The sequence below is a fragment of the Neofelis nebulosa genome, chromosome 7 (genome assembly GCF_028018385.1).
Source record: "Neofelis nebulosa isolate mNeoNeb1 chromosome 7, mNeoNeb1.pri, whole genome shotgun sequence".
Taxonomy (NCBI): Eukaryota; Metazoa; Chordata; class Mammalia; order Carnivora; family Felidae; genus Neofelis; species Neofelis nebulosa.
The window spans coordinates 113,106,750-113,395,107 of NC_080788.1; the positions used below are offsets into that span (position 1 = coordinate 113,106,750).

General features: G+C 41.4%; 4 long non-coding RNA genes across 8 annotated transcripts; 2 read left to right on the forward strand and 2 right to left on the reverse strand.

Annotated features, from left to right (window-relative positions):
- Positions 1 to 4,944: 4,944 nt before the first annotated feature.
- Positions 4,945 to 23,000, reverse strand: LOC131517364 (uncharacterized). 2 transcript variants are annotated; one of them, XR_009264552.1, is made up of 4 exons: positions 21,698 to 23,000; positions 13,040 to 13,155; positions 11,809 to 11,917; positions 4,945 to 9,156 (listed from the first exon to the last, which is right to left on the reverse strand). It is a non-coding gene; the product is annotated as an uncharacterized LOC131517364 (long non-coding RNA). The 2 variants fall into 2 exon arrangements; XR_009264553.1 differs by lacking the exon at positions 21,698 to 23,000 and adding an exon at positions 20,593 to 20,788.
- Positions 23,001 to 33,098: 10,098 nt separating this feature from the next.
- On the reverse strand, positions 33,099 to 125,244 carry LOC131517366 (uncharacterized). Of its 2 annotated transcripts, none has more exons than XR_009264557.1 (7): positions 125,206 to 125,244; positions 85,590 to 86,228; positions 85,194 to 85,345; positions 58,780 to 58,908; positions 41,752 to 41,960; positions 33,445 to 33,638; positions 33,099 to 33,185 (listed from the first exon to the last, which is right to left on the reverse strand). It is a non-coding gene; the product is annotated as an uncharacterized LOC131517366 (long non-coding RNA). The 2 variants fall into 2 exon arrangements; XR_009264556.1 differs by lacking the exon at positions 125,206 to 125,244 and adding an exon at positions 104,625 to 104,756.
- Positions 39,774 to 42,262, forward strand: LOC131517365 (uncharacterized). Of its 2 annotated transcripts, none has more exons than XR_009264554.1 (3): positions 39,774 to 40,039; positions 40,506 to 40,609; positions 42,057 to 42,262. It is a non-coding gene; the product is annotated as an uncharacterized LOC131517365 (long non-coding RNA). The 2 variants fall into 2 exon arrangements; XR_009264555.1 differs by having other exon boundaries at positions 39,774 to 39,990.
- On the forward strand, positions 60,646 to 68,202 carry LOC131517367 (uncharacterized). 2 transcript variants are annotated; one of them, XR_009264558.1, is made up of 2 exons: positions 60,646 to 60,758; positions 67,898 to 68,202. It is a non-coding gene; the product is annotated as an uncharacterized LOC131517367 (long non-coding RNA). The 2 variants fall into 2 exon arrangements; XR_009264559.1 differs by lacking the exon at positions 67,898 to 68,202 and adding an exon at positions 64,670 to 64,869.
- Positions 125,245 to 288,358: the final 163,114 nt, after the last annotated feature.

The window sequence follows — 288,358 nt, forward strand, 5'->3', positions numbered from 1 at the left end:
GACATAAGCTCTTAAGGGCATGGACTATACTCAGTACAGAGCGGGTATTTGATTAAGTTTGAATGATTGGTTGAACCTATATCACAACCCAAGTTCCAAAGACACAAGGATTTTTTTTCCCTTTTTTTTGTGTTGTTTTGTTTTGTTTTGAGATCTACAGTTTGTGCTTAGCCAGTTCCTAATGCTTCACTTTCTACTTTCCCTTTTCATATCTCCCTACCCTTTCCTTTTAGCTACTAATCACTTCTCTCACCTTTCACCATGCTTCTCTTGCTTCCTGGCCGCCAGACAACACTTCCTTCCCTAGAATGTCAGTAAGAGAAAGAAGGACCCACCCCCTGGGAGAGAGGTGGTTCTGCATCATCCGTCTGCTCATTTGCAGCCAAACCTAAATATAAACCATGCAATCGAAGAGGAGACTGGAAACCACTCAGGTGGAATCAGATCCAGAGACAACACTCTAGAGAGAGGAGAAAGAGGCATGGGGGTCAAACCCAGAGGCCCCAAGACCTGGCCTGAACATGAAGGTTGCTTCTGACACTGTGAATATAGGAGGAGAAGAGAAGGCTGCCATGAGGTCAATAAAGGACACAGCTGGAAAAGGGTGGGGGAGATGGTTGAGGCAGAGGGAACACATAGTGAAACTGTTCCAGCCCAAGTACACAATTGGTAGTCCAAGGACAAGAAGGAGGTATTTCTGGGTTGGGTTGTGGCTGGGGGGTGGCTGTAACTATTAACGGTGTCAGGACTTGGCTTTTAGCAGATGTGACTCCTGGGTTGCTTAAGACAAATTAAAACAAGATGTAAATCCCATAATCTTGTGGAATCTTAGGAGGGATGTGAAGGGAATGGTTCCTGCCATACCAAGGAAACTAGGATATGGGAGTTTCACATCTAGCTTCAGAAAGGACATTCCATGAACAAGGCTCACAGAAGAGTAAATTTCCCTGCAGTTCAGCTGCCTCCAGATACATCCTCCATGTTGCGTGACAGGGAATGGGGAATCTTATCAGGAAAGATGGGTATGTGTCAGCCTGCTGCTGAGACCCTCCTTCTGTTCTCAGAGATGTTTGCTAGGAAGGTCCCCCGGTGAGCTCATTGACATCTTCAAAGGAGCATAGAAGAATCTGGGCTTTACATGCATCTCGGCTAGTGGGTTCTTCTTAAACATCCAGTGTTGCTGGGTTGCTCATTAGTACCTAGAATTCCATAGACTTGGAATATCAACTAGGGAAAAGAATATTCTACCACAAGCGGTATGCAGCTTGTAACTATAATTAAGAGATAAGGGGATTCAAGGTGTCAAAGGGCAATGAACTTGCTTAATTCCCATACCCCAAACGTAAGTGAGGAGTCCAGAATCCTCCCCTCTCCACTCAGTTCTGAATGAGGCTACCTTAAGTATAACTTATATACATTTTACAAGTGGATGGATCTAAAACTCCACTCCATTCTGGACCCTGAATCCCAACTCAACATCGTCCCCAAAGCCTCCAGGGAACAGTCAGGGTTCGGTCCAATTCAGCACCGTGGGCAGAATTAGCTCACAAAACAGCCAGACAGAGACCTTCACGGGCTTTTCCCAAGTCCATTTCTCTTGTTGGAAGTTGTTCTTACCGATACCTGGCTCTGTTCAGGAGTATGGTGCTGCTGTATTTCCATGGCTGCCCTAGGCTTCCTTACAGAATTTTCTCCAGAGCTTCTGTTTCAGTTATGGTAGAGCAAATCATCCCAGAACATAGTGGCTTAAAACAACTATTAATTATTTGTCATAGTTCTGTGGATCAGTAACGTAGGTTGGGCTCAGTAACATAGGTTGGGGGCAGTTTTATTGTGGGAATTGTCTGGACTCACACATGTGGCTGTAGTCATTTGGCAACTATATGAGGACTTGTGAGGGTAAATTCCCCTTATTCACACATCTGGGACTTTGGTGCTGGTTATTGGCCAGGCCTTGTTCTCTACAAGGTCCCTTCCTGTCTAGTAGCCCAGCCAGCGATATCTTATGTGGTGGCAGAAGCATTCCAACAAGGTGAAGGTGGAAGCTCCAAGACCTCTTGAGGCTGAGCCTTTGAAATTAACACATCATTTCTGCCACATTCTTAGGTCGAAGCAAGTTACAAAGCCAGCCCGGATTTCCGAGATGGGAAAATACACTCTAACTCTTGCAGAGAAGAGCTGCAAAATATTGTGCCTCCCTTTTTCAATTTCCCACCTCTTCCTATTGCACTTAGCACGAGGTTCAAATTTCCTGCTGTTTATGGCCCTGCCCCCTCTCTCTAACCTACTACCGCTCTCTCCTTGGCTCATTACAAACAGTTGTTCTCTTTTTAGGGCCTTTGTATTTGCTGTTTCCTCTGCCTAGAATGCTTCTCTCTCAGAGCTTTGGGAGGCTGAGTTCTATTTTGTCTCTAAGTCTAAATGTCAGCTTCTCAAGGAAGCCTTCCCCAAGTAATTCTCCCAGTTACTTCCCACCTGTCTTATCCTCATGTGGACCTTAGTAATATAAGGAATCATCCATTCATTCATTACCTGTTTTCTCACCAGAATTTAAACACCATGAAAGCATAGCTATTAATTCTCCAATTCACCCCTGTATCCCCAGTACCTGGAATAGTACCTGGTGCCATGTAGGTGCTCAATAATGATTTGTTGAAACAAATAGCTGTGCAGTGTTTACCTTTATAGCTTTGAAAATCCATATCACCTTAGAAGACAGGACCAAAAAGAAGAAAAAATCAATCTCCATTCTCAAAGTTGAGATAAAAAACAAAACAAAACAAAACACAGTGGGTTCTTTTCCTGCAATTAGTACACATTGCCACCAAGTGGCAGTGTCTTAATCATTTTGGGCAAACTATTGGGCAATGTTTTTCTTTAGATTCAAATGATGTTGTTTGCCCAAGTCCAAACATAGTAACTTATTTTCTACTTTTTAGTTATTAACTATTTAGTATACTTTTTTCTTGGGGGGGAAGGGGTGGTGCATGAGTGGGGGAGGGGCAGAGAGAGAAGGAAACACAGAACCCAAAGCAGGCTCCAGACTCTGAGCTGTCAACACAGATGTGGGGCTTGAACTCAAGAACTGTGAGATCATGACCTGAGCCAAAGTCAGACACTTAACCAACTGAGCCACCCAGGAGCCCTTAGTATACTTCTTAAAATTGCTGACTTGAAACAATAGACAATAAAGCTGTTTATTCTCAGAGAATAAACATTTTTCTTAGGGGCACCTGGGTGGCTCAGTCGGTTGAGTGTCTGACTTTGGCTCAGGTCATGATCTCATGGTTCGTGAGTTTCAGCCCCGCGTTGAGCTCTGTGCTGACAGCTCGGAGCCTGGAGCCTGCTTCAGATTCTGTGTCTCCTTCTCTCTCTGCTCCTTCCCCGCTCATGTTCTATCTCTCTCTGTCTCTCAGAAATGAATAAACGTAAAACAATTTTTTTTAATAAAAAAACAAAAAGAGCCATTTTTCTTAGAGAAACATTATTTTTTTCTGTGTATACATTAGTTATCAGTTACCATTAAATATAACTCTTCTCCCATAGCCATGCTCTGAATAGTGTGTTCTTTTTACTTTATTGTAATTTCCATCTTCTAGCCAGTATGCCTCAAGGCTGACATGTGGAGCTGGACCTTCAGGCTAGATTTATACTGCAAAGCTTTGTGGCTTCTCTCAGATGCTAGCTCCATCCTCATTTAAAGCCTGCTGATGACTTAGTTCCCCTTGTGTTTCAACTCCTTTTTTTTCTCAACCCTAACTCTTTTATTTCTCTTCCCTGTAACAAAATTAGGAAGAGAGAGAAAAGCACCTATTCCTTTATCCTGAACACATGATTCTGCCTCAGGTTCTTCCTAATACAAAGAAAGTAATTTCTACTTGTCCTTAAATAAGAGTCAAATATCTCCCTTTATGTTGTTTTCCCACTGGGAGTTCTTTAAACTAGTGATCATGTACAACAGGACTTAGCGAAGCCATAGCAATGGTTCCACAAGAGGCAGTTTATACAAAGCATTTTTTTTTGATAAGAGTTCCCCAGAAACTCTTTTTCTAACAAAAGAGATAGCGCTCTTAAAGGGAAAAATGAAGCAACATTTAGACAAAGCTCCTGATTGGGCATCTAAGCTCCTCTGAAGAGTGCTGGTCCCAATCGGTGGCTAACCTCATGAGTCAGCAGCAGAGATCCACCGTAAGTCACTTTAATATCTCTGGGACCACGTTCCTTCACCAGGCATGCTGGAGTTCAATAAATGCTCACTGAGTGCTCAACAGGAGTGATCCAGACCCAGGGCATTCCACAGCACAGCTGCCCAATCCAATCTAAAGGGTGATTTTTTTCTTCTTTCTATGGTGATGGCCTACTCACCATGAGTGGGTGATGGCCCACTCAGTTTTTGGATATTGCTAACAAAATCTGATCACCCTGAGTTTCAATGTCTTTTAGAATATGTATATGCAATCACCACTCATTAGGACAATATTGGTGTGTGGCGAATGTTGATTGAATGAATGAAAGAAAATGACCAGAGTTCATAGTGTTAATTTATATCAGCGTCCTCTGATATTTTTGTATTGCACACCCCATTAGTTAAAAAGTAAACAATTCCCTTTGGGTGCCTGGATGGCTCAGTTGGTTAAGTGTCCAACTATTGATTTCGGCTCAGGTCATGATCTCGTGGTTTGTGAGTTTGAGCCCCGTGTCGGGCTCCACACTGACACTGGGGTGCCTGCTTGGGATTCTTTCTCTCTCCTTCTCTCTGCCCCTCCCTTGCTCACACTCTCTCTCAAAATAAATGAATAAACATTAAAAAAGTAAACAACCTCAAAATGTATATTATTTATTTAAAGGTTATTCAGATATACTACAGTAGTAATGTTTTCTGTACATGAAAATATACACAAAAATATAAATTTTAAAAAGGATAAGATAAAGAAACAAGTAATGCTCTTAAGTAATTATTTTATTATTGGCAATATTTACTCTCACTAAAATCTTTTACATATTATTAACATTCTTTGTGGGAACAATGCAGTTCAGTATGCTGCTTTCTGTTTTAAAATCTTGGTTTAGGACTTTGTGATACAATCATTCAATGGTTTCATCCTAAGTTTGGTTTGTTTTCTTACTTGGTTTTAATTGCTGTCTGAGGTAAAAAACACACTTGATAGATCCAAATGGAAGGCTTGCACCATCAGCCCCTCTTACTAAATCATGGTATTCTTTGCTCAGTCATGTTCACCAATTATGCAAATGTTTTGTGGAAATTCAGCTAATACCTTTCTGTGTTTTCTGAGCTCAACCTAATTTTCTTATGAATGAATCAGAAGGGACACTGATGGAATATAGCTATGTTTTTATATTTTTGTAAAATGTGTTCAAGATTGTGTGATTGATTTTTAAATGCTAGAAAATCCAGTGTCTTAGTGTGAAGACATGAAAGATGTCATAGGTGGTGCCTGTGTCGTGTTCAACAATGTCACATAATGATGAAAACAATGGTTTCTCTATAGCACCAGCTTCTTCTGAAGGTCGGTTACTTTCTCACTCATTATTAAATTGCCACTTTTACATTGAGGAACAGATTAGGGGTGTGTGTGTGTGTGTGTGTGTGTGTGTGTATTACGTATGTGTGTATTCTACTTGTTAGGTAGAAATCTAATCGTTATTTGACATTATTTAAAAGATCAGAAATTTGACAAAATTGAATTTTTGCAAAAACACCACCAGCAGCAAAACACAAAATTGCATTTTTGCAAAAACACAACCTCCTGTATGACCACTCTTAAGGACTTTGCCACAAGATAACCGGCAAACCTCTCCGCAGTACAAATGATTTGCATGATCACTCCACATGTCAGTACAAAAGAAATATTTTACTACATTGCAGATGATCTCATTTTTGTAAAATTAATACCAACCCTTACATTCTCTGTTTCTGTATGGTCTCGCTACTCAAAGTGTGGTACATTGACCAGCAGCAGCAGCAGCATCACCTGAAGCTGGTTAGAAATGCAGAATCTAGGACAGGTTAGGACTTGTAAAATCTACATTTTACAAGACCTCAGGTGGCTCACACACACGTTCAGGTTTGAGAGTATTGCCCTATGAAATTCTGACTTCTACTTCTTTGTAAGTTTGTGTTTTTGTTTGTTTGTTTGTTTATTTATCATCCAAGTTAGCACATGGTGCAACAATGATTTCTGGAGTAGGTTCCTTAAGCCCCTTACCCATTTAGCCCATTCCCTCCTCCCTCAACCCCTCCAGCAACCCTCTGCTTGTTCTCTATATTTAAGAGTCTCTTATGTTTTGTCTTCCTCCTTTTTGTATATTATTTTTGCTTCTCTTCCCTTGTGTTCATCTGTTTTGTATTTTAAATCCCTGATGAGTGAAGTCATATGATATTTGTCTTTCTCTAATTTTGCTCTGCACAATACCCTCTAGTTCCATCCACATAGTTGCAGATGGCAAGATTTCATTCTTTTTGATTGCTGAGTAATTCTCCATTGCATATATATACCACATCTTTATCCACTCATCCATCAATGGACATGTGGGATCTTTCTGTACTTTGGGTATTGTCAATATTGTTATAAACATTGGGGTGCATGTGTCCCTTCGAAACAGCACACCTGTATCCCTTGGATAAATACCTAGTAGTGCACTTGCTGGGTTGTAGGGTAGTTCTATGTTTAATTTTTTGAGGAATCTCCATACTGTTTTCCAGAGTGGCTGCACCAGTTTGCATTCCCACCAGCAGTGCAAAAGAGATCCTCTTTCTCCACATCCTCACCAACATCTGTTGTTGCCTGAGTTGTTGATGTTAGCCATTGTGACAGGTGTGAGGTAGTATCTCATTGTGGTTTTGATTTGTATTTCCCTGATGACGAGTGATATTGAGCATTTTTTCATGTGTCGGTTGGCCATCTGGATGTCTTTGGAGGAGTATATATATTCATGTCTTTTGCCCATTTCTTCACTGGATTATTTGTTTTTTGGGTGTTGAGTTTGTCAGTTCTTTATAGATTTTGGATACTAGTCCTTTATTCCTTTATCTGATATGTTGTTTTCAAGTATCCTCTCCCATTCCACTGGTTGCCTTTTTGTTTTGCCAATTGTTTCCTTCACTGTGCAGAAGATTTTTCTTTTGATAAGGTCCCAGTAGATCATTTTTGCTTTTGTGCCCCTTGCCTCCGGAGACGTGTTGAGTAAGAAGTTTCTGTGGCCGAGGTCAAAGAGGTTTTTGCTTGCTTTCTCCTCGAGGATTTTGATGGCTTTCTGTCTTATGTTTACTTTCATCCATTTTGAGTTTATTTTTGTGTATAGTGTAATAAAGTGTTCCAGGTTCATTTTTCTGCATGTCGCTGTCCTGTTTTCCCAGCACCACTTTCTGAAAAGACTGTCTTTATTCCATTAGATATTTCTTCCTGTTTTGTCAAAGATTAGTTGGCCATACATTTGTGGGCCCATTTCTGGGTTCTCTATTCTGTTTCATAGATCTGAGCGTCTGTTTCTGTGTCAGTACCATACTGTCTTGATGATTACAGCTTTGTAGTATAGCTTGAAGTCCGGGATTGTGATGCCTCCGGCTTTGGTTTTCTTTTTCAAGATTGCTTTGGCTATTTGGGATCTTTTCTGATTCCATACAAATTTTAGGGTTGTTTTTTCTAGCTCTGTGAAAAATCCGGGTGTTATTTTGATAGCGATTGCTGTTTGTTTGTTTGTTTGTTTATTTATTTATTTATTTATTTATTTTGAGAGAGAGTGTGAGCAAGCATGAGCAGTGGAGGGGCAAAGACAGAGGAAGAGAGAGAATCCCAAGCAGGCCCCTCAGCATGTGGCCCAACTCGGGGCTGGAGTCCACCGCAGTGAGATCATGACTTGATTCGAAATCAAGAGTCTGTCTACTAACTGACTGAGCCACACAGGCACTCATTTGGCTTTCATTTCTTTGCTGCAATATCTTGCTTAGGACAAATGAATTAAAGAATTTCACACATGGGGCAAATCTGTAGCCTGACTTGCAAATCCTTTTTTCCTCCAATCAAACCACTTGTTCCTTTGGTGCTAACATTCACTAAGTTTTCTAGAAGCCATTTTCTATGGAGAATACATCTTCTTAGTGCCTCATTCCATTAGTGACTCTCTCTCTCTCTCTCTGTCTCTCTCTCTCTCTCTCTCTCTCACACACACACACACACACACACACACTTTGTTCTTACAAAGTTCATTATTGAAAAATAACCTAGTAATACCATTAACTCAGACATCTGTGCTTTCACCCCAAAGCATAACAAACCTCCCACTCAGTATAATTCGTCTGTACACATTTCTTCTAACCTTCAACCATGTTTTCTGTGCATTTTTAAATACTATTTGCTGATCAAGGAATCCATTCTAGTTTGTGACCGTATTCTTTTCCACATCTGTTTCAGCCATTTTTACCATAGAAGGAAGAATACAGAAAAAATATGCATGATCTTTTGCTTCTTCTAAGAAACCCTTAAAGATGCTTCTTAATTGTTGTACACTGACATTTAAAAAAAATAGTGGATTGGGCGTCACCCAACCTAAAATAATGCCAACGCTATTTTAGAAGTTTGTGTCTTCATTCTGAATGCTTACTTTTTGGACATTCTGCTACTCATGGTGACTTCCTACTCACATGCAGCCTAACATTTGAGGCAGATTAATGACAGTGGATGTAAACATGTATTTCAAAGAATCATCGTTTCCATGTTTTTCATTTGGCTGACGTCTCGTCAGAAGTGATCAGATCACCACTGCTGCACCTCGCAGCGTGGCTGACCCAGAGCCATTTACGTGCTGGGCTCATGGTCAGCTGGGCCATTTCCACATTGTCTGTCTGCATAAACCTTCCAACTGCTATTTCTTGGCAGGAAACTTTTAAAGCCAAGTGTTCATTTTCTGAGAGTTAGTTTAGTTAAAATCGGGTACTATATTCCATCAGTGTCCCAACAGGGCATATTTCACACTACACTGAAGTGAAAGATGCCACGTGTAGAGCCCCAATTTATGTCAGCACAAGGTCCATAGGTGACACCCGTGTACACCTTGGTGAATTGTTTATAAAATTCACAGCAGCATGCTTCAGTTCTGCTTCCAAAGCAGAGGTGGGTATATGTAGAATGGATCTGCCTGGAAATAGGAGGAGAAGGGCAAGTGATGGTCACTTGGGATGGTTGAAGCCGATGGGGAAAACATCCTCATCACAGACTCGCCTTCCTGACCCCCGGTATAACCCTTCAGTTTGGCCCTGGGAGATCTGGCTTTGTAGATAGGAGCTCATTTCTTGCCTGTCCAGGTATAATATGGATGTAACCCACATCTGTCTTGTCCTCTCTTTGGCAAACACTCCTATCTCCCCACACACGCTCTTAAACTCTTCCACAGTTCAATACTCTTTTCTTGTAAACAAGACTTGGAGAGAATATTTTTTTTCTCTTGCCCAAAAGCAGATTCAACCTACTCCATCGAGGTGGTAGAGGGCTTTCCCCCTCTCTACAAAAGCAATAAAGCTGACTTTGCTGTCGTTAAGTTTTATAAGGTAGTGCTGACCCTATCACGGACTGTTCTCCTCCAGACTGCTTTACTCATTAACCACAGCTGAGTGTTAACCTTTCCAGACATAAATAATACAGCAGCACCTTGGCCTGAATGGAAGAGGGAATGGCTAAGCCTTTAATTTGTCTTTTTCCCTTGGATACTTGCAAACTTCTTTTTCTTCTTGTGTTTGACAAAATGTCAAAACCGTATTTCTCTTTGTGTTAGGAGATTCTTCATCCAGCCCTGAACCTGTGCTCTCTGCCATTTAACTTTGCAACATGTGTGGTGGGTGACTCAGCCTTGTGACGTGCTTTCGCCAGAGAGATATTAGCAGACACGACCAACAGGCTGCAAATGGGTGTGGGCACTGGAGCTTGCTCCCCTGTGCCTCCACAATCACCAGGAGAATGACAAGCTGTGCTAGCCCACAGGTCCCAGGATGAGGCTGAGGTTCATATGGAACAGAGTACTTCAGTCACTCCAGTTACCATAAACTCATCCAGATTAGCTGACAACTGCTGAGTCTCAGACAGGGAAGTCCAGCCAAGATCAGTGAGTGAAGCCACCTCGCTGACCCCAAGTTGATTCCAGAAGTGAGAGCATAAACACTGGTGAATGCGCCTGGGATTCTGTGGTTCTTGGGTCTGCCCTTCTGTCTAAAGCCTGCCCCACCCCTGCACTCTGGACCCAGGCAAGCCCTCTTGTCAGGGACCCCTCTCTAATCATCACCCTGACTCCTACTTCCTGAGCCCCTTCTTCCTTATTGGCTTTTTTCTCATCAGCACTGGAATCATCTCATCTCTCCTATCATTTGCTCCTTGTGTCTTATCACCCTCCTCCACTTACCACCTCATCTGCCCTTCCCTTTACAGGTAGAATATTGAAGGAGAAAGTTAGCCCTGCCCCCAGGTTCCACTTCCCACCATCCATTCACTCTGCAATTGCTCTCCTGTCACATTACCAAAACTGCTCCCGTCCAGGCCACTGGAGATCTGCTAGTTACGGAACCATGGACACTTGCCCTCCTTCACCCTTTTTCTCCCTTCTCTCTCCCCCTTCTCCTCTTACCCCTTCACATATTCACTCTGGCATCATATTTTCCTGGTCTCCTACTTCTCTGCTGATCCTCCGGTTGCCTCATTATCCTTAGGCTGGTTCCCTCAGGGTCTGTCCTCAGATCCTCCTCTTTACTCTCTACCTGGGATAATCTCATCCCATTCCCATTGTCTCTGTTACCAACCATAGGCTGGGGGCTCCCACATTTCTAAGTCCTGCCAGTTCCCTGTACCATGCTTGAGAAATGTATGTGTAAGAGTCTGTTGGAGAGCCCAGAGACAAATGTGAGATCTCTACAATTTAACGCAGTGGTGTCCCCTTTAGACCCCCTCTTTCCCCAGTGTCTGCCATGTAAGTGAACACTACATCTCTCCCAGCCAGTAACACAAGCTTTATTTAGGCTTAGCTTCTCTCCTGCTTCCTTTTCCCACATTCAACTCATTCTCAAGTCCTGCTAATTCTACCCTCCTAACACATCATCAGTCATTCACTGCTCTCTATCTCAACGTCAGCTACCTTAGCTCAAGCCACTTTTATCCTTTGACCTGATTGCCTTTCCAGGCTCCTAACTGGCCTCCCATCCTCACCTTTCCCGGCTCTAAGCCATTTCCCATACTGCTACTAACACCATCCTCCTAAAATGAAAATTTGATCACCTCATTCCTCTGCTTAGAAGCTTTCAATGATTTTCCACTGCTGGGAATCACCAAAGTCTCTTTGTGGTCTGGATCCTTGCTTACCTCTCCAGTGTAACCTCTTGACATTCCCTTCCTAAAACTAGTGGAAGCCATAAAGAGCTACTTGCAGGGGCACCTGGGTAAACTCAGTTGGTTAAGTGTCCAACTCTTGATTTTGACTCAGGTCATGATCTCACGTTCATGGGATTGAGCCCCACATCAGGCTCTGCACTGACAGCACAGAACCTGCTTGGGATTCTCTCTCTCCTCTCTCTGCCCCTCTCTTGCTTGAGCTCTCTCTCAAAATAAATAAAGAAACATTAAAAAAAAAAAGAACTATTTGAAGTTGCTCAAGGGCACCGTGTTTTCTCTCTCTTGCAGCTTTTGTACCTCCAGCTCTGCCTGCTTGGAATAACCCACAGCACAGACTTGCACTGGCAGGTCAGGTATGAAGCATCCCTGTATCCCCCACATGTATTGGCACATCACCCCCACCCAGTCTACTACTTACAGTCTCCCCTCTCACTCAGTGGCCTCCTTCCTTGTCCATCAACCGTGTGCAAGTCCTGGAAGCAGGGATTGTGTCTTGTTCATCCCTGCATCCTCAGAATCCACCACATCTGGGAACATAGTAGGTGGTCAATCGACATCGGTTGACTGATTTGACTGAGAAAATAAATTACTTAATTAATATGCACATGAACCACAGACCTCTCAACTGAACGCTTTTCTACCTTGTATACTGTAGAGGGAAGACCTTTCGATTCCTCAAAGATTTCCTCTTCTCACCTATCATCTACAAATGGGTTCTGTCCTTATTCTATTGGTGGTATCTTTAGGTCCTATAAAAATGTTTACAATTCTTTTATGAGCTGTCTCAGAGCAATACACTTCTTAAGCTTCCCTTGTCTCTAATGGTTGCCATATGGGGACGTGATACACTAATGTTTGCTTCAATAAGCTGAAGTTATTGTTAAAACAAACTGAACCGCCTTCAGCTCACCTCCCATTCTAAAGGGCCCACTAAAATTGATTCTGTGAAATAGGCTTTTAAAAAATATCCTCCTTAAGGACAAAATATAAACAGGGGAGGGCTGTTAGCTCAGAAAACACAAGCCTATTTGGAGACCACGTTTGTTTCACTTGACCATACAGGAGGTGATAACATCACTGTCATAAAGTGGTCTAAACCTGTTTTCATCCACACTAATGGACCCAGAGTTCTCAAAGATTCTGAGAACAAAATGATGCCAGATTCAGCTTTGAATGACTTGGGGAGTGACCCAGCTATGACATGCCCACAATTCATGTGTCTGTGTGATGATGGGGACAGTGCACATAAGGACTATAGCACAAAATTTCTTGTTCATTTGTACCATAAGTTCTCCATACTGATAAACCAGAGTACCACAATTCTGTATCTAAAAGCTTTTCTTAGGATGGCATGAAACCTATGGATTATGCCAATTTATACACAAACACACACATATATTTTATAATATTTGTCATGTAAGCCTTCTGTTTACTATCTTCTAAGACTAAGAACAGTAAATAGCTCCAGACTGACTATTTTCTTGCAATATGACCCATTTGGAGTCATATTGTGAATTGAGGGTTCTAGAATCACTATCAGGAAAGCACTTCAAGACTGGAACTCAGCTTCAATACGGAGAAGAGAGTTTTGACTCTCTAGCTCCTGTTGGTAGAAAGCCTTGGCAGTGGTCATTTGGCTGCATAGTTACCTTGAACTCTGATTGCTTGTGTCCACTTCCAGGGTGAAATGTATCCTCAGAGGCCTGAAAACATACCCCAGACAGGGAACACAGATGGACGGGCCAAGGAAATGCATCAAATAGACCTGGAAAGGCAGTGGAGGTTCAGAGCGAACACAGCCCCAGGCAAGGTACGGGGAGAACCCAGTATATTATAAACATATAATATAATGTTATCATGATCTATGCCAGACCTTTTGTTTTTGGACTGAGGAAGTAGAGTTCAGTGTCTGCAAAGTTCTGAATGAATGTTTTCTCTCCAGCCATAAAAGTCGTAGGAATGGAGAGAATGACCTCCAACGACTTCAGAAGCTAGTGGAGTGTCCAAACTCTCATGACTATATACTCCTATCAGTTAAAAAAATGTATATTTATTTATTAATAGATTGCAAGCATGTACTACCATACTAACATAATGTGCACGTGATAAAGCATATACAAAAAAAAAAAAAAAGGAAACTAAGTAATGTCTGAGATAAATGTACAGGGCTTCTAACAATTTCTTCCCACGTGATACGAGATTGCCGTTCATGCCTCCTGTTGTGATGAGGGCTGTCTCTGCTAATGGTGAAGAGCTTTAGCTACTCACATGCCAGCCCACAGAGAACAAAAGGAAGATCAAGTGAGTGAGAAGTTGGAGAATTCTTCAGAGAGGGGATTATACGTGGAGATGTGGACTTCCATTTCTGGAGATGCACTGGACCAGAAATTCTGATAACCTTTTCACTCCAAACTAAACAAGCAAACAACAATTTTTTAAATTGAATAATTTAAATAATTATTTATGAATAATATGTTTTAAAAATTCAGAACCCTTGGGGCAGTGGAGAAAGACTCAGGATATAAAAATAAAGTGGCCATGGAAGACAGCAACTGTCCTTAAGGGTTTCTCGGACCCCTTCATCTATTTCAGTGCCTTGGGTTTCGTGGCCATGCTGTGGGAGACGGGCAGTTGGAATGGCAGGGGTTCCCCACACACTACTCCCTCAGTGGAAGGAAAGAAAATTCTGCTTCACAAGGACACAAACGAGGAAACTTGTCTGAGCCTGCCTTGGCCCTTGGAAAAAGAAAAATCTCTCCCAAATAAGTATCCCAACCACAGAACTGTTTCCAGGCAGGTCTGGGGCTTGAATTTGCACTATCTCTGTATACGAAAAAGCATGGAGATTAATTACCAGGAAATTAGTTCAGCCCAATGTTGAAAGCACCCTGGCAGATGGCAGCAGCACAAATGCAAATTCTTTCTGGAAGAACAGAACTTTGTCAGCCCCAGTCTCCTGGGGTTCCCATTGATACAGGCCTGAGAAACGGGCATGCAGAGGAGAGAGAAGGTCAACCAGAGAGTCAAGCAGAGTTTCCCAAAAGAGATGGTATAGAAAATAGGAAGAAGCAGTATTAGAAGAGTAGAGGCTGAGGACTTTCCAGGTTGGAATCACAATAAATCCCAAGCAGGATAACAAAGAAAAAAAATCCACACTTTGACACACTTTTGTAAAATTGCCTTCACCCCGAAGGCAAAGAACAGATCTTAAAAACAGACAGAGAGGGAACTTGGATCATAGGAACGGCAACTGACAGCCACAAGCCTCTCCAACAGCAACACAGAAGCCAAAAGTAGAGGAAACCCAGTTCCAAAAGGCTGAGAATCAAAAATGGTATACCCTGTGAACATGTCTTTCACGACAATACAGAGAAAGAAAAAACATTTTTCAGACACATGTCAAGAGAATTCGCCACCATGAGAACCTTCCTTCAATAACCTCTAACCTTTGAGCGATCCCTCTCATTCTGAGAACAGTTCTCACAGTGCTGATCCAGACTGGCAGGAGTCGTTTCTACAGGAGAAGATGGTCGCCTCCCTTCTGTCCCTCTCGCACTTCCTGTCTCGGTCCCCTGTGCCCAGAGCTACCTGAAAGGGCTGGGTGTATTTCTTCTCTCCCTTCTCTTACCACATTGTTGACATGACATTAAGGAGCCTCCTGAAGGATTGTTCTTTTCCTTTCCTGAATGGGCTGTCTGCACCAGATGTTAGAAATCACATTCCATCCAGAAATCTCCGAAAAGAGGCCCTTTCTGGGCTCCCCACAAGGCAAGGTCAGAAAGGCCTACGGGGTTCACACAAGAAAGAGAAGGCTAACAAGCTTTGTTTTCCAGTCGGCCTGATATTCATCCCCATCAGCAGTGGTTCAGTGTGCTCATCACCAACCTGTCTGGGTGACGCTAACAGCACCGTCAGGTGAAGTGAGAGGGGCACAGTGAAGAAAACACCAGGAGGCATAATTAGAACGAAGCGCTAATAACTCTGCCCATCAAAAAGCCCCTTTCCTTGTGACTCTGGGCGCAGTTCATTAAGCAGCGCTGCCAGCTGGAAAGGAGCAGGCAAACATGGGCCAGGGTGAGCCTGTCCTTGTCCTCGAGGCTGAGAGCACCTCCTTGCAGCCCAGCTGCCTAGAGAGCTCGTGGACACAACGTGCAGCTCAAAGCGACTCATGATGTCGGAGCTTGGGACCAGTCCTTAGCACCCCACCATGGGGTGACTCTTCTGAAGTGAATTCGCTCCAGGATGGAGCCCTGCAGGGCAGCAGTAGCCTGCAGAGGTAAGATCGGCTTTTCTCAGGGAGGCTGAGCATCCAGTACGGCAACACGCATCACAGGACAGAGGTTCATGCATAAAAGGTTCAGGCAAACTACAAGTGTCTGACTAATTTTATGATTTCCAAATAACACAGCCATTCTGCCGTCCTTCACAGGGAAGAAAAACTCGGGCATGATTCCTGCCTCATTTGCTTCTTGGAACAAACTTGCTAAAACGGAGATTATTGGCATTCTTACTTTACAGATGGAAGGTGCTGAAGGGGACAGTGAAGGGGTCAATGCCCTGTGGCTGGTAAGCTCAGAGCCCTAGTCCTTTCTATGCAAAGACAGAGCTTAGTCCCACAAAGATGGTAGCTCCTAGCCTGAGAGGTTATGCAAGTACATAAAAAAAATCCTATTAGTATTTATGGAGCTCTTCCTTTGTGCCAGGAACACACACAGGGTTTTACATGTGTTAATTCTTTTAATCCTCACAGCCTCCTAGGAAGTAAGCACTATTTTTATTCCTATTTTACAAAATCGGAAAACTAAGGCCCTGAGATGTTAAGTTTCTTGCCCAAGGTCATAGAGCTAGTTACCCCTCCAGAGCCTTTGTTCTTAATCCCTCTTGTGAGTATCACATTCTTTCATCCCTCCTTCCTCTTTCCTCCAGCTCTCTTCTTCCTCTTCTGTCCCTAAATAAGGTGCTGGTAGGTACTGAAATGATAAACCAATATAAAGAAAATTTTCAGGGAGCCCGGGTGGCTCAGTAGGTTAAGCGTCCAACTCTTGATTTCAGCTCAGTCATGATCACATGGTTCATGAGATTGAGCCCTGTATCGAGTCTGCTTGGGATTCTCTCTCTCTCTTTCTCTCTTTGCCCCTCTCCTGCTTGTGCGCACATGCTCTGTTTCTCTTTCTCTCTCAAAAAAGGAAAGGTTTGTTCATTGTTTTTTCTTTCATCACCAGTGCTGTCACCTACTAAGTTCTCAACCTGGATGGCATCTTTGGCCATTTTTTTCTGAGGAGGGAAGGATCAGCATTAAGTGACTTAAACTCAGTCACTCTTGAAGGCACCACGAGCATGAGACCTAACAGGTACTTTGTGACTGTGAATGAAAAGAAGCCTGACTGGCCAGGACTTAACCCATGTCTTGGCAGTGTTAGCCGGGGCTGGAACTAATGATCCACAACTCCATCTCTGTGACCTAACCCGGGGCTGGCATCCACAATACACCCAGGTGCAGAGCCCCCGCTGGCTGCCCGCAGCCTGGACCAGGTTCTGTCCTGGCAAGGCTAGCAGAGCAAGCCTGCTTGTGCTCTCCTCACCGCACCTCCCCAAAAAGCAGGTGTACAAGTTGGCTGGCCATCAGAGGAGATGACTGCCCCCCTGGTGTCACATGTAAGGTTTATTAAACTGCAGAGCATCAGAACTTCATTTGTGACTGGCCAATCCTCAGCAGCCTACCTTTGTCATCCGTTGTCACTGACTATGTTTCACTGTCACAGCTTTATTAGGATGCGGCGACACCTTGCCATTGCTCCTTTGTTTGGGCCCATTGACTGGACCATATGTCTGAGGAGTCTCTGCCAATAGATCTATCCTATATTAATTGGCTCTGCTTTGGATTCTGCAAACGTTGCCAGGCTAGTCATGGGTAGAAAAGGTGTCTTCAGGGGCAAAGATATAGAGGAATGGATAGGCCCAAGTTTTTTGGCCCTGAAGTTTATATAATTGTGAGGACCCTCTTTAAGAAAAAGAACACATTATGAATATGAAATTTTGGGGCCCTTGCAAGGCCCTTGGAGGGACCTATGTGAGTGGGATGGGTGTGCTGATAATTAAACTTCATTAGCTTCACGGTAAGAGTATCTCTTGTGTCAGGTGATCCACAGATGGATGGAAGCAAGCCTGCCACATCTGTGATTGCCATTGGGGTAGACCTCTGCCGTGGCTTGCTTGAGGGTCTGTCTATGGAAATCAGTCTTCCTGTTTAGCACTTAGCAAAGGAGAACGCAGGAGAAAGAAAAAGATTCAGTTCCCAACACAACTTCACGAAAGAAGAAAGTCAATTGCTCCACCTAACAGAGCACAAGCCACAGAAAGAGTAGAGAAAACAGAAGTGTCCAGAGAGTGAAACAATCTCTCACTGGGCCCCTAAAACTCATCAAGAAATGAATCAACACTATTTTGGAAGGAGGAAGAGGGGCTGAAGTAAAGAACTAAAATATTGTTCACTCATCCCACTAACGAGTCTTACTGTTGTCAGTAGGTAGAGTCATCTCTATGTTGGCTATTTGCTATTTGTTCCCCATCTGCTGCCCCCTTATATTGCTTTCATTCACTGTCTGCTCATCTCTACTTTGCTGTTAGCCCAAAAAGCTACCAGTATGGGTTGCATCGCCCAGGCTCCCTGGCCCTCTGGCCTACAGTTGGTCTTGGCCATTGGGAAGCACCAGCAGGAGACCAGAGGTGAGAGGACAGAGAGACTGGGGTATTTCTTTCCTGTTTCTCCCTGCTTCAGTGTCATAGTTCTGGCAGGGGCTGAGCCATTATGCCTCCATGATTACAGTTCTCATGGGCTCTGGTCACAGGCCTAGAGGCAACAACGACTTCCCACTGTTAGTGTCTAGGTGCCTCAACATACAAAGGACTGTCAGCTTGTCCAACTGAGGCCTCTTATGACTTTCTTTCATAGAATGAGAAGGAGGAGGAAAGAAAGAGGGATGCACAGAAACAGGGTAACAGGCAGAGAGTAAGATAAATAAAGAGAGAAACATACCTGAAATGATTAAATGAGAACTCTTTTTATTTGCTAAAGTCAGCTTGGCCATTCCCAGCCAGCATTTCTGAAGGATCTTTGAAATAGAACCTAATGTAAAATGTTGATGATTTGTAAAAGCTGCGGGGATTCTTATGTGGAAATAAAGGGGAAGAAGATCACACTTGGTCTTGAAAGGAGATCTGTTGTTTTGAAGTTGGAAGTTGCACTAAGGGTGGCCTTTTGGCAGAAACATTTCTCTCAAGTCTTTAGAAAGTGATGAAGGGTAAATAATAAAGATTCCATCTTCCTTTGGCTGCTGGTGGGTCAGAACCGTTTGGGCTAGAAGAGCCTGCTGGAGAGCTGAGATCTTAGCCACTGTAACCTCAATTAGTCATGGAGCTTGAACAAATTCCTAAACTCCAGTGACTCCATTTCCTTTCCTGTGAGATGGGATTGATGATGCCTATTACTTCCCCAGTGATGCTTCATGAATGGAAGCTCGCATAAATATCACACTGTACAAGTGCAAAGAGGACTAGTTCTTTTAGCAAACTGATGATACTTGGTCCAAAAACAGAGATTATTTTAAGTGTTACAATCATACAGGTTTTCCATGTTGGAGATTATAGCAATGAGAGTCCTAGCAAGAAACAAAATACAATGAGGACACTCATTGAACAAAAAGCCTTCTTACAAAGGTGTGGTCAGGGAAACAGCAAGGCATGTTGAAACACCCAGAGACTACAAAGAGTGGGAAGCCATTACTACCTCTAGGCTTCTGACCAGAACCCAGTGAGAGCTAAAGCCATGGAGGTAGGGTCACTCAGGGTCACTTTCAATAAGAAACTCAGCCCTACTTCAAAAAAAGAGGGTAAGAGGTGAAAAATGCCACCACAAATCTCTTGGTTGTTTTCTCTTAAGTCTATTTTGGAAGTAAGTGAACGTATCTATTATAAGTCAACTAACTTAACAGGTAAACATTGTTACTGACATCACAGAGTTTGTTAACTTTTATTCCAGAATAAATTGTCAAGGCTTCCTTAAATAACAAACATTTGGCTTATTGAAGAATATATACTCATTTAAAGGGGTTTCTGACTTGCCTTTTTTTTTTTTTTGAAACTTAAACATGTCGATGGCTAGATAAACATACCTGAAAAGTAGCCTTGGCCCACAGCTTCCTTACTGACCAGTAGTTCTTCTCTTTGGTGGTGGGTTCATCTGCCCCCTGACCACTAACCCGATATCTATTCTCCACTTTATCTCTTAAGAAGGGAGGCCCAGTGACCCAACTGGAGTTCCAGGGTTGTTGATTCAGCTCAGAGGTTGGATAGAAGCTTGTGGTTCTTCTATATAGAAACTTTCTCTTGTCTGCTTCATAATCCCTCTCTCACTATACATGCCCATAGAGAAAGGCTCAATAACTTTGTCCAGGAACTTTCATGGAGGACAAAGCCCTTCACATTGGCCATAGGGTCCCTGAGGCCTGTCTGTGCACTGAGCTTTTTCCACAATGAGAAATAGATTCTCAAAAACTGCATCTAAAAATATAACTTGCTATTGATTATCTTCCTGCATCAGGGAAGGCCAAAAGACATCAAAATCTTATGACCAAGAGAAATCCAATGAGCAGATGCCCTTTGCTCTGGGCCATTAGTTTCTTTGACCCTGCTTAGGGATTCTGTAAATCACCAAAAACAAGGAGAGTAAACACAAGGCGAGGGTGAGGCTAACCATAGAAGGGCCACTCAACCCACCATATTCCTGATCTGTCAGTATCTTTACAACTCCATGCCTTGTGCAGGATGCCTGAGTGAAAATCTTTCCCCAGGCTAAAATTCTATACCTGCTAGGAAGTCAGATGATGAAAACAAATGGGAAAATAATTGAACTCGGGCTGTATTTGAGCTGCAAAATTTCAGAGATGAGTTCCCTCAGCCTAACTTGATATGAAGAATACAACTTTATTACACAGCATCTATGACTCTGTATCTAAAAATTCTTTCAGAGCAAATTTATTTGTGGTTTGGACAATTTGAGAGTTTCAGACCAAGGAGACACTAATGTCTTTAGCTGAGATTTGGAATGAACTGGAAGTCCAATGAAACACAGATACAGTCTTCATGAAGGGGTCTACATGAATCCTGCTGTCTCAGCTTCAGGACCTCCTACACTGGAACCTACCTTGACTATCCTTTTGGTTTCCCATTCTCTGCTATGGTTTGGCTTGTCTTCCCTCTGGCTCAGGCTACACTTGTCTGAACTTCCCTCTGGCCTTCCCAGTTCAGGTCATTCAGACTCCATGAAACTTGGAGATAGTTTAGGAACTGCCTTACTGCTGTCCTTCTCAGGGAACATAAAGCCAAGCCATCTGCTGCAAATGAGGGAATGGAAACTACAAACAGGGACAGGGTAGAGAAACTGAGGCAACTGATAAAGGATTAAATTAGTCATAAGAAAGTTTCAGGTGCTAAGGGGTTGGCATTGCTCATGCATAAGGATGGCCCTACAATGGGCGTTCATAGGCACCACTAAACAGCAGACCTTGAGGAAGGGGTAGTTGGACTGGATTTTTTAAGTTGGGATTGTCAAGGTGCTGATTATCAGTGGAAAGATGATGCTCACTGGGCAGAGGAGAGGATTGGGAAGAGTGTTTGTGAAGTAACTACCAATGAAAAACATAATGGTCCAAAAGGAGGGATTGTCAGAAAGCACCAATGGACTAGAAGGCCCAGCAGAGTCAGAGAACTAGAAGTCTTGAGGGATGGAAAAATGTGTCTTGTGAGACTGGTAACACGTGAGAGAAATAGGAAGACAGCCAGGAGTGAAAATTCCAAATTTCAGGCAGCACGAAGGGAGAGGGAGGAGGTGGCTTGGTTTAGGGTGTGGCCATGGCAATTGGTGGACGAGGGGAGGGAGGGGTCTGGACTGGGGTGATCGGTGGCCAGTCCTTGTGGACCTTGAGGTCAATTAGCCTAATGGCAGGGACAGATCTTTCCAGAGAACATGGAGCTGGTAAATAGCAGTGACTAGAGCCCAGGCCTCTGGGCTCCCTTCTTTTGTGTGCCCTGCATTAATAAGCACTGCCCACCCTTCCTGCTAACATTGGCACCAGCTCACAGTGGAGAAAGCTGTAGGAAGCCCCACTTAGGTCTCAAATTCCAGGTGTCAGGATGGCAGCCCCCTCCCTGTTCAGGAAGACCCTGGGGTGCATCTCTCTCCATGAGGTTGAGAATCCTGACTCCTGATCCACCTTCTCATTCCAGATTAAGTCTTTAAAAGTACCTACCTAGAGGTGAGCCTGGAAAAAATGATGAAATGGACATTTTCTTTTTTTTTTTTTTTTAGATGAGGTTCTTTGTTCTTTTCTCCTGGTTAGATCTTGTCTCCTCCATGACCCTGTGTCTGAGCTAGAGATGTCACAAGTGCCAGTCCTCAAGCAACACGGAATCAGAATCTCAGCATTCTGCTTAGTTCCAAGTTAACATTCCTGGCATCCAATCAAAGTGCTCATTTTCTGGGGCATGTTCAAAAGTCAATACCACCATCAAAAACAGAATTTAAAAAATTGGGACAATGTTTTGTTTTGTTTTAACGGAATTCTCCTCTTCAAAATGAAAATCTAGCTACCAAGAAATGGCTACCAGCCAGGAGAAAGGGACACTGTGATCCTCTGTAAGTCACACTACCTCCCTGGGCTTTCTCATCTTGAAATATCTGAGGTCTCTTCCAGCTTTAAACATATGAATAGAGTTAAATTATTAAATAGCTTTCATGGACCCCAAAAGAAAAAGAAAAAGTCTGGTTTAGTTGTCGTTGTCATTTTTTTTTTAAGAGACGCTGAGAGAAATCCTGCACCAGTGTTGTTCCTATTCACCTCATCATTTCCTTTTTTTTCATTGCATCTCACATCTCGGCAGAGAGTTTATCTTTACTCTATTTCCAAAATCTCCCATATTATTCTCATGGTGTCTGTTTGACTCTATTCACTGTATTGAAGTTTGGAATACTGTTTTCTTGAAAGATAACACCCAAAGCCAAATTCTTATAAAAGACTGTCGCTTCGGTTTGAAGAACAGAAATGAGTTAGCAGTAAAGATAAGACCCTCCCTTCATGTTAAGACCAAAGAATTCTGAAATCTTTAAGAAGCCCAATTATTAACTGCATACTTCACTGACGATGCCAAAATAGATACATTATACTTTACAGTAAAGAAATATCACCTTTAGCAAAAGGCAGGGACAAAAAGTCCATTTAATCATCACTTATACAAGAACTTGGAGTCCCAGCATGACTTATCCCTTATCGCTTCAAACATTACGTCATTTATTCCCAGCTCTGTTTAACTCCCTTGTGTTGGATGTCTTCCTTTACTGAAATTGATCTTTGTTAATACCAGGCATAATGTGTTCTTCATTTCTTAAAGGAAACCGATGGACTCTTGCCATGACAGGGGATAACTGGAAATCTATATACTCCGGACACCGATTCCCCATCAATACACTGAAATGTCTTTTCTTTAAAAATAACAGCCCTGCATGAATGTGATCACTTTCCCAAATTAGTGTAATTGATGCACCCTGAGACCTTAATGATTCAGAAAGTGCATACTCGAGGGATATTTAAATAGCTATTTTGTAGGGAGATAAAATATGGGCCAATTCACTGAACACGCATTCCTTCAGTTTAGGAAACACTCAGAGCTCGGCTGAGGGCTGGCCAATGTGTCAGGAGGGCTGCTGTTAAATGACAAAGAGGGCAAATGATTTTGTACTTGCATTATCTCATCCTTTTCTAGGCCTTCAGTGAAGGATGTGCAAGACTGTGCATTTGAGGACGTGACAATTATTACAGCAGGGATTATTAAAGCAAGTATTACCAAAATGGAGATAAGACTCAGTTTTCTAGTCTGCAAATTTGGGATGATAATAATTTTTACTTCCTGGGGGTTGTTTGCTGATTTGAATCTAAATGAAGTGCCAAAGCATTATTGGGTCTGTAAAATAGCTCTGAGATTCCTTGGAACTTTTTCCTATGGCACCCTTTCTCTCTCCAGTGCAGTAGTGCTGTCTCCATGGAGGCTGTTCTGGAAATGCTGAATACATGAATACATGAATGAGTAAGCTCCTCCACCAACATCTTACAGGCATGCTCCCGCTGTAAGCCAGGAGGAATTGGCTGTGCTACTTCCGGCTAAAAGGTAGCAAGTATACCTCACTCATCATTTCTAAGCCCTTGGCAGACATAAATAATCAATCACAGCATTCTTCCCAAATGTGGCCTTCAAGCCATTTCTCAAGACAGCGTTCCAGGCAGCCATTACTGATTGTTCAGAGCTGACATCAGAGAGAAAAATCCATCTGAAATCTCTGAGGCTATCCAGATCATTGTCAGGGCGGAAAAGCTCACCCTGAACTGATGTTTGGGCCACTGATTGATCACAGCTTCCGTCCTAGATTGTCAGGACTGCTCTCAATACTACCTCATTGCCCTGTGGGTGGGGAAGGTAGGAAACTTAAGTCTGTCCAAGGGAAGAGGAGCTTGCTTTCAGCTGAAGGGCCCTGCAGAAGGACTTATCTGATTTGCCTTCACCTGGTGGTCCTGGACCCCACCTAGCTCACTTTCCTTCTCAAGTAAAGCAGCCCACTGTCAACTACCTACAGTCTCTGGGCTTTATGCTCTTGGTCCAGAAATCCCCCAGAAGTTAACCAGTTTAATAACAAGCCCCACTCTTGCACTTCACTTGTGTGTCCATCACCCTTCTTGGTATGTGTTGCTTCTGACCTTATTTGGCCGTGACCCTTGCCCAAGACATCGCTCCTCGCTGCTCAGATTCTCACCTGAATCCCTAACCTCCTGATGCCTTCTTGTCTACTCCCAGTCATCTGGATACTTGTCTGCAGTTCTGGTGACTCCTGGCAAACATCAGGCACATTATGCTGGATGGTTTTCAAGGATGTCAGCCTCTACTAAAGAAAGATCCAACACTTTCTCCCTGCTTTTCTTGGTGCCAGCTTCCTTAAATCCATTACCTAATTTAATTTTCAAAACACAGGCAGGAGGTTAATATAGCATCATTATAACCTATTTGGGACTAGAAATTTAGAGACAGTAAATAATGTGCCTGAGGTCACAGAGCTGGGATTCAAGATCTGACCCCAGAATCTGGACACTGCCTCCTGAATTAATGCATGCATGGTGGCCTTTTGGAGGGGTTCACAGTACAGGAATGTTATCTCTTTCCTCTCTTCTCTTCCCACCATCTCTAACCTCAGCTCTTCTCATCAGCACAACTTAGGCTCATGTGACTCATGTGAGGAGAGGGAGAAATAACAGCCTTCCCTGGTACAAGAAGCCCAATACAGTGATTTATGGCATGGGGCCTGATAATTAACTAAATAGGATCCTTTACAATGAAACAATCTCACTAGTTTTTATTGCCACATTAAAATGTGAATCTTAAGCAAAACAAGAATGTAAATCTTATTGGAGGATGCTGAAGTTTAAAACAATATATACTCAACTCAGTTCTCAATAGAGAGCAGTCTTTATTGAAGGCCATAAACATTTCTGCATGCCAGAGGGGAAATATGACCATAAAACTGGCTTCTATTTAGTGATTTGGTAAATGAAATCAATGGTTGTCTGAGTCCCAGCAGGATTCTTGAGGGCAGTCATTAAGGCCCCCACATACAAGAGCAACATTCTGTAGATCAATGTCACCCAAGGGCAATGTTACTCCCTGGGGGTGATTGTGGTATTTGGGATAGGATATATTCCTTTTGGGGGACTATTTTGGGCACTGTAGGACATTTATATCTCTGGAAATAGACCCCTTTCCATTCCCAGAACTACTTCAATGCATTTCCTAAAGAACCCATAGGGGTTCTCCTCTCCCTCCTATGTGAGCAAACCAGGACAGAAGTGAGCAAACCAAGGGTAAGTCTTCACTGTGTTCTCTCTGCACAGAGGAGGGTGCCATTTGCTTCTGACTTACTCCAAGACATACGATTTGTTCAGAACAAGAGAATAAGAGAAAGCCATCAGGGAAGGAAGACAAGAAAGGAGGTTAAGGTTTCCAAGAGATACTTACTTATAAAAGGTGAAATCTTGACTCTTACACAAATATAAAATGAACATGTCACTATAATGAGGGAACTAATAAGATATTATGACTAGTTCAGAGGAGGATTCAAAAAAACACACATACATAGACCACCAAGAATGCTGAAAATAAATATAGTTGCCAAACTGGTCAATATCTACAGGGGAACAATCACCTGCCTCCCTCCTGGACACAGTTTCCTTTTCTACAGGCAGGAATCACTTGCACTGTTATCGGTATTCCACATCCTGACAGCATTGCCAAGTAGTTTATAGACAATGAAAGATGAACCAGAGGGATGCCAAAGAGCTAGGACACCCAAGCAATCATTTTTGCCTGTTTCCAAAGTTTTTCATAGCTGATGTCACTATGGCCACCTCTCTCTTGCAATTCTCTCCAATCTCTCTTCCTTCTCTACAATCCAGCTATACTATCCTTTTTCACTCCATCAAAAAGGCCAAATCATCTCTATTTTGGAGACTTTGTGCTTCTGTTTCTTCCCCCTGAAAATTCCTCCAGATTTTTGTGTGGTTGCTTCCCTCGCATCATTCTGTTTCAAGTCAAATATCATGTCTCTGGCAGACCTTTCCCACCTGTGGCTCCCTTTACAGTATCCCACATCACCCCTTATTTATTTTGTTCTTGTGCCTATGAGCTGGGTCCTCCCTATAGACTATAATCTTGGAGGGCAGAAATGCTCAGACCTGTGCACTGCCCTCCCCAGTACCTGGGTTGAGGGTGCTTCAGAAATATTTGCAGATCACCTGGTTGCTTGGGCAGCCAAACTGAGGCAAGCTGCTGTTCTCTCCTGTGGCTGAGAGTGGCACAGGTGTGATTCTTGGATCTGGCCTCTTAACTGGGACAGGAAGATGCCCTTGATGGAGCTACTATGAATTGTAATTGCTGAGGCCCAAAAAAGGATGGGCATTTCAGGAAATGACAGCTTGTGCAGGTACCTCCGTGGCCAACTCCTGATGCCTCAAAACTCTACTAGTCCCCTAGGCATAGAGGCCATGCCAGGGAAAGTGGGTTAAGGAAGTAACCCTGAAGTGACCGAGTTTATCCTGAGTTGGTGAGATTGTGTTTTCTGCTACTAGGTGGAATGGGACTCAAGACAGAAATTTAAAACTTATGTTTTGGACACCTGAGATTTGGGGCCTGAAATTATTTTCCCTGCTCCAGAGACAAGTCTCTAGGCTAACCATCAAAAATATATTAGGTCACGAGTGTTGCATATCGATGTGTATAAAAGCCCCCCCCACTCCTCCCCCCCACCCCCCGGATCAGAGGTTGAGAAGGTTGAACCTTTTGCCTTCATTAACCTACCGAGCTGTTCTCTACCATCTTGAACTGACTATTCTGTGTCTTTCCGTGTTAACTGGCTCTGCCAGTATAGTGAGGGCCAAGACGGGAAGGAGGTGGAAGAAGGGGAGAAAAGAGGGCATCTCTAATATTACTGTCACAGGAACTCTGAGGACATCTATTCACGCTTTCCACACATGTTAATTGGATGCCTGCATGTGTCGGGACCTATTCTAGGAGCTTGGGACACAGTGGAGAATAAAATAGGTAATCAGTTCTGCCCTTGAGAATCTTGTATTCTAATAGGGGACAAGAATAATAAGGGATAAATAAATAATAAAAAAGTAAATTCCATGGCAGGTTCAAAGGAGATGAGCACTTAGAAAAAGAAAAAAAAAGATTAGGACGAAGAGGATCAGGAGTGGGTGGTGAAGGGCAGTGTGGTATTAAACAGCGTGGTCTAGAGAGACCTCACCTGAGCAAATTTGAAGGATGTGAGGAAGGTCCCAGAGCATCAGCTTGAGGGAGCCACTAGAGAAAAGACCTTGGGGAGATGGGTCATGGTCTGTTTAAGGACAAGGACAGGTGTGCCTGGAGCTGGGGAGGCTAGGAAGAGATGTAGGAGGGCACTCAGGGAGTTGACAGGGGCTAGATTCCATAGAATTTTACAGGCTTATTTTTTTTTTTAATTTTTAAAAACACTTTACTTATTTTTGAGAGAGAGAAAGAGAAACAGTGCAAGTGAGGGTGGGGCAAAGAGAGAGCGAGACATAGAATCCCAAGCAGGCTCCAGGCTCCGAGCTGTCAGCACAGAGCCCAGCTCGAGGCTTGAACTCACCAACTGCAAGATCATGACCTGAACTGAAGTTGGAGGCTTAACCAACTGAACCACCTGGGGACCCTGAATTTTACAGGCCTTTACTCTGAAAAATGGAGGATGTATTCATTTCCTGTGGCCACTATAACAAATTACCACAAATTTGGTGGGTTAAAACAATAGAAAAACATTTTCTCACAGTTCCAGGAGTCAGAAGTCCAAAATCAGTGTCCCTGGGTTGAAGTCAGAATATCAGCATGGCTGTGCGCCACAACGGCTTTAGGGAAGAATCTGTTTTTGCCTCTTCCAGCTTCGGTGCCTCCATGATCACATTGAATCCTCCTGTTTATTGGTCAAGTATCCCTCTGCCTCCCTTTTATAAGCATACATGTGGGCTGCTCCAGTCTCAGAAGTTCTGGGGGGAGGGGAGAGTGGCAGTAAAGGAGCAAGCCTAAGAAGACATGACAGCATATGCTAGGGCCTTTGGGGGCCAGAGACAGGGATGGCTGCTCAGCCCCAGATGTCCTCTGACCCAGCACTGGGGGCTTCCTTCTAAAATATCTGAAAAAGAAAATTACCTGACAGAAAGGACCATAAACTGAAAGGGCTAAGCAAACATCCGAAAGTTCAAAAAGGCTGTGACCATTTAGGGGCCAGGACAAATATTCAGAGTCATAGTCTCCCTGGTGGAGGGTGGAGGGCAGCCAGAACAGAGACATAGAACAGAGATCATGGCAGTGAGTTATGTGACTCACCTGGGGTGAGGCTGTCCCCAGCTGTTGTCACTAGCCTTCTGACCAGGAGGGAATGAGCCCAGCCCCAGATTCCATCTTGCAACTTGTTCTTCAGAAAATGTATATTCTGCCAAGTAGCCTAGGCTTATGCAATTTGGCCAGACCTATTTTGGAGGTTGTCTGACCCTTCCCAGCACTGAGAGGAAATGGGAGAGACTAAAGAATGTGCGTTAAGCGCCTCCAGCTGCTGACGTGCTGCTGACAGTGGCAGATAAGAGGAGTTGAGTGGCATATGTGAATGCAAGCTCCAATAGTCCTTGACTTGACTGCATTCAGATGGCTGGTGTGCAGTGTACTTGAAATTATTTATGCAGACCCATCAGCTCTGTTTGGGAAGGCTGATTAATGTTTGCAGGAGTTAGGGAAGAGGCAAATCAAATATTATCATGGCTCACACTGGCCCAGCCCACACACTGTCACCCCTGACCCCAGACACATGGTCCTTGAATGGACTTCCTCTTCCTTTTTGTCATTGTGAAAGAGACTTGTGTCTTAGGGATCCAGGCAACTCTCTGACTATCCAAAGGGCAGGTTTGTATGCTATTAACTCCTGTACTTCCCAAGCAAGAAGAATATGTCATTTTTATAAGCACCCAAAATGGAGGTTAGAGCAAAGAACTGTAGCACATTGATATATTAGGCCCTACGGAGTAGGGAAAGCACTCTATTCATGAGATGGGGAGTTGGGTCACTATTCATATTATATTGGGTGGGACATATCATGTCTCTGAGCTTCCATGTTCTCATTAGTAAACAGAGAGAATCAGATTAGAATAGAAACAATTCTTTCTTTTTTCTTCTTTTGCCTTGCTTCCTTCCTGTCTTCTCTCTCTCTCTCTCTCTCTCTCTCTCTCTCTCTCTCTCTCATTTTCTTTTAAAGTATGGAACAATTTTCTCAATGATGAAAATAATTGCACTGGCATTACTTCTGTTTGGTTCTTGTTCCTAGCTTTTTAGGGTTAAATCATCATTCACAGAATAATTTATGGACAATCTGGTGTATCTAAGGGTCAGTAAACTTCTCCTTTAAAGAGCCAGATAGTAAATATTTTAGGCTTTGTGGGCCATTCAGTCAAGTGAAAAAGCAGCAACTGACAAAGGTAAACCAATGAGAGTGACTGTCTTCCAATAAAACTTTATTTCAAAAAATAGGTGACAGGCTGGATTTGGCTTATGGGCTATCTTTTGCCCACCCCTGGGATAGTTATCCCAGCAATCTCCTTCACTCTTGAACCCTATCAAAGAACTCCAGAGTTAACCTCAGTGAGAGAGGAGTGGAGACAAAAGAACCAGATAACCTCATTTTCCTGACCCTAAACCAATAGCATTTCTCTTACACCCCAGCCTAGTAATAGAATATATATAGGCTCTATAAGGAATATTTTGTATTTAGAAGTAAATTGCTCTGTATTCATAAAGGGAAAAGAGGTGAGAGACAAAAACCTAAACTGTTGTTGACTTACCTGATGAGCAAATTGACAATCATTCCCCTCTGCCCCACAGGGCCAATGTCAAGTCCAGACTAGATACTGGAATTTATGGGGTCCTGCCATCTTCTTCTACCACAGCCCATAGAATGTCCCACTCTGTTTTCATAGTACTGGTTCTATCAATAGCTTCCCAAAAAACCCAGTGTCAGGTTGTTAATTATATAATTAATCTGCCCATGTGAGGATGGAGATTCTAATAAGACTCTCAGGTCTCCACTGTTTTATAGTAATAGGGAACACCTCCTAGGTTAATGGTCCATCCATTTTTTCTGAGTACCATTTCTCCCCACCTCCAGGGATCACATCCTACAGGATATGTGCCTAAAGAAGGCCCAAAGCCCCAATTTCCTGCCTCAGGACCTTTGTACATGCTGTACCTGGGCCTAGATGTCTCTTCCCCCAGTTCTTACTCTGATTAATTCCTATTTAAGTTTCAGGCCTCAATTTACATATCATTTCTAAGAGTTACCTTCCCTGGCCCTCCAATGTAAACCATTCCCCTTTATTATTCTCTCTTAGTATCCTAATCTCCTCCCACATTTATCATAGGTGTTATTACATATTTAATTTTTGTCTTTTGGTTTAAGTCTGTCTTCTCCAAAAGAACTTAGGGGGAGAATATGAGGACCATATCTCTTTTGTACAACACTGCATCCCCAACGTCTCACACCATGCAGTGAGTTGGCACTTACTTAACACTTGCTGAATGAATGACCCATCATTTTCCATTTTTGCAAAAGAAAAGAGAGACATCGTTCCAGTGGGCTGGAGTCTAAGCACTCTCTCCACTCTGCAATTTGGATTGAGGTTCTGTTATGGACTGCATGTTTATGTTCTTATAAAATTCTTATGTCAAAATCCTAACCACCAATGTGATGGTATTAGTAGGTGGGCCTTTGGGAGGTGATTAGGTCATGAGGGTGGAGCCTCATGTATGGGACTAGTGCCCTTATACAGGAGGCCCTCCACTCTAGGAGGACACAGTCAGCAGTCTGAACAAGGAAGAGGGTCCTCACCATAACCTAACTGAGCTGGTGCTCTGACCTTGGACCTCCAGCCTCTGTAACTGTAGGAAATAAATTTCTGTGGTTTATAATCCAGATAGTTTATGGTGTTTTGTTATAGCAGTTGACTAAGACAGGTTCTTACTCATCACATGCAGGACTGCTCATGGGAAGATGTAAGTGATGCACTCTGGAAACTTGCACTGGCATTAACAGGGGAAAAGAGTAGGAGGAACAGTCAGCAGAGTACAATGTCCTTGTTTCCAGAGTGCTAAAGGAAACTTTGGAACTCTAAACCAGATGGGCACGTGTTGTGTCTTCTTCCTCTTGTGGGTTTTCTTCTCCCTTGAGGAGAACTACCTACTCCTTGACATTTCCCAAACATATGGTAACCCTACTACTGTCCCCACTCCCATACTCCATCCCCAACACACCCAGTTATTTGGTCCACACTTAACCATGATCATGTAAAGTCCCTTTCTTGAGAATCCCAGCGGAAACTGAGAGGGAGAGATTCAGTCTCTCCCACATGTCAGTTGGGTGACCATGATTTATGTAGATCAGGAAAGCAGAAGGGATTTGTCTGCAGGTAAAAAAAGAATCAAGCAGATGTGAAGGGAGGAGGAGAGAGAGCACTGTTGGATTCTAGTCCCCGATTCCATTCCTTCCCTGAAGCCCTGCCAATCTGCCCTCAGGTGATTTGAGAAACTCACCTTTTTGATTAGACAGATTACCTGCTGAAAAATGAATTTTAGGTAAATAGAATGATTTCACACAGTGCATCCTCTTTAATCCTCATAGCAGTGCAGCAGGGGAAGAAATTTACATTTTACAGATGCTTTTTGGTTACACAAAAATTAGTCCTGGGCTTGAGTTTTAGTCTAATTTCTATCATAACCATATCATCTGAAGCAAATTAACTTCAGGCTGAGCAGCCTCAGTCTTCCTCAAGAAACAATTTGAGGCTTGTGGGAAGGGTCTAGCAAGCGGTTAAGCATGAATCTTGTGTGTAATTTATGAAATCAATGACCCTAACCTAGAAGATTTTGAACAGGTGGGAGCTATCAATAAGCTTGGCCTCAGTCTGTCTTCTCGTTCCTAAATGTGTGAATTGGATTATACAGTATCTAAGATACTTCCAGCTCTAACAGCCAACAGATTATTTTCCAGCTTCAATCACCAAAAGGTTTACTCTCCATCACGAAAGAGCTGAAAATGGCCAATAAATTTGGTGGGACATTTGGACAACACAATTATAGACCCACTTGTATCTGCAATAATTCTTTCTGGCTCTGAAGACCTTTGAAAATTTTCCCTTTTATTATGACTACATGGATCATCACTTGGCAAAGAAATTTCCCCCTAATATTGATCTATGAACATCAAGAATTACGTGCCAGGATAAAAGGATATAAAACTAAAATCTATTAACTTATTGAGAATAAAAGTCAAGGCTGAATTTTCATGAAAATTAACCAACAAATGTGACTAGCAAAACTGGATGAGCTAAGAAAATACTAGCTTAATTGACTTACCCTGCATCAGTGATTTTCAAGTAAATGTTTTCCAGTTGTGGGCCTCCAAGTTTTTCTTGATTGTTCAATGGGGAAAATTGATCCCCCAACTCTTAGTTTGTTGTTGGCTCACTGAGAGTTGCAGCGTTGGTTGACGTCTTCACTGTTCTAGCCAGGCACCTCCTAGGCACACTTGCCATAGCATTCCTTGAATGAACGAAATACCAGAAAACCAAGAATCTGTAATCTCACTACATTAGTGGGGAAACACAAAAACAAACTGCTAGCTTTGGATCTGAGTTCCTAATCTGAAAACTCATTAAAATAGATTCTGAGTATGATGGTCTACCAGTTGGATTGAAAGCACTTTCCCAAATTGTCACCAAACTTAGAAGTGATATTCAGAAACTACCTATGATTTTTAAACATGCGATATTGAGAAAATCCAAAGGCATTCAATACATGATTTTTGAATGAATAAAATAGCTTTACATATTTATGTGACTATCAACGTTTTTAAGTGTGTATACATAAGGTGTTTATGTTTCCTTACACATAAAAGAACAAAATGGTTTGGTTTGTTGTTTGTTTTGTTTTTGTTTTTTTGTTTTGTTTTCTTTTGCATTTTCTGTCTGTTTAAATTCTTTACCTTAGTTTCAATGTCATTTTGCTCAGCCATTCCAAAGTATATTCTTCTGTATTTCCTTTGGAGGCTCATCTTCTGACCTTTGGTGACCTCATCATCTGAAACTTGAATAAAAACGGGGAAAATGAGATTAACTGGGCCACATAAGAAGAGTCCTTTGCCTATCCAAAACATATTATTTTCTTCCTCTTGTCACACACACACACACACACACACACACACACACACGGATATAGATAGATGATATATAGATGAACATAGATACATATTTATGCAAATAGAGATAAGTAAGACATAAATGGAAATAGAGGTATATTTCAATTTTACCTGCCTTGTAGAGCACAATAAAAATCCTGAATTTACCTCTTTTCCTGCTCCAAGCGGCATGTGATATGGTGGCGTACTCTCCCTGTAACAGAGCTGTTCATCTTCATTAGATCCCCGGGTCACTGGCCTTCATTAGCTTGCCCGTGGCCTCTCATTTGATTTGCATTGCAGGCTCCCCATATAGGTAATGATTCTAATTTAGAAAATCTCCAGAGGTCACAGCAAAGAAGCTGGGCCAGAAAAAAAGATGGACAGAAATGACAGGAAGGTGCTGACTCCCCTCACCTCTGCTTCACTCTGCACCCTCCAGAGAGAGGAGACAGCTGCAGACTGCTTGGGACTGTGGAGCTTCAGAGCTATCCTGGTTTTTCTTCAGTAAGTGGGTACTCTTAGTTAATGCCACAGGGAGATTGACAAAGGGAACACAGAACCTTAGCCTGAAACCACCAAAGGCTTTAAAAAGGCACCAGCTCCTCTTGTGCCCTTTTCTCCTTTCTATACCATACACCTGCTGCAGCAACTCCTCCCTTCCTTCTTGTCTCAGGGCCTTTGCACATGATATTCCTTGAGCCTAGATCTCTCTTCCTTCAGCTTGTCCCTGATAAATTCCTACTCCTCTTTCAGGTCTCAGTTCACATATGATTTCCTATAAAAATACCTCCCTTGGTCCTCTAGTCTAAATTTAGTTCCCCCTTTTATTCTTTTCTAGTATCCTAGTCTCCTCCCTCATCACATTTATCGTTAAGTGTTTTAGATTTATTCATTGTCTCTTGCTTTGAAATCTCTCTTCCCCAGAGGAAAGTAGAAGCATGCTGTGGACTGAATGTTTGTATCTCCCTACCCCAAATTCTTATGTTAAAGCCCTAATCCCCAATATGATGGCATTTGGAAGTGGAATTTGAGGGGGGCAGTTAGTTTTGGAGGAGGTCTTGGGGATGGAGCCTCCATGATGAAATTGGTATCTGTATAAAGAGATTAAGAGAGCAGTGCTCTCTCTCTGCCATGTGAGGACACAGGAAAAAAGTAGCTGTCTACAAGTCAAGAAGTCCCCCACCATAACCTGACCATACTGGCACCCTATCTTGGACTTGTAGCCTCCAAAATGGTGAGAAGTAAATATTTATTGTTTAAGCCATCCAGCCTATGGTATTTTTGTTAAAGCAGCCTAAGCCTGGGGTACCTGGGTGGCTCAGTCGGTTAAGCATCTATTGATTTTGGCTCAGGTCATGACCTCACGGTTCATGAGTTTGAGTCCCATGTCAGATTCCATGCTGACAGTGCAGTCTGCTTGGAATTCTCTGTCTCCCTCTCTCTCTGCCCTTCCCTGGCTCATTCTCTCATTCTCTCTCTCTCTCTCTCTCTCTCTCTCTCCAAAATAAATAAATAAGCATTTAAAAGAATTTTTTAAAGTAGCCCAAGCCTACTAAGACGGGGGAGAATATGGAGAACATATCTGTTTTATACAACAACACTGTATCCCTAGCATCTCATACTGTGCAGTGAATTGGCACTTAACTCATATTTATTGAGTGAATGACCACTAATTGTTGCTGTCGATAAGAGAAAAGGCCAGCATCCTTCCAGTGGATCAGAGTCTGAGCATACTCTCCACCTTATTACTTTGGCAGAGGGTCTTACTGACTGCTTAGTAGACCCTTATGTCCTATGAGGACTGCTCATTGGACGTAAGTGATGCACTTTGGGCACTCACCCAAGGTCCTTGTCTCCAAAGTATTAAAGGACACTTTAGAACTCCAAGGCTATGTGGGCCTGTTCATCTTTCATCGCATGGAGGGGGGGTCTTTTCCCTTGAGAACTATCAACTCTTTGATACTTCCCAAACTACATCAACTCCACAACTGAGCCCAGCCACCCTCCGGCTTGGGCTTAAGTTTATGTTTTACCATTTTCTCCCTCAGTCAGGCAGCACCCAGCCACTTGCATGAGGCAGAGGTGTTCAGTTTTGCAGTCAATAAAGCCAATTATTTGTATCAGTTTCCTGTGGCTACTATAACAAATTACCACAAATTAAACACATATTTATTACCTTACAGTTCTGCAGGTAGACACCTGAAGCAAGTCTCACTGGGCTGAAATTACTGTGTTGGGAGAACTGTGTTCTCTTCTGGAAGCTATAGGGTGAGAATCCCATTCCTTGCCTCTTGCCCATTCTACAGGCTGCCCACATTCCCGGGCTTTCACCCCTTTCCTTCATCTTCAAAACCAACAGGTTACATCTCTCTGCTCATTCTTCCATAGTCACATATTCCTTTCCTGCTCTTCCTGAATTTCCCCCTTCCACATTTAAGGATTCTTGTGACTATATGGAGGTCCACTCAGATGATCCAGGATAATCTGCTCATCTCAGGACCTTACCTTAATCACATCTGTAAAGTCACTTTTGCCTTGTAAAGGTTCCAAGGATTAGAACACACGGACTAGTTTGTGGGGACTAGGGTGGGGGCATTATTCTCTCTACTGCACTGGTAAATTATTCCCAGGACAAGTCTCAAAAAACAGGTGAAGAGGTTGTAGCTCCACAACTGACAGTTCCTCTGAGGATTCAAGGAATACAATAAGAAAGAGGTGAGGATTGGAACACTGATTAATAAACAAAAGGAGTGGTAGAATCCTCATGCCAGTGAGACCCATTCTCTAGCACATCATACACTGCAATCAATAAAAGCCAGCTGTGAAAACATTTTAAGCCTGAAGAAAACGATGTTAAATAATAGACTCAAGAAATGGGAAGTCTCTGATATTTGCTAATAACAAATTTGGGGTATTCTGGGGTAAATCTTAAAGCTATTTGTGCCAGGAATTATTTCAGCTGCAAATAACAGAATAACCACATGGAAATGGCTTAAGCAATAAAGACATTTTATTATTTCATGTAACAGAAAACTCAGAGGTAGTTAGTTCCAACATGCGGGCAGCAGCTGAGCATCAGCCAAGACCCAGAGTCTCTCACCTTTCTGCTCTTTCTCAGGTCAGTTATGTCTCCCCTTGGGGTAGTAAGATGGCTGCCACAGTTCCAAGAATCATGTCCTTACAGAACATCATCCCAAGCACAAGGGGTGAGCATGGGGAAGAGGACCCTTTCTTCTCCTCCTGCTATCTTTCATAAGACATGAAAACTTTCCCACAAGTAGCCAGTAGACTTCACCTCAGATCTCACTCTCAGTGGGCCAGTTAGGTCACTCCTACTCATTGGCTATTTCTTGGCAAAGAGGAATGGCATTCCATAATTGGCCTAGACTAACCAGAGTTGTCCCTCTGGGGGTGAGCACATTGCCACTCCAAGTAGAACTGGGGGTCTCCTAAAGCAGAAGAAGGAGAATAGCTATTGGGTTGACAACCAATGGTGTGTGTCTCAAAAACATTAGCTGCTATTTATTTTTCAGCGTGCTAACACATAAGTAGGTGGCTCTCCATTCAGAACAAAACAAGTTTTTTGTTTAGATCTGAGATACATATCAAGCTAATCTTCTCATCAATTTGGACCAGAATGATTATGGTAATATATACAGTTAGTCTAACTTTACCTAATTTTGTGTCAAAAATAAGCAAAGACATTAAAATTTGTGTCCAGGGACAGATTCCTATGTGGTAATCATCCATTGTAAGCTATTTATTAAATACCTGTAATATCCCTGGCACAGGAGCTAAGCACTAGGTTTAAGATATAGTTCCTCTCCTTGAATAATTACAATAGAGATGGTTAAGTATTATTACAGGTGCAAGTACATGGAACAAGGAGAGCCCTATGTTGGGGTTATGGAGAATGTTTGGAGGATGTGACACTTTAGAGATAACTGAAGGACAAATGGGGTTAGCCAAATGAGGCATGAGATGGGGACTAAGTTATGGGGTGAGGAGAGGATGAGGAAGTATTCCAGATGAAGGAACTAGCTGTGAAAAGACCTAGAGGTAAGACTTCTTTTTTGAAAGACTTTATTTTTGAAAATAAATATAATTCAATATGGCAGGACCAGAGTGATTGGTGGTGTGAGGAGATAGACTGGAGTCACATCATGAATTCAGACTCTCTCTCAAGGACAGTGGTGAGTTACATAATCAGATTTGCATGTTAGAAATCTAGCTGTTGGTGGGGCACCTGGATGGCTCACTCGGTTAGGTATCCAACCTTGGCTCAGGTCATGGTCTCACAGTCCGTGAGTTTGAGCCCCATGTTGGGCTCTATGCTGACAGCTCAAAGCCTGCTTTGGATTCTGTCTCCCTCTCTCTCTGTCCACTGCCCCCTCCCTCCCACTCTCACTCTGTCTCTCTCTCAAAAAAAAAAAAAAAACACATAAAAATTAAATCTAGCTGTTGGTGGAAAATGGATTAGAGAGGTCCAGTGGTAGACTGTATTATTGGCCCTATTGCTTACTGCTCCCTGCATCCACACTGTTGCCATGGCCTCATAGCGAGCCAAATATATTTCTCCACCTTTTGACTTTAGGCCAGGACATGTGACTTGTTTTGGCCAATGGCATGAGGGTAGAAGCAATCATGTGCCATTTCTAAGCTGAGTCCTTAAGAAACCTTGGGTATTTCCTCTTGCCCTTTTGTACCTCTGTCTTTGCCATGAGGAGAACGTGCTGTGGCTGGTTCACTGGGTCCAGGAGGAAGAGAGGAGACAAGTGGAGCAGAACCACTCCAGCTGCTACAGTCTAAAGCATAGCCGACTCAGTTGCCCCACAAACTCATAAATGTTTTTGTCTTTATGGGATGTTGAGATTCTTCACTATGCAGCATCATTGTGACAACTACTAACTAAGAGAAGGCCACACAAAAAACATAGTGGTGTATTAGGAGACTATTGTAGCTGAAGGAGAAAGCTTATAGTCACCTGAACCAAGATAATGAGGATGGGGATGGACAAAAACAGACAGATTCAAAAGATATGAGAAAACAGAATTGCTATGACATAGTAGGTATAGAAAGGAGTTGCTTATGAAAGTCCCCTGAGGTTGTTTCTTGGATAATTATCCACTAAGATGGGGAGCACAAAGGGAGGATGATGTGTTTTGTTATGTTGAATTTGAGGCATCTGTGAGATATTCAAGAGGAGAGGTCCAGTAGACATGGATCTAGAGCTTGGGAAAGGTCTAAGCTGAGCCATAAATGAACATGCAGGTGTTCATCACAGCCATGGGCCTAGATAAAGACCCTTGAGAAAAAGTACAGAGCAAAAATGTGGAGGATAGAATTCTAAGGAAGCTGCACTCAAGGACAAAACTACAAGAGTCTTCAAAGAAGACCAAGGAAAAGTAGCCAAAAAAGAAAAAAGAAATACCCAGGGAGTGTAGTGTCTGGGAGCAAAGAATAAGAGGACTCTAAGAAAAAGGAGGGTGTGGTCAATTGTGCAGAAAACTGGTGAGGAAAGAGGTAAAGAATTTATGAGGAACCACAAAGAATCTATTTAATTTACAAAGAAAGGAAAGATATTTTTGCCCCAGAAAGTCAACATAGTCCTCACCCCAAGGTCAGACGCTGAGACTCGTTGAGATGTTCAGAAAGTGAGCAAAAGCGAGATTCAGGGCATTTTGAGACATTATCCTCTCCTGGTCCCTCTGGATGAGCGGTGCATTGGAGAAGAACTTTGCTTTCCCTGCAGCAGGTTACCATGTCATCCATGCTACTCTACCAAGAGGTCTTCGCAAGCCTGACAAGTCCAGTAGAAGCAGTGTCTGATAGGTGCCAGGGCTGTCCACAGTCCCTCTGACTCATTTCCCATTGATTCGGGTGAATTTTCTGAATGCCTTGGAAGCCTCTAATCGATCCAGCCTGGCTTCTGCTGTCAGGACCCATGGTAACGCCTGCTTTCAACGGCATAGTTGGCTCTTTCCCCTTGTGTTCTGGAGTCCGAGTTCTATAGACCAGCTGGGGGCTAAAATATCAATACCCCTCTGAGGGAGGACAGGAGGACACACTGGAGAGGAGGTGAGAACGTGAGCATGTTGAGGAGTGAAAGCCTTGCATGGCTCACATGCAAACACACATGGCCACAGTGCCCAACACAGGATCTGCTGGGGCTCTCAAACAATTACCACATTTATGACCTCAGTGATTGCTCAGGTTGGGGAACACCAGAAGTTTGTTTTCTTTTTCAATTGGAACTGACATTTCCCCACGATTGGATTCCTTTGAAATCAAGGAATTGCAGCCCAGATAGTTCATAAATTTATTCTGTTCCACCTTGTAGCATTTATTACAAAGACCGACCAGCCAAAGAATATGGCCTTTCTGCTTTTTATTTCCTGCTTTACTGCAGTCACTTTTAAGATACGGTGGTGTGGTTGGCAGGATGGGGGTGACTCACAGGCAGTGGTAAGGGTGTGACTGAGTAGAGAGAGGCATCCTGTTGCTCTCTGGGACTCCATCTGTTGCCTACTCCAGCCAGTCTCCTGGAGGACGGGTCTGGAAAAAGATATCAAGCGTCCTGGGGGAAGCAGGTGCAGAGGGGAAACTGCACACCACGGTGGAGGCCACCCCAGAAGAATTAGAGTAGAGCAGCCATTCTCTCCCACCTCCACCCCCTTCAGCCATCTTTGAGTCTAAAGGAAAGAATCATTGGTTAGAGTGTTCTGGAGAGGAATTCTGGGACTTTGGGCAGCTGAAGTTTGTGAGTCCTCATGTGCATATGTTGGGGGGGATGGTGTGAGACAGAAAGACTTATTTGTTATACAAACATTTACCTACTAGTGGCAGACTTTGGGTGAGAGCATGAGGACTCAACATTGAATTGTCTCTGTCCTCCAGATGCTCCCAGTCACACGGGGTCACTGAGCTGAGAGTCAGGACAGGGTGGGCCCAGGGTGCCACAAGAGCACTAGGAAGATCTTCCCGGAGGAAGTAGAGGCTGCTGCTCGGAAAGCCCCTTTGATGTGCGATAAGTGCCCTCTAAGTTGTTAGGCCCCAGGTGCTGAATAGGAAAGAAGGTAGAGGGGCAGGACCAAAGCCCATTCCAAGAACGACAGTTGTGTATTTGGTAGGCTAGCAGGGTGGAGAAGAATTCTCCTATGTTGATATCGTGGCTCTCTCATTTGCTGGCTCTGTGGCCATAACATTTTGTATCTCTATTTCTTTAGTGTATAAAGTGTGCGAAGATAACTTGCCTCATTGGGTTGCTGAGGGGACTGAGTGAGAAAATCCACCTAAAGTCCGAGGAGTGCTTTCCCACCAGGTGCTCTCAGTAAGTACCAGCTCTTACCAGGGCAGGACCCGACGCTGTATGAGTTTCAGAAAGGACAGGGAGAACAAGGAACACCAGGGTCTGCACCTTTGTTCCTTGGGCCCTATTCACACAGAATGGGTGGCCGACCCCGTCAGAATCGGCCCGAGAGTTAATGTACAATTACTTTAAATGGAAAAAGGAGAGCAAAGTTTTTCTTCATCTCTTGTATGCCTTATTTGGGGTTTAAATACCAGTCGTAATTCTCATTCATTTCCTTGTGAAATAAATGGCAAGGAGCATGGTCTACTTCTCCTAATGGGGAGAATGAAACCTCCCATTGGTTAACTAACTCATCCCCAATCCCACACTGAGATTATTGAAGAGTGGGGACCTGAACTCTGATCCTCTAAACCACAGGCTCAGGCCTCCTAATAAATCACCAGGCTTCCTGTCTGTCATTTACTACCCAGCTAGACCTGCCCTCCACCGTTGCTGAACTGCTCACACAAGGTAGAATGATTTCATCCCGCAAGTCACGGCTCAGAAACAGAAAATGTTGCCTCAGGCATTTTCTTGGATGTTTGATTTTAATATCAAAGCTGGTTCTGACCATAAGGAGCAAATACCAAGTGACTGACTCTCTTAGATTTCTCAGACAGCTGAGAATGGAGGCTAGAAGCAAACTAGCCTTAAAGGGTCAGCAGAAGGGGACAGGGGCACCAGGTGACTTTTATTGGTGTGAGTGGGAACTTGACTCTGCCGTCTGACTCTGCTCTGCTGTTCACCCAAAGGGAGACTGTGGCTTTTAATTACAGAAAATCAGTAGCTAGAATTATTAATAATAACAAAAGAAGCTGTTTGCACAGCAAGTAATTTGTGGTAATGTTTTGCAATTGATAGTCATTTCTATTATTTAAACACTAATTAATTCATGGACTCAGGAATGTATTGACTTTACTTACAGTGTTATGGCAGCCCTCCTAGCTTAAAACCATTCCTTACTGGTTCCTTTAGATAATTAAAATGCACTGTTTATTTGTTCTAGTTGTGGGTGTTTATAGGGCTCGCACCTTCTGAGAGAGCCTTATGGGCAGTTTACATAAAAATGACCACTCATAAGCTCTGGTCCTTCTAAAGAGTTAGTCTGATGCTTTTCTTACCAGTAGAATTCCCAGAACATCCCTCGGTTATTTGTTGAAAAGTCTCCTGTTGTTGTTGGTTTTCTATGGCCCATCTGCAAACTGAGAAGAGTGGATTCTGTGAATGCAGCTGTCATTTTGCAGCAATGTCCTGGCAGGTCTGGCTTTTCTGCAGACAAGTTTCACAGAAATCCTTCCACCTCCCCAGGCCCACAGGTCTGCTCTCTGGGCTGCAAAATGAGGGAGATGAAGTGGTCAGCCTTGCAAGTTTTCGAAGCTATAAATTTGAATAAGTTAAGAGAATAAGTGAATATGCTTTCTTGCAGGTACATTGAAGGTTCTCACTGATGGCAAGGGAAAAAACAGAGGAAGATTCATGGGCCAGTGTCACTAGAGGATTCACTGCCGACAGACATGAGCTGCCTGTTCCAGTTTAGTATCTCTGCATCTTCCTGAAGGCTGAGTTTTACTATTTGACTCCTATCCCTTTAAACAACAGGCTGCGCATAAAATAAAATCTACTGAATCTCAACTGAGGCTCTAGGCTGCTATTTTATAGAAGATATTCCAGAATATTTTTCCAAGTTTATTTACACGATGGGAGTCTTTACATTCCATTTATTGGACATATTAATTTTGTTTTTGTTTTTGTCTCAGGAAGACAAAGGAAGGCATTTATAAACTGTCAGGCTTCACCTCACAAGGTCAGAGCTGAAATCCCCATTTAGAAAAAGTCAACTCTAGAATGCAAATATGTTGTACTGTTACTGCTGGCTTGTGGCTGTGAAAATCAGGTGGTTTCAGTCACCTTGAGAGATCACAATCATGGATTAATGTTCTTATAATTCCATTAGCTTTGTTTTGTTTTATGGTTTCATACTATAGTCCTAACTTCACTCAGCTCTTACAAATGTGTGTTACTGGTTGTAAGAAACATTTATTCTAAACTGAAGTTTGGTACTGTGTTCTTGTTACCTGTGGATGGAATTTCTTCTCATCTTGGACCTACCAACGTTGAGCACTGAATCACAACTGGAAAGGTCAAGTCTCTTGGTATAGGAAGGCTTGTCTGCCTGGTTGAATCCTGACTTTCATATGGCATCCCCCAGCTCAATGGCTCTCCTATCATTTTCCTAAGCAAGTCTAATGTCAGGTCTAAACCTTACCCCACACTTCTCTGCCGAGCCTTGAGTAAGCTGTTGTGAGCCTTGCCAACCCATCATGAGATGCAGCCAGGGACAGAACCTCTTAGGATATTGTACAACATTTGGAAGAGATCAAACAAGCAGACATGGTCACATTTTAAATAAGGAAATTGTCAGAGAACCAAAGGGCTACCCAAAAAATTGACTTTGGACTTTCCTTTTGCTGGAATTCATCAAGAAATAATGTGGATGAAAGCAACTAAGCTTTGGGGCTGCTGGGTGGCTCAGTTGGTTGAGCGTCTGACTTTGACTTAGGTTATGATCTCGCTGTTTGTGGGTTTGAGCGCTGCATCGGGCTCTGTGCTGACAGCTCAGAGCCTGGAGCCTGCTTCAGATTCTGTGTCTCCATCTCTCTCTGCTCCTCCCCCACCTGCACTCTCTCTCTCAAGAATAAATAAATATTAAAAAAAATCTTTAAAAAAAAGGAAAGCAACTAAGCTTTTCTTTTTTAATAAAATAAAAATAATGAGGAGGGACATGCCCTAGACTTCAAAATATACTATTAAGCTGAAAAATAAAATAAATAAACATTTTGGTATAACTAGAAAAATACACATATTAAGAAGACATAACCTAGATATAGACCTTGAGATTTATAATTGATCTATAATAAAGGAAGAATTACAAATTCAACAAATGGATTTGGGGTAATTAGATGTTTCAGGAGGAAAAGAATTAACTTAAATATTACTCCCACAGCATTTTATAAAATAATTTCAAATGAGTGAGATATATGAGAGAAGTGTATACACACACACACACACACACACATATGTACACACACACATACACACACACACACACAATGAAACTTAAAATATCATAAGAAATTGTAAAAAAGATTTTTATGTGGCATCTATATGGCAAAGGATTTTTTAAACATAAAAATAATAGAAGTTCAAATAGATTTGACTAAATAAAAATTTAAAACACTGTATATATTTTAAAAAATCATTGTCAATATTCAAAGACAAACTATGAAAAAATTCTTATCAAACGAGGAAAGCAAATGACAGTGGATCCGTTTTTAAGTCTCCCAGAATTCCCACACAAAGATGAAGCGGCTAGAGAGCAAAAAATTAAAAAGCCATGGACAACGCTTCCAACAAGTCCAAGCGACAAGGTATCCCCAGAAACCCCAAAACACAAGTAGGCAGGGCACGTCACCAGTAGCTTCAAGATTTGCAAGGTACTAGCAGGTGTATCAGAGGAAGCTGAAGGAGGGAGGGGAAGCTGACAGAAGTACAGACAATTTGAGAACAGCAGCTGAATCTAGAAAGGAGTTTGCCCAATCCAATAGCGGTGAGTGAAAGGGGGTCTGGGATGAGGCCTTGAGGGGCCCCGGAGCAGTCTTTACACTGCCTACTCTCAAGAGTGACCACTCGGAGCTCTCCCCTGGGAGAATTGTCAATAATTATATATGTTGTGGCAATTTTTGTATTGTTATTCTGATAATGTTGTGTGTGTGAGATGGGCTAAAGCTAATGAGTACTTATGGAATGTTCTACCATTTCCTACATCCTTGAGAACCAGGATTTTGGCATGGAGGAAAGGAGATACACATGTACTACAGAGGAGGTTAAGTAAGTGAAAATCTTACAGCCCTGAAATTGAATTGGAAGGATGAATACGAACTCATGAGGTGTGTGCATGCAGAATATGATATACGTGGTCCTAAGAATGATCGCCGTGTGCAAAACCATTCCATAAAAGCCACAAGGCTTATGGCAGAAATGAGAATAAAGGCACAACACTCAAACACTTCATCGGTGACATTTTTTTAAGGGTAGACATTTAGCAAAGATGGTGGCGCAATTCTATACATGTTAAATGGGTAAGAAATACATAAAGAGGACAATAAATATGGCACTTTGCCTTGAACAAGACCTGAGGGTTGCTTGTGGAAGGGGGCATCGGAAGGGTGTGGCTTGTTGGTTATTGTGAAGCAGTGGGAAGGAGGCTTAGTTGAAACTGGGTAGAAAGTTGGAATACCTGCTGTGTGTGGGCGGCTGGCTCTTTATCCTCTGTTGGGCATTGGTGCTGAGAGTTCCGAGATCTTTTGTAGCCTTAAATCCTGGGTCATGTTTTTCTGCCTTTGAGATGGAGGCTGTTTGAGCATTACATTTATAATAGATACCTGTTTCATCACCATCGAGAATGTGACCCGATGCACAGCTTCTTCGGGTAGCTTCTGTGTCGCTGCTGGAAATTCTTTTGCTGCTTTCTAGTCTGTACTTGTGGCTTCACCTGACAGCTGAAAATTCTGGAGACTGGAGATATTCCAAACCACCAAACCAGCCACTCATCACAGCAAAAGATGCCACTTCTGCAGGATTTGGCAATTTGGGTTTAAGGCCTTTGTGTATAGCTGTGCTTTCTGTCTGTCTGTTGGAAAGATTAGTCCTGATTGTTTTTTCACTGTTTCATGTATTCTTAAGCAGCTTGGATCAGCTGGGTGCAGTTTTCTGCCTTCACCCAATATTTCTCCTGTATGAAACCACCCATAGCCAAACACAAAATTTGTGTTAGGCTCAAATTGTTCCTTAATATACCAATCATGTTTGAACAAGTTTACATTTTCAAAACAAGCATTACAGCAGAACTGACTGTATGTAGATATGCCCCCCCCCCACACACCCATTAATTCCTTAGGTCTGTCCACTGAAAGGACTAAAAACAGTGATTAACATTGTAGCAAATTAGCAATGAGCATCACTGGCACCATATCCCAGTCTAAGAAATCAGGGCTTCTTGGAAGAAGGGCTGGTTTTGGGTCTGGGGCAGGTCTATAACCTGAACCTCATCATCCTGAATAGCAGGAAAGCTATCAAAGACTACTGGCACCATGCCCAAAGGTTTCAGGAGCCAACTGAAGAAACTCCCACTTGCCAAAGATGGCAAGTTTGTATTTCAATAGGATAATAATTGTAGAAATATATTTGAATCCATCAAATATGTTTAAAGCCATAGTTTCTAGTGATTTTTTCTAGTGAAAAAAATTTAATTGATCGCTATTGAAGGATGAGAAGAATTTACTCATTATCTGGAAAACTGATACATAAAGACAAAGAATCAAGCATTTGGCTTGCCTTTGTGAATGATACCACTGGGTAACCAAATTGTAGATGAGAGGAAACATCTCTTTGTGGAAGTATCCAACAATAAATGAAAAAAGAAATGATAGAACATCACCATTTTGCCACCCCAGTGAATGGGTGGATCCAGGCATTAGCCATCAACAGCTGCTAATATCACAAAAAGGGGACATGCAGACACGATGTGCCTCCTGATGAAAACCACACCACCATCTATAATCTTGCCAAAGGGATCAAACTTAAGCCTAATCAAGCCTTTGGATCCTGTTACTAATTTGCAGGAAATACAGTCTCATTGGAACATATTAAACTGTTCCTTGAATATGCAATCAGCTAAATCCAGACTGTGGGAAACTTGACAGGTTAAAAGGCTCAGGATCTCAAACAGAAAATTTATAAAAAATAAGAGGGAGTTTGTGGAATTTGTAGGTTAAAAATGATTTTAAAGACCTACCACAGTTTTAGAAATTGGCAGGGCTAAATTATAGTGTTTTAAGGGATGCACTTTTTAGTGAGAAAGCTATCAGGAAACACAAGGAAGTGGTTGCTGGAAGAATCAGGAGAGTCAGTAATTAAGCTAAGCTAGAGAAAATAACAGAAACTGTTCCCTGTGCAGCTGGGGGTATGGATTGAGCCTCATGTTCAGTATATGTCTCTATGGCTGTGTTTTCCCTAATCAGCCTTGTCTCAGATGGTGCATAGGTTTGCCTCTCTAGCTGGATTGGTGGTGTCCCCTGTGGTAGCAGCCATGGAGTTTCCCACCCGACAGGGCCTGAGTGGTCCTCTCCAGGATGAGCCTTTGCCATCCTCCTGTGGTCTGAGACAGTTTCCTGGGAGGAGCAGAGCCACCACTTGATCCTCAGATCTCCTCTCTAAGGTTGCAAATTCAGCCTTTGCTTTTTTCCTCCCTCCATGCAGGAAAACAGAAAGCAAACACAAATGCTGGGCCTGTCTGAACCATTCTCCTCACCATCCCTGCAAGAGCCCATGAGTCCTATTTGGCTGTTTCAGGATAAGCCAATTATATCATGACTGTTAATCAGAGTAATGAAGGGAGAAGGAAACTGAGAAAAAGGATAGAGGGAAGGAACACAGCAGAGGCAGTCATGGAAGACTATGAGTGCTGCCCCCCTCCCTGCTCTGATGTTTTATTCAAGCTATTTGCAAACGAGCCAGTGGAAACAGCATTAACAATAAATGAGGTGCAGGAGGCTGTGGAGAGGAGGGAGGGAGGTTTGAGTGCAGCTCCTCACCAGCCAGGCTCAGGGACACCCTGTATTACCCACCAATATGGGCCCTTCTTCCTTCTCAGGTGGCTTTACCTGTTCACCCACCTGTACGCAGGCCTTCTGAAGAGAGTTATGTCCCATTTAGCAAATAATATGAAGAAGTTCAGAGATTTTTCTAGCACACAAGAGCCAACCTAAAAGGCAAAGCCAATATGTCATTGCCTTGAGGGCGGGAAACCTTTACTCTCGGTCTCAGCATAGCATTGAAGTTGTCACAGCCCAAAGGATCTGTTCAGTAATTGCTCCACTTGATTAAAGCAGCTAATACTTGATTTGTGCTTTACAATTAACCCAGCACTTTGGCATGCATTGTCAAGTGTTTCTGTAATAACCCTATAAAGTAGTGGTACGAACACTTGTATAAATAAAGAAACTGAGCAAGTTTCCTCAGGGCCCAAAAACCCCCACTTTAAAGAATTCAGGTGTTTTCATCATCCTTTCCCTCGGGAAGATTTCCATGAGCTCAAATCCTCCCATCTCCTAACTTACCTAGACTTGTGTAATCCCTTCCTTCTTCCCAACAAATGTGTACCGAGCATCTCTGTGGGCCAGGCGTTGAGCAGGCAGGGAAAAGGAGGTCCCAATGGCTGAACAGTCCTGCTGTTTTATTCTATAGGCTCTTAGGCTACCCATCTTCCTCTTGATATGGATTCTGATTCTACTATGATTAGTACGTCCTGTTAAAAAAAATAACAATAGCCATCATTCATTATGTACTAAGAGCCAAGCACTGTGGTAAACAGTTTACCAATTCTATTTCATTTAAACATGTAAGCCCAGAGCTCCTGCTTTTAAATGAAATGCTATAACACATAATCTTCTCTTCCAAAGGAGAAAATTTTACTTTTCCATATTAACTCCCTAACCTTGTATAGTCTCAGTGAGACCCACCTCCCAGTAGAGAGACACTATCCATCTGTCTGACCTGGAAGCATGATTCTTCCACTGCAGACATACCCCATTTCATTGTGCTTTGCTTTATTGTGCTTCATAGATATTGTGGGGGGTTTTGTTTTGTTTTGTTTTGTTTGTTTTTTATCAATTGAAGGCTTGCAGCAACCCTGCATCAAGCAAGTTTATCGGCACCATTTTCTAACAGCATTTGTCACTCTGTATCTCTGTGTCACATTTTGGTTATTCTCACATTTCAAACTTTTCATTATTATTATATTTGTTATATATATCTATATCTATATCTGTCTATATCTATATATATATTTGTTCAGTAAGAATCACTTATTGAAAGCTCAGATGATGGTTAGCATTTTTTAGCAAAATATTTTTAATTGAGGTATATACATTATTTTTCTAGACAATGTTGCACAGCTTTAATGGACTACAGTATGGTGTAAATATAACTTTTATATGCACTGGGAAACCAAAAAGTCCATTTAATTCACTTTATTGAAATATTTGCTTTATAGTGGTGGCCTGGAACCAAACCCGTGATATATCCCAGGTGTGTCTGTATATCTTTTACACCATATTTCCTCTTCACATCCATCAACACTCTGAGTAAGGGGCTTTTCAGAAAAGGAGGATAAAGGAAGGCCAGGTTTCCTTCTGGGATAAAAGCCTCCCTTGGCATGCAGACATTGGATTCCTGTTGGCTAGACCAATGAGACCTTGGAAACTTCAGTTAGAATGAGGTAGCCCCTCTTTCTAAGGTCATCCAAAACATCCCCTAATATTCCAAGAAGGCATAAAGGGAGGAAGAGATCTCTATCAAAGAGGACCAAGGCTCAAGAAAGTGATGGCTTACCTGAGCCTTGCTTCTGAGTATGTGGTCCTCACTGTGGCAGCCTGGGCACCAAGCTCCAGTCCAACCTACTCAATCTGAGTCTAGGCTTCAACAACCACATCATTGGAATACACATGAAAATTTGCATATGAGGGGAGACAGTGTAGTGTGGCACAGTGGTTCCCAAGGTGTGGTCCCCACAGACCAACAGCATTGGCCTCACCTGGAAACTTGTTAGAAATGCAGATTCTTGGGCACCACCCTAGACTAACTGAATCAGAAATTTTGACAGTGGGGTCCAGCTATCTGTGTTTACTATGCCTTCCAAGTAATCCTGATGCATGCTCAAGTTTGAGAACCATTGGTTTAGACAATTCCCTCATCCAGCCCTGGCTCCTTTCCTTCTTATACATCACTTAGGCTGCAATCTTGGCTGACACATGGGGAATGGAAGGAAAGGCTTGTGTGCTTGGTTTTCCCTTTGCCATTTTGTTACCCTGGGGATGGTTCTGAAAACTCAAACTTCTGAACAAAACCTTTTTTGCTTGTACTTTAATCCATCATTTGCATTGCCAATAATGTGGGAGGAAAGAAGTTCCTGGATACCAACTGGCTTTTAAGTGCTTTATTGTATCTGCTCAGAAGCAGGCTTGGAAGTGGAAGGCTCAGGTTTCCCAGGCCAAGAATAAGTGAGGCCTTGAGGTCACAAGGAAGAGGGGCTCTTATGGTCACAGGCTGGGGGTGTGTATGGGCATGGACACAACAACACTGGCACAAGACAGAGCCAGATTGGGGGAGTGTCTACAGACTGAAGAGGCAAGAGGATATGAATATCCCCCAAGTCAGAGAATTGCTGGCTGTCAGAGAACAATCTAGTTTACCCCCTAACTCTGATTGGTACCTTGTCTACATCTCTCCAGACCCTGGACCTACATTTCTTTGGTCTGGGGAGGTGCTGACACCACTAGCTGATATTAAAGGAAAGAGCATGATAACATCCATTAATTTTGTTCAGCAAGTCTTGTTTCAGATTGCCCCATGTGCCAGGCACAATGCCAAGTAAACAAAGACAGACACCATTCCCAGTTTCACAAGATGTACATTCTAGTGGAGGAAACGGGCACCTATCTCTCAGTTAAGTTTATAATTACATCCTGTGAGCATGGCAGGGGAGTGTGTAACAGGGACCTGCCAAGTCTCAGGTAAGGGAAGGCTTCCCTGGGGATGGGGCTGTTTGAGGCAGGGTCTAAAGGTGTTTACTAGGCAAAGGTCAGTGTTGTGGTGGTGAGAACAGTACAGGCAAAGGCACAGGACATAAGCCGAAATGGAACATGGCAAGTTTGAGGCTCAGAAAGAAGACCCAAGGAAGGGACCCAGACCATGGCAGAGGGAGGCATGGTATCAGATGACACAGGAGGGACCCTGCAGGCTCTGTAGCTTGGCAGGTTTATAAAGCTTTTGGTCTTTATCCTCAAAGCAATGGGGAATCTTTGAAGGATTTCAAGCAGAAAGGTATCAGGAACAGAATCACAAGTCATAACCCTCACTCTGGCTGTGCCATGGAGAGGGGAGAGCAGATGGCAGGAGGGTACACCAGTTATGAAGCCAGTAGAGTGGTCCAGTGGGTTCTGCTGAGTGCTGGTGGTGGGAGTGAGGAGAACACAGAGTACAGAGACGTAGATGAAATACACAGTCCTTGGGCATGGATAGCGCATGTGGTCAGAGCCCGAAAAAGCATCAAAGGTGTCTCTTAGGTCACTAGATAAGGGCTGCACGTGGTGTGGGAACTGGATTGGGAATGAGGTAGAGTGAATCAGCTACAACTGTAGAAGTGATGTGCCCAGAAAGGACAAGTGATATAACTGGAACAGTCTTCAGTGAATAAAACTCACCTAGTGTTTAATTAAAGCAGGTGTCCAAACTTCTCTCAGGTATTCTTGGTGATCTCATGTATTGATCAGGGTCCCTTCCTCCTAATGGGATCTCTGGGCTTTGTTCACTCATGCCTCTGCTGCAGGTGGAAAGAGAAGAGAAGGGATGGGGTGGGGCACCAGGTCACTTTGTCATGTGTATCTGGTGGAGAGATGGGCACCTATCTACTTGCAGTGCCTTTTTATTGTGACTATTTAGCTTACAGAACAGCAATCCGCTCCCTGAAGGGGAGAGTTGCCTAGAAATGCAATAATTTACATCTGTGGCAACTTTCTACAGCCATCTCTCAATGAATTAGTCAAACCATCAAGGCATCAAAATTGGTTCTTGTGATCCTTTCATCTTCCAGGTTGTTTGCCTTTAAAGTTTAAAATGGAGTTGAAGAGCATTTATAGCAATGAGACATTTCTGTGACCCTAGGGGAAGGGGTCTTTGATAACTAAACACTAGAGAATTACAGAAAATGAACCCAGCTATTGAGGGGTTTTTTAGGCAGGTTTGAAATGACTTGTACTGGCTCTTGGAAAAGCGTGTGGGCAGCAGGCACCACTGGGCTTGGAGATTGTGTGTGCGTATGATAAAATTTTAATTGTACATTCGATCTGTTTCAGGATGAAGACTCCAGATAGATTTAGGTTTCTGCATTAGTCTGGATTGGGTTGGGGCAGGGATCAAACAGTACACTCAGAAGAGATGACTAAAGAGAAGTTAATAAAGGACTAAAGGAGGCCAACCCAGGATTAGGGAAGCACCCAGGCTATCTGGAAAGCTCTAACACCCTAAGGCATGAGAGGGGAAGAAGAGAGAGTGGTTAGTTTTTCCTATAGCTGTAGGACTACCCTGAGTCTGCAGAGAAATGAAGCTGCTGCCAGCCACAGCCCAGCAGGCAGGGAGCCTGGGGAATAAATCCATAAACCTCTCTTCTTGCAGGTGCTTCTCATCAGTTCATCCAAATCAGAAACCAATGAACAAGGAACTGAGACTCAGTTCGCACAGGCAGTCTCCCCGGGCACAAGGCAGGGCCAGAAAGGTGGAGAGTGGATGAGCAGGGACAACAGAGACAGCCCAGCACGTGAGCTGAGAGGCTGAGTCAGATTTGCAAATTTGTATGGTTCAATATATTTATCAAAATCTATGAATTTCACCACCAAAGCTCTTCTGGGTTCATGATGATATAGTTGATCCCACCTTGGATGGTATTAAACCAAGAAACAATAGAAAACACCTGCTAGCCCAGGATGTGCCTGGGGTGAGGTGGGGTGGGAACTGTACTGAATAGCACTGCCTGTTGTTTCCTCAGTTTCCCCTCTGAAGAAGACAGGGCTTGCATTATTGATGGAATCAAAAGGATAAGTTTGGGGATTGCATATTTCCATCCTGCTTGCTGTTTGTCCAGTAAATCACATTTCCTCTGTAGAGCTTGAGATTTCATCTCAAGTGTGTGGGCCAGACATAAGCAGACATCAAAGCTGCCCTTGGAGAAAACCCTCTGTGATCCTGGCTAACTTTGATCAGTTCTTCCTCAAATGCAGTCATAACACACAGACTCTACCAGGACACTTTCCCCTGGGCCCTGTTTTATTTCCCACCATGTAGCACACTTGCAACAGACTTTGCTCCTCATCTTTTCCCTGACTAGACATATTTTCTCTTCACTGGCACTTGCTAATTTTAGAGCAGTTAAACTGTTCCCTTTGGTGAGTCAGGGAACCCTTGAGGGTCCCAATATAGGGAGGCACACTCGCTCAGACACTGTCCTCTGCTGGAAACTGTTGGGATTGCTCAAGTCTTCAGTGAGGATTGTGTGACAGTTCTGCGATGTCAGGGTCTAAACCTCCCACCTGGGTTGGGCAGCTACACCTGCTATGTAGGTAATACCTTACATACCTAGAATATTCTTCTCATGAAGAACCTAGATGCAAAGAAATATTTTAATATGATGCAGGAAGATGTTTTTCATGACTTGGTATAGAAAAGAAAACAAGGTACAAAAACACATGAAAGACTGAAAAATTTGACTACCTCAAAAATAAGAACTTCTGTATGACAGAAGACCGCATAAACAAAATTAAAGAAAAAAAGGAGAAAATACTTACAGCAAAGGATCAGTATCCAGAATATATAAAGAACATCTACAGATCAAATAAAAACAAAATAATCCAATAAAAATATTCTAAAGATATAAAATTCTAATTCACAGAAATATAAATGCAAAATATAAGTGTAAAATTTATGAAATAAAAAAGTAAAATATAAATAAAAAGGAAATATGAATGGCTCCAAAATGTGTGACCAAAATGCTCCATATTGGTAATTAGAAAAATGGAAATTCAAACATGAGGGAATTTTTTTTTTCTTACCTACTAAATTGGAAAAAGTTAAAAAGGAAAAAAAAATTTTCCATGCTGTATCAGTGGGATTGTAAGCTGGTATGATCATTTTGCAGAGTAATTTGGCAGTATCTATTAAAGTGAAAAACATTCAAGGTGCCTGGGTGGCTCAGTGGGTTAAGTGTCCAACTTCAGCTCATGTCATGATCTCACGGGTTCGTGAGTTCCAGCCCAGCATCTGGCTCTCTGCTGTCAGCGCAGAGATCACTTCAGACCCTCTGTGTCCCTCTCTCTCTGTCCCTCCTGCACTCGCACTCTCTCTCTGTCTCTCTCAAAAATAAATAAACATTTTTTTAAAGTTAAAAATGTTCATACGCTATGAGTCAGTGATTCAGCTTCTCCATATCTCCCCCAGAAAAACAATTATCCACGTACTCAGAATGCAGGTCCAAGAATTTTGTGGCAACTTTGTTTGCAATAGCAACAAGTCAGAAATAACTTAAATGACCATCAAAATGGGATTGGCTAAATAAAGTGTAGTTCATCCATACCACACACACACACACACACACACACACACACACACACACACACCTGTATAGAAGTTTTTAAAAAATGTATTACATGTACTGACATGGAAGGATCTTCAAGATCTATTGTGGTGTGAATAAAAATCAAGCTGTAATATGACACTTAATATGATAACATATATAAACACACTCATGGACATTAAATGATATTATTATTTTTTTCTATGGGTATAGATACCACAGGTGGTTCGATGCATGGTAAGTGTATAGAAGATGACACATCAAACTGATGGCGTGAGTCTGTCCTGGGGTGGAGGTGAGGGCTAGACATGGTGTTCAAAGAAGACATCAGCCTTACCTGTAAAGTTTAAGGTTTTTAAAAAGAGAATATATTTCTGTAATACTTGTATACTTAAAATTAATAAAATCTATTCTTATACTAAAAAGAAGAAAACCTTTCTTAATCTTTATTCATAAAACTCCTGGAAGAGCCAGGGGATCTGAGCTATGAGCAAAATGGTGCCTTGGGTGATTTGTCAGGAAACCTGCTAAGTGGAAGGCACTGTGGTTGTCATGGAGATGGCTATCCTCACCACAAACCATCCTATGCTCTAGCCACATGTCAGCGTCTCCCATTCAGTGTCATGCTTTTAAATCTCGATTTAAAAACTCAACTGTAATAATGCAATCCCTATCACTTACTGAAGGTGTTTGACATTAAAATGTAACATCTTATTTAATCCTTTATCTTCTCCCTCTCTCTGTCTCTCTGTCTTACTCCAGCTGAGGTTATGTACCTTTAGAGATGTTAAATAGCCTGTCCCAGGTCTGCTGACCAATATGTGGTAGAGTCTGTCCTAACCCCAGGGGCTATACTTTCAGTCATGTAAACTGTGTTACAAAGTCACAAACATCTTTGTAGTTTTGTTAAATTCAGAATATCAACTTCCTGTCAGGAGTTTTCCTGGGTTTCCCTGCCACTTAAGTCATGGCCACCTGCTGCATTGCTTTGTGACAAAATGACAGCTGGTTCATTCTGGGAGAAAAATCTACCATAGCATGAGGTGTTATTCAAGCCAACGCAACGAAGAAGCTCAAAGACAACTACATACTAAAGGAATTACTAAGAGATTAGGAGTAATCCTCAATTGCAAGACTACGTCAAATATGTTTTAAGTTAATTTTAGGAACAAAACTAATCAATATTAGCAGAGGTTAAAGTCTGACAATAATGTAAGCCTTGCAAGATTCTCCTAGGATACAATGTGCTCCCTCCTCTAAATTCTGGAAAATTTTTTATATCAAAATTAAAGGTTTTCCAGTGCTTTCAGGCCTGCTCTCACAGCTGAACCATTCCTGTCAGGCAAAGAACACAACTGAACAACATCCAAGGTTACAGAGGCGTGCCTCTGGCCAGAGGTCCCCACAGCAGGCACCCTGCTGGAGATCTCCTTTGGAGAGGAGGCAGGCTTTTGCTGTGGAGAGAAGGGCTTTTGAGAGATGTTTTGGGAATAACTTCTGAGTGGAGGGGACAGTGGGTTTACAACTAGAGCTGTGATTCCTTCTCTTCCGATTTAAAAAAAAATAAATAAATTAATCTCTATTTGGATTCTTACTTGAGAACAGGTGTGTCTATGAATAATACATAGATGGGCAGGCCACACACAGATCTGAAGGCCCAGAAGCCTGAAAGTAAATGAGACCCAGAGTGTGAAGATTACACAGTAGATTTTAAGTAGCATCACGTAAGCAAGGAAAAACCTGGGAAAGCACAAAACACACTCTGCAAATAATAAGCACATCTAAGCCCCTGGCTATGTACGCAAGCACATCTCTCAGATAATGGTAATTGCAAGTCGCTAGGTTCCCATTTGAGGAGAGGGGAGATAAATCAAGAAATGCAATCTAAAAAAAGATTGAAGCATTAGGGTTTTAATGAACGATGTTTCAGGGCAGAGAATTAAGGACATTTAAATCTTCCTTTCTGGGTTAGAACTCCTTCCTGCTCCTTAAGCTCAGCAGGGACTGGCATCAGAGGAAAAATGGTTGGGGCAGCAGATGCAGGGTGGGGTGGGTGGCTGCAGAATTCCTGGGTCCATTCCAAGATTACACTCCTGGCCTCCGACAGCTTACCTCTGACTGGTCTGCCCACTGAGGCCAAGATGTGTGGTTTTCATTTGTTAAACATGACCTAATGCCTTGACAGCATCTGGATTAGGGAGATTAAACTCAGGCAAAGCCTTGTGATGCGGGATTTCTAACCAGCAGGGTCTCAGCCTAGAGCTCTCTGGGAGAAACAGGAAGAAGATCTTGAAAAATGTGCCCTCAGCCGGCCTGAAGAACATGAGGAAGGATCTCCGACTCTTTGATTTAGTCCTTTGAAGACCCACAGTGTTCCCAGATAAAAAGGAAGCCTTGAACATCACTGAGACTCCTCTTCTTTCCAGTAAGGAAGTACTGCTGGCCAAGAAGGGTAGTTTGAGATCTCAACAGCTTTAATGTGCATGCTTGCATGCGTGCACGTGCGCGCACACACACACACACACACACACATACACACAGTACATATGCTTCTTATTAGCTCTGTTGTGCAAAGACTTTTCGTAGGTAAAGGATTTGGGTTTTTATCTTGCCCAAATCCTTTCAGGTATTGTCTTGAGGTAGGACAAGTTCCTTTAGCCTTGCCTCATTTGAAAATGTAAGAAGAGAAATATTATCCCCTGTCCACCCTGAGCCCATACGTGAAATGACCCCACATTTATGAGCAGAAGATATTTGGAGCTATAGCACAAAGCAGATTAATATGGAACTGAAAACAGACAGATCCCTTAAAAGTCTGCCCACAGTGCAGAATTGGTAATAGATGAACCTCTTTCCCATTACAGCAACAATACCACAAGGCAGGATTTGTTTGCAAGAGAATAGATTGGCAAACAAGCTGGGACTAGAAGGTGGCTCCCACCTTGCTCTACAGCCTGAGCAGGGCTGAAGAGGAAGAGGAAACCAAGGTGGTGGCAGGCTCCCACAGGAAGCAGAACAAGGGGCTGCACAGAACACCCCAGCCTGTTCTCTCTCTCCTGATGGCTGGCCTTACAGGTGGAACCCCCCCCCCCACCCCACCCCGCCGGGTCATTCATGGTTAGAGCCAAGGAGGGTTGGGTTGGGTTGGGTTGGCTTGGCAGGTAGCTTGCCCTTTATTCTCCCCCTGATGGAATCATTTGTCATGGTGACAGAGGCATTGGAGTGGAGGGATAAAGGGCACACTGACATCTGCGACCCAGCTTTGTATTCTGGTTCCACTGTGTATGAGCTGTGTGACCTTAGACAAGGCAGAATACAGTGTGGCCAGAAGGCAGATGAGAGGAGGTGAGTAGTAGGAAGGAGCCCTAGAAAGGGCTGCAGAGCCTTAGGTACCAGAGATGGGGTGGCAGCTTTATTCTGGGGCACATACCATGGGTCCTTCCTGGGAAACCCTCACTCTGGTTCCCAAGCCCCAGCTTGCCCATCTTTGTGAGTCACTTTCTAATACCTCTTTCCTGACTCTTCTCCCGGCCCTCCCACACACCCATTTAGCACTGCCTGAGGCAAGCCACCCGGTCACACAGACCTTTAATAGCGAGTGAAACAGTAGCAGGTGTCAGAGCTAAGAGAGGAAAAAAAAATCTCAATCCCCACTGGAGGGCGAAGATCATTTTCTTTCTGCATTTCCATTTAAAGGGAGAAGTGAAAAGCATGAAATCACATGCCAACAGGAAGAGAGAGTTTAAACCAGAATAACCTTGACAGGAGCAGGCACCAGCAGCTTCCAGGTCACAGTTGCCAAAACTGAACTCCTGGGGAGGAATGGAACATGCACGCAGGGAAACACAGGCGAAGTCACCCAGCCTTCCAACCTAGGTGCCAACTCTCTACCCACTGGCCTGCTGGACCTTTCTACGTGGATGTGCCTCAGGCACTTAGGCTCACCCTGCCCCACACTCATCCTGTCATCTGTCTTCCAAATCTGCTCCTCCTTTGGGTCTCTTGTCACATGATGACTCCTACCCAAGCCAGAAGTCCAGGGGTCTCCCAGAACTGTTCTCTCCCTATTCCTCCTGCCTTCCTGAACCACCACCAGCTAATCAGCATCTCAGCCCAGCTAGTTCTGTCTCTGTCTCTTTCATGCACATGGCCTCTGTCTGGCTCCATCATCTCGCATGGACTCTGAGGCAGCCTCCTGCCAACCCCCATGCCACTCTTTCTCTGATCTAGCCTCTATTTTTCTCCCAAGACGACCTACCCCCTGAAATGCAAATCAAATGATGGAACTTCCCTTCCTAAATTCCTTGAGTGGTTTTCCTTTGCTATCAGGATAAATTCTAAACTCAGGCTAGTGTACCAGGCATTGCAAGCTTTGCCCCTATCTAGTGGTCCAACTTTATCTGCTTGTCTACTTACCCACCCCCAACTCCATTCTCAACTCTTTCCCTCAGCATTCCAGGCCCTTTCACACATCATGGCTCTTTGCCTTGTCTTCCTGACGAATTCTTGCTGTCTCTGCAGATTCCGTGCAGGTGTCTCCCCGTGGACCCTTCCCCCCATCACCTCACGCATGTCCTCTATCACACCAGTGGTTCTCAGGCACCTTTCTGCCTCCCCGACCAGTTCCCTGAGAGCAGGAACTCCATCTTGTTCATCTTTAGATCCTCAGGCCCAGGACAGAACCTGACACAAAAGTCTGAACAGGGGTCCACGGAAGGTGTGAGCCTGTGAATTGCTCCTTCTTGGGCAGAGACACACTGTGGAGAGAGACCAGGGACAACTCAGGGCACACAGTGGGCCTAGAATCTTGCCTGGACAAGTCCTGGGCCTCTAGGGCAAGTGGGAAAATTGAGTGCAGACACCAAAGTCCATCAGAATAACAGATGAAACATAAAAATACCAATACCTTGTCCCCATGGTGTCACAGGAGAGAAATCGTTGCCTGCTCCTGGGATTAGAGAGACGCCAATCTTGCATTTTGTCCTATTCTGCAGGAGCATTCTAAGGTGGATTCAGGCCCATCCAACTTCAGAATCTGTAAGAACCAGGACAGAAGGACATCTGAAACACCACTGCTTCACCACTCTATATACACAGGAGGCTGAAAGATGACTTCGCTCACTTTTCTTTTGAGATAAAATTCACAACATAAAAATTACCATTTCAACCATTTTTAAAGTATATAATTTAGTGACTTTTATGACATTCACAATGTTGTGTAACCATCACCACTGTCCACTTTCAAGATATGTCCATTACCCCCAAGGAAACCCCTACCCATTACGTCATCACTCCCCATTCATCCCGTCCCAACCCTTGGCGGCCGCTAACCTACTTACCGTCTGTAGATTTACCTGTTCTGACCATTTCATAGAAATGCAGTAACATAATATGTGATCTTTTGTGTCTGGCTTCATTCACTTTGAGTGGTGCTTTGCTGGCCATCCATCTTAAAGCGTGCGTTAGCACCTCCTTCTAGTTTTATGGCTGAATGATATCCTTTTGTACGATGATCCGATTTGTTTATCCATTCATCAGTCAATGGACGTTAGGTCGCTACCACTTTTTAGCAATTACGAATATTTGGCTGCTATGAAATTTGTGTACAAGTCTTTGTGTGAACATATGGTTTCGCTTCTCTTGGGTATATAGCTGGGAGTGAAATTGCTTCATCAAATGTTTAACATTTTTTGAGGAACTGCCAATATGCTTTCCTCAGCAACTGCACTAAATTTTACAATCCCACCAGCAATGTCTAAGGGTTCCAATTCACTCACTTTCTGAAATCTTAGCTATCTAAGCCAGAAGTCCAGGGGTCTTAACTCCTCATATTGGTATCTTCCTTATAGACCTTCCAGAAATACAACCAATTGGATAGCGACAGAGTCCAAATCTAACATCTGAAATGGGGAAATGGCCTCCAGCCGAACCTGAGCTGATAGCCAACACCTCATCACACATCCTGAGAGACACTCTCCCTGCAGCTGCCCCTGAAGCAGGGCTTCTGAACAGCTCAGAATTGCAAGGACACCTTATGCCCCATCCCCTAGATCTGTTAGGTATGAACGTGCAAGCATGGTGCCCCCAGGGCCCCCACTTGCAAATCAGATGAAGAAAGAAAAGGGGAGTCTAGATCTCATTGGGAAGTAGAAGGAGCAGAAACAGGCCAGATTCCGGGGAACCATTTTATTAACCAGAAATTAGTGCTGCTTTCTGCAGAAGCCAGAAGACCGGGAACCCCCTGGGGCAGGGCAGGTGGACCAGCAGCAGGGCACAGAGTGGCAGGCCGCCGGGCAGGCAAAGAGCAGCATCTGCCCCGTCCAGTGGGAGGTGATTCACTGAGGTCTAGGCAGGCATCTTGGCACAGCCTCAAGGCATGGGCATGAGGAGCGGGGCCAGGCCCTTGGGCGACAGATGAGAACGAGGCAGGGTCCTGGCAGGTCTGAGAGGCTGAGCCACAGGACTTCACGCTGCCCCTGCCTGCTGGTTTCACCTCTAGTGAGACACTGTCCCTCCTCAAATTGCATCCCAGTGGTTGAAAACAACACTTCTCTCTAGATCCCTGAACACAGGATGCCCCCGCCATCATTTACACCATTTGCTCCCTGAAAACTTACACCACCCCCCCTAGAAAACTCAGGTCTCAGCTCAAGCACATGGCTTCTATGACACTCCCCCACATACACATGTCTATGCTCTCCGGTGGCTTGGGGGGCTCCGACCCCCGCACCCTCTGCCTTGTGGCACTGTGCAACAATGGCCTTTCTCTTACTGTCCTGATTTGTGGCTGTCTCCCCACAGTGGTGAGCAATGCCAGGTCAGGGACAGACACTTCTCCCATGTATGCCCAATCCAGAGCCCTAGGCAATCAAAGGTACTTTTGTGGTAAGTCTGCTCCTGGGGAACTGGACAGAGAATGACCAGAACTGGTGACAGAGAACCAGACTAGGGGTTCAGCATGAGAATAGCCACAGGCTGAGTGGTTTGGCAAACTATGGCCCACAGTCCAAATCTAGTTCACCTCCTGTTTTTGTATGGCCTGGGAGTACAGATTGGATTTCATATTCTTAAGTGTAAAAAAAAATCAAAAGAATAGTATTTCATGATGTGAAAATTATATCAAATTCGAATTTGATTATGTAAATAAGATTTTTAATTTTCTTAAAAGTTTATGGCAATTTGTTTTTCCTCTTGTTCTATGATTACCTACATAATATTCTTGATTTTGCTTCTTGGCCCATGAAGATTAAATTATTTACTATGTGGCCTTTTACAGAAACAGTTTGCTGACCTCTGCTCTGAATGGCTTGGCATGATTCAGTCCTAACATCCACCCCCACCCCCACAATCCACCCAAGACCAAGCCTGTGACTCCCCTTCCTTGAATGGCAGCATTGTCTGTGGAGAAGGACTCACTCCCTGTCAGTGCTTAACTCCATGCTCCCAACCACACGAACCTCTTATTTGGTATCAAAAGGTTTCAGGAAAATACAAAGCAATTACAGCTCACAGAAAGATTAACAACCCTCCCTACAATCAGTGATAAAGGTGGGATAGTCCTGAAGTCTCTTTGTTTATTGACCACCTACTACATGCCAGGCACTGCATGAGATATTTTTAAGACACCATTTTGAGTTTTGGGAACCTCTTTAGAAGTTCTCATCCTTATTCCCCTCATATATGTGGAAGAACAGAGATAATGGTCCCCTTTTCCCCTTTTATTCTCTTCTATCTTCACTCTGAGTGGAAAAGGAATCTTTAGCATAAAACATGAAGTCACAATAACTTATATAGCACTTGTCATGAGCAAGGCATTGTTTTGAGGAGTTCTCAACCATGTCACTACTGACATTTGGGCTGGATAATTCTTTGTGTGGGGGGTTGTCCTGTGCATTGTAGGATGTTCTGCAGCATCCCTGACCTCTATCCACTAGGTAAATGCAACTCTTCCTCCAGTTATGACCACCAAAAATGTCTCCAGACATTGCCAAATGCCCTTTGGGGGTGAAGGTGGAGACAAAGTTGTCCCCAGTTGAGAACAACTATCCTGCATGTTTTACATATAAACTCACAAAAACTAAATGAAATAGGTCTTGTTATTATCTTCATTTTAGAGATAAGTAATCTAAGGCACAGAAAGGCTAAGTAACTTCTTCAGGGTCACATAGCTGGTAAGTGATAGAATGGGACAACAATCCATATTGTCTAGTTCCTGTATCCATGCTTTTGCTACTGTCGATTTTATTAAGTCTCAGAACCCATCAAGCTGATCCCACCTAGAAAACTGTAGGGGATACCCCTTTTGCCCTTGTAAGATAGAATCGAAGGCCTCCTTGGCTTGACCACAGGAAGCACCATTAAGATAAAACAGAGACTGGGAGAGGGCTAGAAAAGAGGGAGTAAAGACAAGGCCCCAGAAACACAAAACTACTAGGCATCCATTGAGGCTGACTCTGTGTGGCCTGATGGGAAATGAAGCAAGTCCTATTTTGCACCACACTCTGCGCTATGGGTATTCATGACCAGCTGGGAGAAATTTCTTTCCTGTTGCTCTCCTCCCTTCATCCCTCCTTCCTACTGTTCTCCCCCTGCTCCTTCTCTTTCTCTTTTCTTCCCTCTCTCCCTCTCTCCTCCTTTCCTCACTTTCTCTTCCTTTCTTTGATGCTGTTAATGGCTGTGCACCTGCCTTTCCAGATATTATGAGATACAACAGGAGACATGAGAGTAAATAAATAAACTGAGGCTCAGAGCTTAATGAAGTCAAACACAGACATGGATACACACCTCCCTCACCTGACAGACCTACTAGTACAGCTGGGGTTTTATATCAGTTATGATTGCTGTGGGCTCCAGGTAAGAGAAAGAAACCAGACTTAGAGTAGCTTCACTAAAAGGGGGACAATTATTCTCTTTCCCAGAAGGGTCAGATGTAAGCCCTCCAGGACTTCTGGGTGGTTTTGCAATGCTATTGACATCCCAGGCTCCCTCTGTCTTTCTGCTTCTCTATACTGCCATATGGCTTTCATCCCTTTGCTCACAAGAAGGCTATTGAACTTCTAGGCATCACAACTGTAATTGGGCAGTAAAAGCAGGGAGGGGACAAGATGGAAAGGTGAGGGCCAGCTGAGTCTGTCCCTTTGGCTTACGTCTCATTGGTCAGACTGGGTCACACGACTACTCTACCTACAAGAAAGTCTGTGGAGGTGTTTATTTTTATTTTTTAGGTTTATTTATTTATTTTTGAGAGAGAGAGAGGGAGAGAGAGAATGCACTATCGGGAGAGGCAGAGAGAGACAGAGAGAGAGAGAGAGAGAGAGAGAGAGAGAGAGAGAGAGAGAGAGAGAGAGAATCCCAAGCAGGCTCCACACTGGCAGTGCAGAGCCTGAAACGGGGCCCAAACTCAGGAAAGAACTTGTGCAAGATCATGACCTGGCCTGAAATTAAAAGTCCAAGGCTTAACCAACTGAGTCACCCAGGTACCCCCGTAGGTAGTTTTAATTGGGCATGTTATACCACACTGCAAAAAATATTTGGGTTCAGTGAGTAAGGAAGTAGGGAAGAATGAATATTGAGGGGGTGTCTAAGCAGTGTCTGCCCCAGATTCCAAAGGCAGTGTCCATTCCACCAGGGAACACTGTTTGCTGAGAGCCAGTGGGCTGGAAAGGAGATACAAACTCTGGAGATGGTGGCTAACCTTGAATCTTGGCCGTTTCCTTTACTGTCTGTGCGACCTTGGGCCAATTGCTTTATATTTTCCTTCCTCACTTTCCTCATCTATAAAATTTGGCGGGGGGGGGGGGAATCCCACCCAACTCACAGTATTTCATGGGGACAAAATCAGTTAGCACATGTAAAATACTTAGAATAGTGTCTGGTGCATAATAAGCCCTAGATAAATATTAGCTATTTTTAAACTGTAACTATTTACTGAATATCTATTATATGCCAAATGCACCAAATTATCTTTTCTAATCCTCACAACAAATGCACGAGGGAAATAAATGTCCACCCACATGGTATGAGTTCAGGAGGGGTCCCAGGCCCCAGTACCTGTCATTTTGCCTTTTCATTGAAGACTTCTTTTTTTTTTTTTTTAATTTTTTTTTAACGTTTATTTATTTTTGAGACAGAGAGAGACAGAGCATGAACGGGGGAGGGGCAGAAAGAGAGGGAGACACAGAATTGGAAGCAGGCTCCAGGCTCTGAGCCATCAGCCCAGAGCCCGATGCGGGGCTTGAACTCACGGACCACGAGATCGTGACCTGAGCTGAAGTCAGACGCTTAACCGACTGAGCCACCCAGGCGCCCCTCATTGAAGACTTCTAATCCTTAAGAAATTCCTTAATGAAAACACCTCTGTGAAAGGTCTCTATGCACTTTTCAGCAAGCAGCTTAACATCTGACACCAAGGCAGAGATTTGTAGCATCAGCACACTAGGATGTCAGACAAAGCCTTTCCCTGGCACTTTCGAGTAGGTCTTGCCCTGGGTTTAGCTCCAAGTTTTGAGGGAAGATTTAATCTAATTTCTGTTCTTTTTTGCTTGATCTGCAAATTGACTCACCCATCCTAGATACTTAAAGATATGTGATAATGGTGTTCTGGGAATCAAGCAGGGGCTGACGTACTCAGAGCTTTCACGGTCAATTAGGACAGGGTGGAATCTATAGAAATGTTCGAGTATAGGAGCATAGGGGAGAGAGGAGACTGAGGGTCACAGATTTCAGCAGTTGGCCCCTGGGTAGGGTCAGACTAAGCTGGAGAACAATCAAGTTCCAGCCCCACACTCTTACTTTAGGGAGACGCCAGGTGCTGACTGAAGAGCAGTGATGTCTAAGGCAGCCAGCAGGAGAGAAGGCATCGGTTCTGCTATGGAGGTGAAAATAGACATGACTCCCACCAAGCAGCCCCTCTGTGCTTGCCATGCCCCCAAATCAACCATCAGATTGGGGCTGACTCCTAGAAGTTCAGTCTAAATAAAATCACATGTTCCTGGAAGTGCTCTGAAAAATTCAAAGACTCCCATCTTAGAATAAATTCTATTCCTAGGAATATTTTCTATAGAGAACATGTGCAAAATGATTTTTCACTATGGCATTATTTTTAATAGTGACAAAACCGGGAACAACCAAAGCATTCATGAATAGGGGGCTAGTTAATTTATCAAATACATATTTTTAAAAACACAGATGGGCATCAGACCTTATTAACCTGAAAAGTTATAGCTGGTATGTAGTTAAGTAGGAAAAAACACAATATGAAGCAGCATGTAAGGTAAGGACCATACACGTGAAAATCAAAAAATTGAATAAATATATATATTTAAAAAAATATTAGCAGAAAGGCAAGAACATGAACTGAGATGAATACTGAGATGTTTGGAAAAATTTCACCCAAATGTTAGCATTGTTTATCTGCATAAAAAATTTCCTGCAGAACCAGGTTTCTCGCTGTTGGAGTTGAAATTTACAAATAGGCAAGGGGAGGAAGCTGGAATAATCCATATGTTAATGGATTGGAGTTTGAGGCAGCAGTATGAACTCATGTTTAGCTTAGTATAGACACAGATGGTGGCATATAGAATATTTATAGATATGTGTACACACGCAGGTTAATATATGCACACATATTTCTTTGTTTTGTCAGCTGAGAGGGCCTAGAAGAAATGACATACCAGTACCAAGGAGCATACCTCATGCCCACATCTTTATTTCTAATACCATTCTCCAATAAAAGGAACCAGGGCTCCTTAAAGAAATGGCTGATTCTAAGACTAGGGTGTAAAACATACAAGATGAGCCTAGAGCATCTTCTAATGCCATAAAGTAAAAAAGGACTAAAAAAAATTAACATGAAGTAACCCATATGGATGTGTATGTCAAAACAGCACAGAATTCCCTATGGCCAACATTGGAACAATGTGGGCAACAATGTAAATAAAGTAGTATTGGACTATAATCCAAATATAAAATAGATACCTATGAGCCCACACTAATATAAATAAATTATAAATGGTAGGGAGAGGAGACAAAATAAATCTCGTGCAAAAGAATTCCAAATAATTTCTGTAGATGCTCGGCCCTAAGAGAGGGAGGGCATAATTTCCCACTCCTGTAATGTGGCTGTGCACAGTGGCCTCCTCGCAAAGAGGACAGCAGGGAAAGAGGGAAAAAGAATAGCTTCACAGTGGAGAAGACTGACAAGCTCATCTCAGTCTGGCGGTCAAGGTCAACATCAACAGTCATAAATCATGCTAATAGTATGTAACCTTGGTATCATGTGATAAAGATGACACTTTGCCCCTGGGATCTTCCTCCTCAAAATTCACAACCCCAGCCTCGTCATGAAAAAAATCATTAGATAGATTCTAGTAGAGGGGCATTCTCCAAAATGCCTGACTAAGGTCCTTAAAAACGAGGAGAAGCTGACAAACTGTCACAGCCAAGAGAAGTCGAAGGAGATGGGTAAATCTAAAACTGTTTAAAAAAAATAACGTTTTTCCTTTTTAAAGTTCCCACAGAATGATTTTTCCCTAAACAAAAGGATCAAAGTGAATTTTGATCTCAACATTTAACAATGCAGAAAGTCAGTAAGGGCTTTGAAAATAAAGCTTTTCTTTAAAGGTTTTCCAACATCCTGGATCAAATTCTTACATGGGGCCTTAAGGTCAAAGTTCTTGGGCTTTCTCCAGGAAATTAAAAGATTTTCCCAAATATATCAGAGGCAGGCACCGCCCTCACTAAAGGGAGGGCCTGAAGAAGGTTGAGGTTTCCTTTCCTGGGCTCTCAGTGTTTTTCTCATCACACATACCTGTAGGTTGCACATGTACATCTCAGCACAGCCATTGTGACATGACAAAGCCTACTGTTTCCGGGGACATTTACAACACTGTTATCAGCCCCTAGTCCACTTTCATCAGATGGTGTTGACCACTATCTGTCCCTAGAACAGACGCAGAGGAGCTCTTCAGAGAGGCCGTGGAGTCTCCAAATAGAAGTGCACAGGTGATGGCCAAATACTGGCAGTCCCATAGCCTCAGGCCCCTGAATCCGTGGGGATGGTCTAACACTTTGCCATGAGCACATCTGGAGGACAGACTGATTTATGAAATATCCCCAAGATTCTCCCAGCCCCCACTTTAAATGAGAAAGAAGAATCCTCAAGCTGAAAGGAGCAAGTCATGGAATTGTTTTATTTCTTATTGATTTTGTACATATGCAACTCAGCTAAGTAGAATTATAGCAAATTGTGTTCCTGATGACCCAGGAAATATGCTAAAAAAGTAATTCTTCTGAATAGTCAGAAAAGTTCCAGAAGTTAGCCCTAGGATTTAGAAACAAGGTCAGAAAATGACATCTTTGAAAACTGGAAATGATAAAAATCAACATACAACGAATGGGATTAGTCCCCTGTAGTTATTCATCCCCTGTAAATCATCCACCTCAGAGATGCTCAGCAAACACATCTTAGAGAAGACTGGAGTGCCTCCCAAAACCAGTCAAGGGCCCCAGGAGACTTCTGCATTGCCACCGGAAACTACTAATCTCAAATGGACCTTATCTTATTGAGATAAACTATAATTTTGAAAATTGTAACATGCTAATGACAAATACAATGGAAAACTCTCCTTGGAATCTAGAGATAGGAGACAAATAGAAAAGTCCTGGTCAGGGTTTTAAAAATAAATCTAAAGGAATAAAAGTCACAATATAGGGAATATAGTAATATAGTAATACTATAATAATGTCACATGGTGATAGATGGTAGCTACATTTGTGGTGTGCATAGCATAATGTATAGAGCTGTTGAATCAATATGTTGTACACTTGAAACTAATGTAACATAGCATGTCAACTGTACTCAAAGAAAATAATTGTTAAAAATGGAAAATAAGTCTAACCGAGAGTGACCTATTTATGGCTTTGGTTGGTGGAAAAGTGTCCTCCCCTGAAAAATTTGGGACAATTCTTCAGGTTCTGGAAGAGCTAGTCCTGTGAGACTAGGTAAACCCTCTCTTTGATTTCAGTTCTCCAAGGAACCTTAGGATCTCCAGGGAAGACACTGTGAAGGAGGCAATCCAGATAAGTGGACATGAGTATCCAGTTAGTAGGAGTCCTACAATATTGTGTCTCTAAATCAGTGTCTCATGAATTTGGAAAGTGGCCCTCCATACTTCAGAGCTAGCACATACTGGAGTGCTCCTTGGAGGCAAGGGAGTTCCCAAATTGCAAGGCTAAGGACTCACATGCTGGACTAAGTTGTCCTCCTAGTGGTCACTTCATGAGGCCCGCATGGGCCACCAGCCGGCCTCATTAAAAAAATCATGTCCTACATCTTCCATTCTATAAGATAGCCTATTTACTTAAGATGTTTCTTAGAGTCTTCTCCTTTGGGGACTGGCTAATGTTACAGTAGATGGATGGGTCTGACCTACCCAGATCTTCCTCTAACTGTTGATTTTTCAAATTCATCAAAGAACAAGAGAGTTGGGTACTTTCTTAAATGCATTGAACCACTTGGTGGCCCCTATCTAGTAGTTGGGTATCAATGAAGAAACCATGACAAGACATATCTGGACACGAGCAAGAATCCTTCATTCATGCTGCACACACAGGCTTTACCATCCATTTGTATCAGTATCATCCATGACCTCTAAACAGCATTACTTCACGGACACCACAATTTTTCAGTTATAATTTAAAAATCAACACTCACAAGAGGGGAAATTCTGTTAGTCTCTCATATGCAGAGAATAAGCCATAATATTTTTGAAGTTTTACCCATGGGTTACAGAGAATGTAGGTTTTAAAATATTTGCCTGTATCTGAGTAGAAACAATCTTACTCCTCAGTGTATGCTCTTAAAAAAAAACAAAAATAACCTTATTTGGACTCTATTCTGCCTTCTAAGACAACAACTATCACTTCTCCTTCCCTACTTTGCCCTCTTCTCTCTGTCAAATGTCTTTTATCACAAAGAAATTGCTTCGGGTCATACTCAGCTTTCCCCTTGGTTTCTGTAGGGCTCCTTGGTGAACACATACCCTGTTATGATTAAAAACATTTGCCAGCTCAAAATGTCTTCTCCAAGCCCCTCTATAAAAGAATATTAAAATCAAGGCTCGTGCTGTTATGAGTTTCTGGAACAACCGTCCCAGAGGCAACAGCTGCTCTTTCTTATTGTTGTAACAGCAACTCTCTTGGCAGCACTGAGATGGGCTTTTATAACTTCCCTGGAGGGAACCCACTGAAGTTCAAAAGTGATCCCCACCAATTCCTGACCTCTGTGTGATTCAGAAGACGCCCTGCCAGCCACCAGCTAGCTATGCAAGGTGGGGCCCATGAGCCCCTCCTCCAATGAACTACACAAGAAGGAAATGAAAAAGGGAGAGAAAGAGAGCTCTCCAAGAGCCTGGACAGCATTCCTCTGTATCTAATGGCCCTCCTCTGAGGCAGCTGCTTCCTTCAGGCATGACTTCCCATCTGGATACTGGGAAGGCCTTAGGTCAGGCGTCAGCACTTTGCACCAGAGATACTCATGAGTTTTAACCTCCAAAGGAATAAGGCAAGGATCCTCTTTGCTGAAGAGGCTCCAAAGGAGAACAAAAATGGAGCTTTTGGGGAAGAAGCCTGACCTGACAGGTCTCTGGTTTGCTAAGGAGACAGCAGCACCACTTGCAGGTAAGAACACAGAGAAGGAATGGGACTCCTGCAGCTTGAGAGGCGCAGAAATTAAAAATTGGGGGTAGTGCAGCATCGGACCCCTGCTTTTTGACTCAGTTCTAGATGCAGAGATGAGCGTAGTTCACCTCTTGAATGAGTGCAAGATTATTTTTTTCCCACTACTTCTGTCATCCTTGGGAGCCCAGTAGATAAGCCATTTTAATACATAGCGATATTAGGTATCATTTATGTTTTATATACATTATATTATTAAATCCTCACAATGAGCCAATGAGATGAGTATTATTATTTTTGTTTTGTATGTGAATATCTTGAAAATATTAGGGGATAAATAGCTTATTTGAGAATATGCAGCAAGTCAATGGCTGAGGAGGGATTTGAACCAGGCCCCAAAGCACATGTTCTTTGTCAGGCTATCTTCCCTCTCTACCTTCCATGCCTTCCCTGCCCAGAGTGACTGCACCTCAAGTCTTGGGCCTGTGACCTTGTGTATGCCAAACCATCAGAAGAAAATGATCTCTATAACACTCCTTGAGGTCTGTCATCTGAATATTTTATGCACTATTTGCTGAAATTAAAACCTACATTGGTCTATCGCCTATGAATGAAAGTCCTTTTTATTTTTTATTAATTTTATACATTACCATTTATTTATTTGTTTATTTATTTATTTATTTTGTTTTTGAGAGAGAGAGAGAGAAAGTGACCAGGGGAGGGGAAGAGGGAGGGGGAGAGAGAGAGAGAGAGAGAAGAGAGAATCCCAAGCAGGCTACATGCCCAGTGCAGAGCCCCATGCAGGGCTTGATCTCATGACCATGAGATCATGACCTGAGTCGAAATCAAGAGTTGCATGCTAAAATAACTGAGCCACCCAGGTGCCCCTGGAAGTCCTTTTTAAATGCCAACATCTCAGGGATGCAAGTCCCCAACAGAGGCATCTAATTTTCATATACATCTCAGGAGTTCTGCAGGTTACGGTGTTGGCCTTTTCTGCAGGAGGGTCAGATAGACCTGCTCAGAGAAATGGTACAAAATATGGGGAGGACTTCTAGTAAAGCCTGGATATTGAAAACATGTAATTAGCTTTGCTTCCCATGGAACGATCTCAAAAATGACAGTACAGAAATGTAAAGGAGGGGTGCTTGACCAGCTCATTTGGAAGAACATATGACTCTTGATCTTGGGGTTGTAAGTTCAAGCCCCACATTAGGTGTAGAGATTACTTAAAAATAATCTCTACTGGGGCGCCTGGGTGGCTTGGTCGGCTAAGCGGCCGACTTCAGCTCAGGTCATGATCTCGCAGTCCGTGAGTTCAAGCCCCGCGTCGGGCTCTGTGCTGACAGCTCAGAGCCTGGAGCCTGTTTCAGATTCTGTGTCTCCCTCTCTCTCTGCTCCTCCCCTGTTCATGCTTTGTCTCTCTCTGTCTCAAAAATAAATAAACATAAAAAAAAAAAAGAACTTTAAAAAAAATAAAATAAAATAATCTCTACTTAAAAATAACTTTTTAAAAAAGAAATATAATGAAAGAAAGTACATGGTCAAAGAGAATGGATGGCAAGATGATGGGAATCAAGACAATGGAAAGTGAATGGATGAGTGATACCTGCAGGTCAGAGAAAGTTCAAACCCAACTGCCTTCAGAGGGATGGCCAATGACAAGAAAGCAGGTGTGTTGCATGGACCCCCTACAAGGCTTTGGCTTTGAAGGCACCAAGTACCTCTAAAGGCAAGGATGGGGAATGGGTCTGGAAACAACCTGAGAGGCAAAAGCCTTCATGAGGAGCATTTACACCTCAGCCCTGTCCTTTCCCATACCACATGCAATCAAATGGCCAGTGTTCCTCTACCTCTCATGGTCAACAAGAGATATATTCCCTGGAGAAACTGAACTGACACGTTTTCAGGCCTGGAGACACCAGGTTCAATAAAGGGCAAAGTACTAAATGCATGAATGTTTACATACTGGACAGTCAGGCTCCAAGCCCTGTCTCAACCCCTCCCCGAAGGCTGGCATACAGGTGCTTTGGAGAAAATAAACAACACTAGAGAAAGACTTACCTATGATGACATTTCAGGGCTGCTAATAGAAAGACACAGCATCTGACAATTATTTCACTAAAAATTTTTAAGCTTTTCATTTTGAAATAGTCTGACTTACCAAAAAGTTGCAAATACAGTACATAGAGTTACCACAGAACCTTCATTCACCTTTCCCAAACGTTAATGTTTTACGTAACTACAGTAAAGTGATCAAAATTGGGAAATTAACACTGATACCATACTATTAATTAATATAGAGACCTTATTCAAACTTCACCAACTTTTCTTCTCTGGTCCGGGATCTAACCCAGGACCATGCATTGCACTTAGCTGTCATGTATCCTTAGACTCCTCCTATAATTTAGAACAAATGCTCATTATTTCTCTGTCTTAGATGACTTTGACATTTTTTAAAAGGATTGGTCAGCTACATTCCAGAATGTTTATTCTAAGTGCATCATATTAGGGAACACATGATATCAATATATCTCATTACTGGCTATGTTAACTTCAATCACTTGGTTAGGTGATATCTGCCAGGATTCTCCACTCCATTGTTTCTTTTCTAATTAATAACTATATTGTGGGGAACAAAATATCCTGTTTCCCACACACTTTAATTTGCTAATTTTATCATCCACTAATGTTCTTGATTATAACAATTATTACTGAGTTGTTTGCCAAATAGTGATTTTTTAAGATTTCCACCATTCCTTCTACAACTTTATTTTTGTTGTTGTTGCTGTTTTAATAACTTATTTTCATGTTAGCGAATATACAGTGTATACAGTGTAGTCTTGGCTTTGAGAGTAGATTCCTGTGATTCATCACTTACGTACAGCACCCAGTGCTCATCCCAACAAGTGCCCTCCTCAATGCCCATCTCCCATTTTCCCTGCCCCCTCCAACCTGCCACCCCCACCAACCCTCAGTTTGTCCTCTGTATTTAAGAGTCTGTCATGGTTTGCCTCCCTCTCTGTTTGTAACTTATTTTTCCTTCCCTTCCCCTATGGTCTTCTGTTAAGTTTCCCAAATTCCATATATGAGTGAAAACATTTGACATCTGTCTTTTTCTAACTGACTTCTTTCACTTAGCATAATACCCTCCAGTTCCATCCACAATGTTGCAAATGGCAAGATTTTGTTCTTTTGTATATATATGTGTATATATATATATATATATATATATACACACACACACACACACACACACACACACACACCACATCTTATTTATCCATTCATCAGTTGATGGGCATTTGGGCTCTACCCATAATTTGGCAATTGTTGATAGCACTGCTATAAACATTGGGGTGCATGTGCCCCTATGAATCAGCACTCCTGTATCCTTCTACATTTTTAATTGAAATTCTGTAGTTAGAGCTTTATCTTCTCCCCTAACAATTTATTTATCTACTAAATCATTTATTTATATCAGCATAGACTCACAGATATTTATCTTATTCTATTCTATCTTATCTTTTTTTTAGATGGAAGTATAGTTGCTACGCAATGTTATATTAATTTCAGGTATACAACATAGTGATTCATCAAGTTTATAGGTTATGCTATGCTTACCACAAGGGTAGCTACCATCTTCTACCTTACCTTATTCTACTCTTATTACTTATTTCATTGCTCAAATTGTCCCAGATTTGGCCAGAGAAAGCTGTTTTTAGTTGGCTCCTCTGTCCTTTCAACATGTCCCCACCATTTTTGGAGCACTTTCTCACTTTCTGACACCATAAGATTTCCATGCTTATCCCATCCTTTTTCTAATTTAACCTAGAATGAGCCATTTCTCCAAGGAATGGCAGTTGCTTTTACTAGAGAATGATATATAAAAACAAGGGTGGGCCCTATGTGTGATTATTGCTATTGGGTTGCATCTGTTTTAGACCCTCTCAGAAGACAGAGCTAGAGAATAAGTGCATGGGCTCATAAACACACACACACATCTATATTCTGTAGTTGTATTAAAAATAGAGACTCAAGGGGCGCCTGGGTGGCGCAGTCGGTTAAGCGTCCGACTTCAGCCAGGTCACGATCTCGCGGTCTGTGAGTTCGAGCCCCGCGTCAGGCTCTGGGCTGATGGCTCGGAGCCTGGAGCCTGTTTCCGATTCTGTGTCTCCCTCTCTCTGCCCCTCCCCCGTTCATGCTCTGTCTCTCTCTGTCCCAAAAATAAATAAAAAACGTTGAAAAAAAAAAATTTATAAAAAAAAAAAAATAGAGACTCAAATCTTAGATTAAGATTGACATACACTAAAGTCTGCTTCCAGGAGGAAGGATGGAGAAGCAGAATACAACAATGGCTCAACTCCTCAGCCTTCTCAATTCCATGAAGTTGTAAATGTTCTTTCATATACCTTCACATGAAACAATTATGCAAAAATAGATTAGTAACATGAGCAAGCTGCCAAGGGTTTCTTCCTGAAAGCTATTTTTCTTTATAGTTTCTATTTACACTATTTACATAGTTTACAGAATATTTACATGGGTTCAAAATTCCTTCCCATAAAATACTTATTAATTACAAGGCGAAAGGCAAGCTTTACAGAGAAGCCTGGAAGATACATCCTTCATCAAATAATCAAAGATAACATCACCAGTAATAGGACAAGTCAAAATCATGCAGTGGATATAGTAAGAAGCACCAGTACCCCTCTGTGATATTCCTACCAACGATGCAAGACCAGACTACTCAAGAGGAAACATCAGACAAACCCAAGTTGGGGGAAAGTCTACAAAGTAACTGAACTGTACTATTCAAAAGTATCAAGGTCACAAAGGAAAGACTGAGAAATTGTTCTAGATTGAGAGGCTCTAAAGAGAAACACATAAATGCAATATGTGAATCCAAGTTGGATCTTTTTGCTATCAAGGGTCTTCTTAATGAAACTGGAAAATCTTGACTGAGGTTTGAGAATTAGATGGTAAAAATGTACCAATGTTAATTTTTCTGAGTTTTATTGTAGTATTGTGGTTATGTGGGAGAATATCCTTTTTTGTGGGAAATACCCACTAAAGCATTTGGAGTTCATGGAATTATGTCCACAGTTTGCTTTCAAGTGCTTTAGGAAAAGAACAGTTCTTTCTAGTATATCTGCAATTTTTTTATGGTTGAGATTTGCTTTAATTTTTAAAATTAAGTAAGTAACCAAGAGAAAAATCATGAGAGAAAAGATTTTTGAAAAGTTATACGTTTAGCCCAGGAAATCCAACATCCAAATACTACAAGCTCCAGAAAGACTAAACAGAGTAAACAGAGGGGGACAAAATTATCAAAGAAGTGTAATAGGAGAAAATGTCTGAGGTGTTTTCCTACAGGATACCATTTCTCAGATTAAAGGCCCCACCAAGCACTTAGTACAATAAATGGAAAAAACCAAGGCATATCATCATGAGATTTTAGACATAAAAGAAGATGCAAAGAATTTCTGGGAGTGGGGGGGAGAAGTCACATACTCTTTACGAAGCCATTTTTGAAAAGTAGAGCATTCCCCTTTGCCAAGCCGCAAATCAATAAAATTCTTTTTATAAGACAGTGAATGAAATGTTCAGAGCTAGAAGAGACACACATCAGTCAAAAGGGGCTTTTCAACAAAATTCTTCCATTTTCTACTCAAGATAATGTTAAATTATAATCAGAAAATACTCAAACTAGTTTCTCAGCCCTTTCCTTTAATGAGATTGCCTCTTGAATGGTGCCAAATGTTAGAGCAGAGATTTGAGACCCACCTGCTGCTTGTCCTGGCAAGGCTGAATGAAAGAGGGTAAGGCCATCCTACATAGAACATAAGAGGATACAGCAAATAAAGGTCCAAGGATAAGGTGCGTGGACATCAGTTGCTCACTGCTGCTCTCCTGGAGGTGAACAGCCTCGTTCATTTCCACCCAAAGATGTCTAACAGGGATGCCATCCAATCACAACTTGTTCTTAGCACAACATGCCCAACATACACGGCAGCTCTGGGCATTTGGCCTAACCTGGTCTTCAGCTGGTATGCTGAACCAGAAGCAGGTCAGGTGGCCCTTCTGGCTTCTTCCCTGAGACTTACATCCTGACTGAAGCCTCAAATTCTGGCTGCTCTGCTGGTGAGAAGAAGCACAAGACACACAAGAAAAGAGGGCATTTCTCTCTCAGGCTTTGGACAGCTGGTCCAAGCCTGTTCATGCTTTCCTCTTGCCTCCTGCCCCACTTTTGTTCCTGCTTGCAGTACATGAGCAGGGGGCTGGCCTTCCAACCAAGAGGTTGTCCCAGGCCCACAGCTTCTGGAAAGAAGGTCATAGGAACTTTCTCTTAAATTAATCCAGCGGGGAGGAAGAAGATGACAGCAGGAATAAGGGAGCCCAAAAGTATAACTAAGGAAAATATTACAAAAGAAGGACAATTCCCTAGAAAACAGAATTTTTAACTTCTTTCCTTCTCCCCCAAATCCTACCCACTCTTTAAGCCAAATCAGTGGTCCTCAAGCCAGTCAAAACCAGGGTGTAGGACTGACTGTGGAGACTTTGCCTTCCCTAGAGGCTGGAATGTGATGCCACAGCCATCAAGAGCCAAGCTATGCATTGGTGGCCATCGGAGGAACTGAATGGTGCCAAGTAGAACACAGAGGCCACCAGCAACTGTGTCAGGGAAGAGAGACACTTGGGGTCCCAGCAGTCCCATTGTCTGAGAACTCATTGTCAAACATGGTTTCTGTTATCATTCTAATTGTTACACTTTTTGAATGTCCTTCTTAAAGTTAGTGTGGCCCGGGGAAGCAGAGGTTACAATGCAGAAGGCTCCGGACACATCAGTCCCATCTGGATGACAATCTTTTGAGACACAGCCCCCGTAGCTTCCCATTGCCATGAGAAGTGCATAAGACTTGTCAACAGCGTGTCAGTCCCTTTGGACAGCTCCAGGGTCTTCTCCTCATCATTGTGACACAGAACATCCATTAAATTTATCTGTACACCAAGAGAATTTAGACTCAGCATTCATAAAGCCTCTGCTCTTTCTATCTGCCCTCAAGCAATCCGCATCATTGAAAAGAAATCATTCCTGATTCCAGCAAGTAGATTTTGAAATTTTCTATCCATCTTCAGTTATTGTTAACCATTCTCCTTCTTGCCCTGTGACCTGACTGGGAGCAGCCTTGAGGGCCCACACCCCCATATAACCCATCAGCCATCAGGAATGCATTAAGTTTTGTCTTGAGCTAATTTCAGCTCAAATTTGAGAGCCTTTGGTATCTTAGAAAGTTCTGAGTCACTTGTCAGGAGTCTCAAGTTTAGGCTCCCATTGCAGAGACATTACTGCTTCCTTAGTTACAATAAAACTCTTCCAATTGGCCAGTGTCTAATTAGGCACTAATTAGAGTGAATTCTCACCTACCAAGTATAGGACTCAGTCAGGTCTCCTTCCTTCCCTGTGCCTGTGAGCTATGGAGCCAGACTGCCCATTCAAATCTTGACTCTGCTACTTCTTAGCTCTCCCTTTGAACAAACCTCTGAGCAAATGCCTCAGTTTCCACATCTGAGAGATGTAAGTAATAATGGTTTATTACCTGTGATGTTATTGTGAGGAGTAAATGAGTTACTATATGCAGAACAGATAGCACACTATGTGGCATCATTAAGTATTCTATAAATAATAGCTGCTATTACTATTATTACATAGCTTTGGCCCAATTTGGGAAAAAGTGTTCATCTCAAAGTGCTATATGAGTACTTACATCATCCCTAAAAGACAATAAAAAGAAATCACATTACCCCCCAAAACCAGAACAATAGCTTACTTTCCAATATGGATACTTTGTAAGCAAGTTATTTTGATAAACCACTGCCACAGTGCTTACGGGCCTTTAAGCCCAGTGAAGCTTCTGAGTTAACTGTAACATTCAGAAACAAAGACATTTCTTCACTTCTCTAGACCTGTTTCTCCAATTCCATACCCTCTCTGACATCTCCATCTGAGTTTAGCCTCCAGGGAAACAAGCTTAGTCTGACCTGGTCAGAGCTGATGGCAGGAAACAGCCCTGATGTGCAGGAAGAATCACATGGGGTTTTAGTCCCGGATGCTGGTATATCCGTCCCTAGAAGACTAAGTCCAATCCCATCTAAGCTCCCCTTGGTGCTGCTGGATGTTTGCAGCTCTTAAAGGGACAGTTGGTTACAAAGGAGCTTCTGACTGAATGTGAGGTTCTTTGTGGCCTTGGTTTCCAGGGGTTTGGGAACAAGTGGCGAGAAGCAGAATTAGGCTTTATTCTCAAAGAAAGGATTAACTTCAGATCCAGTTTTAGCACTGGTTTGAGACAGGGCTAGCTTCACTGTCCTGCTAAACCAGGATGAGAGGGATCAAGAAAATGGCGCTCTAGGAAGGCTAATCTTCCATTTCTGTGCAAGGTGGACTAGAGAACATAGATCCAAAGATGGGGAAATGGTCCAGGAGGGAGACAAAGAGGACTGGGCCAGGTAACATCAGCCATAAGCATGTAAAGGAAAGAATGGTTTTCAGTCCATTCAGTCTTCTATAACAAAATACCACAGACTTGGTAGCTTATAAACAAGAAACATTTATTGCTCACAGTACTGGAGGCAGGAAGTCCATTACTCTGCATACTGACGATGTGTAGCTTTGTGTGTCACATAGGAGGCCACAGATGTGCTACCAGGTGAATAATTCGGATGCTGGTGCTTGCTCAAAAGAGTCAAATAAAGTTTAATTTAAACACAAAATAAGTGTAGTTGACACTTTATAATACTGAAACAGGTTCCCTTGTTTGTGAGCTCTCTAAGCCTTTCCATACTCTCTCTGTCTCTTCTCTTTCTGGTCATTTTCCAGTTTATTTATTTTCCTCTTCTGTTTGAAGAACATAAGACAAAATTACCAAGAGGAAGATGTTTGCTTTTGGGAGAGGGCTGAGGTCTTCGCTAGGTTAGACATTTGGTGAATCCATTGGCTCTGTGTTCTTCATTAGGGTTGGATAAATGAGAATTGGCTTCAGGCAGGGGTGGAAGAGGGAAGCTATCAGAGTACCTGGTGAGAAATTGAATTCAGAGAGAGGGAACGAAGTGGAATATGTTCCTTTCAGTCCCATTGATCTTTCTTTCCATCAAAGCATCTCCTGCAGGCTTCAGTTAAGGATATAGAATTATAGGAATTAGATATGTTACCCTATCTACAATGATGGCAGGATCATTTGTCAATGAAAAAAATTCAATTGGAGAGTTTCTGGAACACTCTTTATGCTTGACTTGTTTTTGAGACCTTTTTAATTGGATTTGAGTCTTTTGTTTCTTTGGACAAAGTCATTAACCCCTGTTTCACTGGGCTGAAAGAAGAAATGAAAGATAGTTGACCGTCTAGGAGCCCTGACATACATAGATGCTGAATCTGGGTCAAGGTCTTGAGACTATTTGTGAGATCACAAACCATAGCATGTTCCACTAATCCTCCTGTCCTAAGTCTTTTGTGGAGAGTGGTTGGCAACACCTTGAAGTCCTTGTGACAAATGGGACTTAACGCAGAAATCACTAAATCTGCACAGGGCAAGGCAGTACTAGTCCTTCCGTCTTGCCTCACTTCTTCCTGGCCCACATCCCCTACTGCCATTGCCATGGTAACCAGCTTTGCACAGGGATAAGCTGAGAGCATTGTGCCTCAGTTGTGCTGTGTCTCTGGGTTTCTTGGACACAACAGCATGCAGTCCAGCCAGGATCTGCAAGGAAGTTAACTCACAGCGCAATACCGAAGTACTCGATGGATGTTCCTCCCTTCTGTCACTTAAACAGACAATTCTGGGCACATTCTGCATGACTCCTCAGAGCAGCCCAGTGGGGCTGAGTCCCAGTAGCCTGCAGGAGTGACTCAGTCAAGAACACCACCTCTAGTGCCCTTCCCACCTTCTCTGTTGCAAGCTTTCCAGTCTCCACCCCTGTGCCCCAGAAATCATTTCCCCAAATTGGCTGCCCACACTAAAGGTCTTGACTCAGGCTTTCTCTGAGAAAACGCAGGCTAAAACATACACCTGGGGGAGGTGGAGGAGGAGCTGCAGACAACCACAGAGAGGAATATGCAGGTAAATAGAGACTGCAAAAAATCACAAAGGAGAAAGGTCAGAGGAGAGAAGCTTCATATTCCAAGACCAATCAAATCCTAGGACACTTTCTGGCTCAGAGAGGCAGCATTGAGTTTGAAGTGGGAAGGAGAGGCCAGTGAGGAATGTGGGTGGGGAGGGAAAACCGTCCAGAAAACCGTTACAATCCACACCACTCACCACCCCTACCTTCCCTCCACCCAGAATGCACAGCCATATCTCCAAGCATCTCTGCTGCAGAAAGGACCACACATGGCAGAGCCGAGGACCCCTCCAGGGTAAGGCATCCTCCTAGAAGAGGCAGTCTGAAGGGCCAGGGCATAGATGTGGATGGGCTGAGCCACCCACTTCAGGGAGAACTGAAATCCAAGCTTGGGAGACAAGGCCAGCTTCCAGGGGCAGGAGCAGAGTCATAAATAAGAGACCAAGTCAGGGATTCTAGGCCAAGCAGAAACAGGAGTAGAATGGGAACAGGAGGGAAATATCTGTGCACCAGCAGGGACAACTCCTATCTATGACTCTCCTTGGCTGCATGTGACTCCCTCAAGGGTACAGAGAAGGATGGCTCAGGGTCAGTGACACAAAGGAAAAGCAGTCAGTCTTGCCAGGGTGGTAAGGACTGATAACAGCTCAGTGCACTGTTCCAAAGGTATTTGCACCTTAATGCAGTATCCCTTGAAGACCTTTTATCCAACCAATATTTATTGAGTACCTATCATGTGCTGGGTGCTGTTGTAGGCACAACAGCGAACAGAACTAATGGAGCACAGTCTCGTAGGGGAGACATGATGACTTAGTGTAAATAAATGATGCTGAAAGAATTCCAAGCAGAGGCAGGAACATGGCGGGGGGAGGGGGGGGTGCTGTCCTGGTGTCCCTCAAACCATACCCCAACAATCACTGTTTAGCTACTGGTAAAACTGGCCCAACTTTAAGCCCTGTAAATAGAAACTAAACCTACAGCATCACTGAATCATCATGATGAAAAGTGAAGTGTCTCAGAAATAGCACAAGGGGAGGGGTGGGTCCTGAGACAGGATGACAAAAGTAGGCCCACCCATGAGCTAACAGAGAGTAGGTGTTAGTCAGAGTCCAAAGGCCTACTCATGAAGTCTGCACCTGGCCCTCCCTGTGGTTGAAGGGGAGTTCCTTTGACATGGATGAGTCAGGATTCACAGATAAGGAGACTCTGGTGAGCCTTATTCCCTTTGGTTCAGGTTAAGCTCCTTTCCCTACACCATGAGTCTTCACCTATGGCAGGCGTAGGTGGGAGGAAATGAGGAGAAGTAGGTACAGCCTCAGAATGCGCCCCCAGAATTCTGCTGAGGCTCCAAGCCCAATCCCTCCTTTGGGACAGGTCAGTCCCTGCCTTCCCTGTGTCTTCTTGGCTCTAGCATTGACACCCATCCTGCATATTTGGTCTCATTTTTCCTAAGTCACACAGTGCATAGGCTCTATAGAGGGCTCTGTGCTTACCCTGGTCACAGAGTGGCTGTATTCGCTTGCTGCCCTGAGCCGGTGTCCCAGGGATGAGTGCCAGGTGACCCCTGAACTATAGCCTTTCCCTCAGCCTCCTCCATGTTTACCTGCTCCCTAATCTGGTCTTGTTTCTAGTTGCTCTGGTTCCAGCAACCAGCTCCCTTAGCTGCATGAGGAAAACTTACCTGTCCCCTGTTTTTCATTACCCCCCTGGAGTCCTTTTCCAAAGAGAGGAATCACTCGTAACCACAATGCTGCCACTGCAGACGCCAGGTACCATTCAAGGTACCTGGCTACTCCTGATGCCACACCTCATCCCTCAAAGTCACTCTGAGTGAGCAGCCTGAGTGGCTAGGCTAGTTCAGATGATGTCGTTTCAGTGACCTTTTCCTGGCTCTTCCTTCTGCTCAGCTCATTCCCAGCCTGACTCATGCTGAGCAGCATGGATTTAGATAGCAATGACACTTCTGGCCAGGAAACAAATATATTTATTTGTATATTATATACACACATATATATAATATGAGATATAGATATAAACAAGTGAAACCTTTTCCTAATATAGAGATCGAAGGCTTTGCAATGGTTTTAAATTACCCTATTTTCCATAGCAAAGTTACACACACACACACACACACACACACACACACACACACACACACCATATCCTAAATATAAGTTCAGAGGGTGTGAAACTGCATCTCATTTACTATATAATGAAACACTTTAATGATACTCTTAGAAATAATGTGTTTTCTCTGAACCACTTTTCTTTTTAGTATGTAATGTACGTTATCACCACAATTTTCATCTGTTTTTCAGAAATACTCTGCAAACTCCATTCTTCTTGTTGTGAAACGAAACCCAAAGAGGAGGGATTCCTGTCTACATTGTTAACAAGTATTTTGAGATTTCTTCAGAAATGCGTAACTCCACAGAACTGAGCATACAGACCTACAACAAGATGTTGAAAAGGTGTCACATCAGTAAGGATGCCTTCCAGGCTTTAAATGGGCAGGGGTTCCCACCCTCAGAAATCTTTGCTTTGCTGGTTATCTGAGACCAAAAAAGTTACAAAGGCAAAACCATTAACAAAGCAAACAACCAGCAAGTAATTTTTACATTGATCAGGACTTGCCTTTCAGTTGAAGTGACCAAAATACAACTCAAAATAACTCAAGCAGAGAAAACCTGGGGAGAGTGGACAGTGGGGGATCAGGTTCCAACACACCCAAGTTTAGGAACTCACCGGGAAGTTCTCTCCCTCAGCTCTACTTCTTTCAGTGTGATAGCTTCATTCTCTCTGACTAAAGAAAAATCTTAGTTGTAGGAAATTCTAACCATAACCCCAATACATTCCAAAAAGCCCAGACAATGACTCTGCGTGGTCCTGCTTCAGACACATGCCCACACATGTCCAATAACTTTGACCTGAGGGTGGGGCACTGATTGACCAGACTTGGGTCACATGCCCACGCCCATGGCTCAATGGAGCAGAGCATCATGAATAATTGTCCCACCAGCATCACACAATATAGAAAAATGGGCGTTTCCCTAAGGAAAAGGAGCGTTGGACAATAGATACCTACTTCAAAATTTAATGAGTTGGTTTCCCTCAACTTAGACTTAACCTCTTAACAGTTTCTCCTGGTCTCATAAAAGTGGAAAAGAGAATTTATCTATATTCATCTATATATACAGACAGAAGAATGAAAAGAGACCCAGAGAATGCTCAAAAATCTACCAGTTGGCATTACACAGAGAAATCTCTGCTTCTGGAGAATGAGCCAGGTCAGAGGTGATGGATTCAAGCAGGAAAACTCATGTCCTGCAGGACCATTCAGGGGCAAGTGGAAGAAGTGTTTGTCAACACTGTGAAACCACAGCAGAGTCAGGCAGAGTTCAGGGGGAAAGTTGTCATTACCACCCCACCGTGACCAATCCAATGCAAACAACTACCTCACGCAGCCCAGCATGACCACATCTACCCACCTCCACTGAGCACTTTGAGCCCAGCACAAGTCTGTAGCTCCCTTGGCCCATCTTCTTCCCATTCTCCGCTAACCAGGATTTAACTATCCTTTTGGATTCTGCTTTCTTGCTTCTGTTCCACCAGGCTTGGATTTCATAATTTGGCTGACACTTGCAAAAATAGTTTTAAGGAAACTTCCCACCCTACTAAAGTAATTATGTGCTTCTAGCTCCTTCTTAAACTCCCCAAATTCTTGTTCTGGAAAAACAGAACTTAATCACCATTTCCAGTCTTATCCCTACTATTTTCTTCATAAATACTTCTTTCAAAGCACTACACTGTAAATTATGGTTCTTCAACTAGTTTTTTACATCTTAGTCTTTGGGCTTTTGCCTGTGTTATTCTTGTTTCTTGGTGGTTATTTCTCCATCAAAATTCCAGTCATTCTTCAAATTTACCTCAAAAACAACTTTCCTCATGGAGACTCCTACTGCTCCCTCAGTGGGAAATGATTGCCATCACTGGTATTAGAATCTGGTGTTGGAATCAAGCTATTTTAAATAGCTTTCAAGTATGAGATTCTTCTACTTGTCTGATACTCTGTCACCACTTTTTGAAAGTGATTTCATTAAACTCTGGCCAGAAAAATCAAAACATGGTCTGGGTCTAAAGAAACTATTACTTTTTGGATTTTTTTGTGAGAATTTAGGATTTAGAGGGGACTGTGAATGTGCCATGCAAAATATGAGCCTTCGTCTCATGAGCTTAGGGTAGCAAATTTATGTGAATCTATGAATCTCAGAACATATAAAATGCATGAGGATCTGATACTACAAGGGTTCCTCATTTGAAATTTGGAGATTTTGCTATCAGACTTCATAAACTACAGTACCTACTGATAACTACCTTCATTAGAAGTTTAGCCAGAAAAAGACATAAACTATGTTCCAAGGGAATCCAATATACAAATAAGTTCCTAGAAATTATAAGTCTTGTGATAGAGCAAGCACACTAGCAGCCAGAGCTTATGAAACATGTAAACAGCTTCTAAAATATGCTTCTCCTTTATAAAATTGCCCTAACTTAACATAGATTCATTTTAGAAATTGTCTCTACACCAGAACTTCCTACTTGTTAGTATTCTGTTCTTTATCACAGCAAGCCATTCCAGAGATTTCCCTGTTGGGCACTTTAGATTTATAGATATCTTTTAAAAACATATTTCAAAAAACTCCAGTAATTTCCCCTTGCAATCAGATTTCTAAAAGTTGTTCTTGCCTAGTTTTCACCTTGTCACCCACTGCAGTCTGGCTGCTGGTCTCACACCTAAAAACCTCTCATCAAGTTTATAAACACCACCTGCTGAAAAACCTAATGAGAAACGTTGGGGTCCTCTGTTACTTCACTCTGCTGTGGTGTTGACATTGGGGGACATTTTCTTGCTTTCAAAATGTATCCCCTAGAGCTCGGTCTTTGCCTCTCTTTCCTCTACATTCTCCAGAGGAGCCTTGACTGCCAATGAATTCAACTCCCCACTGAACATCTTCACCTTAACACCCACCTCACTGATCCTCCCCCAAGTTTCTCGTCTTAGGAATGGCACCACCTCATCTGCCCTGTTGTTGGGAGTCGTTCAAGTTTCTTCTTCTCTCAGCCCTCACATCGGATCAGCTCTTACTAGTTCTGCCTCCGCAAATCCCTCAGTTGGTTGCCTCTCTCCTGGCCTTTGCTGGTGCCTCAGCACACTCATCATTGTCTCTCGCCAGTGCCTGGGAGCCTTCTGGTTGGTCTCTCTGCTTCTATTTCTTTCCTTCTCCTCTTATCCTCCCAATGCTGCCCGGTGATCTGAGAGCATTTTTGTGTCACCCCTGATCAGAATCACTCAATGACTTTAAATTCCCCACAGGACAGATCTCAAACCCCATCATGGTATATAAATGGTTCCCTGTTTCCCTGCCCTTTCTCCTCCCCAGCCTCTCCCCCACCATACTCTCTGACCATGACATTCCAAACCACAACTGGTGTCGCAAATACACCACCTCCCGCATGCCTCTTTGCTCTCACCTATGTTGTCTTCTTTGTCTGGAATGCCCTCACTTGGCTGGTCTTCCTGGCAATCCACTGCTTCCTCTTCAAGTCTTGACCCACATGCTACCTTCTCTGAAACATTTCTGACTCCCTGGACAGTATTAGGTTCTCTTTCACCTCTGTTTTCACTGTATTCAATACATGATGACACTAATTTTCATTCAATATACATTGAATAATCAATCAATCAATAAACTTTACTGAGCGCATATAATGTATGAGGCATCATTAAAGCACTTTTACAATTTAAATGATCACATAATAAAATATTTTAAAATTTAAAAGAATCCTATTTTATAGGAATAATATTTATTCCTATTTATAATGAGGAAACTGAGGTACACAGTGATTAAAAAACTCACCCAAGCTCACCTGAGTAGTGACCATGTCAAGATATGAAGCCGGTAGCCTGTGCTCAAGAATATTTGCATTCTCCGGCCTTCATTAGACCAATCACATTCTTAGATGGCAACCATTCCTTGGCATGTACGTGTTTCCTGTCAATGCCTTTATTATCTTTGTTTTCTCAGGAACTACACAAGTCCAGGCACACAGGACTTGATGCGTGTTTGGTAAAGGAATGCATGAATGAATATGTGACTGACTGAATGAAAGAAGAAGTGAGACAAGTGTCCACAGTACCTCTTCTGGGCATTTCTAATTAGTGCCTCCCAAGTGTCTGATCTGTTCTTTCTTCAGCATGAGTGTATCCTGCAAAACCTGATAGTACATTCAGTGCAAACAGCCTTTAATGAATAGCAAGAGGCAAAAATCATTAATCAAGCCCTACCTGCACAAGAATCAGCTGTGGAGAGTTCTGCTGAGATATGTCACAGCCACTGCAGCTCAAGTGTACAAAACAGTGACCACACAGATCAGAGGCAGCAGCAGACACATCTTCCAGGGACAAGAGTGGACCGAGCTGAAAGACTCACAGTGTGGGCATTTGGCTTGGGGTTTTGTTGTTTTCTCCTTTGCGTGTTGTTGTTGTTGTTGTTGTTGTTGTTTACCCTAGAGAAGAATGGAGAAAAGAGGACATCCAGGGAAGAGTTCATTTGTACAGTTCTCAGCTTTGCTGATTCTACTTCAGGTTCTTTCTATAGGAGCTCCATACCCTTTTCCCCTACCTGCCTCATTCCTGCCCTGCAGAAAGCCCTAGAGCACACTAGAAATGAGGTCACCGGGGCTTGATCCTTTCTCCAGGGTTTTGGCTAATGGTTATGGTTAATGGTTACCAAAACCACCCAGGGTTTTAAAGCTGACTACAGTCTTAAAAGTTGTCCAAGCACATGAAATTGTATGTCTAAACAGTTACACACCGAAACTCCAGAGCCCAGCTATGAATCTCAGTGCCACTGCTTACTAATTCTGTGTGCAAGCTTTTTAGACTCCTGATGCCCCAGTTCCCAAATCTGTAAAATATAGATGTCATAGTACATGTTTCATAGGTGGTTGAGGGATTAGAACAATATGATAGATATAAAATGCTTAGATAATTGCCTGACACATAATAAGTGCTCAATAAATTCTCATTTTTATGATTATCATTAATAATAAGTACTGAGTCCTTAGGGAGTCGTGTATCCAGTGTTGTGGGGAGATACAAAAAAAAAATGAAGAGGGGCGCCTGGATGGCTCAGTCGGTTGAGCGACTGACTTCGGTTCAGGTCATGATCCACGGTCTGTGAGTTTGAGCCCCACATCCGGCTCTGTGCTGGCTGCTCAGAGCCTGGAACCTGCTTAGGATTCTGTGTCTCCCTCTCGCTCTGCTCCTCCCCTGCTCATGCTCTGTCTCTGTCTCTCTCTCTCTCTCTCTCTCTCTCTCTGTCAAAAATAAATAAACATTAAAAAATTCAAAAAAAAAAAATGAAGGGACCACAGGAGTTCATTTTTGTCCCCACAAAAGGGGGAACAAGAACAAGAGTTAGTGAACAAAAAAGAAGACAAAACATAAAAGCAAGAACTTTCCCAAGGCTATAGAAGCAAACGACATTTCTGCCAGCAGGAACATTATATTTTTTTCAGTAGCTTAGCACATACTTAGAATACAACTCTCTTCAAGGGAACTCAGAAAACTTGGGAGACATTTTTCACTCATCTTTGGCAAAGTTACTTTTGGATCTATTGCAGTTCCTCAAGTTTGGCACTGTTGACATTTTTGGCAAGATAATTCTTTGTTGTGGGGGCTGTTCTGTGGATTGCAGAATGTTGGGGTTTTTTTAATTTTTTTTTAACGTTTATTTATTTTTAAGACAGAGAGAGACAGCGCATGAACGGGGGAGGGGCAGAGAGAGAGGGAGACACAGAATCAGAAGCAGGCTCCAGGCTCTGAGCCTCAGCCCAGAGCCCGACGCGGGGCTCGAACTCACGGACCGTGAGATCGTGACCTGAGCTGAAGTCAGACGCTTAACTGACTGAGCCACCCAGGCGCCCCGAATGGCAGAATGTTTAGAGGCATCCCTGACTTCTCTCCACTAGATGCCAAGAGCACTTCACCCTGCAGTGTGACAACTATAAATATCTCTGGGTAATTGCAAATGACACCCAGGTGACACTGCAGCTGGGGTTCGCACCCCAGGTGAGAACCACTGGTCGATTAGGATTTTAGGAACAATACCCAGTGTGAGTTTGCTATAGCAATAGGGTCCCATTTCACTACCCTCGACAGGAGACATTGGTCTTACCATTTCATCTTGCCCAGGCTACCTTTCTTTGTTGATAGAATCAAGTTATGGACAGCCTCTCAGGGTTGGGTAGGGATAGGGATTAACCAGATTTTGTTCGTGAGGCCACTTTAACCATAAACCATCATTCCATGTAAAAAAACATCATTTTAATCACCCAGAGGACTATTGTTCCACTGTGATTGTGTCTCTGTGTGGACAAGTAAATTCAAATCAAAATATTGTCACATTACAGTCTAAGATTTCAAACACAGATTATTCTGAAGTTAATTCATAAATAGTTACCTAGGGCCTCCTCAATGGTAGGCACCATGCTGTGCCTTCTAGAGAACTATAGATGGATTAGGCACAGACTTTCCCTCAGGGTGCTTTGATCAGCAAGTATGTTCTCTGTTCTATCATCACCCGTGCCCAGGATTGGACAAATCCACCCTTCAATGTTCACAGCACCAAAAAAGATAAAATTTGAGTTGCAAGGTCCTATCTAGTTCTACTGCCCTGTGCGATTATCTGGCATTGGGATTTCATGGGGACTCTAACTTAGACCTTAAAAATCTCTCAGAGAACAGGAAATGAATATTTATTGAGTCTGTATCATGTTCCAGATTCTTCTCAGGTTCATTCAGGACTGTGAGAAAAGTATTATTGCCCTGTTTTTTACTGATGAGGACATTGTATATCATAAAGAAGAAAGTCATTTTCCCAGTGTCACAAGATAAGTGGTAAAATTGGAACTTGAACCAACCACATTGATCTTAATTCAAAGCTTTTGTTACCACACCATACAAACAGAAGTATATTTGGAAATGACACCATAGATAGTAGGACAAGGTGCATGCATTTCTCAGACCATCTATCCTAGGGATGTGGATGTCAGAGGAAGACATTCTGCTCTCCCGTCTAGTTAAATGGCTTTCACAGTGGCCTGCAATTCCTCTGTTGAAGAAATATCTTCTAGGCTGAGCCAGTAGAATCTGGATACAGAGTATCCAAAAGAAGCAATAACAATGGATGTTCCAATCTGTGGCTTCTTAGAGCCCAGTTCAGCCCAGTCTGCATACAGGGCATGAGGAATACAGCATCTCTCTAAAGCCAGCTCTCCAGAAATCAATCAGGTGAGAACAAACCAGTACAGCCAATGCAAAGGCATGGAGTGGAAGACATGTTGGCCACAAGGCCAGACCCATAGGAATCATGCTCATGTCACCCTTGACAAGTAACAATAGTGTTATGATTGTGCAACACTGTAATTTCTATTACAATACATGATATGCTTGGGGACCAAAGAAAGACAGATTGATAACTTCATTTAGAGCAAATAAACTGGATTCCACTGACAGATTCATGAATCATCCAGGAGATATAGGAGGGGTATCAAGGAACACTGAGTCTTCTCTCCTGGTGATTTTTACAAGCCTCATCAATTTCTGTCAAAAAAACACTCCCTTTGGGTTATTAATATAAAAGTTCTAGAATTCATGAAGTTAAATCTTACCTAAAATTCTGACACCTTTGCCAGCAAAACATTGCTGTCACACCTTTGATTTAATTGACATGAGTAAAGGAAAACTATGACTATACAAATGTGGGCTGGTTATCCATGACACTTAGAAAACAAAAGCCATAAAGGCAAACATTGTCAGTGTCCATAAAACCAGTGTCCTAGAAAAAGTAAGACTTAAGTGGTCCAGATGCCCTTATCAAAAGATCTTAGCCTTATACCTTTATACACTTCAGCAAACATTTCTTATTCTTATCCCATGTGGATTGCTTGAGTTGGAACTGGCTGAGTTAGGTTATGCCACCTTCTCCAATATATCCATGTATATTCCATGATTTACATAAAGGGTGAAAAGTTGCTGTGGTGAAGTCTCAAATTCTGGGGTTCAGTTATAAACAACACAGCTGGTGAACATAGACAATAATGAGGCTTGGTACAGTGGTAAAGGGATACAAAGTGTCCAAGGTAACCTTCAAATTGTTTTCCATATTGGTTGGGTCAATTTACATTCCACCAAAGATCTATCATATGATCTAGATTCCATTTCTTGGTATATACCCATAGGAAATGAAAACAGGATTTTGAAGAGATATGCGCACCCTCATATTTACTGCAGCATTATTCACAATAGTCAAGATATTAAAACAACCTAAATGCCCATCAGTGCATGAAGGGATTACAAAGACGTGGTAAATAGACACAATGGAATATCGTTCAACCATGAAAAAGGAAGGTATCTTGCTGCTTGCGGCAACATGGATAGATCTTGAGCACATTGTGAAATAATGTCAGATAAGTCAGAAAGAGAAAGACAAGTACTATATGATACCAGTTTTGTGTGGAATCTAAGAAAGTCAAATTCAGGAAAAAACAGAGAGCAAAATGATAGTTACCAGGGGAGGGGAGTGGGGGAATAAAATTGATGTTGTCTAAGGGTACAAACTTGCAATGAATAGTAAATTAGCCATAGAGATCTAATGGACAGTATAATGAATACAGATAACGATATGGTATTATAATTATGTAATGTGATAAATATTGCTATAACAAGAATCATATTATCGCACCCAGGGCTGGCTCCTCTTCTCCCCAGGTGCGTGAACAGGGAGCTGGCCCCAGTCTGAAAAAAGCCCTGCAGGAAAAAACCCCTCTGACCTCAGCCGCAGCAATTTCTTACTTGACACATCTCCAAAGGTAAGGGAATTAAAAGCAAAAATGAACTACTGGGACCTCATCAAGATAAAAAGCTTCTGCACTGCAAAGGAAACAATCAACAAAACTAAAAGGCAACTGATGGAATGGGAAAAGGTATTTGCAAATGACATATTGGACAAAGGGTTAGTATCCAAAATCTATAAAGAACTCACCAAACTCCACACACGAAAAACAAATAATCCAGTGAAGAAATGGGCAGAAGACTTGAGTAGACATTTCTCTAAAGAAGACATCCAGATGGCCAACAGACACATGAAAAGATGCTCAATGCCATTTCCTTGTCAGGGAAATACAAATCAAAACCACACTGAGATAGCAACTCACACCAGTCAGAGTGGCTAAAATGAACAACTCAGGAAACAACAGATGCTGGAGAAAATGTGGAGAAATGGGAACCCTCTTGCACTGTTGGTGGGAATGCAAACTGGTGCAGCCGTTCTGAAAACAGTGTGGAGATTCCTCAAAAAGTTAAAAAAAGATCTACCCTATGACCCAGCAATAGCACTGCTAGGAATTTACCCAAGGGATAGAGGACTGCTGATGCATAGGGGCACTTGTACTCCAATGTTTATAGCAGCACTTTCAACAATAGCCAAATTATGGAAAGAGCCTAAATGTCTATCAACTGATGAATGCATAAAGAAGTTGTGGTTTATATATACAATGGAATACTACATGGCAATGAGAAAGAATAAAATATGGCCTTTTGTAGCAACGTGGATGGAACTGGAGAGTGTTATGCTAAGTGAAATAAGTCAGGCAGAGAAAGACAGATACCGTTATGTTTTCACTCTTATGTGGATCTGGAGAAACTTAACAGAAGACCATGGGGGAGGGGAAGGGGAAAAAGAAAAAAGTTACAGAGAGGGGAGGAGGCAAACCATAAGAGACTCTTAAAAACTGAGAACAAACTGAGGGTTGATGGGGGGTGGGAGGGAAAGGAGGGTGGGTGATGGGCATTGAGGAGGGCACCTGTTGGGATGAGCACTGGGTGTTGTATGGAAACCAACTTGACAATAAATTTCATATTAAAAAAAAGAATCATATTAAAATATAGAAATAAAGTAAATGTTGTACAGCTTAAATTTATACAATGGTATATGTCAAAGTACGAAAGAAAGAAAGAAAGAAAGAAAGAAAGAAAGAAAGAAAGAAAGAAAGAAAGAAAGAAAGAAAGAAAGAAGAAAGAAAAGAAAGAAAGAAAGAGAGAATGAAGGAAAGAATGAAAGAAAGAATGAAAGCAAGCAAGCCTTTTTCAAAAAAACAATGCCCAGGTACAATGTAGTATGTGTGTGTGTGTGTGTGTGTGTGTGTGTGTGTGTGTGTGCGCGTGCTTCCTCTCTATACTCTGCTGACACAACACTGAAGTTAGCAGTTAGTGAGTTTCTGATGCCCACATAGGTGGGTGTCTGGAAACATTGGTCTTTCTTTGCCCCTTGCCACTTCTTTGTCATTTGGTGGGGAGCAGGGAACTAGCAAAATCTAGCTTAATGGAGGCAATAATGGGAGTGTTGAGAACAAACTCACCATAACTGAGGGAGAATCATGCACTAATGAGCTAAACTCAATGCTGGGGCCTGATGTCAGAAGTGGTAGTGGTTCTTGGTGATGTACAACAATTACCATGAGAATCTGTCCTGAATCACATGCCTGCCTTGTGATAGAGAGGCTGTATAAGTGAACCTACTCTGAGGAATCTGCATAACTAAGAAAAAATATTTCTTCAGAGAAAGGATAAAAGATCCTTGGCCTTGAATCCTGTAGAACTATCGGAGTTTGAATGTGTAGTATTTATATTCATCCAGTCCTGCTAGCTATTAATAAATGGGAGCCAGATATGTACAAATGTAAGAAGCAACTCTGGGTTTCTAAACCTATTTGAGGAAAATAAATTTGGAAAATATTGAGATTCCAGCAGCAAGAAGAGGGACTCAGAGCCATGAAGATTTGGATCTTACTGTGACTACATCTGTATTCTCAAGCTGACAAAGCCAGAGATACCTGGGATATGCAGGCTTGCCACTCTTACCCACCACAACAAATATTTTCTCTCTGTAAGGTATTGATTTCTCATGTCTTTGTTGATTTCTTTTTCCTATCTAAAGTCAATCCTTCTACATGTGACTACTAGAGACTAGATCCCAAACTCTTCATTTACCCAAAGATTTTGCTACAGCAATTCTCTTCCTTCTCTTACATCATCAGTTTTTCTTCTCCCATTGTGTCATCACCATGAGCGTACAAGCATGCTATTATTTCTGTTACCTTTAAAACAAACAAACAAACAAACAAACAAACATTCTTTTAATCTTACTTTCCCCACTAGCTCCAGCCCCATTTCTTTGCTCTCCTTTACATCAAACTCCTCAAAAGTGTTATGTATACTAGTTAAGCACTCTCCTCCCATTCTCTCTTGAATAATCAGGTTCTTGCTCCCCAAATTGCTCTTATCAAGGTTACGGGCTACTTACACATTCCTAAGTCTAATGACTTTTAGCTCTTATCTCACTTATCTACCAGCAGCACTTGGCATGATTTGTCATGCCTTCCTTCTGGACTCACTGTTCACTGGCTTCCTGGAAAAAACACTTTCTCTTTCTTACTCCTCCTACCTCAGTGGCTTCACTTACAACTTCCTTTGCTCTTTTTTCTTTTCCCCCAACCTTTTAATGTTGGTATCAGTCTTTTCTCTATGACTCTCATTCCCTTGATGATCTGACCCAATCATTGTTTTAGACCCCAAGCTTATGTCTTCAAACAGACCTTTCTTCTTTAGTCTAGGCTCATATATCCAACTGTCCGCTGGAAACCACTAAATTTTCGCTTGACATATCCAAAGCTTAACCCCCAAAGTTTACCCCCGAACCTATTTCATGTGCATCCTTTCCTATCTCAGTTGATGGCAACTCTATTTTTCCAGTTACCCAACACAAAAACTTTGAGTTCATTATTGGATCCAGTGTTTTCCTCACACTCTTCATATAAAATATGTCTGAAATTCCTATATTTCAACATATATGTAGAATATGACCACTCCTTACTGCTTCCTTTTCTACCACACTGGTCTGGACCACCATTCTCTTTCTTCTGGATGACCATAACAATCCCTTAGCAGCTCTCCCTGTTTCTATTTGTGGCCTCTCTCAGTCTGTTTTCAACCTAATAGAGTAATCCTTTTTAAAAGTGAGCAAGTTGTTTAACATTTGAAAATCCATCAATGTGATTTATCAGTTTAACAGAATGAGAAAAACCACAGGATATTTTCAATAGATGGCAAAAAAAGCATTTGATAAAATTCAAAACCAGTTTTTGATTTAAAAAAATGTCTCAGTAACCTAGGAATAGAAAGGAACTTCCTTAAAATATCTATAAAACCAAGAATATCTTCAAAAACAAACAAAAAACCCTGCAACTAACACCATACTCGATGGTGTTATACTGAAATTTTTTCTCCCCTGAAGTCAGAAACAAGATAGGGATGCCCACTATCACCATTTCTTTCCAGCACAGTATTGGAGGCCCTAGCCAGTGCACTGAGGCAAGAATAAGATATATAAGGTTTATTGATTAGAAAGGAATAAGTAAAACTCTTTAATTCAAGGATGACATAATAGTATGTTAAAATTACAGAAGAATCTATAAACTATTAGAATTAATAAGTGAATTGGCAAGATTTCATTCCTTTTTATGACTGAATAACATATACATATACATACTCTTAACTATAGAGAACAAACTGATAGTTACCAGAGGGGGATGTAGGTGAGGGGTTGGGTGACAATGGTCAAGGGGATTAAGAGTACACATGATGAGCACTGAGTAATATATGGAATTATTGAATCACTATATTGTACATCTACAACTGATATAACACTGCTTATTAACTACACTGGAATTAAAATAAAATAAGAATAATTTAAAAATAGTCAAAGTCATAGAAAAAAAGAATTAATAAGTGAATTGAACAAGGTTGCTAGTTACGAAGTGAATATACAAACAATTAATTATATTTCTGTATACTTGCAAAAAACAATTGGACAAGTGAAAAAATACCATTTATAACAGTATCAAAATGATCGAACACCTAATAAAAATATAACAAACGATATGCAAGATCTCTGCACTAAAAACCACTGAATATTGCTGAAAGAAATCAAAGATCTAAATCAAGAGATAAATATTACATGTATATTAATGGAAGACTCAGTATTGTTACGATGCCAGTTTTTGCCAAATTGATCTATAGGTTGAATTCATTCCCAATCAAAATCACAGCGAGATTGTTTTCTGGAAACTGAAAAAGTCATTCTAAAATTTATGAAAATACAAAGAACCTAAAAAGCAAAGATAATGTTGAAGAACAATAACCAAGTTGGAAAATTGCACACTATTAAATTTTAAGACTTATGAAGGTACAGCAATTAGGGCAGTGTGGAATGAGTGTAAATGTAGACAAATAGATCAACAGAAAAAGATCAGAAAAGACCTACGTCTATGTGGTGATTACTTGATTTACCGAAGGGAAAAAAAAGCCAGTGCAATTCAATGGAAAAATAATTGTCTTTCCAAAAACGGATGCTGCAGCCCCCAGATACCTGGTGAAAAAAAATTAACTCTAACATCTACCTCACACCATACACATAAAATAATTCAAAGTAGATCACATACCTAAAAGTGAAATCCAGACCATAGTGTAAAAGGAAAAACACGATGAATTAGATTTTAGTAAAATTAAGAATGTTTGCTGATCAAATCTCATTCACTAAGTTTACAGGCAAGGGGCGCCTGAGTGCCTCAGTAGGTTCAGTGTCCGACTTCCGCTCAGGTCATGATCTCATGGTTTGTGGGTTCCAGCCCTGAGTCGGGCTCTGCGCTGACAGCTTCGAGCCTGGAGACTGCTTCTGATTCTGTATCTTCCTCTCTCACTGCCCCTCCCCTGCTCATGCTCTGTCTCTCTCTGTCTCTCAAAAATAAATAAATATTAAAAAAATTTTTTTAAAAAGAAAGTTTACAGGCAAGCTACAGACTGGAAGGAGATATTGACAATACAAATACCTAAGGTCTTGTATTCAAACTATATAAAAGAATTCTAAAAAACAATAAGAAAACAAACTTTTTTTTAATGAATAAAATGCTCAGGGGGTGCCTGGGTGGCTCGGTTGATCAAGCGTCTGACTTCGGCTTGAGTCATGATCTCACCGTTCATGGATTTGAGCCTTGTGTCGGGTTCACTGCTGTCAGTACAGAGCCCACTTCAGATTCTCTGCCCCTCCCACCCAAACTCTTTTGCTCAGAAATAAATAAACATTAAAGAATAAATAAATAATTAAATAAGTGAATAAGTATGTAATAAATAAATAAATAAAATGCTCTAACAGGCACTTTATAAAAGGTGAATTCAAATGGACAGTAAGTATAGGAAAAAGATACTCAATAATAGTACTCATTAGGAAATTGGACACTCCCATGCCCACCAGAATGGTTAAAATTTTAAAACTGACAGTGAAAGTTTTGGTGAGTATGTGGAGCGATTGGAACTCTTACACATTACAGGGGAGAGTGAAATCATTTCAACGGTATCGGAGATATCTGCTAAAGTTAAATACTTGCCTACCCCATGCAATTGTACTCCCGGATGCAATAACTCTTAGATATGTATCTAAGAGATATAAGTGTATGTGTCTACATACAGAAGAATGTTGACAGTAACCAAAAATTAAAAACAAAGCAAATGTGAACAGGAGAATTGATAAATTGTGCTATATCCATATAATGAAATACGTCAATTAAAAATAACAAACTTCTACTACTCCCAACCCATCAATGAATCTCACAAACAAAATGGTAAACTAAAATAGCCAGACACAGAGACTACATACTGTAAGATTCTATTATAGGAAATTCAAGAACAGGCAAAATAAATCTGTGCTAATAGAGGTCAGAATAGTGGCTACCTTAAATGGTGGCGGGGGGCGGCGTTTATGGATTTGGAAGTTGACAAAAGAACCTGGGTACTAGAAATATTTTATATCTTGATCTGGATGGTTGTTACAAAACTATATATACATGAAAATATTCATGTAGCTGCACTTTACTATAAATTATACCTCAAAAATACATTATGTAACTGAAATATTTACTGGTTAAATGATATTATATCTGGATTTAGAAAGGAAGGGAAGTGAATAGAGGTATTTATTATTTTTTAATGTAATTTATTGTCAAGCTAGCTAACATACAGTGTATACAGTGTGCTTTTGGATTCATCACTTACATACAACACTCAGTGCTCCTCCCAACAAGTGCCCTCCTCAATACCCATCACCCATTTTCCCCTCTCCCCTGCCCCCCTCATCAACACTCAGTTTGTTCTCTGTATTTAAGAGCTCTTTATGGTTTGCCTCCTTGGTCAAAACTATTTGTCCCCTTCCCTTCCCCCATGGTCTTCGTTAAGTTTCTCAAGTTCCACATATGAGTGAGAACATATGATATCCATCTTTCTCTGATTGACTTATTTCACTTAGCATAACACTCTCTAGTTCCATTCACATTGCTACAAAAGGCCATATTTCATTCTTTCTCATTGCCATGTAGTACTCCATTGTATATATAAACCACAACTTCTTTATCCATTCGTCAGTTGATGGACATTTAGGCTCTTTCCATAATTTGGTTATTGTTGAAAGTGCTGCTATAAACATTGGGGTACAAGTGCCCCTATGCATCAGCACTCCAGTATCCCTTGGGTAAATTCCTAGCAGTGCTATTGCTGGGTCATAGGGTAGATCTATTTTTAACTTTTTGAGGAACCTCCACACTGTTTTCCAGAGCGGCTGCACCAGTTTGCATTCCCACCAACAGTGCAAGAGGGTTCCCATTTCTCCACATCCTCTCCAGAATCTAGTCTCCTGAGTTGTTCATTTTAGCCACTCTGACTGGTGTGAGGTGATATCTCAGTGTGGTTTTGATTTGTATTTCCCTGATGAGGAGTGACATTGAGCATCTTTTCATGTGTCTGTTGGTCATCCGGATGTCTTCTTTAGAGAAGTGTCTATTCATGTCCATTTCTTTTAAAAAATTTTTTTAATGTTTTATTTATTTTTGAGACAGAGAGAGACAAAGCATGAGCAGGGGAGGGGCAGAGAGAGAGGGAGATATAGAATCTGAAGCAGGCTACAGGCTCTGAGCTGTCAGCACAGAGCCCAACGCAGGGCTCGAACCCACAAACTGTGAGATCATGACCTGAGCCGAAGTTGGACACTTAACCAACTGAGCCACCCAGGTGCCCCTCTTCTGCCCATTTCTTCACTGGATTATTTGTTTTTTTGGGTGTTGAGTTTGGTAAGTTATTTACAGATTTTGGATACTAACCCTTTACCTGATATGTCATTTGCAAATATCTTCTCCCATTGAATGGACGTATTTAAAAGACTGACAAGTTGGTAATTTTATAATTGAGTGATGGCTGCAGAGGGTTTATTATACTATTCTGCCTGCTTTTGTTTAAAATTTCCATAATAAAAAGTTTAAAACAAACAAAAGATCAATGAAAAAATAAGTCAGATCATGTCATCTCTCCCCTTATAATCTTGCCTTGATTTCCATCTTATGCAGAGTAAATGCCAATGTCTTCATAAATGGCTACAAGGCCCACCCATATGCTTGTTGTCCTTATAGCCTCTGCTACTACTGTGACCTCATTCACTCATCCCATTAACACTGGCATCTCTCAGGGCCTTTGCTTAGACTGTGCTCTCTGCCTAGAATGCTCTTTCTCCACACATCTAAAACTCCTTCAATTTTTGCTCAAATGTCATCTCAGTTAGACCATACTAACCACCGTATTTAAAATTGTAACCCACTTACTTGGTATTCTGTACCTTCTTTACTCTGACATATGTTCCCCCTTTCCCTTTAAAGCACTAATACCTTTCTAACACACTGCATAATTTACTTATTTATTTTATTATTCCATACCTACCTTCCTCTCTATCCTAAAATACTCTCTATCCTAAAATACTAGCTCCTCAAAAACATGTATCTTTGCCTGTTTTACTCACCAAAGTATCCCAAGCATTTAAAATAGTAACAAAGCCCCCAAAGAGTACCTGGTACATAATATGTGCTCAATAAATGCTTGTTTAATGAATCAATGAATGAAAAACAGTGCAATAAAAGAAGGCTGATTCTGTCTTGACTTCCCATGCATCCTAATTACAGAAAAAGAAGGTGCTACCCATGCCACCATAACTGCTTCTGGACCATGTAAGAGTTGTGTTTTGTTAAAATGACAGATGTCAGTCTTTGGTGGTATAATAAATGCTAAGCAATGTACCTGTTATTCTCATTGTCCTGCTTATTTTAATGTGGAAGATCTTCAGAGCCCTCGAGGGGGAAGATCTAGGAGCCTGTCTTAGTTAGTTTGGGCTGCTATCACAAAGTAGCACTGACTGAGTGGCTTATAAACAATTTATTTCTCATAGTTCTAGAGGCTGGAAGTCCAAGATCAGGGTGCCAGCATGGTCAGCTAAGCCTCTTTTCTGGGTCATCCTCACATCATGGAAGGAGCAAGGGATCTCTCTGGGGTCTCTCTTAGAAGGACACTAATTCCACTCATGAGGCTCCATCCTGATAACATAATCACCTCTCAAAGCCCATCTCCTAATACCATCATCTTGGGGGGGGTAGGATTTCAACATATAAATTTGGGGGGACATATTCTGACCATAGCTGAACCTGGCTGACTTGGCTTCCTCAGCTCCAGTCAGTTTGACTGCACACAGTCACAGGACACAGGAGAAGCCATACCACTGGCAGACCAGGACAAATCTGACCAGTCACCTTTCATCTTTCAAGAATTGGGACCATGAAACAAGAAACCAGTCAGTGCAGTAGATACTTGACCTGAATAGATTGGGTCCTGCACAGGCAGAGAGTATGGCATTTGAGGAACAAGAGAACAGACTCTGTCCTGACTCTAGTCCCACTTAGAGTCCCTGTTCCCACATGGTCCAACAGGACTCTCTCCTGGCCTTGGATGCCTCGCTAAATTCTTAAAATAAACCCTCTTTACTCAAGTTTCAGTGATTCTGAAAAGGCATCCTCAGACCAAGGTACCCAAGCTCTGATATGCCTGATCCTTGGGGGCATTCAAATGAAGGCAGATCCAGCCAGCCTCCCCTTCCATCAGTGCATCCCAGAACACTGGTCCAACATGACTAGTACAGACTCCTGGGCTGAATTCTCAGAAATATGGATTCACATGTAAATGGTAGGATATAAGGACTGATAATATGTGTTGTTAAGACCTCCCTAAAATATTCTAATTTGCAAAACAGTTGAGAAATCACTATAGGCTGTCAATTCCACATACAGACCCTTAACTCATTTCTACAGTGTGCATGTAGTTCTTTTTATAATTTTGGACAAATTTTGCACTGCAAATGCAATAAGGCAGATCTTAGTACATACAGCCGCATCATCTCCTACCCTCATTTAAGATATACTAAAGGTACAAAACCCAATCCTGATAACCCTTAGGTTTCCCTGAGAAGTGAGCTCCCTTTTCTGGCAGCATTACCATATACAAGTTCACATAAATGAAAAAAGAGTGAAGTTCCTCCCCCAGTAAGCAGCCACCCCTGTTCTTGTTTCCCAGAGGTCGCTGAGTCCTACATCAGGGTCACACTGACAGAGGGGTGGATGGGGTGGGACACAAGTAAATTTTATGACCTGTAATAACAGTCCCAGTGATGCAGCAGAGATAAAAGCGCTAATCAAATTTCATGCTTCAAGGGGTGAGCTGATTACTGCTGGGCAAAGAGGGGATTTATTCCCAGTGGTTCTGACAGGCACAGGGGGCCAGGTGCACTCTGAGATGCTTCAGACACTACTGACCACTTCCAAAAAGGAGGACCCATGAGTCAGGCAGTCTAACGCCCACTGGCTGGGTTTCTGTGGTTTCACAGATCCATCACAGAGGGATGCCATAAGAGAATCTTCACAAGCAAAAAAATTTACAGAGAAAAAGGGACAGAAAGAACTGCAGTGTGAAATGCACCTGGAGAAAACCTAAAGAACTTGTATACCAGGTTATGGTCCAACCTAGGAAGAAAGGAGAATCCTGATGACCTCTGTCTTTTCTGTTTGGTGTCTTAACTTCTGTAGGAATCAGTTTCACCCTCTGTGCCATCCAGATAATGATAGTACCATCTCTTCAGGTGGTTGTGAGAATGAAGGTGGGAAAGATTGGATTATGGGATAGGATTACAGGTAGTACCCCAAAACTATTAAGCTGACAACTGGGAGACACCAGAGCACAGGCCCATGGCTGCAAGACAGCATTTCTTCTGCCTAAGAGCTCTGTGTAGTTAAGATCTTTGGCTCTGGATCAGAGGCATACAGACAGACTAAAAGTCTAATGTTTTTGGTAAAGCCAAAGAAACCATAAACCCAGTAATTATTCAACTCCTAGAGCAATTCTCAGAACTGGCACCAACAGAATGGAGGCTATCAACACTGTTTAACATCCAAAACCTTTGTGCTTATCTAGAATACGGTCACAGACGACAACCAACTAGGAAGATCCTTCCAGGAGCAAACCTTGGCATTGAGTGGTGACCCAAGCACTGGGATAACAGTCATAATTCTTTCCTGTTCTCAGGACTTTTGCAGCCCTTAAGGAACGTCTCAATTGGAACTGAGATGAGGCTAAGCTACACTTCCAAATGCACCCTGCAAGTCCACTCCAGGATGCTGGATATCAAACCAGTCCCCTCGCAGATAGGTTGGTCTCTCTTTCCTCTTCCAAATTCCTTCCACTTGTTCTTCAGATCTTAGCTAAAATCAGTCCACCTCTACCCAGAGTATTCTTTAACCATTCATGCCACAGAACTTTCCTTCTTTCAGGATTCCTTATAACTCTTTTTACTAAGCATCAGTTTTATGCATAGCGATAATCTCTATCCTAACTAAAACAAACAAATATAAAGGTAATATATTTCAAAAGAAAGAACTCTGGCTTTGGGGACAGGCCCTGGTTTCATCTTTGTTAACTGAGTGAGTTGTGGAAAGTTCCTTGCCTTCTCTGACTCAGGGTTCTCATCAGTTAAATGCAGATAATCATACTTTGTAGGGTAATTTCAAAGAGTATAGTATACTTTGTAGGGTAATTTCAAAAGACATATGTAAATCACCTGGCATACAGTGGGCATTTAGTACTTGTATCACTTACTTCTATTAATTAAGTAATTATTATTATCATTTACTTTTTCATGTGTTCCAGGTTCATATATCTAATTAAAATTTAAGCTATTTAAGGATAGAGTTGAGCCTTGCACATTTTCATATTCTTCATAGGTTGATGTCCACAATAAGTGTCATGAAATATTTCTTATAAGGACTAAAGTAACTTTTGAAGTAAGGCCATTTTCTTCCCTTTGGTGTTTGCAAAGTACTAGCCTACAGAGATAGAAGCTAAGTTTGTGTCCATAGCAAATGCAGTGTCCTTTTTCTAATAGTTTTGGAAGCAGATGATCAGTGGAGCAACTGGAGATTTCAGTTGAGGATCCAGACCCAAACATCCAGATATTGAGAATCCAGGGATAGAGTTTACGTGGCAAGAAGAAAAATGTAGTAAAAATAGAAATATGGGATAGAAGTCCTGCTATTTCCCAATGGAAGTGATATGAGAGTGGGTGGAATCTGGATAATAGGTTCAAGAATCAGAGACCCAGGGCGCCTGGGTGGCTCAGTCAGTTAAGTGTCCGACTTCGGCTCAGGTCATGACCTCATGCCTCGTGAGTTCGTCAGGCTCTGTGCTAACAATTCAGAGCCTGGAGCCTGCTTCGGATTCTGTGTCTCCCTTTCTGTCTGCCCCTCCCCTGCTCACACTCTGTGTGTGTGTCTCTCTCTCTCAAAAATAAATAAACATTAAAAAAATAAAAAAATAAAAAAAAGAATCAGAGACCCATAAGAAGGCCTTTATAACAGAATCAGGTCTTCTAACTCAGGCTCCAAGTTTTACGTGTTATCTGTAGAGTCAGGCATCAATTCTGGTCTGATTCCAGGCTATGCAGGAACCAGGAGCCACCTGACTGAGATGTGTTCCCAAAGCTCCCTTCAGGCAGATAATAACACACCTCTCTCTTTAAAACTAAACAAGAGAAAATGTTTTCCAAAGAATATCTGATTTATTTTTTATATTCTCCAAGAGCAATCATGTTCTCTTTATATATTCCTTAAAAAAAGCAGAGAAAATCTTCTAGAACATAAACGTAAAGAAAGGGACTGCCACTAGTGGGTGGTGGCTAGAAATCAGGCAACTTGATCATTCCACATTTGCATCCCAGAAAAAAAAATACAACCACCTTCCATTCACCATCAACTTCCACGTGATCCTTGCATCATTCCCTTCTTGCTCTCTCAGTGGCTTAATGATCTTTCTTGAAAGACTTCTGTGTGTTCCACAGGAAAACATGCCTTTCCAGGTCAAGTCTAGCTTTCCCATGTCTGGGGTGGTCTCCCTGATTCACCACTGGAGCTCCTCACATTTCCCCACCTTGACCTCCTCCTTTGCCATCAGGCATTGCACCACCATCTGCCTTGGAAAAGCTTCATAACTCAGGATGACAATATAAAAACCATTAAGCCTACATACATCAGCAAAACTGCCTCACTGCTGTCTCTGCTGCAGGTTATAAAGATATGTCACAACACACACAGGCCCCTTGAGCACTGGACTTGATGTGTTGTGCTCAGAAGGCCACTTCTAAGACCAAAGCCATTTTTCACTCAAGGACTCTGTCAAAGGGGGGCTCCAAATGCTGCACAAATGCTGATAGTGATAGCTCTGGGGTATTACCCAGGCATGGCCCATTACTCAGATATCAAAGCTGGTGATCAGATCAAAATATATACTCATTCATACACATTACACTGAAACATGAATATCAATTCCTCTTACTCCTGGCTGGGGAAAACCCACCACCTACTGTTTAAGAATCCACTCACTAGGTGAATGGAAGAAATGATCAGGGTGGTAAAAATCCAAGATCTCTAAATCAAGTCTAATAATCCCCCAATTTCTATAGCTAGGAAAAATTTCTGCACCCTCGTAGAGAAGAGATTTTTCCTTAGTGCCCATAAAATATGAGCTCTACTGAGACTACCAAATTTCAATGGCTCTTGGTCTAGAAGCTGCCTTCTGAGACTCCTCAGCTTCCCCTTCTCAGTCCCACATCCCAACTTTGACCTCTAGGCAGATTAGCAAAAGTTGATGGGTGACAGTGTCAAAAACCCAGCGATGATTTAAAAGCAAGTGACAAAGTCAAAAACACACATATCAACCTTCACAAATGTGTATGACATTTGCCCAGAAATCTGTTTTCTGTGGCACTATGACTGAAGGCTATAAGATGGTGCAATCTTGTCTCCTGTCCCTCTCTAGAGGCTTCATAACATCTTGATTGTGAAATGTTATATAGCTGTACAAACTCAACTTCAAGACCTTAATTTAATGTACACTGGAGTTTGTTTAGAATTAGGGCTCTCCTTCATTTTCATATCAGATCCTTACCAGTTTACTTGTTTTTTATAGCATTCCCATTTTTTAAATTTTATTTTTATTTTTTATCTAATTATATAATTCATATAATTTTGTATAATTTATATAATTGGCTAACATACAGTGAGTAAAGTGTGCTCTTGGTTTTGGGGGTAGATTCCCATGATTCATCGCTTACATACAACACCCAGTGCTCATCCTAACAAGTGCCCTCCTCAATGCCCATCACCCATTTTCCCCTCTCCTCCATCCCTCCATCTACCCTCAGTTTGTTCTCTTTATTTAAGAGTCTCTTATGGTTTGCCTCCCTCCCTCTCTGTTTGTAACTATTTTTCCCCCTTTCCTTCCCCCATTGTCTTCTGTTAAGTTTCTCAAGTTCCACATGTGAATGAAAACAAGATATCTGTCTTTCTCTGACTGACTTATTTCACTTAGCATAGTACCTTCCAGCTCCATCCACGTTGCTGCAAATGGCACGATTTCATTCTTTCTCATTGCCAAGTAGTATTCCATTGTATATATAAACCACATCTTCTTTATCCATTCATCAGTCAACGGACATTTAGGCTCTTGCAGCCACTCTGGAAAACAGTGGGGACGTTCCTCAAAAAATTAAAAATAGAACTACCCTACAACCTGGCAATAGCACTACTAGGAATTTACCCAAAAGATACAGGAGTGCTGATTCATAGGGGCACATGTACCCCACTGTTTATAGCAGTGCTTTCAACAATAGCCAAATTATAGATCTCTACCAGTTTAAACTTCTCACAGCACCATCCATCCAAATCAACACTGTCTGATGCAACTTTTGCAATGATGGAAATGTTTTGTCCAATAAAGAAGCCACTAGCCACATGTGGCTATGGAGTACCTGAGTGTAAATACTCTCACTATGGCCAATTTCCAGTTACCAGTCTGGAGTCCCCGAACATACAGTCAGGAATGGATATGCACAATTAGCTTCATGAGGTGGTATGGGCCAGCTCCAGAACACCATAGGGCGGACCACCAGTGAGCCAGGGGCTACTGGGATGTGGCTTGCCCAGGGAATGGAGGGCACTCTCCACAGTGCAAGACGTGTGTGTGAGAGGTCCCCAGTGATGACCATGTCTACAGAGCCCAGGAGAAAGAAGGAGTTTGACTACTTTCCATACAGAGAGCAAAAATTACCCAGTCAAGGCAGAGCTTGCCTTTCCTCTTACATCTGTTCTCTCCTCTCTATCCCTTCACCCTTGCAGGGTATAAAAGCAGTTGGGGAGTCTGTGAGCTTAAATTTAAACCTGCATGATATCTTTTGGCCCTAAAGAAACTGTCTCATTGTCATCAAAATCCAGCCTGATGACCAGGGGAGAGTTTCATAACTTTCACATCAAAGTCAACAACTGTCCCTCTTGAAAACCCCTTCCTTCAATGTCTTTGCATGAAGCTTTTCCTTCCAGATCTCCTATGGTGAAACAAATAAAGGAAACAAGAATGTAGGTATCTCCTGCTATGACATGAGATAAACATGAACCCATATCCATTCTTTTCCTCCAGTCACAGATGCTTACTCTAGACATTTTTCCTTATCTGCCAGCTGTGTACATTTAGGGCATGCATGTTGTCTCGTCTAAATCCTGTGCAGAAGACAATCACCAAGTTGAGGATTTAGGAAGAAGAGCAAGATTTGCTAATGTTTGGTGAGCACCCAAAGGTGCCAATCTGGAGAGAATGGCACAATTGGTCTGAAAAGCAGCCTTTTTCTCCCTGCCTGAAGGCAGAGGCAACAGAAGGTGCCATGCAGAATGCTGTTGCTTCCTCTTGCACATTCATGGCAGGTACCACCTTGAACCCTCTACTTTCTCCCTCTAGCTTTCTGATTTTAAGCAGAAACTCAAATGATTCTTTACCCTTTCTGGGTCTTGGAACTATTTAAGAATTGCCAAAGTACTGGGATCCCCAGAATCAGAGTCAGTAGACCCGATTCTAGGGACTTGAGGCTCAGAAGCCCTGTTTGAAGGCAGGTACTCTGGCGCTTGTGCCCTCCGAGAGCATCACCCTGAGTGATCCTCATCCCCCCAGCTCCTTCCCACGTTCTCCAGCTGGCCAGGTTTCAGCATAAGACTGCTTGCCCATTGAACTGGCACCATGAACTTCTCAACAGTGGTTTCCTGGGTCTAGAGAAAAGAGCCAGATTCCTTTAAGCAAATTGTGTCTTTGTTATTGATTTTCTCCACTTGAAGGCTTGAGAATCCCTGATTAGATCATAAACTGCTGCATCAGCCATCCGCTGCTTCAGTCTCTTGAACACAACTTCAATTTCTCTGGGGCACTTCAGCTCAAATGCAGCAAGTTCTGGATGTATATACATTGTGTTTTCACTCATTTAAACACTAACATTTATTGAGCATACATTAAGAGCCAGGCACTAGTCTAGGGACGGGATATAGCATGAACAAAACAGGTCTCATCTTAATTTATCCTTTTCCAAAAGGGCAATTCTAACTATTGTTGCTTTCAAAACAATGTGAAAACTGAACCAAAATTCACCTAAGTATTTTGCCCAAGCAAGGAGAGGCAAAGACAAGATGTAACAACATACAGTTTGACTAAACTACTTTAGATTCAACATCTAAAAACAAAATTAGACCATGCAACACCACTGAATTGTGAACAGATGTCTCACAAAAAAATTATTCTGGAAATGTGCATATATATTTTTTTTTTTTTGAAATGTGCATATATTTAAGTAGACCTGGAGGTTAACTGTGGTGGCCAAAAGGCTTGAAGTCAGCATGAATATAATCAGAGGGTGCTGACGACTTGGTTAACCAGAGATGGTTTGGCGATCCTAGAAAAATGTAGAATGTGTGTAGTTGGCAATGCAGGGCTAAAGCTTACTAGAGTTGAATAGGCAGCCAAAGGACAGACAAGCTAAAAGTTATTTAAAAGTATGTTTTATATATATCTATATATCTATATCTATATCTATATATCTATATCTATATCTATAGATATATATAAAACATATAGATATATAGATATCTCTATATATATATAGATATAGATATATAGATACATCTCTCTCTATATATATATAGATATAGATATATAGATATAGATATATAGATATATATATCACACATATGATATTTAAACTCATTATGGACAGAAGAGATTATAGTCCTAAGGGAATAGCTGGAGAAAGTACAGAGTGAGTACTAAAAGGACATACTATTCTTTTTTTTTTTTTTTTAATTTTTTTTAACGTTTATTTATTTTTGAGACAGAGAGAGAGACAGAGCATGAACGGGGGAGGGGCAGAGAGAGAGGGAGACACAGAATCGGAAGCAGGCTTCAGGCTCTGAGCTGTCGCACAGAGCCCGACGCGGGGCTCGAACCCACGGACCGCGAGGTCATGACCTGAGCTGAGGTCAGACGGTTAACCGACTGAGCCACCCAGGCGCCCCAAGGACATACTATTCTTAAGAAAATATTTTAAAATAGCAGTTTACTATATCCATAGCTTCCAAAGATCCCAGTTAGTGCTAACAGACATTCAAATGAAATTTGAGACTGGGAATATATGAGACCAGTAGTCTCTACACAGGGGCGAGTCCATATTTTGCAGCGTCTGATGGTTCTACAATTTGGGTGATCGTAAAAAAAAATTTCTAATACCAAATTAGGTCCAGAGCCCTGGAAAGGACCCTAAAGCTTCAACCACATTAACTTCACAGCAAATCCATCTCTACCCAAGTGAATATGAGAAACACATACTTCCTTAGTGTTAGGATCACAGTGACTGAGATAAGATTGGAAGCCCAATTTGGAGAATTTTGTAATCAGAGAACAATTACTTAAAGGTGCTTTGATAAGGAGACGCAAGATAATAGTGAAGGTGGTGTGAAGGGAGGCTTTTGGCGATCCAAACCACTGAAATAGACATCCAGTGTAAATTTAAACGAGATACTGATTTTTCCTATCAATTTGTCGACTTAAAATAAAAATCATACTGTTAAATCGGCCTCGAGAGAGCACGTACAGCATCTACATATGATTTACAAAAAGACCCCACATAGGCAGACAAGGTGAAAAGACAAGTCCCCTTTGATCAGGTAGAGCCCCCAAAGGTGAATGGTATAACAATCAATGGAGCTTTGGGGCAAGGTAAAAAACCATTCTTTTCGCTATGTGGTACCCCACTTGCAGGATGCCGGGCTGGGCAAAGGAAATGCAGACTGGATTTCAGCCCTAATTCAACCTCTCAGCTGGGCACCTTTGTGCAGTGTTCCAACTATACAACGAGACATGGCAGTCCAGTATCTAGAGAAATAGTGATTTTAACAGTATGCTTAAAAATGTGTACTTCTCTAGCTCAGGAACGTCTACTTCTTGGAATTTATCTTAAGAAAATTATCAGTAAATAGGACAACAATTTATGTAAAATCAAACATGTAGATGTAGTATTTATTTGTATAGCAAAAAGTTGCAAACAGCCTGTATATCCAGTAATAGAAAACTGGTTAACTAACTTGTGATTTCACCTTACAAGAGAATACTGACCATCCATTAAATGACTTTTCATCACAGGAGGAAATATTCTTGACACAATTAAAAGGCAAGAAAGGAAACTATGCAGATTTTTAAAATTTGTTTGTCTCTTTAAAAAAGACTACAAAGTTTTCCAAACATTAAAAAGTAGTTATGTATGGGTAGTGGGATTACAGGTGATCTTTATTTTCTTCTTCACATTTTTCCATTATTAAAAAAAATTATTTTACTTTGCAAATGTCATCATAACCCTCACTGCAAACACACATCTTTAAATGGTATCCAGATTTGCAGGGCAGAGACAAAGTGGGAGAAGGGAATAAATGTTGCCTTGACCTCACGGATGTATTGTCTGAGCCTCATTGATTTCCACCTCTCATTGAGTCCCTGCCCCAGGTTGCCTGGCTGCACTTGGCTTCATTGTCCTCTCTGACTTACTGTGATGGGGGTTCATCAAAGGAACATGATGTGTCCCTATGACTGTCACCACCTTTCAAAGCCCTAGGAGTGTGCCTGTGTGCTTGAGCATTATGACATAACAGCTTAGGGTCACTAAAGATACTTGCCCATAGAAGGGGAAGGTATTGTGAACCAGGCTGGAGCAGCTAATTGACTTAGCTATTTGCTTCCAGATTTATAAGACACCACTGCTGAGTAATTAAACTTACTGAGCTATTTCCACAAGATATTAACTTTATGTAATCCTCACTAAACATAAATTGAGAGCTGGGTTTGGATTTTGTTTTGCTGTTTTCCATTTTGGAATCAGTAATTAAAGATTATTCAATTATGATAATGTGTTTCTTTTAGGGATGGTCTTTGTAGCTGAAGCCTGCTGAATACCATGCAGCTTGGAAGATAATGATTTTTAAAACTCTCCTGTAAAGTTCCAAGTGGAGGAGACATGTTTTCTCACTTTTTCTAGGCTAGTTGTTCTCTAAACTTCATTCCAGAACCATCTTTAACACAAGGCAGATGTTCTCCCCAGGGTTAAATAAAGATGGACAGGGTTAGGCAGTGCGTGTTAATGACTTGGAGCCCAGGCACACCTGGCACCCTTGGGATCACGTTAGTACATTGTGGGCAGCAAGGGGAAAGGGCTCCAGGTCTAAGTCATGGCATAGAGTGGCCAGAAAGAAGAGCTTAGGGCTCTAGGCTGGCCCACAAATCTCTAAGGTCAACAGGAAAGGCCCCACTTAGGCTATGCTGGCAGGTAGGGCTGCACAGCTTGGACTGGTTGCTTCTCTGCAAACCAGCTCTTGCCCAGGCTTCCCCAGCAGATGTTTACTGAGAGCTAGATGTTGATGCACATGTAATCAACACTCCTGGTGAGCATGTAGTCAACACTCCTTCCTGTGAGCACCTATCAGCCACTAGAGCAGAAGGCACATCCAGGTACAAAAGACCAACAAGTAGGCTCCTGGCTCAGCTCCTGGCTCAGCAGGATGCAGATCTCTCTCCTTGGTCCAACCTGTCTCTCTGGCGACCAGGCAGAAATAGTAGAGGCTTCTGAATAAGGCTAAACTTAGGTTTTAAGTCTTTCTAACTTGGCCAAGTTTGTTTTGCTAAATCTCGTTTCCTCTTCTGCAAGGTAGGGATGATATCTGTAAAGTCAGCGTGACACCATGACACTGGATAGAAGTGTGTAACATGGTTACTGACAGGTAACTGACACCCCAGGGCTGGCAGGTTATCCATTTCCTTCCACAGCTCCCAGTGCCTCACAGCCTCAGTGCCTCCTCTCATTCAATCCATTATACCAGTGGCTACACTTTAGAGTCACCTAGAAAACTTGTAAAAACTACAAATGCTTGAGCCCTATATTAATTATCTATTGCTGTGTAGCAAATCACTCCAAGCTTAGAGGCTTAAAAATCATAAATGTAGTGGGGCGCCTGGGTAGCTCAGGTGGTTAAGTGTTTGACTTTGGCTCAGGTCATGATCTTGTGGTTGGTGAGTTCAAGCTCTGGATCAGGCTCTGTGCTGACAGCTCAGAGCCTGGAGCCTGCTTTGGATTCTGTGTCTCCCTCTCTCTCTGCCCCTCCCCTGCTCATGCGCACTTGCACATTCTCTCTCTCTCAAAAATAAACATTCAAAAAAATTTTTTTAAATCATAAATGTAGTATCTCACGGTTTCTGTAGGTCTGGAATCTGGACACAGCTTAGCCAGGTGGTTCTGGTTCTGGTTTAGAGTCTCTCATGGTGCTGTAATCAAGGTGCCAGCTGGGGCTGCAGTGACCTGGGGGTTGGCCTAGGAAGGAGAATACACCTCTAAATTCGGCCACATGGCTGTTGGCCAAAGTTCTTCACCCCCTTCCATGGGGCTACTCATCACATGACATTTTGGCTCTCCCCAATGCAAGTGATCTGAGAGAGGCAGAAAGCAATGCCACACTGTCTTCCAGGACCTGGTCTACAAGACACATACTTTCACTTCCATCTTGTTCTGTTCATCAGAAGAAAGCCACAAAGTCCTGCCCACATTCCGTGGGAGGGAATACCCAGGGAAAGGATCACGGTTGGCAGTCGTGTTGGCTGGCCACCACAGGTCCCAATCCCAGACTTCAACATAAGTGGTTTGGGACTCAAGCATCTTTTTTTTTCCTCTTAACTCTCTAGGTAACTCCAATATACCACCAAGGTCAAAGACCACATTCTATACAGTCTCTCCTAAGTTACCTTCTCTCTGGCACAACATGGTCAATTTAATCCCTCCCCTCAGTATGTCCTTAATTGGCTCATTACCTCCTGCTGCTAAATTCTCTCAAGTCCTACACAATCAAGCCAGAAGCAGGGCCCTTCAGAAAGCAGATAGCAGTAGCAGAGAAGTCAACGTCCAGATAAGAAAATAGCATCCAAATTAACATGATATCAACACTGGAAGGCCTTTGAGTTCTGGAGCAAGTAGTTAGGCAAGGAGCCAGGCTAAGTCAGAAATCAGGAATGGTGAAGGGGCTGTGCATGCAGCCAGCAGGCCAGGAGACAGTGACATGTGACCAAAGCAAAGGGACTCTCTCCCCCACCAGCCAAAGCAGTCTGCTGGCTCAGCCCTAGCTGCCTTAATGCTCTTTACTCTCATGAAAGCCAATTCCAAAACATCTCCCTCAAGTGCCACAGGTGATGCCAGCCAGAAGCAGCCTGGAGTGTGAATCCCAAAGAGAACAGACAGTCCCAGCTTCCTGGCAGAGGCAGTTCCCCTAACACAAGCTGCCCTCACCCCTCTTCCAGTAAGCAAGCTTTCCTGGCTCATTATAATGTTGGCATTACCATCCACAGATGAAAGTCGCCTACAACAAAAATAAACATGAAATGATTATGACATCCACATCAGTGGGGAGTGAGGTGTCCATCATCACAGATGGCTTATTCATCTTTGTGTAATGAAACCCAAATTGTAATTGTATATTTCCAGCCTGTTCTCTCTCTCTGCTAAGTAAAGAGGTATCTGACTTTGTCTCTCTGATCAATTGCTGCCTGCTCTGGCCCCCTGGTCCTCTGTTCTTTTGTAGCACAGAACCGGGAGGAGAGGGAGGCATGGAAGGAAGAGGGATGAGAGCCAGGGCTTGGGGAGGGCTAAAGCAGGGGTAGCTCTGAAGAGAGATGGGGAGTGTTTGCAGTATGGGAGGGAAACGGATGAAAGAGAAAAGAGTTGAAAAAAAGAAACATTTCCCAGGATTAAGTCCTTGAAAAATGTCCAAAAATAGCTATTTTTTTTTAGTTTATTTATTGATTTTGAGACAGAGAGAGCACACACAAGTGAGTGCAGGAACAGAGGAGAGGCAGAGAGAGAGGGAGAGAGAGAGACTCCCAAGCAGGCTCCATGCTGCCAGCGCAGAGCCCAACCCAGGGCTCAAACTTACAAACTGTGAGATGATGACCAGAGCCGAAATCAAGAGTTTACACTTAACCAACGGAGACACCCAGGTGCCCCAAGATTAGGAATTAAAAAAGACTTAGTTATTTGGAAATTTCTTTTTAATTGGTGGACTATGATTTTTGATCATGATCATGTTTTGAGACTGGACCATGAAGGCCCCCGCTTGAATGAGATTACATTAGTATCCATATAGAGGTGAAGAGATATGGAGAGGTCATGGCACAACACTTAGGCACCGTGACTGACCTGGGGGTGTAGACAGGGGGCCACATCACACACAACCTTTTGTGCCTTCCCACTGTATCCTGTGAACAGTGGGGAGCCAGCCAAGAATTACAAACAAAGGAGTCACAGGATTGGGTCTGGGTGTGCAGGTGATGGGATGCAGGCCAACTGGTTAGCAGGTGTCAGTCCAGGTGAGAGATGATAAAGGCCTGTGCTAAGATAGTAGTTGGCGGGGGGTGGGGGACAGGGGGTAGGGGGAGGAAGAACTAGATATGAGGGACGCTTAAGTGATGAAATCAGTCAGACTTAGTGCTTTAGTAGTTCTTTGATGGGAAAGGGAGCCAGGGGTACTCTGGAGAAGGAGAAGTCAAGGCTGACCCTAAGGGTCCAGCTTTGGTGTCTGGGGTGGGAGGTCATGACAGACTTCACGAACATAGAGAATTCAGAAGGGGAGCAAGCACTGAACTCTGGCTATAGGCGAGATGGACGGGAAAGGACCTGATCACACACAGTGATGATACATTATCCTTATGGCTCTCATTACTAGTAGTCTTCAGTTTTTACAACAGGTGTCTCTCAAACTTTACGGAGATGTAATATTTATCTAACTTTTTTTTTTTCAATTACTAGGTTCTGCTATTCTAGGTACTAGGGATACCTCCATCACCCACAGCTCCCAGATATAATCCTGGGACTCCTTTGTTTGAAACTCTTCACTGGCTCCCCACTGTTTACAGGCTACAGTTCAAAGGCATAAAAGGTTATTTGTGATGTAGCCTCCTGTCTACCCCCCAGTTCCGTCATGGTGCCTACGTGGAGTGCTGTGAACTCTCCATACCTTTCCACCTTTGTGCATTTACTCGGGCTCTTTGTGCCATTGGATTGCCATTCTGTCCCCACAACGTGCATCCCAAGCCCGCGTCTGGAGGGCATCTACTGTGTCTGTACTGCATCAGTTCAATTATCACCCATCCTAGACACAATTAATTCCCTCTTTATTTTCCCCACTGTGCCCCATAGATAATTCCATCCCAGTGTTTATAACCTCGATGCACCTATTATTTTGAATATCTGCCTCACTCAATGAGGCTGAAAGCTTCTTAAGGGCAGGACCTTACCCTGATAGTATGTAATAACTATAGTGTTATTGTCATGAATATGGATGTGACCATTTCTTGAGCACCTAGTATGTGGCAGAGCCAGTGCTCTTTGTAACACCATGCTGCCTTTTTCTTTTTGTCATTTTTATTGCCAATGCCTAGCAAAGTATAGCACATTGGGAGGCACTCAGTAAACATTTTTAAACAAATGAATGGGCATCTATTTTTTGAGAAAAAGCAACAGGAAGTTTGAGTTTGTCTTGTTATTTCTCTTCACTGGCACATATGAGGCCTATAAGCTGCTATCCTACTTCTAACCCCCAAAAGTAAGTTTGCAGGAATAAATAAATAAAGCAAATGTAACTAAACTTTAATATACATTTATATGCTTGTTTTTATATGAAAATTTCTAGGCCAATAACAGATGATTAGGGAATTACTTTTAACAGTATTTCAATGAGAGGGAGGAAATACAAATGTGAATATGAACTTTTAATCAAGTATAATCTATTATATAAATGTACCAACCTAGTAATTATTTCTTCATTTTTTGTGTGTGATTTGATCCCTGAAGTTTTGGGCACCGTTGCAAGTTCTTCATCGTGCAATTCTTAATAATAATAATAAGTCTGAGGGGCACCTGGGTGGCTCAGTCAGTTAAACGTCTGACTTTGGCTCAGGTCATGATCTCACAGTCTGTGAGTTCAAGCCCCATGTCAAGCTCTGTGCTGATGGCTCAGAGCCTGGAGGCTTCTTCAGATTCTGTGTCTCCCCCTCTCTCTGCCCGTCTCCTGCTCATGCTCTGTCTCTCAATAATAAATAAACATTAAAAAAACTTTTAAAAATAATTTTAAGTCTGATTTATGGGCATATGAAGCTTTATTTTACTATTTTCTCTATTTTTGAGTCTGTTTGAAAGTTATTGTTATAAAAAGATGGAAACTTTTTTTTCTTTTTTTACATTTATTCATTTTTGAGAGACAGAGAGAGACTGAGCACGAGTGGAGGAGGGGCAGAGAGAGAGGGGGACACAGAATCCGAAGTAGGCTCCAGGCTCTAAGCTGTCAGCACAGAGCCCGGCCCGGGGCTTGAACTTACAAACCGTGAGATCATGACCTGAGCCGAAGTCAGACACTTAACCGACTGAGCCAACCAGGCACCCCTGGAAGCTTTTGTGAATGCAGCATTGTTTTAGGATCTCTCCTTAGTAGATTCAACAGTAAGTTCATAGTGGTTCCCTTTTCCTCCACTAAGCCCTCCCTTTTCCTAATAAGCAAGCAGACCACTCTCAGAGAGGTCGCTTTGGTGAGTGAGTGCTAGATCAACTGTGACACATTATGTATTTTATCTGGTGAAATCACTCCAACATGTGCAATGAATTCGCTTGATCTGATTTGCCTGGGTGATGTATGCAGCAGTGATTCAGGCCTAAACAGTCACCTGGAGAGGCAATCCTTCTTCAGGGGACAGCCCAGGGAATATGAGATGTGGTCAGTGACAAGCATGATGACAGCCAGATTTATCTGTCAGTTGGGGGCATGGTTAGTGATGTTCCTCAGCTTCAGGACAGGCTCCAGACTAAGCAGCAAGGCTGCTCAAAGTCTGCAGCCTGGAGCAAATAAGGATTTTCCTTAGTCTCTGAAAAACCTCAGCCAGACCTCTGAGTCTGGGAGAGTTACAGCTTAAAGCCCAGCAAGGCATTAACCAAGCTGTCATGGGAAGAGTAGATGTGCAAATAAATTTGATAAAGCCTCAAACTTTCCAAATTCTCAAGGGAGCAAAATTGGGTTCAGATTATTTTGTTAAGTTTTTAATGAGAGGCAGAAAACTAACATGGAAATAAAAATAAGTTTTAGAGTCAGATATAGATTCTGATATCAGAAAAGCCACCACTGGTTTGTAACCATAAGACTATTGAAGCAGCCTGAGTTTCCACTGTCTTAGGTAAAAGATAGTGATAATATCACAGAAATAATCAGAAATAATATATGTAAAGAACCAGCATGATGCCTGGAACATAGTTAGTTCTTAACAACGGATAGATGTATTGTCCTGGAAGATTTTTGACTGCAAGATTCCTAGAGGCACACAAGAGAGAAAATAAGTGTTGGTTTTATAGATTAGAAAGAACACACTGAGGAGAGCAAGAAAATCATAAATTATGTGAAGGCAGGTGAAGAAGAGATCAGAGAAATTACTGGGCAGCCAACAGGAAGAGGAAAATAGGGACAGCTAAGTTTTTTTGTTTTTTTGTTTTTTTTTTTATGTAGATCTCAGTTTTTCAGGACTTGCTTCTGGTTTTACATGACATTAAATTGTTAAAATTGAGCCAAAGTCTCCTGAACATTCAAAATCATGCTGTGTTGGTTTGGAAGCTTTTAGCACTGACACATGCCATTCCCACAGAGACGCACAAGCACTGGGACAGTGTTGGCCTGAATGGACCACAATGCCCACTGTTCATAAAAAGAAGCAGAAAGACAGTAGCTGAAGGGCTGCTAAACCAAGCCATTCAGTTACACTCCCTCCATTTCCCCCATCTCCATAAAAACTTTACAATTCATTAATTTTGTGGGATTTCAGGATCCCAAGTCTGTAATTCTTGGTTAGTGCTGTCCCATATGCTCTCGTAGAGAAGATGAGCAGAGCAAACGTGGTTCCCAGCTACACATCAGTGTGGACCCTGGGCTCAAACCTAGAGATGCAGCTTCAACTCGGATGTTTAACATCTGCCTGATTTATGGTCCCTTGATTTACGAAGAGAGCTGGTAAAAGCTGTCGGGGAGCATTTTGATGCCACTTGTGTTCATTTTCAGCAATAAATTTTAATGGTGTTGCAAGAGCAAATGTATCAGACAGCCAGAGTCTATTATGGTGTAAGGCCAGCAGCACCCTGGGAAAATCACAATATATATGGGATGCAAAATCTACCTTTAAGTATCATTTGGGGCATATTTTTAAAGACACAAAAATTAGGAATATAGGCATTCAGGTTCCCACAGCCATACTAATAGAGCCACATGATTGTCTAACCATCAGGTTGGGTATGGCATCGAGTAGGGCAGACATGTGTCATAATTAGACCCAAAAGTCATTCAGCCATCTGCAGTGTGGAATTGTCAACCCTAATGGTCTGATTATACTTTGTGTTTATACTATGACATTTTACATGGCTTGTGCATTTTCTCCTAACTTGTTAAATAGTGTTATAGTAATTTACATCTCTTCCTTTCTCTCTTTGCCCTGGGTCTTTCCTAGTTCAGGAAACTTCACTTATTTTCACCCCAAAGCTTCACACAATTCTTCCTCGCATCAGTCACTCCCCCAGCCAATCTCTCCTATAACTTATGGCCATCAATCCTTCTAAAGTTCCATTCTACTCATACCATATTCATTCTCTTCATATCATTTCTTTGGTGCTCAAAAACCACCAATGGACTTTCACATCTTTTAAAACACAGTCGTGACACATTTCACAACTAATGGGCTATATGGATCTGGTCTTCAGAGGGACCTTCCCCAGCTCCCCAACTGTAGTTGTTTTTTTGTCTCCCTCATTTGACATTAAAGTCTCTGACAGCAGAGATAGCACCGGAGTATAATAGGTTCTCATTAAATATTTGCTGGATTCCTAAATGAATGAATCTGCTCACACATAGTGTCTGACAATATGAACTACTAAAAGTTCTCCTGGAAAATAATCTGCAAATATCAGCCTTCATTAAAATATTCATAATTTTTGACCTTGAAATAATATTTGTGAGAATATGTTCTAAGGCAACCATTCAATGGGAAAATGATGTCTACAAGCAATATGAGGTATTGCTTATAATAATGAAATGTCAGAATGAATTTAAAGCAATACAAGGATAGTTAAGTAAATTAAGGTAAATCCATTCAAATGAATATTAATATTATAAAGTCAATAAAAATTACTATGAAAACTAGTCAGTGACATGAACCATTTTTATTTTCTGTGTCTTCTTTGAAAAATATTGAAAATTAAAACTGTATCTAGTTTCAGCCACTTACCTAACAAGGATGGCAAAAAAAAAAAATACTTAGAAGTAAAAATGGTAGTACTATAGAAAAAAATTTCTTTCTTTGGATTTCAGTTAGTGTTATAGTGCAAGTAAAAAGATCGTCTTCCTGCCTAACAAAGGAGCACTTTCATGCCTCCCTAGATCCTATGGAATAAAATCCAGATCCAGCCTAGCATTCCACACATTGAACAGTCTATTTTTTTATTTTATTTTATTTTATTTTATTTTATTTATTTTGAATAGTCTCTTTTTAAATCTGTATTTATAGGCTTATTTCTTTTTCATTTTTGCTGGTGAGCTATAATATATACAAAAAGCACAGAAATCAAAATGGGGTAGCTCAATGATCCTCCACGAAGTGAGGTTCCATGTGACCACCACCTCCAGTAAGAAGAGAACATTCAGAATTCCCTCCTAATCCCTATCCTTAGCACCTCACAAGGGAAACTACCGTCTTGACTTTTATTGTAACCATTCCTGTGCTTGCTTCCGCAGCACATACATTGCAACCATTCCTTTTGTTTCTTTATAGTTTTATCACATGAACATTATCCCTGAGTATCATATTACAATTTGCTTTGAACTAATTTAAATGGGATCATATATTTAAAATTGTTGGCTTCTTTTCATTCAATATTATATTGCTTATGCATTTTGCTATGTATGGCTATATTTTGTTCATTTTATTGACTGTCTGGCATTACATCACATGACTACACAGCATTCATTTATCCATTCTCTTGTTGATGGATATTAGGGTTCTTTTCAATTTGAGATGATCATAAATAATGATAAATAATGTAATACCTGCACACATTTCTTGGAACTCAGGCGTATATATTGCTGTTCATATATCCATAGGAGTGGAACTGCTGGATCTTAATGTATGTGTATTTATAATGTAAGTACATAATGTTCAATTTCCTAAAGTTTTGTGCCAATTTTTGTGCCAAAAAAAATTTGTGCCAATTTCCATTCCCACCTGCAATGTATAGGAATTTGGATTGTTCCATATCCTTCCCAAAACTTAATATTATCAGTCTTAGGTTTTAGCCTATTCTAATTAGTATGAAGTGTTATCTCATTGTGGTTTTATTTTGCATTTCCCATGATTAATTAAATTTTTTATATGTTCATTGCTTATTCAAATATTCTCTTTTATAAAATACCTGTTCGGATCACTTGCCCATTTTTCCATTGGGTTTGTCTGTTATTTTCTTATGGTTTTATAGAAGTTACTTGTATATTCTAGATGTAAGTTCCTTATTACATGTGTTGCAAATATCTTCACCACTGTGTTGTTTGCCTTTTAATGCTCTTAATTATATCTATTGAAGAACAGAGATTTTTAATTCCAGTAAAGTCCAATTTGTCACTTCTCCTTTATGATTATATGTTTACTGTCCTGTTTGGAGAGCCTTTTCCCATCCAGAGGTCCTATTTTATAGAAGTTTCATTTTTGGCTACTGATGTTTAGATCTACAATCTACAACGAGGAAATAATTTGGAGGTAGGTTTTGTGATGGAGCTGTTTCTTTTCTTTTGCCTCATTCTGCTCTTCCCCACCATTTCGTATAGCCTGTCTTTCATTCTACATACTGTGCTCTCACCTTCTTCCCCAACTCTACCTGCCTTTTCTATCACTAGCTGTCTAGGCTCTACCCACCCACCAAGATCTAGCTGATATGCAATCCCAACCCCAGTCCCGAGTGCCCAGAATTATTTCTATGCTCACTATCTCTCCCACCACATACTCCCAAAGCATGTTTTCAGAATCTTTTATTTATCTTTTAACATACCTGTACACTGAAGACATGTAAAAATGATGTATCATCAGTAAATCTAATCAAATTTTGTAAACAGTAAGTTCCCTAAGAAAAGTATCTATTTCATTTTTGAATCATCCATGAATAATAAAGACTTGATATTTCCTACCAACCAGGAGCAAGGAGCCTCAAACAGATTCAAATTAATCAGGGGAAATAAAGGAATGTGATACTTCTTTCATCAGAGCTGTGGGTTAAGAGGCACACCCCCTCAGTGGTCTTATTTTGCCCTTAGAATGTTTTAAGGGCCCACCAAAAACCAAAAGTTCTTCAACTGCAAGATTCAGTGTGGTTAAGGGGATGCCTAGAATGGCAGAGTTTGTAGAAGGTGTCCAAATACCTGCTAAGTGATAACTGATAAAATGCTAGAAGGTATTTTAAGAAACAAAGAACCAATTTTTTGAGATAGCAAATCTGGATTATTGAGGAGGCGTTTCTTGAGAGCTTGTTTGGAGGTTCTAGCAGGGGAGCGCAGCTACTCGTATACCCTTGACCGAAGAACGGTCCTCCTCTATCGGGGAAGGTCGTCCTCTTCGACCGAGCGCGCAGCTTCGGGAGGGACGCACATGGAGCGGTGAGGGAGGAAGGGGACACCCGCCTAGCCAGCCAGATCAGCCGAATCAACCCTGGCGATCAATGGGGTGACAGATGTCGCAGCCAGATCGCCCTCACATCCGAGGAGGCGTTTCTTTACATTTATTCGACAAGTATTTATTTACCATGTTCTAGGTGCATGTGTAGCTGCTATGTATATAGCAGAAAATAAAACAGACCAAGTCCCAGCCATCTTATAGCTGGCAACCTAGTGAAGAGAAACAGATACCAAACTAATGAAATATAGGCATTGATATGTGCTATGATGCAAAGAAAGCAGGGAGAGGAACTAGAGGGGAAGGCAGAATAGGGGTTACTGTTTCAACCGGGGAGCCAGACATTTAGATGACATGGCCAAATGGCTAAAGTGAAGAGCAGGCATAGCAGGCAGGATTTCCATCCCCATGGTCTCCATCCCTACTGTCATTCTCATGAGTATGTTACTGTCTTGTGTTACATGGCAAAGGGACTAATTAAGAGTACTAATTAATTGACCTTAGAATACTGAGATTATCCAGGAATATGGGGGTCAATCCAATGACCTGAGTCCTTGAAAGCAAAAAGCAAGAGTAGAAAGGAAGTCAGTGTGATTCAAAGCGGGTGGATACAGCACACACTGTCACTGGCTTGAAGATGGAGGGGTCACGTGAGAACGACTGTGGGATGGACTGTCGGCTGCCTCTGGAAGCCGAGAGGCAGAGGGATGGAGACCTCAGTCCTGCAGCCACAAGCAGCCAAATTCTGGCACCAACCCAAATAAGCATGGAAGTGGATTCTTTCCCTGAACCTCCAGAAAAGAGCCCAGCAGCTGATACCTTGACTTCAACTTTGGGAGATCCCAAGCAGAACACCCAGCCCCATCATGCCAGACTTCTGGCCAGAGAAATGAGAGATAATGAGTGGGGGGTTATTTTAAGATGCTAAATTTGTGGTGATCTGTTACTCCTGCAGCAATAGCGAATGATTACAATGGGTCATCTACGCTCAGGGAACCACAAGGTACTGGCCTGAGCTGGGAACACACTTGGCATGTGCTAAGAACAGCTCAGCCAGTGTGGTTGGAGCAGGGTGATGCAGAGTGGTGCGAGATGAGGTCAAAGATACAGTGAGAGCTGGACCACGAGGGACCTGAAGGCTTTTACATTTTTACAGGAAGCTATTGGAGAGGTTTGGGCAGGAGAATGATGTAATAAGATTTACAGTTTAAAAGGATTTTAAAAGGATAACTCTTGCTGTCATGTAGTAATTCACTACAGGAAGGAAAGTATAGATGTAGGAACCATCAGGAATCTATTGTCCTAGTTGATGAGAGATCATTATGTCTGGGAGGTGAGATGAAGTTAAATACCAAATATATTTGAAGATACAGCCACCATGATTAGCTGGTGGGGTGGAGGTGGAGTAAGAGAGGGTGAGATGTGGGGATGCGAGGAGGTAGTTGGATGCATAGGTCCAGAGACACGTACAAGGAACTGACAGCAGATAGATGTGATTTAAAGCCAGGAGACTGGAGATTTCTTAGAGAGCGAACATAATTAGAAAAGGGGACTTCTCTTGAGTCAGGCCATCTTTAGAAATCTGGAAGAGGCCTGGCAAGCAACAGAGGTGTGAGGAAAATCAGAAGGGTGGTGTCCCAGGAGCAGGAGGATGTGAGAAGCGAGGGGTGACTGGTGTCACGCACTGCCAGGAGGAGAGGAGAGAAGGACAGGACTGAACCAGTGGATTTGCACAGTAAGGTTGCTGGTGACCTTAATCAGGCTGGTTTTGTAGAGTAGTGAGGATAAAAGACCATTTGGGGCCATCTCAAGGGGAAATGGAAGAAATGAAGAGAGTGAGTACAGACACCTTTTTTTTTTTCAAACCTTTTACTGCAGAGAGGAACAGAGAAATGAGGCTTTAGCAGGAGAGAAATACAGGGTCAAGAGAGGATAACTTTTCTCTAAGCTGGGAGTTATTATAACATGTGTTTGATGTTGATGGGCATGACCTGGTGGAGAACAGGGATTCCTGCAGGAGTAAAATGCCAGAATAGGGATCCAGGCCCTGGGAAAGGAGACAGCAAGGATGAGTTCAGAGGTCAGCAGGTTGGAACATACACTGGGGGGATGTGGATGTGTCCTATGGAAATAACAGTAACCACCAGGAACACACACATGGCATTCGACACTTTACAGAGAAGTGCCCCTTCATCGCCTCACGGAGATAGTTTTATTTCACGCACAAAGACAATTGTATCTCAAAGAAGGTAAGTAACTTGTGTCTGGTCGCCCATTGGTAGGGTCAGAGTCAGACGGCAGGTTTTGGGGACCAGCTTCAGAGAGAGAACCAATCATGGAAGTTTTGGTCAGTTGGTTTTCTCAGTCCATGGGGGTGATTCCTGCTTAGGGCAACTGGAGATTACCTGAAGTAAGTCAGGCCTGCATGGCAGGTAGAGCTGTGAAAAATCAAGGTGAAAGATATCTTGTTGTCTTGTGAACTGAAGAGGTAAGACAACATATATTAGCTAGGCTAGAGGTATGTAGAAAAGACAGATAAAACGAGGAAGAAAAAGCTAGAAAATTCTAATAAGGACAAGATTTTATACCTGAACATTATCTATTTGTATAGGGTTTGTTTCCAGAGATCTCACCCACTCTAACAAAGTCTCTGGTGCTTGGGCTCCAAATGTTACCTCGATCATGTTGCAATGGTTCCAAGGCCCCCACCCATGCTGAAACTTGGCTACCATCGCCGTTTTATATGGGATGCTCACATATGCCCACAGAACAGTCTGTCAGCTTTGGAATTCCTGCTTCTGCCTTCCTCTTTTCAGGCTCCAGTCCCTACTTGTGCATAGCCACAACAATGCTGTGTCCCTCCCCATGGCTTCTACTGCTTGTGTCCACCACAGGATGCCCTAGCTGGGCCAGGGACTGGCTTCTCTTCCTGGCCTTGGGTAGGTGATTGGTGTAGAGTCCTGTGCAGAATCAGGGAGAACATCTTACTGCCCAACCTGGGCCACATTCCTTGTGGTGGTGTGGGGCCCAGAGCTTCAGTGTTTCATAACCTTCTGTGAGTCCCTGGCTTCACCCCTAACTCTGTCTTCCACAGAGACAGTTTTTCCATTTTTGACCTCATTTTCCATTTTTAGTCAAGCCCAGGTCAAAGGAATGAACAAGGAATGGATGCTACACCTTTTCACCACCTGTTCTTCTTTCCTTCTCATCACCAGCCCCCAACCCAAACCCCTCCTTTCTTACCATTTGAATCAAGGTTATCAACATCTGGGGAAGAAGTAGAGGCACTCTGCATGCCAACAACTCTGAACCCCACATCAGCCCCAATCTGCTTCCTCTGTCCTCTCCCTTGCTAACCAACGGCTGACCAGCTGCAGGTGCCTGATCAGAGTGAGAGAACAGGAGGGGAAGAAGGGAGAGCCTAGTGATTGGTGGAGAATATCTCACCATCCTCTTCAAGCCTCTTCTGTGAGGGGGCCAAAGATTTCCCTAGGTCTGTTTATGCAGAACCAGTGAACAAAGAAAAACAGGTTCCACTGGGCTCTCTGTACCTTACTAGGGAGCAGAGTGCTGATACTGACTTCCTTTTATGCTGTAGGGCGTAAGGGCAAGGATTATGTTTTGTTCAACCTGGCAGAGTGCTTCAGACAGACAGACAGACAGACAGAAACACTCAAGTAAACTGCACACAACTTGAGGGCAACAAATGTGCCTGATACTTTTGTTACTCCCACAGAGCCCCAGGAGTATTAGTCTCCTATTAAAATCTCATCATATGGGGTGATGAGCCAAGGTGGCTCAGTCGGTTAAGTGTCCGATTCTTGACTTCAGCTCAGGTCACAACCTCACAGTTTTGTGGGTTTGAGCCCTGCATCAGACTCTGCACACTGACAGCCCAGAGCCTGCTTGGGATTCTCTCTCTTCCTCTCTCTCTGCCCCTCCCCCACTCACACTCTGTCTCTCTTAAAATAAACTTTAATAAATAAATAAATAAATACATACATACATACATACATAAATAAAATGCTCATCATATGCCTACTGACTACTGGTCATTGAGAAGCAATTCAAGTATCAGGCCAAGAGTGCAGGCATGGGAAACAGAAGAGCTGGCTTCCGGTTCTGGCTCTGCTCTATGACCCTGAGCAAATCCCTCCACCTCCTTGACCCCCATTTTTCATCTTTCTGAATAAAGAACACCACTGGCATGTCACAGGACTCCGTGAGATGAAATAGTGCACGCAGAATTCCTGACTACACTAGACTTGAAGTACTGGACAAAGAGAAGGCATTCTTACACTGCTCTTCCCTCTCTCCTACCACAAGGCACACAAGCACATTGTAGAAAACCTTGAAATCGATGAGCCAGACCCTTCCGCATAGAGGGGACACGTCTACAGTTTCAAGGCTGTTAGCAAAACAACAAAGAAAAACACAGAAAGAGGAAGCCACTTCTATGCACTCTGGAAGACAGACAAGGGGCGCTTAGTAGAGAAGCTCAGGAACCCAGACAGAAAACTCATCCCCAAGTCCAGGGTCACTCGGTTCCTCTGCAGTGACCCAGAGTCAGGGCTAACTGGGCAGCAAATGAGTGGCAACAAGAGACTTTAAGGAGACATTGGCAGTTTCTACTTTTCCTGCAACCAGATATGTTGGAAATAAAGCCTCATTTGGGGTCTCCCCCAAGTTAATGAGACTGAGCTCACAGTTCATTGACTTGCTTCACAGAATTTATTTTATGAATCTCTCTAATCCACACTTTTCCTCTTCGCTTTGGGACTCAACCAAGGGAAACTTGAGAAATCCCACTGGCTTATTTATACTTACTATGAGGCCTCAGACGCAGCGTGCATTCAATCAACAGAATTATTATTCCATCCTAAGAGAGAAAACATTATTTTGGAGATGATTTTAATTCACATACGTATACACACACATGCCCACATATACACTCACATGTGTGTGTGTGTGTGTGTGTGTGTGCATGTGTTTGTCTGTCTGTCTGTCTGTCTGCCTGTCTGAATGCTCAAGTTACAGTTGTAAATTTCCCCCAGGTACGGGGCTTCCTGTTAAACCTAGAATCCAGATGAATTTTACAGGGGAAGTCTCTCCCCAACTGAAGTCAAAATTTCTCCAACTGGCTCAGGAGAGAAAGAGAAAAATCTTCAACAACTGTTCTTTTTCAAGACTATTTCCCCAAGCAAAAGCCAGACCTCAGAGGGAACACCTACATCCACACTCAGGGAAAGGGGTCCTAGGCCTGGGTTTTCAGCCACAGTGAAGATTCTGATGTCCCAAATGTCGTGTGGGAGGCGTGGATGATGGACATGTGCATTGATGACCAAGGTCGTCCCCTACCCTCTGCCCCACTTGGGACATAGAGCTTCAAGAATGGCTGACGTTAAATTTCCTCCTGGCTCAGTGAAACAGGGACTTAGGGTCAAATTAGGTAAATCAGAGATTATAAAAGTAAGAATTGTGCACTCTGAGTTTATGGATAAGATCCATTATCAATTCTGATGGGAAAATGATTTATTACCTAAATGAACACAGTTGGTTTGCTAGATTCAATCTTTGCAAAACAGTGTCTGTGGAGCAAAATCAAAGTGGTTTTTTAGAAAGGAGAGAGTCCTTGACAGCAAAGACATTGGAAATTGAGTTTGTGCCATAATCTACGGGCACACAGCACTCTCTCCTCACTGGCCTTCCTTGCTGTTTCCTGGACACCCATGAGAGAACCTGCCTGGGCATACTGCTCTCAGGCTTTTGGGGGCAGAGCTGACTTGCTCTGCTTCAGATCAGCTTTTCATCATGTCAGTTACTTCATCACCTGCCCAGGAAAGCAATCTAAAAAGGGTGTGCCCGACTAGAAAGACAGGGTAAGCAGAGTGCATATTTAGTCAGGGTCTTTGGGCTGTGAAGAACAGAGGCCCATTCATGTTAGTTTGCATTTTGGGAATCATAAGGACATGCACGAGAGCAGAGGGGTGCCATGAAATCTAGAAACATCTGCATACCAGGCCTCGAGCAAATACAGGAACCTACTTCAGACATTCTCAGCCAAGGAATTTCATCAATCCCTACTGTGAACTCCACCGCTAACATTTACAAAGGTCCCTTCTAACTCTGCTTCTGTGTCCCCAGGAGCCACGTCAGCCTCTGCTCTAGCAACTCCTCTCTACCTCCTAACTTGTATGCTCATGGTCAGTACATCCTCCTGGACTCTTCTATATCATACCTGTGTCCTGCCTTCTCTCAAGGCGCTGGTCTATCTCTGCTTCTCCTACAAACTAACCAATTCTGTCCCTAATTCCAGTCCGGATTTCTAAGGAAGACTCATGATATCCCTGTTTGGCAGAGCTTCCATGTCATGTGATGTCAGAGGCCACCAGCTGCCAGGCTATGGATTTCCTAATCCACACGTCAGACACCTTCTACTGGCCTGATTGGTTTAAGCCACAGCAGTGAGGTTCCACTACAGAGACCTCAGCCACTATTTGCATAATCACAAAGCAGTGCATGAGAATTTCTTACTATGAGGCTGCGGTCATGGCAGGCTTTTCGAAACTTAGCCTATTTGGAACAATTAGGATGTCAGAGAGCCATTGTCAATTAGCTGAGCGTAGTTTTGTGTTATCTCTTGGGTTGTATTAAATAAACCGTTTTTTAAACCCTAATTTACAGAAGCTCATCCTCTCCATTTTAAGCAAGTTCACCATAGACATTTGACCAACTTTCCATTTTATTTTTTTTAATGTTTATTTATTTTTGAGAGAGAGAGAGAGAGCATGAGTAGGGGTGGGGGACAGGGCGGAGGCAGAGAGAGGGGAACATAGGATCTGAAGTGGGCTCTGTGCAAACAGCAGTAAGCCCGATGTGGGGCTTGAACTCATGAATGGTGAGATTATGAGCTGAGCTGAAGTTGGACACTTAACTGGCTGAGCCACCCAGGTACCCAACCCACTTTCTACTTTAAAATAGAAGATACAGACAGGCAGAAAAGGGGGCTTAGATGCCTGACAAGAGTCCCAGTTCAAGGGCCTCCTATTCAGCATGTCAGGAGCTTCTCAGTGTCCCTCAATGGGGACATGGCTCCTCCCTCATAACAAAGGCTCATGTTTCTAGGACAGTTCTGAAAAAAACCCACCCAAGAAGGACTGTCTTTGCCACTCATTTCATTCCACTGTCTCATCCACCGGCAAACAGAGCAAGGACCTGGGTCTGAAGCTGTCACCTGCCTTAACACCTGCCTTTTATACTGTTAAAAGATACGTGCCCCAACAGGCATCCTCTGGCACCCCACTCTCGGGTGCTGGCTCAGCAGAGCAGGTCATCTTGGTCACTGGCAGCTGAGAGGTTGCCTCTGTGGCCTCTAGGGTCCTGTGGATGGGAACTGCTGCCTCCAACCCCATGTCCCCAGCAAGGGCCACTTGAGTGGAGCGTAAAGAGGCTGCTGCAATCAAACAAGCCAGCAAAATGAGCGCACTTGTGCTCGGTGGTGCATCAGGAAGTTGGCCTTCTTTGCTTTTAACAGGTCATTTCTCCAGCAGTGTTATGATTACCAAAGACAATCAGGGCAGTTGGAAACCTGGAATATTTGTACCCTTTATTCTGTTTGGGCCTCAAGCACCAAACATATTAAGTCCATGCCCTGGAGGGCCCCTCCCCTTCAGAGAAAATGTTTAGTAATTGAAAGGCACTCATTAATTGTTTCCAATTCCCCAGTCAATATTCTAACAATTAACATGATTATTTACTACTTAGTGATGTGCTGAAGATATTACAGTCTTTCTTCTACCTCCTTCTGTTTTCCATCAGGAATGAGTAGCAACATTCAACTATTCATAATATCTGCTGGCAGTCAGTATAGTTTTAAATAATATACATATACATCTATTTTTTTGTGGTTCCATCAACTTTTGGCAGTATTTCTTGACCACCACCTACCACTCTGAGGATCTTACTGTTCCTAACTTACTTCTCTTGTTTTCTTACCCATACTTCTGTTGTTATCCATATTTGCTTTTACATCAAACTATGTAAATTGTGTTTACAGGGTGAGTCTAAAGTTAACAAGCCAATAAGTACCTTTTTTGTTGTAATTACTATCTAAATATTAATCACTACAGAGCCAAATGGTATCATATAATTACTTTTCTTTGTCTATAGGTAAAATATCATGACCCTTGGGACATTTGGAAAAGAATGTTGTTAGTGTCAAGGTCAAATAGATGATTTGTCCTGACACTCAGCCAATGCTCCAATTAGGTCACAATATAATAAACATTTACATGTCACCCATGACTTTGTTATAAAACTATTTTTTCCAAGATATCTAATTGCCTTTTGTTTTTCCTGTTGAAAGAAGATAATAAACTGTTAAAATATCCTCAATTTTTTTCTGCCTCTCAATGTTAGTGTTTCATGGAATCCCTATTTTATCCAAAGACAACCTCCAAGGGCCTTCTCTCCCTGCAGATCAGTTGTTCTCCAGGCCTGATGCAGTTGCCATGCTAGGACTTTCCTTTACCACACTGTCCAGTTAGAACACTCTTCCTTACTCATGGCTTTCTTTCTCCCTGCTTTTGCTAGACTTACTCCCTTATTTTGCCAAGTAGATATTTTCTGAGTCCCTGTGTATCTAAAAAGGTATTTCACTGCCCTACCCACCACCCCCCCACACACACACTTGATTGACAGTTTGGCAGGATGCAAAATTCTAGATCAAATAATTTTCTAGTTCAAATAGTTCAAATTTTCTAGTTCAAAATTCTAGTTCAAAATAATTTTCCCTTAGAACTTCGTGGCATGAACTTACCATCCAGTGTTGTTGATGCCACTGATTTTTGTTTCAAAGCAGGCTAATTGATTTGCTAGTTTGCTTCACCCTGAAAACTTTGAGGGTCTTCTCTTTATTCTGACCTTTCTGAGTTTGGTCAAATTATTTATGTGTGGATCTTTTTCCTTTTATACTGCTCAGCAGTTGATGAGCCCTGTCAGACTGAAGACTTGTACTTGTCTTCAACTCTTAGAAATTTTCCTCACGATTAAAAAAAAAAAATACTACCCTGTATTTTATAGTTTAAATTCTGGAACTACTACTGGTCATATGTTGAATTCTGGATTGATTTTTCCTTTTCATTTTTTTCCCCTCATGTTTTCTGCCTACCTTTTAGCTCTATAGTTTGGAATATTGCTTTGTTTTTATTGTGAACACTTGCTACTAATTTTTAAAGTTTTTAGCATGATTTTTTTACTACACGAGTTCATTCTTTGACCATTTATTATATTATTCACCCTATTCTTGTCTTGGATACAATGTCTTCTCAGTTGTCTATGAAGGCATAATCGGATTTTTTAAAGTTATCGTTTCCTGAAATAGCTCCTCCAGAGTCCATTATAATTATTTTGGTCCTTCTTTTACATACTGCTCTTCTTCCTCTTGTTTACTACTCATTCATATTCTACAATAAGAAACAAGGCTGATTATTCTAAGTAGTTGTTGATAAAATGAAGGAAAATTTCAGATTTTCATGTTTGTGGGCCCTACTCTCAGGTTCCTAAGGAAGCTACACTCTAGCATTTACTAAGGTCAAAGTTACTTGGCAAAAATTCAAAGCATGGAGTCTATTTATGCCCCCAGAACACATTATACATCTTCTTTTGTTTTAAAAAAAAAAAAACAATAATAACCAGAAAGAAGCATTCCAAACATAAAGATAAGAAAAAATTTTAAAAACTGCTTGATTCCCATGATATTAAAGTCATACAACCTTGAACATATTAAAAACACAAGATAAAGCCTGCAACTTTCTGGAATGTCCTTCATCATGGTGGTTGGTAACTCTTTTAAATATTTTTTAAGTTTATTTATTTATTTTGAGAGTGAGCTTGGGCAGGGAAGGGGCAGAGATAGAAAGAATCCCAAAGAGGATCCACGCTGTCAGCACAGAGCCCAACACGGGACTCAAACTCAAAAACCATGAAATCATGATCTGAGCCAAAATCAAGAGTCAGATGTTTAACCAATGGAGTCACCCAGGTGCCCTGGTGATTTTTAACTCTTTATGTGAAAGGAAAACAAACAAACAAAAAAAACCTCTGTACCAAATGTTCTTTCCCTCAAGCACTGTCTTCCTTATGAAGATTGTGTATCCTAGGCAGCTGTCCTAACTTGGGCTCAAGTAAACTCTTTTCTTTTTCCTTCAAAATTAAAAAAAAAAAAAATTTAAACATTTATTTATTTGTGAGAGATAGAAAGAGTCAGAGCATGAGTGGGATAGGGGCAGAGAGAGAGAGGGAGACAGAATCCGAAGCAGGCTCCAGGCTCTGAGCTGTCAGCACAGAGCCCGACACAGGTCTCAAACTCACGAACCGTGGGATCATGACCTGAGCCGAAGTCGGATGCTTAACCAACTGAGGCACCCAGGCGCCCCTTTCGTTAAAAATTTTTAAAAAGTCTTCTTCATTTTGCATTGATATTGGTATGATTTCTTTCTGCTACTTTATAGGACTATATAATTATTTTCCCAACAGACCTCTGTCCTGAATTGTAAGGCTGATGGTAACTGTTGTGTATCTGAATAGGATATATTTAATAGAAGGCTTTTCTTTAGGGTGATCAGTGAGGAATAAGCTACCTAAATTCCAGAAGAAAAAATGCTTGGTTCTGGGGCAGCAATAATCCCCAAGAGTCCTCACTCTCTGTAGATTGCTTGTTCTCTTTATTTAGAGAAAGAGCAGAGTTCTCAGTTTGGGTTTGTTTTGCTTTTTGTTTAAGTTTTTGTTTATTTGCTTTTTAGTCTTGGTGCAAATTCAAGCTACTAGTTGTTCTATAAAGGGAGGCCAAAGAGAAGGGGAGTAGGGGGTGGACTTCTCTCAGCTTCAATCAGTCCTTCTCTCTGCAGCTCCCTCTCACCACTGCCCTCCATATGTGTTAACTCAGAGTCCAGAACCTCTTCAAGGTTTTATGGGATCAGCTTCCACCTCTCCTCAAGCCCCGTGGTAGCTTCCTCTGCTTCACTCACCAATCAACACATTCCAATCTTCCCTATTCTGAGAATTTCTTGAAATCATTTATTTATTCACCAGTGATTTCTCCTTCCACACTCTTTACCATCATAAATCTATTCCTTTTTGTGTTTCTCTAAATCCTGAATTTCAGCTGGGACTCAGGGAATAAGGGGAGTCCATGAGTGAGTAGTTTTCACACCCTAAATCAGAAGCCCCCAACCCTTCCTTTGGGTGTTTAGACGAGGGGAGAGGGGAGCAGTATTTCCCCTCCCCCAGAGCCAGAGCAGGGGCATCAGTGGACATTGCCCATGGAGGACAGTTGTACCAAACAGAATGGCTCTCTCACAAGAGTCATGAGCCACAGAGGCTATGTGTCAGCAGGGCAAAGAGGACAGACTAGAAGCCCTTGAGAGACAATGGTGAGTCAATTGTCTGAATCAGACAACTGTGAGTCTGTGAGTCAATTGTCTGCAGAATCTGATAAATAATTAGGGGTCACTTTAAGAGGGTAGAAAAGAAGGGGTTAATTTCTAAAACTGGGCAAGCAGAAGTTCATTTCAACATATGTTGGGGATAAGAAAGGAAGTGTAACCTTATATTATAGCCTGAGTTGCTCTTTATAAATTTGCTTCCACAGAAGTGTTAGTAAAGTTCAAGTGAAGATCAATTTTTAGAATATAGAAGTTCACCTCCAGGGACAAATTTTTGTTTGGCACAAGTAATTTGCCTGTTATACAATGTTTGACCCAAAGTGAGGCTAGGATCTTAATATTTATTAAGATTCTAATACATGTTATGAATGTTACATATCTTATTTCATTCAATACTCACAAGAACTCCATGAGATTCACTCATTCCTTCAATGAAGTAAATTTAATGAGAAGCCTACGTATGTATGTCCTGTGCTTGGATGGGGAGTACAATGGTGTATGAAAACCATTGTATCATTGGCCACCACCACTGGCTCACTGTGTTTCCAGTCTAGTGGAGGATGCATACTTAATTAAATAATTACCTAGTTATAAATGTAAAATTATAACTACAAGTTCTATAAAGTACTATGTGATGTCTATCAGAATGCACAAATGAGAAACCTGACCTTTAATGAGGGAGGACCAAGCAAGGCATCTCTAAGAAAATGACACTTGATCTGAAAACAAACAAACAAACAAACAAACAAACAAACAAACAAACAGAGTTAACCAGTTGAAAAGGAGGAAGAGGCTATTCTGAGTAGAATACATAACATGCAAAGGCGCTGGGGTGGAGCGAACATGGCATTTTTAGGTGTATGAAAGAAGAACCATTTGGCAACCACTCTAGTAATAATTATTTCATGCAGTAATCATCATTGGATTCTAATATCAGATGAAATGTTTGATAAGGAACAGGTCTACCTAGTCTCAAAGTATCTCTCATGAGATTTTTTTATTACAAAGGGAAAAATAGTAACATTTCAATGGAGGAACTTGATAGACATCACTTTAACTAAATGACCAAAGTTAATATCACATCAGCAGTAACAGAATACACTGATATCACATGCCTCCTGACATAATGCACTAAGAACACTAAGCGACTTCTATGATATTCCTCCCCCAAATGTATAACCTGTATCTAATGATGAGGAACCATCAGGTAACCCAAAATGAGAGACATTCTAAAGCAGGACTCTAAAAACATCAGTGTCATAAAAGACAAAGAGAGACTGAGGAAGTATTCCAGATTAAGGAGTTGGAAGAGAAATGGAATTTATGTAGAATGTGTGATCCTGAATACTTGAGAAGAAAACATTATTTGCTTTAGCTATAAGTGACATTAATGGGATAACTAGTGAAATTTGAAAGAGGTTTGTAAATTAGAAAACAGGATGATATTTAATTTTTTTTGATGCCCTAAAAAGTACAGAAGAATATAGAAAGAATGATAAATATAGTAAAATGTAACATTAGAGGAATATGCATGAAGGGTAAACAAGAATTCTTTGTACTATTTTTGCAGTCTTACTTTAAGTCTGAAATTATGTCAGCGTAAAAGATTAAAACAACAGGGGCACCTGGCTGGCTTAGTAGAGCAGGCAACTCTTGATCTTGGGGCTGTGAGTTCAAGCCCCATGTTAGGCCTAGAGCTTACTTAAAAAAAAAAAAAAAGTTAAAACAGCAAAAATATGTGACAGGAGACCCTGACAAGTGGAGCTCAATGAACAAAGAATGTGAGACCACATGCAGTCCTTGATAATTGTGTTAAGATGTTGGTCTTTATCCTGAAAGTGATGGGAAGCCACTGAAAGGCATAGGCAGGTAAATGATATGATCACATCAGCATTTTGTAAAGATCAATCTGGTTTCAGGGCAGAGGAGGAGACTGTAGAGGACCAGAATAATTCATTATAGGGAGGTCAGTTAGATGGGAATGTCATGGTAAAGTGCAACAGAGTGGTGGCAGTGGGCTGGAACACAGGGGGATGGATTAAAGAGCTACTTGGTGGTTGACACTGACAGTGGTTGGGATGGGTTGGAAGCAGGAGAGCAGGGTGAGCAGAGAGGGTGGGAGGAATTGAAATGAACTCCCCGGTTTCTGGTTTACACAATTGGATCGGTGACAGAGACCTTCTCTCAGATGGGGAAGATGGGAAGAAGACTGGGTTCGGGGAAGTCAGGAGTTTAGTTGTGGGTGTGTTGAGGTTCAGTTCCCTCTGGGACACCTAGGTACAGCTGTCAGGCAGGCAGCTGCACCTGTACGGGTTTGGAATGGAGGGTAAGGATGAGGCTGAGCTCCCTGAGAGAGCAGGGAGCAGGTACAGAGAGCAGAGCGAGCAGGGCCGGGGGTGGGGGCGCGCCTTGAACGCCTCTGTCTGGTGTATCTGTCTGTGTTCTTTCCCTCTTCCATAGGTGACAAATAAGTCTTACGACTGGTAAGTGACAGAAGAAGGACTGAAGTGGAGTCTGACTTCCAACCTGTGCCTTCCCCAGTAAGTTCTCAAAAAAGTGCAAGATGTAGCCTTGCTTTTGGTCTTTTTCCAATTTTATGTAAATTCAGCCTGAAGAAATCAAAATGTGCTAAGAAAGAGGCGACACGGAAGAAGAGATTTCCATACCCTCCTGTGTCTGGATGCCCAGTTAACAAGGTTGTTTTTTGTTTGTTTGTTTTGCTTTGTTTTGTTTTGTTTGTTTGTTTTTTTCACCACTTAGGAAAAATAAAAAGCCAGGATTTCTCGAACAGGTTTCAAAGTTTGCTTCAAGTTTACCTTCAGAAGCACATTGGAAAGATGTTCTCCTTTTTATTTTAAGTGAATCCTTTGGTGTAAAGAGTAAGAAAAATCTATCCCAGCTTTGGGCACACATTTCGGTGGCTAGGCTTCACTGAGATGCTTCCTCCCTGAACTTTAACATTTGTCTCTTGTCAACATGTAAGAAATGGAGAGAATTGGAGCCAGAAGCAGCCAGCTTAGCTAGGACCCAACATAAACCTGTAGTAATCCTACTTCTTCCTCTACTTCCTCATCTCAGGCCACAGCTGTATAGCTGGAGTGAGGAATTTCACGTATTATTTAGAGATTTCGTGTGTTACCCAGAAATTTCATGTCTAGGATTCCATTGACCTTTTCTCAGTGAAGCAAAGCAAACTCACAACTGTCCTTTGGACATCTCATGAGGAAGTCTATGATAACTCCTGATTTATGAGGTTGGCTGCCAGTGAATCCCTAGAATGGGATGGTGTAATGTGAGAGACCAGCCCTAGAACCCAGTGAACAGAAGTGTCTAGAGTGACGGACTAAAGACAAGAAGCACAATGATATGAGGCACTGTGATAAGTCAGAAGCCCACCTGGGTTTTTGGACAGTTTTTAACCTTCATAAGAACATTCCCACATCTATTTGATCTTTCACTGTGCTTTACCAACAGCAAGTACCTGCATATCCATACTTTAGTGTAGTTCTGACCCGAAGTCCAGGACATCTTGCCTAAACTCACAGTTATCTTCTGAAGGAGCAGTGTATTTCTTCGACAAGCAGATAAATCCAGTGTTCATATATGCTGTTAACATAAGGGGAAGCTGGGTGAAAGGTAGACAGAAACTCCATGTACCACTTTTGTGACTTTTCTGTATGTCTAAAATTATTCCAAAATAAAAAGTTTTTTTTTTTTTCAACATTTTTTATTTATTTTTGGGACAGAGAGAGACAGAGCATGAACGGGGGAGGGGCAGAGAGAGAGGGAGACACAGAATCGGAAACAGGCTCCAGGCTCCGAGCCATCAGCCCAGAGCCTGACGCGGGGCTCGAACTCACGGACCGCGAGATCGCGACCTGGCTGAAGTCGGACGCTTAACCGACTGCGCCACCCAGGCGCCCCAAAAAGTTTTTTTTAAAAGATGGCATTCCGGGGCGCCTGGGTGGCGCAGTCGGTTAAGCGTCCGACTTCAGCCAGGTCGCGATCTCGCGGTCCGTGAGTTCGAGCCCCGCGTCAGGCTCTGGGCTGATGGCTCGGAGCCTGGAGCCTGTTTCCGATTCTGTGTCTCCCTCTCTCTCTGCCCCTCCCCCGTTCATGCTCTGTCTCTCTCTGTCCCAAAAATAAATAAAAAACGTTGAAAAAAAAAATAAAGAGCTTAATTTAAAAAAAAAAAAAAAAAAAAAAAAAGATGGCATTCCACTATATTCTGGTTTCTATCATTTCTGATGAAAGGAGAATGACAATTCATATCATTTTTCTTCTGTTATGTCACTTTTATGATACGTCATTTCTCTGGCTGTTTTCAATATTTTCTCTTTATTTTTGGTGTTAGGAATTTGTCTTTGATGCACCTCGGCATAACCTTTTTGTATTTAACCTTGGTGTCCCTCTTCTTTCTGGGACTGTGCTTATATAGATTTCACAGTGAGATTTCTTTCTTTTAACTTATTGCAAAATATTTTCCTTCATTGACAATATTTATAATGGCCATTTATCTTTAAATCTTTGTATGCTAACTCCAAGGATTGATCCGAAATTTCTCTGGGTTTTATTCTGTTTTCTCTCTTTTAAGACTGGGGAACATTTCTTGGTTCTTCACATGTCCAGTAATTTTGAATTGAATTAACCTTGTTAGTGCTATATTGTAGGGATATTGGATTCATTTTTTATTCCTTCAAAGAATGTTGATGTTTTGTTTTAGTGGTCAGTGAAATTGAGTGGACTTAAACTGTGAACTCTGTCTCTTGGACTCAAATCTCACATCTGAGGCACTGGCTTTCTCTGTGGTGCTTGGAGTGCGTCCCTGACATGCATGGCTCATAGACCAACCACAAACTTGGGCAGAGTTTATACACAGAATTTGGGGCTCCTATGCTCTCCTTTCTCACTCTCCAGTCATTGTGGATCTGTGTCCTCTGATTCTTTGGGACAGAAAGACAGAAGGACAGATCTTGTATCAGAGTTTTGTCATCTCATACACACTAACTTCAGTCTGTCATCAGGCTAAAAGTTATTAAAATGGGGATTTCCTCCTTATCTGTCCCTTCTTGAAGGTTTTACCTCCCCTCAGACTTTGCCTTGTCCCCTTCTAGAAGATTGTAGTTATTTTCTGTGGGATGGTGGGATCCAGTAGGAGCCTAATCAGGCATGCTCTTGGTTGCTGCTTCCTGATTGATTCTTGTCTCTCTAGGCCAGTGCCACTTACTACTTAGCAAATGCATCAAAGAGAAGCAACTCAGACTCTTGGGCTGATTTCTCTGCACTTCCCTTTGCAGCAACATCTTCAAGCCCTTGCTTACTCAGTACCCTTGAACTTCAACTATCATTTCTCAAGCACCATAACACAGCTGAAAACTGCTCAACCTCTCTCTCTTCACAGGTGCCTTTTCTCTTACCCTCAGTCCCTCTTCCCAGACCACTCAGAAATTGGCAAATGCCCCAGTTAAAAATTAGCACAGATTGTCCAGCTTACCTTGAAGAGTTTCCCTTCTCTCCTGGCCATCCTGTCCTGGCTGCTTTAGTAGCCACCCCCCCCCCCCCCCCCAAGTCTCAAACATGGAATTTTGTTTTGTTATTATTCATGTTTTCTAGTTACTCACAACAGTAGGTTTGGTCTTCCATGTGCTAGCTTGCCAGGAATGGAAATGGAACGTGAGCATCCAAGTTTTTAAAATTAACCTACATGATTCACGTAAGCGTATGGCAACAAGAAGGCAATTTGGGTAAAATACTTATATAAGGCAAAAGTAGTTGTAAAAGTCAGAGTTTTAAAGGTGTAATTCAAGTCAGTGAACTCCATGAAGCATAGTGGATAAGAGCATTTGCTTTGCAGTAGCCAGATCTTCACTCAAATCCTACTCTGCTGGCTCCTAGACAAATTACTTAAGTTCAGGTTTTTCACCTATAAAAGGCAGATAATAGTTCTTACCTCCTCCTAACTAATAGTAGTACCTTAATAGTAATTATGAGAGAACGAAATGAATTACTATTTATAAAACCCTTAGTATAAATATCCATGAGGTATAGATACACTATATATATCCACACACACACACACACACACACACACACACACACACACACACAAGAATACATAGATACTTAGATAGATAGAGGATAGACAGAATGTAATGCAACAATACAAAATTGTATGGATGAAAAAGAAGAGAATGCAAAAGCCACAGTATATTATGTATGTATTAGTTTCCTATTGCTGTTATAATGCATTACCACAAACTCAATGGCTTAAAAAATGCAAATTTATTATCTTACAGTTCTGCAAGTCAGAAGTCCAAAATAGGTTGACAGAACTGTGTTCCTTCTAAAAGCTCTGAGAGAAAACCCCTGCTTTGCCTTTTTTAGATTCTGGAGGCTCCCTGTATTCTCTGACATGGGGTCCCACACCCACTTCTGGATGTTGGCCTCCACTTCTGTTGTTGCAGCTCCTTCTCTGACTCTGACACACTTTCTTCCCTCTTCTAAGGGCCTGTGTGATTACACTGGACCCACCCATATACTCCAGGATAATCTTTTTTTTTTTTTAGAAGAGAATGTTTTTTTAAACTTTTTTAATGTTTATTTATTTTTGAGAGAGACAGAGACAGAATGCGAGTGGGTTGGGGCAGAAAGAGAGGGAGACACAGAATCCGAAGCAGGCTCCAGGCTCCGAGCTATCAGCACAGAGCCTGACGTGGGGCTTGAACTCATGAGCTGTGAGATCATCACCTGAGCTGAAGTCGGATGTTCAACCGACGGAACCACCCAGGCGCCCCACAAGGATAATCTTCTCATCTCGAGATCCTTAATTTAAGGACATCTGCAAAATTCCTATTATCATGTAAGGAAACATACTCACAAATTTTGGGGACTAGCATGTGGAAATTTGGGGAGGGAAACATTATTCCACAATATACTACAATGTACCACTGCTATGAATTTAATGCCATTCTTCTTACAACTGAGCTAAGAGTAATCAGATACACTGGCTTTTAGATGACTTTGAGCATCTACTTAAGTTTCATCTTTATCATTGTTAATACGGTCTAAAATCCTTTAAAAATGGCTTTTTAAACTTCGAGGTAGCTACACATCAGATTCTGAATTGCAAGAGGCAATCATGTCTTAGAGCCATCATTTCAGATATCATTCCTATCAGTTACCCAGGCTTTGCTCTTGACTGAATGGTTTTGAAAGAATTCCTATTGTCCTGCAAGTGTTGGAGAGATGATAAAATAAGAATCATTTGGCCATTACCTCCCTACTTTTTCTAAAAGTGCTGGATAGCTCATTTTTTTCCAGGTAATTTTTTTTTCTCAGACAGACATCTTGGGGTCAAGCAATCAACCACTCTGGTAATTATGCTATTATCTTTTCCTTGCTAGTCTATCCCCCTTTCTATGCTACCCTCTTCCTTCTATACATGCATCCTCTTCTCCAGGGGTCCCATTAGCCCTTTGCCCACTTGAAACACCATTGTAACAGCTATCTTCCTTTACCATCATTATCCAAGGACTTATAGCCTCTTCCTTTATAATATAAGTGCACTGGACAGGTAAACTAACCGTTGTAACCATCTGTCACAAAATCAGAGTGGATTAATTCAATAAATGCTATATCACCCTCATATCACATTCCAATGCAGGTTGGTAGGATGTATGGGGGAGCCCTATGTTTTACACAGTTATTCAGGCACCCAGGCTCCTTCCACCTTGAGGACTTATGTTCCTCTGACTCTGTGGGAATAATAGTTGGAGAAAGAGAGAGAAGGTTCACACATGGGAGGGTTTCATGGACCAGTTCTAGAAGTGGCATATGTCACTTCTGCCCCACATCTGACTAGTCAGACTCTAGTCATTTGGCCACACATAATTAATTGCAAGAGAGCCTGGGAAAAGAGTCCCCAGGAGGGAAAGAAAAATATTTGGTGAACAAGTAGCCAGTTTATACAACAACAAATATTATACTATGTTGTATAGTAGAATATATGAGAGAGGATATCATATAATGATATCAATGATATAAAAATTGTATATCATCTATATTCCTGGCTAGATTTTGATATCTTTTAGGATAGAGTTTATATCACTTTTTCTGCAGCAGTATCTAACACAGTAGTTGCCCAATAAATGTTTGATGAATGAATCATAGTGTATTGAAGCTAAGAGTCCATGGAGATTTTCTAATCTAAACCCTTCATTTTAAATGTGACGAATCAGAAATCTAGAGATGCTAAGCACTTTGCCCATGTTCACTGGCAGGGCCGGGACCCATTTATCTCACATCCCAGATCAAATGAGACAATCTTTTAAACCAACTTATCTTGTTTCCCAGACCAAATGAGACTCTCTTTTTAACCAACTTATCAGAACTTACACATCTAAACAAGTATTATTTGCCCCTCCTAAGAACTCTCCTTGGGAGTTTTTATACCAGTCAAATACTATTGCCATTTGAAAAATTTATGGAGCTTCTTCGTAGGAATTACTTTCATAGCCTATGACATTTTCTTTAGAATTCCATTAATAGTAGCTGATAAATATTCATCCTTTAAGGATACATTTTATTTTGAGAAACCCAAGTTGTTTGGAGCCCATTTTTATAGATAAAGGTAAGTAGAGGTGATCTGGTCATGTGATACTGGAAAATAAATACAGGTCTTGACCCCAAAAATGGTAAAAGACTGTGTGCCATTTTGTGACAGGCTCTCCTGTATGATTTGCCAACGAGCCTGGAGAGAACTGCAGAAGAGGAGATGTGTGGGCATTTTGAGCAATGGCATCATTGTTGAAAGAAGTGCATGGAGTCCTAAGGCGACGAGTGTGAACAGAACAGTGGCCTGAAATGTACATTCTAATTTGTGTGACACGCCCCCCATGTCAGAAATACCTGTGTTGCCAAATGCCCATGTTAACTCTTCTAGCACCTTTAATATTCTACTAGGAAACTTAGATAATTTTTAGTCCATCCTAGATCCTTATTCAGAAATCTGCCACAAGATGTGAGGAGAAAGGATTGATAGAAGAATGGGGATGGGCACCTGGATGGCTCAGTCTGTTAGGCATCTGACTCTTGATTTTTGGCTCAGGTCATGATCTAGTGGTTCGTGGGTTTGAGTCCTATGTCAGGCTCAGCACTGGTGGTGCAGACCCTGCTTGAGATTCTCTCTCTCTCTCTCTCTCTCAAAGTAAATAAATAAACTTAAAAAAAAAAAGAAGAATGGGGGAAATGATTTCTAGATAAAACAGAAGTTGGTAACCTGATCCACTCTTGTCATGGGAAATACTCAGAAAAATATAAAAACAAAAGACTGCAAAATGCTAGCAAGTTGACTATGCACTCCAGTCAACCTTCCAGTTCAGGAGCTGAGAGGATTCTAAAAGCAGTCACATGCCCAGGGAAGATGTAAGAAGGAAACTGTTGCCCTCTCCATCAATGAGCCCCAGATCAGAGAGAACTTTCCTCCTTAGGGATGATAAACAAACAACCAAGAAGTAACAGGGACCTTCGAGGAGAGTTTGCAACACAAAATAGAGCCCTGCTCCAGTGAAAAGCATCCAGGGCTCTGCCTCAATTACACTACGTTAAGCTGGGGAAGAAGGAAGTCAGAGTTCAGAATCGTTGCTTTTGTTTTGTGCACTATATAAAAATGTTAGCATCAGTCTTATTCCTTTCCACTCACACCTGCCTTGTTTTGAGTAGCTTCCCAGCATTTCCCTGAATGATCCAATTTAAAGACTTTTTTAGTTGCATAATTACACTCTTTTGGTAAATACCGTTTTGGTAAATTTTGAGCAAGGGCCTGCGTGGAAGGAACAGAACTGTTGGGCGCGTACTTCCGGGGCAAGTGCTGTTACAGTAAAGGGGATCTTTTCTAAAGTAAACATTCATTTTGGGAAATAGAAACAGGCGAACAGGTGGCCGTGACATAATTATCCAACAATTCAACAAAGACCCCAACCTAGAAAGTCTTCCGCTGGCCTCCTCCACCCACACAACCACACATAACAAGAGAGCACCATGGTTCCATGTCCCGGCCACCGTTTCCTCAGGCTGAGCTCTAATGTCTCTTGGAAGCGGTGCTGACAAGAAAAGGGAGGCATGGGCATACGCCGATGGACAGCCTGTCCAACCACAACCCCATGGCCCGACCTGTCCTTCTGCCTCACCCCAACAGTTGATCCTCTTGAAACATGTTTCCCCTTAGACCTTTAGATCATACTTAGCTGAGGAAGTTCTGAGTCTGGCTGCACACTCCTGAAAGGGCAGTAAGTCACAGACACCACGACTGGGCCTTTCACTTTTCACCTCCCCGAAATCACCTCCAGATTAAATGGTCCTCAGTGAACAGTCAAAAGCTGACTCCTCTATCTGCCGGTCCTGCGGCTCCACCTGGGATGAGGGGCCCAGCTGTGCTCTTTTCTGCCTCTCACATCTTCACAAGTAATAAAGCCTCAGCAGTTGGAAGTTAGCTGTCAATGTTGCTGATGAGGCAGCAGGAAAATTAGAAACCATTTCCCAGCCTATAGCTGTGTTGGACCCAACAAATGCTAACTGGAGCAAAAAGTTGTGGCTGCACACTTAAGTTAGCAGCCAGAACCAAGGCTTGAGGAGCCGGCACATTGACTGAGAAAGGGGCATTTTAAAATAGTCATTATGTTGCCCCAAACTCCTACTTTAAAGGAGGCTTCTCTGATAATTGAGGGTTGTTTAAAATCTGATCTCCTCTGTTAAAACAAAACAAACAACTTAGAAATGCATCAAGCAGATTCCCTAGAGACCAATATAACCCAGAAAATGTAATAATGCAAAGCCTAGGCAGCTGAGTTTTTATTTGTGCCTAGCTTCAGAAAGCCAAACCCCTAAGGGTTCTGAACCTAAGGTTCATTTATTCTTAATAAGCTCAGTTCCAGGGGCGCTGTCAGCCTCCAGCTAATGACACCACCACCAGCAGCTGGGGTAGCTGGATTCCAAAGAAGAGGGAGAATCTAATTGAGATAAGAAATATAAGCATGACTCATGTCAGCATTCGTTAATGTCCAGACCCCACATCTTCTGGTGTTTTTTTGTTTTTTTTTAACGTTTATTTTTGAGACAGAGAGAGACAGAGCATGAATGGGGGAGGGTCACAGAGAGAGGGAGACACAGAATCTGAAACAGGCTCCAGGCTCTGAGCCGTCGGCACAGAGCCCGATGCGGGCTCGAACTCACAGACCGTGAGATCGTGACCTGAGCCGAAGTCGGACGCTTAACCGACCGAGCCACCCAGGCGCCCCCACATCTTCTGTTTTTAACAGCTCATTCAGCAGGAATTCTCCAGCTCCCTAAGAGAGAGCACTTCTCGGTGCTAATCAAGATGGCACTGGAGACACAGGCAGCAATGGGCCCCTCAGTCCCCCGTCCACAGATCTAGTCCCATAGCTGCTTGGAAAAGCTGGTCACCAAACACAGAGGGGGTCTGTCCAGGGTTACACTCCAAACTGGCTGTCTCCTGGTCACGGGAGTCTTCAACCTAGATGATACGTCATGAACTCACATTTCATTCCCTTCCCAGGGATGTGTTTCCTTCCTAATGTATCCAATGCTGCTGGAGCCTTGTGGAATGAAGGATCTGGGGGAACAACTTAGATGTTACTCTAGTCAGCTTGGTCTTGGAAAGCAACTGTCCTAACACAGGCCTTACTCAGATCACCTTCCCTGGGCTGCCAGACTAAGTAACTCGAGTGATCCTCCCTATCCTCTTGGTCAGCCCGATCGGTAAGAAAAGCAAGGCATTTCCAAAATTGTGTCAGCAAAGGAACAAAGAGAAGTTAACTGGCCCACAAGGGAATTGTTCTAGATTGGCCTGGGTTGTGTTTCCCTAACAGAACATGAAGAAGGGTTTCCTATCTGAGGATATGCTAAAACAGACAGAGGGATATTCTTGGTAGAAATACCAGGATAGAAATGCTAAATCTAGGAGGCTTCTCTGATTTCTGTTCCCACATATGTTCAGTCTAGTCCAAGTTCAGAGCTATATGCTCCAGGAAGACCTGGAGTTTTGCTTTTCATTGATCTCGGGATTTTGTAGCTTGACTCACAGATTCAAATCTCTTGTTTGGACATCTCCTTGGGTCTGGGTCTGCAGAACCACTGCCTATCCAACATGTCCACTTAAACATTTCAAATGATCATCGAATTTAACCCAGCCTCAGTGAAATTTGTGATATTTTCTCCAAACCAGGCTCTCTTCCTATGACATCTCCATGGGTATCCCCATCAGCCTCAGAGTAAATTTAGACAGAAATGAGCACTTGTCTTTGGCATATTCCTCTCCATCACCAGCCTTCACATCCAATTGATCATGGAGTCCTGTCTAGTTATTTCCCAAATGACTCTCAAATATGCCCCCCTCTCCACCTCTCCAGCCACTCTCTCTCTAGCCCAAGAACCTCTCTCTCCCAGCCTTCTGCCAATGACTCCTCTTTGGTCTTCCTACTTTCACCCTTGCCCCTCTGCCTGCAATTCTCCACACAGTATCCAGAATGACCTCATCGTAATACAAATCTGATATGACATTACCATATTTATATCATCCACTTGCTTCCCATGGTTCTCAGGACAAACGTAAAATCCCTAGCATGGCTTGTAAGACTTTCCATAGCCCAGCTCCTACCTCCCTTTCCAGCACCTCTTTCTGCTCTCTAAACACATCAGCTTTTCTTCAGTTCCTCACGGGTGCCATGAGGTACCCTACCGCAAGAGCTTTACACTTAGAGCTCACTCTCCCTGAAGTGCTCTTCTCCTTCTGCTTCATGGCCACTTCTTGAGGGACTCCTCTCTGACCTCCTGACCAGGGCAGTTCTCCTGTTACATGCTGTCATGAGTCTCATGTACCTTCCTTTCAAAGCCTTACCACAGTTATTTGTTGTTGTTTTTGTTTGTACGATTTTTTTTCTTTTAAATACAATTTATTGTCAAATTGGTTTCCATACAACACCCGGTGCTCATCCCACCAAGTGCCCTCTTCCATGCCCATCACCCACCTTCCCCTCTCCCCCACACCATCAATCCTCAGTTTGTTCCCAGTCCTTAAGAGTCTCTTATGGTTTGTTTGTATGATTAGTTGATTAATGTCTCTCTCTCTTCCAGCTTGCTGTAAGCTCTGTGAAGTCCATTTCTGCTCATTAGGTGTCTCCTATACAATGATGCATAGTTGTTACTCAAAAATCATTGAAGAAATTTATTAAATTAAGTGCCAGGAGGCAATAAAATAATGTCTAAAGAATCTTGAAGGAAAAATGTTATGACTTTTTTCCTTGCTTTAAGTTTTAATTTTACTTGCTTTAAAAAATTAAAATCTTACAGTTAACACTAACAGGGTCTTTGACCACTAACCACACACACACACACACACACACACACACACACACACACACAGTCAAAATACCCATTCCTTACTTAGCAGAGATTTTAAACGTGGATAGGTTGTCATTCACTAGGAAGACAAAACATTTCCAGATATACAAGCACTAAAAATATTATCACTCATATATCCTCAAAAAAAAGCTTTTAGAAAATTATTTTACCCAAGGAAAAATAAAAATTATGACAACAAAAGATTCATGGGTCATCTCTACATAGTTTAGACTGAGAGTTGTATTGTATGTTTTAAGATAAGGTCTGTGGTCAGAGGCAAGCTTTCCTTACAATGTTTCAAATTATTTTTAAAAAACAATGTTTCAAATTATTTTTAAAAAACAATGTTTCAAATTATTTTTCTCTTTTTGTTTCCATACCTTCCAGTATGCCAGGAAACTGGGTCTTGAGACATATCTCTCATTCCCCAGTGATTGCTAATTCTGTTTGATAACATCAGAAAACAATAATAATGCTGTTCTAGTCCTTGCTAATTATGATCAAACTCCATGTGGATAGGATGCTGTCCCAGGAGAATTGCTAGAAAAAAATATCTTTTTTCATTTCTCCACAAAAGCATAGCTGTAGGAAGAACATATTGTTCATTTTATTGCCAAGGAAATTGAGATAAGATTAGCTACTTTAAAACTCATACAGTTTTTTTTAAGTGGTAAAGAATAACAAGCCAGATGCTCTCTGTTATTGCACTTTCTTTTTTATCATTTTCATCCAGTATCTACGAAGGTATCTATGTTATTGGTGCTTAAGAGTAGATATACAAATGAACTATGTTGTAAAATACATATAAAAATAAATACACCAAAATGTTAACAACTGTTATATCTGAATTTAATTATTCATTTAAGTAAATATTCCTTGAGGCCATACTGTATGACAGGTACACAGGATGGAACAATAGACAAAACAAAGATTAGTCAAATTTTATGTATCTTATCTATAATTTTTACTTTATAATAACTTATACTTTCTACAAGTTTGAACATTTATCATACTTTTAGGTTCATTACCATTAAGCTATATGTAATATTCCTTTGTAATATTCTTAAACCTGTCTTCCTTGGCACAAAAACAGACACATAGACCAATGGGATAGAATAGAAACCCCAGAACCAGACCCACAAACGTATGGCCAACTCATCTTTGACAAAGCAGGAAAGAACATCCAATGGAAAAAAGACAGTCTCTGTAACAAATGGTGCTGGGAGAACTGGAAAGCAACATGCAGAAGGTTGAAACTAGACCACTTTCTCACACCATTCACAAAAATAAACTCAAAATGGATAAAGGACCTGAATGTGAGACAGGAAACCATCAAAACCCTAGAGGAGAAAGCAGGAAAAGACCTCTCTGACCTCAGCTGTAGGAATCTCTTACTGGACACATCCCCAAAGGCAAGGGAATTAAAAGCAAAAATGAATTACTGGGACCTTATGAAGATAAAAAGCTTCTGCACAGCAAAGGAAACAACCAACAAAACTAAAAGGCAACCAACGGAATGAGAAAAGATATTTGCAAATGACATATCAGACAAAGGGCTAGTATCCAAAATTTATAAAGAGCTCACCAAACTCCACACCCGAAAAACAAATAACCCAGTGAAGAAATGGGCAGAAAACATGAATAGACATTTCTCTAAAGAAGATATCCGGATGGCCAACAGGCACATGAAAAGATGCTCAACGTCGCTCCTCATCAGGGAAATACAAATCAAAACCACACTCAGATATCACCTCACACCAGTCAGAGTGGCCAAAATGAACAAATCAGGAGACTATAGATGCTGGCGAGGATGCGGACAAACGGGAACCCTCTTGCACTGTTGGTGGGAATGCAAATTGGTGCAGCCACTCTGGAAAGCAGTGTGGAGGTTCCTCAGAAAATTAAAAATAGACCTACCCTATGACCCAGCAATAGCACTGCTAGGAATTTACCCAAGGGATACAGGAGTACTTATGCATAGGGGCACTTGTACCCCAATGTTTATAGCAGCACTCTCAACAATAGCCAAATTATGGAAAGAGCCTAAATGTCCATCAACTGATGAATGGATAAAGAAATTGTGGTTTATATACACAATGGAGTACTACGTGGCAATGAGAAAGAATGAAATATGGCCTTTTGTAACAACGTGGATGGAAATGGAGAGTGTGATGCTAAGTGAAATAAGCCATACAGAGAAAGACAGATACCATATGGTTTCACTCTTATGTGGATCCTGAGAAACTTAACAGAAACCCATGGGAGAGGGGAAGGAAAAAAAAAAAAAAAAGAGGTTAGAGTGGGAGAGAGCCAAAGCATAAGAGACTGTTAAAAACTGAGAACAAACTGAGGGTTGATGGGGGGTGGGAGGGAGGGGAGGGTGGGTGATGGGTATTGAGGAGGGCACCTTTTGGGATGAGCACTGGGTGTTGTATGGAAACCAATTTGACAATAAATTTCATATATTGAAAAAAAAAAAAAGAAGAGAGGGAAGGAGGGAGGAAAGGAAAAAAAAATTACAGCAAGACATTATGTTTTCAACAAAACTATCAGCTCCTTGGAAGTGACCAGGGACTAAATTTTGTATGGCATTGCTTTTGAATCTTTTACAGCAGTGGGCACAAGGTAAGCATCCAACAATACATGCCTGCAAATATACAAGATATATGGGAGATTTTTGTTTGTTTTCAAACAAAGGGGGAAAAAAACTTCCTAAGCTATTTAAAAGAAAAAATGTATTTCTCACAAAGTTGCACAATCTACAGCATAAGGGGGTCACATTTTTTCCAATGAGCTGGTTCCATTTTATGCTATACAGCTTCATCAGCTGGCTGTTATTCTGCCAAACTCAGGCAACTCAAAGGTCAAGCTGTTGAGGGGAGACCTTCAGGAGCTGGAACAATTAATAAAAGATGTGAATGACTTTAAAAAAAAAAAAACCTGTCTTCTTCAGTTTTGTTCTTGTTTCATTCTTGATATTATTACTTTGTGGCTTCTGCCTTTTTTTTCCTTAAGTATTCCTGCCAGAGATTTGTCAATTTTTTAAAGCTTTTCAAAGAAAAACTCTCAGTTTTGTTGATCACGCTAGTGTAACTCTTTTTCCTAGATCAATAATTTGTCTTTTGTTGGTAATTTTCTTTCTTCTGTGTTTTAAGAAGTTTATTCTATTCTTTTTAACTTCATAATTTTGATGCTAAGCTTATTTATTTCCAGGCTTCTCTTCTAATATGAGCATAATCAGCTATACATCTCCCTGTAAGTACCACATATATTTGACTATAAATTTCCCTCTGAGAACCACTAACTAGTGCACATTTTAATATGTAGTCATTCTTTGTTGTTCAGTTCTTTTTTTTTTTTTTTTTTTTAATTTTTTTTTTTTTTTTTCAACGTTTTTTATTTATTTTTGGGACAGAGAGAGACAGAGCATGAACGGGGGAGGGGCAGAGAGAGAGGGAGACACAGAATCGGAAACAGGCTCCAGGCTCCGAGCCATCGGCCCAGAGCCTGACGCGGGGCTCGAACTCACGGATCGTGAGATCGTGACCTGGCTGAAGTCGGACGCTTAACCGACTGCGCCACCCAGGCGCCCCTGTTGTTCAGTTCTAAATGCAAAAGAATCCTGTAAGTAATACCTACAATCTGTACGATGCTAGCAGTTTGCAACGGCTACAACCTGTCACAGTCTATACCGGATCTAAATTTTCCCATAATTCCCAAACAGAGGCCATGGAGTACTAATTAGCATTGAGAGCATTATGAATAAGTACTAATCTGAGCATAAACTCTTGTCTTTAAGGTCTGAATACAAAGACTGGCCAAACAGGCCAAGACCACATAGTAGTTTTTTCCCCATGAGGGTGTCAATCCATTAACTTGGTAAACAACCTGATCTTATTTTCTCTCATCCTGAATTAAAATTCTTCCCCAAGTATCCTTGGGAAGTCATTTTCCTGACTGTAGATAATGTAAACATCTATACATCTGTTTACGTGTACAAGTCCTTAATAACAATTTAGCTAGTACTCAATTCAGTTCCTGCTTTTTGCTTGTTTTTTCAATATTGTTCAATTCCTGTTACTTCTGACATATGGATTATTTAGAAGTGTCAAAGGTGACAAATGTGCTTTTAAGTTATTTATTTATTTATTTATTTATTTATTTATTTTTTGGTTTCTAATTTCTAGAATGCTAATTTCTAGAATTAGCATTTCTAGAATGCTAATTTGTTAGCATTGCAGTCATTGAATATGATCTGAGTAATACCAAGTCTTTAAAATTTGTAAAGACTTGCTTAATTACCTAGAATAAATTTTTATAAATGTTCATGAAAACTTAATAGAAATGTATCTTTCCAAGCTGTTGGATGAAGAGCTCTACATGCCTATTAAAACAGTCTTGTTATTTGTATTGTTCAAACCCTCTATGTTCATATTGATCTCTTCTTTTATCTGCTTGATCTATCAATTATTGAGAAGTGTGTATTAAAATCTCCCACTTTGATTGCAGATTTGTCTATTCCTCCTTGGAGTTTCAGCAATTAAAAACTATGTAATTAGGTGCATCCAAGATTAAAACTGTTGTATCTTCCTGGTGAATTGAAACTTTAGTATTTAGACACCTTCTTTATCTCTAGTAAAGCATTTTGCCTTAAAGTCTATTTGTCTGACAATAATATAATAACATAATAATATAATATAATATAATATAATATAATATATAATAATAATAATAATAATAATAATATAACGCTGGTTTTCTTTTGGTGACTATTTGCATATATTTTTTCTCATGCCTTTACTCTCAACCCTTGTATGTTCTTTTTTTTTAAGTTTATTTATTTCTTTTGAGGGAGAGAGAGAGCATAAACCGGGCGGGGGGGGGGGGGGCGGTAGAAAGAGAAGGAGAGAGAGAATCCGAAGCAGGCTCCATGCTGTCAGTGCAGAGCCCAAAGTGGAGACACTGGTATGCTCTTCTGTTTTGGTGCATTTCAGAAAAAGTCATTGGATGGATATTTTTAATTCAGTGTGAAAAGCTTTGTCTTTTAACCAAGGAGTTGAACTTTTTTTGTTTATGAGTACCAAAAAATTTAGATTCATTTCCAACATCTTATTTTGTGCTTTCTATTCATTCTTCTTATTCTAGTCTTCTTCTCTTTGATTGAATTTTACCACATTTCCATTTCATTTTTCCCCTCTAGTAGTTTGTAAATTGTACCTTTTATTCTATTCCTTTAGTGCTCACACTGGACAGATTAATTAAATATGTGTTTTAACATAAAATCTAAAATTAGTTTATTTTGAATCCTTTTTCTTAACAATACTCAAATATTAAAACATTAATTCCTACCTCCTACCCTCCCTCCCTCTCTCATATGCACTCATCATGAATTAATGAATTGTATGCAATTCTTACATAGAATTCGAGTTTTCTTTTGATATTTCAGCTTCTCAAGTTAGAAATTATTGTTGGGGCGCCTGGGTGGCTCAGTCGGTTAAGCATCCAACTTCAGCCCAGGTCATGATCTCACAGCTTGTGAGTTCAAGCCCTGAGTCAGGCTCTGTGCTGACAGCTCAGAGCCTGGAGCCTGCTTAGGATTCTGTTTCTCTCTCCCTCGCTCCCTCCCCACTCACTCGTGTGTGCTCGCTCGCTCTCTCTCTCTCTCTCAAAATAAATAAACTTAAAGCAAAATTATTGTTGGGGTGCCTGGGTGGCTCAGTTGGTTGAGCGTCCAACTTTAGCTCAGGTCATGATCTCACAGCTTGTGAGTTCAAGCCCCTCATCAGGCTCTGTGCTGACAGCTCAGAGCCTGGAGCCTGCTTCAGATTCTGTGTCTCCCTCTCTCTCTTTGCCCCCCCCCCCACTCGCACTCTCTCTCTCTCTCAAAAATAAATAAACGTTTAAAAAAATTTTTAAAGAAATTATTGTCATGACTTTACAAATATTTGCTTATATTTATAAATATAAATTACGATTTTATTTCCTCATCATTCCTTCTTGAATCTCAAACCTTCCTTCCAGAACAATTTTATTTTTATTTGAAGCACAATGTTTAGGAATTCTTTTAGTGAGAAGCTGTGGGCAGTAAATCATTTGTTTCAGTTAGCCAGAAAATGACCTTATTTACCTTCTTTTTGGAAGATCGTTTCATTCAGTGTACAATATGAGATTGCTTATTATTTTCTCTTGGCTCTTCAAAGATTTTCCACTTCTGTCTGGATTCTACTGTTGCTCTTGAAAGTCAGTTGTGCCTTCTCTGTAGGCAATCTATCTCTTCTCTCACTGTTTTTAAGATCTTTTCTTTGACTATTGTGTTCTGCCCTATTATAACATCAGATGCACGTCAGTGCAGACACAGTGATATGTGTAAGTGTGGGTTTTCTTTTCATTATTATGCCTGTGATCCTCTGAGTGTAATGTCTCTAGGATTGATGCCCTCTATTAATTCTGAAATATTCTCAGCTTTTATACATTCTAATATTGTCTCTCCTCCATTCTTTCCTTTCTTTCTTTTTTTATTTTAGAGAGAGAGGGTGCAAGCAGAGGAGAGGGGAAGAAGGAGAAAGAGAAAGAATCTTAGGCTCCATGCTCAGTATGGAACCCAAGGTGGGGCTTGATCCCATGACCCTGGGATCATGACCTGAGCCAAAATCAAGAGTCAGACACTCAGCCGACTGAGCCACCCAGGCACCTGTCTCCTCCATGCTTTCAACTCTCTCCTTCTGAGACTCTGATTAGACTTATATTGGAACTTATCTTTCTATTATCCATTTCCCTTAACTTCTCTTTTATATTTGCCATCTTCACGTCTCCCTGCAATGAATTCTAGAAAATTTATTTGGATCTTTCAGCTTACTAAACCTCAACTCAACTGTGTAAGTCTGCTGTTTAACCAATACATTTATTTTCTAATCTTCATCATTATATTTGTCGGGCAAGTATTACCTTAAGGTCACTACAGATAAGGTCACTACAAGAAATGAAAAGTACCAACCAATATCCCTGATGAATATAGATGGAAAAATTCTAGCAAACAAAATCTATTAGGACATTAAAAAATCATGCAAGTGAGATTATTCATCAAGTGAGATTATTCATCCCTAAGATTTAAGGATGGTTCAAAATATGCAAATCAATAAATGTGATATAATCCACTAATAGAATGAAAAAAAATCATATGATCATCTCAATAGATGCAGAAAAAGCATTTGACAAAATTCAATATCCATTCATGATAAAAAAAAAAAATCTCTCAACAAATTGCATATAGAAGGAACATATCTAAACATAATAAAGTCCATATAAAACAAGCACACAACTAACATCATACTCAGGACAAGACAAGGGTAGCTATTCTCACCATTTCTGTTCAACAGAGTACTGTACTTCTTTCCACCTAGATAAGTGAAGTAAGAAAAAGAAATAAAAGGCATCCAAACTGGAAAGGAAGAAGCAAAATTCTCTCTTTGAAAATTACATGATATTGGGCGCCTGGGTGGCTCAGTTGGTTAAGTGACCAACTTCAGCTCAGGTCATGATCTCACAGCTCATGAGTTCAAGCCCTGTGTCGGGCTCTGTGCTGACAGCTCCGAGCCTGGAGCCTGCTTCAGATTCTGTGTCTCCCTCTCTCTCTGCCCCTCCCCTCCTTGCACTCTGTCTCTGTCTCTCTCTCTCAAAAATAAATAAACATTGAAAAAAATTTTAAATAAACTTACATGATATATCTGGAAAGCCCTAAAAACTCTACTAGAAACTGCTAGCACTAATAAACAAATTTAATAAAGTTGCAGTATCTGAAATCAACATACAAAAACCAGTTGTGTCTCTATACACTAATAAAATACTAACTGAAAAAGAAATAAAGAAAGCAATCTCATTTATAGTAGCATTAAAAACAATAAAATACTTAGGAACAAATCTATACACTGAAAATTATAAGACATTGATGAAAGAAATTGAAGGAGATACATATAAATGGAAAGATGTGCTATATTCATGTATCAAAAGAATTAATATTGTTAAAATGTGCATACTACTCAAAGCCTTGCATTGATTCAATGCAATCTCTATCAAAATTCCAACAATATTTTTTACATAAATAGAAAAAACAGTCCTAAAATTTGTATAAAACCACAAAAGACCAAAAGCCAAAGCAATCTTGAGAAAGAACAAAGCTATTGGCATTACACTTCCTGATTTCAAACTATATAAATTTTACTTTATACTTTAAAGTTTATTATATAATCAAATTAGTACTATACTGGCATAAAAAAAAAAACCAGATTGACCAGTGGCGTAGAATCAAAAGCCCAGATATAGTGGTGCCTGGGTGGCTCAGTTGGTTAAGTGTCTGAGTCTTCATTTCGGCTCAGGTCATGATCTCATGGTTTATGAGTTCGAGCCCCACATCGGGGGCTGTCAGCACAGAACCTGCCTGGGATTCTCCCTGTCTCCCTTTCTCTCTGTCCGCCACCCCCAATGCTCACATGTGCATTCTCTCTCGTGCGCGCTCTCTCTCAATACATAAATACGTAAACTTAAAATTATAAAAAGAATCAAAAGCCCAGAGATAAACCCATACACATATAGTCAACCAATATTTGACAAGGGAGTCAAGAATACTCAATGGGAAAAACATAGTCTCTTCAATACACAATATTGGTAAAACTGGATATTTACATGCAAAAGAATGAAACTTGATCCCTATCTTACACCATTCACAAAAAATTAACTTGAAATGGATTAAAGGCTTAAGTGTAACACCTGAAATCATGAAACTTCTAGAAGAAAACATAGGGTGTAAATTCCTTGACATCAGTCATGGCAATGATTTTTTGGATTGACACCGCAAGAAGCACAAGGTATAAAAGCAAAAATCAACATGTGGGACTACACCTCACTAAAATGCTTCTGCACAGCAAAAGAAATGATTAACAAAATGAAAAGACAACCTACAGAATGGAAGAAAATATTTATAACTCATATATCTGATAAATGGTTAATATCCAAAATTGATAAGGAACTCATATAACTCAATAGCAAAAGAAAAAAAGTAAGAGAAGAAAGGATACAATTTAAAAATAAGCAAAGGACTACAATAGACATTTTTCCAAAGATAATATTCAAATGGCCAACAGGCACAGGCAAAGGTGCTCATCATTACTGATCATTGGGGAAATAGAAGTCAAAGCCACAAGCAGGTATTACTTTACAACTGTTAGAATGGTTGTTATCAAAATACAACAGATGAGAAGTGCTGGTGAACAGAGAACTCTGTGCATTGTTGGTGAGAATGTAGTTTGGTATAGCCATTATGGAAAACAATATGAAGGTTCCTCAAAACTTAAAAATTAAAAGAACTACCATGTGATCCAGCAATCCCATTTCTGTGTATAGATCCAGAGGAAGTGAAATCACTATCTTGAAGAGAGCTGCACTCCCATGTTAACTGCAGCATTATTTATAGTGGTCAAGACATGGAAATAACCTAAGTGTCCACTGACAGATGAGTGGATAAAGAAACTCTGTGTGTGTGCGCATGCATGCATATGTGTATATACATACACACACAGTGGAATGTTATTTAGCGGTAAAAAAAAGGAAGAAATCCTGCCATTTGCAACAACGTGGATAAATTTTTACGTCATTATGCTAAATAGGTCAGACATAGAAAGGCAAATGCAAATGATCTCACTTAGATATGGAATCTAAAATAATAATTGTAAAAAACCTCATAGAAGCAGATTTAAAAAAAAAAGGAACATATTTGTGGTTGCCAGGGATGGAGAGTTGGGGTTGGGGCATAGTTGAAGGTGGCCAAAGGGTACAAACTTCCAGTTATAAGATAAGTTCTGGGGATCTAATGACAGCATGATGATATCACACTACTGTATTGTATACTTGAAAATTGCCAAGAGAGGGGCGCCTGGGTGGCGCAGTCGGTTAAGCGTCCAACTTCAGCCAGGTCACGATCTCGCGGTCCGTGAGTTCGAGCCCCGTGTCAGGCTCTGGGCCGATGGCTCGGAGCCTGGAGCCTGTTTCCGATTCTGTGTCTCCCTCTCTCTCTGCCCCTCCCCCGTTCATGCTCTGTCTCTCTCTGTCCCAAAAATAAATAAAAAATGTTGAAAAAAAAAATTTTTTTTTAGAAAATTGCCAAGAGAGTAAATCTAAAGAGTTTTCATCCCCTTCCTCCACACACACACACACACACACACATAGATGCTAACTATGCGAGGTGACAGATGTGTTAATTAACCTTATTGTGGTAATCATGTGGAAATATATTCTAACATCACATTGTATACCTTAAACTTACTCGATGTTACATTACAATTATATCTCAATAAAGCTAGGGGAAAAAGCATGCCCCATGTTGCTCCATATTGACACGGGGCTAGCTAGAACTTTATGATTTTTCCTGAGCAATTCGCCATGTACTTATATATTTCTGAACATTGAAAGGGTCTGATTTGTATATATTTACCCACTATCTATCTTTCTTTCTGCTCACCTGACTCCCTCCTCACTTGCTCCCCTACTATTACCTGTCATTGGCTGGTTCCCTTTGGTCTGTTCCTTAGACCTGCCACTCAGTTCAGGGGGTCCTTATCTTCTTATTAAATGTGTAGGGCCTAACACAGTGCCTGAGCCATAGAAGACCTTCAATAAATGCCTGGTGGAGGGTAGAAGGGCCATCCCATGGTTATATGAACAATGGCCTTTGGTGGTACAAATGGAAGACTGTTTCCCCTTCATATACATACACAAAAATTCCCCAGTGAAACTAGGCATAAAGACTCACACTCGATCATTACAGGAACTTGCTTTTTAATTTTTTTTAATTTATTATTATTTTTTAATTTTTATTTTTTTAAATATAATTTATTGACAAATTGGTTTCCATACAACACCCAGTGCTCAGCCCAACAAATGCCCTCCTCAATGCCCATCACTCACTTTCCCCACTCCCTCACCCCCCATCAACCCTCAGTTTGTTCTCAGTATCCAAGAGTCTCTTATGGTTTGTCTCCCTCCCTCTTCATTTGTAACTTTTTTTTCCCCCTTTCCTTCCCCCATGGTCTTCTGTTAAGTTTCTCAAGATCCCCCTATGAGTGAAAATATATGGTATCTGTCTTTCTCTGACTGACTTATTTCACTTAGCATAATACCTTCAAGTTCCATCCACGTTGCTACAAAAAGCCATATTTCATTCTTTCTCATTGCCAAGTAGTATTCCATTGTATATATAAACCACATCGTCTTTATCCATTCATCAGTTGATGGACATCTAGGCTCTTTCCATAATTTGGCTATTGTTGAAAATGCTGCTATAAACATTGGAGTACATGTGCTCCTATGCATCAGCAGCCCTCTATCCCTTGGGTAAATTCCTAGCAGTGCTATTGCTGGGTCATAGGGTAGATCTATTTTTAATTTTTTTTTTTTTTTGAGGAACCTCCACACTGTTTTCCAGAGTGGCTGCACCAGTTTGCTTTCCCACCAACAGTGCAAGAAGTTTCCCTTTCTCCACATCCTCGCCAGCATCTGTTGTTTCCTGAATTGTTCATTTTAGCTACTCTGACTGGTGTGAGGTGGTATCTCAGTGTGGTTTTGATTTGTATTTCCCTGATGAGGAGTGACATTGAGCATCATCTCAAGTGTCTGTTGGCCATCTGGATGTCTTCTTTAGAAAAGTATCTATTCATGTCTTTTGCCCATTTCTTCACTGGATTATTTGTTTTTCGGGTGTGTTGTTTGGTGAGTTCTTTATAGGTTTCAGATACTAGCCCTTTATCTGATATGTCATTTGCAAATATCTTCTCCCATTCCATCAGTTGCCTTTTAGTTTTGATTGTTTCCTTTGCAGTGCAGAAGCTTTTTATCTTGATGAGGTCCCAATAGTTCATTTTTGCTTTTAATTCCCTTGCCTTTGGAGATGTGTCGAGAAAGAAATTGCTGAAGCTGAGGTCAAAGAGGTTTTTCCCTGCTTTCTCCTCTAGGGTTTTGATGGTCTCCTGTCTCACATTCAGGTCCTTTATCCATTTTGAGTAGGAACCAGCTTTTTTAAAAATTCCCGTTGTTTAGAACTTTATTAAAAACAAAATGCAAGAAGTCCAGTAGCCCTGATCGGAGCAACAAATCAATTTGTTTTCACTCATGGCTGCTTTACCGTTAATGACTTAAGCTAATTAGACAGACAACTGAGAGAGAATTATGAACCTGAATTCAATTCACGACAGTCCAAACAAGTGCTTGAGACTGTTTTCTGGGCAGTGGGAGAAAGCAGAAATCAGCCAGTTAAAGCCTAAAGGCAGATTCAGGTAGAGTAACAGACAGGAGGGAGCGGTCTTAACCTGGAGGGCCTGCATCTGTCTAGAAAGTTGTTTGAGCTTCAAGTGACACAAAATACACAAAAGTCTTGATGAATTAAAAAGCCGTAAGCAAATCTTGGGGGTTATTGTTATTGCATACAGAAAATGTTTGTGAACTGCAGGCAAGACTATCAGCTCGGTCAGGATTCAGGCTGGAGCTGGCCCTGTTCAGCTATGGGTAGAGGGAAAGAAGGGTGTGTTTGAGAGGCTTCAGACTTTGCTGATCCAGGCTGCCATGTTCCTGGTTAGCAACGGACAGAAATAGACTGCTTGTGTAAATTACATCATGGGGCATGACTCTGATAAATTCCACAAGTACTTTCAGGGAAGGATATTGAGTCAGTTGGGTTGTGTTTCCTTCACCCTGGGGAGTTTCCTCTCAGAAACCTGAGCACCAAGCAGCTGAATCCCCAGGAATCCACCCCCACAACCTCTTGCCCTTCTCCTTCCTTTTAAACACATCTTAAGAAGCAATACTCCAGCAGTCAGCCCTTCAGAAGGGCCCAAGGACAGCTCCACTTTGAAATGCTGAGCCAGCACACCAGGGTAGGGGGGACACTTTAGGCACAAAACCCGCCCCTTTAGCAGACTTGCTCTGGGAATTCTCCTCTCAGCCTCACAGTCTCCCTCCCTTAAAACTCTTAGCTAAATTTTAGAACAAAACCAAAACAGACGATTCCTTAATATCCAATGCTTTATTTGTTCAACATGAATATAGGGGTTTAGCGTAGTTTGAAGGAATTCAACAAAGAGGCTTGCATTGGTATCCATCCATTTGATGGACTGAATCCCAATTTGAGTTCAAAAACAGTTGGGGGATAAGGACCATGAGGGCAAACAGAATGAGAGGTCCAACCTTCTAAATAATCAGTCTTTGCTTGGAGACACATATTCAGGGGATTCTAAACAAGAATTTCAAAATCTGAACATTGAAAATTTTGTAAAGGTCCTTTTCCCCTTGTCTGCAAAAACTGCATCCCTGTTGCCATAAGCCTCTCTCCGAAGGACAAGAACAGACCAGACGTATTTTAGTGGAAGAAGGAACCACCCAAAAACAGAAGTTAAAAAGATATGTGTGGAGATGAAAGATAGCAGGCTGGCAAGGATGACAGCTTTGTGACGGCCCAGGCTCCTTCCTCACACTGCTTATCCTTCTACACACTTGTCCTTGTCCTCCAGCTGAACCTCCATCACCAATGTTGTCATAACTCAAAGAAAGCCCAAGGACTTTTGCTTGGCTTTCAAGTGCCTCCTGGGCTCAGTCTTGTACCTATTTTTCTAGCCTCTTCTCACATGGACTCTGGAACCAGACCACCTGGTGCTGAATCCTACCTCTGTCATTTACTAGTGGGTGACCTTGGGCAAGTCCCTCAGTGTCTCTGTGCCTCAGAAGAATATATTTCACAAGTGCTATCCTGATCCAGTTTTGAGATCATTGCTAAAAACTTTCAATTCCCCTTTGGAGACAGTTTGCTAAACCCACACCCCCACTGTTTTCCTTACGAGGCTCTAAGACTCTGGGGATTAAACATACGTACCCAACTGCCATGAGGCAGTGATATCAAATGTCGAAAGACAGCCCCTTCTTCCTTGCACTTGGAGAATCATTAAAAGTACCCAATCCACCAAAGTCCTGTGAAACGTAGCTGACTTCACCTGACCTGCCATATACAAGCCACCCACTACGGTTCGGTTTGCTGTTCCCTTCCCCCAGGTAATACACCCCCACCCCCTGCCATGTGGCTCTGTGTGGCAGCATTCTTTCTTTGGGAGCTGTAAATAATAAAGAGTTCTGCCTTTTATCTTTCTAGGGATCATTGTCTTATGTTCTGCCTTTATCAGAGTCTAACAAATATTAGGTTAAACATTTGTTACTGAAAACACTCAGTTTCCTCATCTCTAAAATGAATATAACTAGTATTTTTGGTTATAATTACCTCATGGTAATGTTATGAGAATCAAAGGATTTATTATTTGTAAAGCCCTAGGAGGTTTTATCCTACTTGTGAGTAGAGGTTTAACCAGTACTTGTCAGATAAAGGAAAGAAGTGGTCAAATCTAACTACAGGAGGCTGCCTGGATTTGGTATCCATATTCCATCTCCGTGACTTTATCTCAACTTCTGCTTCTTGCAAGATGATTATTTTTTCTCATCCATGCTTTTTTTTGTCCAAATATTTCCTATTCTTTAAGTCCTGCTTTAAATGCCATATCTTTTATATCAGTTGGGTTGTGCTCCTCTTGCTCTGAATAGTTTATTCTAAGAAACCTGAGCACCAAACAGGTGAGTCTCCAGCAATCCACCTTCCTTTTAAGAATATCTTAAGAAGCAATTGCACCAACAAGGATGAACCTTCATTCCCACAACCAAAGTAACCTGTCCCTCCATTTCACTCTGGTAGCATCCAGTTCTTAGTTGTATAAAAGCAAAGACCTTTAAAGCTGGAAGAAAGCCAAGTGTCAACACATGTCAGGTAGAAGCTCAGTCTACAACATTCCCAACATGTGGCCTTCCAGCCTCTCAGCTCAAGAAGTTCAGGCATTTGATGGGGTGCTTGAGTGGTTCAGTCAGTTAAGCATCCAACTTCAGCTCAGGTCATGATGTCCTGGTTCATGGGTTTGAGCCCTGCGTCAGGTTCTGTGCTGATAGCTCACAGCCTGGAGCCTGCTTCAGATTCTGTGTCTCCCTCCCTGTCTGCCTCTCCCCTGATCGTGTTCTGTCTCTCTCTGTCTCTCAAAAGTGAATTTAAAAAAAAGAAAAAAAAAAAAAGAACTTCAGGCATTTGAGTCTGGCCTTTTGTAGCTCTGACTATGGAGGAAGTCTGGCTCTCCAGAACATCACCCAATCCCTTCGGAAACTTCAGGAGGTCTAATGCTTTGCTCTTGTCTTTTCCCAGGTCTTGGTTCTACCTTCACTCATACAGTTCTAGAGTACAGGTTGCAAAATGTCAGCTTATGGTGCCAAATCTATGTTTCATTTATCCTATGTAGAGATTTTCTTCTTTATACTTCATAGTATTTGTAACATTAATTGCCAGTATTTTTTATTTTTTTATTTTTTTATTTTTTTATTTTTGGGACAGAGAGAGACAGAGCATGAACGGGGAGGGGCAGAGAGAGAGGGAGACACAGAATCGGAAACAGGCTCCAGGCTCCGAGCCATCAGCCCAGAGCCTGACGCGGGGCTCGAACTCACGGACCGCGAGATCGTGACCTGGCTGAAGTCGGACGCTTAACCGACTGCGCCACCCAGGCGCCCCTAATTACCAGTATTTAAAACCAGAAAGATTTTATATAAACCTCTGGATTTCTGGCTCCTTTTTAAAAATTGAAAGATTTGGTCATGTTGAACCTGCAATTCCAAGAAGCAATAATCACCTGGGACTGAATAGGAGCTGCCTCTAAGAAGGGTCATGTGCCCTTCACAGTTCTTTTCTTGCCTGACCTAGGGCACTTCAGGGTACCTTCATGTTTCCTATGGAAATCTGAGTTTGCAACTCTTCTGCATTAGCTGTACAATTTTCCCAGCATCATTTATTGAAAAGGCTGTCTTTTCGTCATTATATATTTTTGCCGCCTTTGTCATAGATTAATTGATCATAAAAGTGTGGGGGTTTTCTGGGCTTTCTATTCTGTTTCATTGATCTATGTGTATTTTTTGCGCCTAGCACCACACTGTTTTGATTACTAGATGCTATTACTATATGATTACTTTGAAGTGTAGGTAGAAATCTGGAATTATGATAAATCCAGCTTTGTTCTTTCTCAAGATTGCTTTGGCTATTTGGAGTCTTTTGTGGTTTCACATGAATTTTAGGATTATCCATTCTAGTTCTGTAAAAAGTACCATTGATATTTTGATAGGGATTGTATTCAATCTGTGGATTACTTTGGTTAACAGAAGGGAAGGGGTTGGGTGATGGGTGAAATAGGTGAAGGCAATTAAAAGGTACAAACTTCCAGTTATAAAATAAATAAATCACAGGGACAAAAAGTACTGAATAGGGAATATAGTCAATAACATTGAGTAACTTTGTATGGTGGCAGATGTTAACTACACGTATTATGGTGAGTGATATGTAATGCATAGAATTATTGAATCACTATGTTGTACACCTGAAACTTATATAACATTGTATGTCAACTATACTACAATTAAAAGGAAGGAAGGAGGGAAGGAAGGAAGGAAGGAAAGAAGGAAGGAAGGAAGGAAGAAAGTAGGGAAGGAAGGAGGGAAGAAAGGAAGGAAGGAAGGAGGGAAAAAAGGAAGGAAGGAAGGAAGGAAGGAAGGAAGGAAGGAAGGAAGGAAGGAGGGAAGAAAGGAAGGAGGGAAGGAAGGAAGGAAGGAAGGGAGGGAGGAAGGAAGGAAGGGAGGAAGGGAGGAAAAAAGAAAGAAATTCCTGATCTTGAGAGTCTGGCTAGTATACACCACATCTACTTACACATTCAATCTAAACCGTAATCCTGGGAGTGTTACATGTGTGAGAAGAATATGTTTCTTCTTCCTTTGTTGCTAAAAACGTTGCATTCAAAATGGAGAAAACTGCAAGGACACTGTTGAAACTTTTAAGTTCTAGGAACTGGGGGTAATGTTTTGATGGAGCCATAAAGAAGGACCCAGAAATACTCAAGCCCTGCCCAGGTGATCATCCTAAACCCTTCCTTGCACTGTCCAGCCCCTCTTCAGGGATCTCACAACCACACAGTATTAAGTGGAAAAATAGGACAATGGGATTAGAGACGTAGGTTGTAGGGGAATTGTAATAAAAATCTCATCTTCATGTTGTCTCCTATCTGCGTTACAATTAAACAAATGTAATGAATTTTGTGCTTTAGCCAGAAACGCGTGCAGATTAAGCTTTCTGGAACAGAGTCTAATTGCATTAGAAAGAAAGATGAGGAAGTAATTTGGAAGATAGTAAAAAAAAAAAAAAAAAGATTTGAACTCAAGGGGGAAAATAAACTATTCACAAACTTAAAATGGGAGTTGGGGGAAACCAGTGACTTCACAAGACACCAGAGCAAAGCATCTGAGAACATGACCTCTAGAATCACCCTTCTGGATCAGACACAGCACTTCAAATATTCCATTGCTACAAATTCCACATACAGTTATGGGTGCAAATCCTGATGCTCTGACATACTCATTTTGAGAATTTGAATACGACTTCTCTAAGCCTTGATTTCTTCATTTATGATATTACCACCTAATAGGGCAGTTGTGAAGGTCTTACACACTGTATCTAGCCATTTGCACTCAATAAATATTGGCTAGTAATTATAATTATTATTGCTAGTGTTATCAGGAACTGTAGCACTGTTTGAATCAAAAGGAGTTGCTTTTTTCTTATCTTACAAATTTAAAGCTATATTTTCATCTATTCTCTGCATCAACAAGTTCACAATCATAACATCAGGGTCTCTCTATTTGTACACTGACCTTTCCCTCAACTGACCTGTTACGTAGATCTGTTTACTATTGATGGTCCAAGATCGTTGTTTCAGCCATGTGTCTGCTGAGCTTCTGCTATCTACCTATTTAGAAAATAAAAGTTGGGAGATAAAGACCTAAATGTTTGGGGTTTTTAGGAATGGGAAGGAGTGGCTCTAAAGTGTATGGAGGACACCCACTCCAAGGTGGATCTCCATTGCATCTACCCGTGTGAGCATCTTTTCCAATGTGGTTTGAGAATGTTCCTATATTAAACACCGTTGCTTTGTCAAAAAAAAAAAAAAAAGGTCTTTTGAAGTTTCTTTTTTTGAAGTTGTTTAAGCTCTTTGAATCTATCTCTCTAAGGACTTCTGAGAAATAGTATAGGACGTTCTAGTCTGGCTTCAGAATAAAGAACTTTTTTGAGGTCAGCTATAAAGCACTGTTACTCTTAATGTAATGCTTGCACTGCATTTTTAATGTCTGTCCCGTTAAACATACCGTATGAGCACCAGTCTTAAAAAGAATATCCTTGCTCTTCAGTGGGGTTCTGTTAGCATAGTTCACTGAGAACAGAATCACTTACTTGGAGCTGGAAATGATCCTAGAGACTACAGATTTAATAATTTTTAAAAGTAAGACCCAGTGAGGTCATGGAAAGTAAGACCCACATATCTTATCAAGGGCAAAGCCTAGAACCAAATTTCCTCATTTGGGGCTCAAGGCTCTTTCCAGTATACACATCCAGATAGAGGATGATCACAATTTCCCATTCTCACCAAACACCCATTTACTCCCAGTTTGCTCACAAGTTCCTTGGAGGCAACCCTTGGCCATTACTGCCAAAGCTCTGTGGTGGTAAGAGGAGTCCAGTGACTTCTCCAGGCAGCAACTACTCTTTTCCCTTTGTTACACTGGCCCTGGTATTTCCAGAGAGTCAACAGTTCTCCAGTCCCACATTATTCCTCAAAATGTAAATGGACAATTTGTATTGTGACCCCCACAAGGAAGGTTAAAAGACCTGATGGCCTATTTTCCCTGGTCTCTTCAGGGTGCTAATCAGCAAACAGCCTTTGAACTGCAACGGTTTGGATCCCCACAGGCCTCTGCCACCAGCTGTGGCTATAGATGCTTTGAAGTAAAGAAAACTACCTGATTTTTCATCTAAAAAGCAGGAATCCCCAGAAATAGGGAGCCTTTTTCCTGAGGAGACTGTGCTCCTGATTGTCTTCTGAGAGGAAATAGAGAAGCTCTCTCACTGAGAGAAGAACAAAAAAAATGGAGAGGGACAATAACCAAAAAAACAAAACAAACAAACAAAAAACTTGAGAAATTGATACTAAGAGGCACAGGAGAAAAGAGAGGAAGAAAACAGCCACATAAAAACAGCAAGAAATGAGAAAGCTGAAAAGGAGAATTGGGAGCCAGTGAGGCTCATGTGGAAGAAAGAGCATCAGGGACAAAGATGACAGCTGTTCCATACAATCACCCATCAGTAACATCATGGATGTGAAGTATAGCAAACTAGATCACCTCAAAACATGGAACTTCAGCATAAGGATTATACTGAATGAAGGCAATTGAGAGGAAACAGATATAAGAAAAGTTCTCTGTCCTCCCACTATTTGTCTAAAAGCAGGACACATTTTGTAAAAGGGTCGGCCCTCCCCTTTCTACCAAGAAGGATGGACGTTAGTCACCAGAGAGAACTCTATGCCTTTATCAGCCCACACATGGCACCAGAGGAATCTACATAACAAACTTTGCTAACTAGCCATTATCTTCCATTAGTTTCTTTATATATTTACCTTCACACAATTTGTCACCCTCAAAACTCAAGGTCCTTTCTTTTCTTTGTCCCTTCTCTAAAAATATGTTGTTCTTTGGTTAAGATGCTTTATAAGCCCAAGTTCTAACCACTCCTTTGAGTTACTCATTACTAAGTGTTCCCATGTTTATTGGGATCAATGCAGATGCCAATAATCTTCTGCTGGTTTTTCTCTTGTTAATCTGTCCTTTGTCAGTCTAAATTTACAAGGCCCCAGCCAATGAAGCTAACATGGTGCTACAGACTGAAAGTTCGTGTTCCCCACAAAATTCATATGTTGAAACCTAGCCCGGAGTGCATTGGTATTAGGAAGTGGAGGCCTTTGTGTGGCGATTAGCATATGAGGGTGGAGCCTCATGAATGGGATTAGTGCCTTTATAAAGAGACCATAGAGAGATCTCTCACCCTTCTGCCATGTGAGGACACAGCAAAAGGCAGCCATCACCAGACATTGAATCTCCTATTGCGTTGATCTTAAACTTCCCAGCCTCCAGAACTGTGGGAAATATTTTTGTTCTCATAAGCCACCCAGACTATGGTATTCTCTTATAGCAGCCTGAATGATCTAGGACAGATGGGTAAAGAGAGAAAGAGTTTTTCTCTTCCTATGGGTCACATTAGCAAGAGATGATGGTCCAGCCTTCAAGACAGAGAGGAGTTGCTCATCTAGACTTTCATGGTTCGACAGTTCATACCACTTCCCCAGATGAGGAGGGATGGATAGTGCAAGACATGTAGGTTTGGTTCTAGATAATAAATAATAACACTCAGTGAATCATCATTAAACTCCCACCCAAATATCAAATGTCATTTGAGACATGTGGGGGGATGCTAGGCTAATGCTATTGAACCTGTTCTCAAAGAAAAGCCAACTATATGTATCCCTGATCCATTCATAGAAAGCAGCAGCAAGGATCACAGAATAGAAATTTGGATGTAGAGGACTTCAGTGACACACATCAATGGGATTGAGTTGTTATGTTCCCAAAGTAAAGGGCAAAGTACTCCACATAACAGGTAAGGCTTTCCAGAGCATTACCTAGGAATGTATAGCTCACACATCTGGGCCTGTTTCCCTGTCAAAAAGAATAGACAATCTAAGAGAAAAAGCACAAAAGCATAACCCTCCTGGATCAAACACAACACTTCAAATATTTCATTGGTACAAATTCCACCTACATCACAAATGCCTCTAGCTGTCAGATTTTCAGATTCAATTTCACTCCTTAAATAAATAAATAAATAGATAGATAGATAGATAGATAGATAAAGTTCCTTCCATGTATAAACTCAACTTCCTGGATTTTTCTTTCCAAACAATTTTGCAAGCCTGGGGGATTTTATGAACTTGGAACTCGGGTTCCTAATCATCCCAGTAGCAAATTGGGTTTTTATATTTAAGGTCAATATTTTGCAACCTTGCCATTACACTTGTAATTAGCTGCATATACTTAATCTAATTGTCTTTAAAATCTTAAATAAAAGTTTATCTATGGTACTAAGTGAAGAAATTCTTGTTAGGATTCCCATTTGAAACTCACTAAGGGATAAACTATAGTATGGCAGATATAGACTGGCTGTCCCCAAACCACTGGGTGACCCCTCCCCCCTTGTTCTCCTCTGATAAAGAGTGCAAAAAGCCAGAATACTCCTCTTCCCAGTCTCCCTTACAGCTGGGGGTAGCCATATAATCCCTGAGGGAGTTTTTCCTTCCCAAATATGAAGAGAAAATTTCAAAAGGAGATTTTCTTTCTACCTGAAATTCAGAAAGAACTGCCTGGAGGCACAGCAGCCATCTCGAACCCATGGAGATGAAACTAAGGGTGGAAAGCAGGAGATAGGAGACTGGGTTTAATGCCTCTATAAACCACTGCACCAGCTTAGGACTTCTTATCTACACGTCTCTTAGTACATGAGAAAAATAAATACCTTGCTGGTTTAAGCCACAGTAGGGTAAAGTGAAAAAAACATTGAAAGACTTTAAAATGGACCAATTGTCTTCAAAGGAAAACTAGGCACTGTCTAATGCTCTCTTCCAGGTTATCTGATTCTATGGGGTCTCTGCACATTTCAGTGTCGTTGAGCTATTTTACAACTCTGTAAATTACATGGAACTGCCAGAAATGCAAATGATTTTTGTCCATAAACATGCAAATGAATCTTGTCTGGCAGAGGTGTGACTGATCTCCCACAATTTTGCTCTCCTAAGCAAATTCATTTTGGTATTCCCGATTGCCTACATATGTCTCCACTTTTTGGACTTTACTTTGAATTGATTGTAATATCTTACTAATGTCCTGCTTAAGTAATTAGAGTTCAATACAATCATTGGCATGTGTTTATTTGTATGAAAGTCATACTTTTACCTTTTTAAAAAAAGACATATGCTTTACCAGGTGTTTTATATTACTTGCAGCCTTACTAAACCAATCTAAACTGATGCATATACTTAGCATGACCATACCCAAGTAACCTAGTACCTAGGTGAGAGCTGAAGCCACCACCACCACCACCACAGAAAAGCAGAGCCAGAGAAATACTCATTCTCGCAGACTCTGATCAAACCTGTGTCATCTGGACTCACCACACATGGTAATTATCCTATTCATCACTCCCCACAGCAGAGAATGAGCAGGGGCAGTTGCTCAAAAAGAGTTGACTTTCCCTGCAAATTCCTGAGGTATTTTGGCAGGAGAGGAAATTGGCTGTAAGAAGGTCTGGAAAAGCCTGTGTGGTTTTTACTAATCTTGTAGGCCCTGGCAATTGAAAGTTTGATTTCCAGGTGAGTGTGTACATACTAGGAAAGAAACAATTACTCTTGTTCCGTCCATCCTTCCTCTACCCACAGCCAAAGAGCCCATAAGGGAGAAGAAAGGTTAATCAGGGTTCAGTCTTTCTGGTCTCTGACATACAAAAAAATGTCAAAGTGCTCTTCTCCTTCTCCTCTGTATTATTTGTCTGGTCCTCTATGGCCTCAGAATGTGTCATATCTTTCCTTGATGGAAATTCCTTAAGGGCTGGGGCATGTCTTCATGATGGATCTCATAAAGCATCCAGCACACTGGGGGCATTTCATTTGAATAAAGAGCATACTGGTAATTGGAATAAGAAATTAACATTTTTCTTTCTCCCAGGGATTCCTCTGCAACAGTCCCTGGAGATGCTCTAAGTTACATCCTAATAAGCGTGGGGACATTTTGCATGAGATTATTAGACCATGTCATATTCCATCTGACCTTCAGGAGGCTCTGTGGGAAATTGAATTCTACTGTCTGTGTTTAAAGATGTACTCTCTTGTGTATTAGCATGTTAAAGGTTGGTGGCGGGCCAGGAAGCACATTCTAGAGACTTGAGTAAACAAGGGACCAGAGTTTGAAACAGAATATCTTAACATTTGGAAGATCATATTCTAACAATGATGCAGTTTAAGCCTAGGCATACTTGATCTAAAGGACAATCAAAAAACTCCCTTGGGATAAAGAATGCTTAAAAGCTGTCCTTCCCCAAAGATGTGGATTCTAAAATAACCCTCAACTGACTGGGTCTGAAGTATTTTCCTTGGAAAGTAAACTAGGCATTTATGATGCTAGTATTTGAGTGATTTAAATGGTCAGGGACAGGGCTTTGGAGTCAAACAGACCTGGGTTGTTGTCACATTGAATCAGATACATAGGGAGCTTGACACAAGATGCCTGGCACATGGCAGGAGTAGGTGGTCACATCGATGAGGCCAGCGGAAGTGTATCTGGCTTACCTGACCTCACCTTTGAGGGCCTGTGGCCTGGATTTAGCCAGTGAAGTTAATCATATGAAAGACAAGAGAGGCTACTAAGACAAAAGGCACTGGAATCAATTAGAAATACAAGGAGTGCAAGAACTTTGCCTTATATACCCTGTGTCTCCAGTGCCCAGAGAGGGCCAGGCACATAGAAAGAGGTCAGTAGATATTTGTTAACTCCATGAAAGATCCAACAGGTCCAGCTCCCTCCCAGGGCTTCTGAGCACTCCAGGGAGACAAGGATTCTGGTCTCTCTGTGTTGTCACTCCTGCCCTCTGAGCTCCAGTCCGCTCTGGCACAAACCCTCTCCTGAGTCTTGCTTGCCATGTGTGGACATATGGACACTGGCCCCCTTTCTCTTTTAGTCCCCCTAACATTGCTGGTATAGGTTAGTGTGTGAAGTCCACTTTTCTCAATGGCAGACAAAGACCGTAGTACTGTTCGGAACGCGCTCCCTTGGGAGTCAGGTGGACATCACTGCTCCTCCACCCTGTGTACCATTCCTGCCACAGCAGACACATTTTGGACCAGGCTTTCCCAAGCTCTGACATCCCATTGGGAGCTTGGACTGGTTCTCCCATCTCTGCTCTCCCTGGAGAGACTCCCAGTGTTGGCTCCACACTGACAGATTGGGGTGGCAGAGGTGGGTGGGGGTGCTCAATAATTCTGCCTGACAAAGCAGCTAGACCCCTTTTGTCATAATCTCTTTCTTTTAAACTACACCAAAATCTTGTCTTTCAGAATCAAAAAGGCTGTCTGCCAGTTTCTGAAAATAATCATTCCTCTCTTTTTTTGTCTCCCCTAATATACTCTTACCCCACCCCAACCCCAAGTTGAGGGGCAAACACTTTCAACTCTCTTAATTTTTTTTCTGGTATTTACCTCCATATTTTTTAACATAATGCTTACATGGTTATTTCTTGATTTGTTAATTGTAGACATTATTAATTGACTTCTATACCAGACTCCATAAACCTATGCCGGATAATCCAATAGAAGGAAATTTAATATAAAATATTAATTAGAAAGTGTTAGAATTGCTGAAAAAGAAGAGATCAATAATTCTAGCTCCTGCCTCCCCCAGGACTAGAGGGGCAAGGAGAAGGAGGTGTTCTTGGGTGCCCAACAGAAGGGGGAACCGCTGTGGCTACCCGGCAGATTATGTAAATATTATTCACTGTTGAGTCAGTACTATAATCACATTTTCTTTCTCATACAATTTTTTTTGTTTTTCTTGAAATAATTTCATTTGTTGTGATTTGCTTAGTTTACTATATAACCAGTGCTAGGTGTTCCCAAACACTTAACAGCCTACGAAACCTCTCAATGCTCTCCTCCACTTGTTCCAACACAGTTGAAGGGGTTTGGAACATGCCACCCCAAAATATGCTACTTTGGCATATTGATAATTTTGAGCCAAAGGTACGTGAGAAACAGCAGATGAAGGAAAGGCTCTCCCAGCTCCCTTTATCTACCTAACAGCAGATCATAAAATTCCCCATAACAAAGGTGCCCTTCCTATACCAGGAAGAGAAGAACAATCCTATCATGAGAGTCTGGGAGTTGATGCCAGAATGCACCTGCATGAACAAACCTACTAAAGTAACCCATGATTTCCGCCCCCCCATATATTCCCTAGTCACTGTCCCACAATTTACTGCCCTTAGCCCAAGCCCCCTTGTCTTGCCACATCTCCATAATTTATCATTATTTATGTAAAAAGGTAAATAAAGCTTTTGGGCCTAATGGCTTCTTTGGGTCTTCATTTACCTTTTGAAATCTCTCAGATGCACATAAAAATATTAAATAAATTTGTATGGTTTTTTTTTCCTGTTACTCTGTCTTATGTTAGTTTCAGTCTTTGGCCAGCCACAGAACCTAAGGAGGCAGGAGGAGGTCTGCCTCCTCTGCGTAGACAAGCCAACAGTTCCATGTACTTTCCCTGAAGAATCTCCCTCCCATCCCCCTGCTCCTGTCTGGGCCTGGAACATAGCTGTCACCCCAGTATCTCCCATCACTGTCCTGCACAGAGGACTCCATAGCTTCTTCTTTCTTGGCTTACTCTCTTACTGTGTAAAACATATCCTCTACAGAAGACAAAAAGTACCACTTTTGAGTCATGGCTATCTGAAAACACATTTACCCTATCCTTACACCAGATTAAATTCTAAGTTGAAAGTTGTTTCTCCCATAGTATTTTAAAGGCATCACTCTACTTTCTTGTAATCTTCACAGTTGCTTTTGAGTTCAGTCCCATTCTGGTTTCTGACCTGTGTTTCTCTCTCGGATGTCTTAGGATTTTCTCTTTATCTCTAATGTTCTATGACCACACAGTAATGTCCTTGGTTGGGGTCTTTTGTATTCATTCATTGTATTGGTTAATCCAAGGATCTTTTGATTCCAGACCAGAAATCAGCTAACTTTTTCTGTAAAGAACAAGATACTAAATATTTTAAGTTTTGTGGAACATATGGTCTCTGTCACAACTTCTCAACTCTTTCATTGTAGCAAAGCAGCCATGGACAACATGTAAACAAAGAAGCATAGCTGTGTTACAATAAAACTTTATATATAAAACATGGCAACAGGCCAGATTTGATCCATGGACCATTGTTTGCCAACCCCTGCTCTAGATTCTACATACTCATGGCCCTCAGTTTGGGGGACATGTTTTTGTGTTATTTCTTTAATAATATCATCCCCTCCATTTTCTCTATCCTCCCTTTTTTAGATCTTCTATTAGTTAGGTGTTGGTCTTTTTAAACTGAGTCTCTAATATTCTCATTTTTTCTTTCTCTTTGCCCACATCTGTCTTTTTGTTTTCTAAGATCTTTCTTGTTCTCTGATTCTTTTTTGTCATTGTTGTTCTGATTGTTTTTCTTTCATTCTTTCTTAAAAAACAGTAGCTGACTTTTGTTTTGTAGGTGAAATATCTTTGTCTTTCTAAGAACGAAGAGTTTATTTTTTAATTTTTTTCTGCTCTGGGCAATTTCTTTGTCTCCTCTGAGCATGCCCCTCTCCAACATTCCCCCCATTTTGGGGGAGGGAGAACTAATTCTGCTTCTTTTTTATTGTTGGATGCTCTCCTCACACTTCTGCTGATTCTTACCTATCCATTCATTTTTTTTTTAATTTTTAATGTTTATTTATGTCTGACAGAGAGACAGAGAGAGACAGAGCATGAGTGGGGGAGGGGCAGAGAGTGAGGGAGACACAGAATCTGAAGCAGGCTCCAGGCTCTGAACTGTCAACACAGAGCCCGATGCGGGGCTTGAACTCACAGCCCGCAAGATCATGACCTGAGCCGAAGTCGGATGCTCAACCAACTGAGCCACCCAGGCTCACCCCCCCCCACTCATTCATATTTAAAATAAGGTGGAGGGGCTCCTGGGTGACCCATTCAGTTGAGCATTTGATTTTTCATATTGGTTCAAGTTGTGATTTAGCAGTCATGGGATTGAGCTCCATGCTGGACTCTGCACTGAGTGTGGAACCTGCTTGGGATTTTCTCTCCCCCTTTCTCTCTGTCCCTCCCCCCCACAAAATAAATGAACTTTTAAAAAAGTAAGATGGAATAAAGTAATGGGAGAATAAAAGTTACCAAAAAGTAATAGCTACCAAAACATAGTTTCCATTAGCTCTCATCAGACCAGGACGGCAGATTTTGTTCACTATAAATCCTGAACAAAATATTAAAAAAACAGCTATCAGAAGGCATTGAAGAGTGACCCAAAGTAGCCAGATGTTGGAGAAGAGTTAACACCGGGTCATTTCTCACTCTGTTACAGCTTCTAGCCTGAGAACAAGTTCCATTGAGTGGCAGGCAAAATGGTAAAAATTCTAATAGAGACCCCCAGGCTTACTGGCTTAAAGAATCAGAGTCCCAGGCAATGATAAAGTAAGGGACAATCTGGAAAGGAGAGATTCAGACAGCAGAAGCCCCAAACTTTGTGTACAAACTCCCACCTGTCTCTGGCTGCCACCCATGTGCAGGCAGACCCTAAGCAGCTCAGCTGAGGCTGAAACACAGGACTGTGAATTCAGCTGCTGCCCACCATGGGAAAGATCGAATCTTCAGTCTGAGTTCGCGTAAGTTCACTTCGGGATAATCTTTTCAAATAAACAATTAAGTAGTTAGAAGAAACAAATATAGATAGAAGTGATACGAAGTTCGGAATGTGTAGGCCAGGCTTATGAACTTCTAAGGTTTAAGGGGGTCCTCAAACATGAGGATCTGCAAGCATTTCTTGTTCAGTTTCCCCAGAGAAGAAGCAGCCTGTCCCATGAGGGCCTGGTGGTCAGCATTTGAAGGGCAGGACAGGGGAGGGTGGCTGGAGGGCCCCCTCATTCGGAATGTGGGCATGTCATTGACTCCCATATTCATCCTGTATGTTACCTCCATCACCCATGGTGCATGATGCTCTTGAGACCTGAGCCTCTCCAGCATCAGTTTCTAAAGGGAGAAGGTGTGAGCCTTGGAGAGGAAGGTTTGGTTATCACCTATCTGCAGGAACTGGGGAGGGACCTTGGGCTCCAATGCAACTTAGGCAGATTTTTAATCAACCCTTTGGCTCAGCCCATGTATCAGGCTCCTTGCACCTGTCTGGGGCTATGGGGTTGCTTCTCCTCTACAGGCACCGAAGCCATAGCTGTCCGCTCTCTGGGGGGCCAGTCACCATTCTTTCATGTGCTTTCTCTGCTTCAAGAATGCACTGACATCTTTCCTAGTTTCCCACGTTTCCTCTATCCTGTGCTTCATAACATTTTATTCTATGGGAGTCACTTTAGGGAGCTCTCAGGAGGAAGAAGAGCTGCCAGCCTGGGTCCATCTGCCATGTTTAGTCCGGAGGAACTAGCATTTGGGAATATGCTGAGCACCCAGCACCTACCATCCTGGCATCGGGTGGCCCAGGACAGAATGTGACAAGAGTCTGACCAGCCCAGCAATGACTGCCCTGGAAAGGCAGGCACAGACAGAGGGAGATTTAAAGAACCACCTTCAGGGGTCCAGAGCTGTCCTTTATATCTGTTTGAAGGAGGTAGCAGCAGGGGCTTGGGTTTTCAGCTCTAAAGTGTCTGATTTATAGGCAAAGGAAAAGGAAACATAACCCATTTTCCTGGCAGGTTGTCGATGGATTAAAGCCGAGAGTGTCCTAATGTTCTAGCTGAACCTGCCCTCCTTTCCTGGCGTCCGAGTGATTTATGCCAGGGCCTCTCTCAGGTGACAGCTGCCTCTCTGTTCACCTGGGCAGAGCTTCTGGCTGCTTCCAGACTCCTTCTGAGGAAAGACAAAACAGCATTTTTCACAGAACATGAGGGGCCACCTTGGGTCCAAATTTCTTTCCCAATTAAACTGCTAGAGAGAAAGCTGGCAGCCTCCCTCCCATCTGGATCTTTGGCAGTTTTCACAGATCTGGAAATGGAGCCAAACCTGCCTCACAGGTGTGTGAAGGCACAGAGATCTGCCAGGAACTGGGGCTGGCATATAGTGGGCAGCAAACCCAGACAGTGAGACGAGTGTTGGCTGGAACTGACAGCAGGAGTGAACTCCTGTGCTCACCTCTTCTTCCCCACAGACACACCACAGTGTCTGGTGTGCATAGTACAAGCTCAATAAAAATTTTTTTTAATGGGACAGTGAATAAGAAGAGATTAAGTACCCAACCAAGTCCACCCAGCCGGTACCTGAGGGGAACTGGAAGCCAGGGCTGTCTGACTCCCACACTCCACCCATATCTGACCCAATCCCAGCTTGAGTCTACCTGGATGAGCCTCCCCACTGCTTCCTTAGCTAGCCAATTGTGAAGAGTTTTTCTACAACTTGAGCAGACTGACTGCGATGAATCGATACTCTTGGATCAAAGACTGCCACCTTCCATCTTCAGGAAGGCTGCCTTCCAACAGTAAAAGAAATCAATCCCTTCTGTAGTTACCTTACCTGGTCCCTGGAGAGGATAAGGTGGCAGCCCCTGCCCAGATTCAGGTACTTCATCCAGCAGAAGACAGGGAGAGCATCTGCCTGGAGGCCTCAGGTGGGGCCTCCAGGGCACTTTCTGGAAGAAACAGAAACTGGAAGCCACTGAAGGATGGAAAACCCCTCCAGACATGAGCTGTGCCCACTCCAGCCTCTATGTGCCTGCAATTCTACCGGATGTCTTCCTGTCATGATCAACAAACCACCCGACATGATGTCCCTGTGAAGGACATCTCTCATTCTGTCCTCATTTGGGAGCCAGAGAGGACCTTCCTTCCCTCAGCAACCCATCTCTACTTTCCCTGACAACGAACAACAGCCGCCAGCCCCAAGCAACCCAAGCAACTCTTGGAAACCTCTGGAAGTGGGGAGAAGAGCATTAGTCAGTAACATCCTTTCAAAAGAAAGGCTGGAAATCGCCTTCTCTTCAGCATCAGAAAAGATTCGTCTACCTCTCTTGTCCCTTTCCTTCCTACTCTTTCTCCTGCTGGCAGGCCATGTCTAATTGCTCCCAGGGAAAGGTCTCTTTATCATTAATCCGTTAAAGCACAGGATTCTTCTTCTGCTATTTCAGATGCCTGGAAAGCCTGACCCTAACTTTGGGGTGGGTGGGGGGAATTCCCAAGGAGCAAAGCAATCATGCAATACAGATATAAAATAGGATTTATAGGGGAAAAGCTTACAAGCAGAAAAGCAGCTGAGCACATGTAACCCCTGGACTTCTCACCATCCCACGGCTCATGCCAAGTATAGACAGTCCACATGCTCCACACAAAATTCCCATCAAAGGGGCCCATCCCTAGAATGCTCTGTGCATTTGGAGGGGGCAGGGAATAGCTTTGTGACTGTAGCACAAGCAAAGCTCCCTGGTGGCCTTGTAAGGGATGGGACCTTGATGCCCAGTGTCCTGTCCATCTGTTGAGTTTATTCACAACCGCTGAACCAGCACTTGCCAAATTGCCAGGAAGAGGAGAGAATGAGCTTCTGGGCCATCTATATTTGTCTCTGAAATCTTCGACTGGACACAGGGCCCAGGCAGTACCAGTCTCCCAACAAAGGGTCACTCAAAAGATGAAAATCCTCTTCTCTTTCAAAATCAAGGGGCAGCAGAGTCCCTCTCAGCTGCAACCGGGGAGCAAAGTCTTCAGCTTCCCTCATGGCCCACCTCTCTGCTCCATCCCTGTTTTTAGCACATCGCCCATCTGTGTCCCACCTCCTCCCTGGAAAGGAACTCAGTAACTCATTAAAATCTTACAATTAGCTGTGATATGTATCTTTTGCATAGCACCTTAGTGTCCATTCTCATTTTCCATGCACAGTAATTATTTAATATATGCCTGGCAGGTACCAAGCACTACATGAAAGGTGGGAGTCCCTAGAAGGATAGAACTTAAATGTCGCCCAAGTGTCCATTCCCTGTGTGTCCCAAATTATCTAGGTCACCCTTCCCTTCAATTTGAAAAATGAAATGAATTGACTGTCCTTCCCTCACTCCATTACACTGTAGGGTTTCTATGTGTTTCTGAAAGGGCTCATGTGCTCACGATCATCCCTCTGTCTGACTTCCCTTCACCACTAAAGTCTCGGTCTCCTCTGAGAGCTTCCCTCTCCAAGCCACTGCTCCCTCAGTGCTCCCAGTCCCATTCTCACAAGATTGTTTGGCAGTACTTTCCCATTAGAACAAAGTCCAAGAGATAGTCCACAATTTTCTTTAGGACAAATTTTCCCCTCATTGAATACTGCTCATTGATACAAATAGGCCATTGGGAATCACTGGGATGTAGAGACTTGCACTGTAGTAGCATTTGCTATATGGGACTGCACCCATGTTTGAAATTTTCCATTGGCTTCAAATTGAATTTCTTTCCCCTGACCTTACAGAGAGTGAAACGCAATTGCCACAAAACATCATGACAATTTTTAATGATGTGGAGCTATCCACCTCCTCCTCCAAAAAAAAAAAAAACAACCTGTCGTAGGGTTCCAGGAAAATCTGGTGAAGACAGAAATTTATCTGGCATGTGCAATATTAGGAAAATGTACTGGCCTCATGATGCACATTGGCATCTCAGAAATAGCCAATATAACATCTCAAGCCTACCTCACAGTAGTAAATTTTGTCCCCAAATATATAGGGGTCAGGTTCTTCCCCACATCATATTTTTGGTAATTCCCACCTCATTCCACATTTCCCCAACTTCCAAAACAACATTCTATAAAAAGCAGTAGCTGTGTTATTAAAAAAGATAGAAGAACAAGGCTTCAGATGCAGTTTGTACTTGATTCAAGAGTGCTTGTCTTCAGGCATAGTATCTGATGTTGTTATTGAAAAGTTCTTGGTCTCTTATGAGAATCTGTTGCCCACAGGAAAGGTCCTCAAAATGTTCACAAGCATTACCAACGTGCTGGATACCAAGGTTATCATTATATGTCCTTCCCACCACACACACACACACACACACACACACACTCCAATAAATTGTCCAACAAACGCCAAGTTCACACAAACCCTAAGAATCATAGTTCAGACAATCTAGTACACTGAAGTCACAAAATGAGTCTATAAAACTCTCTAAGTAATCTACAGGGCAAGGCAGAAAGTCACTGGGGCAAGGAATTGCCTACCCCAAAAGCATTTATGCAAAGGAAATAAAAGGAAAGAGAATTATGGGCCAAAGCATGTATAAAATGTGTGCTCAATTTGCTCCTGAAGCTTGGCATTTAGTATAATTTACCTGAATTAAGTTTGAGCATCTCACCTTTTAAGACGCTACAACCCATGTCACCTAACTTTGAGACGGCCAACTACCCCTGAGTTCAGTCACCATCAAGAGCCTGATCATAAGAATCCAGCTCGTGCTGGCGGACAGCACGTGAGCAACTGCCAGTGTATGAGTCTGTGTGCGTGGGGTGCCTTCAAATCCATTTCAATTGGGCAGCTGCTTATCAAGACTTTTCCCCAGAAACCGATTTAGCCTAATGATTGTGAGTAGCAATGACTTTTGCTTAATTAGTACAGTAATCAGTGCAAATTCCCCCTAAATGGTAGAGACCCATTTGGCAGGTGCCAAGTGATATTTAAGCAGGTGCTAAATAGGTGTGAAAGCCTCAGTTCTGGTCTTTCCCAGCTAGTTGCCAAATACATAAAGATGAAATGGGGTTCTAAGTATGCCTGGATGGATGAGTTGTCTAAAACTTCCCTCTAATTGCTGGTAAGAGCCACCCTATCATCATCCCTTCCCCCAGTGAATCTTTGTGAAGGCAGAGATAAGACCAGAAGCAGAACAGAGCAAAAATAAAGTCAGTAACACTTTGTTGTCTCTGCCTCTGATTCCCAGTGCCTCCTCTTTCCCAGCCCCCACTCAGAATTCCTTTCCTGGTCATGTGTCCTAACTTCTGTACTTAACAGTGGAGCTGCTCCCATGTACCAAAAAAGCCCAGGGCTACATCCCAGTCTGTACTGGGCAGTGAATTTGTATCCCTGACTGAAGGAGGGAGTGAAGACAAACCTTAAAGAGAAAGGATGTTCCACATATAGTCAGGTGTGTACGTGTGATTGACCCAAAAACTGTTCTCTTCATTATTAGGAAAAGTAACTTTTATGGAGTGCTAGACATAAGCCAGACATAAGTCCATGGGTTTACTACTTAATGCTTCCCAACACCCAGTCCACCCCATGCTAAGACAACCTTGCATGGCATTTGGCTGCTGGCTATTGGTCCATGGGTGGGAGTGTGTCCTAAGAGGGTCCAGACAGATGGGATGGAAGTGCATGTATTCAACTCTGGGGAAGAGCTTTTTCTTTCCTGGCACTGGATGTGAGCAAGAAAGTATGTTGCCCTAGTTGCTGTTGATGACCCTCTTGTCAACACAAAAGGAGCCAGTCTGACAACAAAGCTGACAGAAGAGGACAGAGACCAGAGAACTGGAGGAAAGTTGAACTTGGTCCCAATTACATTCTATCTGGAGTCCTCTTTACCTCTGGACTTCTCCCTATGTGAGCCAATAAATTCCTTCATTGTTTAAGCACATTTGAGCTGACTTTTCTGTTATTTGCTGCTGAAAGCATCCTAATTAAAACTCCAGCACTCTGGGGAAGGAATTGTAATATCCATTTTACAGCTGAAGGACCTAAGTACATTGGGGTTAAGTAACTTGGCCGAAGAATTGGTTGAATCAGGGTTCAAACTCAGGACTGCCTGGTATCTGGGTTGTCCAAATCATCTCCCCAGGAGTAAGAAGAGCCCGAGAATACCCTCAGGAGTGGCACTTCCCTGTGATGGTTGATTTTAGCTGTCAACCTGACTGGTCAAGGGGTGCCCAGATACTTGGCTAAACTTCATTTCTGGATGTCTGTGAGGATGTTCCAGATGAGATCAGCATGTGAATTGGTGGGCTCAGTAAAGCAGATTGCCCTCCCCACTGTGGGTGGGCATCATTCAATCCAACGAGGGACTGAACAGAACAAAAAACTGATGAAGGGAGAATTTGTCCCTTTCTGCCTGTCTGTTGTCTTCTACCCTCAGACTGGGATTTACACCATCAGCTCCACTGGTTCTCAGGCTTTCAGATTTGAACTGAACTATACTAGGATTTCCTAGTATATAGGAAAATAGCTTTCCTAGGATATATCCCTAGGATGTATATGTCCTGTTAATTCTGTTTCTCTGGAGAACACTGACTAACATAATTTCTCACAGTTATTATTTTTAAATAGGTAAATGATTTACTTGGAGCCAAGCTTGGAAAGTCAGATGAGCGGTCAGACAAAGAAATGACATCCTTGAGTAAAGTTAGGGGACCTTTCCTGTGTGGCTGAAAACAGTCCTGAAGGAAGACTTTCCAGTACTTTTAGTAATGGTAGTATTGTCGTGAGAAGACAAAAATCTCCCAAGATGGCTACTTTGAAGGACTTGCTTGTTTAGATGCACATATTCTGGTATGTTTAAGAAATCATGGAGAAATCATTATCATTATCATAATCCTATCTCCCTCACATTCAAGGGCTAGGCTTGAATCTCTGGAAACATCTGAATCCTCCCTTTCTCTCTACCTTTACTCACACATGAAGTCCAGAACAGTCTCATCCCATCAATGCATCTTGGGAATTCATCTTTTCCTTTCCACTCACCTCTACTTTCACCACAATCCCCTTTCTCATTTTTCTCCTCACACAGCGGCCACTTCACCGTTGGCCTATTGTGATAGCTCCTCTACCTCCAGACTTTCCGCTCTGACCTCCTCACCTCCCCAAACAACTCCCATTATTCCAGCCTCTAAAAAGGCTCAGAAACCTGCCATGTAGCATTGTACAAAAAAAATGAAGGCTTTGTCAGACAGACATGGGGCCAGATCTTGGTTGTGCTGTTAACTAGCTCTGTGACTTTGCAGAAGTTACTTAACTCTATTCAGCCTCATTTTTTTTTTGTCTTTAAAATGTAAGTAATAATAAGCAGCTCACTAGATTGTGTTAAAGTGTATAATGGGCAATAAATACTTACTGATTTAAAGAGAGTAGGTGAGATGGCATATTAAACGTCAATGGCAGGACCAGGTAACTATTAGACATTCAACACTGGCACCAGTCATCATTCATATTGTATTTACCATCCGTAATCACCATACCATATATGGTGACTGTCACAGGAATCTAATTTCTTGGCTTGGCATTTAAGCTTTACCTGGATTCCTAGGCTTATGTTTCTGCCCTTTCTTACATCAACACTTCACTCCAGTCATATTTTGTTTGTTGTCTTCTAAATATAATTCATGCATTCCCAGCTCTAAATACTAGTTCCCTCTGTTACCCCTCCCAGAGTATTCTTCCCATGCACTGCTACTCATCTAAATAGTATCCCTCATTGAAGGTCTTTAAATCACCCTATGTCCTAAGTCATCTCTGACTGTACCAGACCAGAGCAATTTCCCCATCCACTAAGCTTTTTCTCTACAACAAGCATCCACCACTTAGCCTAAGTGTGTCTTCCCAACTTGAGTACAAACCACTTGCGGGCATAGAGCGAGCTCACCCTATACCTCTTGGATCCACAGTGCTTAGCAAAGATTCCAGCACATAGTAGGAACCAAATAAATCTTAACCATTATCATTAACCACTACAATGCAGTGAGGCTACAACAACTTTTTTTAAAAATCATTATCTGACGCTATCAAGTAGGTATCAAGCAAAAATCTTCTATCCCAGATTTTTGAGTTTCTGGGTATGGGCATACATTTCCTAAGTTAGAATTATGATTCCATGAGCAGTTCATGTAAGTAGACCTTGAGAGAATTGGTATCCATAGAAGTTTGTCTTAGCATCACTTCTTCCACCTTCACATCTCTCTCTCTCTCTCTCTCTCTCTCTCTCTCTCTCTCTCAATATAGATATATTGATGTAGATATATATAGAGAGAGGTTTCAGTCATTCACAGGTGACAGTCCTGGAACCTTTGGGTGTATCAGTAACAGCAGAGCTGGCTCCTGTTTATTGACGATAAATCAGTATGGAGCAAAACTGCTGGGTTTCCACTCCAGGGAAAGGGCCACAGGAAAAATAAATTAATAAAGGTGAAAATACTTTGTCCACTTTAAAACAGTAGCCTATGGATGAGTATTACAATTGTCATCACCATTGTTATCACCTCCCGATAATACTTAAATCACAGGAATTCTCTTATGGGCAAGAGTTGGTCTTCTACTTCTTAGAATCCCCCCTACCACCTAAACTGAGTTTATTTTATTTTTTTAATTTTTTTTTTAAATTTTTTTTAACGTTTATTTATTTTTGAGACAGAGAGAGACAGAGCATGAAGGGGGGAGGGTCAGAGAGAGGGAGACACAGAATCTGAAACAGGCTCCAGGCTCTGAGCTGTCAGCACAGAGCCCGATGTGGGGCTCGAACTCATGGGCCGCGAGATCATGACCTGAGCCGAAGTTGGCCGCTTAACCGACTGAGCCACCCAGGCGCCCCAACTGAGTTTATTTTAAAATAGCTCACACTCTAGCACTTCTTTCTTCGTAGTGAACAACTAGAAAAAAAAAAAAACTTTGAAAAGTTTCGTTTATTAATAATACTCTCATGGAAAAAAATATATGAGAGCTTAGCTGTGAGTGAATAAATGTGTGTGTTATCAATGACCCAAATTTCTCTACAAATACCTGGAAGGGACCCCCCCCCCTCCTTCTGACAGTGTCATTAACAAGCTGTGTGCACTCCTTGTCTCCATCCATGGAGCTCCCCACCGTTGTGCAGGAATCTGGGATCTAGGACAAGCAGTTCCGCCAAGCACAGATTTTAATGAGGGACTCTGCAATGGGACACCATAGCTGCTGCTGCTTTTTACATTACTAGGGGCTGCTGATTGACACCACGGAGGCTTGCCAAGGTCTTGGGGCATGTGAAAGGGAGCGGGAGCTCTGTGCAGAGACTTTTTACATGTCGCTGACAGCCAGTGGGCGCAAGCTACACAAACACAGTTCCAGGCCACACAAAGTTTGCAAAAATTAAACTTATCTGGGTAGACAATACAAAATTAAACTTAATTTCATTCAGCTGCATGCTATTGCATTTCAGGAAAACAACAACAACAACAACAAAACCTGTTTGTTCATCCAAACCTCTCTTCCCCCAAGCCAAAATTCTTCTAAATAAACTAACCAGATCCAAGATTTGGAGTCAGAAGTTCAGGATTTAAATCCCAGCTCTGTATCTTACTTATTAATTGTGTGGTCATCAGGAAATCACTTAAATTCTAGAGCTGTCAGTTTCTTCATTTATCATGAGAACAATAAAAGTCATCTTTCAAAAATTTAATTCTCCAAGAGAAGCTGTGAGAATTCAATGAGATAATGTTATCTTAGGTCAGGTCTTCCAGAAGTAGAACCCAAGACAGGATTCCTAGGCAGGTGAGTCAGCACAAAATGCTCCCAGGAGAAACAGGCAAGGCAGTGGAAAGTCGAACAGGAAGAGGAAGAAACCAAGCTGGGGTGCAATTTCAGGCAAAGTTCCATCGACAGTTACCTCTGTCTGATCCTACGAGCAAACTCAGGAGCATAAAGTATGCATGCGCTTGTCCCAACTGGACCTTAAACTCTGTGTGTGGGAGGAGAGGCACTCCAGGGGCTGGGAGCAGTCTTCAGAGACGGGAAGCAGGGGAGGCCTGATGGGAACAAACTTGCACCAAAGCTGGGAGAAAAGTTTATATGTACTGATAGCGAAAAGGAGTCAAGAGCAGACCCCTGCCTGGCACACGGTGTGGCTGGATCTCAACCTACCAGTGGCAAGAGGTGCCTTATCTATTTCAGCTCACAAGATGGAATATTCTATGCAACTAAATATCTAGAAGCCTGAAGGATTTTCTGAACTCTTGGCCCTGCCCAAAAGCTGCACATCCAAAGCTCTAGAGAGCCTCAAAACGGCTTCTTGGGAAACGATCAATATTTCTTCCTCATTGCCAGCCAGGCTGTAAGTGAGAAACCAAGATGAGGTTGACATTACAATAATGAACAGGAAGCAATTCAGGGGAAATGAACTCAATTCTTCTTGAACTTTGGGAGATTTTTGGCAGAAGATGGAAAGGGGTCAGGAAATGATTCCAACCTTGTTAATAGACAAACCCCCAGAGTTGACTCTTGGGACAAATTTCACAAATCCTTAGCAAAGACCTCTCCAGCCACACTCCTGAGGCCAAATCAGCTTCAAACAACACCTAGGAAAGGCTCATCAGGCATCCCCCCACGGACATCTCACTCCATTGTCAGCATTTCCTGTGGGGCATTTAATCTTTAAGGGACAGGAAGAGCCAAAACTGCAAAAATGAAAGAAGCTTAGACACAACTTTTGATTTCATCAATCTCTGAAATCAGAATACCCCCCCAACCCCAGGGATCCTGGCATTTTCTCTCTCATGAGGCACTAAATTCGGAGACTTAGCGAGCTGATGAAAATGTGACCCCTCCTGCCTGAATGAATGACTTTCCAAGCATGTTAGTTGTTTCTTTCTCCAGGCAGAGTCACATGACAATGCCAAAACTATTCAGTCTTCCTGGAGACGAACAAAGAGAGAAGGCTGAAGCAGAACCCTGAAGCTCCACTTACAGCCCCATATTATTATTCTGGTTAACAGGTATTTATGGAGTTGCCACTGTACCCTGGGCTCCCTACTACATGCCAGGGGGCAAAACAAAGCTGGTTGAGGTGGGTCCTGCACTAAGTTCACTAGGGAGACCTGCACTGCACTGGTCCCTCCCTCCCTGGAGAGTTACTGTCTTTGGATGCAATGTGTTTCAAGGAGGGGTGGCCTGAGGGAGGAATCCCAGAGCTGAGGAGGAGAGCAAGGATGGAGAAAATCAGAGGGATTCTGAGCAGGGTTAGAAGACAGCAGGCATGGACGAGTGAACCATGAAGCAGCAGCAGCAGCAAAAATTCTTAGAGCAAAACGATTTCTCTCAGCATTCTTACCTCGAACTTCTTACTCAGCATTCTTACTAGGGAAATATCTGCCTTTGGGGGAGCACTTGGGAAAAGAGCTTCTGAGCTTCATTCCCTCCCCTCCTCACTCCCCCACAAGGCAGAAGAAGAGTCTCACCCAAGAGGCAAACCACACCCCAAGCCCCTAAGGATGATCACAAAGATGGCTCACGATAAATGTGGAAGCAGATGAAAAGGAGAGACTGAAAGAGCAACTGAAACAAGAACTATGTCAAGTCAAGAATCAAGGTGTAAAGGTGGGGAGGGGGTAGCAGAAATGGTGATGACAACGCGTGCAAGATTTCTCAGGGCTGCGCTGGTTGTGCCTGTGGTCCTGACTTCATTCTTAATCATAGCCCCGTGACTCTCCGTATTGTCCCTGTTTGGACAATAAGTGATATGGTCACAATAAAGGAAATGGGATCAAGCACCTAGAAGGGAGAGTAGTGTGTTTTGATAGAAAAACATCTACTCCTCAGACAAAACAAGAAGGAAAAGATGGAGATTTACAAATGAGAAGTTAATACAAGTGACCAAAAGAACAGATAATTATATGAACCCAAGGAGCTAGGCTACATTATTTCCAAGGCCTCTTCCTAAGCTCTATAATTCTATGATCCGCCCCCCTTCAGCCAATAAGGGATGAGGGGAATATTGGGGGCTTAAATGGGTTGCTTGTTTGACAGAGTTACCAAGAGATAATTATCTTCTGATTTCCTCTACCTCGTATCTCATCTGCAGGCTTCTAACTCCTGCCTACCCCCTTGGGGGAAAAAACCCAAACACCCTAAATGAAGGCGTTTTAATCTCTGAGAAATGACTTGGAACCCAATTAATTGTACAGAAGGTTGTGTGAAAATTTAGTGAGAGGAAGTGGTCTTTCTGTCATGGAAGTGGAAACTGGTCAACTTTCAAGGAGTCAAGACAAATAGAGACCAAACAATAAGAATTTATTGGCACATCTTTAGTACTGCCAAGAGGATGATGTGTCCTTTTTATGAGCTTGTACTTAACAAAAAACTTTTAAATTATAACTTGTAGATTTACCTACACAGAGGGAAGGAGCCAAGCAGTCAATTCAGATTAACATACACATAAATACATATTTACTCCACACCACCCCAATAGTTATATATTCTCATTAGAAGTAAGTAACTGGGGTTTTCTACTTATACATCAAGCTCATGTGAGTTTGGTGAGTGTGAGTCAATTTCCTTAGCCTGGCTTTCTCAGAACACACTCATGTTTCTGAAACCAAAAAGCTAAATAGGTGACTCCAGCTGGGCAAGGTCCCATGAGGTCCCAACTGAGCTGCCAGCCCACTTCTCTTTTGGATAACTCTGTCTATTCTTTCTTCAACATTAATACCTAGGAACTTGGAACAGCTATGAAGCCTCTGGGGTCCCTCTGCTGTGGGTAATGACTGAATAACTCAAGGAGGCTCTGTGGTGGGACCGGAGCTCTGAGTCTTCCTCTCTGCATCCCTGGAGTATCAATGGACTCATCCTGGATTGTTCATCTAAGTCGTCTCTTAGCTCCATTCTCTTTGGGACCAACTTCCCAGAGTATACAGACCAGCAACTCTACCCTCCAGGATGCTTTCTATCCTTGAAGAGCCTCCTCAGGCCAATAGAAGTTTTCATCAACGCAGTATGAACTTCTTTCTTAATTTCTTGTCTTTGCCAACCCACCTGACTTAGCTATTCTCCAACCCCAGCCAGGCAGATGTGGCCACCCCCTGTTCTCACCAGTACTCAGGTCCTTCTCCTACGGTATTTTCTCTCTTCCTTCCAGACCCAGCCTTTTTCATAAACTGGTTCACTTTTCTAACCTCCAAGAGTTCTCTAATCATCAGACCAAACATCTAGCACCTGCTGACACCCCAGCATCAAGAAAGAAGCTAGAATAAAGGAAGTGAGCACAGTCAGGGAAGCCTAGAGCCCAGGACATAATCTAGTAGGAGCTGTGTCATTTGAGGCCACCTACGAGCCAATGGCCACTTTAGATTTTTAGGCATGCTGAAAGTGATGTTTTATTAAGGAGAAGAACATTTTCCATAATACACTGGCATGGGATGCTGTTAGTGCAGAAAGCAGGCAGGAAATGCCTACTCGTTAGTATGCCTCTGCGTCGCTGCATCTTTCAAGCTTGATTAATACTTAATGTGATTGTCTTTAAAATCTGTCACTGCTTGGCAGTGATCAGATGAGTACCAGTGACAGAAGCACAAATATTTGTATTAGGGGTATGCCGTCTGCTAGGGTTGTATGATTAATAAATTTTGCCTGGTCACCCACAGAGATTTTGTTTTCTAATTTAACTGCAGTGGTATTAACCAAAAATGCTGGAACGAGTGTGGGGGAAAGAAAAGAGAGGAAGGGCAGGTTGTTAATAGCTTTGGGGTTTCTCCTTTAATTATTGAAAGGGTAGCCCATTGCTTAAAGGAACTGGCTGACAAATTTAAAAGTCCTCAAAATCCTGCTGGAACCAGAGCAGACACTCTTGAAACCTGAATTTCATCAAGGCAGATATAGCCTGAAGAGAGGAGAATGTGCCAAAGAAATGCTTTAAAATTAAAAAGCGGGTGGGGAGGGTGGGCACAGAGAGAGACAGAGATTTTACCCCAGGGAGGACAATAAGACTCACCCCTTTTTTTTTAATTTCAGAGAAAATGCACACAAAATACCAGATGCTGTAACTTCAACAATTCAAATACAGCCACACTAAATATTTCCGAGCCAGAAAGAATGTTCTGAAAGGAGATGGAAGAGAGAAATGCCCAGGCTCACATTGTCTTGAGAACAGCTGTGAAGTGATTATTACCAAAGGCTCTGCCTGCTCCAGGCAGATCCTAAGATCTGCCTTTAACTCCTCAGTGGTCACAACATAGTCACATGGGACACCATGTTCTAGTTTTTCTGATTTCAGGTGGGAGGAAAGGCCCTCGGGTATTTCTCCAGGCCTTTCTGACTATGTGATCAAGCCAACTCTTCAGAATTGCAGCATCCTGCGGGGTGGGATTGGGGGGCTCCAAGCATGGGTTTCAGTCACTCAGACCGGGGTTTGAATCATTATCTCTGTCACTTTATTAAGTATGTGATATAGGGCAAGTTACTTAACCTTTCTGGGCTCAGGTCTGCTGCTGGCTTACCTGGATACTCACCTCTATGACACACACAATCATCTTTCAAGTTGTAGTACAAGGACATTGATCCAAACAAATGAAGACAGCAGTCCCTACAGGATACAATACTAACAGAAGGTGTCTAGTTCAATCATCACTATATTATTGCCATCATCATCATTAATTAGGAGTCTGCTGTGTGCTAGTTTTATAAAAGATGACTAGCCACCTGTGTCCTATAGAATAAGACCAATAAATTGCTGGCAAGGCCAAATTACTCTATGCCAAAAGCCAAATAATACACAGGGTAGGGAGAATGTAGAAGGGAGAAACCCACAGAGGAGAGGGATTTGGGCTCAATGGCCAACTCTGAAAGTTGACAATTGTATGAAAGGAAGCTAACCCAGAATACGTGGCTAAGCCTGCAGAGTTTTCCATTTTTATTGAGATGTAACTGACATATAACATTGTGTAAGTTTAAGGTGCACAAGGTGATGATGTGATACACACATATATTGAATGTGAAAATGATTACTACAATAAGGTTAGTTAACACATCTATCACCTCACTTTTGTGGGAGGTGGGGTGAGTAGTGAGAATTAAGACCTACTCTCTCAGCAACTTTCAAGTACACAGTACAGTATTGTTAACCATTATCACTATGCTGTTCATTAGATCCCCAGAACTGCTTCATCTTATAACTCAAAGTTTGTATCCTTTGACTCATTTCCTCCACCCTCCATGACCACAACCTGGAAACCATGAATCTACTCTCTGTGTCTATGAGTTTAGTTCTTTTTAGATTCTACAAGAAGGAGATTATATATATATATTATAAATTATATTATATATTATATATTCAATATATTATATATAAATTATATTATATATAAATTATATATATTATATTATATTTATATTATATTATATAAAATATATATATAATTTTCTTATATTATATTATATTATATAAAAAAATATATATATATATAATTTTCTTTGTTCATTCATCCATCAGTGGGCACGTAGTCAGTTTCCATGTCTTCACTATTGTAAATAATGCTGCAATAAACATGGGAACACAAGTATCTCTTCAAGATGGCGATTTCACTTCCTTTGGATATGTACCCAAAAGTGGGATGGCTGGATCATTCTGCTGCCTTGAAATAGTCAGTGACAGACCCACAAAAGAATCACACCCACCACCTATCTCTACATTCAAAATTCAAATTTTGAACATGAAGCCCCAACATATATAAATGCAAATGTAATTACATACACGTAAATTCAGATATGTTCTAACCATCTGAGCCTTCAGCCCCTTCAGTAAGGAGTGTTCATTCAAGGATGAAACAGCCAGACCCAATCCTGGCGCTCACAGTGCCCACAGGCTAGTGGGAGAAAACCACAAGAAACAGACCTTGTCAGCAGAATGTTGGAAGTTTGCCCTTGGGCACTTAGCGCAGCCTAGCAAGGAAGAGAGAGCAATGCCTCCAGGAGCACACCTAAACCTGGTCGTGAAGCATGAGGAGGAATCAGGGATCCAAGGACAGTGATCAATTGAATGACTACAAATTTGTTTCCATGTAGCCTTCCAAAAAACACATAGTGTAAAGGGGAGCACTGGTTAATGGAACCAGAAAAACTGAGGATTAAAACCTAAAAAGAATACAAAAAGGCATTTGTAACATGTCTTGACCTATGAATAATTAATTTGGAATTACACTAAATCTAAAAGCCAAAAGCTTGGCATCCCATTCCTACCTTGCCAGCCAAATCCCTGAGGAACAGAAAGCAGAACATTTACAGCTTCTTGAACTCCATGATCCCATCTATAAAATGAAGTGGCAACAGATCACTTACTAACTGTAGAAAATACTTTAATCATTAAACATGCAGAAATCCCTTGTAAATGTAAAAACATGCTATTTTGAAGCTTCCAGATCTAATCTCATTCCTTGTCTAAGTATCAATTAGCAGAGTTTTAACTACCCCAGTGAGCTAGGACTAATTTTCAAGGGCAGAAACTGAGACACCAGAGTGGCAAGAGCCTATCTCCTTTGGCACTGCTGAAGCCTGTCTTAGTATCAAGTCCTCCACCCATCCATACTGCTACTGCCCCATGGGTTCTGCCTTAGGCCCTCTTCTCCACTCTACCCTCTTCCTGGTGACCTCACCACTCCCATGAAGGTTCTGGGAGCTCCCATATCTTTACCTGTAACCTTGACCTCTTTTATGAGCTCCCTGCCTATGTATACAACTGCCTCCTGACCATTGTGCCATTGGATGTCCCAACTGAAATGTCCAATCTGAACATATTATTTTCCCTTGATAAACCTGACCCTCTTCCTGGGTTTCTTAGATGGTAGGACTATCTACCAGATTCCCTCAGCCAGAATTAGGGAGTTATTCACGCCTCCCATTTCTCATCCATCAATCACCCAGGACAATAGACGTCATCTGCTAACCAGCTCTCAAACCTCAAATCTCCCACATCTCTCCATCCCTATGGCCACTACCCCACTGAGCTTTCCTGAAATAGTGTTCTTCCCTTCCAATCCATTTTAAAATGAAACATTATCATGCCATTCTCTTCCTTAAAATCTTTCATGGTTTTCTACTGCCTTTAGTATACAATCCAAACACCTTACCATGGCTTATATGGTGCTTCGGGACCTGGCTCTGCCTATATCTCCAGCTTCGTTTCCCACCTTCTCCCTGTTCACCCTCTATGTCCCAGGCATGCTGAATTCTTTCTGTTCTGTAAATGTACTGTGCCCTTTCTCACTACCAGCTTTCATATATAGTTCCTCTGCTTGGAATACTCCTCCTTCTTTACTTGGCTAATTCCTACTTATTTTTCAAACAATCTTCCTCCAGGAACTCTTTCCTCGACCTCTAAATTAACTGGTTAGCCCTGCAATAATATTCCCAATTCCATCTGTACTAGACAAGAAAATATGGGCTACACTTTGGCAACAATAGACTCTAACAGCTTAGTGACTTAGTAACATTTTATTTTTTAGCACTTAATTTGGAAATAATTTCAAACTTACAAAAAGTTGCAAAACTAAAAACAGTACAAGGGACATCCATATACCTTTTACCCAAATTTGCCTGTTGTTAACATTTTACCCCCATTTACATCTGTATTTAAGGGTAAGTTACATAACATATGGCTCTTGTCCCTAAATACTTCAGTGTATATTTCCTAACAATAGAAAGGTCTCTTACATAACTATAGTACAACTGTCATCTTCACAGGTTTAGACTAATACAAAACTTTTAAAAATCTAATCTAATATTTGCATTTTAACTTTGTCAGTTGATCTAATAATATTCTTTGTAGCATTTTCCCCTTTCCCCATTCATTCTAGAGGTAGATACTGCATTTGTTAGTTGCCTCCTTTAATTTAGAATATTTCCAGAGTCTTTCTTTGTCTTTTATGACACTGACATTAAAAGTCTATTTCTCATTCACATCACATGTCTGAAGCAGACTGGCCTACACTCCTCCATCTTATAGCTATGTTCTCTGGAATATGAGGCCTCCAAAGTTATCAAGGTAAGAGTGAGCATGGAGAGAGTGTACCCTGGATGAAAGTGACACATCACTTCCACTCACATGGCTTTGGTGACAATCACACAATGCTATCAAATGCAAGGGGCTGAGAAATGTAGAAATGTAGATAGATGAGTGAGGGCTAACAGTCTCTGCCAGGCTTCCTACACTTCTGCTATCATGAAACTTATCCTGCCCCATTGTAAATGCACATGGAATTAATTATCACACACAGATTTTTGATATGTCATAGCAGAGTTTGCCTTTGTCACTGCCATCTCCCCAGTACCTAGTTAATGCCTGGAACATAGTCAGGGCTTGTTAAATATGTGTTGAATGAATGAATGCCCACCTTTGCTCAGTTTACATATCATTTCAAATTTCATTCACCCTCTGGGCATTGAGGAGGCACCTGTTGGGACGAGCACCTGTTGGGTGTTGTATGGAAACCAATTTGACAATAAATTTCATATTAAAAAAAAAACACAAATTTCATTCACCCTCAAGAACCATAACAACTTTAGAAAGTTCAGAATAGAATCTACACATTGAGTGTGGTCAAAGAATTTTCCCTAAATTCCCAGGTCAGTTCTAGAAACAAAACACAAGCCTTACTAGTGATCATAAATAAAGCCAGGAAATAGTTAATAGCTACTTAATTGTGATTTAGAAATTGTTTCTTCAATAGCCACAAATTCTAAGATACCGCACCTCCTGCTGGAGAGGATATATAAATTAAAGAGAAGCAAATATTCCATTTAAGTCATATAAACGTTGGCCCCATCTCCAAATGAGATCTCTCTGAAGGCTTTAACAAGTTGTTAGAGAAGATTCTCTGTCTCTTCCTTAAAGACCTTGGACAAAACTTAATGCATATATGGAGGTCACTAAGAATAGTATGTAAGACCTTAAAAACCTACAGCCCACAGGGGTACTCATTCAATATCACAAAACTGGCAAGTGACAAGGCCAACATTAGAACTGAGATTTCTGATTCTATTGTTTATGCTAACCTTCCCTCTCCTTCCCTCTTACCAACACCCTCCCACCCTTCCCCCACCCCCAGTAATCTGATCAAGTCCCAGCTCTGCAAAGCTGTTGCCACCTCATGTCAGTTGTTTCTGTCTCATCATCCAAATTCATCACTCAGTTAATGTTTTGCCCCCACAGTGCTTATATTCAGACTCAGGCTTAGAAATTTCTACTTGTATTTGGGAAAGGCTACTTCTATGTCTGTTTCTCACCTATAGCTCTGGGAGATAGGTCCCTGTTTCTTTCACTTACATTTTCCCCAAGCTGGCATGTTAATTGGCCGAAATTGTTACAGATCTGATGGTATCTTACACTGTTCCATGGTTTCTAGTCAGAAATCTAAGCTTTGAACTACCCTGAAATTGGAGCTGGGACATCGAAGCAGATGTGATATGGCAGGCAAAGGCTAAGGAAATATATGCATCATCCTGGCTCCGGTAATGGTGGCTTTCATCATATTTCTCTCCTTTAACACAGCACAGTTAGCTCTTTTGTAAAGGCTTTACCTTGAACATCTCTTACTAATTAAGCCCATTCCTTCCTGGCAGTCTCTTTGTACTGCAAATAGGATTCAGCACTGGCTGCTGTGTGATTTGCAGCCACAAGAGTTACAAAGGTGCAGGGTGCCCAGAGAGCACTCTGGAAGAGGTGGGAGAGCAAGGGAGGGGGGGAGGGGAGTGATAAATGGGCTATTTGTTCTAAGTAAAAATTGCATATCCCCTCCTGGACTTTCCTACTATGCCCTGAATTGTTTTATTACCTAGCACTGAAAAGAGCCATGAAATAAGTACTAGACATGTAGAAAAACCTACTTTAAAGGATTAGTTCATTTGGCAAATAATATGAAACAGTACTTTGTTCAGGTTTCCATTCTCTTAGCCAGCATACATATAGTGATTACTTTATGCCAGGTGTTTTTTAAGTAGTTAATGTATACTAATTCTTAAACCTTTACATAAGTGTCCTAAAGTAGATGCCATTATTGTGTCCATTTTACAGATGGGGAAACTGAGGCAGTGGGATCTTGAGTGTAGCCAGGTCTTACAATACTAAATGGCAGAGCTAGGATTTGAACTTGGTTGTTTGACTTCAGAGTCAATGTGCCCTAAACTCCATACCAAAACTTCACAGAAAAAAGAAAACTGTCGCTAAATTTCCTCACTTGGTTAGTGTTTTATGAGGCTAATAGTACCTATCCACCTTGCCAGTTGGATAGGATTCATGGCAATGGCTATAAAGCTCCTATGACAGAAAGCCACAGCGTGTACTCCATAACAGTAGCTATTATCTTTGTCATTCTTGATACATCAGCAGGGACTCCACAATAGTTCCTTATGTAAACAGAATCATCATGTAAAAGTGTACTCATTAAACCCAAGCCCAGAGACACTGAACAGTTTTCGGTATTGAAAATCTGACCTCAAGTAAACAAATGTCATAGATCCAAATACCTAGCAGAACTTTCCTGAAATCTCCTCTCTCTCCCTGTGGCTCTTTGGGCTCTGATCAGTCCCCAGGGCCGGTCTCAGCCTGAGGAGTCTTTGGGCAGCCAGGTCAAGTCCAGGCCCTCTGGGCCAGAGGGCCCACTCAGGGTGTTGGTTCAGGGGTCCCCCTGGAGTATACTTCGTTCCAGAGTTCAGTCCCAGAAGCCCTCCAGGCTCCCAAGAGCTCTCCAGTTTGGGTGTGGCCTAGGCTAACCACTTGGAGAAGGTCCAGAATGAAAGAGCTCCCCTGGGGTGGAGGAAGAGGCAGATGAAAAAAAGAAAATATTCCATGGCCCTCAGAGTTTCCCAGGCCCAGATTAGTAAACCTTGCACCAAGCAGAAGCCTAGTGGAGCTCAAAAGTGCCTTTCAGCAGCCCTGCAAACTTCTGTCCTGGAAGAAAAAAAGCCATAAAACGCACAGCTTCCTGCCAGGGCCTTGTGACCACAACAGGTTTCCAGCCTCAGGATGGAAGCCCAGAGGAAATACAGGCTGAGACAAGGGAGATTAAAGGGAGTGTAGCCCCTTGGAAGCTCAGCCACAGGGAGGATGTCCCTGAAGAACAGTGGAAGAGGGTCATACAAGGGTGTCTGTCCTGCCTGTGGCCCACTGAGGCAGAGGGTGAACCTCAGAAGTTCCGGAGAGCCCCGTTCTCTCAACATGGGAGGTCGAGGAGTGGTGCTGCAGCTGGTGCTTTGAGAGGCGGACTTGAAAGGGGCAATCCCGGTGTGTGGTTTTGTCAGAATAGGATCAAAACCGTCACTAGAGAAAGAATATTGCTCATGAAAGGACAGGAGCCTTTCTTGTCTACTCAGAAGACTGAAAGAAAATGCATCTGCTCAGCTGCTGAACTTGGCTTGAAAGGCACAGAAAAACCTGTATGAACGAGGGAAACTAACAATACCTCTGCTCAGGGCAAGGATTTGTGGTAATATTAAAACTTCAATTTGAAGAAATTGTTAAAATCCCCAGACATGAAATTAATATAATTAGGTAATAGCTCCTGAACTTAGATCTTTCAGCAAGCTGCGAGAGGGAAAAGGCAGCTAGACCCGACCTCATTAAAAACTAAATGAACAAATGCCAGCTTCCAAAAAAAGAAAAAAAAGAAAAAAAAAAAAAAGCCAAGGGGGGAAAAAAACCCCACGTAGGGAGTGAAGCTCAGGAAGAGGCAGATGCAGAGGGTTCCAGGTCTACACTGGGGGTCAGGAAACCCAGGTCGGCGTCCCTCTGGCTGCTGCATGACCTTGCACAAATGGCTCAAGAGCATGAATCAGAATCCTCTGAATGGCTGCTTAACATGCAGATTGCTGGGCCCCACCCCCAGAGTTTCAGAGTCACTAGGGGTCAGGTGAGATCTGACTGAGAACCTGCGTTTCCAGAAAGTTCCTGGGGAGGCTGATGCTGCTGGTCTGAGGGTCACACTTCCAGACCCACTAGGCCTACCTGGACCTTAGTTTCCCAGTCAATAAAATGAAACAGGAAACCAGGTGATCTCTAAGGCTTGGTCTAAAATTTGTGAGATGAACGACATGAGAAGGCAGGGTGGTGGTAAGAGAATTACTCTACACAACTGAGAACGGCTTATGCACTGTGTGGACTCCTGGGATAGGACACACAGATGTGCTGCCAGAGGAACCACACAGAAGCTGACTGACTGCAGACACTGATTGACTGTAGACCCTCCAACAGGGCAGAGCTGGGAGCTATGCATCCCAAGGCTGCAGCAGCAAATGCTTTCTCCCCACCTGCTAGAAAATGGAAAAAGTGAGTAGCACAAGAAACACCAGAAATACCTCATTAAAATGATGCAACTTTAGTAAGAGTCCCAGTCAATTTTTGAAGGGACAGCCACAAGTGACTAAGGAAAGCTATTTTATTTTGGGATTCCAAGGACAAGAGAACTATTTGAAAAGATATACATTATCCTGTTTTAAAGGCAAAGTCAATTGTCAGGCTTTGTCACCCTTGACCACTTTCCTATGTTTCTGTATGAACATACTAGCTTTTGGTAGGAAAAATAAAACAACTAAAAAAAAATTACACTAAACTCCAGAGCTCACTCAAGGGTCTAAGAGCCTTGTGTTCATTTCATACTTGTTAGTTTATGTAAGTAAATAAAGCAATACACTTTGAGTCTTCGATATTCCTTGACTACTCTGGTCTATTCCCCCTACATTTATGAATAAATATATATCTCTTGCAACCCTAACATGTACATACAGTGTGTAAAACTGATATAGCTAAGGACTACTAAGCAAATTTCATGGAAATAGCATTTTTATTCATATTAACAATTAGTTGAATTTTTATATATGCATTATATATATATATATATATATATATATATATATATATATATGTAATTTAACCTATGTAAGTGTTTTGGAAAAATTTATATAATTTAACATATAATATTTATATACTATCTCTTCCACAATGTCTCCCCCATCCCAAAAAATTAGTTGCATTTAGCAAAACAATCTTGCTTTTAGATGAGAGCCTTATTTAATAATCAATATATATATCAATATGTGTATATTCAATTACTTCTGTGGTTAATAATATGACTTTGGAGTAAAGCCACCCTAAGTTTGAATTTGGACTCCACCATTTGGTGGCTAAGAGATGTTGGGCAAGTAACTTAACCTACAAGGAAAATGGAGGAAATAAATGCCTCATAGGGTTATATGAGGATTCTATGAGTTAATGTATAATAAAGCGCCACATTTATAAAATGTTAGCTAGTCTTATAAAACAATGTGACATGTTTTTTCATTAAAATGTTTAATAAATTATGTATGGGAGCTTTAATGAATATTAAATTAACATAATCAGTTTTTAACTTTAAAATTAGGTCTCTATTTCCAAGGTTAACTTCAAAAATACTGTGGAACCTGCCAGATATATGCCAAGAGGAGAGACGTTGATCAATGTGGTAACCTAGCAAGCAGTAACCATGTCCTAAGGGAAACAGAATCATTTAATGAATTTGCTAGTTGGTCTTTCCTAGTTAGATTTGTAGCTCTGAATTATAGCCAACATTCCATGTTTGAAAGACTCTTTTTTGCCCATATCTCTGACCTTAACTACTAGTTCTTTGTATTCCCTTACCATCATTTTCTGCATGACCTGCCACTGCCTATTTGCTATTTCTGCACACATTCCTCTTCTCTATTATCTTCCTGGCATCATCCAGTCACACTTGCAGATTGCTCAAGGCAATGAATTCACCTACTGTGTGCAAAGTAGGCAAAAAAGACCCAGGCTTTGCTTAAGCTGCAGTTCTTATCTAAGGTCTCCAATTTTAGGCTTGGTCAATAATAAGTTATGTTTATTTACTTTTTAAAAATTTTTAATATTTATTTATTTATTTAAATGTTTATTATTTTTGAGAGAGAGAGACAGCAAGCAGGGAAGGGGCAGAGAGAGATGGAGACACAGAATCTGAAGCAAGCTCCAGGCTCTGAGCTGTCAGCACAGAGCCTGACGCGGGGCTCGAACTCACAGACCACGAGATCATGACATGATCTGTAGTCGACAGCCCAACCCACTGAGCCACCCAGGCACCCCAATGTTTATTTATTTTTGAGATAGAGAAAGAGTGCAAGCATGGGAAGGGTAGGGAGAGAGGGAGACAGAATCCAAAGCCGGCTCCCGGCTCTGAGCTGGCAGCACAGAGTCCAACACAGGGCTCAAAGTGAGATCATGGCCTGAGCTGAAGTCAGATGCTTAACTGAGCCACCCAGGCACCCCTAAATTACGTTTATTAAATCAGCAAGCATCTAGAGAACAGACAAGACTCCGGGCTGAGCACTCGGGGTGGAAGAGGTGCCTATCTGGGGGCAAAAGCATGATTTTAGGGTCTAACAGGAGACATTATATCTAAATGCACATAACTATCACAGGTAGAAAGCAGAATGCAATGAGTATCAGAAAGAGCTCCAAATGAACACATGCAGTTCAGAAGACAAAATCCTTCCTATTAGGAGAGGTCTGGGAAGGCAGCGTGGAGAAAAGGATGTTGAGAAGTTTTGAAGTTTTGTATTTCTCTAGAACAGCGGAAGTTGAGAGAGGAAATTCCAGGATGACAGGATGATATTTATAAAGATATTGACATATTAAGGTGGGGTTTCCTTTGGCCACAGTAACATCGGAAGTGTAAGGGAATGGACAACAATCATTAATATTGACCAAATTTGCTGAGCCGCTGCTGGATTTTATTTTTGCACTTTATGTACTTTTGTCCATTATTTTATTGAATCTTCATAACAACCTTATGAGGTAAATATTAATGGAAACTTTCCTATCCCTAGAAACAATAGTAGAACCAGGCAAAAATAGTTGAGCTACTTGTTCCTGAAATACTTACTCCTGGAAGATAAGACTGTGAAGTCCCTAAAAGAGCCCACTTTGGGACCTCTGCCTCACAGTGCCCGCTAATCCAGAGCTGTTGTTCTAAACTGAAATTCCAACCTCTTCTGCTCTTCAAGACCCACTTACAGTCCTACAGTCCAGGCTCTAAAACCCTGTTCATATCTTCTTCTGACTTATTCCATCTGAGACACTACAGACTTTGGAAAATGGTGATCCCACCTTTACTGAAGTTAGTAAACTGAGCTGTGCTTGATCAATGGAGTTTTTAGCTGTCTTTTGAGGAGTTAACTATTGATAGACTAATATTATATCCCCCATTTTATAGGTAAAAAGCTGAGGCACAGAAAGGTGAACTAACTTGTTCAGTGTTTCAAAATTAAGTGGCAGAGCTGGAGTAAAACACAGATATTTCTGATGCTGAAGTTAGCTCCTAACCAGACAGTGGAGGCTATAACTGGTAACTTGGGAGTTTGGATATTTTCAGTACTCAAAGAAATGTTCAAAGGATTCTCCTCCTAAAGCCTCCCTGCTCTCTGCCCTGCTTAGGAATGCCCTCTACAACATGACTAGCAAGGGGCCATGTAGCTTCTGTTTCAACATTTTCAGATATAGGTCTTGCTGACTCAGAAGATAGCCCCTTTCATGACTCAACAGAAGTAAGCACTCTTTAGCACTGGGCATTTATTAAAAAAAAAAAAAAAAAAAAAAAAAAAAAGAAGCCCACTTATTAGGAGCATGGACCCACCCCATATTCCTTCACCTGTGTCCCAAGAGTAGAAGATGCTCCAGTGCCCTTCTCCTTGCTATGCAGTGGGCTATGGTGTTATGACTTTAATCACTCCATCTAAACCATGGTTCAACTTAGCAGGCCCCTTGACTTTCATTCTGGAGTACCCACGGGAGTAGAGTTGGGCCTTCAGACACAACCACAACACTTCCAGTTAGAGCTCAGGGCTCACACATTTATGCAGAATTTCCAAACTTCTGTTCATCAGAGCACAGCCAACCTCTCACTGATCCTTTTCCCCAAGGCTATTTCTTCAGAAGTAGGAGCAGAGTAGGGACGGGGGAAGTATGCAGGACAGTATAATTCATTAACTTATTTCCTCTAAAACTCAGGCAGAGGATTTAGGATCTAGTTTCTATTTGGTCACTTCTTTTTTAAATGTAATAAGTAAGAACATCCTTCTGGCTGAGTGGTACTGACTGGTACAAAGTTAACTTTTAATACATGAACAATTCTGAGCTGAAATATAATTAGAAACTCTTACCTTCTATCTTTTCTTGAGGGGATAAACATATACAGAGGAAATTTATCACACGGAGGACCATATCTCATTTGTCTTTTTTCATTCCAAACTCAAGTTTAGAAAAGTAGCCAGGGAATTTAAAAAATTCACTACTTTAAAGATACCAGCTTAGTGCCCAAATTCATATCAACCACAAATTTGAGCATCAAGTCTTCCACCAAAATCAGTGATTTTTTAAAGGAAAGGTGAGACCAATAACAGGTTCCTGGAACATCTTTATAAACCTTTTTTCAAATTTAAGTGAATTCATTTAATAACTTAATACACCAAACCATACCATCATCCAGACCACACTGTTCCAACTTCTCCATAAGAATTTTGTTCAAACTGATCAAAATGCTAGCTGAACTACAGATAAACTGAACCTCTATCTACCATTGATCTTCATCTCTAATGACTGGGGTTTTTTTTTAAATTTTTTTAACGTTTATTTATTTCTGAGACAGAGAGAGACAGAGCATGAGCGTGGGAGGGGCAGAGAGAGAGGGAGACACAGAATCTGAAGCAGACTCCAGGCTCTGAGCTGTCAGCACAGAGCCCGATGCAGGGCTCGAACTCACAAACTATGAGATCATGACGTGAGCTGAAGTCGGTCGCTCAACCGACTGAGCCACCCAGGTGTCCCATCTAATGACTGTTAAAAGAGGAAAAAACAAGACCAATCTAAGATGATTTGTTCAGAGCAAACCCAGGTTCATCTCATCTACTTACTAATAAGTTTAAAATTTTTTTAAGATATAGATATCAAACTCACTAGACTACAGAATATAGAACTTCCTACCTTCTTTTTTTTTAATTCAGAAGTCTACCTATCTTTAATCCCTCAGCACCTTTCCAAATCACTACCATGCCTTAAAAAGTCAGCCAATTACTCAGCAGTTATAGCTATATCTTCTCAGCTTCCTGGAATGAAATTCACCGTGGCCCAAAGATTTGAGCTCTTTCAGAAACTACATATACTCTCGTTATATTCTCCCAAGTCTTGTGCTTCAACACTTTCCTTAATAATTCCCAACTAGAATTGTTTTTCCTTTCTAAGAAATTAATATTTCCCTCCTCTATACACATAGAACAGTTTATTGGTACTTCCATCCCAGAACTTATTCCCTGTCCTAGTCCATAGCTCATTATAAGCAGCTTAAATGCAGGGACAAGATATTATTCATTTCTGGGTCCCTTCAGTGCCTATCACAGTGTGAATAGGAGCCCCATCAATGTTGAGTTGTTGCTGAATGGAGCCTATGAAAATGACATTCTGGGGGCACCTGGGTGGCTCAGTTGGTTGAGCGTCCGACTTCAACTCAGGTCATGATTTAACAGTTTGTGAGTTTGAGTCCTGCATCAGGCTCTGTGCTGATAGCTCAGAGCCTGGAGCCTGCTTTGGATTCTGTGTCTCCCTCTCTCTCTTCCCCTCCCCCACTCACACTCTGTCTCTCTCTCAAAATTAAACAAACATTAAGAAATGTTTTAGAAAAAGAAAATGACATTCTGAAAAAGTAGTTCAGGATGATTAATCTGGCTGTGGCATGTGGGAGACATGGGGAAATGTGGAAAATAGAAGCAAGGAAATCACTTAAGGGTGATAGTATCTTAGGATGAGATTAGAAGGGCCTGAATTAGGGTGGTGGCAATGGAAATGGAAGTAGAGAACCAATACAAGAGAAAACTTAGAGAGAGAATAGGCATGATCCGCCAAGTGATTGAAAGTGGGATGAATAAGTGTGGCCAAATGACTAGCTGATGGCCAAAAATTTATGTTTCCCTAAGGTATTGTCAAGAAGCAACTGCCCAGCCAGGTACTACATTTCTCTACACACCTTATGCTTAGATGGGGCCACACAAGTAGTTTTTGCCATTCAAATGTAAAAGGAAATGATGGCATGTTGCTTAGGTCTCAAAGCAGGTGAAAAACCTTCATGATCTTTTGCCTCATCTACCACCCAGAAGGAGAATTCCAAGGTCCTGGAAGAGGAAGGAGATATTCTTGAAGAAGCCTGTGTCCTTGAATAACCATGTGGTTCTCAGTTCTCTACCAACTGAGAACTGAAAACACTGATAGTGTACTTTACATGAGTGAAAAATAAATTGCTATTGTGTTAAGCCACTGAGTTTTTAGTTTATCTCTTATAGCAGCTAGTGTTATCTTAATTAAAATAGAAAGGGGCAGGAAAAGTTTTGGATGCTTTGAGATCTCTGGTGGTAACCAGTTTGGAAAATGGTGGCATTGTCTTAATACAATAAGAGGTATCAAGAGGAGAACCATTTAAGAGGGAAACATCAATACCCAGTTGAATGATGTCATGTAAGGAAAGTGCCAAAGCAAAGTCAGAAGGCTCAGCTTTAGACTCATCTGTTTCCCTTAAAAAGTATGCCCTGGGAGGCTCAGTTGGTTAAACGTCTGTCTGACTCTTAGTTTCAGCTCAGGTCATGATCTCACGGTTCATGAGATCGAGCCCTGCATTGGGCTCTGCACTGTCAGTGCTTGGGATTCTCTTTCTCTCTCTGCTCCTCCCTTGCTTGTGTGTGTGTGTGTGTGTGTGTGCATTCTCTCTCTCTCTCTCTCTCTCTCTCTCTCTCTCTCTCTCTCTCCCCCAAAATAAATAAATAAACTTTAAGAAAAATATGAAATTAAAAAAAATTTTTAAAGTATGTCCTTAAGTCCTCTTTTCTGCCTCAATTTCCTCATGCAGAGGCTAATATATGGAGACAGGTCTCATAAACAAGAGTTAATGCCATGTAAAATGGCACTATTATACTCTTATCACCCCTTTTTAAAAGTACAAAGAACCTTAGAGATTGTCTGAGAAAACCACTAAATCTCAGCGGTTACTATAACTGGGCACTGCATTAACTTACACCATTTTCACGACATAGATACTGTTATTACCATCACCAATTTATAGATGAAAAAATTTGAAACACAGACAGGTTAAGTAATTTTCCCATGGTCATACCCCCGGTAAGTGGTTAAGTAGAGATCAAAACTCAAGCAGCCTGGCTCTCAAAATCTGTGCTCTTAACCACCACAAGATGTCCTCTCTAGGTACAGCTTCTTCATTTTAAGTGTGAAAACTCAGGTCATGTCACACAGGTGGTTATGCACCAAATATAGACTACAGTGACAGAGAAGGCAATTTTCTCCCCAGGAAAATTCTAGTTTCTCATAAAAGGCTGCTTCTGCAGAAAATCACTGAGCTGAGAATGCATAAATTACTAAAGAAACTGAACCAGATATTTGAGTAGAATTTATGTTGATAGGAAAAAAAAAACAAAATGAGCCTTATCCTTGCCATATCTTTCAAATATGGAACAGGAAGAATAAGCAGATGGATTTATGCAAATGTTCTGCAGGCAAAGTTCTCTTATGGTTCTAAGACATATCAAGGTCCCTAGAGGAGTGAACCCCAATCCCTTGAACCTCTTCCAAAGCAGTGCAGAGAAATGGCCCCAAGGTGACCATGAGGCCAGACCAAGCTCAACTGTGCTTCTGAGAGCACTTAGGGTAGTCCAAATCTGGGGAGCTGCCAGGATAGCCCACAACACATCACAACCCTCCTTGGGTCTCCTGAGATAGCTCACCCCTGAAGAACCTGAACATCCAAGCCAAATGTCTCACAGGGGTTGATGCCAACTGAAACTGTTTCCGGACAAAGTCACCTGTGAACAAGATGCCATCTGAAGTCTCCACAAGAAAGAAGGGCTTCTCCTGGTGTGAGACCATTCACACCTGCTTACCTCCATATCAGAGAAAATCTCAAGTATCTGAAAGCCCCAGGGGCAATATGCATCTACCTTGGGACCAGCAGACCCACATGTCTTACTCATTCCTACTAATTCTCTTTATGTAATGTCACATTCTCTTAAGACACAGATGGAACATCTTAGATGAATTTCCAGATGGCTAATCTGCCCCTTTCAATTTCCCACACTTAGAGAGACACCAGTCCAGTGGCTGCTACAGAACTGCAAAGACACTTGTGAGTATGTTTATCACCCCATATGGACTGTTTATTTCTAACCATGCATTGACCTTGAATTATTTAGGAAGACCCCAAAACCAAGACACATTGACAAAGATCTTAGTTGTGAACATCATCACATGACACGATAAAACCAAGAAGAAACATCAGGAAATGAGAAGATAAAACCAAGAAGAAAAATCATTAAAAAAGAGAAGGCAAAGTAGGGGGGCTGGGAGTCTGTAGATGATGAAAAGAGAGAGGCCAATTCCCACATAGACTTTTTCTTTCCAGTCCCAAAGCCAGGGCTCTTGAAATTCAGATATACCTGCCCTTTCAGATGCAAAAAGGCTGGAAAATAGTTATTCCATACCTTTGGATGTCATCCACTTACAAACCCTCTCCCATGTTTTACCTATTTGGTCCTCACAGCAGCACGTTTTATGAGAACTGTGGCCAATTTGTTTTAAGTAATTTTCTCAAGGTCACAGAGTTCTGAACAAAACATGTCTACAAATTCCAGCCCTGGCCTCTTTGTCCCACCCTGTGCTCCCTCTTGCATCACAATGTGAATTCTGAAAGAATACAGGTTCTACCATCGACCAGCTGTATAATCAAGGATGAATTACAACTTCTTTATGGCTCAGTGTCTTCACTTGGAAAATGAAGTTACACTAGAATGGATGGTCTACAGTTCTGAAAGTCTAGGAACACAGAAGTCTACATCCATGAATTTTAACAAATCACTATTTTTTAATTGCCAGTTATGACTTATTAATGGATCATGAAATTAATTTAGTGGGTAGCCAACATTCCCTCTTTTTCTAAAAAATGAAATGGAATGGAAAAGGTTTGAATGGAGTAAGGTGGGGTTTGGTAGGAAAAAATGGAGTGGGACAGGACAGAAAAAAATGTCAGCAGGCATTGAACCGATGGTGAATGTTGTTTGTAAAACTGGGTATGTAAACTAAGTCACAACAAAATTTATTTCTTACTATATGACACAGTCAAAAATGATTAAAACTTAGATTTAAATTATAAATTCACATGATAATTATAAAAACAGCTTTACTATATTCCTCAAATATGTACACACTTTTTTTTTGTGGTTCATTTTGGCTCTGGTTTGACTTTCTCTTTCCCCTTTGGCATCTTTTCCCCTGGACCAGGAGTTCTCATCCCCTCTCTCCCTTTCTCACTTGCTCAGCACCCACCCTCCTTGGGGAGGCTTCTAGCTGCTGCTGGAAAGGAAAGTTCCAAAGGAAAGGAAGGCATCAAGGTGTCAGATAGAATTGCAGGTTCTGCTAAGCTCAGGACATCTGGTTTCCTGAAAGGGGGAAACACAAAGGATGAAGACAGTCTAGTTGGGAAGATACTGAAGGCCCTGGAGATTCTGGACAATAGTGTCATTGTCTGGGAGGGACGGGGCTACAATTAACTACATCTCTGGATCTTCTGCCCCTTCTTTGCAGGGAGGCAATTAATACAAATGTGTCCCGAGTCTTCACATAAAGGTGTTTCAGAAAGGGCTTATGTGAAGGGAGGCAGAAGTTGTATCTGCTTTCCCAAGGCTGGCTGCCCAAGAGAAATTGTCTAAATTTATATAAGAAATGAAAATTTGGGGAGGGAATTGAAGACAAGGGCTTCCAGTCTATTGCTCGAAAACATTCTCCCCCAAAAAGGATTTCCCCCTCTAGTTCAAGTTTAAGCAGGTGAGACAGGAGCTCCGTGGGGCTGGATTGGAGTTCTGTGACCCTGGAGCCTTCCACAGGATATTTCCAATCACTAGCCTTTCCTGGAGCCTCTCAGGTATAAAAATTCTGGTTTCCTGTGTAATTCGAAATTTGAAGTCAAGGTCAGGAGCTAGAGAATAAAACCCCCTGTGCTAGCAGATTCTTAGTCATCCAATGTCTGAGATGAAGGTCAGAAAAAACATTTGAAAGAGACCTTTAATTCTAAATCATCTGGGTGGAAACTCAAGATGTGATATCCTAATTCTTCCTATCAGTCTGGTCTCAAGGACAGTTTGGTTTGCAATAATGTCCAGGAAATTATTAATAATGAGAAAACATCATTCCTAGAAGCCACAGTCTATTAAAGGGATGTGAAAGGTAAGTGAGATCTCATAGGTTCTGCACAAATATTCTCTTTTGGTCTTTTAATGACAACATCAGTGTTTCCTTCAAGGGGTTGCAGATGGAGGTGAGATGAGGGTGGCCCTAGTATCTAATTGGCTCCCTGTGCTGAGCTCTGAGCAGAGGATCACAGTGTCCATTTCACATCTGTCTGGCAATGATGCCTTGTCAAGTCCCACTGTGTTAAGCAGCCCCTGTGGCTTTATAAAACAGTTGACCTGCTATTGACCTGTTCTGTGTCACTGGAGCTCAAGAGCAGTCTCTTTGGTTAAATACTTATGGGCCCCATGATAGATTATAATAAAGATTATAAAGGCACAGCCAAGCTTAATGGCTCCCAACTGGCCCACAGTACAAGGAGCAGTTCCTGTTAGAGGAGCGTGGGTGAGCTCCTTCAGGGAGACCAGGTCAGCAACAATGACTCCAAAGTTGCTCCATGACAACCCCTTCCCAACTCCTAGCCCTCCAAAGAAAAACAAATGGTCCATCAGGGCCAACTCTACATTTTTTTCAGAAAACAAACCTTTCCTTAATTAATTCCCAGACCCAAAGGTGGCTGTTACAAATTTCCACAGGTAAAACCTCATTTTTATCATCCAAAATGACTTGCCAGGAATTATCATTCTTTTTTTTTTTTTTTAATCATTCTATGCTTGCAACTGGGCAAGGGAGGTTAAGCATCACTGCTGCCCTGGACATAGTCAAATAAGTTAAGCACTTGTAGACAAGAGAACCAAAGCTCTAAAGAGACATTTAGATTGGATTAAATCAACATCCAACTGGGGCGCCTGGGTGGCGCAGTCGGTTAAGCGTCCGACTTCAGCCAGGTCACGATCTCGCGGTCCGTGAGTTCGAGCCCCGCGTCAGGCTCTGGGCTGATGGCTCGGAGCCTGGGGCCTGTTTCCGATTCTGTGTCTCCCTCTCTCTCTGCCCCTCCCCCGTTCATGCTCTGTCTCTCTCTGTCCCAAAAATAAATAAAAACGTTGAAAAAAAAAATTTAAAAAAATCAACATCCAACATCACATGTAGGATAGGAAGTTCACCAAAGATGATAGGAGAGGCCCCTGGTGGTGTACATTTGGACAAGGTAGGAAAGGTTGCTAATATTTTTAAGTGCCTACTATGTATCACACATGTGTTAGGTATTATATATCTTTCATCCCATTTAACCTTTATCAGACCCTTAGAGGGAAGGTATTATTTCTCCTTTTAACAAATGAGAGAAGTGATGCTTAGTGAGCTTTAGTTTCGGTCTGGTTTGGCTTTTTTTTTTTCCCCAGCTTTATTAAGGTATAATTGACAATTAAAAACTGTATACATTCAATGTGTACAACTTGACGATTTGTTATATGTATGCATTGTGAAATACCACAATCCAACTAATTAGCATACCCATCACCTCACATAGTTACCATTTTCTTTTTGTGTCTGGTATTAGTGAGTTTTAAGTAACTTTCTTCAATATCAATTTCCTTTGGTATGTGAAGATTAAATGAGATTATGCAGGTATGTTCTTATAACTCTTGATATAATGCTCAGTATATGCTATTTTGTGAGTGCCTAGGTTTTTCACAGCTTGAGAAGTCTGTGACTATTATCATTAGCTCTTAGGAAGAGACCTAATGGGATGGTCAAGACAGAAGCCTGGGTCTTGAAACTAAGCCCCAGAGACCCAGAGACCTAATGGAACAGTCAAGACAGGAGCCTGGGTCTTGGAACTAAGCCCCATTGCTCTCTCCAGCATGTTTTTTTTTTTTTGTCTGTTTGTTTATACTAATCTTTGAAATATTATGAAGTGGCTCACAGGAAACAGATGCATATTTAACATTCAGGATCAAGAAGAATAAGAATAGGACACAGGCCAGGAACACAAAGATGGAGACCATCAGGAGCTGGGCAGCCACTGTAGCCAAACCTTGATTTACTGAGAACTGAGTTTTCTGGGCACCAACGCATAGGGAGATGTGATGAGTTACCCATGTTTTTTTGTTCAGGAGGAAGGAAGTATGCCAATTCCTTAGAGGAAATAAAGTGTGTCCTTAAATTTTTCACTAAAATCTATTTCTCACATGAAGCATCATATTAGAAGCACCGCATGGATAATGTCCTCACCAACCTAAAATGCAGTCACAACTTCATTGTGGCTCTTGTAATTTCTCTTAGTCAAAGCCAGCAGGGTAACAAAGCACAGCTCAGGGAAAGCAGCCTGCTGAAAGTCAAGCAAGATGGTCTGACAGCATCTTTCCTATGGTCTGTTCTGATCAAAGAATGACAAACAGAACATCTGAAGAAATTAATGGACTTGTCAACATTCCTTCATAAAGACTACTTTCTTAATGGGAAATACTAGAGGGCTCACTCATGATCTGTCTCACTCTCCAACTCTCCCTCTTCTAAAGAATCTGCTGCACCTCACTGCACTAAACACAGGTGGTTAGAACAGGGCAGGCATTTCATCAGATGGCCAGACACTTGTGATACCTGGCTTAAAAGATAAGCAGAACCAAGCAGATTGTTCCCCAGGAATTTGGATACAAAGCCCCATTTGGAATCAGGAATGTTCTAAGGGCAGGAGTGGGAGAGAACGTGATGGCTAAGTACTAAGGCTGAGCAGGAAGGAAGTAGATAGCATATGTATTCAGGGAAAGCTAGCTGGTAAAGAGTAAGGACAAAGCACATCTACACAGAGAGACCATGCAACTCCTGAAAGAGGGACTGTGATCATGGACTTTCCCCAAAGGCTGCCCTGGATCCAAAACCACCTCCCATTTCCAGACCTGGCCATGATGAGAATCTTATTTTTGAATTCCTGGGAGAGCCCTCAATTCTTATAATAAACTCTATTTTTCTTGGGTGAGGTTGAATGGGTCTTTGTTCCTTGCAAATAAGTGAGCCTAAAAAGAACACAGGCTTATAGTAAGAGCTGAACGACAGACAGTATAACATTCCAGTCTCTAGACTGCAGACACAGCGGTGTTGATCCAATACACAGGAGATCAAGAGCAGGTGGTATAATACACAGAAACTTGGATGATTCCAAAGGCATTATGCTGGGTGAAAAAAGCCAGTCACAAAAGGTCACACACTATATGACTCCATTTAGATGTCACTCCTGACAAGACAAAATGATAGTGATGGAGAACAGGTCAGTGGTTCCCAGGGGCAGCGAGAGGGGAGAGTGTGACTATAAAGGGATAGCATAAAGGAGTTTTGGGGGTGACAAAGCTGGTCCATATTCTAATTGTAGCAGTGACTACACAAATCTATACTTGAGTTTTAAAACAGAGAACTATAAAAAGAAAAGGAAAAAGGAAGAAATGAATGAAGATAGGAAGGAAGGAAGGAAGGAAGGAAGGCAGGCAGAAAGGGAGGGTGTCTCTTGAGTAAACCAACAGAAACTCAGTCACTAAACAGAAACTCAGCCAGATCAGAAGGCGAGCCAACTCTCAGTAAAATTGTCTTGGCATAGGCTGTCCCCATGCTCTTAGCCTTATGTTTTTATCCCTCAATACCTCCTTGTCTTTCTTCTGGCTGGCACTGCCTTCATAGCAAAGTCAAGTCAAAGAAATGAGCAATGATGATGGAATTTCAGGTATCAGCCAAGAGATGAGGGAGGTTGTGATAGCTAGAATCAGAAGGTCTTGCTATCTTCACACTGTAAACACAGAAAATCCTCTATTCTTCCAGCAGATGATCTTGTATAGGAAGAAGCACGATAACCTAGAAGCAGCACTAAAACTTCTGAGAGATAAAGAAAGAAAAATCCCTAAGCAGAAAACAAACTGAATATGAGGATAGGGAGAATTAAGGCAAAAGCAGCTTTTGTTCTAATCAGGATGATTAGGTCTAAGATTTGAAGTTGGAGATGTGAGAAGAGAGCAAAGGTCTTTACCTGCTCTGGCTTAAGCTACTTAGGGCTTCCCAGTGAGGCAAGAGAGTGCCCTCCACATGGTCCAGCACAGTTTCCTGGTCTTGGCCAACAATGGCATCTTGCTTTGCATCCATTCCCCAAATGTTTATTTCCTTCAGAAACTTTTCAGGGAAGGGTAACTCAGTCAGCAGAGTATGGACACTCCTGGGTTCCCTGACCAAGTATCATCAAAATACTATCACAACCTTACCCCAATGTGTTATTTCTAACAATGGTGTCTGTTGCTCTCGAGACCTGGTGTTTAGCATACAGCAAGTAACACACATTTATTGAGTGAGTGAGTGAGTGAGTGAGTGAGTGAAAAAGAGGCAAATAGAAAGAGAATGGGAGCAAAGGAGAGGGGGGAGGGGAGAAGGAGAAACATGTGTACCCTAAGGCTCACTCCCTCAGGGAACATGCTGTATGAACATGACAGTCACTCAGTCAACACACATTTATTGAGCGCTATGCTGGAAATCTTCCTTTCACCTCCACAGATGGACTCTCTACCTTTGTCCACCTGCTGTGAACTCCAGGAGGCCAAATGTATATAGGCTGCACCAACAGTGCGCCCTTGCGTGCAGGTGGTTTCAGTCACTGGGGAGCACCTGCAGGAGATGAAGGAGGGAGGAGAGTAAGATCAGAGAACTGATTTCCTGGCTCCCTCTCTAAGGGGTTGCCATGGGCAGGCTGCAGCCCTAGATTAAAATGGCTGTTCACACAGATTTTGGTGTCCCCGGTGTCAACTGTCCCTCTCTCACCTTCAGACTTGGGGTGGTAATGACTCCCCACAGCTTCTTAACTCAGGGTGCTACACTATATCTTCTGGTTTCCTACCTCCTACTCACACCTTTATAAATAATCATTTTAGTAAACTTGGAGTTATTTCTATCTGGGAGCACCAATTGCTTTCTGCCAGTTCCCTGACTGATACAAGCGCCACCTATGTGCCAGGCACTGTGCGAATCTCCTGGGATACAAGTATGGATTAGACACAGCTCCTCCAGGAGTTTGTGATGCAGTAGGCAACAGACGCATAACAGCAAATTCTAATGCAGACTCCAGTGTGCAATGAGGGAGCTATGCACAGGGTAGTGCTTTCCAAGCCAATTTCTGAAAAGTAAGCTGAGATCTGCCTCTCAGCAAAGCAGTGGAGTGCTCCCACTGTGCACTGCAGAAAATCCAGAGATAATGCTTCCAAGAGCTCATCTTGTCGGTTTTTTACTGATCCCTGGAAGAGTAAGGAATGACTTGTTTGAGACTTTCAATTTGTAGTTGCAGAAACAAAAGCAAAGTTTAACATGGAATCTTGCTATTCAATCAAATCTATAAATACAGAGAACAAATTGATGGCTGCCAGTGGGGGGATGGGCAGAATAGGTGAAAAGACTTCCACTTATGGAATGAATAAGTCATGGGAGTTAAAAGCACAACACAGGGAATATAGTCAATGATATTGTAAAAGCGTTGTATGGTGACAGATGGTAGCTACATTTGTGAGCATAGCATAAGGTATAGAGAAGTTAAATAACTACGTTGTACACCCAAAACTAATGTGATGTTGTGTGCCAACAGTACTCAAATGAAAAAATAATGAGAAAGAAAGAAAGAAAGAAAGAAAGAAAGAAAGAAAGAGGAAGGAATAAAGGAAAGAAGGAAGGAAAGAAGGAAGCAAGGAAGGAAGAAAGGAGGGAGGGAGGAAGGAGGGAAGGAAGAAGGGAAGGAAAAGAAAGAAACCTAGTTGTATAACTAACTGACAGGATTCTTCAGATTCTCCCACTAGCTAACCACAGCCCTTTGAATCAGTTATTAGTTTCTGTAAGTGATTTTTTTTGCTAATTTCTTCACTTTTTGACATAAGAAATATCATAGTACTTTTTTGGTAAACAAATGGGGTTTTATTTTTCTCATCGGACAAGAAGGTTTGAGATGGGCTATTGCTGATCTTATTTCAGTGGCTCAACAGTGCTATTGAGGATCTGGATTCCTTCTGTTTCTGTTCCACCAATGGTAGCATTGTTAGCTTTTCCTCCTCATGTGCCTCTTGGTCACAAGGTGACAGCCATACTCCAGGCATCGTAGGCAAGTTCAAGGAGAGAAGAAGGCCATAGGTAAGCTCTCCTCTCCTGCCTGTACCTCTTATCAGGAAAGCAGAGCATTTTCAGATACCAAAGCAGACTTTCCCTTGCATCTTACTGGCCAGGAATAGCTCATGTGATCACCTCCAGCTATAAGCAGTGCTGGGAAATTTGGTATCTGGCTTTCATTTTTGTGCTTGGTTGTCCTCTTTTCCTGTTTCAATCATTACCAAGTTCATTTTTTTCCTTCTCTTTTGCACCTAGCACAGTCTCCTTTTACTTGTTCAGGAAGTCACCCTTTTAGCTCACTAGAGATAATACATGCTATTTTCTCTGAACATACTATCCAGAGGAAAAACCTGTACTGGCAGCTCCCAGTTGTCTTTTAACTTTCCTCTTCATTGGGAGATATGGTATTTCCTGACCAATAGCAAAAACTTTAGCTGTAATAACTCTGCGGAATAAAAGAAAACCTGTGTTGGTGTATGCCAAATAGTAAAGATCAGATCCTGGCAGATCTAAAATGGAACTTGAACAGGATCTTCAGATAAGTTGCAACAAAGACTATCATGTCATAATTTTTTAAAGAGGGTTGGAAGGTAATGCTTCAGGTCAGACAGGACTCAAAAACAATGGCAAAGAAGAGTGAGAAAACCACATGCACCAAGGCTGACCATCCACCAGCCATCGGCCATCTGCTGTGGTCATTATCCTCCCAGCCACAATGGCAGAAGTATCAAAAGCAGGGGCTCTGGAGCCACGCCATGATCTTTGGCAAGTTCCTTAAGCAAGCTTCCTCAGAACTGATAATAGTATGGGGCGCCTGGGTGGCTCAGTTGGTTAAGTGTCCAACCTCAGCTCAGGTCATGATCTCATGGTTTGAGGGTTCAAGCCCTGCCTTGGGCTCTGTGCTGACAGTTCAGAGCCCAGAGCCTGCTTAGGATTCTGTGTCTCCTTCTCTCTCTGCCTCTCTCCCCTTCATGCTCTGTCTCTGTCTCTCAAAAATGAATACATGCTAAGAAAAAAATTTTTTAAAAGAAATGATAATAGGATCTACCTCATATTGGTGTGAAGATGAAATGAAATACACCTATAAAACATTTAACAGTATCTGGTTCAATATATCATGTTCCTCCCTCCCCAATGCATGCACAAGCACGCACACACACACACACACACACACACACACACACCATTGTTACAAAGTTATTCTAGGGGGTCAGGTGGAACGCTTACATTGTCCACTGCACATAAGTATTCAAAAGTACTAGTTCTCATGAGGATATGCCTGACAATGAGCCACCCCTGCTCCTCAGGAGGAGAGTCAAACTGAATGAATTAGAAGACATTCTCCATGAGAAGATTTACATCAGTAAGACAGGGAGCAGTAAATAAAGGCAACAGATTAGTGCAATATTACTAAATCCCATCATTTAAGTTCCCGCCTGGCAGATTTAATAAATGAGATCTATCTCTTCTTGGTGGATGCACTAGCATAAGTACCATCTAAATCAGTTCTGCAGAGAATCAAGTGACCTGATGGATATATATCTTTTAGCTCAATAGCAGAAATGCATGGAGGATTTGGAGGGATTTGTGCCAGGAATCAGAGAATGTAATGTTTGTCTTGAATTAACTAATTTTTGTAACCAATGGACTGTGAGTGATATTCTCTTGCCAAAGTAGATTTGTGATCTGCCTGAAGTACCAACTATGTTCCAATTTATACAGTAAATCTATTTGGTAATATGAGGTGTTGCAGCAATTTTAACACATCAGTAAAGATGGAAATCAATTTATTTTCCTTAGTATTTGACAACAAGTTTTGTAAATAAAATAAGAAAATAAGGGGGTTTCTGGGACCAGGCCAGCATTTTGTTTCAACCTTTTCTACTTTGTGGCTGCTGGTTGAGGGCAGTTTTTTCCCCCTAGAGATATCGCTCTGACCCAAGACCAAGCCCACTCCCCTGGGGCCACAAACCTCTTTAGTTGCTAGGAAGAGTGAGCACTTCTTCAGGACAGGCCCACTGCTGGGTTGATGGGCAGGAAGTGACCTTTAAAAGTGTGTCAGGGGTGCCTGGGTGGCTCAGTCAGCTGAGTGTCTGACTCTTGATTTCAGGTCAGGTCATGATTTCACATGATCCATGCTTGGGAATCTCTCTCTCTCTCTCTCTCTCTCTCTCTCTCTCTCTCCCTTTCTCTCTCTGTCTGCCCGTCCCCCACTTGCTCTCTCTCTCAAAATAAACTTTAAAAAAATAAATAAAAGTGTTTTGGGTATTGCCACACACCCTATCTCACCTGGCAAAGGAGATTAGGCAGATATTGGCATCCCTACTTTACAAATAAGGAAACTGAGGCTCAAATACAAGGGATCTGCTGAGGACGAAGGTGAGACTCAAATTCTAGGTCTTTTGACAATAAATCCTGATTTTTGTTTATGAATCCACAAAGTAATTTAATGGTTTAATCTCTATGTAAACCTTCTCCTGTCTCCTGAGAAGATGAGGACATGAGGTCACAGAGACAGGTAGGAGGTCGTGAAGGCAAAGGGAGGGGACCTCAGACAGAGTGGCGACATGTGCAAAAGCAGAGAGGGCTGGGTAAGACTTCCAGTCTCTGCCTCAGTTGGGGAAAGCTAGAAAGAGAAATCCTCCTACACTTACAAAAAATCATTTTACAAGGCCAGACAAATAGCACATGCAACACTTTTCTTGAGACCATTAAGGAGTTCAGGTGATAGGACTACCAACTAACCTAAAACTTGAGGAACAGGCACCTGCAAGGAGAGATGAGTCATGAGCTCTTGCTTACTTCGGGCTGCTGGAGATTGAAGAACTTAGTAAAACTGTCAGCAAGCTGGCAGAGGCCAAGGATGAGCTAGCAAAAGTATTTAGAACCCATTGAAGGAAGTGGATCTACAGGAAATCCATGCCCACTTGCAGTTTCTTCTTCATAGATCTCACTGGGCATTCACAGAAAAGTCCAGCATGCATCCTAAGAAAGGGACCCTTGTGCTACAGGCATATAGGAAGGAAATGGCAGCTTCTGCAGGAAATACAAGAAACCTAACCCAGATCCTACTGCTCTCTCTCCCCTCAACAGAACAAAAGCTTTAAACCGTTAGTGGGTTAGTGGGCGAGCTACACACACTGTCACCCTTAGGGCATGGAAGAAAACCAACTACAGCTGAAGGAGGAAAACAGAAAAGAACCCTCTATTCCAGGGTGAGGTGGGAATACCTGCTGAGCCAGAACTACCTCTGGGAGGGGCAGAAGCACTGAAAGCACCCTGGTCCTGGGGCCCAGGAATATAAGACCTGTGTGAGACTGTCCAATTAAGTGGACAAGGAACACCTCTCCACTCCCCACCACTTCCCATGACTAGGCTAACAAGCAGCAAATGACAAATAACAACCGAATATTGATGAGAGACTTATACAAATGTGGAGAGGGGCACATCTCAAAGAGAATATTAAAACCTGAGGATGGAGAAAACGTTAAGAAAAACCTTCTGACAAACTAGCCCCCATTCTAAACACCAGGCAATGCCACAGGCATTTTAAACCCATAGTGCACTGCGGCTAACCATGGCAACAACAAAACCCAACCCAATTAATTAGCAGAAGGAAAGATGTGCTCATTCCAGGCACAAAAAAAATTAACAGATCATACTATGTTGTCTGCTATCTAAATGGTTACCTTCTAAAAAAAAAAGAGAGAGAGAGAACAACTAGATATATCATATTAAAAATGCTTAAAACACAAGACAAATTTTTAAAATCTTTAAGAGAGCCAGGGGAAAAAGATACATTATATACAAGGGAACAAAGATAAGGTTTACAGGAGACTTCTTGTCAGAAGCCAAGTAAACTAGAAGACAATGGAGTGACATATTTAAAGTGCTAAAAGGAAAAAAAAAACAGCAAAATAACAGCAAAAACATCTTTCAAAAATGAAGAAGAAATACTTTCGCAAAAAAATAAAAACTAGGAGAATTCATTGCCGGTAGGACTGCACTATCAGAAACATCAATGGAAAATTTTCAGGCAATATGGTACTAGACAGAAACACGGATCCACACAAAGAAATGACAAGTACTTGAAATGGAATAAATGAATGTAAAGATAAAATTCATTTTTTCTTATTTTTAATGGCTCTAAAAGCAGCGGATTGTCTAACATAAAAAGAGTACCAATGCATTGTGTTTATATCATGTGCAAAATAAAATATACAACAAAAATAGCACCTAGAAAATGAAAGAAAATAGTATATTGGGAATATACTGTTTAAGTTATAATGTTATTTGAAGAAGGGCTGTAAGTAAATACAGGTGTATTAAGCTATACATTGCAAATATATTGGCAGTCACTAAAAAATTAAAAAGGAAATGTATAGAGAATAAGCCAATGGTAGTGATAAAATGGAATCATAGAATATATTTAATTCCCAAGGTAAAAAAAGAGGAATTTTTTTTTTCATTTTAGAGAGAGAGAGAGAGAGCACCAGCAGGGGAGAAGGGCAGAGAGAGAGAGAGAGAGAGAGAGAGAGAGAGAGACTCTTAAGCAGGCTCCATGCTCAGTACAGAACCCGATATAGGGCTTGATCCCATGACCTTGGGATAGTGACCTGAGCCAAAATCAAGAGTCAGATGCTCAACTGACTGAGCTACCCAGACACCCCAGAGAGGAAAAGTTTTTTAAACAGATGGAAAAAATTGAAAACAACTAACTATCTAGATGGTAGATTTTAAAGCAACCATATCAGTAGCCACGCTAATTAGAAATGGTCTAAATTCACCAATTAAAATGCAGACATTGGCCAATTGTACAAAAAAGCAAGACCAACTATAAGCAAAAAATAGTCAAACTGAAGGAAGAAATAGATAAACTCACAATTATAATTGGAGGCTTCAACACTCCTCTATCAGTGATTAATAAAATAAGAAGATAGAAAAATCAGTAAGAACCAGCACTGTCAACCAGCTTAAGCTAATTGGCATTTCTAGAATGCTTCACTTAACAAAAGTAGAAAACATTCTTTTCAAATTAACATAGACTATTCACTAAGACGGACCATGTTCTGGACCACAAAACAAACCTTAACAAATTTTAAGGAAGATAAGTCATACAAAATATGTTCTGTAACCATAGTGGTATTAGACTAAAATTTGTGAAATAAGGGTCCCCAACAGAGTTTAACTAGAAACTTGGGACACCAGGTTGGGAGGAGGGTCAGTGAGCTTCTATGCATCCATTGCACATGCAAATACAGGCAAAAGCTTTACAATTCACCTGAAGTTAACACACATAGTAGGAAAACTATTTTTGGTTGTCACATTCCTTCCCACCTAATAGGAAATACCTATATTTGCTTTGACTTGAGATGTATATACAAAGAAAGGCCGCGAAATATAGGCTGATATCTGGGAATCCAAATCTAGGGCCTACTGCTCCTCATGCCCTGCTCTTTCCCTTTCTCTATCAGATCACAAGGTGTAAGCAACACAGTGTGACAATTTAGCCCTCAGGCGTAAGGACCTAGAGAGCAAGACTCAATACTTACTCCACTGCTCACTAGCTATGTAATTGTGGGTATATTACTTAATCTCTCTGAACTTCATTTGCTCATCTGTCAAGTGGAGAATAGCAACTGTGTCTATCTCAGTTTTTGTGAAACTTAAATGGAGATGATATATGAAAGTACTTAGCACAGGGTATATAGACCATAGTAAGCTCTCAATAAGGATAGCTAATGCCATTATCATCCATTATCATTATTCCTAGGGAAGAAATTCTCCAGGGAAGCTTTCCATAGGGCCAAAGCATTTGTACTGTTTAGAGATTATTTAAACCTAGGAACTGGCAAGAGGCATAAAATCTATAGGTATGAAGAAATTAAATCGGCTGTGCTCTCCTGTCTTCTTCCTGGGAAGGTCAGGGAGATAAAATGGAGCCAAAATTTTGGGCTGCCCTTATATAGAGTCTCTCTTAGGAAGACCCTGTCTCATCCCAAACTCTCTAAGTTGTTTTCCCTACCTGATTGTTGGTGCTTGGAATTCCTTTAACTGGAACCAAACACTGTCGTTTCACAGAAATATGACTTAAATATATATAGTGCCAGGATGGGTGATACATTGTATTATGTTCTTATTAGGGTAGAAAAGCATGTTTTATATAAGAGGAAAGAAGTCTTTGTTTACATGAAGAATGGGGAATTAGGAGGTCCTCACTGAAAGGGAAGATGGTGCATTCTAAAGACCCTCCTGAACCCAAAGAAAAAAGGCAAACAAATAAAACCAGAAGGATCTCAGGGGACACAGAAATCTACAAACATCAGGCCTTAGATCCATTTGTTAGAATCACTTAAAGCATTTGTTAGACATACTGACTCCTAAGCTCCACCCTAGACCTACTGAATCTGAACCGGTTGGGGCAGGATGATAGGATTTTAACAAGTGGGAAGAGCCAGATATAGGAATCATGCATCAATACCAACTTTTTACTTTACAGAGGATGAAACTTGAACCTAGGATAATGCAGTAAGCTTGTCCAGGGTCATTTCACAGCTGTCTTCAATAAGCTTGGCTCAGTTCTAACTTTGGGAATGAGAAAGCAATGTGAGCAGACAATGCTAGTCACTGTCCTGCCTGCCCATAATGGTCCACCCAAGCATTCAACATGTGGACAGCATTGTCTTCCTGTAATCCCAGTGTCTCTATGCTACTACCCATGGTGACACCTCTATCAGGAGGGCTGAGCTAAGCCCAAGCTCTTCTGTAAGTTCAACTTCTTGATTACACCCTCAACTTTTCTCCCCACATTGAAACTGTCAAAAGTGGAAATGTCACATTTGGTCAATAGCTGGCTGTCATGATTGGAGCTGTACACACTAACAAGAGGAAGTCGCAAGAGGCCAAAAATGAATCTAAAGGGAACAAAGTGACCTCTAACCAACAAGAAAACACAGACCAAAAAATGGAGAAAATCGATGAGGTGAAAATGGTCTGCTCAGGAAAATCAATAAGGTGCAAATCAGCTGCATTCAGCCCTGTGGCCTTGCACCTGACTCCGACCCCAAAGTTGAACCAAATCATTTCTGTTTCCCTAAGACAGCTCTTTACTCCTACCTCAACCTCCTCCTCCCAGCATCTGCCTATTTACCCAAATGTATATTTCTCCCTGAAATGCCCTAAATTTTGTCACCACATGAAAAGGCCCTTTCTCCATCCTCCCATGTCCATCACTCTTGCCTAGGACCTCAACATTTCACATCCAGATTATTTCCAGAACCTGCTCCCGCTGCCTTCATTCTGTCCCTGTTACACCTGGCATGCAAACCTCAAAATAACCTGCCTCCTATTTTTCCCTTATATGAATCCTCTGCCAACCAAGCACGTCTCCTCTGAAACTTGAAGCTTTTGTTCAGACTGGTCTTGAGAAGACCTGTTCTCTTCTCTCCCTAAATATTCAGATCTTCCACCCACTTTGGGTTCGGACAAAGTGTCTCTGGCTCTATCAGGCCTTCCTGGAACACCACCAGCTCCCAAAGATCTCCTCCTTCTCTCAGCACCCATGGAACTTTCCATCTGAAGATGTGCCCTCATTTCTACATTAAGCACATGCCTGCTTTCACTGTTACAATGCTGGGGGTTGGGGGTGAGCTGTGTCATCCCTACAATATTCTAACTCCTGGAGGAAGGCAGCAAAGAGTGGAAGGCACAGTGAGATGAGAGCTGGGGGTTGGTGCCTCTAGTCATGAAGGGCCTTGGGCAAGTGATCAAACCTCTCCAGCTTTTCTATAACATGAGATGGTTGTATGGGAGATGTCTAAGTCTCCTCATTCTAACATTCTAGAGATTTAAGGCATGGGTTATCTCTTTTTTGATATCCACCATAACACTTATTAGCTCTTTGCTTTTCATTTTCTTTAACCTCTTAAGATTCTCTTGCCTCATTTGTTAAATGGGATTGATAATACCTTCTTCACAGAATATTTGAGAGGATCAAGTAAGATACTTGCACCAAGAAGGGTTTTATAAATTTTGTTATTATTGTTAAAGAAATACAAGGAGCACATTAAATATCTGTTGAATAGATGAATAAAAAGAACCTTTTAAAAAGAACAACTATTGTTTGAGGCACACACACACACACACACACATGCACACACACACACATAACATTTAATGCTCTTCAAATAATAAAGCATGTTATCTTTCCCTTTAAAACAGAAAGTATTTTCCTTTCCTTTCCCTGAGCTAGAAATCCCGTGTGTAACTGCCCTTCTGCATTTGTGTCGAAATCAGAAGCTTAAAGCTATTTCTGCAGCCCACTGTGCTACACAGTGTGTCCCAGGTAGGCCATGGAAATGTCCTTGCCTACCCACGATGGCACTCCTGAAAGACAAAGAGCCTGCCCCTCCTGAATAGAAAGGAAGCAGGTGGACCAAATGTTCCTTTTAGAGAAGCTATAGTCACTCTAACCTGAGACATGAAGATGATAGTCCTAGAGAATAAAATGAGGAGAGGCTGCAATTCAGAAGCCCTTGGTCCCTGGCTGATAGAGTGTTAAAGGTCAGTGAGCTCATTGAATGAATCTTGTTCGTTCTCAGAGCAGATCCACTTGATGATGTTTCTCTCTGAGTCAGAAGGTAGAGAAATCTCACCCACGTGGTGCTCAGACAGACAAATCCAAAGCAGAGGTCTCAGACAGACCCCTGAGAATGAATGATCACACCCTGAGCTAGCCACCTGGGAGGGAGAGTCTCAGCTCAGCCAATTGGAGGGTCTCAGGAAGAACTATGACGAGGCCAGAGCCCCCAGTGACTAAAAGGCAAGATAGTTCTTCCATAAAATACTCAGGGAAATGGAGTTAGGCTGCCTGGAGCAGATTAGGAAGCCAGAATACACGCATTCCAGAATTCAAGCAACCCAGACAATATTTAAAGAGTGTGATAACGCCCTTCTAGGAAACATAACAACTTATTAAGTCCATAGATAAAAGAGCTTCACACAATAAAAACATTTTTACAACTGCCTAAGATTCCAAATTTTAAAGTATTGCTTCAAGGGCCACCAAAAAAAAAGAAAGAAAGAAAAGAAAAAGAAAAAAGAAAAAACTAATATGCTTCCTTTCCTTTGATGGAATTTCACTGGGGCCAGAAGGCAGGTTTGAATGTAAGATGTACAGGGAGATTGAAAAAGAAATGAACATTTTCAAAAATGCATTACTCAGTAACCAGATTATAGATGAACAACTAGTCCAAACCAATACGTAAATGAACTGTCACACTATTTCTATAATCTTACAAATGCTCAGTATGCACCCCCTCATTCCATAGGACACACATCAATCCTGAAGTCTAATCCATTTCAGACCTTCTGTAGGTGGATGGTTGAAATGGCAGCCACAATGCCTTCCTTCATTTATTCTGGCTCACAGGGAAGGAGGAACAGACACAAGATTCTTGCAGTCTCTGCCAGAAATCAGATGGTGTGGTATCTGGGGATCAGGTTAACCACTGTTCAACTGAGTTTTTTTTTAATTACCATGTGTTTTTGTAGGGTATGTGTATGATATCAAACATATAAAGAACATTTGGGAATTTGACCAAAATTATGTGGTGACAAGGAAGATAATGCTGAAAGTATATGCAGCCTATCAAGGTGAAGTCTGCAGGAAAACAAGTGAGAAGGAGAAAAAAATGTTGTAAGGGAAGTCCCATAGCATAAAAGGATTAAAATTAGGGCCAAAATAATGGAAACATGTCATTGCCCTTCCTCTTACCAGCTGTAAGATCTCACATAAGTCCTTCATGTTCTGTCAGCCTCAGCTTCATCATCTAAAAAATTGAGAAAACAGTAAATGACCCTTGTGAAATCAAAACATTTAGTGTTTTTTTTTTTTCTTTCAGGACCTCAAGGAGCAAAGTACGAAGACAAATCAGTGACAGACCCATAATCCTGACACTGAACAGATTTCTGAATCTGTTTTGAAGACTTGTCATTTGTGTCAGTATTTTGTGGTCTCAAGGTGGCCCACATGGTACTGGGCCAGTACCTTGAATCCCTGCTGAGCCAGGAAGGACCCACAGTACAGTGAAAAACCAACATAGAACTTCTGCCATGGAAACTGGGGCTGAATACATGGGTACTCATGTCTTTGGCTAGTAAGGTACATGTGCAAGAATTCATTTTTATTCTTATACAGAAAACTCCATGACCTGGTCCTCTGAATGTTTTTCACATTCCAAAAGGAAGAAGATTAGCTCAATAGGTTAATCCTGCTTCCGTAACAGAAACACCCTCAACAGGGTACTATGTTATGTTCTGCCACAGTCTCTGAGTTCACACATGCATGAGCCAGTGTGTATGTATGCATGCAAGTCAACCGCAGTAGAAGTACCTTGGGTCTAGAAGGATACTGACTCTCTGAAGGAGAAAAGCCAAAGTGACAAGCTCACTCCTAGTGCCTAAGACGATTCCATTCCTGACCAATAATGATGGTCTTTGAGTCAGCCTCAAAAGTGTTTTCAGCAAGCCCGGTATCCCTGCCCTCCCCTCAGTGTCCAGTCCCTCTGTTGTGCCAAGGCTGCCAGCCAAAGGACCAATTAGTGCCAACTGTGATGTCAACACTTGCCTGGTGAGTCCCACATCCAGCCACATCTTCTTAACGAAGCTATGAGCTATTTAATTAGGAGCTGCTCTGACAATTCCGTCCTTGTCACATCAGCAATAGATTGGAACACAAGGGAGAACATTTCCATTGAACCCGTGCCACAGCATTTGCTCTGTAAATTGAGACGAGTGGGATGCATTCACCTTGCTGATGCGTAGAAATAAGAGGTAATGCAGCTTCTCACCAGATCATGTGGGAAGGTACAAAGACACAGCCATTCACAAAACAAGGAACGTCTGTTTTTTTGCCCTGAGTTGTTTGCTCAACATCTCTTCTTTAGGAGACATGTGTGTGCTGTCTTTAAGGATATTGCCTTTAGAGTCACTAGGACCTGAGTTTTCATTTCTGCTCTGGACTTTATGAACCACCTGACCTTGGGCTAGATTCTTCATTTCCCTGAGGCTCAGTTTTCCTAACTGTCAAATGGGAATAATTATGCTGTAACAACTCTGAAGTTGTTATAATGATTAAAACAAACAAACAAACAAACAAACAAAAATGAATATAAACCACTAAGCACAAGAACTAAATATTTAATCAAAGATACTTCTTCTGGGGTGCCTGGGTGGCTCAGTCGGTTAAGCAGCCGACTTCGGCTCAGGTCACGATCTCGCGGTCCGTGAGTTCAAGCCCCGCGTCGGGCTCTGTGCTGACAGCTCAGAGCCTGGAGCCTGTTTCAGATTCTGTATCTCCCTCTCTCTGACCCTCCCCTGTTCATGCTTTGTCTCTCTCTGTCTCAAAAATAAATAAACGTTAAAAAAAAAATTAAAAAAAAAAAAGATACTTCTTCTTACTGGTACATCTCAGTGCCCTGTGTTCTAAATTAAAAGATGAACTCGGGGTGCCTGGGTGGCTCAGTCGGTTAAGTGTCCGACTTCAGCTCAGGTCATGATCTCTCGGTTTGTGGGTTAGAGCCCCGCATCGGGCTCTGTGCTGACAGCTCAGAGCCAGAGGTCTGCTTCGGATTCTGTGTCTCCCTCTCTCTCTGCCCCTCCCCTCCTCATGGTCTGTCTCTCTCTGTCTCTCAATAATAAATACACATTTAAAAAAAAAAAAAAAGATGAACTCTACACTGTGATAAGTATAGCATTGTCTCTATGTTCCTCTCCACTATTTACACTCCAGACCCTTCTCTTTTCCAACCCAGTCACTTCACCAGTCCTTATATAATGTAGGTTTCAGCCACCTCAACACCTGCATTGGCCTCCTCTATAAATCCAGTTTGTAGGTAATTTTCAAAAAGAATGGCTCTCGGGGTGCCTGGGTGGCTCAGTCAGTTGAGCGTTCGACTTCCACTCAGGTCATGATCTCACAGTTCATGACTTGGAGCCCCAAGTCGGGCTCTGAGCTGGCAGCTCGGAGCCTGGAGCCTGCTTCAGATTCTGTGTCCCCCTCTCTCTCCGCCCCACCCCTGTTTGTGCTCTGTCTCTATCTTTCAAAAATGAATAAACATTAAAAAAAAGTATGGCTCTCAAGTCTGAACCCCAAGCTTACTATTACAAAGTACAATGGAATGGAACTTTTATTTCCTTTGAACTGGATAACTTGCTTGCTAATTCAGTCTTAAGTCCCATTAACTTTTTGGCAGCCTTTCCACACGAGGATGGGAAAGGGCCTTTCTAGCCCAAGGGCCAAGAAAAGGTGATTTACTTGGAGGGAACCACCTAACTCCACCCATTTAAGTCCTTATTAAATGGAGAAGAAATGAGATCTTGAGTTATATAATTGATTTGTGATTATTACATTCTTTGAAAAGGTTAAGGTGCATACCACAAAATATAAAACAGTAATCTGCATCTTTACTGCTGATATTTCAAGAAAGAGATTTGGAAATTTTGGAAGGCAAACATTCCACTAGAGTCTTGGGAGACAAAAAGGGTATTTGGGATGGACTCTGACAATCAAGGAAAATAAAGAAAAAGAGTAAAATTGATCCGCAATTTCACAGTTTCTCCTATCCAGTTCAAAAGAAAATGTAGGCCTTTTCAAAAGCTAAAACTACCTTTAAAAACCAAGTATTATAGACTTCTTTCTTTTTTTAAGCCAATATTTTTAAACACTGCCCTTTTACCCTTGAAACCAGCACTCCTCCTCCCTGAAGATGGCCAGCCAGGGCACATTGCCCATCAGCAGAGAAAGGACATTCCAGCAAGAAGGCCTGCAATTATCATGTGATCAAAGCACAAGAAATTAACTGGGAGCAAGATCCATTTAGAATTTGTTTTTCCTCATTCAATTTGTAGCCAGGTCAATAATGATTTTTTTTTTTTTTAATCTGGCAGGGATTTCCATGTCCCATGCCATCCAAATGTATCTGGCACATCTGCAAAGCCATTACTTCCCTCCAGAGCCAGGCAGAGAAAAAAGAAGGAAGAGTGGCTTCACCAGGCTGAGTTTTGTAGTTCACCAGGCTAAGAACAATAGTAACCTGTGGCAGAAACAGAACCTTACGATAACAAGGATGGGAAGTCAAAACTCTCATACACTAACAAAGGGGCATTTTCACTGACAAGTAAGAGGAAAACAAGAGTTCCTTAACTCTTGCATGAAGAGATCAAACCAAGAAAGAAAGTAAAATCATCTGTCCCCTCAACCTGTACGCGGAACCAGAAATAGAGAGGTCCAAGTACTCTAGGCCAGGATCTCTCTTTAGGAGATATAACAGGCAGGCAAAGAATGAATGATACAGAGAGACAGGCTGAGGGAGCAGATATGGAGAAATGAGACAAAGAAGATATGATTCAAGGAAGGCGAAGGAGAAAAAGTGAGGGGGAGAAAGAAATGTAGGAGGCCCCAACTGAGGGGGAAAGAAAAGTGGCAAAAGGAAATGAAATCAATAGCAGGATGAAAGAGAAAAGGCATTTGATGGGCAAGAAATAATGGGAATCAAAATGAAAGGGAAAGGGAAGCAGAGTAATGAATGCGGGGTGGGCTGCAGAGACCCTGAGAACTGGATAAGACACTGAAGCTGTGTTCTTTATGCATTTCCTCGGGGGACTTAACAATTGCAAAGCATAGTCCACAGTGATTAATGTTTGCTCTCCAAGCACTGACATGGGGGTCAGGCCAGTCTTGATCCAGATCTTTGAACCTGACACTTAACTTTTTGAGTTTCAGTTTGTGCATCTGCAAAACAGGGGTAATAACCTGCTTCATTGGATTGTTGTGAAGATTAAATAAAGTATATAAAATCCCACCACAATATATGATTCATAATGGATGCCTAATGAGTGTTAGTTTTCCCTCTTTCCCCATATTAGGCATTCTATACTAGTCTTTTTTTATCATTAATAATGCACTGTCTCCCCACCCCACCCTGTGGATCTGGCATTTGACTGTTTAAGTTCTTTAAGGGCAGAACCTGTGTCTGGTTCACCAGAGAAACCTCAGCATCTTGCATAGTATTGGCACAAATCCAATAGAAGCAAGAGAAGAAACAGGAAGGGATAAGAGATAAACATAACTATTCTATGGTATTGATGTTCTAGCATTGTTCCAGTTGAAACATATGGGTCCATAATCAGACTTCATGAACATTTTTGGGTTTATAAAACTATCTCACATCATATACAGAAGAACAGAATTCATCCAATTCCCCAAATATCATTTCTTCTATGATTTCATCCATCTAGAAGACAGCCAGCATTCTGGAAAGGAATTATAGTAATTGAGACTGGCAAATGTTTCCTTAGAATCTTGAAAACATTCCCATCTGTTGCATAGAGGAGGCATGTTTTCCAAACCGACTTCTGAATGAATCATAAGCTGCAGCAGCTATGAGAATGGGCCTCCCAAACTTCCAACTGCAAGAAATGTAACTGACCAAGGGCCCCAAGCTTCTGCTGGCTCTGACACCCATTAAAATTTGTCATGCTATGGTGCCAAGGCCACTCTTCCCACTGGCTGCTCCCAGGCAATGACTCAGCACAGCAAGGAGTCTAAGGCTGTCTCTCCTGGGAGACATGAGTGACTTTGGCCCAAGGACTTCCCTGGAGCTTTGCCAAACATCCTCTAGAACTTACCTTAACCCTCTCAGCAGTCTGAGGTGCTTCCACCCAACATTTATTTCCTCTCTCCTTCACTCAAGGCCAGGCTTGCACCCTGATCTGATGGCTCTGGCAGACTCTTGCCTCCCTCTCACTTTCTCTGACATTTTCCTAGACATTCCCTTAATAAAATCCTGTCTTGGCATCTCCTTTCTGGAGGACCTGAACTGTCACATGAGCCATCCTAAACATGTCAATGAACAGGGAGGGAGACACGAAAGAGGTAGGGACAAGAGGATCATTACAAGACCATCCAGAGCAGTCTTCTTACATAAGCAATGGAACCATATCATATATATATATATATATATGTATATGTATATGTGTATATGTGTATATGTATATATATACACATATATATGTATGTATATACGTACGTATATACATGTATATACGTACATATATACGTATATACGTATATATACGTATACATATATATATATATGTACACAGTCTAATGAGATTGCAGTCATGAGAGAGGAGGAAGTCCCAGAAGAACCAGGAAGGACTAAGAGATATACATGACTACTCTAGATTTTAAGTTCGCAAGAGTGTTCTAATTCAAATATTCTGGACCACCACCAGACCCTGTCTTTGAGCATGTAAAACATGTTCACATCAGAAACAGAAGAATAGAATTCACCCCAGTTCCTAAATATCATGTACACATATATACACGTGTGTGTGTACGTGTGTGTGTGTGTTTATTTAGGAGCAGCAACATTTAAAGAAGGACATTTTGCATTGTTAATCTTTGTAAAAAAAAAACCAATCTCCATTCTTGAATAGATAAAATAGTTAAAATGTTTTAAAGCTTTCTTCTCCTGCCTGTATTCAGGCAAAATTTTCTTTCCTTTTGATGAGTTTTTATTCTTAAGAGTTCAGTTCTTTTGTTTAAACTGTAATTGAATCAAAGTTTTCCTTGATTATTTCTAGTGTACTCTTTGTTAGAATAGATAATAGATGATAGTCAGATAGATGGATAGATAGATAGATAGACCTCACAATTTTAGAAATCTAGTCTGTAATCTTCACATCAGTATAATTCAAGACTGTAACATTAGACCCTCTCATAATGCTGAGCATATAGACAGCACTTGAAAAAATTTTGTTGATAAAGTCTTAACCTTGATCCTCATGAAGGCTGATTTCATACAAACAACTCCCAAAAGATTCTCTTTGCATTTCTTTCCCAGCATTTGCTAACCCCTTAAACAAGGCATATCTAGAAGGACTGAATTTAAAGCTGACTGGCACAATCCAGATCATGTGAAGTATGGAAAGGGATTGTCAAATGCCCACATGGGAACTTCAGTTAGTTACTGGTTAACCCTAAATAAAGTCCATCCAAATACAGTGATTCAAAGTCCTTTGCAACCACCCTTGGAGATCATTAAAATGTGAAATGTTCAAAGATACCCAACACTCTCTGAGCAGTCTGAGAGGTTCTGGGATTGCTCCTGCACCATTGTTTTGGCTCCAGAAGATAAACCTGGAAGCAGAAATTGCTTGGTACCCAACTGACATTCAGATTCATTGAGTTTACATACCCAGGGTTCCCTTGGCCAATAGGGTTCAACTCTAAATGAAACAAGAACTTGGAGTCTGGCCAAAATGATCCCATGACCTAATTATTAATACCTTTCCAACATAACCTTGATGATCATATAGGCTGAGAATACCATTTTTCAGTAGCCTAGATTTTGAAAAAGAACAAATATTTTTGAAGAACAAAGATAAACCTTGATATGATGAGTTTGTTTCTTTTGTTGTGATTTTTTTTCTTTGTCTCTCCCACCGTTTTTCCTACCACTCTGCATCCTACCCTTAGCCAACCAGGCACAACTATGAAGTAGGAAAATTTTGACCCTCATGAATTCATTAAAAAATTACTTATTGAGAACATACTGTATTTCAGTCCTAAAGTTATATTCTGAGAAGACCATGATGAAAAAAATCAGCATACTTTCTGCCATCATTAGGGCTTTAAGTTTGGGAGGGACATGGCCAGTAATAAAGTAACTCCACAAATCAATACCTAATTTTAAACTATTAAGTGTGCTACAAAGAGCAGGATGCTATGGAGAATCCCAGAGAAAGTAACAGAGGGAGTGAGTTGTGAAACATGAGGAAGCGTTGACTCAGAAGAGAGGAGTAGACCGGGTAGACGGAATATCTCCAGGCAAATGGAAAAGCAGGAAGAAACACAGAGCATTTCAAGAACTAGAAGAAGGCTATAATGGCTGAGCCCCAAGCCCCTAGTGCAGTGAGATGAGACCACAGAAGGAGGCCACAGCCAGACCAGCAGGCCCTCACACATGCCACAGCTCTGAAGATTTTCTCTCCTTAGACTTTTTCTAATCCCCTCACCCCAGAGCCCTGTGTCCTCAGAGTTTTCTCAAGCTGGGATCTGACTCTGCTTTGCACACTCTCCTCATGCATTTCAATATCCTCTCTCACCTGTTTTCTTCCCCATGAAAACACCCAGGCTTTCATCCTGGGCCAGCCTGCAATAACACAATTGTAGAGACCCTGTCCCTTCCTGCTATTAGCGCTGCTTGAATTGCCCTGCTGCTTTTTCAGTGTGTCTTGTTTCTTTTTCTCTCTTTTAGCTCAGATTTATGCTCATATCCTCTCCACTTTGTTGCTGTATAAATACCTGGCTAGAGCCCACTCTATAGTCCTTCACAAAGATATTAGACATTAAAAGAGAAAGCAAGGCCTCTCTGCTTTAACCAACAACAAGGAGTCCCAGTCACGGTTTCCAGATCTTTCATGGTGGGAAGACACTGTGGGCACCACATTGCTGGGACTCCTTTAACCTACACATAAGCAGCCACTATTTTTCCCAAATTGTACATATCTAGCTTCTAGAAGAAATATATGAGAGAAGGTCATTCACAGCTGTGTTCAATAAACCCGTGGTTCTCAACTGGGGGTGGGGATTATTTTGGCTCCCAGGAGACTTACAGCAATGTCTGAAGACATTGTTGGTTGTCACGCTGGAGTTGGCAGGTGATGGTACCAGCAGCTAGAAGCTGAGGATGCTGCTAACATCCTGAACATCCTCCAATGCACAGAACAACCCCCACAACAAAGAATTCTTTGGCCCAAAATGTTAATAATGCTGAGATTGAAAAACCCTACAATAAACTTCTCCAACTTTGAAGTGACAGTTCAAGGTCTATACCTCCTATCCCAGATTAATATCATTAATTTGCTATAATTAACATCATTCAGTGGCTAACCACCTCCACAATGCATTCACATAATTACTAGCTATATTTGTATGTATTTTTGTTGATTGCACTTTCCTCCTTCTTGTCTCTCCAACTTAGATGTTTTGGGCCTTGAAATAGGTGATACTTTAATATACTTGGTGCACATAGTAACACAGCAAGACCTGAGCAGCTGGCATCCAGCAACCTTGTCCTGTGTTGGAAGAGAAGGTTGGATTGTTGAAAAGTACCAGGTTTCCCTTTTGCTTTGCATATTCTCTTTAGGTAGGGGACCACTGCAGTGGAACCCAGGGCTGCCCTGTGTAGAGGCAGACAAGGATCTTTAATATTCAAGATAGGAGTGAACACGTTATAGTGACAAAAATATATCACTGCTGTCACCCTCCTTTCATGAGGACACCAGTTATGTCAGATCAGGGCCCCACTCTTATGATTTCATTTAACTCTAATTACTTCCTTAAAGGCCCCATCTCCAAACACAGTCACATTGGGGGTCAGGGCTTCAACGTGTGAATGAGGAGGCACACAATTCAGTCTATAACAGTGGGCAAGTTTGGTGGCAGGCCAGTCAGAGAGGTGAAAGGTACAGCAGAAATCCAAGAAGAAAATGATGAGGCCTGCACTGAGTTAGTGGGCATAGGGAGGAAGAAAAGGGGAAGTATCTGAAAAACAGAAAGTCAGTAGGACTGATGAGACATAGTAACTGGTTAATTGTGGAATGACTTCAGTAACTGAGTATGAGATAATCATGTGCTGAGGTGGAGGAAAAGCAGAATGTGGGAAAAAAATGAAGAGCTCAGTTCTTCACTCTTGGTGTTGAGGTTTCTGGGGGATATACCAATGGAGAGATTAAACATGTGGTAGGATGTTTAATCCTACCTGGATTAGGATCCAGCCTAATCAGGCCTGGATCAGGAAAGAAATCTAGGCTGAAAAATAAGATTTGGGAATTGCCGGCATGGGTAGGGGCTGGCTGAGAACATGAGAATGGATGAAATCACCTAAGAAAAGTAAGTAGAGTGAAAAGAAAAGGTGGCCAAAATCCAAACCTCAGAAAGAAACCATTTAAAGAGTGGGTGGAATAAAAGTTGCTTGTGAAGGTGCCGGAGAAAAAAGAACTAGGAAAGTAATTGAAAAATCAAGAGCTTTTGAGGTCACAGAAGCCGGGGTGGAGAGTTCAGGAAAGGCCTGGTCAGCAGGGCCAAATGCCACCCAAACATGAACAGTGTGACTTAAAAATGGATGCAGCAGGCAGATAGGAGGGCCCCCCATGGGAAGAGATCTAGCACTGCACAAGAGGCAGGAGCCACGCTTGGGGGTTGGAATGGGGGCACAAGGAAGGGGTGACATTGAGTAAATTAATCCTGTCAATTTACCGTGTGAAGGAAATGACAAGGGAAGAATGCAAACAAAGGGGAATGTAGAAGCAAATTAAGGACCTGTTGTTCACATAAGAGGCTTAAACACATTTATGTGCTGAAGGGGATGTGCCAGTAAACAGTAGATTGGAAATACAACCAAGCGTAGAACACTGAGGGCATAAGGATTCCAAGGAAGCAGGGAGTGCAATTCAGGGTCCAGATGGAAGGAACACATAGGGCATAAGAACCTTTTGAATGGATAGATTATAGCCCTGAAGTCAAAAAACTCAACATGCCAAGGCTCCTACTTCTCCCTCTCCCATCTTCATGTTACCACTTCTGCTTTACTAGAGCCTTTGCCCTGTTCAGACATCTCCTTATTTTTCAGGACAAACACATTTTTCCAGTTGGGCTATCATAAGCTAGCCATCTGGGACTTAACACAGTCCCAGGGGCCTAGTAGTTTCAATAAATATTTGTTGAACAAAAACCTAGGGGTGGGCCCTTAGCTTGTTCAATGCAGACCTTGTACCTTCTCATGGTCACCAGACAATGGACCATAAAGAAAAGGCAGACCTACTTTCAGGGAAGGTCTCTGGGAAAGATTCATTATTCATTCTACAAACATTAACTGAGTGCATGGTACTGCCTTTAGCCACCGAACAGATGGCCCAAGGCAGCTGATTCATAAGGACTCCTCCAAACTGGAGGATTCCCTTCTCCCCACAAATGACAACTCAGTGGCGTCTACACGCACCCATCTGCCACAAACTGGAGCCCAAATATTCTCTCTGAATCCCCGGCATTGAGAAGCAGATCACTATCAATTTTTCTTTCTGTCAACAGGAGCTGAGGAATAATTATGTCCAATTGACATAAGCAACTCCAATTGCCTTCAGAATTTGGCCTGAAGCCCAATTATATTTCTCTAGCTTGTGCCACAGTATATGAACAGTACAATTTGTCTTATTTCTTTCTCCCACTTTTTAGAATATTCAGGAAAATTTGGCTCACTGAACCCAACCAAGCATGTTCTTTAAGAATAATTTTGAGCACGATCCATAAGCCAAGTTAATATGATATATATTCTGAGAGAAATTCAGTTGAAAGCATCTAGATATATTATTTTTAAATTATATGCACATGAGTAAAGTATATTTCACACAAATAATTTTAAAATGCTGTTGCTAGGTTGAATATAAATTAAGGTTGTAAATGTGTACATTCAGGGGTGCGCATGTGCACGCACACACACACAGTCTCAAATTCACCCCTGAGCTGTTTTGTAAAAATTATTTTCTAAGCTGGTTGTTTGAAATTTAGATTGTACATTTCCACAGAAAATGCCATGAATGCTGGGCAGCTTCCCAGGGTTATCTCTAAAAACCAACTTTACTTATAATTAGATGAACTAGGTAGGACTGGTCTGATTCTTGGGAACAGCGAAGTACCTATGTGTTCAATAGGGAAGAAAAAAGAGGTCAGGGGACCATTGGATAGGAAAAGAAAATCAGCTCCAGCTAAAATTTTGCATTCTCCCCTCTCCAAGCGCCCCCCCACCCCACCCCTGCATGCTGCACTAAGTCTTATGTTCTGGAATCCTTTTCCCAAGCTCAGACCTTCACTTGATGTCTAAGTCTCCATGTACCAACTGTGCTTATCCCTGCCCATCACCAAAATCTGTATTCCCTCAGAAGCACAAATCTTACCCCGTGAACAGACCAGCCCTGCCCAAGCACTTGTCCTCAGGAACCCACTGGTGATACCAAGACCAAAGGAGGGTTTGTTTGGCTCATTCAGTATAGGCTTGCTGAGTCTTGTTTTCTTTTTTTTTTCAAACTGCATTAAGTACTAATATCCTAAAATCAAGAGTAGAGAACAGATACTACTAACACTCACCAATATCCACTTATCTTCTTCTGAGCACACTTCCCAGCCCCTTTGTAGTTGGCAGGGCCACATGACTGCCTCGGGCCAACGGACTATAAGCAAAAAGGGCATGTGTCTTTGAGGCTGAGGCAGGGAAAAGCTCCTGTGTGTGTCCCAGTCTTTCTGTTTCTCTGTGTGTTAGTTTCCTAGGGCTGCTATAACAACATACCAAAAACCAAGTGGGTTAAACAACAGAAATTACTGTCTCAGAGTTCTGGAGGTCTAGAAGCTTGAGATCAAGGGATTGGCCAGGCCATACTCTCTCCAAAGGCCCTAGGGAAGGATCTGTTCCAGGACTCCATCTTTGCCTCTGCCAGTGCCTTGGCTTGAGACCACACGACTCCACATCCTTACATGGCATTCTCCCTGTGTCTGTGTCTCTGTGTCCAAAATTTCCCATTTTTAGAAGCACAACAGCCATATCGGATTGGGGCCTACCTGATGACCTCACTTCAACATGATTACTTCTGTAAAGACCCTGTCTCTAAATAAGGTAACATTCTCAGGTTAAACCTCCAACATATCTTTTTAAGGGGATTAGGTTCAGCCCATAATACAACACAATTCAACCCACTAGGAACATGGAGACCTGGTGTTGACATAGCAGAGCCTGGATTGCTGCCTCCCAGACTCTGAGAGGACTTCACATGAGGAAGAAATAAATTTTTGTTAAGCCACCGGAATTTGGGGGTTGTTTGCTATCACAGCATAGGCTAGCCTAACCACCTAATGATGCAGGAATATTTCATGTAAAAATCCAGATTTCTTCCCTGGAAGATCTAGCCTTCTAGATTTACACCTCAGTGGCAACCACCAGCAGGCAACTGAAGAGTAGCAGTTTCCCTCAGACTGAACCAAATACTGCTCCCCAGGCCTCAGTTCACTACAACCCCCACTACTCCCTATCATCACCCCTCAACCACTTTCCCTTCCATGTGTGTTCTTGTTTTCCTTAATCTCCATGCTTTATATGATGATATTACCTGCCTAGCCTCTTTAAGCTTGTGAACCCACCAAGTCTACTCCGCACTGGTCCTCTTGTTCATGGCTGTCTCCTTATTTCCCTTTCTGAACTTTTAAATTATAATTTGTGTGTGTGTTCTCAGTAGCTCCATAGATAGCTATAGGTTATATTGGTGGAGTAAGTCCCTTCTAGCTCAGAGTTCATAATTACCTATTTGCCTGTTCACTTTTAATGTAGAGGCATATTATCATCTGTTTATCAATGAAGAAACTTAAGAGTAACAAATTAGGTGATATACCCACTGTCCCAGAATGGGAGATTGGTGAAGACAGAGTTTGCAGTCCCTAAGACTGAAAAGCTGTGTTCTTTCGAACCTCTGGGTCTCCATTTCCTCACAGAAAAGTGAAGCTATTAGACAAGAAGTAGGAGTTTCCAAATTTAAGTTTAGTTGTGGAAGTTTTATTCTAGTCAAAGCTCGACATGGAGCAGCCACAAGTAGGTAAGTGGCTCTGGCTGACCCAGAGGTGAACTCCCAAGTCAGATAAGTGACATGTTGAGACCAGCATATGTTTTGACCAAGAAACATTTTAACTCAGGAGAAAATACAATCAATTAAACTTCTGACTTTAAAAAAATAATTGCCCGTTTTCTCTTTTAATTACCAAATGTAGTAGATATATCCACATCAAAAAGATATATCCACATCCTAATCCCAGAACTCATGAATATTACCTTATATGGTAAAAGACTGAATGTTGCCTTATTTGGAAAAAGGATCTCTGCAGATATAATTAAGTTACTTAAATTATGGAGCTTGAGAGGAGGATGTGATTCTGGATTATCTGGGTGGACCCTAAATCCCATGACAAGTATCTTTATAAGAAACAGAAGACACAGACACAGACAGGAAAAGACCATATGAAAACATAGGCAGAGATTGGATTTCTGCAGTCACACACCAAGAAATACCCAGATCCATCTTCTGGAAAGGAAAGATTCAGGGAAAGATTCTCCCCTAGAGACTTCAGAAGAAGCACAGCCCTGCTGACACTTGATTTTGGATTGATGGCCTCCAGAACCATGAGAGAATAAATTTCTGTTATTTTAAGCTGCCAAGTATGTGGGAATTTGTTACAGCAGCCAGGAAACTAATACATCAAGTAATGTGGAAAACTAGTAAGTCCATACTACACCTGAGCTTTACCATACTGCCAACACCATTCCATGTTGGAAAAGTAGAGATGAGATCAAGTTGAAGGATATAGTGAGGGTGGATGAGGTTCAGAGACAGAGTGAGGCTCAAGAATTCTCTGAGTATTTCTTACACCTTGGCAGCCTGTGTCTTGAATTCATTCTTCCATCCTCTAAAGTTAAAGACACTTTGTGTTCAGCTATTTAGCCCTTTATTCTCAGCTGCAGACAGCACAGGAAATTGCCAATTATATTTCTAGCAGTTCTCTCAGAACTTTTGATAATATACGTTTTCATTTCATAGTATTTCTATGTAATGCTGGTTTGTGGAGATAAGCCTCATGGTCCTTAGAACCTATCCCAGTTTAATCAGACTTCTAAGAAATATCTTCAATATTTTTCTGAGTAAAAATAATAAATATGCATAAAAACTCAAACAATAGGTCAGTGAATAAAATAGAAAATGAAAATCACTATAACAGGAATAGGGGCTAGGGTAGAATAAAAACCAAGAGTAGCTATTGCACACATTATTGATGATAACAACCCATGATTTTATGGTTTATAGGGTCATTTTGTGCAGCCATGCCATGCCATGATATCTACGTCAAAATGATTGAGCCAAGATGAATCTTGTATCAAGACAGCCTTATCAATGTGCCCTGCTTCTCGCATTGAACTATATATTCTCCCTGTCCTTACAACACCCAGAAAGTCCTGTAAGAGATTTCCAGAAACTCCTAAGAGGTCTTTGTGCCACAGTTTGAAAAATGTTAGGTGAGATGCTCTTAAAGTGTCTCTCAGCTATAACATTCAATAAATGTGTGTAGATGTGGATGTGCTTAATAGGCAGTCATAAAATAACGCAATACAACAGTTATTGGAATGGATACCCATAAACCAGTAAATGCCTGCCAGCAATCAGATGACTAGTAGTTTCTGCCTCTATTGATACTTGTGATTGCAACTTAATGATGTTTTTACTTAACTGATGGCAGCTGTCTCCATGAGAAGCTATTAGCACATTAGGTCTTTATTAAGACTGGCAAAGTAATAAATAATGTTTGTGACTTCTCCTTTGTTCACAAGGTTAATTGTTGTTTAATAATATTCCCGTGATGTGTTAAGAGCTCCCAAGGAATTATGTATGTAAACCACTTAGCTAAAAAAAGAAGTCTTAACAATCTACTGATTTTCAAGTTGTTGATAGACTCGAGACATACCTGGTGGTAAAGTACTGGGTATTATCACGATCGCCCAGGATTTTTCATTTATTCTAATTTTTTGTTGTTTAAATCAACAAATATTTATCTAGCAAAATACTAAGCTGCAAACTCTGGGAGGTACAAAGAAATATAAGAAACCACCAATGTTCTCAAGAAATGTTTGATGTGGTCGAGGAAGAAACTATACACATGATAAGTCCATTATTCAAATGAGCTATAGTAAGAGAAAACTAGTTCAGCTTGTCTATAATATATAATCTTTTTATACATTGCTGGATTTTGGTGTGCTAAAATTTGTTTAGAAAAATTTTTAAGTCTGTGCCATTTGTTCAAGCCACTGTTACCTGGCTACTTTGCTACTCACTGCCAAACACATCCTAACTTACCTATGCGTGCTGCCTTAGATTCCACTCTCCTCTAAGCAGGAAAGAAACGGAGAGATAATTAATTTTGATCTCTCTATCCTACCAAAGAGGAGGGCAGAGCCCAAAGAGATGAAGGGATTGGCCCAGATAATGTGGTGGCAGCAAAGCCTGGACCAACCAGGACTCAGGTCACCCAATTGCTCATTCCCTGAGGCCTTAAACAATGGTCTCAGCTGTGTCAATTCTGCCCTTCACAGTTTGCCCAGTTGGACATATCATCTCAAATCTCAGCACAGAAATTAGACCCACAGGCAGAAAGGAAAGAAACATGGTGATAGTGTTGCTTGATGGTAGTGGTAAAAGCAGTGCTGATGATGAATGAGAGGAAGGAGATGAGGATAAAACAGCAATTTAGTGAGAGCTTAAGATGGACTACGTGCTTTACAAACACATCTACTGTAACCTTTACAGTGTCTCTCCAAGGTAGTGACTAAAAGTATTCTAACTTGACAGGTGAGGAAACAGTGACATTAAACCTCTGAGGTTGTGCAGTAAGTGGCTGCTAATGAATGTGAAATCCCAGACTGGGTTGACGTCAGAGCCCAGATGCTAAACCACAACACATGTATCACAATGGGCTATGTGACTTCTAGAGAAGCTGCCCAACCTAGGAGTCTGAGAGGGACCAAACAGGGTCATGGGATAGTCCTTCCGGGTGGTGGCTGAGAGAGCTCTGAGAAAAGCTGATTGCTAAAGCAGCCCCAAATGGCATTTCTGTGTTCTTGCCCTCTGTGGTACATTCAGTTACCAAGACAATCATCTCAAATAGGAATTCCAACGAAGCTCAGAGCAAGTTAATTAGCCGTGCTGCAGACACATTAAAACTCTGGGAGCAGTTACCATAGTAGGTAACCTTGCATGTTTTACAAAGTGTGGCGTTTTCATTTCAGCTCATGTTGAATAATGAATAATTTTCCCTGCCCCCTGCTAGACAGTGAACGATGAGAAGCGCTTTGGTAATTCAGTGATATTGAATAAATCTGATGGTAGAATATCCACAACTTTCCCTAGGCCACCATCCCCTTATTCTGTCTCTCCCTTTTCCCCTCTCCCTCCCCAACAAATCCTATCCCAGACCCTGAGAGAAGATGGTTGCTGAGGCAGCACCTGCCAGGCCTCCTGTGTGGGAATGTGGATGGGAGGGTATGGGGGGCTAACAGGCATTCCTGGCAACCCAGATGGGGTGGTACTACCCAGAAGTCTCTGTTCTGCCTATCCTGAACCCATCTTGCCTGTCCAAGGAAGACAATTGCAACAGCCTGTGTCATTCTCCAGCACCTATGTTATCTGTCTTTTAAAAAGTTCTATGTTTAGTTGCTTTTAATTTTATTTCTCTCCACTGAATGTAAACACCATGATAGTAGAGACTTTGTTTTGGGGAGATGGAGCCTAGAACAGTGCCGAGAACATAGGAGGAATGCAATAATATTAGCTAAATGGATGATGAGTACCAGAAGCATTTGCCAGTAATGTCAATTTTACTGAAGATTTCCTGGGGAGGCAGAGGAAAGAATGAAACCCCATCCCATGTAGCAAGACTTTACCCAGTTGCCTACTGGACATCTTTCTTCTGATGTACTTTACCCACCCAGCCTCCACAAATGCCCCTCAACTGTCCCAACAATCTAGGAGATACCTGCCATCAAAACAAAGCCCAGAGTTTGTATGCATGCTCCCACCTCCATCTCAGAAATCAGTTCATCTAAAGACAAAACAATCCAACCATCAAGAGAGAACTGACTAAATAAATTATGGTACATTCATAAAACAGGATACTATGCAGCCATTACAAAGAGTTTGGCCAATGATAGATAGATAGATAGATAGATAGATAGATAGATAGATAGATAGAACAAATAATAACTAAGAAATATTATTTAATGAAAAAAGCAAGACATTGGACCACATGTATAGTATGATTATATACATGAAAGAGAGAGAGAAATACATATATATTAATATTGACTTAATAGATCTTTGGAAAGACAAGAAAAGCCAATGGTTTTAGTCTGGAACAGAACTAAGAAATTATGTGGAAGGAGACTTTTTTAAGGGTTTTTTTGGTACTGTTTTAAGTTTTAGTTTTTGGAGTGTTGCTTTTTGTGTTTTTTCTTTTGGAGTGTTTTAATTTTTTATGTACATCAAATAAACATAATTATAAACTAAAGGAAAGAAAGAGTACACTCTTGATTATTGAAATGAACTATATTCAGGGGATACAAAGAAAAAAACCGTTCAGCTTGGTTATAATATATAGTCTTCTTTACACATTCCTGGATTTAGTTTGCTAAAATTTGTGTAGAAAAATTTTTTAAGTCTATGCCATTTGTTTAAACCATTGTTACTTGGTTATGTGGCCAAGGAGACCATCAATCAATTTCATCATGCCCCTGAAAGAATTCACCCAACCAAATAGGAATATCATGCTCTGGGGATGTCTGCTGAGAACATAGACTTGAATCTTCACTCTTCCATTCTCTGCAAGAATAAAGTCTTAACGTACATAATGCACCTGTTGGATCCCAAGGCCATAGAAACTCATTGAACTGACAACTTATATGCATTTGCTTCAGAGATGCTATTTAAGTATAACTTTGGGATTGGTCTACCCAGAACTTTTAGCTCCCTCAGCCATTCTTTCCATGGAAAATAATTTTTTAAATCAGAATAAATTAGCTTTGTGATAACAATAGAACATATGAGTGTTTAGAAACATGTTGTATTTATAAAAAAAAAACAAACTTTCCAATCACCTCAGCTTGGCTTTCTGGAATGTATTCCTCACTGAATTATTTATTATCTGCTGGTCTTTTTGCCTGTATCCACCACTTGCTAATATGTCCTATACAGGTCAATTGTCCTATATAGGTCTAATATGTCCTATATAGTTCAATTGTTGGAGTAAGAGAGAAAACAAGAGCAAGGATTTTCTGGGGGGTTTTTTTGTGTGAACCCCATGAGAGAAATCCTACCTGCCCTTTGAAGTGTACTGTAAACTCTCTTAAGGGGTGAGGGTGTCGGCTCTTTGCCAGGGAGAACCCATGGCAGTTCACAACCACATTTAGTGGCTGAACAAACCATGCTCCAGAGCCACTGAGAGACAGTAGGGAATTAAGTCAGAATCTAAGAAACATTCAGTCTAGGCGATCTTCACCTCCCATGGATTCTTCCAATCCTATATCTATGTCTATGCCAGTACCTACACCTATACCCATGCTTATACATATACCTCACCTGTACCAAGATATCTATACCCTTTCTCTTTGACTGAGTTAGACAAAGACTGAGTGAGACCGAGCATAGATAAGGAAAGGGAAGGCTGGTGAATTTCATTCTTGAAAGAAGAAGGGGAAACCCTTCTCTTAGTGATTCTGTACTTTTTGGTACCATCAAGGAGATCATGGTAGAAAGAGCAGTTCCTTTTTGATTATCAAGGAACAAACAGGATTGGATTTTATACTTTCAAGTCAGCTAAAGAGAGGGGCTGTGGCAAGGGTTGAAGAGCAAGCCCCACACTATCAAATCCTGGGTAAGTCAGATGATATTTCCAGTGCAAATGACGATGATATAAGCATAGCAAAGAACCCTAGGTTCATATATTCATAACTTTCTGTTTTGCATCTTCCTGGAATTAAAGAAAAATTGCTAATGTGATCAGCAAATTCCTAGATCACTGACAATTGTAGAGGATAAATGAACACAGTGGCATTTTAATTTAGGGGCTGATTAGCTAATAAAAGAAGAGCCATTTAGAACTGGATGATCCATATTTCTAGCCTTAGAGTTTCACTCATCTAATTTAAGGCCTTGACAACCACTTACAAATCACTGAAGACAGAGCCGATTTTAAACCCTTACCAGTCATTCACACCTAAATGTGAATTAATCTATTTTATATCTCCCCTTAAGAATAATTTTCAACAGGAGGAAGAGGAACAGAACATGGTCCCAAGTGTTTGAAGGAGTTGGAAAGGATACCACTATCAAATGGAGTAACTGGAAGAAAAAGATGGGGAGGACAGAATCAGCACCAAAGACAAATTTCAGTACTTTTCTTAAGGAGCAGAGCTCAAGCACAAGAGAGCTTTGTTACCTCACGCGCCTCCATGATGTGTCCAGCGGCAGAGAACATGGTGGTTTCCTGGCATCTCCTGATTCATATGTTATGTATAGAGGAGCCTCATCCAAGGGTATCTGTCAGCTGCCTGAGCTATGGTTGTTCTTGGACCATTCCTGTAACAAGCAGCAGAATAGCATAACCTTATTCTGAAGTTTCATAGGAACCATTCTCTGCTTAGAGGGTATCACCTCTGCCTGGCCATTCCATCTCCTTCTTAACCACAGCCATATGCACCTTGAACACCCTCATTATACAATAAACATAGAACCCATAATGGTTTATGAATTCATCTGTGTGGTCTAGTATTGAAAACTTGAGAAATTTTAAACATGGCTTTATTAAGAAAGTTATTTGACTAGTTTCTAGGTGGTTCCCATAGCCAGAGACCTAACACATAGGGAAAACTGAACCTCACTGTTGGGGGTTAAATTGTGTCCCCCACAATTCACATATTGAAGTCTTAACCCTAGTACTAGAACGTGGATGCATTTAGAAACACTATTTGCAGATGATCAAGTTAAAATAAAGTCATTAGGGTGGGCCCTAAGCCAATATGACAGTCTCCTTATAAAAAGGACAAATTTGGACATAAACACACACACACATGCACACAGGAAGAATGCCACATGAACATGAAGGTAGAGATCAGGGTGATATGTCTGCAAGCCAAGAAACAACAAAAATTACCAGCAAGCCATCACAAGCTCAGGGAGAGACATGGAACAGATTATCCCTCAGAGCTCTCAGAAGAAGCCAACCCTGCCAACATCTTAATGTCAGACTTCTAACCACCAGAACTGTTTAAACTACCCAGTCTGTTGTACTTTGTTATAGCAGCCCAAGCAAACTTCAGTGATTACAGTAAACTTCAAAGCCATGGCTCAAGATCCCTTGGCTTAATGCTAATAGCTAAAAATGTCCCTTTCTCTACTTTGCCTAATATCCAGGAATCATTCTTCAGTAAAATAGCTCTAAACTGAGATGGGTCTTGAGTTTCCAATTGGGTATGGGGGTGGAGGTAGGTGGGGAACTGGTTTTAGTCTTGGTTCACTATTTGCATGACACTGAACAAGTTATTTTCAATCCCTATGTCACAATTACCTGATTGTCATATGAGGAGATTAAATAAAATTCTGGCGGCAAATAGATTTCATCTCCTGTGTCTATTCTAAGTGACTTGTGGCAGCAACCTAGAGTACTGTCCTGACCACTTGATGTGGATCAATTCTCAGCATCCCTGAGCCTGACCCACCAGCTCTGCTCATCTCATCAGATGAGAATCAGGTAATTTAGCAAGTTATAGCCATCCCTTTCATATACTGTTCCAATGGCTCTAGGTAAGACTCTTCACAATCCTGTAGAGCAAGTACTTCAGCTTTGGGAATCACTCCTTGCCTTGCCATGCAGATGCCCTAAGTAGAAAGAGTACAATGAATGATCAGCAATGTCTGCTGCAAACATGAGATGGGGAATTTGCCTCTCCCTCATGTACTTGCCATTCTTGGACTACATGGTCTCTGAGACCTTCCAAATTTAAAAACCTTAAAATTTCTTTCTCCACTGATCTAGCGCTTCTTATTATCCCTCATCATCACTTTTAGTTGTTGCTGCTATTTTATGCTACTCTCTTGAACCATCTGTTCTTTCTCTTTTTTCTCTCATATCTCTTTGCCAATTGTGATGGTTAATTTTGTGTGTCAACTTGACTGATTCTAAGGGAATGCCCAGATAGCTAGCAAAACATTATTTCTGGGTGTGTCTGTGAGAGTATTTCTGGAAGAGGGTACCATTTGAATAGGTAAACTGAATAAAGTAGATTGTCTTCATCAGTGCAGGTGGGCATCATCATATAGAGGGCATGAGTAGAACAAAAAACAGAGGAAAAATAAATTTGCTCTCTGGTTGAGCCAAGACATCCATCTTCTCCTGTCCTTGGACATTGGTGCTTATTGTTCTCAGGCCTTTGGATTCCAACCAGGACTTACACCATTGGCTTTCCTGGTTCTCAGGGCTTTTGGCTCTAAATGAATTACACCACCAGAATTCTTGGTTCTTCAGCTTGCAGGAGGCAGATCATGGGATCTCTTGACTTCTGTAATCATGTAAGTCACTTTCTATAATAAATACAAGATAGGTAGATAGATAGATGATAGATAGGTAGGTAGGTGGATAGATAGATATGAGGACATATGTGTATATCCAATCGATTTTGTTTCTCTGGAGAACCCTATGATACACCAACCTTTTTCCGCTCTCTTCTCCTGTGCTTTACAGCATTGGTGGTGACAGAATTATCTATTATAATCATTACCAGCCAATGAAAATGCACATTTCCTTCTAGCTGGATAAAATGACCGATCACAAGACCAAAGACAAGACATTGTGTATGACCTTTTCAACTTAAGCTCTTGGCTATTTTCCCTCAATGCTTATAGTAGTCTTTTTTTTTTTTTTAAGTCTCCTAAGGGTTTATGGTAGTCCTGGAGGTTATGAGTGCTGGATGCTAATAAACTGGAGCAGTGTTGTGACATGACAGAAAGCCTTCGAACACTCAATAATTGACAAGACAAAGCCACAGCCACAATGTCTGAAGAGGAAGCTATTGCATTACAGCTAACGAAGCCCTATCTTTACCTACAGCTTTCCATACATCATCCTGTTTGATCTTCACAATCTTGTGATGCAGGCAGGGCAAAAACTCTGTTATTCCCACATTACATTTAGGGCTCAAAATCAGACTCAGTGACTTAATTGCATAGAATTAAAACATTTCAGGTTGTGTCATCTCACCAATCACGCAACAAATTATTTAATCTCACTCATAGGGATATTATCATATATGAGTAGATCCTCTTTAATAACCATCAAGATCCACCAAATAAATAGGGTTAAATTTGGCTGAGATTGCACTGATTAAAAACCACATTTAATGAGGCTTTAAACTATGTCCAAACAGCTTTTCCCCAAAGCAGCAGAATGGCTTCTCTCTGACGCATTCTCCCTTTTGAATGAACCAGTTTGCTATATAATTTCATGCCTCACTCAAAGCTCTGATTGCCTCATCAGGTGTGAATCAGATAAATTAAAGAAATATCTAAATTCATTTTGCACATGGTTCCAAGTTAATAGGCTCAGAGTGAGGGCCAGTATTTTACTCCACATTTATCCCACAAGAGTAATGGGCTTTGGGGTCACTGTTTTCCTTACTATGAATGCTCCTTTCACTATAGTCTAGATGCCATCAGTGTGTCTAGTAGTCAGACTCACCATAAATATACGAACACATGTCCAAGTGTTTCCACAGAGAAGCAACCAAGCTTTAATGTTTTCTAGGAAAGTGAGGAAATTCTAGTGTGTCGTATGTTCTATATTACTGCCACTTTTTCCAATCCCTGAATCTGGACTTTCCTGAAATACTGGCAAATAGAAGCAACAGGTTCCCCTTTAGCCTAAATTTTCCTCTGAACCAGAGTCTAAAGAACATTATACTGAGAGCTCAAAATAGAAAAGGCTTGCTGTGAAAAAGCACATATCTCTAGGAGGAGAAATCAGCATCTCCTCTGCCTCCTGGTACTGGTGTGGCATCCAGTGTTAGAGGAGTTCTGTGGGGGCGAGCAATGAAAACTCACCTCAGGAGGTGCAGCTGTGTCTAGGTTTAGAGCAAGAACTAAAGGTTTGCTCCCCGAAGAGCTAGTAAGTATTGGGAAGAAGTAGGAACAAAACTATCCTTCTTTACTCTTGACAGGTATTACCCAAGCCATTTGCCAAAAGGACAGAACACAGGTTTCAAATAAGTCTTCCAGGTTGAGATAGCATGGAGCTCATTACCAGATTAGAGATTGAAAGCCACCAGGGTGATGGCTGTGGGGTGGGCCTCCCAAAGTCCTGAATCACTCTTCCCAGGGCTGTCCACCCACACTGCTTCAGGAATATGGTCATCTGTCAAATATCTCTGGTATATTTGCAAAGCTCAAATACTCAGGTAATTTTTAGGCCTTATTTTATCAGACTTTTCAACAGATATGTGATTATTCTCTACCTCTTTAAATCTTCTTTTTCCTGCTTCTCTGACACTACACTGTCATAGATTTTCTCCAATCCCCCTGGCGACCTCTTTGTAGTGCTTCCCTCATACCTCCTGCTCTCACTTCCAAATGTTGGCGTTCCCAAAGTGCATTCCCAGTCCCTATTCTTTATTCTTTTCTCTATCCAGACTTCCTTTTAGGTGTCATATCCATTTCACCCTATTTAGTGGTATCTGCATATGACTGTTACTAAAATTTTTCTCCAGACATTCCTCTTCCAGACTTCTGGACTTGTTTACCCAGCTGCTTTTCTGTTATCTTACTGTGGATGTTTCAAAAGCATAACTGAAGCCTTGATTCAAAAAAGGTCTCACATGTGCCCCTATGAATCAGCACTCCTGTACCTTTTGGATAAATTCCTAGTAGCACTATTGCTGGGTCATAGGGTAGTTCTATTTTTAATTTTTTGAGGAACCTCCACACTGTTCACCAGAGTGGCTGCACCAGTTTGCATTCCCACCAACAGTGCAAGAGGGTTCCCTTTTCTCCACATCCTCACCAGCATCTGTTGTTTCCTAAGTTGTTAATTTTAGCCACTCTGACTGGTGTGAGGTAGTATCTCATTGTGGTTTTTGTTTGTATTTCCCTGATGATGAGTGAAGTTGAATATCTTTTCATGTGGCCATCTGGATGTTTTCTTTGGAAAAGTGTCTCTTCATGTCTTCTGCCCATTTCTTCACTGGATTATTTGCTTTTTGGGTGTTGAGTTTGGTAAGTTCTTTGTAGATCTTAAATACTAACCCTTTATCTGATATGTCATTTGCAAATATCTTCTCCCATTCCATCCGTTGGCTTTTAGTTTTGTTGATTGTCTCCTTTGCAGTGCAGAAGCTTTTTATCTTGATGAAGCCCCAATAGTTCATTTTTGCTTTTAATTCCCTTGCCTTTGGAGATGTGTTGAGCAAGAAATTGCTGCGGCTGAGGTCAAAGAGGTTGTTACCTGATTTCTCCTCTAGTTTTGATGGTTTCCTGTCTTACATTTAGGTCTTTCCTCCATTTTGAGTTTATTTTTGTGTATGATGTAAGAAAGTGGTCTAGTTTATAGCAGCACTTCCAAATTATGGAAATAGCCAAATTATGGAAAGAGCCTAAGTGTCCATCAACTGATGAATGGGTAAAGAAGATGTGATTTGTGTAGATAATGGAATACTACTTGGCAATGAGAAAGAATGAAATCATGCCATTTGGAGTAACATGGATGGAACTGGAAGGTATTATTCTAAATGAAATAAGTCAGTCAGAGAAAGACAGATATCATATATTTTCACTCATGTGGATCTTGAGAAACTTAACAGAAGACCATGGGGAAGGGAAGGGGGAAAATAGTTACCAACAGAGGGAGGGAGGCAAACAATAATAAACTCTTAAATACAGAGGTAGCAGCCAAGATGGCAGAAGAGCATGGAATTTTTTTGTGTGTCTTGCATCCATGAAATACAGCCAGATCAATACTAAACCATCCTGCACAACTAGAAAACTGATTTGAGGATTAACACAACAATCTGCACAACCTGAACCACAGAATTCAGCAGGTACGCAGCGTGGAAAGGTGAACTGGGAAGAGAGAAGCTGTGGAGGGCAGAGAGCTGTTTTTACTTGTGGAGAGAGGACAGAGACGGGGGGGGGGGCGGGTTGGAGGGGAAGTACAGGAAAAGCACCCCCCCAAAAAAAACACCTGGAGAGAAAGTAGAAAAGTGGAAACAGCCACAGGGACTGAACTAAAAAGGGATAAAGGAGAAAGGAGAGGGTTTAACTTCCATTAAGACTCTATAAACAGGGGGAACGCAGAGTCTGAAACTCCACAGGATGATACCTGGTGGTGCTCTGGTGAGAAGGGCAAATCCCCAGGAGCAGAGTGAAATCTGGGCATCTTCAGCCACACAGGAAGAGGCGGTTTCCCTGCTGGGAGGACATCTGGTATAGGCTGTGTGGCTCCCCCCAAAGGCAAAGGTCCCAGTGGACCCAGGAGAACAACCACATTCACTGGTGCTGGAACAAGGTCGTTGAGGGTGAAGCCTGGTGCCAGATGTGTGTTGTGATTTTCCATAATCCCTGAAATGTTGCTGCTACACGATCACATGAACTTTTTCTGGGGTGGGCTGGTACCCAGCTGCAGTCTCTGGGCATCGGCAGCAGCACAGTCACACACGTTCCTGGGTGCAGCCGGCACCCAGCCACTGCTTGGTGAGATCATCCTGCAGAGGGGCAGAACAGGTCAAAGACGCAGTCCCTCAGAAATAAGAGGTCAGGAAAAACAGCGGTATCTGAGATAAAACTTAGGAGGGAGGTGCTGCCTGAGGCTTGGTCACAGACAGTGTAAAAGTGGGGAATGGATGGAAGCCAAAGACAAAGGACAGGTGTGCGATTGCTGATTGGGGAGAACAGAGTTCCAATACTAGAGACTAGGTAGCTGGGTGACGCCATTTTCACCACTCCCATGCATGCGCATATGCACCTACCAGCGCCACAACAATCCACCCCAGTAGGCTAGCAGCGCCATCTAGTGGAGAACCAAGTCGTTACATTAAGCCCCGCCCAACTGGGCCAACCTCGCTCTTCAAGAACACAAGTCTCACCACCTGCTTAGTTTCTGGACTAGAAAGCACTTCATAGTCTGACTTCTAGGGGAAAACAAAGTAATATCAGTTGTATTTCAATCTGTTAGCTGGTCCATCTATTCAATTTCCTTTTGTTTTCTTTTTCACTTCTTTTCTTTTTCTTGAATACAGAAAGAGAAAAAAATCAGTTTTATTTTCACTTTTTATTAAAAATATTTTTCTTTAATTTTTCTTACTTTATTTTATTCTTTTTTGTTAATTTTTTCAAATTCTATTTTACTTTCATCATTTTATTTTAGTCTACTTCAGTGTATGCACTTTTTCAATTTTTGAACAATTTCCTTTTTTACCTTTTTCTTTTTTCTCTTTTTCATTTCTTTTCTTTTTCTTGAATAAAGAAAGAGAAAAACTTCATTTTTACTTTCAATTTCTATTAAAATATTTTCTTTATTTTTTTACTATATTTTTTACTTGTATGTAATTTTTTTCAAATTCTATTTTACGTCCATCATTTTATTTTAGTCTACTTCAGTGTATTCACTTTTTCAAATTTTCAAATGATTTTTCTTTTTTCTTCTTTTTTCTCTTGTTTCTTTTCTTTTTCTTGAATACAGAAAGAGAAAAAATTCATTTTTATTTTTAATTTTTATTAAAAATATTTTTCTTTAATTGTTTTCTACCATATTCTTTACCTTTGTGTAAATTTTTTCAAGTTCTATTTTACTTCCATCATTTCATTTTAGTCTACTTCAGTGTATTTGTTTTTTTCAAATTCTCAAATGATTTCCTTCCCCCCCCCCTTTTTCTCTAATCTATCAAACCACTTTCAATACCCAGACGAAAACACACCTAGGATCTACCATCATTTATTCGGTTTTGGGTGTGTGTGTGTGTGTGTGTGTGTGTGTTTAATTTTTTAATTTTAACATTTTATTAATTTTAATTTTTTTTAGTTTTAATTTTTCTACCTCATTAATTCCTTTTCTCCCTTCAAAATGATGAAACGAAGGGATTCACCCCAAAAGAAAGAACACAGAGAAATGACAGCCAGGGATTTAATCAACACAGATACAAGCGTTTGAACCAGAATTTAGAATAACGATAATAAGAATACTAGCTGAAGTCAAAAATAGACTAGAATCCTTTTCTGTGGAGATATAAGAAGTAAAATCTAGTCAGGATGAAATAGAAAATGCTATAACTGAGCTGCAATCATGGATGGATGCCATGGAGGCAAGGATGGATGAGGCAGAACACAGAATCAGTAATATAGAGACAAACTTAAAGAGAATAATGGAGCAGAAAAAAGGAGGGAGATTAAGGCAAAAGAGCATGATTTAAGAATTAGAGAAATCAGTGACTCATTAAAAAGGAACGACATCAGAATCATAAGGGTCCCAGAAGAGGAAGAGAGAGAAATAGCGGTAGAAGGGTTATGTGAGCAAATCATAGAAGAAAATTTTCCTAACCTGGGGAAAGACACAGACATCAAAATCCAGGAAGCACAGAGGACCCCCATTAGAATCAACAAAAACCAACCATCAATAAGGCACAACATAGTCAAATTCAGAAAATACTCAGGCAAGGAGAGAATCATGAAAGCAGCAAGGGAAAAAAAGTCCCTAACCTACAAGGGAAGACAGATCAGGTTTGCAGCAGACCTACCCACAGAAACTTGGCAGGCCAAAAAGGAGTGGCAGGACGTATTCAATGTGCTGAATCAGGTTTGCAGCAGACCTATCCACAGAAACTTGACAGGTCAGAAAGGAGTGGCAGAATATATTAAACGTGCTGAATCAGAAAAATATGCAGCCAAGAATTCTTTATCCAGCAAGTCTGTCATTCAAAATAGGAGAGATTAAAAGTTTCCCAGACAAACAAAAATTAAAGGAGTTTGTGACCACTAAACCAGCCCTGCAAGAAATTTTAAGGGGGACTCTCTGAGGGGAGAAAAGATGAAAATATACATACACACATGCATACATACATACCAAAAGCAACAAAGATTAGAAAGGACCAGAAAACACCACCAGAAACTCCAACTCTACAAGCATCATAATGGCAATAAATTCATATCTTTCAGTACTCACTGTAAATGTCAATGGACTAAATGTTCCAATTAAAAGACATAGGGTAACAGAATGGGTAAGAAAACAAGATCCATCTATAAACTGTTTACAAGAGACCCACTTTAGACCTAAAGACACCTTCAGATTGAAAGTAAGGGGATGAAGAACCATCTATCATGCTAATGGTCAACAAAAGAAAGCCAGAATAGTCATACTTATATCAGACAATCTAGGCTTTAAAATAAAGACTGTATCAAGAGATGCAGAAGGGCATTATATCATAATCAAGGGGTAAAACCACCAAGAAGACCTAACAATTGTAAACATTTATGCACCAAATGTGAAAGCACCCAAATATATAAATCAAATAATCACAAACATAAAGAAACTCATTGATAATAATACCATAATAATAGGAGACTTCAACACCCCACTCACAGCAATGAACAGATCATCTAATTAAAATATTAACAAGGAAACAATGGCTTTGAATGACACACTGGACCAGATGGACTTAACAGATATATTCATAACATTTCATCTGAAAGCAAAAAATATACATTCTTCTCCAGTGCACATGGAATATTCTCCAGAATAGACCATATATTGGGACACAAATAAGCCCTCAGCAACTACAAAAAGTCGAGGTCATACCATGCATATTTTCAGACCACAATGCTATGAAACTCAAAATCAACCACAAGAAAAAATTTGGAAAGGTAACAAATACTTGGAGACTAAAGAACATCCTACTAAAGAATGAATGGGCTAACCAAGAAGTTAAAGAGGAAATTAAAGAGTTCATGGAAGTCAATGAAAATAATAACACCGCAACCCAAAACCTCTGGGACCCAGCAAAAGCAGTCATAAGAGGAAAGTACCAGGCCTTCCTAAAGAAGAAAGAAAGATCTCAGATACACAACCTAACCTTACGCCTTAAAGAGCTGGACAAAGAACAGCAAATACAGCAGAAAACCAGCAGAAGACAAGACATAATAAAGATTAGAGCAGAAATTAATGCTATCAAAACCAAAAAAACAGTAGAACAGATCAATGAAACCAGAAGCTTGTTCTTTGAAATAATTAACAAAATTGATAAATCACTAGCCAGTTTGATCAAAAAGAAAAAGGAAAGGACCCAAATAAATAAGATCAACAATGAAAGAGGAGAGATCACAACCGACACAGCAGAAATACAAACAATAATAAGAGAATATTATGAGCAATTATATGCCAATAAAATAGGTAATCTGGAAGAAATGGACAAATTCCTAGAAACATATACACTACCAAAACTGAAACAGGAAGAAATAGAAAATTTGAACAGACCCATAAGCAGTAAGGAAATCAAATTAGTAATCAAAAATCTCCCAAAAAACAAGAGTCCAGGGCCAGATGGATTTCCAGGGGAATTCTGCCAACATTTAAGGAAGAGTTAACACCTATTCTCTTGAAGCTGTTCCAAAAAAATAGAAATGGAAGGAAAACTTCCAAACTCTTTATATGAAGCCATCATTACCTTGATTCCAAAACCAGACAGAGACCTGACTAAAAAGGAGAACTATAGACCAATTTCCCTGATGAACATGGATACAAAAATCCTCAACAAGATATTAGCAAAAACTCTCAACAAGATATCCTCAAAGATATCCTCAAGATACACCCAAAAACAAATAATCCAGTGACAAAATGGGCAACAGATCCAACAATACATTAAAAAAATTATTCACCACGACCAAGTGGGATTTATACCTGGGATGCAGGGCTGGTTGAATATCTGCAAGACAATTAACATGACTCATCACATCAATAAAAGCAAGGACAAGAACCATATGATCCTCTCAATAGATGCAGAGAAAGCATTTGACAAAATACAGCATCCTTTCTTGATAAAAACCCTCAAGAAACTAAGGATAGAAGGAGCATACCTCAAGATCATAAAAGCCATATATGAAAGACCCAACGTTAATATCATCCTCAATGGGGAAAAACTGAGAGCTTTCCCCCTAAGGTCAGGAACAACACAGGGATGTCCATTCTTGCCACTGTTATTTAACGTAGTATTGGAAGTCTTAGCCTCAGCAATCAGACAACACAAAGAAATAAAAGGCATCCAAGTCAGCCAGGAGGAGGTCAAACTTTCACTCTTCACAGATGACATGATACTCTATATGGAAAACCCAAAAGATTCCACCAAAAACTGCTAGAACTGATCTATGAATTCAGCAAAATTGCAGGATACAAAATCAATGCACAGAAATTGGTTGCATTCGTATACACCAACAATGAAGCAACAGAAAGAGAAATCAAGGAATTGGTCCCATTTACAATTGTACCAAAAAACATAAAATACCCAGGAATAAATCTAACCAAAAAGGTGAAAAATCTATATACTGAAAACTATAGAAAGCTTATGAAAGAAATTGAAGAAGACACAAAAAAATGGAAAAAGATTCCATGCTCCTGGATAGGAAGAACAAATATTGTTAAAATGTCGGTACTACCCAAAGCAATCTACATATTCAACGCAATCCCTATCAAAATAACACGAGCATTCTTCACAGAACTAGAACAAACAATCCTAAAATTTGTATGGAACCAGAAAAGACCCCGAATAGCCAAAGCAATCTTTAAAAAGAAAACCAAAGCAGGAGGCATCACAATCCTGGACTTCAAGCTATACTACAAAGCTGTAATCATCAATACAGTATGGTACTGGTACAAGAACAGACACTTGGATTAATTTAACAGAATAGAGACCCCAGAAATGGATGGCCAACTAATCTTTGACAAAGCAGGAAAGAATATCCAATGGAATAAAGGCCGTCTCTTCAGCAAGTGGTGCTGGGAAAACTGGACAGCAACATGCAGAAGAATGAACCTGGACCACTTTCTTACAACATACACAAATATAAACTCTAAATGGATGAGACCTAAATGTAAGACAGGAAGCCATCAAAATCCTCAAGGAGAAAGCAGGCAAAAACCTCCTTGACCTTGTCCATAGCAACTTCTTACTCAACACGTCTCCAGAGGAAAGGGAAACAAAAGCAAAAATGAACTACTGGGACCTCATCAGAAGAAAAAAAAAATTATGCACAGAGAAGGAAACAGTCAACAAAACTAAAAGGCAACCGACAGAATAGAAGATATTTGCAGATTATATATCAGATAAAGGGTTAGTATCCAAAATCTATAAAGAAGTTATCAAACTCTACACCCAAAAACAAATAATCCAGTGATGAAACGGGCAAAAGACATGACCAGGCACTTTTCCAAAGAAGACATCCAGATGGCCAACCAACACATGAAAAAATGCTCAACATCACTCATCATCAGGGAAATACAAATCAAAACCACAATGAGATACTACCTTACACCTGTCAGAATGGCTAACATTAACAACTCAGGCAACAATAGATGTTAGCAAGGATGTGGAGAGAGAGGATCTCTTTTGCACTTCTGGTGAGAATGCAAACTGGTGCAGCCACTCTGGAAAACAGTATGGAGGTTCCTCAAAAATTAAAAATAGTACTACCCTATAAGCCAGCAATTGTACTACTAGGTATTTATCCAAGGGATACGGGTATACTGTTTTGAAAGGGCACATGAACCCCAACATTTGTTGGCTTGGTTTTTGGTTTGTTTGGCTGTCAACAATAGCCAAAGTATGGAAAGAGCCCAAATGTCCATTGATGGATGGATGCATAAAGAAGATGTGATATATGTGTACAATGGAGTAATACTCAGCTATAAAGGAATGAAATCTTGCCATTTGCAGCTACATGGATGGAACTAAAGAGTATTATGCTAAGCAAAATTAGTCAGAGAAAGACAAATATCATGACTAAATATCATGACTTCACTCATATGAGGACTTTAAGACACAGAACAGATGAACAAAGGGAAGGGAAGCAAAAATAATATAAAACAGGGAGGGGGACAAAACAAAAGAGACTCTTAAATAAGGAGAACAAACAGAGGATTACTGGAGAGGTTGTGGGAGGGGGGATGGACTAAATGGGTAAGGGGCATTAAGGAATCTACTCCTGAAATCATTGTTGCACTATGTGCTAACTTGGATGTAAATTTATAAGAGAGAGAGAGAGAGAGACTCTTAAATACAGAGAATAATCTGAGGGTTGATGGGGGACTGGGGGAGAGGAGAAAATGGGTGATGGGCATTGACGAGGGCACTTGTTGGGATGAGCACTGGGTGTTGTATGTAAGCAATGAACCGTGGGAATTGACCCCAAAAACCAAGAGCACACTTTACACACTGTATGTTAGCCAATTTGACAATATATTTTTAAAAAAAGAAAAAGAAAGGTCTGACACTTCTCGTACAGATTTTGATCAAAAAGGACAGTCACCAGTGACAGGAGAATCACTTCTGGTAATAACAGGCCAGCTAAGTCAGTCCAGCTCTCCCACTGAGAACAACTAGAAAATCTGGGAATATAGTTCCACATCTGTTTGAGGACACCAGAGAATGAACATGGCAATGAAAATTATGAGGCCAAGACCCGAGAAAAGGTGGAAAGCCAGAGAAATAAGCACAGCTTTAGGGACCATTTTTCCCCTAGAGAGATCTTCCAAGGCATGTAGAGGTGGCAGAGAGGCAGAGAAACTGAATAAAGCTTTCAACAAACTTCTAAGGCAAGGAGACAAAAAAGAGAATTTGGGGCCTTTCAAGGAAAGAACACCTGTAATCTCCCCAGGGTTTGGTTTGGGACCCTGCGTTCATCAGGGTTCCAGGGTTCTCCAGAGAAACAGAAAATAGGGTGTATGTATATGTGTATATGTACATGTGAGAGATAGCTTGAGAGGGAGAGAGGAATTTATTTTAAGGAATTGGCTCATGTGATTGTGGAGGCTGGCAAGTCCGAAATCTGTACTGCGAGCTGGCTGGCTAGAGATTTAGGGAACAGTTGATGTTGCAGTTTGAGTCCAAAGGCAATCTGGAGGCAGACTTCCTTCTTCCTCAGAGGACTCCAGTCTTTTGTTTTGTTTTGTTTTTAAGGCCTTCAACTGATTGAGTGAGTACCACCCACATTGTGGAAGATAATCTGCTTTATCCAAAGTCTACTGATTTTTTAAAAAATGGCTTTATAAATGTCTACAGTTGATCTCATCTAAAAAAAAAATACCTTTACATTGACTTCTAGACTGGTGTTCGACCACATACTATGGCCTAGCCAAGTTGACACATAAAGTTAAGCATCATAGATTACATACCACTGCTGATCCAAAAACCACACATTGATTAACAGTAGTCTTCAGATTTTCACATTATTTGGTATAAGGACAAAGTACTAATTTATATTAGACTTTGGAAAACCAAGATGTATAATATAATCTCTAAGATAACCAATATAAAAAAGAATAAAACAATGTTTAACTTGAGATAATAGAAAGTAATCCAAAAAAAAAAAAAAAAAGGAGAGATAACCAAATAAAAATTAAATGGTAAAATGATAGATATAGGCCCAGGTATATCAGAAATTATCTCCTATGTAAATGAACTAATATTTCAATTAACAATTAAAGGATGTATTTGAAAAAAAAACTATACACTGCTTAAAGAAATACATTTGAATATAATACAGAATGGCTAAAAGCAAGATGATAAAAATATATATATATGTATATAGATATAGATATAGATATAGATATAGATATAGATATAGATATACACACACACCATGAAACCACTAACCAAAAAAAATCTATGGTAGCTATACTGCTATCAATTAAATAATGCTTCAGGACAAGAAACATTATCAGATTTAAAGAAGACCATTGCATAATAAAAATGTCAATATACCAGGAAGATACAACAATCCCACATTTGCTTATACCTTACAACATAGCTTCAAAACATATACAGCAAAAAATATACAAAGAGAAATGTTCAAATCCACTATTCTAGTGGAAGATTTTAACTGATTTCTCATAACTAGAAATCAGTAAGGGGTGCCTGGTTGTCTCAGTCGATTAAGGTTAAGGATCCACCTCTTGGTTTTAGCTCAGGTCATGATCTCATGGTCATGAGATCCAAGCGCTCATGGGGCTCCGTGTTGAGTATAGAACCTGCTTGGGATTCTCTCTTTCTCTTTCTCTCTCTGTCCCTCTCCTGCTTGTGTGCAAATGTGCTCTCTCTCTCTCTCTCTCTCTCTCTCTCTCTCAAAATAAATAAATAGACATTTAAAAAATCAGTAAGGATACAGATGATCTAAACAACACAAATATAATAAACGTTTCGTGGTGGACATATATATAGAACAATACACCTAGTGACTACAGAATATATATTCTTTCCAAGAACACACAGCACATTTACCAAAACTGCCATATTCAGAGCCCTATGGCAAATCTGAACATATTTCAAAAAATCAAAATCACGTCGGAGTATGTTCTTCACTTTTAATGGGATTAAGCTGAATAATTGGAAAATACATATCAAGAAAACTAAGAAGTAAACTGCTAAATACCTATGGTCCAAAGAAAAAAATCACAAAGGAAATTATATAACCAATATTAACCCAATAATTTAAAAAATACATATTTAAACCATGATTATATGAAATTTATAGCCTTAAAAGAATATAGCAAAAAAGAAAGAGGCTAGGGGACCTGGCTGGCTCAGTTGGTAGAGCACACAACTCTTGATCTCAGGGTTGTGAGTTCAAGCCCCATGTTGGATGCAGAGATTACTTAAAATTAAGATCTTTAAAAAAGCAGAAAAGAAGGAAGCTGAAAATCAATGCACTAAGTATCCCCTTTAAGAAGTTAGAAAAAGAATAGAAAGTTCATCCCAAAGAAACAAGAAGGAAGGAAATAATAAAGATGAGCTTACATTAATGAAAAAGAAAACATATATGATAAAAGGATAATCAAAGAAAATAGTAGTTTTGTTTAAAAGATTAATATAGTGATAAACTCTCCCCAAAAAGGCACAAATAATCAATGTCAGAAATGAAAAAAGGAAAGGGATATCACTATACATTCCACAAACATTGAACAGATAATAAAAAATATTATTTTTTTAAAAACTACATGCCAATAAATTTGAAAATTTAAATGAATTAGACATAATCCATAAAACATGCATACAATTTAGCAAAACCAAATTTAATTTTTAAATTAATTCATACTTAAAAACTTTCCAACACAGAAAATTATAGGCCTAAATGGCTTCACTGTGAATTCTACAAAATATTTCAAGAAAAACTAATGCCAATTTTCCCATATGTTCTTCCACAGGAGACAAAAGGAAAGATCTCTTTAACTCATTGTTCAAGACCAGCATAATCCTGATATAAAAACTGGAATTACAAGGACATTACAAGAAAGGAACATTAGAGGTCCATCTCTCTTATGACATTGATCTTTTTAAATTCTAAACAAATTCTAGGAAATACAACCTAGCATTGTGAAAAAAAAAATTATACAGCACAATCAAACCAAAGTTATTTCAAAAATGCAATTGGCTTAACAGTAAAAAAAAATCATTCAATGCAATCTGCTTCATTAATAAAATAAAGGAGATGAATTCTATGATCATCTCAGTAGATGCAGAAAAAGCAACTCATAAAATGCAAAATACATTTAAAAAAATCTTGTAGCACACTGAAAATAGAAAGTAACATCCTTCGTTTGATAAAGGGTGTTTACAAAACACCTAAAATAAAACTGAAGTTCTTAATTATCTGCTCCAAATCTACTCTTCTCCTGGTCTTCCCCACCTCAGTAAAATGACACCTTTATCCATCCATTTGCTAAAGCTGAATACCTGATTTAGAGTTCAGTCTCTCTGTCTCCAACCAGCCTCACACTCAATCCACTTGGAATGTTTTGATTCTACTTCCAAATATTTCCAGAGTTCATCCACTGTCTTCCATCTCTTTCATTACTACTCTGGGCTACTGCCATCTCTCACCTGCATTACTACCATAGACTTATAATAGATCTCCCAATTTCTATGCTTACCCCCTCCAAAGCATTATCCAAAACCACTTAGCAGACAAAGTGATAATCTTAAGACATTAATCATATAATATCACTGCCTGTTTAACAACTCCCCAGTGTCCTTGGGGGGGAAAAGTCCCAAATTCTAATGCTATTTTCCCTTCGCCCACTACATCATAGTGGCCTCTTTCAGTTCTTTGAATCTGCCAAGTTAGTCCTCTCCCCGGCACTGCTTCTATATGTGCAAGTTTCTTTTTCCCCCTTCGCAATGGCCAACTCTTACTCGATCTACAAGATTGTACTTAAATGATACCTCTGCACACTTTCTCACTGCCCTATCCTTCCCTTTCTCAGAACTCTATACTTTTCCTTCAGAATTCCTATCAGAAATCTACATTATCTTATACTTTTACTTTTTAAACTCCTGTCTTCTTGACTATGCTGTATACTCCACAAAGGCAAGAGTCATGACTCTTTTGTTGTCTTCTGTTTCATCTTTATCTGTCCTGATGTCTAGTAATAATAAACATTCAACAAATCATTGTTGAGATAACAAATGAATGAATACTTCATATATTCCAAATATATTAAAAGTGTATACAGCTGTTTTAGATTCCTTCCAGCATGCACATTTTGAGCCACCATTGTTAGTAGGTGTGACTATAAGCAGTTTCAAGCATATAACCTTGAGCTTTTAGACAAACCTTGAAGCAAATGAGCACTGTGTTTCTCTTAGACCCATGCAATTAATTCTAGCTCCTAAAAACTCTTATCTCCTGTCACTAAGGTTTGCTACACATGGATCTTATGGGAAGTTATTGCAAATGGGCATAAAAGCAACTAAAGGCAACATATTAAGAGTTAAACGTTTTTATTCAGCTACAAATAGTTTTCTGGCTGAGCAGACTTCAAAGTCAAGTTAAAAACCTTCATTTTCGTGGTAAGCATATAATGTTCCTAAAAATAAAACAAATTGCCCAGCCAGTAATATTTATTTACAAATGCCCTTTGACCACCTTCTAGAAATGCTAAATGATGGTAAAATTTCAAAAGGCAGCAGCACAACCAATGCAATCTTTTTGTTAAAAATATTATCACCTTAAGGTGATAATCCCAGCAAAACAATCTTTATTAGTGTTGCAACTCATCTCTAACTCCAGAGTGATGCAAGATTAATTTGGTTATGCCTTTGTATTTCATTTGTTCTACCTGCAAAAAGTGGTTGCTATGCTATGCGAAAATAGAATCTGTAGAAGCCCTACGTTGCTAATAAACTTTAATGATGGGATCAACTCCCTTAATATCCCAGAAAGAGAAGAAATAAGATTTTCATTTTTATTCATAGAAATAATTTATTTCTTTCAATGAAATAAATCATTTATTTCATTGAAAGACATGGCCAGACTTTGTGCCATGATTAGAACCAGTTCTTTCTGGGATTAAACTGAAATCAAAATCACCAGCTGATAATCTGATACCAAAAGGTAGTTAACTCACAAAGGGGAGGAGAAACACCCACTGTCTAAACCCTTACTTAAAGAAAGAGTCTAAGTAATTAAAAAGAGTCTAAGTAATTATCAAGCTGTGGACCCAAGATCATTTAAGGGCTACTGGTAAGGGCAACAAGGGCTTTGTTGGTGGTGAGTTCAAACTCCAGCTCTTTCGCATACAAGTTGGGTGACCCTAGGCAAGTTACCAAACATCACAAAGCTTCTATTTATCCAATTATAGAAAGAGGATAACAATGCCCCCTCAAAAGTTTCCTGTGAGAAATTAAAGATTATCCACAGAAAGTACTTGGCACACAGTAGGAGTTCAATAAATGGTATTTAGTGGAATAGACATTGGCCTTTTTTTTTTCTATTCCTCCTTTGGTAAAAATAGATGAAGAAAAGGAGAATGGGAACTAGCAAAAAAAATTTTTCTTAAATACTAACATTCCTCCCGGGGATGTTTAATATTGCAAGGAAACCTAAAACCCATCGAAAAAGGAATGTGAACTAGATAGAAACATAATTGGTCTCCAGGACTTTGTTATCTCATGTCCCCAAATTAACATTATCTAATAAACTGACACCAAATTTGTATTACATTGAGAATAATTTTTGGAATCCCATGGGTGAGAGATAGTAAGGAAGGGAGGAGAGGAAGAAAATGGGAGAAAAAGGAAAGGGAAGGGAAGACACAGAAAGAAAGAGAAGAAAGACAGAAAGAAACCAACCAGCTCCATCCGGATTCAAGTTTGCTTATAAGCAGAAGGATATGAGACTCTCTTCTTCCCTCTGCTATATTCCTCATGAAGGCAAAGACCACAGCCACTCTGTTCACTTCTATATACCCAGTAGCTAGCACAGTGCCTGGAAGATCATAGATATTTAATAAATAATTGTAGAATGTGCAAATGAATAAATGAATGAGTGCTGCATATGTCCCTGGAGTCATTCATCCTGCAACCAAGAACTTGAAAACACAAAGGACTGATTTTATGCATTGACTCTAGGTATTTGGAAATGGAATTCCAGATATAGGTGTCCCCAGGTTTGTACCTAGTAGTTGTTTCTTAACCATCTCTCTGGCCCTGCAGAATGGCCTTTTCAAATAAAGATTCGAGGATCTTGCAGGGTGGCCTCAATTTCAGCTCTCACTCTGCCAGTGTTCTCAGTTGCCTTATATTACAATTTCTGGCGCTAGATATTAAAATTCAGAAAGAACTGTTTAGAGATTCTAGGTTGTACACACACAAAAAATCAAAGATAAAGCTGAGCAGTTAGAAATCAGTCAATACAGTGTCTGCTCTTATTACCGAGAGATGCTTAATCTCATTATTCAGTTTCGGGAGAGAACAGGAGGCACATAGTGAAATTCAATACAGACAAAATATATAGCTTCAAGTTAGCAACAGATAAGGTAATGTTGCAATTACCAATTTCAACATAAGTTTATCTGTCAATAATTACAGCTATTTAATCAAAACATTATAAGAATATTTTTTGGTATATTGCGTATTAACATTTCTTATTCTATTAAAAATGAGTCAAATGCCCCCATCAAATATATAAAGGCTACATAAATTTCACCTGGTTGATATGAACCACTAGATTTATGTTTTGAGACATTTTCTAAAACAATTCATAGGAACCTACTGCTACCATAACACAGAGCTGTGAGGATTAAATTTAATTGTGTATGTAGAAGTGCTTTATAAATATTTGGCGTATGTATGGTGACATTGTTTCTTGCTCAGCCTGTTATCATGTAATGTGTAATGAAGTCACTTTCCATCCCTACCTGCCTTTCTGGTAGAGGCAAGATTTTTCTTCTCTTTCCTTTTTAAACTAATGAGACTGTGAAAAAGCAATCTAAACCTCTCAGAAGCCACCATATTTCAGAAATGAAGTGATTTATGGGTAGTAATTACATTACAAAAAGTTTATACATCGTTTGGGCATCATTCAGGGAAAAAGGTATAGTATGTTACTGCCATTATTAAACCCCAAAGACTCATTGATCAAGAATATAAAGATCAGCCACTTGTTTTGTTAAGTAATTAACTTAACTCTTCCCCATAGCTCCCATTCAGCCTTAGAATGATCCCATTTCTCATTGGTAATGAGGGTCCCCAACAATATATTGAAAAGGGCTACTGAAAGGTGATACCAGTTAATTGCCAAAAGTAATTGTCATTTGTAATCACATTATTATCTAATTTGCTGCCACTAGATCATTAAAGTGCCAATTATGCATCTCTGCTTTAATGTATTAATAAAAACGGCAATCATTCATTTACTGCCTTTATAATTCCTGAGATAATTATACAACAGGCTGAAGATATATTTCTTCTCTGACTCAGCAAACTCTGCTGCCATATTGAAGGCTCCAAAGGTTAGGAAATTAACATACCAAAACTGACTGTAAGAGGTAAAACCAAACTTCTCAGTCACTTCCTTCAAAGTGCCATAGGGCTGTTCATTCCATGGAATGGTGTGGTAAGGAAGAGCTTGCCTCAGTAAAATGGTCTGTTCCCTTTTTCTCCATTATTTCCCAAAGGAAAATATGAGTCAAGGAGAAAGAAAACCTTGTTCAGGAACAAGAAGGTGCTTTTCAGTTTGGTTTATAGGCCATGTGCTCTTGAGTGGGCATGTGGTTCAGGACAGGTTGCATTTCTAGGCCACAAAGGAAGATTTTTCATCTTGGAAAGTCTCATCTTGCCTGAGGAGACGTTTAAGCATCTCTGCAGCACAGAGAAGGAGGCCAGGGGGGGTCAAGTGATAGTCTAGAGACTATGTGTTCAGGGTTTGGTTACATTATTGTGCTTGCAATTCTGTCAATTCCCACATCATAAGCCTGTATCATAAACAGATACAAAAATCCATTCTGCAGATAAATAGAAATCATTTAAGGAGTCTCAATTTTGGATTATCTGTCCTAACTTTTAATATAAATAATTGAGCTTCAACTCGGTTCAAGTGTCAATCTTATCAAAAAAGTTACGAGAAAAATAAGTTCTGCTGTCGCATGTCTTTTTGTCCACTCTTCTCTGTATTTGCCACATTTGAGACTGCAGTAGTCGCATTAAGTGCTCCCTGGAGCTACATATAGCAGGATTCTTCAAGATATTGTGGAAGCCACTGCCTTCTCCCAAAAAGGATTCTGTCCAAGTGCTTCTCCAGATGTCAGAGTCCCACTGACATCCCTTTATTCATTCCATACATTGTTCTGGTGCAGAGGTCATCAAACTACAGTGGCAGGCGAATCCAGCCCACCCTCTGTTTTTGTAAATGAAGTTTTACTGAAACATAACCATGCCCATTTGTTTACATATTGTCTCAGTCCCTTTCACTCGACATCAGAGTTGAATAGTTGCAACAGAGGTTGCATGACTCACAGAACCTAAAATATTTACTATCTGAAACTTTACAGAAAAATTGCCAATCCCTGTTCTACTGGGGTTTTTTCATTGTCTGTTACAGAATCTCCTTCCTTACAAATGATGATCTTTGTTCTTACCTTGCTTGATGTTTCACTTTTCTTTTTTCTGGATTATTCTTCTAAATGATAACATCTTTTTCAACTTCTGAAATTTAACTCTCTGTTGCACTTCATCCACCTACTCCTCTGTGATTTTGATAACAGTTCCCCCAAGGAACTGTTGCTCAAAGATGCATGACAATTTCTCCTCTTGATCTATAGCCTGATAAGGAATCACCCTCTAAGTGGATCTAAAAAGATGATTCGTTCCATCAAATGTCCCAAGTAGACATTTGATGAAGGTCCTTGCTATGCATCAGGCATTGATGCTGATAATAAGGCACTGATTCCATAAATAAAACACAGCCTTGACCTACCTAGAAACTCACAGTCTGGCAGGAAAGCCCTCATACACTTTCCTCATACAGGAAAGCCCTCATACACTACACTTGGAATTGTTGTTTATTTTAACACTTTCTTAGTTTACATGCCAAGAACTGTGTTAAGGGCTTTACATATATTAACTCATTTAATCTTCACAATAATCCTATGAGGAAGATGCTATTACTATCATTTTAAAGATTAAGAAAAAAAACTCAGGCATGAATAAAGGAATAGACATAAGTTAGGATCATAGCAAAAGTTTAGTGACTAAGGTCACACATTTATTAGCAAATTTACACATTTAGTAGCAAAGCTGGAGGGCTCCTGGGTGGGTCAGGTGGTTGAGCATTAGAGTCTTGATTGGGGCTCAGGTCATGATCTCATGGTTAGTGGGATTGAGCCCCACATTGGGCTCTGTGTTGACAGCGTGGAGCCTTCTTGGGATTCTCTCTCTCCCTCTCTCTCTGCCCTTCCCCCACTTGCACATGCGCACATGCGCACTTCCTCTCTCTCTCTCTCTCTCTCTCTCTCAAAATAAAATAAATAAATATTTTTTAACAATTTAGCAAACCTGGGATTTGAACCCAAGCAGTTTGGCTCCAGAATCAAAACTCTTACCAATTTGTCAATACTAGCTTTTGTCTTTCCTTTCTGTGACCTGAGAAAAGACACTGCTTGCACATGGGACATCCCTGAATTCCCTGTCACATAACATGCAGTGGATCTGAGTTACACTGTGCAGATACATACTCACTCCCCAGAATCAACCTGCTTCACTTTGTGGGGAGATAGGTGGGTGCTGGCACATTCATACTCCCAGCCATCTGGGGACACCCTATTTCTCAGATAATGATTATCTTATCAGACTAGAGCCTTTCAAAAAAGAAAAAAGGTGGTTTTAACTCCCCTGTAGTGGGAGGGGAGAAACTATCATCTTATAGCAAAACTGAAGGCAGCTATTTCTGACTACCAGGGAGAGGCAAATTCCCCTTCAGGGGAGACAATTCTTTACTTTAGGAAAAATATTTTGCTCTATCTTAATAGGGTACTTTTATTTGGAACTTAGTTTGGGTTTATTTTTTAATTTTTGCAGTTATTGTAAAAAGCCCCTGAGCACAGATGGAGAGGAGTTTGTGACAACAAAGAGAGTTGAACTGCTCTACATAATCAAGTGAAGAAAAAAATGTTTAAGCTTATTTATTTATTATTTATTTTGGGAGAAGAGAGACCCCAAGCCAGGGAAGGGCAGCGGGAGGGAGGGAGAGAGAGAGAAAGAAAGAGATAGACAGAGGGAGGGAGAATCCCAAGTGGTCTCTGTGCTAATAGCTAATAGCACAGAGCCTGGCATGGGACTTGATCTCACAGACTGAGAGACCATGACCTCAGTGGATATCAAGAGTCAGATGCTTAACCAACTGAGCTACCCAGGCACCCCTAAGTGAAGAAAATTTTAAGGGCACCCCAAAGAAAGAAGATAAGAAGCTTGGGATATATGAAAATGGAAGAAGTATAAAAAGTAAATATAAAAAACACCTAAAGAGAGGAGGCCCCCAAAAATGTCCATGTGGTGGGGACATAGTTAGAGAAAATTGGCCAGGAGAAATCCTCTGTATGAAGACAATTAGTGGCCTTTAGGACTGCAATGCCTGATACCAAGTTTAAAGTTCATTGCTGTGCTGTGTGATCCTGGGAAGGGTGGCAACTCCAGAGGAGATGGGGGAGGGGCCATTGTGGGAGCAATATTGGTCATAAAAACAGCCACCTAATAAAAAGCACAGTCACAACTGGAAAGGAAAAAGTAAACCTATCCCTATTCACAGATGCTATGAAAATAGCTATATATGCTATATAGAAAATCCTAAGGAATCCACAATAAAACTATCTGAACTAATAAAAAAATCTCAACAAGTTTGCGAGACATAAGATCAATACATAAAACTCAATTGTATTTCTATACACTAGCAATGAACAATCCAAAGATGAAATTAAGGAAATGATTCCATTTTCAGGAACATCAAAACAAATTAAATACCTAGGAATAAGTTTAACAAAAAAAAGTGTAAGACCTATATACTAAAACCAACATTTCTCCAACATTATGGAGAAAATTAAAGACTTAAATGGAAAAACTTCCTATGTGCTTGGATAAGGACACTTAATATTGCTAAGATGTTGGGTTGCCTGGATGGTTCAGTCAGTTAAGCATCAGACTTTGGCTCAGGTCATGATCATATGGTTCGTGAGTTCAAGCCCCACATCAAGCTGGGTTCTGTGCTGACACCTCAGAGCCTGGAGCCTGCTCTGGATTCTGTGTCTCCCTCTCTGCCCCTCCCTCGCTTGTTCTCACTCTCTCTCTCCTTCTCTCTCTCTCTCTCAAAAATAAACATTAAATATATATATTTACTTAAGATGACAATTTGCCCCAAATTGATCCAGATTCAATGCAATCCCTTAAAAAAAAAAAAGTCCTTCTGCCTTTTTCACAGAAATTGACAAGCTGATCCTAAATTCATTTAGAAATTCCAGAGACTCGGGGTGCCTGGGTGGCTCAGTCCGACTTAGCTCAGGTCATGATCTCACATTCCGTGAGTTTGAGCCCTGCGTCGGGCTCTGTGCTGACAGCTCAGAACCTGGAGCCTGTTTCAGATTCCGTGTCTCCCTCTCTCTCTCTGCCCCTCCCCTGCTCACACTCTGTCTCTGAAAAATGAATAAACCTTAAAAGAAAGAAAGAAAGAAAGAAAGAAAGAAAGAAAGAAAGAAAGAAAGAAAGAAAGAAAGAAAGAAAGAAGAAAGAAAGAAAGAAGAAAGAAAAATTCCAGAGACTCACAATAGCCAAAGCAATTTTGAAAAATAACAAAGTTGAAAGACTTGTACTTCCTAATCTCAAAACTCACTACAAAGCTACAGTAATCAAGACAGTGTGCCTGCTGACTTAAGGATAGACATATAGAACAATAGAATAGAATCAAGAGACCAGAAATAAACTCATATACCTATGGTCAATTGATTTTCAATAGGGGAGAGGGTTAAATAGGGAAGAATAATCATTAAGCAAATGGTACTCACACATGCAAAAGAATGAATTTGGATCCTATCTTACACCATACACAAAAATTCACTTCAAATGGACCAAAGACCCAAATGTAATACCCAAAACTACAAAACTCTTGAAAGAAAACATAGGTATACATATTTATGATTTGGGATAAGGCAATGGTTTCTTAGACACAACACCAAAACAGCAAGCAAGAAAAGGAAAAATAGAGAAATCAAATTTCATTAAAATTAAAAACTTTCATGCTTCAAAGATCAGCATCAAGAAAGTGAAAGACAAACCACCAGAATGGGAGAAAAATTTTGCAAATCGTGTATATGACAAGGGAGTTATATAAAGAATAAGTTTTTTTAAAATGCTTATAACTCAGCAATGAAAAGCCAATGCAGTTGAAAAATGGTCAAAGAATTTTGACATTTCTTCAAAAAAAAATACACAAATGACTAACCAGACCATGAAAAGATGTCCAACAACATTGGTCATTAGGGAAATAAAAATAGAAATGACAATGGTGGGGCGCCTGGGTGGCGCAGTCGGTTAAGCGTCCGACTTCAGCCAGGTCACGATCTCGCGGTCCGTGAGTTCGAGCCCCGCGTCGGGCTCTGGGCCGATGGCTCGGAGCCTGGAGCCTGTTTCCGATTCTGTGTCTCCCTCTCTCTCTGCCCCTCCCCCGTTCATGCTCTGTCTCTCTCTGTCCCAAAAATAAATAAAAACGTGGAGAAAAAAAAAAAATTAAAAAAAATATATATATATATTAAAAAAAAAAAAAAAAAAAAGAAATGACAATGGTACAATTCATACCTACTAGGATAGTAATAATTAAAAAGATGAACAGTAGAGAGTGCTAGGGCAGATGTAGAGAAACTGGAACCTTCATATATGGCTAGTGGGAATTTAAAATGGTGCAGCCATTTTAGAGAACACTATAACAGTTCCTTAAAAGTTTGAACACAAAGGTACGCTATGATCTTGCAATTCTATCCTACATATATGTCCAAGAGAGTTGGAATCATATGTCCACGAATATGATTGCTCATGAATGTTCATAGCAGCACTATTGATTTTATCCAAAAAGTAGAAATAACCAAATATCCATCAGCTAATGGATAAACAAAATGTGATATATCCAAACAATGGAATATTATCCATCAATAAGAAGGAATAAAGTACTAATACATGTTACAATATGGATGAACCTTAAAACCTTATGCTGAGTTAAAGAAGCCAGGTACAAAAGGCCACACATTGTGTGATTCCATCTATGTGAAATTTCCAGAGCAGGCAAACCCATAGGGACAGAAAGTGGAATGGTGATTCCCAGGGCCTGGGGGCAGTGGGTGATGAGAAATGATTGCTAATGAATATGAAATTTCCTTTTTAGAAGAATTAAGATGTTTTGGAATTATAGTGATGGTTGCACAACTTTGTGAAATACTAAAAACCACTGAATCGTACAACTTTAAAAAGCATGAATTATATGATATGCAAATTATGCCTAATGTTTTTTAAAAACCTCCTTTTCAGCAAATACAATCAAAAGAAGGTGACCTTGAAAAGGGAAGGAAATAGTTGGCAGAGGAGGACATCCCCTCATTCCTAGAGAAAGACCATAGAAAAAGAGTATTCTCCCTCTCCCTCTCCCTCTCTCTCTCTCTCTCTCTCTCTCTGTCTTTTTAATTCAAGAGAATTAAATGTGCTTTCTAAGGCATTCATGTTTGAAGTAATGCACCAAATAGCAATTTCATCTAATCTAGAAAGTGGTTTCAGACAGTTCTGATTGAAAAGAAAGGGAAAAGAGATTTCCAAACTGACGTGCTGTGGGCAGATGTTTTTTGCTTTTTAAAGTGGCAGGAATTCAAAGGAAGTGTGTGTAGGATTCTCTGGCTGCAGTAAAGGCTTCAATCTCAGAAGACGAGGAACGTTCTCTGAAAAGCAAGCTGAGAGTGAACTTGTGGCCTGAAAGCCAGCCCCAGCTGGGCGCCACCCCAGTGCAAGGAGTGAGGGCACACAGCAGGGCAGGCCAGGAGATCTGAAGCAGAATTAACTGGGCCCTTACCCCAACACAACCTTCTAAGGGGCCTGTGCTGGGGCTTGTGGGTTCAGGGCTGCTTCAGGCCACACAGGTCTCTCCATGAGACTATGACCAAGCCCATTTCTGTGACCTGGTTGGTAACTTGAACAAATGGAAGAAAAAAAGTGCTCCTCCAAGTTCTGTCCCTCAACCCCCTAGTTTGTATTCTCTTTTTACTCGAATTTGTTTTCCATAATGTAATAAACACCTGCATTGGTCAAAATTGGCTGTTAACCTTATAAGATCAGTCAAGGCCCCATGAGACTTGGGACTTAATTCTTCCTGGGGGGTCACGTGGATACTGGAGGAGCAGGGAGCTAAAGGAAGAAGGCTGTGGCCAATGGGGCAGAGGTAGAATATGTGGGATATCCTAGAAGACCTGAGAAGCATCCCATGGTAAAACCCAACCACTCGCTCTACTGCTACCCAAGGCGTAGACTAAAGACCTCTTTCCCCATAAAGACAAAGTAGGAGGTAGCTACCACACAGGCAAAACACCAGCACCACCCAGGATCTGAAAGCCCATCAGGAGAAAAGTAGTATCACCTCTTCCTGCCTCATCATCAGGGAACAGCAACATTCACCATGGACAGCCCAGAGCACGGACCCTTCTCTGCAGCTCAGCCAGAAACAGTGGGGCCCCTGTCTCGAGTTTCCTCTGCAGAAGAGACCAGTCACCATTCAACAAGAAGTGAAGGGGTCTACCATGCAGGTTCCAGCCCCCTATACCTGGGCATCTCCAAAACCACCTCCTGTTAATGTTGTGAGCTTTAGCTGCAGTTCTGAAATTGGATGGCCCCAAATTCAAATTTCACCTCTTCTACTAACAAGCGAAGTGATCTTGAATAAGTTATCTTTCAAAAACATCTAAGAAAAATTGTTAGGTTTGGAGCTGAGGGAATTAAGCCAAAGGTATAAACTTGAACGTTTATTGGAAGTAATTAAAGCTGTGGCTTAGTTGAGATGGCCCAGAGAGACGACAGAACGGTTAGAAGGCTCAGGACTGTCAGGGAAAATTATCAAAACCTTGGTAATGGACAACAGAGGTGACTGGGCTCTACACATTGTCTAGTGGACCCTCCAGGGATTATCTTATTTTGTGGAGCTGTGCACGTTTGATTGCCTTCCTATTGGCAGGCTATTTTACAACCCTCTTAAGGGTAGAAGTTAATTTGTAGAAAACTGATAGTAATGCAAATGATTATTGTCCATAGCACTGTGACGAATTTTGTCCCAATAGAGATACAATTGATTTTTACTCTGTGGAAGGATGACCCCAAGCATTATATTTTATTGTTCTATAGAATATTAACCATCTTGAATCCATTAGCAGATTCATTTCAGCATTCCTGAATATATATGCATGTGTTCTTCAACTTCTCCTTTGACCTGATTTTAACACCTTAGTGGTTTCTTTATTAATTAATCATTACATAAAAGCTTTGATGTGTTCTCTTACATTTGTGTGAGAGCCCTGGATTTCACCTTTTTGAAAATGATCCTTTCGCAGGACCAAGCCCTTAAGGAAAGCCAACAGATGGTGGAGGGGCATGACCTTGCAAAGGAGGGAAAGAAAACATAGCCAACGAAGCAAGGAAAGAAACAGGAGTGTCTGGGCACAAAAGTCAAGGTAAGACAAGTGTTCTGAAAACAGGGAGTGAGCAACTAAATCCAAGGGGCATTTAATTAATTTTCATCTTACTTAACCACCCAGTTGCATTCAACCCCCAGCCCTCCTTACTGCCTCTCTGCACCACTAGTCCCTCCCACAGATGTGAAGCAACCTTTTCTAAACCACACAAAGCAGGACGTCTTGTTACTCCCCTCTCCTGAGACCAGAGACCTACTCGTCTGACATTTATATAACCAAGGGAGCCTACTCAAGCGTTCTTTGTAGAGCGAGGAACATTTACTTCAAGGTGATTTTCTGTTCCCAACTTGACTGAATCACATAGCACATAAAAAAAAAAAAACAAAAAAAGAAAGAAAGAAAAGAAAGAGAAGGGAAAAAAACAATTTAACCTATCCTCGCACCTCTTTAAATAAAGTGTGTATACCTTACACATCCTTAAAGGTTGTCCCACCACACTAGCATCCTTGGAAGACAATCCGTTGGCAAATTTTATCCCTCCCTTCATTTCAACCACAGACGGGAGCACTGAAAAGAATTATGTGGCTGTGTCTGAACACATATAAGTTGCCCAGCTGCTACTTCTTACATGACCTTGGGATCTCAGTAAGCCCCAATTTCCCCCTCTTTTTCCCTGCTCTGACTTCCAGATAGATTGCATTTACCACAGCAACAATCTTCCCTGTCATTTTCCAATTCCAACAACCTGTAAAAGGCAGGAGCAAGATGTAGAAAAATCATTGAAACCCAACCAATAGTTTTTAAATTTTTAAAAAATTTTTTTTCAACATTTTTAATTTATTTTTGGGACAGAGAGAGACAGAGCATGAACAGGGGAGGGGCAGAGAGAGAGGGAGACACAGAATCGGAAACAGGCTCCAGGCTCCGAGCCATCAGCCCAGAGCCTGACGCGGGGCTCGAACTCACGGAGCGCGAGATCGTGACCTGGCTGAAGTCGGACGCTTAACCGACTGCGCCACCCAGGCGCCCTAACCAATAGTTTTTAAAAAGCAACCAGAGTGTGTCCCACACTCCCCCCCACCCATGTTCTCTAACCTTAAAAAAGCAAAAGCCACAAGGAGCAGCTTGAAGATGGTCTCATTTTTCTCATCCCCATTTGTCCAGGTTGCAGGAAAATCCCCCAACTGCCAGCAGGCATCGTTACTTTTCATTTGTTAAGCACCCAATGGATGGATCAGCCTTTACTATTGGGTGCCCTACTGCACCACCTGCTATGATCTCTCCAGGTGTGCCCGCAAATGACACATAGCTAACGAGCCTGAAGATTTTCCTGCTCATCTGAAGGGCACTTTAAGAAATTACCCAAGTGTCTAGAATTAGAGGTGGCTGCAGTCACTGGCATCCCAGATGGTACCACTTTTCAGCATTACAGATTCTAAGGGAGGGGGAACCTGACAGCACAGTAGATCTCCCCCTCCAACGTCTACCTTCTCACTTGCTTCCCAAAGGTAAGATGTCAAAGATGCCCTAGTGGTCACTTTCAAACTTTAGAGTTCTTGGTACCTATTCATATGGCAGTTATGAGGGCAAGCCAGTGATACCTCTGGTAAATTTCAACAGTTCCCATTCTTGAACTGTACCAAATGTTGGGTAATTCTACTGAGTAGCCACTAGATGGCAGGCTTCAACCTCCTAAAGGCTCTCCAACATTTCCAGTCTTTGCTGCCTGCAGGGTGGGGGGACTCTGGAATGACAAGCTGTGGGCAGAGGCGTCTTGTCTCTTCCATTTATTAATATTTCTAAGCACAGCTTGAGAAGCTCTCACTTCAATTTAGAGAGCTTATTTGTTTGGGCATTCGTTTGGTTTAAGAAGAATAATTCGCTAATCATGTGTCAGGTGACATGCTTTTACATTTTAGCTCCTGTCTTTATAGAAAAAATGTCTACCTGAAAGATTCATGACAAGAGGATGTGCATATGTGAAGAATATTCACCTGCATGTTAACAGAGCACCAGGGGTTCCAGGGAATAAAGAATTTACCCACTGGCAAAATAAATGTAGATCTATATTACTGGAACACACATACACAATCAGAATGAAAAATCATATTAGCAATAGCTTACAAATACCGTTTCAAGTTCCAACCATAATTATAACATTCACTATCAATCCTACTTGTTCTTTCTGACTTTTAATGACTCAGTCACCTACTCAAAGATGAGAAAATAGGGGCGCCTGGGTGGCGCAGTCGGTTAAGCGTCCGACTTCAGCCAGGTCACGATCTCGCGGTCCGTGAGTTCGAGCCCCGCGTCAGGCTCTGGGCTGATGGCTCGGAGCCTGGAGCCTGTTTCCGATTCTGTGTCTCCCTCTCTCTCAGACCCTCCCCCGTTCATGCTCTGTCTCTCTCTGTCTCAAAAATAAATAAACGTTAAAAAAAAAAAAAAAAAAAAATTTAAAAAAAAAAAAAAAAAAAAAAAAGATGAGAAAATAAAGGTGCAAGAATCTGCATTTTAAGGTGTCAGTCACAGCTTCAAAAAGCAGAAAAGAGAAAATCTGTTCCAACTTGTTTGGAAAGAGAGAATTATGCACTTGTACCCATGGGGAATCTCCCAGTTGGGGAGAGGGCTGCTGGGGAGGGAAGGCAGGGAACAAATGAGGACAGGGATCCACACTGGGGACAGTGGTTATACAAACAGAAATAATCTAGGTTCTCTTGGAAAAAATGAGGAGGTAATTTAGTTGCAGCTGGATCAGGAAGATTTCAGAGCAATGAGAATCAGGTAAGGGCAGCAGAGACAGTTAGTAGAGGACATTTTAGACTCACAATAAAGAAATAATTTCCTTAGGGCCTTAAAAATAACAATAGCTTCCAGAAGGTAGTTAGCATGCAGACTTGGAGATTACTTCTGCTCATCCCGTTCATAAAGACACACACATGGGTCCATCCACAAGCACCAGTAATTAGATTCCACCACTCTCTGTCCCAAGCAGTCTTGCACAGTGACCATTAACCCCCTGCCTCAGAGGTGGGAGAAGTGATCTGAGAACACTGTCTGCACAGGCCAGGGCTCGTAATGACAGCAGCTGTTACCCTTCCTCTAAGCGTGTGTCTGCCTCTGGGAGGGCCAGTGCACTTGGCACATTAAAGAGCATTTATAAACAGTAGGTTAGAAGAGCTCAGGGGAAGAAGAAGAAGCATGTAATGAGTGATGGTTATTAATGACCATTATTATCTTTGTCCTGACCTAAGAACTATTCCTCCAAGAGTGTTTACTTAGCATGCAGGACTGGAACTGAGTCAAACATGAGGTGGCCTGAAACTCTGCTATTAATCTACCAATTTTTATACAGAGAGGAGATTGCTTCATGAAGTGAAGTTCTCCTCTTAAAAAATAATACATATAAATGAAAATTTTAGAGCCCCCCATGTTCCACCAGAAGAGAAACGGATCGATTCTCTGTGTGGTGAGTCACGTAATAGGGGGCATTCGGGCAGGTTTAACATGAATAAGGTATTGATTTCCCCTTGTTACTTGATTCAACTTTATTCCTTTTGGATTGCCAAAGGCCTCTGTGATGGCAGAGGCTGCAGTCCAGGGGGCAATTGGGAGCTGTATTTTCTGGTCCTTTATTTATTCATTAAACTTTCGCACTAACAACATCTGAGTAAAAGAGAGGATTCAGTTAAAGCCAAAAAATATGTCTAATTCTTTCCACATTTAATAAAGAGAGTGACCAGTTTACTGTAGAGGCACTAAGAAACCGGGTGGGCGGGCCATTCTCAGTATGATTCATGATATCTGGGGGTGGGGGCATTGGTTTATCTTTTTACTTATTTACTTTTTACTTATGAAATTTTTTTCATAATCCATTTGTACAGTCCTGTTAATATTTTACATTATACAAAATGATTCTGAGGCAAAGTGAACATCTTCTTTTGCATACCTACCCCCTCTCCCAATCCATGCATTTCCTGTTGGTAATACTGTAAGTACTTAGATAATGTATCTATACAGGATTTTCTGTGCATTTGCATCTATAAACACATAGTAGTTTTGTTTCCACAGAAATGGAATCACGCCATATGTATTGTTCTAGAATATAATGTCTTGGAAATCTTTCCATGTGAGGGTAAAGAGCACTCCCTCACACTTTTTAATATCTGCATGGTATTCCCTAATTTTGATACTGTTTCACTTATTCAATCTTTCCACTGATGGGCTTTCAGAATGTTTCCAGTTTCTCTTTTTTTTTTTTTTTTAATGTTTGAGAGAGAGAGAACACAAGCAGGGGAGGGGCAGAGAGAGAGAGAGGGAGAGAGAGAATCCACATAGTGCAGAGCCTGACACAGGGCTTGAACTCATGAACCATGAGATCATGACCTGAGCCAAAATCAAGAGTCGGACACTTAACCAACTAAGCCACTCAGGTGCCCCTGAATGTTTCTAGTTTCTAGTTGCTGAGTAATGCTACAGAGCTCACACAACTTGGCCTCACAGAAGGTCCCTTGACACATGGGCAGCCAGATGAGAGGCAAAGTGGTTAGGCTAGGTCTGGGATGGCAGAAGTGTGTCCTAGGACCACCACCTCCCTGCTCTGGTAGCCCATGGCCCTAGAGATAAGCTTAGGACAGCATCTGAAAAGTGCCTCCATCCCTGCCTGAACCTGCCTCACCCCCATGTTGTTCAGGCAAGTGTAGATGAGACTGAAAATGAGCTGGCAGAACTGGCTAAGCCCTCAGTTAAGATGCAAATGTTGAAGCTGAGTAAACTGGTTGGATCCAATGACCTGATACCAGACAGAATGTGAGGAGCAAACATGTCAGCAATGGACACAGAACATTTAAAGTCAACACAACAAAGACAGAGACATATCAGCAGACTACAGAGAAGACTGACATCTCTACCTCAGGCCACAACCTAGAGAGAAGGGCAGGAAAGGAGAAAACAATCTGAATTTCCCGTGTCTTTGTTCAAAAGAGACTGTGTTCAGCTGAAGGTTCCCAAATTTGCTTGAATTGACAAGATCAAGTTTATCACCATCACTGGAAAAGATTTGAATATTATGTTAGTTTGCTAGGGCTGCTGTAACAGAGCACTACAAACTGAATGGCTAAAACAGCAGAAATTTACTCTCTGGCAATTCTTTAAATTCTTAACACTTGAAATCCGAGATCAAGGTCTTAACATGATTGCTTCTTCTGAGGGCCGAGTGAAAAGCCATCCCATGCCTCACCCTAGATTCTGGTAGTTTGCTGGCAATCTTGGCCTTCCATGGCTTATCGAAGCATCACTTTGACCTCTGCCTCTTTCTTCACATGTTGTTCTCCCTGTGTGTATGTCTGTGTCCAAATTTTCCCTTGGTGTAAGGACACTTATCATATTGGATTACAGCCATTCCCAGCAATGGCACTTGAAATTGATGACCTCTCTAATCTAAAGACTCCATCTCCAAATAAGGTCATATTCTTAAGTACTGGGAGTTAGAACTCCAACATATCTTTCTGGGGGGAGGGGGACAAAATTTAAACCATAACAAGTGTTAAGTTCAGTTAAAGAGAAATAAAGCTCTACTTTTGCTCACTTGAATGACTTGATTGAAATGTGAACCCTCAAAACTATTTCACTTGCATCAAGAAATAGGAGAACTAAAGGAGATGTCTGTCCTTGAAGATGCTTGACCTACAACTTAGAAAATGTTTTCTCACAAGTTTGTCTCTAAATTTCACAGAATTTACAGATAATCCCCTGAAAATCCATTGTCTCACCCCTGCGGAAGCAAGACCCTCAAGTCTCTGGAAAAGACCCCACTGGCCACCAAGTCTATCAGAGAATCAGCCCTAGGAGGCAGCAGGTGAAGTTACCATGTGGTGGGTCCTGAACTGCACCAGAAGAGATACTTAAGACCAACCCAGGTCATCCAGGCAGAGCGTAGATGCCTAGGGCAGGAAGGAGGAGAGAAGCCAGGAAGCTCAGGTGATGGCTCCCTTCGGCATGCAGGCTTCCCAGGACCTTTCTCATGATTCACTTTCCTGTTCATCCCAGGAAGAACCAGACAGTGGCCTCAGGAGGTGGACTTTAGGCATGAGCCCCAAGGGGTGGCCCAGGTGTCCATGCCAGCATTTTGAATGGTCAGCTAGAAAGCAGGCAGGATTTATCCCAGACTCAGAGAGGAAGAGACTTGTCAGAAGCCAATTCACTCTCAACTAGTTAATACCTAAAGTGAGGTTAGCAACTTGGCAGCAGCAAGCATTATGTGGAGCTTCTGAACCTGCCATTCTCTCTTGACAGTTTCTATTAAGACATCCAGTTAGGGAGTTGGTTATGGAGCTTTGTTGGAGACTGTTGTTTTCTCGTGTATGTCAGAGGTTGACTGCTCTTTGTGGAGGGGAGGTTGGGGAGGGGGGTTGTCAGCACAGCACGTGGTGGGACTGCCAGAGACTGCAGCATGCCATTGTACCTGAGAGGGAGCTTGAAAAACCTCTGTGACAAAAGCCACAAAAAACCCAGAGACACACCACAGGGAGTTGGTGAGTGGCTCACACCTAACTGATAGATTGGATTTACTCCAAAAAGCACAAATAGCATATCATGTACACCAAAGGCTGGAAGTGTGAGAAAAGCAGACTCAAATGACAGCTGATGAAATGCGGTAAACAAATACCAGCTCCCTCACTCCAACTGGAAGAGCTCTCGATCTCTTTCGTGTGCTGGCTGTAGGGTTCCCCAGGAGCATAAACTCCAGTCGCCCACATGGGTGCTTATAACACTCCTTTGCTGGTTGCCTCCCTTCCCCCTTCCTCTATGGGTGTTTCCTGGCATCACTTCCCAAATATACTCCTGGTCCCCAAATCCTTGTCTCTGAGAAGACCCAATCAGGACAAACACTTGCTCAGTTGGGTTGTTCCTATTTCACCAAGATGTAAATCAAGGTCTGAACATGGATTTGCTGAAAAACTTACCCTGTTCAGCACAGTATGGGCTGAAGGGACACACCATGTAAGCAGAAGACAACCTCTGGGACAACAGCAAGTGAGAAGGTGTGAAGAAAAGTAAATGTCACTGAGAAAGACAGGGTGGCTGTGGAGGAGCTCTTTTTTTCCTCCTATGTCTGCAGCACATCTTAAAATAAGAACTTGTGCCCTCTCCCCATCTTCTCCATTTTCTTTCTCTCTCATCTACTGATACAGCAAAGTGTCCTGAGCACATGACTAGCTCTCGCTGGCCCTCTTTTGGATCCAGCCTGTCCAAGGACTGAACAATGACTTAAAGTCTACCTTTACCCCTGTGGAATTTAGCTTCCCTGGCTGTGATGGGGCCATATGTTCAATTCAGACAAGACTACGAAGTCCATGGCGCCCTGACATCCGAGCCCCGTCCTCCCGGGACTGGCATAAGGCAGGTGCAACTGAGCCCTGTGGACTCCTCTGCCTACTTCTCAACTGGTTCAAAATCCAGAGGACAGATGACATGAGTAATTGGCACGTTTAAATACCAATAGTCACCAAATATGCTACTCTCATGATGGAACAGCAGGAAGATGACACTTTCCCTTGCTTTGTTGGCAGAAAGAGTGTTTCACTGGTTCATTTTGTGGACAAAAGGTCAAATGATCAACCTGGGAACAAATTGGCAGCAGCAGGTGGCAGAAGTCACACAGCCCAATTCCAGCTGCAAACATCTGGCTTCATTCCGACTCATTTATGGAAGATTAGTTCTCTTTACCTCTTCAAACCAGCTGCTCTGGAAAACAGATCTGCCTGTTTTAGTGGCACAGAAAAGACTCATGTCCTTAGCCAAGTCACTTCACCTCTCAGGGCCACAAAGAACTGCTCTCTTTTCTCCTGCCTTCTTCCCAAGTTTCACATTGCTTGATCTCCTTGAACAAATATGTTCTCTGCCATATCTTTGCCTCCCCCTTGGTCCCGTGCTGCAGCCACACTCCAAGGTGTCTCATACCCAAACCCATCTCCAGTGACACTAGGAGTCCTAACACCTCTTCCAGCTTTAGGACTCCATGGTTCTGTGTGCCCAGAATCCCCCATACATAGAACTTCCTAACACTTCAATTCCCCCAGCCTGGGAATCACTGCCCCACCCTACCTGGAAGTTGTGTAACTAACTGTAAATAATCTCCTGAGAATCCACTGCAGAGGTGATACCCTCAAGACTCCAAGGAAAAACCCACTGACCACAAATTCCACTGGAGAAGAGACCCTAGGAGAACACAGGGTAAGGTATCATGTGGTGGGTCTTGCACTGCAAAGAACAGGGAGCCATGCACTGTGTCACCCAGGCATGGGATAGAGAGGCAGAGGCAAAGGTGGAGGCAGGCTCATGTTCTCCAGGTAGACTCTACTTCTGTACTCAGCAGAAAGTCATTTTTAAATGAGAATATGGAGTAAGAAGGATGTTCCATCACAGTGAGATCATGTGAAACAACTATTTCTAAGCCCCAGGCATTGACCTACATAACCCAAGTGAGGCTGATTTGTGTTAACACCAAGGGAGCTAGACAGTCATGGAGAGTTCACTGTAATAGGATTTGATCAGAAAAATGTTCTCCCTCCTCCTGGGACTCTCATCTATAACCTGACACTCCAGGAAGGCCACCAGGCTTTCCACTGGGGCAGACCATGAGGGAGGGCCTACACCAGAGCAGAAAGATCAGAATAACTGGAGAAATTCTGGGCTAGGAGAAAGGACACCAACCAGTTTCCCTTCCTCTGTGAAACAGGCACAATTCAGATCAACACAGCAGATGTTTTACCTCCAAAGTAAACATCTGAAGTATCATTTTTGTTCTTCAGTACAAATGCCTTTTCACAGTGATATCCCCCTGGCCTGGGATCTTTGACTCCTCTGCTACACTTTCCACCAGGTAGGGCATTGAAACTCAGTTCTATACTTAGACTATCATTCTCTGCCTCAAGTGTACTTATTTGGGCTCAGATCTCACCTCTGGCCAGTGGTGAGAACCCAGGGCTGGGAGTGAGGAACCCTGGTTTGGTCTCAGCACTGAAAAGCTACAGATCAAGGGAAAATCTTTTACCTGTTTTAAATCCCATTTCCCCACTTTAGAAAATAGATGGATAAACCAAGAAATCTCTAAGGTTCCTTCCATCTCCTAAAATATCTCTCCTTTTATTCAATTTAAAGATACACAATGGTTTCATTGCTTGTATAGGCCATATTCAGGAAGGGGGTAAGAGAGACAGATGGTTGAGAATAACACCTTTTCAAGACACCATTAAAAAGTAATTTATATTTCAAGACTCCCATTCTGTCTTTTTGGAAAGCCTGAAAGAAACTCCTTTTATCCGGTTGCCAGACAACCTTTCTTTGAGGCTTTCGTTTCCCTTTTTTTTTTTTAAAAGAAATATAAATCTGGCTTTGGATACCTGGTTAAGAGCGAGAGCTGACTTTAGGTGTCCCTCAGCAAGAACATGAATTATGGTTGCCTACCAGTAATGTGACTGAAACTAAAAGAATTTAAGGAAAATGCTTTAAGACAGCTGATGAAACTAAAAATGGCTTGTAGATACTGGAGGCTCGAAAAAGCTATAGAAAAGATTGATAATTAAATAGTATATTGTATTTCAAGATTCTCTATTTTGCAAAAATGTCTTTCCCAAGTAGTATTTTATCTTCACATTAGCCTTTTGAGGAAGAAGGATAGATAGTTCCTTTTTAACTGACGAGCAACTACACTCAAAAGAATAAATGACTTGTCTTAATTTTCCTGTCTAACTAATGACAGAGCCCAGGTTTCCAGCCTCTAGCTTGGCCCTTGACTTCTGGATGAGTATCTACAGAAGACAAAGAAAGGTTATTTTCCTCAATCAGCTTCCCTCAGACCAGCAACCCAAGAAGGGCCAAGACAGAGAAAAATGAGAAAACAGCAGGTAGGTCAGGCAGTGAAATTCTAGGCAGGAAAATCCAGGATTACTTTTGTAGGGGGCAGGAAGAATCACACTTCTCTTATCTCAAGTCCCCACCCATCCCCTGGGCAACCAGGGTGCCCCTACTTGTCAGGAGTCAGTACAAAATTTTAGAAGGAAACAGAAAGAAAAAGATTCTAAAATTAAGGTAACAGCCAAACTCGACAGAGCTAATTGTTTTGTTTCAGGTTCCCAGCACCACCCTGCCAGTCTGCAGAGATAAAGACTACTTGTCATAATGCAATATATTTATTTATCTGTCTGCTTTCCTATTTGACTGTGCATCCACTGAAGGCACAGACTGATGAATCATTCAATTAGGTTTAAGTCGGCAGTAAGAAACCATGTCCCCTTAATCTGTAAGGTTATGTGCCTGATATATTTGGTCAAGAATGTTAGAAGCTTAAAAGCACTGAAATGAAAGTCTGGAGGTAGTGGTCTAAATATTGCATACCTACTAGAGTTAGAGACTCATTCTTTCACTTAGTTGTGGCAACTAAAATCATAGTGAAAAATTCTCAAGAGATTTTCTCTGCCAAGACCAGTTGTTGTCAAAATCAAATGCCAATTTTGTTTACCATCATAAGATTAAGAGTGGGGACTTCAGAAGTATGTCAGGGTTATATTATTGTATTGTTAAAATAACTAGTGTTATTCCTAAGTGGTATTGCTACCACGTAGATTCCTTCCAAATACAGTAGCTATCGTTGTATCTTAAGTAAATAAATCAACAAATAAATAATTCATTGGTCATGAGAATTTTAAGGAAATTTTATGTAACTCACCATAAAAGATATGTAAAAGGTAATGAGTAAGAATAGCGAACTACTTACTATCAAGGACTTAAGTGGCTTGATGCTTTCATTAGTTGTACTTCACACAAACGTTAAAAATGAGAAAATATCTTATAAAGACAAATAATTATACAATAAATGGTATTAAAAGATAGGGGGGAAAATAATGAAAGAATGCTGGAACTAGCGAGGCAGTCACCCAGAGCAGAAGCAGAGGAAGCCATTGTTAGCAGCTTCCTATGGTGCTAGAGCACCTGAGGGTCTGGGTGTCCTGAGGCTACTCAAACCTAATCCCTTCATACCTAGAGCTTGCATCACTATTCAAGAATGTTTGCAAACAGTTCATGCCTTTGATAGGAAATATTTCTGGGTACCCATCATCCTTTTGGTTCTTAAATCAGACTCAGCATCAGCAAGGCCACACCCAGAAGTAGAAGTGAGGGGAGATGGGAGGGCCAGAAGTAAAGGCAAGTATCCAATTTTTCCTGAATAGTACTCTTGCTTCCAGTTCCCCAGCAGTTGAGACAGTCCATTTGCCTGTCATGTCTCATTCCTGGTGTTCTCCAGTGTCTATATAATGTCTAGTTCACGGTTTGCACTTTACATGCATTTTTTAATTGACTACCATAATTGTCTCTTAGCTCGGTTTCCATCTAAACACCTTTTTTCTCCCATTCTAACGGCACAAATATGAGCTTTGGAGACCTTCATTAACTTGAATGTTGACCTCGCTAATAGTGGCATAGCTCAGGTCTACAAGCATTGATTCGATCTCTTTTTCTATTATACCACATAATTCCTCTCCTAAAAACCCACAGTTCTGTGTGGCTTACTTGGCACATCAAATTTAGGTGTTTCTTCTGCTCAGCTTTCTCACTCAAATGCCTCCTATCTTTTCCCATCTTTTTCCCCCATTCACAGATTCTCTTTGCTAATCAGGCATTCCTGCCGGTTATCTCCTCATTCTTGCCTTCTCAGAAACCCTTGGCCAATCGTTAAAGTATTCCCCTGTCTCCGTCTACAAATGCATGTCTCTTTTCCTTCCTTGGAAACGTGTATCAGACCACACCTTTTCCAGGAAGCCCACCTAAACTAGTACTACTTCACTCCATTCCACTCTGACTATTCCCCCATCAGCATTCCTGAAGTGCTTATCTTCTCTTCAGGTTCATACTGGCTGACACACAGCAGGCACTGAATAAAAAGTTGTTGAGTAAATGAATAGATTCTATTGATTCAGCCTCTGAGCCATCTCTCAGATATGTCCCTTCCTCTCTATTTCCACTGTCACAGTCCCACAAATGGCTCTCACCATTGTTCCCATGGACCATCAAAATAGTCTTCTAAGAGCTTTCTTTCCCTTCTCTTCTTCATCTATTCAGACTCCACAGTGCCATCTGTGTGAACTTTCTGGAAGCAATCTGATCACATCTCCTATTCTTGATCCTATTCTGATCACATCTCCAAAGCCTTGGGGATAAAAATCAAAAGATCTTAGCAGCACTTTCAAGACTCTTCACAATCAAGTATCAAATAATTCCTCTGGTCTCCTTTACTTTCCACTATTGACATGTCCATGTTTGAGTTAACCCTTCAGTGCAGTGTATACATCTTGTCAGTGCTGCCGCTTTTGCTGGAGGCCTCCTCCCCTCTTCTCTACCTGACAATCTTTTGTTTATGTTTTGGAGCCTATCACAGATATCAGCACCACAGCCTGGATGGCTGCCCCACCCAACCCTGGGACTAGCCCTGCTCTCCTCTGGATCCCCACCAATTTCGTCTGGGGGTGGGGTGGGGAAGGGCAGGGCGCACTGAGCATAGTGCCCTATAATTGCTAGTTTGTGAACCTCTTGAAAGCAAGACCAAATGTTCCTATTTTTTCCATCCACAGCCCCATTAGAGAGTGCTTAGCTCCTAGGATGTTCTTAGTATTGTTGATAAATGAACAAAGCATTTTGTTCACACCGCGTTAATTTGCATTCACTTGGAACCATACACTTTTAGAGCTGAAAGGGATATTAGAAAATATCTCTTCTAACCTGCTTATTTTTCACACGAAGAAACGTCAGCCTATAAGGATTTAAGTGATTTGCCTAAGATCATGAAGAGGCAGCAAGGGGCATCGACCCTGCTCATCTGCAGGTGATTTATACCATCTTCTGCTTATTGTACACATGAAGTCATGATGTCAAAAGACAGAGTAAGTGCCCCTAGTGAGGGAAAGCATCTTTTTTCTTTTGCATTTTCAGGAGGGCTATTTACTCTCATTTGAATTCAACAAATGTGACTGAATGACATTTACAGACCTGAAGCTCTGCTACACAATTGTGCAATTATCCCTTGATATCATCTTGGAGCACATTTAGTGAATCTATTCCCTTGCCTTGAAATTTTAAAAATTCTTCAGATCTTTGGGGCGCCTGGGTGGCGCAGTCGGTTAAGCGTCCGACTTCAGCCAGGTCACGATCTCGCGGTCCGTGAGTTCGAGCCCCGCGTCAGGCTCTGGGCTGATGGCTCGGAGCCTGGAGCCTGCTTCCGATTCTGTGTCTCCCTCTCTCTCTGCCCCTCCCCCGTTCATGCTCTGTCTCTCTCTGTCCCAAAAATAAATAAAAAATGTTGAAAAAAAAAAAAAATTCTTCAGATCTTTGAGGCACCTGAGTGGCTCAGTCTATTAAGTATCCTCCTCTTGATTTTGACCCACGTCATGATCTCACGGTTGTGGGAATGAACCCCGCATCGGGCTCTAAGCTGAAGGTGGAGCCTGCTTGGGATTCTCTCTCCCTCTCTCTCTCTCTCTCTCTCTCTCTCTCTCTCTCCCTCTGTCTCTCTGTCTCTCCCCCACTCGTACTTTCTCTCTCTCTCAAAATAAATAAACATAAAAAATAAAAATAAATAAAAATTCTTCAGATCCATTGAGATTCTTCAAAACCCCTCTTAAGATGATGTATATTAAAAGATTTAAGTTAAATAATTATGGCTACTGACTTCGTCTAATACTCAAGATCAAATTACAAAGTTCCCAATTTATTCAATTAATCTAGACAAACACCAATGTCCAGCTCTTCCTATTCAGATGTCGCTATCACAATACAATGCTGAGGACAATTTTCACTTGTCAAATGGGAAAAAGGTGATAATAGTGACGATCATGGTAATAACAGACATGTGGAAAGCCAAAGGAAATGACACTGTCAGTCAATGGGAAAATAGGACACTCAGATCCTTCTATCTTTTCAATATTCTCCTATACTCTAACACAGAGAAACGCTCCTTTTCAGAAAAAAAAAATTAGATGAATTCATACTTTACTCTTTTCAGCTATGGAAAGCAATGTGCTCTCTGAATTCATCACTACCTCCTATCTGTTGACACTATCAGTCATGAGTCTGTAGCCTTCTAACAACAGCGAGAGAGCAGCTTAAAAGGTTCCAAGAAATTTGTGCAAGTAAATACACAACAAAGATTTTTCAATCATTTGCCATAGAAAGGGAACTGCCCACTTTAGAGAGATTTAGCAGCTTTTAACAGTACATTCGTACACTAATGTATGCACAGCCTGTAAGCGAGGAGGTTATCTTTATGCTCTTACTAACACACTCCATCTCCACTCCTTTGTCCTGCCTACAGTTAAAACAGGCTTCAATAGTCACATTTCTGTCATTTTGTGCTATCTCAAAGTTAAATCATAATGAGCTTTGAGATTGTTAGTTGTTTCTCTCTTGTTTCTGCAGAAATGCAGGCTCCTTTTCCATTTTGGAGGATCTAAGCCTCCAGGTTTCTATGATTGCCTCTCACGCCTTCTCTCTTCTTTTATTCTCTTCCCTTCTTTGGCTCAAAAAGCAAACTCATTACCAAACCAAATGTATAAGCCTCCCACACAGAATCTGGAGGAGAAAGACATCCCATTTAATTCAGAGGAACCATTTCCGAGGCTAGCTGTGGTCCACGGCTTCACCGGCATACAGGACATGGCAGGTATAACCTGACTAAATACAGGACTGTCTATTCGGGGACTGCATCTGAACAAAGTCACTGACCCGGAAAAGCAGCTACTTTTCCACTGGAGTACCCCAATCCCAAACAGTCTACAATTTAAAAATTAAAATGAGTATAATAATAACAATAGTAATAATAACAAACTCTTATATAAGCATTAATTTATGTGCCAGGTACTCATCAAAGCACTTAACATGTACTATCTCACTTAATCCTCACAACCCTGTGAGGTAGATGCTCTCATTAACTTTGTTTTACAGACAAGTAAAGTGAGGCTCAGAAAGGTTAGTAACTTGCCCAAGGTCACACGGCTAGAGGGCAGTAGATGCAGACTCCACTTTATATGCTCTGGTTCTGAGTTCCTGCTCTTTGCACTATGCTATGCTGCCTCAAATTATAGGATAAATGTATCCATTAATAAGATTCCTCTCATCAAAAGTGTCATAGAATCCACCTGGAAACCCAGAATTCTACAATAAAGATAATAAAAGTAACAAGAACAAGAAAGGTAACAAGAAACATTTACTGAGGGCTTACCATGTGCCACATACAGGTGTTATCATTATTTCTCATTTTGGGGGTTAGGTAGTTGCCCCAAAATCCAAGAGCTTAGTAACTGTAAGTCAGGAACTGAACAGATGCACCCTGACTCCTAAGTCATCTTGGTCTATTTCTCCATCTTACTTCCACAAACATGAGGAACATGAGGCACAGAGGGGTGTAGTATGTTATGCAATAAAATAACCTGATTTAACTATTTTCAGAGGTAGTCTTTGAAAAGCTCACACCAAACTCCAAGTCTTCTGATCTCTCAGCCATGTGCTTCTTAAGGTAGCTGCCCCTCTTATGTTCCTTTTCAGTGAATGCCACCCCTCCATCACAGAAGTCCAAGTTCAACACCTAAAATCATTCCTAGCTCCTCTGTGATGCTCAGCCCTGCAGCCAATGTGTCATTATAGCCCATTGAGTCTGCCACCAAACTCTTCTTGAATCTATACCCTTTGCCTATGGGATAAAGTCTACTGCTTCCTAGAGCCACCTAAGGCCCTTCACCATCTTACCTCAACTTTCTTTGCCAATATCGCACCACCACCACAACTGACCCTCACACACATACACTGTGCATTGTTCTGTAGTCATGCTAAGCCACATAAAAGCCATGCTTCTTCACACCAATAGCTTGTGCAAACACTGTTCTCTTTGCAGGCAATACCCTTTCCCAAACTCTCCATTTTTTAAACTTCTATAAACCTTTAAAGCCTTCTTTGTTTAACCAGGCAGTCAGTCACTGTTTCCTTGGTACTCCCATGTCATTTTTATAGTATTTATCAGTCTGTGTTGTCATGTCTTATCAAACTATAAAATCTAGGAGGGTGAGAATTTTGTCTTCAATGACTTTGCATCTCTAACACCTAGTACCATGTTGCTTCATACTAATGATTTAATAACAGAAATTTGAATTAAATTGAACTTCTCTCACACAACAGCTAACCCTATAGGTCTACTCAAAGTGGGATCCAACATTTAGGTTCTACGTGACTAGTATTTAAATAATATTTTAAATGAATCTCCTTTGTGTTTGGTGATTATTTACAATAATGTGGAACTTACTTTCCTTTCCCACCTAACCAATATAATGAAAGTCAACTCTACCAATCTTCTAAAATCTGTGGGAGTTCAGAGATACAAAAAATTTTGCAACCACGTGTTAATTATTTAGGCATGCCCAACATGGAGATACTATATTAAGGTAATTTTACCCTCTTGGTATAAAACAGATAATCCATGAAAAATCAGAGTCACATTGAGTAGTATGAAGAAAAAAATGTAACATTCTTTTTCAACAATTACAATGGAAGTATAAATACTCCAGTATGAAAGTTTAAATTGGCCTTGGAATTCCAAATAAATTAATACATACATTAAAAAAAAACGGGATGTATTTCCTTATCAGTTTACAGAAGATAAACAGCAGAAGGAGTTGATAGTGTTTCACATTTAGAGATGTTAAGGCCCTAAACATTTTTTTAACTCATCTTTCCTCTCAATTCTGGGTGTCAAGATCATATAGCTACCTATTCATTTTATTTTATTTTATTTTATTTTATTTTATTTTATTTTAATATTTAATTACTTTTGAGAGACAGAGAGAGACAGAGCACAAGCAGGGGAGAGGCAGAGAGAGAGGGAGACCAGAATCCAGAGCAGGTTCCAGGCTCTGACCTGTCTGCACAGAGCCCAACATGGGCTCGAACTCAGAAGCCATGAAATCATGACCTGAACCAAAGTCAAACGCTTAACCAACTGAGCCACCCAGGTGCCCCTGCAGTAATCGTTTATGAGGGCTTACTGTGTGACAGACAAAATGCTAAGCATTTATTTGAATTATCTCAGCCCTCATATCAGTACCATGAAGTGGGTGTTATCCTGTTTCCTCAACTGAACTCTTCTTTTTTTTTTTTTTTTTTTTTACATTTTAACATCTCTAAAATGGGTGAATTTTGCAATCACTGTTGTGTCACAGTTTGATTAGAAGCATTTTTTCTTCCTTAGTTGTATATAAAATAATGGTGGCATCCTAGATCTAAGAAAATACAGTTTCAGCCCCATTTCTGCAGGTGAGGAAACTTAAACTCAGAGAAGGAGCTTGTCTAAGATCAAAAAGCTAGTGAATGGCAGGGCCAGGATTTGAACCCAGACAGTTTAACGATAAACTCACATGCTCATGCTCAACTATCCACAGTACCACCTTGACGTAATCTGCACTCACAGAATCTGACTTGCCAGTGTGGTAACGGATGTTCTACGTTGGCCCTAGAAGGCAGCAGTCTCTTTGGTTGCCAGGGCCACTGGGAAGAATGATGTATGATGAGTGAATGAAAAATCGAGTTTCCCTTAACAAGTGGCCTTTGATTTCTCTGGGGCTCCTGCAGTGATACAAAGCATCTATCAGTAGGAAAGGCCTGTGGGAAATGCTCATTCTTCCTAGAAGCTAAAGTTGGGTTGCAACATCCTCTAGGGGTGCCCTGGGGTCATCCCCCGGTTCTGCATCTCCCTCTTACACAGGCAGCCGTATGAGAACTCACCTCTGATTAGATCGTCACCTGCTGTGAACTTATTCTATTTCCTAACATAAAGCCTGATTTTTCTCTAAATTGTGAAAACCCTTCTAAGACCGTAATTAAGTTTCCATTATTGGTTGTATTCTAAAAAACAAGTCTGGCAAGGCTTAGACTTGACAATAACAACATAGATATGTATTTTTCATTAATGAGAATCAGAATGAAGTTGTATGCAAGAATTGGAATGCCTCAGCTGCTGAGAGAGAGAGGCAGTTGATTTGGAGAGCAGTGTGACTAATTAGGTTTTCTTTTGTGAAGGAATTAGTTTGTATTGATTCATTTATGTCTGATGTAACTCAGTAGTCCTCCCCTTGCTGGGGGGCGGGGTGGGGTATGCCTGCCTGGACTAGTAAGTGATAAGAAGCTGGCAGAGCAGCTCCGCTATTTGGGGCTGTGTGTACCTCTCAGCTGAATCAACTGTGCAGGGCCAGGATGACCAGGTCACCCTCATGGGTGTCCATTCCCTGCTTAGACACAGGCCAACCCTGTAAACTATCCCTGCTGGCTGGATATGAAAGCCCTAGCACCAGGTTGCCCTGGAAAATCACTAGACAGAGCCCAGACTCTAAGCGATAGGAGCTTATACTTTCTTGATTCAATAAACCAAACAAAACAGGGACCTGTCCTATTTCTCATGCAGGAAAAAGCTCACTCCCCCTCTGTATTCAGGCCTTTACTATCATTTCCATCTCATGTGGGATAGTCTCTCTAGTGAACTTGGCACTAGAGTTAATGGATCAAACAAACAAACAAACAAACAATACCATGCAGGCAAAGCATCCAGGGCAACTTTCAGCAGGGATAGTATTTTTCAGAGAGAAAGTACTATGAATTTCAGATACGGTTTTGTAACTAGCTAGCTATAGGTGCTTGGTCAAGTGACTGAACTTCTCTGGGCCAATGTTTTGTGAAATTTCCTATATAAAATTACACCAGTAAATTTATCATCCCCAGAGCCCATGCAGAGCATTTCTCCCAAGAGACTAATAGTTTGCACTAAGTTATCCACATTCTTTTGCCCAGAAACCTGTCTCCAATACACACCAATACCAATACATAGACAGCAGTCTGAATTTCTACAGACATAAAAATCCTTTATTTAAAAAAAAAAATGGGGCGCCTGGGTGGCTCAGTGAGTTAAACGTCCGACTTTGGCTCAGGTCACGCTCTCACGGTTTGTGAGTTTGAGCCCCACATCAGGCTCCACATTGACAGCTCAGAGCCTGCTCTATCACCCCCTCTCTCTCTCTCTGCCCCTCCACCACTCATGCTCACTCTCTCTCACTCTGTCTCTCTCCACGTCTCTCAAAAAAAATAAATAAATAAATTTTTTTAAAAGGCAGGCCTGGAGAGATTAGGTATAGTCACATATAAGTAGTGGAAGTAAGATCAGCCAAGCCAGGTCTGCCCCAATCCCAGATTCACCTCATAGCCTGGAGGCGATGGACCTGGGAGGGAGGGGTTCATGAAATAGTGAATCCCCCAGGACAGAAGAATGGAAACCATGTTTGGGCATC